Source organism: Ranitomeya variabilis, chromosome 7 (genome assembly GCF_051348905.1).
Source record: "Ranitomeya variabilis isolate aRanVar5 chromosome 7, aRanVar5.hap1, whole genome shotgun sequence".
Classification (NCBI taxonomy): Eukaryota; Metazoa; Chordata; class Amphibia; order Anura; family Dendrobatidae; genus Ranitomeya; species Ranitomeya variabilis.
The window spans coordinates 205,918,510-206,189,645 of NC_135238.1; the positions used below are offsets into that span (position 1 = coordinate 205,918,510).

General features: G+C 45.8%; 5 protein-coding genes across 7 annotated transcripts; 2 read left to right on the forward strand and 3 right to left on the reverse strand.

Annotated features, from left to right (window-relative positions):
- Positions 1-25,869: 25,869 nt before the first annotated feature.
- Positions 25,870-194,925, reverse strand: UBR3 (ubiquitin protein ligase E3 component n-recognin 3). 2 transcript variants are annotated; one of them, XM_077272745.1, is made up of 39 exons: positions 194,406-194,925; positions 174,850-174,989; positions 167,131-167,283; positions 165,087-165,224; positions 162,684-162,733; positions 162,354-162,420; positions 161,251-161,381; positions 154,790-155,018; positions 152,662-152,841; positions 150,608-150,741; positions 141,190-141,276; positions 138,967-139,032; positions 137,296-137,385; positions 136,556-136,684; positions 136,399-136,451; positions 127,762-127,895; positions 126,621-126,708; positions 124,472-124,611; positions 121,290-121,386; positions 118,752-118,893; positions 117,875-117,979; positions 117,538-117,708; positions 112,610-113,073; positions 103,149-103,237; positions 92,489-92,638; positions 91,587-91,720; positions 81,206-81,316; positions 79,689-79,889; positions 77,419-77,555; positions 68,770-68,855; positions 57,482-57,587; positions 54,969-55,069; positions 38,659-38,783; positions 30,632-30,736; positions 30,372-30,497; positions 29,424-29,603; positions 28,991-29,200; positions 27,702-27,841; positions 25,870-27,525 (listed from the first exon to the last, which is right to left on the reverse strand). In XM_077272745.1, the coding sequence occupies exons 1-39, from the start codon at positions 194,828-194,830 to the stop codon at positions 27,408-27,410; spliced, it is 5,532 nt and encodes a 1,843-aa protein (XP_077128860.1). In that variant the 5' UTR covers positions 194,831-194,925; the 3' UTR covers positions 25,870-27,407. The 2 variants fall into 2 exon arrangements, with proteins under 2 accessions (XP_077128860.1, XP_077128859.1); XM_077272744.1 differs by having other exon boundaries at positions 79,677-79,889.
- Positions 194,926-196,598: 1,673 nt separating this feature from the next.
- Positions 196,599-215,435, forward strand: METTL5 (methyltransferase 5, N6-adenosine). Its single transcript, XM_077272748.1, has 7 exons — positions 196,599-196,890; positions 205,979-206,093; positions 206,765-206,949; positions 208,072-208,154; positions 208,263-208,314; positions 208,752-208,801; positions 214,945-215,435. Exons 1-7 carry the CDS (start codon positions 196,791-196,793, stop codon positions 214,984-214,986), a joined length of 627 nt encoding a protein of 208 aa, XP_077128863.1. The 5' UTR covers positions 196,599-196,790; the 3' UTR covers positions 214,987-215,435.
- LOC143784466 (uncharacterized) lies at positions 198,956-203,623 on the forward strand. Its single transcript, XM_077272746.1, has 2 exons — positions 198,956-199,916; positions 199,972-203,623. The coding sequence occupies exon 2, from the start codon at positions 201,131-201,133 to the stop codon at positions 203,477-203,479; it is 2,349 nt and encodes a 782-aa protein (XP_077128861.1). The 5' UTR covers positions 198,956-199,916; positions 199,972-201,130; the 3' UTR covers positions 203,480-203,623.
- On the reverse strand, positions 214,764-225,366 carry SSB (small RNA binding exonuclease protection factor La). Its single transcript, XM_077272747.1, has 12 exons — positions 225,169-225,366; positions 223,742-223,815; positions 223,140-223,243; positions 222,869-223,043; positions 222,461-222,568; positions 221,553-221,653; positions 219,925-219,996; positions 217,549-217,591; positions 217,182-217,322; positions 216,783-216,969; positions 215,419-215,532; positions 214,764-215,197 (listed from the first exon to the last, which is right to left on the reverse strand). Exons 2-12 carry the CDS (start codon positions 223,805-223,807, stop codon positions 215,082-215,084), a joined length of 1,227 nt encoding a protein of 408 aa, XP_077128862.1. The 5' UTR covers positions 223,808-223,815; positions 225,169-225,366; the 3' UTR covers positions 214,764-215,081.
- An 11,416-nt stretch (positions 225,367-236,782) lies between these two features.
- Positions 236,783-261,184, reverse strand: KLHL23 (kelch like family member 23). Of its 2 annotated transcripts, none has more exons than XM_077272750.1 (4): positions 261,047-261,184; positions 258,987-260,201; positions 240,226-240,378; positions 236,783-238,959 (listed from the first exon to the last, which is right to left on the reverse strand). In XM_077272750.1, the coding sequence occupies exons 2-4, from the start codon at positions 260,197-260,199 to the stop codon at positions 238,649-238,651; spliced, it is 1,677 nt and encodes a 558-aa protein (XP_077128865.1). In that variant the 5' UTR covers positions 260,200-260,201; positions 261,047-261,184; the 3' UTR covers positions 236,783-238,648. The 2 variants fall into 2 exon arrangements, with proteins under 2 accessions (XP_077128865.1, XP_077128864.1); XM_077272749.1 differs by having other exon boundaries at positions 236,789-238,959; positions 261,007-261,177.
- Between the last annotated feature and the right edge of the window lie 9,952 nt (positions 261,185-271,136).

Below are 271,136 nucleotides of genomic sequence, written 5' to 3' on the forward strand. Positions count from 1 at the left end.
TTAAACATCTCCATATCTGTGTAAAATGAAAAGTGCATTCTAGTCGCAGTCAAGTATTAGGCAGGTTTATATTCCTTATCTTAAAGTTAATTTCCCATGTGCTTCTTAAGATATATTGTAAGAAAATGGATGTTTTTCATAGTCTTTATTTCCCAATATTTATGTATTTATTTTTAATCTCTGATATAGTAATAGTGCCATTAATTCACCGTGTTAGTTATATAAGGTTTTGTAGTTTTTATTTGCACCATTCTGGGATAGCAGTGGTAACAAAACTAATCTCTGTACATAGAGTGGTGTTTGCACTAAAATGCACTAACACAGCTAAGCTCAGTACTAATATGTGCTAACAGAGCTAAGCTCAGTACTAATATGTGCTAACAGAACTAAGCTCAGTACTAATATGTGCTAACACAGCTAAGCTCAGTACTAATATGTGCTAACAGAACTAAGCTCAGTACTAATATGTGCTAACTGAACTAAGCTCAGTACTAATATGTGCTAACAGAACTAAGCTCAGTACTAATATGTGCTAACAGAACTAAGCTCAGAACTAATATGTGCTAACAGAACTAAGCTCAGTACTAATATGTGCTAACTGAACTAAGCTCAGTACTAATATGTGCTAACAGAACTAAGCTCAGTACTAATATGTGCTAACAGAACTAAGCTCAGTACTAATATGTGCTAACAGAACTAAGCTCAGAACTAATATGTGCTAACAGAACTAAGCTCAGAACTAATATGTGCTAACAGAAATAAGCTCAGAACTAATATGTGCTAACAGACCTAAGCTCAGTACTAATATGTGATAACTGAACTAAGCTCAGTACTAATATGTGCTAACAGAACTAAGCTCAGTACTAATATGTGCTAACACAGCTAAGCTCAGTACTAATATGTGCTAACAGAACTAAGCTCAGTACTAATATGTGCTAACTGAACTAAGCTCAGTACTAATATGTGCTAACAGAACTAAGCTCAGTACTAATATGTGCTAACTGAACTAAGCTCAGAACTAATATGTGCTAACAGAACTAAGCTCAGTACTAATATGTGCTAACAGAACTAAGCTCAGTACTAATATGTGCTAACAGAACTAAGCTCAGTACTAATATGTGCTAACTGAACTAAGCTCAGTACTAATATGTGCTAACAGAACTAAGCTCAGAACTAATATGTGCTAACTGAACTAAGCTCAGAACTAATATGTGCTAACAGAACTAAGCTCAGTACTAATATGTGCTAACAGAACTAAGCTCAGAACTAATATGTGCTAACAGAACTAAGCTCAGTACTAATATGTGCTAACTGAACTAAGCTCAGTACTAATATGTGCTAACAGAACTAAGCTCAGTACTAATATGTGCTAACAGAACTAAGCTCAGTACTAATATGTGCTAACAGAACTAAGCTCAGAACTAATATGTGCTAACAGAACTAAGCTCAGAACTAATATGTGCTAACAGAACTAAGCTCAGAACTAATATGTGCTAACAGACCTAAGCTCAGTACTAATATGTGCTAACTGAACTAAGCTCAGTACTAATATGTGCTAACAGAACTAAGCTCAGTACTAATATGTGCTAACAGAACTAAGCTCAGAACTAATATGTGCTAACAGAACTAAGCTCAGAACTAATATGTGCTAACTGAACTAAGCTCAGTACTAATATGTGCTAACAGAACTAAGCTCAGTACTAATATGTGCTAACAGACCTAAGCTCAGTACTAATATGTGCTAACTGAACTAAGCTCAGTACTAATATGTGCTAACAGACCTAAGCTCAGTACTAATATGTGCTAACTGAACTAAGCTCAGTACTAATATGTGCTAACAGAACTAAGCTCAGTACTAATATGTGCTAACAGAACTAAGCTCAGAACTAATATGTGCTAACAGAACTAAGCTCAGAACTAATATGTGCTAACAGAACTAAGCTCAGAACTAATATGTGCTAACAGAACTAAGCTCAGAACTAATGTGCGCTAACAGAACTAAGCTCAGAACTAATATGTGCTAACAGAACTAAGCTCAGTACTAATATGTGCTAACAGAACTAAGCTCAGTACTAATATGTGCTAACAGAACTAAGCTCAGAACTAATATGTGCTAACAGAACTAAGCTCAGAACTAATATGCGCTAACAGAACTAAGCTCAGAACTAATGTGCGCTAACAGAACTAAGCTCAGAACTAATATGTGCTAACAGAACTAAGCTCAGTACTAATATGTGCTAACAGAACTAAGCACAGTACTAATATGTGCTAACAGAACTAAGCTCAGTACTAATATGTGCTAACAGAACTAAGCTCAGTACTAATATGTGCTAACAGAGCTAAGCTCAGAACTAATATGTGCTAACAGAACTAAGCTCAGAACTAATATGTGCTAACAGAACTAAGCTCAGTACTAATATGTGCTAACAGAACTAAGCTCAGTACTAATATGTGCTAACAGAACTAAGCTCAGTACTAATATGTGCTAACAGAGCTAAGCTCAGTACTAATATGTGATAACAGAACTAAGCTCAGTACTAATATGTGCTAACAGAACTAAGCTCAGAACTAATATGTGCTAACAGAACTAAGCTCAGAACTAATATGTGCTAACAGAACTAAGCTCAGAACTAATGTGCGCTAACAGAACTAAGCTCAGAACTAATATGTGCTAACAGAACTAAGCTCAGTACTAATATGTGCTAACAGAACTAAGCTCAGTACTAATATGTGCTAACAGAACTAAGCTCAGAACTAATATGTGCTAACAGAACTAAGCTCAGAACTAATATGCGCTAACAGAACTAAGCTCAGAACTAATGTGCGCTAACAGAACTAAGCTCAGAACTAATATGTGCTAACAGAACTAAGCTCAGTACTAATATGTGCTAACAGAACTAAGCACAGTACTAATATGTGCTAACAGAACTAAGCTCAGTACTAATATGTGCTAACAGAACTAAGCTCAGTACTAATATGTGCTAACAGAACTAAGCTCAGAACTAATATGTGCTAACAGAACTAAGCTCAGAACTAATATGTGCTAACAGAACTAAGCTCAGTACTAATATGTGCTAACAGAACTAAGCTCAGTACTAATATGTGCTAACAGAACTAAGCTCAGTACTAATATGTGCTAACAGAGCTAAGCTCAGTACTAATATGTGATAACAGAACTAAGCTCAGTACTAATATGTGCTAACAGAACTAAGCTCAGAACTAATATGTGCTAACAGAACTAAGCTCAGAACTAATATGTGCTAACAGAACTAAGCTCAGTACTAATATGTGCTAACAGAACTAAGCTCAGAACTAATATGTGCTAACAGAACTAAGCTCAGTACTAATATGTGCTAACAGAACTAAGCTCAGTACTAATATGTGCTAACAGAACTAAGCTCAGCACTAATATGTGCTAACAGAACTAAGCTCAGAACTAATGTGTGCTAACAGAACTAAGCTCAGTACTAATATGTGCTAACAGAACTAAGCTCAGAACTAATATGTGCTAACAGAACTAAGCTCAGAACTAATATGTGCTAACAGAACTAAGCTCAGTACTAATATGTGCTAACAGAACTAAGCTCAGAACTAATATGTGCTAACAGAACTAAGCTCAGTACTAATATGTGCTAACAGAACTAAGCTCAGTACTAATATGTGCTAACAGAACTAAGCTCAGTACTAATATGTGCTAACAGAACTAAGCTCAGTACTAATATGTGCTAACAGAACTAAGCTCAGAACTAATGTGTGCTAACAGAGCTAAGCTCAGTACTAATATGTGCTAACAGAACTAAGCTCAGTACTAATATGTGCTAACAGAACTAAGCTCAGTACTAATATGTGCTAACAGAACTAAGCTCAGTACTAATATGTGCTAACAGAACTAAGCTCAGTACTAATATGTGCTAACAGAGCTAAGCTCAGTACTAATATGTGATAACAGAACTAAGCTAAAAACTAATATGTGGTAACACAGGTAAGCTCAGAACTACTATGTGCTAACAGAACTAAGCTCAAAATTAATATGTGCTAATACAGCTAAGCTCAGAACTAATATGTGCTAACACAGCTAAGCTCAGTACTAATATGTGCTAACAGAACTAAGCTCAGAACTAATATGTGCTAACAGAACTAAGCTGAGAATTAATATCTGCTAACAGAACTAAGCTCAGAATTAATATGTGCTAACAGAACTAAGCTCAGAATTAATATGTGCTAACACAGCTAAGCTCAGAATTAATATGTGCTAACAGAACTAAGCTCAGAACTAATATGTGCTAACAGAACTAAGCTCAGTACTAATATGTGCTAACAGAACTAAGCTCAGAACTAATGTGTGCTAACAGAGCTAAGCTCAGTACTAATATGTGCTAACAGAACTAAGCTCAGTACTAATATGTGCTAACAGAACTAAGCTCAGTACTAATATGTGCTAACAGAACTAAGCTCAGTACTAATATGTGCTAACAGAACTAAGCTCAGTACTAATATGTGCTAACAGAGCTAAGCTCAGTACTAATATGTGATAACAGAACTAAGCTCAGAACTAATATGTGGTAACACAGCTAAGCTCAGTACTAATATGTGCTTACAGAACTAAGCTCAGAACTAATATGTGCTGAAAGAACTAAGCTCAGAATTAATATGTGCTAACAGAACTAAGCTCAGAATTAATATGTGCTAACAGAACTAAGCTCAGAACTAATATGTGCTAACAGAACTAAGCTCAGTGCTAATATGTGCAAACAGAACTAAGCTCAAAATTACTATGTGCTAACAGAGCTAATCTCAGAACTAATATGTGCTAACAGAACTAAGCTCAGAATTAATATGTGCTAACACAGCTAAGCTCAGAACTACTATGTGCTAACAGAACTAAGCTCAAAATTAATATGTGCTAACACAGCTAAGCTCAGAACTAATATGTGCTAACACAGCTAAGCTCAGTACTAATATGTGCTTACAGAACTAAGCTCAGAACTAATATGTGCTGAAAGAACTAAGCTCAGAATTAATATGTGCTAACAGAACTAAGCTCAGAATTAATATGTGCTAACAGAACTAAGCTCAGAACTAATATGTGCTAACAGAACTAAGCTCAGTGCTAATATGTGCAAACAGAACTAAGCTCAAAATTACTATGTGCTAACAGAGCTAATCACAGTACTAAGCTCAAAATTAATATGTGCTAACACAGCTAAGCTCAGAACTAATATGTGCTAACAGAACTAAGCTCAGTATTAATATGTGCTAGCAGAACTAAGCTCAGAATTAATATGTGCTAACAGAACTAAGCTCAGAACTAATATGTGCTAACAGAACTAAGCTCAGAACTAATATGTGCTAACAGAACTAAGCTCAGAACTAATGTGCGCTAACAGAACTAAGCTCAGAACTAATATGTGCTAACAGAACTAAGCTCAGTACTAATATGTGCTAACAGAACTAAGCTCAGTACTAATATGTGCTAACAGAACTAAGCTCAGAACTAATATGTGCTAACAGAACTAAGCTCAGAACTAATATGCGCTAACAGAACTAAGCTCAGAACTAATGTGCGCTAACAGAACTAAGCTCAGAACTAATATGTGCTAACAGAACTAAGCTCAGTACTAATATGTGCTAACAGAACTAAGCACAGTACTAATATGTGCTAACAGAACTAAGCTCAGTACTAATATGTGCTAACAGAACTAAGCTCAGTACTAATATGTGCTAACAGAACTAAGCTCAGAACTAATATGTGCTAACAGAACTAAGCTCAGAACTAATATGTGCTAACAGAACTAAGCTCAGTACTAATATGTGCTAACAGAACTAAGCTCAGTACTAATATGTGCTAACAGAACTAAGCTCAGTACTAATATGTGCTAACAGAGCTAAGCTCAGTACTAATATGTGATAACAGAACTAAGCTCAGTACTAATATGTGCTAACAGAACTAAGCTCAGAACTAATATGTGCTAACAGAACTAAGCTCAGAACTAATATGTGCTAACAGAACTAAGCTCAGTACTAATATGTGCTAACAGAACTAAGCTCAGAACTAATATGTGCTAACAGAACTAAGCTCAGTACTAATATGTGCTAACAGAACTAAGCTCAGTACTAATATGTGCTAACAGAACTAAGCTCAGTACTAATATGTGCTAACAGAACTAAGCTCAGAACTAATGTGTGCTAACAGAACTAAGCTCAGTACTAATATGTGCTAACAGAACTAAGCTCAGAACTAATATGTGCTAACAGAACTAAGCTCAGAACTAATATGTGCTAACAGAACTAAGCTCAGTACTAATATGTGCTAACAGAACTAAGCTCAGAACTAATATGTGCTAACAGAACTAAGCTCAGTACTAATATGTGCTAACAGAACTAAGCTCAGTACTAATATGTGCTAACAGAACTAAGCTCAGTACTAATATGTGCTAACAGAACTAAGCTCAGTACTAATATGTGCTAACAGAACTAAGCTCAGAACTAATGTGTGCTAACAGAGCTAAGCTCAGTACTAATATGTGCTAACAGAACTAAGCTCAGTACTAATATGTGCTAACAGAACTAAGCTCAGTACTAATATGTGCTAACAGAACTAAGCTCAGTACTAATATGTGCTAACAGAACTAAGCTCAGTACTAATATGTGCTAACAGAGCTAAGCTCAGTACTAATATGTGATAACAGAACTAAGCTAAAAACTAATATGTGGTAACACAGGTAAGCTCAGAACTACTATGTGCTAACAGAACTAAGCTCAAAATTAATATGTGCTAATACAGCTAAGCTCAGAACTAATATGTGCTAACACAGCTAAGCTCAGTACTAATATGTGCTAACAGAACTAAGCTCAGAACTAATATGTGCTAACAGAACTAAGCTGAGAATTAATATCTGCTAACAGAACTAAGCTCAGAATTAATATGTGCTAACAGAACTAAGCTCAGAATTAATATGTGCTAACACAGCTAAGCTCAGAATTAATATGTGCTAACAGAACTAAGCTCAGAACTAATATGTGCTAACAGAACTAAGCTCAGTACTAATATGTGCTAACAGAACTAAGCTCAGAACTAATGTGTGCTAACAGAGCTAAGCTCAGTACTAATATGTGCTAACAGAACTAAGCTCAGTACTAATATGTGCTAACAGAACTAAGCTCAGTACTAATATGTGCTAACAGAACTAAGCTCAGTACTAATATGTGCTAACAGAACTAAGCTCAGTACTAATATGTGCTAACAGAGCTAAGCTCAGTACTAATATGTGATAACAGAACTAAGCTCAGAACTAATATGTGGTAACACAGCTAAGCTCAGTACTAATATGTGCTTACAGAACTAAGCTCAGAACTAATATGTGCTGAAAGAACTAAGCTCAGAATTAATATGTGCTAACAGAACTAAGCTCAGAATTAATATGTGCTAACAGAACTAAGCTCAGAACTAATATGTGCTAACAGAACTAAGCTCAGTGCTAATATGTGCAAACAGAACTAAGCTCAAAATTACTATGTGCTAACAGAGCTAATCTCAGAACTAATATGTGCTAACAGAACTAAGCTCAGAATTAATATGTGCTAACACAGCTAAGCTCAGAACTACTATGTGCTAACAGAACTAAGCTCAAAATTAATATGTGCTAACACAGCTAAGCTCAGAACTAATATGTGCTAACACAGCTAAGCTCAGTACTAATATGTGCTTACAGAACTAAGCTCAGAACTAATATGTGCTGAAAGAACTAAGCTCAGAATTAATATGTGCTAACAGAACTAAGCTCAGAATTAATATGTGCTAACAGAACTAAGCTCAGAACTAATATGTGCTAACAGAACTAAGCTCAGTGCTAATATGTGCAAACAGAACTAAGCTCAAAATTACTATGTGCTAACAGAGCTAATCACAGTACTAAGCTCAAAATTAATATGTGCTAACACAGCTAAGCTCAGAACTAATATGTGCTAACAGAACTAAGCTCAGTATTAATATGTGCTAGCAGAACTAAGCTCAGAATTAATATGTGCTAACAGAACTAAGCTCAGAACTAATATGTGCTAACAGAACTAAGTTCAGAACTAATATGTGATAACAGAAATAAGCTCAGTGCTAATATGTGCAAACAGAACTAAGCTCAAAATTACTATGTGCTAACAGAGCTAATCTCAGAACTAATATGTGCTAACAGAACTAAGCTCAAAATGTATATGTGCTAACACAGCTAAGCTCAGAACTAATATGTGCTAACAGAACTAAGCTCAGTATTAATATGTGCTAACAGAACTAAGCTCAGAATTAATATGTGCTAACAGAACTAAGCTCAGAACTAATATGTGCTAACACAGGTAAGCTCAGAACTAATATGTGCTAACAGAACTAAGTTCAGAACTAATATGTGATAACAGAAATAAGCTCAGTGCTAATATGTGCTAACAGAACTAAGGTCAAAATTACTATGCGCTAACAGAACTAAGCTCAGAACTAATATGTACTAACAGAACTAAGCTCAGTACTAATATGTGCTAACAGAACTAAGATCAATACTAATATGTGCTAACAGAACTAATCTCAGTACTAATATGTACCAACAGAACTAAGCTCAAAATTAATATGTGCTAACACAGCAAAGCTTAGAACTAATATGTGCTAGCAGAACTAAGCTCAGATCTAATATGTGCTAACGGAACTAAGCTCAGAATTAATATGTGCTAACAGAACTAAGCTCAGAACTAATATGTGCTAACAGAACTAAGCTCAGAACTAATATGTGCTAACAGAACTAAGCTCAGAACTAATATGTGCTAACAGAACTAAGCTCAGAACTAATATGTGCTGACACAACACATACTTCAAGGCATGCTTTGATACACGCACAAGTACATTTTTACAAACAAACTTTTATACACACATACCAACTGTTAGACGCATAGTCCATACACATACAGATACCCTAATATAGTTCTGTACATCAGGGTTATGGTTACTACATACAGATGCTTCTCACAAAATTAGAATATCCATTTCCTACTCAACCCAAGAGTGCCCGTCCCAACCATGGATCTCCACGCAGATGATCTGGCCAATTACTTCAACGAAAAAATGTACCACATCCAACAGGAAATTATCTCCCAATCCCTTCATACCAGGCACTGTCCTCCCTCCCCCACTGCATCTAGCTCACTCTCTGACTTTGAACCAGTTACAGAAGAAGTAATCAGGCTCCTTGCATCTTCTCGCCCGACCACTTGCACCAGTGACCCCATTCCGTCACATCTCTTCCAGTCCCTTTCCCCGGCTGTCACCTCTCACCTAAGAAAAATATTCAACCTTTCTCTCACTTCCGGTATTTTTCCCTCCTCATTTAAGCATGCCATCATACATCCATTACTTTAAAAAAATCCCTCGACCAAAACTGTGCCGCTAATTATAGACCTGCCTCTAATCTTCCCTTCATCTCTAAACTCCTGGAACGCCTGGTCCACTCCCGTCTTACCCGCTATCTCTCAGATAACTCTCTTCTCGACCCTCTTCAATCTGATTTTTGCTCTTTACTGAAATTGCTCTCACTAAAGTCTCTAATGACCTACTAACAGCTAAATCTAATGGTCACTACTCCATGCTAATTCTCTTGGATCTCTCTGCAGCATTCGATACTGTGGATCATCAGCTCCTCCTCACTATGCTCCGCTCCATCGGCCTCAAGGACACCGTTCTCTCCTGGTTCTCGTCCTATCTCTCTGACCGCTCCTTCACTGTATCTTTTGCTGGTTCCTCCTCCTCTCACCTTCCCCTTACTGCTGGGGTTCCTCAAGGATCAGTCCTAGGCCCCCTCCTCTTCTCTTTGTATACTGCCCCTATTGAACAAACAATCAGTAGATTTGGTTTCCAGTACCATCTCTATGCTGACGACACCCAATTATACACTTCTTCTCCTGTTATCACGCCGACCTTTTTAGAAAACACCAGTGATTGTCTTGCCGCTGTTTCTAACATCATGTCCTCCCTCTATCTGAAACTGAACCTGTCAAAAACTGAACTCCTCGTGTTCTCTCCCTCTACTAACATACGTTTTCCTGACATTGCCATCTCCGTGTGTGGTTCCACCATTACTCCAAAGCAACATGCCCGCTGCCTTGGGGTCATACTTGATTCCGAGCTTTCCTTCACCCCCACAGCCGATCACTGGCTCGCTCTTCTTATCTGCATCTCAAAAACATTTCTAGAATTCGCCCTTTTCTTACTTTCGACTCTGCAAAACCTCTTACTGTTTCACTCATTCATTCTCGTCTGGACTATTGTAACTCTCTTAATAGGCCTCCCTCTTACCAAACTCTCCCCGCTCCAATCTGTACTGAATGCTGCTGCCAGGATCATATTCCTCACCAACTGTTACACCGATGCCTCTACCTTGTGCCAGTCATTACACTGGTTACCCATCCACTCCAGAATCCAGTACAAAACTATTACTCTCATCCACAAAGCTCTCCATGGCTCAGCACCACCCTACATCTCCTCTCTGGTCTCAGTCTACCACCCTACCCGTGCCCTCCGCTCCGCTAATGACCTCAGGTTAGCATCCTCAATAATCAGAACCTCCCACTCCCGTCTCCAAGACTTTACACGTGCTTCGCCAATTCTTTGGAATGCACTACCCAGGTTGATACGATTAATCCCCAATCCCAACAGTTTTAAGCGTGCCCTAAAATCTCATTTGTTCAGACTGGCCTACCGCCTCAACGCATTAACCTAACTATCCTTGTGTGGCCCATTCAAAAAAAAAAAACAAGCAAAAAAACTTAAACCATAATCAGGTTTTTCGCATCATGTTCTCATACACTTCATGCAGTTAATAGCCCTCTGTGTCTGTACTGTTACATACTTAGGCAGTTAACTGGTTCATGCAGCTTTACATGAACACCCGAGCCTTACACTATGGCTGGTCCAAATAACTAAAGCAATTGTTACCATCCACCTCTCGTCTCCCCTTTTTCCTCATAGTTTGTAATCATGCGAGCAGGGCCCTCACTCCTCTTGGTATCTATTTTGAACTGTGATTTTTGTTATGCTGTAATGTCTACTGTCTGTACAAATCCCCTCTATAATGTAAAGCGCTGCGGAATATGTTTGTGCTATATAAATAAAATTATTATTATTAATATCATCAAAAAGTTAATTTATTTCAGTTCTTCAATACAAAAAGTGAATCTCATATTTATCTAGAGTCATTACAAACAGAGTAACCTATTTCAAGTGTTTATTTCTGTTAATGTTGATGATTATGGCTTACAGCCATTGAAAACCCAATAGTCATTATCTCAGTAAATTAGAATACTTTATAACAAAAGCTTGAAAAATGATTTTAAAATCCGAAATGTTGGCGTACTGAAATGTATGTTCAGTAAATGCACTCAATACTTGGTCGGGCTCCTTTTGCATCAATTACTGCATCAATGCGGTATGGCATGGAGGCGATCAGCCTGTGGCACTGCTGAGGTGTTATGGAAGCCCAGGTTGCTTTGATAGCAGCCTTCAGCTCGTCTGCATTGTTGGGTCTGGTGTCTCTCATCTTCCTCTTGACAATACCCCATAGATTCTCTATGGGGTTAAGGTCAGGTGAGTTTGCTGCCAATCAAGCACAGTGATACTGTTGTTTGTAAACCAGGTATTGGTACTTTTGGCAGTGTGGACAGGTGTCAAGTCCTGCTGGAGAATTAAATTTCCATCTCCAAAAAGCTTGTCGGCAGAGGGAAGCATGAAGTGCTCTAAAATTTCCTGATAGACGGCTGCACTGACTTTGGTCTTGGTAAAACACAGTGGACCTACACCAGGAGATGACATGGCTCTCAAACAACAGTCCAGTTCTTTTCCTCCATGGCCCAGGTAAGACGCTTCTGGCGTTGTCTATTGGTCATGAGTGGCCTGACACACGGAATGTGACACTTGTAGCCCATGTCCTCGATACGTCTGTGTGCGTTGGCTCTTGAAGCAATGACTCCAGCAGCAGTCCCCTGCTTGTGAATCTCCCCCGAATTTTTGAATGGCCTTTTCTTAACAATCCTTTCAAGGCTGCGGTTATCCCAGTTGCTTGTGCACCTTTTTCTTTTTTTTTTTTAAATCAAATGTTTTTTTATTGATTTTTTTTACAGATTTACACAAAGAAAAAAAAGGAAAAACAACAACAACCAGACAAACATTGGAGAAACACAGTTTTCCATCCCCCAACCTTAAGAAGCATAAAACATGAGTTTTTAATACATCTTGGCTCTACAAAACCAGCATAATGAAATAAACAAATATTTGAACATAGTAAAGTAGTCAACCCAGTTACATATAACTTGTGGAAGTACTAATAACATTTTAATTAATTTCCAAAGAAGTTTAATTTGAGGCATCATATAAACATAACTCAAAGCAAGCCGGGGCAAAATCTCCTCAGTTCCCTAGATGTCAAACCAGGGCCATCGATCCATAGACCCCATATCTTGTCAAATTTAGAGATAGCATCTTTTTAGGTATATGCCTTTTTCCAAATTTACTAGCCAGTTAACGTTATCAATAAATTCTGATATCATAAGCTCGTGATCTGCTATCCATTTTCTTGCCATATATAACATACGTGCCGCCGTGATTTTGCCGTACTCATCAATAGACAGATCTTCAACATATCCCAATATACTAATGGGGAAAGCTCTACGTCAATTGAAAAAACCCTGTTAATCATTGCTACAATACTCTTCCAAAAGGACACCAAGTTAGGACAGTTCCACACCATATGAAGCATATCTGCTATGTTAGTTTTGCATCTAGGACAGTGGGGACTTGAACGAAATCCTATTTGTGCACTTTTTTCTACCACACTTTTTCTTTCCACTCAACATTCCATTAATATGCTTGGACACAGCACTCTGTGAACAGCCAGCTTCTTTAGCAATGACCTTTTGTGGCTTCCCCTCCTTGTGGAGTGTGTCAATGACTGCCTTCTGGACATCTGCCAAGTCAGCAGTCTTCCCCATGATTGTGGAGCCTACTGAAACAGACTAAGGGACCATTTTAAATGCTTAGAAAGCCTTTGCAGGTGTTTTTTGTTAATTATTCTAATTTACTGAGATAATGACTTTTGGGTTTTCATTGGCTGTAAGCCATAATCGTCAACATTAAGAGAAATAAACACTGGAAATAGATCACTCTGCTTGTGATGACTCTATATAATATATGAGATTCACTTTTTGTATTGAAGAACTGAAATAAATTAAGTTTTTGATGTTATTCTAATTTTCTGAGAAGCACTTGTATATAATCTTCACCTGCTTCAGATAAAGGTCATCTGCAGCAACTTCATATTGGTGGTCCCTATATGATCCTTCAGCCTCCTCTACAACTCCACTGTGAATGTGTGTTCATATGTTCTGATTTTCCTGAAATTTGTGGCAAAATGCACAACTTTTTTTTTTACAATTAATTTGTGAAAATCAGAACAAGTGGATAGAGAACGACCAGGAGTGCTAATTGTATGAGCACCTATACTGACAGGCCCTTCTCCAGTGACTCAGTTCATCAATACAAACAGTTTGGAGCAACAGGACCTTTGAGCAGCAAGATTAGCTGCCACAATTTACAGTGTTGGAGCACTCTAATATGACACGTGGGGCTCATAGAAGGAGAGAATGGTGCCCCTGTGTACTGATTCTCTGGCTCCACCAACTGCTTATGTGCTGCTGCAGCGAGGCCAGACATTACTGTCTGAGCGTAGCTCAAGCCTGTTGGCTCAAGGCCCCACCAGTTCCCTGATGGGCCAGTTCGAGCCAAGGTTAACCAATTGGGATTGTCAGAGAAGCAAACCTGTGTAGCAGAGTATAATGCCATTTTTTTTATAGTTTAAAGGGAACTGCTCTATAAAACAAAGTGCTCGAAAAACGTCCATCCAAAAGATTTGGGTTACAAGATCTCCAATACAGACTCTTATGATTAAATCTGACTATACCACAAGCTACCTGATCCTGACACTGAACCCCAGAGTCAAGAGACACAACTAAAGTTAAAGTTTGGCCACTCTGCCATTTTGGTAAGATTAATGCTAGCATTTTTCCACTGCTGTCGTTGCATCCATATCTTATTGATTTTTTCTCATCTTAAATATTCATTATGCTGTTCTGTAGTTGCCATCACTGTAGTTTGTGAAGGTAACATATGAAAGTCATAGACGAGGATCACTCCAGCAAGGAGCTGCTCTTGCTTTGGTGAACTTATCCTGCCCATCTATCACATTCATATGAATGTTTGCCATGTATTACTATCACAAACTATACTATGTCCAAGAAAAATCTGCAAGTGCCTATTTTTAGAAGACAACCAAAGTAGCCGTACCTAAGTAGTATACATGTCCCCATCCTGGGCCCCTTCTTGGTATACATGTCCCCCTTTCAGGTAAATATGTCCTCCATCCTGGGCTTCTTTCTGGTATATATGTCTCCCTTCCTGGTATATATGGGCCCACTCCTGGTATAAATGCCCCCATCCTGAGCCCTTTTCTAGTATATATGTCCTCTCTTGTGCCTCTGCATTAAAAGAAAAGAAAAACATTCTTCTCACTTTACCCCTATACCACGACATGTGGCGTCCTCTTCTATAGCCGGCGCAGAGGACGGCAGCTGACATTGGAGTGCCTGCTATGGCAACGCATGACGTCACTTCCATACAATGCCAATGCTTGGCGCACTGGTGTCCACTGCCGGCCTCTGAGTAGCTGGCAGCGTGTACTGCAGCGCAGAGACATATGGTTTCTGTTCTGCAATACACTTCAGCTGGATGTGCGTCCTCAGATGCACATCCAGCTGAAGTAGGTGCTGTAGTTGTCAGGCCCTCCCCCCGTATGGGAATGGTAGCACCCTGTGCGACTGCTACGCCCCTGTATGTTAATGCAAGGTCAGAAAACTGTGAGAAAAAATTGATGACCTATAAGATTTGTATTTTAGCCATCACATGGACTTACGTTTAGTACAATTTTCTTATTGTCATTTTGTTTTCTGCAATGCAGTTTAGTTTGTGAAGAGCTAAGTGGGATGTCTGTTGTAAAACTGTGCAGTAAGTGTCAGACAGTTACTTAGGGGCTAACTACCCTCATCCAATGTATGTAACATAGGCGGTGTGTGTCCCAGGGTTTATTCTGCCAAGATCATCAGTGACACTGCAAAACCTCATTTTGATGTTTTCACCTGGGACTCAGTCGCTGTTTATGTTGCATACATTGGATTTCTAGTGGGTTCCTTGGAGATTTGGACTTTGCCTCCTTATGGAGAGTGCTGCCAACCATTTACCTTTTCTTGACATTCCCATCATTCAGTGCCAGTTACAGAGGGTTTGTGTCAGTTGCTGAAAGACCGAGTCAGTTGCAGAGGGCCTGAGTAGTGAGCAAGAGCCATGTTTCTGAGTAGTAGCTAGCAGATGAATAGTAGAAACATCTTGAAATCAGTGAAGCACAAGGTTACTGAGGGAAGACTGCCTCTGTGACTGTGCTGGCAGCATAAAGGACAAGAGGACGTGACCGCACTTACAGTGAACGTCAACCCAAAATTAGATAGAAGCTCTGAAACGATAGCAAATGCACGTAGTCTGACATATCTGTAATTGCCAATCTTTGAGAGAGCGTGCAAGCACGTGCTACATGAAGCACCAACAATGGTCACAGTCAGGTGAGAGCAGTAAATAAGCATCAAAAGAACAGATAGCTGCACCCGAAATAGCGGAGGAAGAGCGATGACTGGCCAGAGGCGCAAATGAAACAGTAAGGTTGAGGGCTGGGGTGCATGTTCAGGAGGGGACCCTCGGGTTGTCCTGAAGCACCGTGAGGGCGAGGTCCTGGAGCCAAGAGAGCCACTGATGTGGAGAGTAATGAGAGAGTAAGCCTCATAAAGAGAGATGGGAAAATGGTCCTAAAATTGTGACAGAGCCTGAAGTCTGGTTGAATTGTTAAAATGGCAAAATGAGCTTAGGCGTGTCAGGATGTATTTTTAGAAAAGTTTTTCTGTCAGTCAACATTAAAGTATAGGTGCCGCCATACTGTATGACGCTAAATAAAGCCGCATTGAACTGTCCCTTTTTTTGGTCTCTTGCTGGGAACCAGCATCTGCTCGATACACACTACAGAGGGTGCAGAGATATTTGGTCTGCTCTTCTCCCCAGCTCTCCCCTCTATGCTGGAAAAGATATAGTGTGTACGTATATATATAGATAGGTATACCTGCATAGAAAGGTATATTATTATATTATGTACTCAATCATAAATTAACGTTGTACCTGTACACAGAAGAAAGGCAGCCGAACCTGCTGATGCCTCTGGGATTGGTTGACTACCTGACAAATATGAGCATGTGCTGAAACTCTTCCCGACGGCAGATATTAGGGTAAAAGGGGATCACGCCTGTTGGATTTTAGCATGACAGATCCTTTATTCCCAAAAAGATTTACCGATGCCATTGTTGTCTGGCAGATGGGTTGAAGGTCTAAAGACCCCTTTATTTAATAAAATAGTGCAAAAGGCAGAATACCTGCTACCTTTGCTGCCTACAACAAGACACCAACCCCCTCCATCGGTCTCCAGAGGAAGGAGATGCAGCATAGAGCGGTGGGCACGTGGCACCCAAAAATGCCACTATCTATTAGATTACAGGAGACAGAGAGAGTGCACAACAGCCACGATCGGTCTTACCTACACGATGCGTTCACTTGATCTACTTTCAACCAGTTTTCATTAGTTGCAAGCAACGGATAAATAGTTTACCATATGCAACATTATCATACTGATATGTCGGTATCATTTCTTTTCTTGTGAATTTCAAAAAGATTGCAATTGATCGTGCAAAGTTTGCAAGTAAAATGGGGCGATAAGCAAACAAAGATACAAATACACACACACACGTCAGTATTGATAACACACAGGGGTACCCTGATGGTTTCCCTACCCTGTATATTGCTGCTGGGGACTTGACGTGGACTCAGATTCTGTAACGAAAAAACAACCTTTCTTTAAGAAATGTCACAATATGGGAAATGCAAGGTAATGTGATGCCATAATAGTATAATGAATGCGAGGGTACAAGAAAAGATAGTGTTCAACAATAGATTGTAGATAAGACGCTCAGAATAGTGACTTACCTGACATGACGGTGCCGCGCTGCCAGCTCGTGCTTCTTGGCAGAGGAAAGCTAATAAACTGGCGGCAGATAAAGATTGAATTATTAAGCAGAATTTGAGGAGCACCAGAGTTGTGATGAATGAAGGGAATGGAGAAGCAGGTAAGTGGTTAAGTGTTTTTTTGCTCTGCTGCATGTCTTATGGTAAGTCTCGATTTTTCCATTGCTTGTGGTAGAGCTACAAGATTCATTGACAGAAACATCTCATAAATTTACATTTATGAATATGCAGTGTTACAGCACTGATGTCATACTGGTGTCTCCAAGAAATCCTTGGCAATGATTAAGATAGTTATTAACTACAATGTGCAGGCATAGTAGAATATACACTCACCGGCCACTTTATTAGGTACACCATGCTAGTAACGGGTTGGACCCCCTTTTGCCTTCAGAACTGCCTCAATTCTTCGTGGCATAGATTCAACAAGGTGCTGGAAGCATTCCTCAGAGATTTTGGTCCATATTGACATGATGGCATCACACAGTTGCCGCAGATTTGTCGGCTGCACATCCCAAAGATGCTCCATACAAGGCAGGATGGATCCATGCTTTCATGTTGTTTACGCCAAATTCTGACCCTACCATCCGAATGTCGCAGCAGAAATCGAGACTCATCAGACCAAGCAACGTTTTTCCAATCTTCTACTGTCCAATTTCAATGAGCTTGTACAAATTGTAGCCTCAGTTTCCTGTTCTTAGCTGAAAGGAGTGGTACCCGGTGTGGTCTTCTGCTGCTGTAGCCCATCTGCCTCAAAGTTCGACGCACTGTGCGTTCAGAGATGCTCTTAGGCCTACCTTGGTTGTAACGGGTGGCGATTTGAGTCACTGTTGCCTTTCTATCAGCTCGAACCAGTCTGCCCATTCTCCTCTGACCTCTGGCATCAACAAGGCATTTCCGCCCACAGAACTGCCGCTCACTGGATTTTTTTTCTTTTTCGGACCATTCTCTGTAAACCCTAGAGATGGTTGTGCGTGAAAATCCCAGTAGATCAGCAGTTTCTGAAATACTCAGACCAGCCCTTCTGGCACCAACAACCATGCCACGTTCAAAGGCATTCAAATCACCTTTCTTCCCCATACTGATGCTCGGTTTGAACTGCAGGAGATTGTCTTGACCATGTCTACATGCCTAAATGCACTGAGTTGCCGCCATGTGATTGGCTGATTAGAAATTAAGTGTTAACAAGAAGTTGAACAGGTGTACCTAATAAAGTGGCCAGTGAGTGTATATATATTATACATATAATATACTATATATATATATATATATATATATATATATATATATAGTATATTATATCAGTGGTTTTCTTGGAGCTAATGTCTTGTTTTTTGGCCAGGAAGCCTTTAGCATCCCGTACACCTAAAGCCCCCCATACACATTAGACTAAAGCTGGTCCTATACGTTACACTTATGATGGCTGTACCCGTTGATATTGGTGGATTGGCCAATATCAACTGGTTTGGCCATCGGTCGGTCGGGAGAAGTTGATCCGACATGACCAATTTTGGCCTTGTGATTGCATTGTCCTCCATGAAGTGATCCAACAACTGATGTGTTAGTCGGCGACTTTCTCATAGAGAACACAGGAGCACGCAGCTAAACCTGTATGCCTGGATTTGGACAAGTTGGCTGAAATTACTGTCGGACAAACGATCTTTCAACGGCAGCCATTAAATGTGTAGGTCCAGCTCCATGACCCCTGATTCTGTCGATATCGATGGGTTTGGCCAACACTCTGTGTATGAGGACGCTGGCCAACTGATGGTTGGGAGAGACGTCCATCAGGCATCTCCGATTTTAAGACTGTTGATTGCATTGTTCTCCCGTAGATAACAACAGCCATCTATTGTGTATGGACAGCTTTTGTTGTGCAGCAGAAAGCTTTCTGGTCTGCTTCCCCTACACATATGAACTACCAGCACAGCAAGCATTCATGTGTTTTCAATGGGGAAAGAAAACACTTCCAGACACTTCTGACGCGGATTTCTTTTCAGGAAAGATTGGCAATCAAAATTCATCATACATTATCTTTCTCTCACCATGTCTTAGCTCATGTCTGGGGTAAGTTGATGAGGGTGAGCCAAAATCAGAGGGTTTGGAGAATTTTGATCTAATATGACTAGAGTGACTTCAGGGTTACCAAAGTTCATAATAGAAAATGGACTGGCCAACAATAGGATTCCAAGGGGTGTATCGAGGTGGCAACAACTGCTCTTCAAGAAGATATTTCTGTGGACCTGTCCTGTTAACCAGATGGCGAGAGGCTGGGTGAATGCTAATGTATTTCGAAAAGTGGTGTTTCTGGTTGCTGTGGGGGTGTTCCTGGTAAACAGGCAGAGCTTAAGGCTATGTGCACATGTTGCGGATTTTGCTGCGGATCCGCAGCAGTTTCCCATGTGTTTACAGTACAATGTAAACCTATGGGAAACGCAATCCGCAGTGCACATGCTGCGAAAAAAAATGCGCGGAAACGCAGCGGTTTACATTCCGCAGCATGTCAATTCTTTGTGCGGAATCCACAGCGGTTTTACACCTGCTCCATAATAGAAAACCGCAGGTGTAAAACCGCAGTGGAATCCGCACAAAAATTGCGGTAATTCCACAGGTACAACGCAGTGCCTTTTACCTGCGGTTTTCACAAATCCGCAGCGGAAAAATCCGCAGACCTCAAGAATACGTGTGCACATACCCTAAATGTCCCACAGTTTGGTATTTGAATGTTTGGAAGAAAAGGAACATCAATGCTTGTGGACGCTTGGAATAATGTTCTGCGGAAAAGGAAGTTAAAAGTGTGAAATCTTTGGAAAACTTGTGTCATAATATGCCTATCGTATAATAAATACTGTAAAATATAGTAGTGGTAGCGTGATGATGTAAGGGGTCCTTAGTGTCTACAATCTAGACATCTCTTCTGCATTGCATTGTTGAACTTAATCAGAATTTTTAGCCATCTGTCCTGCCTAAGGCTACTTTCACACTAGCGTCGTGCACTGCACGTCGCTATGCGATGTTGCAGTGCACCGACGCTAGCTGTGAATGTGCCGCACAACGGGGGCAGCGGATGCAGTTTTCCAACGCATCCGCTGCCCCATTGTGAGGTGCGGGGAGGCGGCGGCAGAGTTCCGGCTGCGCATGCACGGTCGGAAATGCTGCAGACGCACCAAAAAACGTTACAAGCAATGTTTTTTTGGTGGCGACGGTCCGACGCAACACAACGCAACCGTCGCACGACGGTTGCGACATGTGGCAATGCGTCGCTAATAGAAGTCTATGGAGAAAAAACGCATCCTGCAAGCACTTTTGCAGGACACGTTTTTTCTGCAAAACGACGCATAGCGACGTGCAGTGCACAACGCTAGTGTGAAAGTAGCCTTAGCTGAAGTCTAAGGCCGGGGCCACACTTGCGAGTGCAATGCGAGAAACTCACATTAATACCCGGCACTGCTGTCGGCACTTGAGACCGGATTGTGCGGCTGCATAGAAATACATGGAGCCGCACGCTCCGGTCCCGAGTATTGATGCGAGAGACTCACGCAAGTTTCTTACACTGCACTCACAAGTGTGACCCCGGCCTAAGGATATTGCTTCCATGTGATTTTTTTCCAAAGTGTAAGAATCACTGGAAAATCTATAGAGGTATTTACTGATGGAATTTGCAATCTGCACACATTTCAATTTCTGTATTGTTCATTCTGGACCCGATTAAAAATGTTTTATGAAAAAAGTGTAATCATTTAAATTCTTGTTGTTATTAAAAATGCTGGGGGCATACTGTGAGTTTATACAGGTCATCCAAAGATTGCCGTTGCTGCATCCAGCCATTCGTGATGTAAAAGGAAATGTTTTCATCAGACTCTGCCACTTTCTTCTAACTGCTTGCTCTGATGCTAATGAGCCCACCGTAGGTGCGTCAACAATGGTCAATGGTACTTTGATGGTAGGCAGATAGACAACCCTATACGTAGCAAACTGCGACGAATTTCATGCTCTGTCACCTTCCTATCAATGTGTACATAAATGCGCCCATCCACCCCCAACATTAAATGAGACCTTACATTCCGAATATATAGTCACCATATCTAATGTCCCGCTGCTGCCCTCGGTCAGATCGGCGCCTTGTTTTCTTCATCTACAAAATGGCCACCATATTGGCTTGAGGACTCTGAAAAGTCTGAACCATGAGTCGGATACTTTTCTCTGCCACGTGATGGACACTATGTCACTATGGGTGACACTATCACTGTTGACACTACCAGTGGCGTAACTTGAAACTCATGGGCCCCGATGCCAAAGCTCCAACGGGGCCCCCAAATATTTTATATCTATAATAGCAATAGTGTTTTTCTATAGGTCAAAGGGACTTTTAGGGCCCCCTAGGCTCCAGGGCCCGGGAGCAATTGCAACCCCTGCACCTGTTGTAGTTACACCCCTGGACACTACGGGTGCTGGTTTATCCAAAAACAATGTCCATGCTTCTCTGGCAGCCATTTTGGAGGACAGATGGAGGCAGAGCAGAGGTCATTAGATATGGTGGCTATATATCAGAAATACAGTTTTCCCTACAGGATTTCTTCTGTGTGATCGTACCAGACGGTCTAGGCTGCCGGTTGTCCATATTTCATATGTACTAATGACCCCATAAGCCCTGCTGTTTTTAAGATGCTCTGATGCCCAGTTCTCCGGCCATCATACCTTTATCTTTGTCAAAGTCACTCGGATCCTTGCGCGTGGACATTTTGACAACTTTGAATACTCCAAAAACTGCTTATATAGAGATTATCCATCTTATTCTCTTCACCGGTCAGTGGATTTAATGCTATGGCCACTGTCCAAGATCTGATATGTAAATCCCAAACGATACAAGATGCAGATCATTGGATAATAGTGGATTTTATTAACATATCGTATAATGTGCGTTGGATTTTGTTATCCATTTCTCATGTATTAAAAAGCTCTCACTATTCCACAGTAATGGACCATACAGAAATGTCCAGTCGAGCATCACGGCACACAGTAACAGATGAACACACAAACATTTGTATTATTTTACAAGATTGGGAAATCTCGAAATAGAAACCAGAAAGAAAAATATACTGAGCAAAAGGAGAATCCAATCCGCATGCATTCACTGGTGTATTTTAGGGTGAATTTACACTGCACGATTATCATGACCGAGTATTTCTAGCAATTTCTCTCATTTCCTTATAATTGAGCAAAAGAAACAAATTGCAGATCACTTGAAAAGCAAGCAAAAAGCTAGTTCGTCGGGTGAAATGATTTTTTTAAACCTAATTAAAAGATCAATATTCTCGGCAGCACAATGGCCCATGTAAGCATGTGCTGCTGTTAACAATGACAGATCGGTAGGGGTACAGCAACCCGCTCCCCCCATTGATCAGTTGTTTGCAGCTTCTGCTATGGACAGACGTACATAGGGTGTAGACGAGTCAATGAATGCATGTTTGCAGTAACACTTAAATGTCTTTTTTTTAGGGTCCCCCATTTTTAATAACGAACAAAGGCAAAGCAGACAGCCGGGGAGCAATATTAATAGGCTGGGAAGGTCCATGGATATTGGCCCCTTCCCAGCATAAGACCAGCTCACAGCTGTCTGTTTTTCCCTTGACTGGTTATTAAAAATACGAGTGACCCCCAAGTTGTTTTTTTCATTTATTAGCAAGTACAGTAGAATACAGACACAAGGCACTGCTCCACTCTTCCACTAGGACCTCCGCCTCCTGGTTCAAGAATATATATATTTTTTTTTATTTTAAGTAATTTTTCAATCCACATTTGTTTGCAGGGCAATTGTCATTCTCCTACCCCCATTTCACGCCCCACACTATGACCATTTTACAGCACCAAAGTTTAGGGTCCCCATTGACATATATAGGGTTCGAGTCCAGGGTCAAGTTTGGGTACCCGAACCAAACTTTGGATGCCACTCATCTCTAGTTAGAATTCAACAGAGCATGACTTCAGATCCACTACAGAACATTAGGCCCTCATGTAGTCTGTATCGGGCAGCTTGACCAGAAACTTTAGACCAGTTGTCAACTGGAGGTCATTTTTTAGAGTTCTGGCAGTGGACCTCCTTGATCTACAGCCAGTGCCCTGGGATCTGCTCTATGTTCTCTAGACAGTGCTGGAAGTCTGGGAGATGCAGCAAACCTTCTGCCATCCTGGAGGAGCTGGACTACCCCAGCATCTTAAGTGGGCAGCAGGTACCACCTAATGATAACGGTTCTAACAAGGACACTAACAAAATGCAAAGCTAAAGACAAATCAGTCAAGAAGGATTAGGAGAGGAATTATCAGTTGATTTTCTCATAAACTCACACATCAATAAATTCATAAAAAGTTAAAGCTGTACTCTAATCTTAGAACTATGTGATATATCTACCAGGAGATCAGAGTTCCCCTTTAAACGTCCATTGGAATGCCATTTTCCCTTCAAAAGTAATATATTGACATCTGGACTGGAATAAGACCTAGTGAATTCTATGAAAGTCTGATCGATGCCGGTCTCATTTCTTGTACCAATACACTAGTTTCCTTAATGAGGTTCCCACATCCACCTAGTAAGGTGACCGAGTCAGGTAAAGAAAAAAAAATGGAAAAGGGTGGAGGGCAATGGATCCCTTTTCTGTAAACATGTGCAGATCCCAGATCTATCAGAATAACCTTTTCCTTCCATTGGGATTCTAAAATTCTGTCTTTTCAGTGAAGGAATCCAATCGACTCCTGGACAGATAACAGGACCCAGCAATTTTCATTGATGTCCCTAGTTTGTCCCGTCATTATCTGCAGATGAGCATAGATTTTTATATAAAAACTAATTTCCATCTATACGGTGGGGCTTCGTTTTCCTACAGTTATTTTCAGCACTGGGGGAAGAAGGGACATCCCCAAATCCATGTTATACACCTTGGCCTGCCACTTTATGGTATTGAGACGGCCATTAATCACTAGAGTAGGGTCTCAAGCCCGCTGCTCCTCCTAAGTACACAGCCACAAGGAGGTTAGTGGTCCAGCCTGGGTGGTGTCACTTTATTCAATGGACTAGAAAGACGGAGATCGCCAATCACCGCACTCGTCAGGTTGTCAACTCCATCGATATTGAATGAAGCCACAGGGTGCACATTCAACCAACGACTCTTCCAAACTTTTCCATGCAGAGGAATGTGCAAAGTAATGAACCGCTCAGGACCCCTTGTCCTGGTGATTGGTGTGGGACCCAATGAGCATTATCCATGGCCAGTACAATGCATGCGAGAGAGGCTGTGCTTGGTACTGAAGGATTTTACGTTACTGCCGAGAAGTTCGACTATCAAAGACGCATGTGACAATCCACAGGATCTCAGCAACAGAATGGGCAGATTAGAAAATCGCCACGTCCTGAATTCTGACCGCATTTTACCCCCTACCACACCTATGACGTTACAGGACTGTGACACATTCGGTCTCTGAATCTTTCACGCTCTACAGGCATAAATCCAATAATGGCAGTGTGTGTTCAGGGCAAATTATAACATTGTAGAAGGTTCTTTCAATCTGATTGTGTGCAAAGACCAGAGAAGGTGGCAAACCTTATATTACCAGGTAAAACAAAAAAAAAGCCCCCGAAAGAACTGATATTGCTGAAAAATAATGGCTGTAAAATGTCCTATTACACGAACTGAAAACAAAATGCCGGAGCAAAACACCAAACTAATCCATACGACCCCATTAGCCTGTCATATACAAAAAAAGCCACCTTGGTATACACAGTATACATAGCTTTTTTTCAAGGAATATGCAGGATAGAGCCAGAAAAATGTTTTTGGCGACCAGACATTTTGGTCTCATATAGGGGAGGGAAAAAAAAAAAAAAGCCGTAAAAACAAAATGCACCGAAGATCAAAAAATGAGCCGGGGGGGGGGGGGGGGGGGGGGGGGAGGGGGTGTGTGTTAAAAAGCTCAGCATGAATTACTTTTTTGGAACCCAATCCAGTTTGCGGTTACTGAGAAAAGCTGCGTTTTACTACATGGAAGAAAAAAACCATGCAGAAAATACATCAGCGTTACGACATGCGAACTAGCTTTCTTTTTTTATTTTTTTTATTTACTGTATAGGAAACCAGTCTAAGACACTTTTCGGTTTAACAAAAATGGGAATCAACCAGCACTATGGATATGATAATACTAAGTTTTTGGAAGTTGTTTTTTTTTTTTTTTGTTTTTTAAGAGCAGAAAATGATTTAGGAAAATAACCTTTTTTTGAGTTCATTCCCCAAAAGCATTTCTTAAAAACTTTAGAAAAACTTTTTTTTCTGAAGTGTTATTTGCATCTTTTTTTATTGGATGAGATGTTTGGAGCAGATTCCATCAATATCAGCTTCATAGAAGTGACATACGGTACTTTTTTTTTTCGTGGGATTTGTCTCACTTTCCTTGCCTTCCTGACATTCATTTTCTATCAGTTTCCTCTTTTTTTTTACAGATTCTATTAAGCTCTTTATAGTTTTTAAATGCTAGAGGGTGACCGCTCAGATTTATATACCCTCTTTGTCATTAATGGTCTTCCTAATCGCAGATGCAAGCTATTCTGCCGCCTATACTTGTTACCTATAGGAATATATTTTGAAGTCTGACCGACCGGTATAAGAAAAAAATATTTACAATGGAGAGTCCTCAGTGGTTGATACCTTTTAATGGCTAACTGAAAAGATGGTAACAAATTGCAAATTGATAATAGCGCCATTTTCATTAGTAGTTGGAGGTACTATACATTTGGGATAAGCTAGAGATTGGTGGTCTCAAACCTATGGCATGCCAGCTAAGACTACAACTCCTGAACTGTAGGGTCACACTTTATAACTGTAGAGTCCCAAAAACTAGGAGAGTAATTTTTTTTCAGATTCATTTAATTAGGAGAGTTGCAATTTTTAGATTCAATTAAAAAAAAAAATAATTTATGTGCGAAGCAGATGGGAACCAAGTCACATTTACCAAAAATCGACCCTCCTCCTAATATCTACTTTAATTAGCCAGTGTGAAAAACATTCAAGTTTCAGATTAGATCTGTTTTCTTGTTTTGTACAGTTTTACAAGACCTCGATGACCATCGTCTTGCTCAGATGTCATGTAAGCTTCGTTCACTGTATACAACAATGTACTTACCCTTGCGGGGGAAGAAAAAAAAAAAAAACACCGGCGAGGGTAAAAAGAAAAAATTACAGCAAATCGAATATCACATCTCAATTTCTTACCAAGTCTAAAATTCCTGAGAATGAATTCAGTTTTAGCAATGCTTTGAAATGGAAAAAAAAACAAAAAAAAGCTAAAAAAAACCCCAAAACTTTCCGGGACCCTCTGGACAAATAACGCACTTATTTATATGTCCCTTGAATGCGTGTATTTTTTTTCTATACACGCAGACAGTATTATTTATATAGGATTACATTTCCATTTAAAATAGTCATTAATAACATCTGTTAACTATACAATATTTCACAGGGAACAATGTGTTTTACAATGGATTCCTAATTACATATGAACACGGAGAAGGACACATTAATAGATTAGTTTACAGTGAGTTTATCAAACATTTAAAAGTGCAGTTCTACTTTAGCAAATATACCCAATGCACCCGGCCACACTAAACTAGCGCTTTAGTATGGTGGAGCAGTTCCAAAGTTAAGGCTAAAAAAGCCCCCCAACCCTACCCACCAAAAAAAAAAAAAAATCTTAAATATCACAATTCATCACAGCACATAATATTCACATCACTCGCCCCCTTCCCCTCCTGGCGGTTTGCACTGGAGACGGATGGCCCTAAGCAGCGTTAAACCCCAATATTGGCCTGTAGTACCGACGGCTTGCCGGTAAAGTCTCCAGTGACTATACAACTCCACACATAGAAGCAAGAATTAAAAAAAAATGTACAGAAACTTAGAGAAATATTCTACAGAGAACGAGCGGAAATGCGCCATGAACATTCATTGTGCTTTCAGGACAACGCTGGCCGCGACGTTCGTTTGCAGGTTTCTTTCTTTCCGTGGCTGTTGACGTGCCAGCGGCTCTTCCAGTGCTTGCAGGGATGTGTCTGTATTAGTACAATAGCACCTAATCACTAGAAAGCTTTATGTCGGCAGGGATGGCGCCCGCCCTCTTCTTTCTGAAGGAAGCCTTTGCTTCTTGCTAGCAATTTCATTTGCGATTGCATTGATCTTCACAGGCTATTGTAATGCGGGCCCCATCTCTTATTGATGTGGTCAAACGTGTGCGTCACCCATTGCTGCTCCAGCACATTGTAACGCTCCTTGCAGATGTAAAGAGGCTTTCCACGTCTGCAAAAAAAAAGCAGCAAATGGGCAAAAATTAGACTAATTTCTTTTTTTTTTAAAGCATATTAATGACAATGCATTAGTGGTGGAGGTCCAAAACATAAGGACTGGGCACAATGTACATCACTGACAGTTATCTCCTAATTGCGGATCGTTGATTAGGAGGCACTAATTATTACCTGAGTTCTCGGTCTTCCTCGCCGTGTGCATCGAGATACACAGAACCCCAAAGGCAGAACCGGAGTCCCCGAATTATGATGATCACCGAGGCGTTGATTAGTAGGAAAATCCCCGTACCGGCTCCACAGTTCTGCGAGTGCTGAAGAGAAGAAATAGGCAACAGAGAATGAGAATAACCCCCTCCAAATATGATCAACCCTCTATCCAGTAGTGGACACGGATCTCGCAATCCAATTTTTTTTTTAATGCAAAATGCATGAATTTTTAACTTAATAATTATTGTAATTGGGTTTTTACTAAAAGTATTGCCCCACTTTCCTGCCACAGTCTCTGTGCTGGACGGTCTACTATTCCTGGGTGCAGAGGAGTTTACAGCCAAAAAATACATACATCCATTTAAAAAAAGGGCCCCACATGGTGTCCATACTTTTTAAAGGGGTTCTCCGGTGTCTCATTTAGTGCCCAATACCTGCTTGTCGTGATCCCACTGCAGAGGTATCCTGCAAGCATCCTATGGTAATTAAAATGACAGGTGAATAAAATGATGTGCAAAAGGCTGACAGATGCCATGTCACCAGGACATCTCAGCGCCCAATGCAGTAGTGACGGGCAGTGGATAACGCCTTTAAAAGGACAATGAGCAGAGAATGACTGTTCATACCGAGCACAGAACTCCGTGCACCATGGCGCGGCCAAACAGTTCAGTGATGCTCCCCATCTACTTGTTTGCCATCCTTCTCCGTCCTCCTGCTCCAGTAAAGTCAGAGTCAATCAATGAAGAGGAGATAGATGGGAAAACAAGGGCGGGAGAAGGTGCACTGAATAGCTTGCCAATGCTAACGGTATACTGAGCGTGCACGTGCTTTGTGTGAACAGTCATTTTTCGCAGACAAATACGTGGATAAAATACAAGATGCCTGGAAGTAATTAACATTCGCATAGTGCAAAGTAAAAGTGATTGTTCCATCCTGGGCTGTGGAGTCGGAGTCGTGGATTCGGAGCCCACTTTGGTGGAGTCGGTGTCATGGAAATTGAGGAGTCTGAGGTTTGGCTTACTGACTCCACAGCCCTGGTTCCAACAACATCTGGGGTGCTGTGAACATTGAAGTTGGGACACAGAACAAAATCCTTACAATGGATATTGCACTGCTTTCCCGGTTGCTTGCTCATCGGACCGATGAAATCCTGACTGCAGAACATGAAAGCTAAAAGTCTGAAAAGCAGCTGCAGGGGAAGGAGCGCAGTTCTTACATCAAGAGCCTAAGAAAAAATAATCCAAAAGCCTCACCAGGACACATTCACAGAAATTCTGCTGCTTGCAACACAGACCCTTCAGGCAAACAAATGTGCCACAGACGAGGCAAAGTGCGGGATCCTTGGGGACTTTGGTGCACACGCTGCAGGCCTTCCTATGGTAGTACTGGAAAATGGTGTTGTAGACGTCTGGCAACTGAAGAAGTCGCGGTAAATCCCACTTAGTCTCCTGGATAAGTAAAGCCTGAGAGGAGAGAAGTGCAGAATGTAAAACAGATATAAATATTGGGGGAAAACAGTAATTAAACGCCAAAAGTATCATATCCGTAAGAGCACGTCCCCGTAGACAGAGGGGCGAGTTCAGAAAGTCTAAGAAAAACAAGCATCAATAAGACGGCAGACACTATTCTGTATGACATCAAGTGTGAAATTGAAATTAACAGAAAAAAGAAAAAGGAATCGCATACATTTACTTGGTCGGATTGCTTCTCGGTAAACCGAATCACTTCTGAGCACCACTGAGCCATCAGGTCAAAAGCGGAGACCGGCCAGTCTAGACAAGCCGCGCTGGTGAAGTCGTGCGACGTTTGGAGGACGGATGGTAGAATCCCTAAGCAGCTGCAAAGGACGACAAATTCATCTTCTTCCTGTAAAACCACAAAGAAACCATCATTATGGATATAGAAGAGGAAACCTGGTTCGTCAGTTCAGGCAAATATAGAACAGGATTTACTGCTCCAGGAGAAAGAACAAAAAGGGAAAAACACAAAGAGGTTTCCTACTGCAGAGCAGACAGGTCTGCATGTCTGATGGGCGCTGGTCTCACCTCTGGGACCCCCATCTGTATGGAGAATGTGCCCGGCTATTTCTGAATGGTGACAGCTACATTTATCCACTGCACCCCTACATTTAATATCCACTCGGATGCCAGGTGACCGCTCAAATTTGGGAAAAATTAAAATTACAGGGCATCACTGATGGCATAATACATTATTAAAGGGGCTGTCCAGTCACAACGTATTGATAACGGATCCTCAGGATAGATCACCAATATCTGATTGGTGGGAATCAGACAATCAGGACCCCCACAGATCAGCTTATGAGCTCTAGTGGCTCACGGATGTGAACACATTGAATGTAGCTCCATTTAACGTGTAGCGGCAGCTGCAGGGTACTGCAGAACAGCTCTTATTCAGCTGCAGAACATCTTAAAAGAATTGGAGCCAATTTGCAGTACTTGGAGCTCATCACAGCTGATCGATGGAGGGGTCGGACTCGCACAGATCCTATATTGATGACCTATCTTCAGGATCAGCTATCTATACGTTCCTTGTCCCTGGAATAGGTCATCAATATCTTGTTCCCGAAGAATCCCTTTAAAATTGGGGCAACCCCTAATGCAAAAAATTCTTTACCTGGCAGCTTGGAATATCTGCTCCAAAAAGATGGTGCTGGAGAAGAGTTGTGATCCTCAGGAAGGGCAGACAGAACTGCTGAACGTGATGTTCAATAGACGGTGAAGTCCACGCGATGGGGCTGGTCTGAGAAAGACAAAAACCAAACAACCCTTAATATTAATATGCATCTATTTCTCCCTCTCTCACTATATATATATATATATATATATATATATATATATATAAGATACAAATCACACTACATCAGTCAGTCACACCTTTGCAGTATCCTCAGTCTCTTCTTCGTAGAACTTTCCTGCCGATAACTCGCTAATCGCAAAACCAAGTAAAGCTTCCCATGACTTCCCGGGGGAATATGAACTCTGTAGGTGAGAAATCAAAAATAATTTTCAGAGGACAAAGGAAATAATGTAACCACAAATTATCGAGGTTGCAACTGCGAAGTTTCCAACTATTTCGTTAAAATAACAGCAGCATACACCCATGGTCTGTGTCCCCCAATGAGGCGAAGGAGAAAAATAAATTTGGGTTCTTAATGTTTACTACAAGAAAAAAAAAAGTTCTGGTCAGCATCGCCTCCTGAAAAGGGTAACGCAGCGGAGAGATTAGGTGTCTCCTGGCCTCCACTAATGATCCCTACTGAGTCTATGAAGAGATGCATCGACTGTACAGAGAAGAGAGACTGCGACAAACAATAGTGAAGGTTTTTTTTTCTGGCCTAGAAGATAAAATGACTTTTCCTCCATGAATCTACTCAGGAGTAAAGAAATCTAATTGGAAATGTGGACATAAAGTATGGGTTAAATACTAGTGATGAGCGAACCTTATCCGCCATGCTCGGGTGCTAACCGAGTGTCTTCGGAGTGCTCTAATAATATGTTCGAGTCCCCGCGGCTGCATGTCTCGTGGCTGTTAGACAGCAGGGATTGTCTAATAAACAGGTAATCCCTGCAAGCAGCCATGAGACATGCAGGTGCGGGGACTCGGACATATTTTTTCGAGCACGCCGAAGACACTTGGATAACACCTTATCCGAGCACGCTTGCTCATCACTATTAAATACTCATGAGATTGTGCGTTGCTCTTACTCGTTCATTTCAATGGCTGACCAAATGTCTGATGTTTTTTTCCCAAACAGAGCAGTGGTCAAGGCGTCCAGCAGAAGCAGTTTTATGTACTACCTGGTACCCAGGCCACTTTTGCACTTGAAGACTGGTCTAGATGGAAAAACTCCTTTTGCCTTGTTCGGCAACCCTATAGCTGTGTCCTCCAACCAAAAGCTGGAAACCAAGCCGTCCGCTCAAAATACCATGGTCCACCATCGTTGGTCCGAAAAGGGTTAATCTCAACCTTTTGGGATCTACTCCATTTTAATAACTCATTAATTTATATATAAGTTACAAAACAGCGTAACTCAACCTCTTCACCTACGTTGGTAGGAGCTGGATAGAGTTAAAGTCCATGTACATCTCCATACAACGTTTTTTACTGTTCATTTGCTTCCTAAATGCAAAAGTTAACCAACGTTCTAAATAGTCTTCATTAAAAATGTTCTATCATTTTGCTGCTGTAAGTAGTTTGTCCAGCAATATTTGCAAAACTGATGCAAACCCGTCAGTGCTCCCGATGGCTTTCTCTGTGCTTTCTTCCCTTCTCTCAGTGTTCGTGATAGCAGGATAGAGGGGTTAGGGAGTTTTTACACTAGTCTTGGGTGTGGAGAGGGGAAAACGCATCAGGGAGGGCAGATAAAATGGTTATAAACTAGAAGGAAAAGAACATGAAGTTATTAAGTGCGGGAATTAAGTGCGGGATAGAAGCTGTGCTGATACATGTAAGCCAAAGCACAGACTGCGAGGAGGGGCAAAACAAAAAAAAATATATAAAGGAAAAGTAAATCGATAGTGATGATTTTACAGGGAAAAAGGAGATTTTTGTGTACTCACCGTAAAATCTTTTTCTCCGAGTCATCATTGGGGGACACAGGACGAATGGGTGTTATGCTGCTGCCACCAGGAGGACACCAAGTTAAACACACACAAAAGATTAACTCCTCCCCTGCAGTATACACCCACAGGCTGGACAATCCAGAGCCAGTTCGGTAACAAAGCAGTAGGAGTAAGCCAGTTAACAAACAGAAAACATGTCATAGTCAAAACACAGACTGAAAAGAACAATTGAGCCAACTAGGCTAACAGGGAGGGTGCTGTGTCCCCCAATGATGACTCGGAGAAAAAGATTTTACGGTGAGTACACAAAAATCTCCTTTTCTCCTACGTATCATTGGGGGACACAGGACGAATGGGACGTCCCAAAGCAGTCCCTGGGTGGGCCAACAAGAAGTTATAAATGCTGTGCGTGCCTACGAGCTACAGATGAGACACTGCCGCTTGTAGGATTCGCCTACCGACGGACGCGTCTGCCGAGGCCTGAGAGTGCACATGGTAGTGCTTCGTGAATGTATGCAGGCTGGACCATGTAGCAGCCTTGCAGACCTGCGCTGCCGATGCCTGGTGCCGGATGGCCCAGGACGCGCCGACTGACCGGGTAGAATGAGCCTTGATCCCCGGAGGTGCGGCGTGACCCTTGACACGGTAGGACTCTTGGATGGCGGAACGAATCCACTTGGCAATGGAGGCCTTGGAAGCAGGTAGTCCCTTCCGTGGCCCCTGCGGAAGAACGAACAAGGCGTCTGACCTACGGAGAGACGCAGTTCTGGAGACGTAACGTCTAAGACCCCTCACTAAGTCCAGAGTGTGGAGCGCCCTTTCCGTGCGGTGGGAAGGAGCAGGGCACAGTGAGGGAAGGACAATCTCCTCATTAAGATGGAAGGAGGAAACGACCTTCGGAAGAAAAGTCGGACATGTCCGCAGAACCACCTTGTCCTGGTGGAACACGAGGAAAGGAGGTCGGCACGACAGAGCTGCCAGCTCAGAGACACGTCTAATAGACGTGACAGCCACGAGGAAGGCAATCTTCCAAGACAAGAACAGCAAAGACACTTCATGCAAGGGCTCAAAGGGGGGCTCTTGAAGAGCACGGAGAACTAGGTTCAGGTCCCATGGTTCCAAGGGCATCTTGTAAGGCGGAGCCATATGAGAAACACCCTGGATGAAGGTCTTGACCTGCAATCTGTTTGCAATCTTTCTCTGAAAAAGAACCGAGAGAGCAGAAATTTGGCCCTTAAGAGAGCTGAGAGCAAGACCCAAGTCTACGCCTGATTGGAGGAATTCCAAAATGTGAGGGATAGAAAAACGGAGGGGGAAACGTCCCCGCTTCCTGCACCAGGCGAAGTATACCTTCCAGGCGCGGTGGTAGATGCGCATAGAAGAAGGCTTGCGTGCGCGGAGCATGGTAGATATCACCGTCTGGGGCAACCCCTTCTGCCTCAGTACCCAGGACTCAACGGCCACACCGTTAAACACAGGGCCTCTGAGTTCGGGTGGTAAATGGGCCCTTGAGACAGGAGGTCTGCGCGACTCGGCAGCCTCCAAGGTACGTCTGAGACCAGTTGAACCATCTCGGCATACCATGTCCTGCGCGGCCAGTCCGGAGCGATGAGAAGTACTGGGATCCGTTCTGCCTTGATCTTCCTGATCACCTTTGTCAGAAGAGGAATTGGGGGAAAGATGTATGGGAGTCTGAAACCCTGCCATGAGAGGACGAGAGCGTCGGCTCCGAAGGCTGAGGGGTCGTGAGACCTGGCCATGAAGACGGGAACCTGGCAATTGAGGCGAGATGCCATTAGGTCCACGTCCGGGGTCCCCCATCGAGAGCATATCTGGTGAAAGATTGCGGGATGGAGAGACCACTCTCCGGGATCGAGGCTGTGGCGACTGAGAAAGTCCGCTTCCCAGTTTTCCACGCCTGGGATAAAAACTGCTGAGAGTATGGAATGATGTGTCTCGGCCCAGCGGAGAATTAGCGTCACCTCGACCATGGCCGCCTTGCTGCGAGTGCCCCCTTGGCGGTTGATGTAGGCTACCGCAGTGGCGTTGTCGGACTGGACTCTGACCGCACGGCCGGAGAGGAACGGCTGAAAATGATGGAGAGCCAGTCTGATTGCCCGAATCTCTAGGATATTGATGGGCAGCTGGGACTCCTGCGGAGACCAGCGACCCTGAGTCGAGTGACGCTGGAACACTGCACCCCAGCCGAAGAGACTGGCGTCCGTTGTGACAACCAGCCAGTGCACCGGAAGGAAAGACTTCCCCCGAGTCAGGGAGGACCTCTTGGTCCACCACCTGAGGGACTGTCTGATTGGGCGAGAGAGAAGGAGACGGCGGTCGAGCGAGGCGGGATTCCTGTCCCATACTGCCAGAATGGCATGTTGTAAGGGACGGAGGTGAAAAACCGCAAAGGGCACTGCCTCCATTGCCGCCACCATCCTGCCGAGTACCCTCATGGAGAAGCGTAGGGAGTGAGAGCGAGGTTGAGTAAGCTTCCGGACTTCTCTCTGAAGAGTGGATACCTTTTCCGGAGGCAAAAGTACTAGACCCTGAGAGGAGTCTAAGATCATTCCCAGGTAGGATATGGTTTGGGCCGGGACTGGGGAAGATTTTTTGAAATTGATTTTCCAGCCCAGGCGCAAAAAGGTATTTATAGTGACGTCTACCGCTTCTGAACAGGACCGGAAAGAGGGGCCTTTTATGAGGATGTCGTCCAAGTAGGGCAACACCACTATGCCCCGAGCATGTAGAATGGCCACGGCCGCTGCCATGACCTTGGTGAACACCCGAGGAGCAGTGGCCAGCCCGAAAGGTAGGGCGACAAACTGAAAATGGTGCCCCTGGACCGCGAAGCGGAGGAAGCGCTGATGAGACGGTAGGATGGGAATGTGCAAGTAAGCGTCTTGAACATCTAGAGATGCAAGGAACTCGCCCTCTTCCAGAGAGGCAATTACCGAGCGGAGGGACTCCATACGGAATTGACGTACACGGACGTACTTGTTGAGGAGCTTGAGGTCCAATATTGGACGTACTGAGCCGTCCTTCTTTGGTACAATGAAAAGATTGGAATAGAAACCTTGGTACCTCTCGTTCTGAGGTACCGGGATGATGACCCCGTCTTCCCATAGCGATCTTATGGCCTGAAAATACTGACGGACCCTTGCTCTGGGAGGAGGGGACTGGAAGAAACGAGATGGGGGAAGAGAGACAAACTCTATCTTGTAACCGAAGGACACTAGGTCGCGGACCCATCGGTCGGGAACTACCGAGAGCCACGCGTCCCGAAAGAAGAGTAGGCGGCCGCCAACTCTGCCGGTGTCCTTTGGCGTCTGCCAAGAGTCATTGAGGTGGAGACCTGTTGGGTCTGGGCCCCCTGGACCCCTGTTGTCTGGGTCTGCCTCTCCAAGAGGGAGAAGGTTTGTAAGATGGCTGGGAGGTTCTGTCCTTGCGCTGACCTCTCCCGGCGCCGGGTGGCGCGGAGGGAGAATTGGACCAATTGGAGCCGAAACGGAAATATCGGCCTCGGCCCTGTTGGTTGCGAAAGGGACGAAAGGTCCGTTGCTGGGGAAGGAATTTGCTCTTTCCCCCTGTGGAGTCTGCGATAATTTTATCTAGTTTGTCCCCAAAAAGGCGTTCGCCCTGGTATGGAAGGGACGTGAGAGATTTTTTGGATCCTGAGTCCGCTTTCCAGTCCCTGAGCCAAAGGGATCTGCGGATCGTGACAGCATTGGCCGCTGCCTGTGAGGCACAATTGGCCGCGTCTAAGGATGCGGAAACTACAAAGTCCCCCGCTCTGGCAATCTGAGTGGCCAGGTGTGAAACCTCGGGGGGTAAGTCGGCGTGTAGAGCTGTAGAGGCTAAAGACTCGGCCCAATGGGTCATGGTTTTTGCAACCCATGTGACGGCAAAAGAAGGGAAGAGAGAAGCCGAGGAAGCTTCAAAAGCCGAGCGAGCCATCTGGTCAATTTGTCTATCAGTGGGATGCTTGATGGACGCGCCCTCGGAGGAGGATAGAACCGCCTTGGTGGCTAGCCGCGACACTGGCGGGTCCACGGAGGGTGACTGAGACCACTCCTTAGCAAGGTCCTGAGCAAACGGATACTTCAATTGCATAGCCTTCTGACCTGAGAAGCGTTTATCCGGACGGACCCTGTGGAGATCGACAATGTCCTTAAATTGAGGATGCGTAGGAAAAAATCTATGAGCCTTTGTGGTTCGCCCGAATGACACGGGATGAACCGCCTTGGACGGGGTTTCCTCCTCTAACTGTAGCGTCTGACTTACCGAGTCTATGAGAGAATCTAGGGTCTCTTGGTCGTGACGATACTCTGGGGAACAGGACACGCTGGATGCGTCGTCCAGAAAGGATTCCCTGCTATGAGCTGGGGATGAGTGACGAGAGACTTCGCTCTCTGAGCCGGAGGGCTGATCACGGACCGGAGATATTACCCTGGACTTCTTTCTAGATGAGAGAGGGCTTCTGGAAACGGTACGACCTCTAGGCCGAGAGGGGTTTTTAGGCCGCGTTACATCATCCGTGGAAGCGCCCTGGGTAAGGGACGGGTCACGGAGGGACTGTATCGTCCTTTCCAAGGATGCCACAGATCGAGCGAGGGAGGACGCCCATGCGGGGGTACTAGGCTCACTACATTCCGGGTCAGAGGCCGGAGTATCCTGTGCCGCAGACATTTCGCAGGCGGAGCACAGCGGGGTAGTGTGACCTCGGGGCAGAGATACCTTGCAGGAGGTGCACACAGCAAAAATAACAGAGTGGGTCTTTCCAGTCCGTTTTTGCCTAGACTGTGACATCTTTGCCATAAAGTGAGCGTACTGGCAGGGGAAGAGACAATCCTACTGAGTGCGTCTCACCAAGTTCCGCGGTGCTTGGCAGAGAGATCCTGAAGTCCTGTGCGCTGTGGTGCTGCAGAGCCGCCAGCGCACTTCCTGGTCCAAGATGGCCGCCGAGATGTGAGAAGGGCGCTTCTCGGGAACGAGAAGCGCCCAGAGAGGGAGAGAGAGAGGGAGGGGGGCGTGTCATGGGCGGGCGGTGGATTCCCTGCTATGCGCGTCGGAACGCTGCCATATTCCCTGCTATGTGCCACAGAATGTCCGTGGTGGAATCCGGACCAGGGACGGTAAACAGTGCCACCGCCCTAACAGAGCGCCGAATTGCCCGTGCCCCGCGGCTGCAGCGCCGCATTAGAAAGTGGATCCCTGAACGGGCGGTCCCCTGTCAGCTGGTCGGCCCCCGCACTTACCTTGTGCGATGGGGCCGATGCTCCATCCACCTTCACCTTAGTAGGGAGAGGGTGGAGAGCTTCTGCCGCCGTGCAACATCCGCTATGTTCAGTGGTGATGCAGTGGGCGGCTGCACGGACGCCATGGCATTCTGTCCGGCTGTGCCCTGGCTCCAGGAAACTTAGGTGGATGATTAGTCCCCGTGGTCGCCTGACAGGGAGGGAGGGAGATCGGAACGCTAGGGAACCGTCGCCACACTGGAAAGTGAGCCAGGGCTGGCATCCATCGTCGCGGGAAAGGATACAGGAGGAACGCTCCATGTACTTGCCCGTTGTTGGTGCGGGAGAGATCAGAGCTGAAAATTTGCCTGTCGCTCCCTTCCGTTAAAAACAAAAATTGGTGGGGTCCTGAGGACCCAAGTGCCTCCTGAGACACTAAGTAAGAACTGGCTCTGGATTGTCCAGCCTGTGGGTGTATACTGCAGGGGAGGAGTTAATCTTTTGTGTGTGTTTAACTTAGTGTCCTCCTGGTGGCAGCAGCATAACACCCATTCGTCCTGTGTCCCCCAATGATACGTAGGAGAAAGGCATTACTGAGCCTTAGTTCCAGGTCACAATATCTCCAAGGTGCAGACATATATAAGTATTTTTGCTTAGGTAAAGAAAAATTTGCTAAAATGTTTATTTTCGGGTAGAGGTCAGGACGTAAGCGGCATCGCACACCGATGGAGCTGAAATGTCGTTCTTTTGTGCCAGTGAAGTATTTTGTGCGGCCGTCCGCTTGTCAGGAGATCAGTTATACAATGAATGATTCTGCCACCTCTGCACCTTTAGAAGCTGAAACTTTTCATAGTGGTTGATGGCTGAAAAATTTCACCTTTCCTTCTAATCACTTATTTCCTCACAGAGCATCACATAAAAGGCGCTCACAAAATAGGAGCCATTGATTTTCCTCTTGTAATCATTACTTAAAAAAAAAAAAAAAAAAAAAGAGCACAATGAAAATAAACGGCAATGACAGCCGGGACACCGGCGGATATTAGTCACATCGAAACTTTTCACTGGATTACTCTAAAATATATAGTTCACAAAACTCCGTACTTTTTTATGGGATCCAGACTCTCTCCAACTTGCTCGCTCCTCGGCGCTGAGTCTCCCAGTGACCGCGATGAGGGCTTGAGTATACAGGAGCGAGTAAAGTACTTTCACAATGCAGGTAAAATGTTCTGGAAAGATAAACATCAATTGTGAAAATCGGGCAATGGAAGAAGAACACGGCACAAAATCCTTCTCTGTTCCGAGACCTGGAAAGAGCGGTGTTGAATGAGTGAACATGCTGGGGATAAGGTGTTATCTGAGCATGCCCTAGCAACAAGGCAACCCCCACATGTACTTATGCTGGTTAACAGATGTAAAGCATTCAGCTGCGGCAAGGAAAACTAAATCTCCGAGCACTAAAAAATACTCGGAGGACCCCCCGAGCATGCCCGAGAAATCTCGAGTAATAAGTACATTTGCTCATCACTAGTTGGTATCTGTTATGCACGCGAATATTGCAAAAAAAAAAAAAAAAAAAAAAAGTGACAATGGTTAATAAATAGTTGGAGAAAATTACCTTTTCATCTGTCCAAAATCTCTACATTAAGGTCATCTTTACATATGTGACATGGCAGTATATTTTGGCTGTTTAATTGTGGTCATGAACGCATAATAGCAGCAATCAATTCTGGGGTGAACAAGTATAATTATGAGACAGGGACAGACTTGGGCTGTAACTTCGGCCTTTGGCAAGTGTACTGCAGCTCTGTACCACCAATGAAGTAGAACTAGTGAGGAGCGCGCGTCGGGGTGCTTGGGTACACAGACTAACACTGGTGCTCGAGTCCCCGGTCCTGCATGGTTTGCGGATGCTAAATAGCCAAAAAACATGCAAGGTTTGCCTGTCATACACGGGCAATCTCCGCATGTGTATTGGCTAAGAGCAGCAAAAACATGCTAAGGTGGGGACTCAAAGCATATCGCTCAAGCACCAGCGGTACTTGATGCATACCCGAGCACCCCGATGCGCACTCGAGTGGCGAGCACGCACGCTCATTACTAAATAGCACAACTCCTCCGTATATCACCAGTATATGCAGAAATGGCGTCCTATTCCATACAGAGAATAAGTAATATGATGGCGTCCGGAGCAGCGCACAAGGAGTGTCTACAGCCAAGTACTAGGAAGCCACAGGGAGGAAATCAGCAGTTATGCCGCCAGACCACGCAGGTGCCCCCACCACGGCTGGGAATCGTGCAAAATAAAATCCAGTTTAGGTGGGATGCTCATTGAGAAAGTGTAATTCTTCCCAAGAGCAATGTCAATGGCCGGCTTTCCATCCGCCGGTATTTGGCTGCCTCTACTGAACAGTTTTATTATTGCCTTTAGCCGACCAATCAATCAGAAGACTTATACAACAGCTTTAGCGTAGACTTTATTGAATGCAGCAGTTCTGCCAAGTGGACTCGGCATTTTATTTACTGGAAAAAGACACGAACAAGCAGGAATGGCCGACGCTACGGGCTGCAAATGATGAAATAATTCTTAAGGCAGATTGACAGCAAAACACAGAAAACAAAAAGGAACTAGCGAGTTATATTTACCCGGATATCAGAGGCAGATGTGAATGTTAATGCTGCATTATAGCAACATGCAAGGCTGACAGTGAAGGAAACGTGGCGCCTTGTATCAGACCGGAGGATCGGAGGCGGCTCATCTGTCCGCAGGACGCACCATCAATCACACATAAAGCCAACGGCTTCTATTTTGACAATCAATTTTACTTTACACGTTATCGCTCAGGGAATGTATATCTGCACAAAGCCAGCATTTATAGGATCAAAAGGAAAAAAATAATATAAGCTCAAATATGTCGTCACCAAGAAGGTCCATGGGACACATTTTACAAACTCAATTGCTAAAATTGTATTAAAAAAAAGTCCTTATTTATCGTCTCAAAATCGTTGCCCATTTTGCACAATCCCTTCTTTATTACGAATATCGGGATCACAATCAAAATTTATCTGCTATTCGAGCATGTTCACTCATCACTAGTATTTAGGAAAAAATAAGCAGGTTTTACATTCAGGTAACTAGAAAAGCGAAGTGACAATCTGCTTCCTAATAAACAGGTTTATGCAAAAATTGCAGAAATGAATACGAGGAATATATACTGTGTTTCTCCATAAATAAGACCGTCACTTCTATTATTTTTTGCTCTGAGAGATGGGATAGGGCTTATTTTCAGGGGAAATCAACATTTATTTAAATATAATCATGTCATCACACAATATATATAAGTTTGGACACACCTTCTCATTTAAAGATTTTTCTGTATTTTCATGACTATGAAAATTGTACATTCACACTGAAGGCATCAAAACTATGAATTAACACATGTGGAATTATAAACTTAACAAGAAAGTGTGAAACAACTGAAAATATGTCTTATATTCTAGGTTCTTCAAAGTAGCCACCTTTTGCTTTGATGACTGCTTTGCACACTCTTGGCATTCTCTTGATGAGCTTCAAGAGGTAGTCACCGGAAATGGTTTTCACTCCACAGGTGTGCCCTGTCAGGTTTAATAAGTGGGATTTCTTGCCTTATAAATGGGGTTGGGACCATCAGTTGTGTTCAGCAGAAGTCTGGTGGATACACAGCTGATAGTGCTACTGAATAGACTGTTAGAATTTGTATTATGGCAAGAAAAAAGCAGCTAAGTAAAGAAAAACAAATGGCCATCATTACTTTAAGAAATGAAGGTCAGTCAGTCTGAAAAATTGGGAAAACTTTGAAAGTGTCCCCAAGTGCAGTGGCAAAAACCATCAAGAACTACAAAGAAACTGGCTCACATGAGGACCGCCCCAGGAAAGGAAGACCAAGAGTCACCTCTGCTTCTGAGGATAAGTTTATCCGAGTCACCAGCCTCAGAAATCGCAGGTTAACAGCAGCTCAGATTAGAGACCAGGTCAATGCCACACAGAGTTCTAGCAGCAGACACATCTCTACAACTGTTAAGAGGAGACTTTGTGCAGCAGACCTTCATGGTAAAATAGCTGCTAGGAAACCACTGCTAAGGACAGGCAACACGCAGAAGAGACTTGTTTGGGCTAAAGAACACAAGGAATGGACATTAGACCAGTGGAAATCTGTGCTTTGGTCTGATGAGTCCAAATTTGAGATCTTTGGTTCCAGCCACCGTGTGCGATGCAGAAAAGGTGAACGGATGGACTCTACATGCCTGGTTCCCACCGTGAAGCATGGAGGAGGAGGTGTGATGGTGTGGGGGTGCTTTGCTGGTGACACTGTTGGGGATTTATTCAAAATTAAAGGCATACTGAACCAGCATGGCTACCACAGCATCTTGCAGCGGCATGCTATTCCATCCGGTTTGCATTTAGTTGGACCATCATTTATTTTTCAACAGGACAATGACCCCCAAACACACCTCCAGGCTGTGTAAGGGCTATTTTTAGATTTTTAGAGACCATTCCCGGTGACTACCTCTTGAAGCTCATCAAGAGAATGCCAAGAGTGTGCAAAGCAGTCATCAAAGCAAACGGTGGCTACTTTGAAGAACCTAGAATATAAGACATATTTTTAGTTGTTTCACACTTTTTTGTTAAGTACGGTATTTTTCAGACCATAAGACGCAGTTTTTTCCTCCAAATTTAGGAGGAAAGTGTGGGTGCGTCTTATGGTACGGATGTAACGTGGGGAGGGGGCAGCAGAGAGTCGGATTGCACTGGGAGGCAGGAGGCAGAAAAATGTCCCTGCCCAGCTTCAGGAATCAGTGCTGGGGAAACCACATGGTCCCGATCATTAAAGTGCAGTGAATATTCATTAGCTGCTTCCCCCACCTGTCAGCTGAGCCAGTGAGCAGCAAATGAATACTCCTTCACAGGGACACACATGGTTTCCCCAGCGCTGGATTCCTGCAGCAGCTGGGGAGATCTGTGTGTCTGGTGGAGGAGGCAGCAGCAGCAGGGGCCAGGGGAGAGGAGATCGCTGCATACCTGCCTGCTGGTGCTGTGCTGGATGCTGAGTGCTCCAGCACATGGACCTGTGTGATGTTATGAAGAGGGTGGGCTGGAGCATCACATGGCAGCACAGAGCCCTCCCTCTTCTGATGTCATCACAGGTCCTGCAGACACCACACTACAATCTGCAAGCTTACTCCTGTGCTGTGGAGAGGCAACAAGAGGGAGCACTCTGTGGTGTCATGGGATGGGATGCTCCAGCATTTTACCTCACCACAGCTGGCTGGCTGCCACAATTAAAAGGTTAGTCACTACAACACACAATAAAGCACTCTGCCACTTCTGTGGTGAACTATAACTCCCAGCATACCATAGGGTCTGCAGGACATGCTGGGAGTTATAGTTCTCCCAATGGGATCTCAAAGCAGCACTCCAAGTGTTATTTTTCAGTGCTGGAGTGGTGCTTTAAATATAAGCCCTGTGTCCCCATTCTTACACTCACCCTCCAGCGTCTTCATATAGCACTTTACAGACACCACACTGGTCCCGCAGCACCATCTTCTACCCACAGCTTCCAACATAATAACATACTATTATATATAATAACACCACATATAATAGTATGTTATTTATGTTATTACATATTTTACCACCTTTTTTGCTTCAAATATTTCTTTCCCTATTTTCCACCTCTAAAACCTGGTCCGATATATAGTCCGAAAAATACGGTATATAATTCCACGTGTTAATTCACAGTTTTGATGCCTTCAGTGTGAATGTACAGTTTTCATAGTCAGGAAAATACAGAAAAAAATCTTTAAATGAGAAGGTGTGTCCAAACTTTTGGTCTGTACTGTATACACCCACACACAAACATACACACACGTGATAACGTCATGTCGCCAGTCCTGACTGTAACTAAGGCTTATTTTTTTTTTTTTTTTAACCAATAAATTTTTATTGAAAGATTGCATATCAAACAACATTTCAAAAAACATCAGGAGAGGGAAAGAAAGTAAGGAAGGGGGAGAGAACATGGAAAGGAGGGCAACAAAGACCCCAGTACATAATATAATAGGACCATAATGAAGTCAAAGCAAAACACATAAAATCCACAATCACAGAGTCAGTCATGACGAGAGACAATAGCAGAAGCAAAGTCTTTGCATAAAACTTTAAACTTTAAATTTTAAATTTTAGATGAGGGCAAGTGCAGACTGAGATATGTGTGTGGAGGAGATCCATGGATCCCACCACGAAAGAACCCTAGACTTCCGCGATAGATCCTGCGCCATAATCACCTCATAACAGAAATGTAAATCGATTTTCGCAATCAGCTCAGCCCTGGAGGGGAGGGCCGGGGACTTCCAGTACTTTGCAATACATTGTCTGGCGGCAACAAGGACATTAGAGATTACGGGCCGGAGAGAGGAGGGGAGGTCGATGAGGGAAATACCCAGAACCGCAAGCTGCCCACTCAGCAGAAGGGGGAGACACGTCAGCCCAGTAATCAGTGCCTCCACCTCACGCCAAAAAGCCCGAACCCGCGGACATGACCACCAGACATGGGAAGCCGACCCCACAGCGCCACAACCCTTCCAACAGAGGGGGGAGGAGGATGGAGAGAACCTCGCCAGACGGGACGGAGTAATATACCAGTGTAGTTGTATCTTTTTCACCTGTTCCAAGTGGCCAATGCATGAAGAGAATTTAGCGGGATGTATCATTGCAAATTGCCAGTCCTCCAAGGAAGCCTCAAAACCCAACGAGGACTCCCAGGAAGTCATGAATTGAAATTTGTCAGCAACGCCACAGGATAGGAGGGCTTTGTAAATAATGGAGATGCCATGGGACAATATAGTGGAAGGTCTAAAAAATCTATGGACCAAGTCCTCTGTCAAAGGCGGGGGGGCCCCGAATGAGCGACGAGTCCTGAGGAAACTACGGAGTTGGAAATATTGGAAAAAGTCAGAGGCGGTCAGGGAGAACCTCCCCGAAAGCTCCTCAAATGACAGAAGGCCATCTGAGCCGAATAGGTCCGCCACCCGAAGCACCCCGCGCCTCCTCCAGGAGGAGAGAGAGATGTGTCCGATGGCATACTCCAGAGCCCGTAGAGAGACATAATCATGCATGAACCCCAGTAGAGAGGGAATAAGCAGCGCCCACAGTTTTGTAGCAGTCCTGACAGAGCGGAGACACCTGCCCACAAGGGGAACCCGGAGAAATTGGAGTTCTAAGAGCAATTTTAACGAGTTTTGGGGGGCAAAGTGAGATTCGATAAGAAACCAGGGCAGACGTGAGTCCCCTTCCCACCATATTTTAAGAGGCTCAAGGATCGCCGCTTTATAATAAGATTGAACCGCCGGGACACCCAGACCCCCCATTGAGTACGGTAAACACATAATCCGACGCTTGACCCTATGAGGTTTCTTGTTCCAAACGAACCTATCAATCAGCGATTGGAAAGCAGAGATAAATTTCGAGGGAATAAAAAGGGGAAGGCAACGGAAGAGGTACATAATTTTAGGCAGGAATAACATTTTAGCAGTTTGTATACGAGCCATCCATGATAGAGTCGTATTCGATAACTGATCCATACCTCTTCTGACCTCTGCAAGAGTTTCCTCACAGTTTGCACGGACCATGTTGTCTAACCTAGTTATCTTGATGCCCAAGTATGTGAATCCCAGGGGGGCCCAGATGAACGCATATTTCGATTGGATTTGGACCTGAAGGGAAGTTGGAAGAAACAGAGGGAAAATTGTGGATTTTGTCAAATTAAGCTTATAATACGAAACCGCTGAAAATTCAGTTAGAATGGAGGTGATGGCGTTCAACGAGGTTAAGGGTGAAGTGCAAGTTAATACTACATCGTCAGCATAAAGACCGATTTTATGTTCCGATCCCCCCACCACAATTCCCTTTATATCCGTCGACTGTCTAACTCTCGCAGCCAGGGGCTCCATAACCAGAGCGAAGATAATCGGTGAGAGGGGGCAGCCCTGACGCGTACCATTACGAATAGGGAACGTCCTAGAGCTAAAACCCGCCGAGCGAACCGACGCACAGGGGTTGGAGTACAATGCCATGACAGCTCTAGCAATCTGTCCAGTAAGCCCAAATCTCCCCAAAGTGAGTTCAATATAGTCCCAGTGTACCCTGTCGAACGCTTTTTCAGCGTCGAGTGACAGAAATACACTGGGAATGCCCCCCCCCTCCACCACATCCAAAAGGTCTATCAGGCGCCTGGTGCCATCCCTGGTCTGCCTACCCGGGACGAACCCAACTTGATCTGGGTGAACAAGACTAGGGAGAACTGCAAATAGTCTGTTGGCCCAGATCTTGGCATAGATCTTCACATCACAGTTTAGCAGTGCTATCGGGCGGAAATTCCCCGGAGATGTTGGGGGTTTCCCTTGCTTGGGGAGAGTCGCAATGGAAGCCTCCAAACCCTCAGCCCCAATACTACCTGCCGACATCCAACTATTAAAAAGCCGCAGGAGGAAAGGGGAGAGAACAGAAAAGAACTGTGCGTAATAGAGAAAGGAAAAACCATCTGGCCCAGGAGAGGAACCTTTATTAGCATCTCTAATAATTTGTGAGAGTTCAGACTCAACAATGGGAGAGTTTAGGAATGCGAGCTGCTCCTGGGTAACCGAGGGGAGATTAGCCCCATCCAAGAACGCCAAAATTGACTCCCGCGAAGGCTGGGGAATCCCTAGGTCAGACCCGAGGTCATAGAGCGAGGAGTAATAGGAGGCAAACTCCTCAGCAATCTGAATCGGGTTCCTCACCTGGGAGCCGTCAGGCCTAAGCAAGAATGGGATCTTAGACTGAGCCTCTCTCTTCCTAACACGTCTGGCCAGGAGAGCGCCCGCTCGGTCCCCCATTGTGTAGAACTTCGCTCTAGATTTCCTCAGGTTCCTCTCAGCCCTGTGGAGCAGAAGGTTACGGACATGCAAACGGGCCCTAGAAAGGTCAGAAAGAAGGGCTGGAGTAGGAGATAATTTATGAGCAGACTCCAGACGAGATAAATCCTCCAGAGCCGAGTGAAGGACCGCGTTGTACTTCCTCTTGGCCCTGGCTGCCAGTTTAATGAAATGGCCCCTAATTACCGCCTTGTGCGCAAACCAAAGGGTGTCATCCGCTATGTCAGGAGTATCATTGTAGGCGAAAAATTCACTCAGCGCCGCCTCTATGCATTGGGAGTTGGTTTGGTCAGCAAGGAAATGGGCGTTAAGACGCCAATGCCCGGGGGGTCTAATGGCCAGGGGGTCCTTCAGGGTGAGGGACACCGGAGCATGGTCCGACCAAGTAATGCCTCCAATATCTGCTGAAGTACAGTGAGGGAGAGCCACGTCATTCACCAGCACAAAGTCAATCCTGCTATAGGAACCGTGCCTGGGAGACAAAAACGTGTAGTCTCTCTCGCCGCAATGCAGATATCTCCAAATATCATGAAGGTTGAAAGAATTGATTAAGGGCCCCGCTTCACATCTTGATAGCGAGGAGGCAGAACAGTCCAGATCTTTAGACATTGGGACATTGAAGTCGCCAGCAATCAACTGGTGACCATGTTGGATATCGTGAAGGGTTTGAAAAACCCCCTCCAGGAACCTGAGCTGCCCCACATTAGGGCCGTAGATCGAGGCGATGGTATAGGGTACATTGTTAATGAGACATAACACCACAATAAACCTACCCAGCGGGTCTGCAATGGAACGGACCAATTGAAAGGAGTTGGACCTACTAAAGAAAATGGCTACTCCCGCCTTTTTAGTCGGGGCGTTAGCAAAAAACTGGTGCGGATATAAGCCTGAGTGCATTCTCTGGTTGTCACATTCCAGCAAATGCGTTTCCTGAAGGCACAAAATATCATGGCGGGATTTACCTAATTGGCGCCACACAACAGACCTCTTGCCCGGGGAGTTAAGACCATTAACATTAATTGAAAGTAGCGAGATACTCATAATGAGAACATAAAAACAATTTGGTAATCATCAAATACTGACAATCTGTGAATAAAAGAAGACACGATATGGTCAATGAACTAAAGCATACATGTGAGTAGACCGGGGGGAGGGGGGAAGGAGACGGGAGGACACAAACAAGACATACAACAAGTAACAAATAAACTAGCGGACCGGAGTCCATTCAGGAAAACCCTGAGTCCAAAAAGGTGAGAATCAGAAAAACAGTTCACCTATGGGGCACAAGAAAGCTGTAGAGATCCTCAAAAGAGGGCTCAGCACAGCAGCAAAAACCAAGAAAAAATAAAAGAGAAAAAAAAAAAAAAAAAACCAGAGTACAACCGTGTGGGAAAATAGCCAGGAGCCACAAAAGCCGTGGAGTCAGACCTCCTCCCAATCAGGAGCAATGCGGGCCCTGGGGCCATTCTTACCTCCAGTCTTAGTAAAGGATGCAGAAACCGGAGATTCAGGAGTCGCGAGTCCCCATTTGGAGAGAGCGGAGGCCGCGTGAGCCGGAATTAAGCAGGTAGTGATCGAACCATCTTTACGGATGAGAAGCTTGGTAGGAAATCCCCAGCGGTACTGGATACCTTTCTCTCTGAGGATGGTGGTGTAGGGGCCAAAGGTCCTCCGAAGCGCCAAAGTACCTGGGGAGAGATCCGGAAAAACAGCAATGCGTGCGAACCTATCAGGGAGCGCTGGGTTTTTCCGTAGAGCCTGTAGAAATTCTTCCTTCATTTCATAAAAGTGTATGCGCGCTAACACATCTCTTGGAACGGAGGGGCCCAAGCCGGACGGTTTAGGGATCCTGTGAATACGATCGATTATGACCTTCTTTGGGGCAAGTTGAGGGAGAGCTGCAGCCACAAATTCCTGCAGGAATAACTTCAAATCTCCTGACAAGGTAGATTCATCAATGCCCCTGAGTTTGACGTTGTTTCTCCTGGACCTGTCTTCCAGATCCAGGGCTTTAGAGTGGGTTTTAGTAGCCATGGTTTGCAGGGCCTCATGAGCATCCCAGAGGTCATTGTGTGAAGAGACCAGCTCCGCCATCTTACGCTCCAGACGGTCTGTGCGGTTACCCAGTTCCACCACTTCCCCTTTAAGCTCAGCCAGCATATTGCGCATATCCTCCTGAATGGAAGCTCTGAGGTCTCCAAGAAGGTTTTTGAGGAGAGCAGCAGTCACCGGACCATCGGCCGAATCCGACACTGCAGCGCCTGCACGCGACGCCTCACCGCCAGATTTGAACGCTGCTGCGTTGGATTTCAGCGCCGCACCACCCAATTGAGACGCCTGAGCGTTACGTTGTGCAGAGCGGGAAGACCTGGGGGAGGACGGCGCCATCTTGGCTGCCGGCGGGAGCTGCGGGGCAGCGGCAAAGAAGTCAGGAATTCTCCTTGAGGGGTCACGGGCGCCTGTTTTCGCTTTCCCCATGCACTCACCACTGCAGCGGGGACCAGCGGCGGTATCGTGGAGGCAAAGAATATAGCAGAGGAGGTAGATGAGAGCCGTTTTAGGGTTCCTGGCTGAGGAGCTCCCACTCTGTGCGACCTACTCCATCAGCAGTTAGGCCACGCCCCCACTAAGGCTTATTTTTCAAGCATACTCCAACAATCCTGTAAAATCACGTTAGGGCTTATCTTCGGGGTATGTCAGGGAAACATGGTACTGGTGATACAATCACTTTTTATCGGCAGCCGATCTAGCAGTTCTCGGAATGCTGAGCTCTGTATAACCCCGCCCCCAGGACTGATTGGCCACTCTCACAGCAGGCGGCCAATCAGTGGTTGTGGTGGGGTTATACAGAGATCCTGACTAACTGGCAGCAGGTTTACTAGTCTTCTTAAAAAATAATCTGCTGATAAAAAGTGATTTTACCAAAACCAACTCAGCAGCCTAGTAAGTGATATTGCTGGAATCAGGGTCTCTGTCTTTACATTATGCTGCTCTCAGATTAGGTCGCAAAAATCTGGTGACAGATTCCCTTTAAGTGGGAAGAATGCGGCCTGATGGACTATTAAGTCTAGGGCCTGACAACATATGGGCTCTGCGTTAGACGTTGATGAGGATAAGTCCTTGTTTTGCTGGTTTCTTTGGGTACCTCAGTCTCACAATGTGGGGGAACCATTAATTTATAAAGATGCCTTTTGTCCTCCATTAGCGCTGCACGTCCTAGTAAGGCAAGATCACAGTGACCTGTCTAATAACGGGTCGCTTGAACATTTTCATGATGAAACTTAATGGCAAGCGAGAAGCGGTAAAAACTGTCAGCTTGGATTTCTGCTGATGTCTGATGTTCCTCGATTATAAAGGGCTAATTTGCTCTTCCATGTGAAAAATGTAACAGTACAGGAAAAGAGCAGAAAGGCTGCCCTCATAGAGCCAAGCACAACCCCACCGCAACGGCGCTGAGCGACAACAGACAGCAATTCCATCACCTGTCCCCTCATCACTATGGACATAGCCGTGTGATGGATCATTGTTTGTTTTGTTTTTTTGCAGAGGTTTTGATTGAATGACACCAAAGTACTGGAAAATGGAGGAAAAATTTAAGATGAAATGAAATGGTAAAAAAAAAAAGAAAAAAAAAAAAAGAATTCCGATATTGTAGAAGTTTTTTTTTTTATTGATTATCCTGTGAGTGCGGCTATTTTTATTGATCCCATTTTATGGCACAGACCATGTGTTGATCGCCTTTTATTGCAATCTTGGAGTTCACCATATGGGATGAATACTTATACATTTTAGGAGTTTCAGTGACTTTGCACAGCAATACTACATTTTATTATTTTCATTCTTTGCATTTCTATTTGGGAAAATGGGCGTTTTTAAGATATTTGGGTGTTTTTTTTTCAATGGTTTCTACATTTTTTGTTAGCTCAGTTATGGAACTTGCACTGGAGATCCTATTTTATTGCATTATATTGAGAAATCACTGCTCTCTTATGGACGTATAGCCACAGGCTGGGCTTCATCAGAGATTTCAAGTGGCGGACATAGAGGCCTTTATAAAAGCCCCCGACTGCCAAGGCAATTATCTTCACTCTACGATGGTCTGGTGCTTATTACTTGTGACTGTCAAGAGTGATGGCCGCCACGCTCCATATAGATGCGCGGCCATTGTAGATGCACAGCGGCTGTCGTTAAGGGGTTAAAAGAAACCCCAATAATTTGAGATGTCAAGTAAAAATCACAACAGTCATCTTTCAGCACCCGCATACACATGCATGCTCAGCTAGGAAGAGCATGCATGAGTTCTCTATGGGTAGAGGGGAACCAGCTCAGTGCAAAACACATCGCTATTAGAAATAAAAATAAAAAAAAACTGGGCCATTTATATAAAGAAATTCCAACACCAGAGAGCCAGTCCCTCCAAAAACCAGTGGGTTCGGAAAGTTAATGGGTATGGGGTCTTTATGACCCTTATTCCTGATACATGAATCAAATAAGTATTATGGCAGGAAAGATTGAATAACTTATGAATGTAAGGCTTGGCAAGTACATACAGATATAGCGGACAGCCATGTCACAGATATAGTGGAGCTGAAGACCAGTCCACTTCTGCACCAACACACCTAAGAAAAAAACCACTGGTCAAATACATATTAAAAAGTGCAGCAAAAACGCAATAACCAAAGCAGATTGCTACCACGCATTTTCAGAAACAAAAATGCAGCTTTTTTCAGCGTGGGACCACGGCCTTAGAACGCGCCTATGCTGCTGTAATCACAGGACTAACGGAACGTTCTCTCTAGAAACACAAACATTTACAGCTAGTCTCTCCCTTTACGCGCGCCTATGCTGCTGTAATCACAGGACTAACGGAACGTTCTCTCTAGAAACACAAACATTTACAGCTAGTCTCTCCCTTTACGCGCGCCTATGCTTCTGTAATCACAGGACTAACGGAACGTTCTCTCTAGAAACACAAACATTTACAGCTAGTCTCTCCCTTTTAATGGAGAAGTGGATAAAGTAAAGGGCTGCAGTAATTCAAGTCTCCTCTTACCCTTCTCTGCCATACAGGATTGAATATAGGGTGCTACGGCAATTTGCAAGTATACTTTTTTGGCTTCTTTTATTGATCCCTACAATATATGTTTTTCAGATCTTTGCCTGTAGGAACATTCAGCACTAGACGACTATAAAAGAAAATAAAGTTTTGTTTTCTTAGAATTGGACTCCGTAGCCATGTTACTGTATAACACGAGCTGATCTGTGTAAGTATTCTTTCTTCTCGCTGCGTCCCGCGCTGTAATGCGTCCGTGGCTCGGCCGCGAGCTCCGATAGATGGCATTACACCCATAAACACTCTGACCTCCATCATAAAAGGCTCCACTATAATAAAAGCCTTCATTTGTGCTGCTCTTTCATGGTGATGGGTTCAGATCAATTTTCCCTCGGATTGAACAGCCCGAGTAGCATAATGACATTTACTTTAGCTTAATCAATGTTGGATTGAAGGAGATACCGAGTATATCTAACCGCTAATAAGGCAGTTAGCGCTATTCCCAGAGCAGCATTTCAAGGGCGCGAGGTCACACTGGGGTTGTGCCAAGAAACTACAATGACTTCTAGAGACTGCACCTTCAGTTTTACTTATTGCAACAATTTTTGGTCCTGTAGAGAAATCAGACTTTAAAGCCCCCCATACACATTATGCAGATAACGACGGGTTCGGCTGGCAGTCTAATATATATGGGGGCCCCAGACAACCAATTGTAGGGGGAATTAAAGGTATGTTCCCATCTCCAAGATCCTATCCCAATATGCCGTAGGTGTAACAATAATAATATTAGCAAATACCTCCAATTAGAAATGTAGTATAGTTCTTTTGATTCGCTATGTCACTTACCCGATGTGCAGGGCATTGCAGTAGCTTAGGTATCCATGGTTACAACCACTCATATTGACAGTTAGCGGTCATAACCATGGATACCTAAGCTACTGCAATACCGTGCACATGGGGTAAGCTACCTATGAAATCAGAAGAACTATACTATGTTTCTAATTGAAGATATTTGTTATTATTTTTACACCTACTAATATCGGGATAGGATCTTGGAGATGGGAATACCAATTTCAGACTGCCGATCCTTATGTTCTCCGAGACAAAGAACACAGAGGTGCTCGCTCAGCCAAACTAACACTCCAGTGTTGGGTTTCATTTTCACGACGTTCACGGTGTTGTATAAATGCCATATTAAACTTTATTCTGTGGGAAACTAAGATTATGGTGAAACCAAAATATATATTTTTTTTTTACCAGCATAATAAAACATTTTATAAAATAGCTTTTTTATTTTTTGTGTTGCCATATTCTGAGAGCCAATATTTTTCAGGATATGTGAGGTTTTCTTTTTTTAGTCAACATTTCATTAGTACCATTTTGGGGTACATACAGGGCTTTATCTGAAGGGGGGCTTCACCAGAAATGTTACCTGTTGGAAGTACAGGAATTGGACTGTAGAGGACTGGGGTAAAGTTATTTTCTCAGATGAAGCCCCCATCAGACTATTTTGGAACATGTGGAATAATGAATGTCTGGAGTAGAAAAGGTGATCGCTGCCATCAGTCCTGTGTCCGCCAACAGTAAAGCATCCTGACGCCATTCATGTGTGGCGGCTTTTCATCCATGGAGGGGGCTCACTCACTGCCATGAATAAGGAATGGGGTCTAATCCTCCAAGAGCAACTTCTCCCAATGAACCAGGAGAAATTGTGTCTTATATCACCTGGTTATTCACTATGTATTCTATCATTCATGTCTTTATTTTATTCAGATCACTGATTCACTGTATCGACGTTAAATGAGCGATAACCGTGTTGTAACTTATGTTCGTTTATTCTTTTTTATAAAACGAGTTTAAAAACTTCTGAAGTGATTAGAAACCATAGAAACATCCGACAAAAAGATCTAAAAACACTGAAGCAGCAAACTTTATGAAAACAAAAAAGTGTGTCGAGTCTCAAAACTTGATGACTAACTAATAAAACAAAAAGAAAAATAAATTACAGTCTTGCACCAACTTACGAACTTCCGACTTACGTACAACTTATAGATACAAACCGGATGTTTTAAAATAAATAAATGAAACTAATACGCACCTCGACAGCCGTCCCACTGCTCGCCACCCACCTTCCGGTTCTCTTCTGATACGAGCCCCATCTCCAGGCTCTTCACTATAAGCCAGGATTTGCAGTCGCGCCCAGACTTCAGAGGTTACTGCGTGTTGTAAAGTCGCGACAATAAGACGTGAGCCACGACTGACCTCTGAGGGCTGCACGTGGCCGTCTGCCATGTCCTATAGTAAGGAGGCCAAAGATGTTGCGCTCGTCAGTGGAAAGAAGACGACCAGAGTGGAGCATTGGTATTAAAAAAAAAATAAAAAAATAATCTTATTATTATTATAATTCACCTTTCTGCCATCATTGCTCTTATGTCTGGAGTAACCTGCCGCACTCCTTGCCTCTTCACTATAGGCCAGGACTTCCGGATGCGTCCATGCCCCGCAACTTAGTGCTTGTTATAAAACCGTCAATGTCGCAACTTTATGACGCACAGCCGGCGCGTTACGACAGAAAGAAGAGGACCAAACGGTGTGAAACGAGCAGCTGAGCAGCCCGAGAGGTCAGCAATAATACTTTTTTTTTTTCCTCCTGGACCTGTTTTAACTTGAATAAAAATTTGGGTTACGAAGAAACCTACAGCTCTATCCAGTTGGTAACCCGAGGACTGCCTGTATAATAAATCTAAAACCTACAGAACAGGAAACTTCTCTCCTTGGATATCCTAAGTAGTAGGTTGCATTGTCCAAGCTTTGCATTACTACGTGCGGATTGTCGGCACAGCATTCACAAAGGAAACAAAAGAATGAGTCAAATATATCATCTAAATCCACGAAGTTAATGCCGAAAGTACAAAGCTCTGCGCACGCGGCTTATCCGAGCGGACTTTTCTTAAAGTCTCGGCAATTACCTTTGGAGGTCACCTCCAGTTTCACGTGATTTCACCTGTCTAATCCTTGAATTTCAGAATCATTGGTAGCTTTCACCTTTAAGCAGTTGTAAGCTTGTGAAAAATGAATCCAAACTTCGCCATTGAAACAGAGAGAGGTCAAACAAAAGGACTTGATTTCTCCGCTCGGAGGTTTGGGCAGTTTATTCTCGCTCTTTCCTCTGGAAGACCTTGCGCCTTCACTCTACTGAATGACTGATAAAGGACTATGACAGGGGACGCAGATAAGCCAGTCACAGCCCCAGTGAATTTCCAGCCCAATGTCACTTTATGCTGATAAGCAGCAATCATTATTTCTGTAGACCGATCAGACACAACGGATTCTGCAGAGATTACACTATTTTTTTTTTTCTCCCTTGTCCCCAAACACAATATCGCGGGGACGGTCTCCACAGACGTACCTCTGCGCAGCGGCTGGGGCATTGTCAGGACCTGAATGAGCAAGATGGAGGTGACATCTCGGAAGAGTAAAGGAACCTCGGCTCGCTCGTCATCGCTTGTCCTGGGAAAGCAAAATAAAAAAACACCACAAAAGTATTTACAGAACGAAAGTGCAAAACATTGTTAGGAAGCATAGAAAATACTACAGAACTAATTCCCTCTTATCTATGACGGGCAAATGATATTAAAAGGATGCAATCATCAGAAAAGGAACTATGGGTTAAATCAGGTTTTTGTGTTACATGCACTTATTTATTAAAAGTAAATTTACAACTTTTTTTTTTTCTCATTTATTAAAAAATATTTTGTAACCTCACAATTTTCACATTGACCATTTCGGCCAATGTCTTTTCAGTCATACTTTCAGCAGACATTATCATCAAAGGCAGGATTACAATGACAGATAAATCCCTGGCCACAAGATTGCTACTTTCTCTCCTGTATCTCCAATTCTGAGCTGCATTTTCATTGGGACAGTGGGCAGCACGGTGGCTCAGTGGTTAGCCTTGCAGCGCTGGGGTCCTGGGATTAAATCCCACCAAGGACAAGATCTGCAAGGAGTTTGTATGTTGTCCCCATATTTGCGTGTTTCCTCCCACACTCCAAAGACTAATAGGTGAATTTAGATTGTGAGCCCCAATGGGGACCTTGATGATAATGTCTGCGGAATAGGATGGCGATATACAAGAAATATAAATTGTAGGATCTGCCACCTTTTTGCAGAACCCACCTGTGTATCACAGGACTCTTTGCAAAACTAAAAAAGGGCATTGTACTTAAATTAAAAATGCAAATCAGAAATTGGCAAATAAGCTAAAAGAAACAAAGAGTGTTAATTGAAACCTCACGCCCCCGGTACTCTGGAGAGCACGATTCCTGGCACCGCCAACTGGGGCACAAATTGCTATCACAGTAGTGCGCTCCATGCTCTTAGACAAAAATGGCTCTTTGGGGAGTAACAAATTCATGAGCAAGCGTTTAAAGACTCTCAGATGGCGTCCTCTGCTAGCTGAACAGTTCACACTGATTAAATGTCTTTAAAACAGGCTGGAAAAAAATATACAAAAAAAAGGTCCATACACCGGAACTACAGACACATATAAAAGTGATGGGATACTGCGTGCTACCGGCAGAATAATGCACCGAGACCGGGAAAATGCCAACTCTGAATCACTGATAAACGTATGCAATAAGCACTTAGGACAAGAGCTCCCTTGTGGGGTCACCCGTCATGAAATGTCAGTAGTGGTGGTCCTAGTGATGCAGGTCGCCATAGGTGTAGACCACTGTCCAGCCATTCTGGGACAGTTTTTCTTTTTCCTCTGCGCCCCTCCGTTCCAAAGTTATGTTCCCCGGTAATAATGGTGGAAATTTTCGCTTCGACCAACCGGGTGTGTACAGCTCGGGTGAGTTTGCTTTTTCTCCCGGATGCCGGCCAATCAAAACATGCCCATGCCCATAGAGACATTCTGTGGTACACGCCCAGTTGGATGAAGGGAAAATTTGCACATTACACAACTTTGGAACGGAGGGGCAAAGAAAAACCGTTCCAAAATTGGTGGAAATTAAGGAAGTACTCTATTTAAATTAGAAAAAAAATAAATATCAAATGAAAGGTCCTTTTTAGAATGCTCCGAATTTCTGCTTTCTTTTACAGAACCATTGAATAAAATTGTAGCTGCCAGTAGAAACCACTAGAGGCAGTATATACCTCTAACTGAAAACAAAAGAGAACTCCAGCACTATAATACTAATGACCGGTCCAATGTCAGAGTGACTCCCAACATCCAGTCCGACAGCTTTTTCTTTCTTTTTTTTTTAATGAAATTGTCACAAATCCATATATTATATATTGGCTGTGAATGGAACTCTCTCCCATACAAGTGAATGACAGCTTGCACTACCATTCACGGCCACTACACAATGAACGGCGCTGTGCCACAGTCCTAGTCAGCTGACTAATGGGGTTATGGGAGTCGGACGTTCTTAATTCTAAGGGCAGGTGCAGACTTGCTATTTTCTGTGCAAGTGCGACCAGACAAAACAATGGATCGCACCCACACCAATGTTAGTTTACGGGGCCGTCCACATCTTGGATTCCATTTTTTCCAATGGGAAGGAAGATGTGTAACGCATCAAACTGGTCAAGAAGGTCCCTAGGAAAACAAAGGTGCGCTTCTCGTAACCTAACTATTCATTTTCATGATAAATCTGTGATTTTACTTCCGTACCGGGCGATGTGAAGGATGGCGGCTATGAACAGAAAAGCACTTTCTTCTTTAATCACCCGGATAAATTGGACATATATTAGGCCCATTTCTTATGCCATGCAAATTTTTTTTTTTTTTTTAAATTTATTATTTATTTTTTTTTTTTTTTTACATGCACCAACTATTTAACCATGTTCCATAAAAGGAGAAGTATTTAATTTGTATTAATATTTTTAGAATAGTTACCAGTAAATAGCACTTACTGTGACTCTTTTTTTGGCATCAGTTGCGTTAGCTTCCTCCACGGATTATACTCGGCGTCAATGCTGTAAAGCCTCATGTGCATGGCTAAAACATGGAAGAGCTGATCTGCAAGAGAGAGCGAAATGCTGCGTTACGCACTGCCGGAGCAGCGTGCCAAGACGTTACGCCGGCTATGGACATTTGGCTGAGGACCTTCATCACTTTTAAAAGGAGCTGCCAAAAAACTCATGTCTTTGGGGACTGCCAAAAAGTCTGCAGCAGATGTCTGGCACACCGTATATCATCACTTCAAACACGCACATTGAGCAAGAGGGGGGGAAAATGCACGTTATTGGGAGACTCAGGTCCCAGTCGGCCATCTATATGGCCAGTTTTAGAAAGGAGCTTGGAAGAAATCTCGTAAATCCAACATTAAAAGTGGTTCGCATTCTGAAGACTCTACTTTCGGAGGCTTTTTTTATTAACCTAAATTAATGTATTTGGGGCTAAGAATCATTTTTGCAATTGTGATTCATTAAAAATGTTGCATCGTTTTGCCTTCTGTAGCCCCTCGGTGTTGCACTGTCTCTTGCTGGTTGCAGAATAAGTTAACTGAGAAATAGTCAGTGAGCGGACCTTTTTCTGAAGGCCTCTCGGCTTATTTATGATCAAAGTTGAAAGTGCTAAGAAAAAGCCAAGTGCAAAACAAATGCAAAAATGATTTCTATCTCCAAATGCATTAAATAAAGGAAAAAGGGGGAAAAAAAGTCTCAAAAGGTGGAGAACCCATTAAAACAGTTGGGTCAAGAAGTATTTGATTAGTGTCCGAATTTCCCAATTTTTGCCTCTGCACAATCCAATGAAATCAAAGCCCTCTAGATGTGAAATGTGTCATCGGAAAACAACCTATTAAGTCTGCTTTTTTGTAAAATAAATTTTTAAAGACTTTTAGTAATCTTTTCTTTAAAAAAATGTAAAAAAATGTAACAACTTTTACACTGGAGAATGGGGCCATTTTAGACTCCTACTTCCTGTTTCGAGGAGACTTTTCAGCAGTTTCATGATCATCACTGGCAGGCACAAGTATAAGTCTAGGGTAAGTAGGAAAATTCTAAGATACCGTATCTTGATATTTTGCCCCCTCTTCTCTGCATATTAATCTAGTCTTGTTAGCCAAGTAGGTGTGGTCCTCATCTATAGGAGTCTGCTAGAGTACCCTGCGCAGTTGACTAAAGACTAGATTTATTTACAGGGAAGAAGGGGTGATAGCTCAGGATCGGAGACGTCACAAGAAAAACAAAACCAGTTTCAGGAGAACAGCAGCATTTACACCAGGTATGTCTGTTGCTATAAAAATGCAGCTAATATTGTTGTTGGTTTTTTTTGTTGTTTTTTAAAGAAATGTAGAAATGTAATATTCTCGAGTGGTCGAGTCCCTTATCTTACCTCTACCTGATTGATCCCCACTAACTAAAGGAGAAACACTCAGCAAAAAGACCATTAAACAATCAGCAACCAAAACAAGCAGTAAAGATTGGAAAAGCATCCGAAGAAAGGAAACTCAGTACTCGGTCATGTCCATGAATTACAGACTTCAGGCAGTAATCAAAGTATTTGCCCCCAGGTATTACAAATAATCCTTAGACTTTATAACTATATCGATTAGTCATATTACTTTTGAGCCTGTGAAAATAGAGAAGCTAAATAAAAAAAAAAAATGGAGGTAATTCCTAAACAATTAATGCAATATATTTTTGGAAACTCGTCAAAGTAAAGTGGTGGTCTTGCCTTCTATCAATAGAAGCTTACTACTCTACTCCCCTGCTACCTGGGGGAGGAGAGGAGCAGTACGTTCTTGATTACTGACAGTTTGGACTTGTGGCATGGTTGAGCCTCTGATACAAGCAGAGGCAGGTTTGTCTGTAAAGCTGGGGAGAAGGGGAGCAGTGCGCTCTTGATTACCGACAGTTTTGACTTGTGGCATGGTTGAGTCGCTGTTACAAGCAGAGGCAGGTTTGACTCTGCAGCTGTGGGAGGAGGTTAGAGAAGAGCAGTCCGCTCTTGATTACTGTCAGTTTGAACTTGTGGCATGGTTGAGTCGCTGTTACAAGCAGAGGCAGTTTTGTCTCTGCAGCTGTGGGAGGAGGTGAGAGGAGAGCAGTGCGCTCTTGATTACCGACAGTTTGAACTTGTGGCATGGTTGAGCCACTGTTACAAGCAGAGGCAGTGAAGGAGCTCAGCAGGACAGAACCTAGCCAGATCCGGTGATCGCAACATTAGCCTGCTCTTCACTGTTGGCCTTGCCCTCTAATCCTACAGATCGGCCACCGCTGATTGACGGTAGCAGTGGCTGGTAACCGAAGCAACGAGCAGCAAACAAAATTATACAGTATATCCCTCCATTCTTGAGAACAGAGAGGATTTTTTTTATAAGAGGTATGTATGAATGCTTAATACTGGCTTAAAGAGTTTTGTCCGCATTAGATATGTTCAGACCACTATGTTACATCAGTTTTCATAGTGTAATCCAATGGGGAGGAACTACACATCTACAGCCATATTTCAAGTGAAAACAAAGAAGCTGGGATCCTTTTCTTCCCACACGGGTAAACAGGTGCCTGAAAACGATCAATTTGACATGTATGAATAATCTGACTGATGCGTCATAGACTCATAAATGCAGAATGAAGAGGTTTTAAAGATTTGACATTTATGTAAAAAGTGGCTAAGCATCAGTGGCCGAACTCATTTGATGTTTATACATGTAATTATACCAGAGCGCAGTAACAAAAGCTTTATTATGGCCAATGTGACCTTTAAAGCAAAAAAATGTCTAAAGTTCAATGTGTCTCCTATTCTGTATGCAGACACTCACGCCACGAGCGCTCTATAAATATTCTCAGTCCTCGGAGGCGCACGCGTCCCCTAGATCTGGGATCGGTCACTGACCTGAGGGGGAACACTGCCATCTAGTGGGAACTTCAACTCTGGAAATTGCAACTACATTTCCTTTCCTCCAAACCCGCTGAATGCGGCTAATCAATGATTAAAAATAACTAACGCCACAATAAAAGTAGCGCTGCAACTGGGGTTGAGCAAATTGATGAGCAGGACCCTGAATCAGTGGCCATGTCTGCAGAACGTGGCTGCCAAACCAGAGCCCGATGAACCTCCTCCTACCTTCCGGCATCCCCGAAGCCTTTTCTGATTACTAGACCTGGTGAAACATCCTCGTTGCATGCATGACGTCGTGACTGATCAGCAGAGGCACCACGGATGTTGGCAGGTAGGTGGGCGTTTGCAGGGTTCAGGTCTGGAGGCGGCCACTGACTACCGACATGGACTCTAAACCAGGGTCCTGCAAAGCTTTGTGTTCACTCTAGTCTGTATGTTGCCACTAATATGACTTCTGCTTCATACGTATGGTACAAAAGCTACACTGCCCCGCATGGGGGGCTGCTGTAAAAAGCCCAATGCAGACCTCGCAGCCCCACAGGGAAGGGATGGCGCAGCGGCCATGTGCAATGCTGCCTTGTTCAAAAGTTCCCTGTTCTGTGGGTCTCAGTGATCAGACCCCACCAATCAACAAGTTATCCTCTACCCCCTACTGATAATTAATGATGAGCGAATATGTCCAGATAAGGTGTTATGTGAGCATGCTCGGGTGCTAACAGAGTCTTCGGCGTACTAGAACAATATGTTCGAGTCCCTGCGGCTGCATGTCTCGTGGCTGTTAGACAATCCCTACATGTGTTGCAACTGTCGAACAGCCACGAGAGATGCACCCATGGGGACTCGAACATATTTTTCGAGCACCCTGAAGTCACTATGTTAGCACTCGAGCATGCTCAGATAACACCTTATCGCTCATCACTAGTGATTCAGTAGGAGCGCCATCTAGTGACAACAGGATGTTAATAAATGACAGTTATCGTCCATGACTTGGGTACCTATGACCCAATATCAGATCCTTATCAGATCCGTGAGGATCAAATACTACCCAAGAATGGCCACCACAAAGTGTACAGAGCTGTGGGGTCCCCGTCCATATACTGTTCACATCAGGACCTGCAAACAGCTGATCAGTGAGGGAACGGATCGCTCCACCACTAATCGGATATTGATGACCTATCATATGGATTCGACATCAATCTTAGTCCTGGACAAACCCTTTAACGTTGACTGTTAAGGCAAGTCAGGGATTTGGAGCTTTATATCAGAAAACGGTGCTCTGCTCCTGTGACGATACACGACAGGCAAAAAAACATTTTGACCCAAAATGTTCAAAACCGCTGATGCCTAAAGAATCAATCTATGAAGGTCAAGCAATAGATTCTATTCATACCCTTCCAATCGATGTATCTAAAGTAATAGCGAGGAGGCGATTTGTCAATAAAAAAATTAGATGTATGATACTGTAAGTGCAATCACTCAATAGTTGATATAACACAGAAAACTCATACCTCTAAAGACAAAGAGGAAAAGAAGGAGGAAACATTTTTTTTTAACCCTTTAACTACGAATACAAGAGATCTTTTTTTTACTGGCTCTTAAACTTGAAATCTGTTAAAAAATGGACATATATTCTGTTTTTTTGTGCGCATAGCTATAACAGCATAGATATAACAGCATAGATATAAGGGTGACGTGCGCAATCATAAAATATACGTTACTCTTGATTGTTCTACTACTACAGATACCAATTTACTACGTAAAATTAAAAGCCGCACAGTCACAGGACTAATCAGATCCCCGATACCATAGATTAAACCATTAGAGCACATTAGCTAAACCTGCACTGATCGACATTTGTAATTATACAAGAAAGAGCTGGTAAAGTAAAGTTACCCCACAGATCATCACATCCATCCTGATAAATCCTGAAAGGCAAACCACAGGAAATAGTGCCCAGTATACAGACGTAACTCCACGCTGGTGGTGATGCGAGGACCGGCAGTGCCGAAGCAGCGCAAGAATAACGCCTTGGATCCAATATCCTTTACACCAAGGTATTTTCTTATTGCAGCTGTAATTCCAAGCCTGGACCGTGGTTATTCTGACCCAAACGAAGGCCTTATCCAAACGTCCGTGCAACACGGCCCATATCCAGACTTTGATGAATGGACTGGCCGCGCCTCTGCTGACCTGAACGACGGGTCATATCAAGAAAGGTGTCGTCCACTACTAGGGCAGACTCTGCTGTCCTGAACGACGGGTCATATTACCATGAAAGGGGTCGTCCACTACTAGCACCGGGACCAGCCGCGACTCTGGTGACCTAAACGACGGGTCATATTACCATGAAAGGGGTTGTCCACTACTAGCAGCGGGACTGGCTGTGACTCTGGTGACCTGAACGACGGGTCATATTACCATGAAAGGGGTTGTCCACTACTAGCAGCGGGACTGGCTGTGACTCTGGTGACCTGAACGACGGGTCATATTACCATGAAAGGGGTTGTCCTAGACTAGTAGCACCGGGACTGGCAGCGACTCTGGTGACCTGAACGACGGGTCATATTACCATGAAAGGGGTTGTCCACTACTAGCAGCGGGACTGGCTGTGACTCTGGTGACCTGAACGACGGGTCATATTACCATGAAAGGGGTTGTCCACTACTAGCACCGGGACCGACCGCGACTCTGGTGACCTGAACGACAGGTCATATTACCATGAAAGGGGTTGTCCTAGACTAGTAGCACCGGGACTGGCAGCGACTCTGGTGACCTGAACGACGGGTCATATTACCATGAAAGGGGTCGTCTACTAATAGAACCGGGACTGGCAGAGGCTCTGCTGACCTGAACGATGGGTCATATTACCATGAAAGGAGTTGTCCACTAGCAGCGGGACTGGCCGCGGCTCTGCTGACCTCAACGACGGGTCACATTACCATGAAAGGGGTCGTCTACTAATAGAACCTTGACCGGCCGCGACTCTGCTGACCTGAACGACGGGTCATATTACCATGAAAGGGGTTGTCCACTACTAGCACTGGGACCAGGTCAGGCTATGCTGACCCTAACGACGGGTCATATTACCATGAAAGGGGTTGTTCACTACTAGCGCCGGGACCGGCCCCAGCTCTGCTGACCTCAACAACGGGTCATATTACCATGAAAGGGGTCGTCTACTAATAGGACCAAGACCGGCAGAGGCTCTGCTGACCTGAACGACGGGTCATATTACCATGAAAGGGGTTGTCCACTAACACTAGGACCGGCCGTGGCTCTGCTGACCTGAACGACAGGTCATATTACCATGAAAGGGGTTGTCCACTACTAGGACAACCCCTTCCCTATAAAAAACACACAACCTTATACTCCCCTCCCGTGCCGGCGCCATTCCAGTGCTGTCGGCACTCGCGTTCCAGGGCTCTTGTGCGACGTGGTGTCTGCCACCCAATCAGCGCTTGAGTCACTGGCCCCCATGAAGAGGAAGTCAGGGCTGTAGTAGTGGACAACCCCTTGAAGCTATCAAGATCAAATCAGATCCTCAGCATTACAGACAGTATATGAGACGTATTACACAGCCGTCTGGATATTATATGCCTCTTTTATGCCTCACAATGCTGTATATTTGGCACCCTGAGGTCTGTGGACGGACCAACGACTGGAACCACAATTAGGGATAAACCCACAGGACAGTTGTGTGAACCTTCCCTTACACTGAGGTTCTTCATTGTAACTTACGGTATGTTGTGAAATAATAGAAGATTACTTTGCAAAGTGGGAAATATATGGATGTATTTTACTAGAATGCATTTATTTTGGGTTATAAATCTTGTTTTCAATTGGATTTCAATAATAAAAAAATGTGCACAGTTTGGCCTTTCGAGGCTCTTTGTTTCTCTGCACGTTGCTGGCTGCAAGATGAGTTAACAGAGAATCTGGCAAGGAGTTTGTGACACCTTTATCTTTTTTTCCTGAGCTTAATTCAGCTGATTTAAGACTTGATCAAAAATTAGTTTATCTATGATATGTGGAAATAAATCAGCAGCCGAGTATAGGAGAAAAAACAAACAAACAAACAAAAAAGCCAAGTTAGAAAATCTTTCAAGAAAACAATGTGCTCGCTTACAGAATCTTGAAGGGGTTGTCTATGGACGTGGCCATTTCTACATCTAAACTACATTTTGTACACAATCGTCTTTAAGCCCAAGGTGGCTTTCCTGAACAAGTCTAAAAATATGGAATTTGGGTTATGGTGGGTTAAGGAACTAAAGTTGCGTTACTTTGTTTATGTTTTATACTATGGAATTATTAGGTAATTTCTGTTATTTGAAACATGGAAAATTTGTAGTTGGAGTTTTTCAATAAAAATGATTTGATTAAAAATAAATAAATAAATATGGCATCTCTGTGGTACCCTGTGATCGTACTATTGTTTCTCAGCCTCTCACAATAGACTTAACATTAGTAGATGAGACTAGCTATAGATATATATGCTATTTACTAAGGAGAAGCATTAAAAAAAAAAAAAAAGTTATTTTGTTTTAAAAGTTACAAATTTCCTGCATTATTTTACACAGGTGTTCACGATTTCTAGTTGCAATCTTTCACTTGGAACGTTCATGGTTTAGACCCAACAGATATTAATATGACAACTGTGTTTAGTACTTAGTCGAGCCACTTTGGCCGTTATGACCTGCGGCAAACATGACGCATAGCCAGGCACCAGTTTCCGGCAGTGTCCCTTAGGAATTCTAAGCAATCTTCATGGGCAATGGCCTCCAAGTTCCTAATATTGTCGGGTTTGCTAATGTAACCACCTTCCTCACATTCCACCAAAGATTTTCACTGGGGTTCAAGTCAAGCGACCCACGGCCACATCAGAATCTTACAGGAGCATTGCCCTGATGGAACGTTTAATGATGTCCAAGCTTCAGCTTCCTCAAAGAAGGTATGACGTTTACTCCTAGGATATCCTAATACTTTGAGTCAATCTGGCCTTTCACACGCTCCAAGGTTCCAGCCAGAGAAAGCAAAGTCACCCCCAAGCATCACCGAGCATGCCTCACAGTAGGCACCACCGAGACACCACCATACCTCACTGTAGGCACCACCATGAATCACTGTAGGCATCACTGCGCCACCACCATGCCTCACTGTAGGCATCACCGCCATATGCATCACTGTAGGCATCACTGAGCCATCGCCAATGGTAGACAGGCGTATGCTCCATTCTTCCCTACCGACATACTTCTGATCTACAGAGGCTTGAAAAGTTCCAGTTTTGTTTCATCGCTCCACAGAATAGAATGCCCAAAACTTCTGTGGCTTATTTATTAATTTTGAGCATTTTGGAGCAGACATCTCTTGTGCTTTTGGGTCAGTAGAGGTGACGTTTTGGATTTCGGGCATGGAGACAGACAGCATTTATGTGCAAACTATATCCTCAATGTCTGCAGGTTTTTTTTCCTATCCTTTGAGGGTTTTTGTTTTATACCACCGGCCTCCTCAGGAAGCTGGTGGCAACGTCCTCTTCCATGTTCAAGTGGTGTAGCGAGTGTTTCTTCAACTTTGAAAGAGCAAACTTATGCGTTAACTGTATTGTTTGCTTCCTTACGGACTGACCGCATATTTATTGATTTACGAAGCACCAAATAAAATTTAAAAAAGCTCTGGTACACCTATACAGGTGTAAAAAATAACATGGATGGTTGGAATTTTTCTGAACAGCCACAAAGTTCTTATTACAACATTAGTTTAAAAAGTTAGAAAATCAGGATGAATGTGCAGAAATTGTCCGGGAAGTCATTCCTGAAAGAGGGAGCTGTTAAATTCAGCGGGCAGAACCATTGTTCACCTTGTCACATTGTTTCTGAAGCCGACATAGCAGCTCTATCAATCATTCCTCATTTACATTTCCCAAGTGGAACCGTCCTCATAGCTCAATCTACTAAAACAGTACTTGACCTATTTGTTCCGACCGTTTTCCCCGATGCTTTCTGCTGTAAAGGCTCACCTGGGACACTGCTTTCCATTTAATGCAATATCTAATCGACAAAGTTAACACTTCTTACAAGACTATTATGGAGTGCTGTGCTTAATCACAGTAAAGACACCTCATTACCGCTGCTGTGAAACGTACGGAGGAGGAGGGTCTTGTTCGGAGTCTTTTAATTGACTGAAAATAGACTCAGCGAGCGACACTGAGACGTGGGGGTCACCGGTGCGTTTTATTTCAAGGGCGTCATTGGCAGCAACTGTAGAACAATTTTAACTCTCAGACGAAGGAGACTGATGATCTGGAATCTAGAAAATACACCCGTAATAACTAGAGAGGAGCGTATAAATTCAGGTCAAGCCAGTAGTCCGTGGCTTCCAGACAAGAGCCTGATGAACCGCCTTTTAACTGGCAACATCACCAGTGCCTCTTCTAATTTGCAGTCCCGATGAGATGTCATCGCATGATGTTGCATCGGGTCTACTAATTAGAGATGCCGACAGACGGGAAGCGGTTTGCAAGGCTCTTATCCGGCAGCCACAGGCTACTGTCGTGTCCGCTGAGCCAACATCTTGCAAATAGAATTGTTCATCTCTGAGATTTGGAAGATAACCAAATTCTCCAGAAGAAAGATGGATAGACCAGTGACATGGCAGCAAAAGCATGGCGGTGGCTTGGTGTTGCCTACAGTGAAGCATGGCGGTGGCTTGGTGATGCCCTACAGTGAAGCATGGCGGTGACTTGATGATGCCAACAGTGAAGCATGGTGGTGGCTTGGTGAAGCATGGCGGTGGCTTGGTGATGCCTACAGTAAAGAATGAAGGTGGCTTGGTGATGCCTAGAGTGAAGCATGGTAGGGTCTCGGTTAATGCCTTAGATCGCCATCGGTAGAACACTTGATGGGGAATCCCTAGTCCTTTGGACTAATGACTGACCTATTTCTCTAGTGAGCAAAAAGGATTGAGCATGCTGAAATCCAATACGTTTAATCCTTCTTTTCACTGAAACATGCTGTCGGAGCATAGTGGGTACACCCCTATTCGATATTAGATGGTGTGCTGAAATCAGAAGGGTTAAGGGGAATCTGCTGGTTTTTGTTCTGTAATCTGAGACAGTATGATGTACGGACTGAGACACAGATTCCAGTGATGTGTCACTTACTTTGCTGCAGTTTCAATAAAATCATTGTTATCAGCACATCATCACTAGAGGACTAGCTGCCTTGTGCCATGTAGTCCTACTGCTCTGTGTAACCATGCCCTCACCTGATTGGCAGCTTTCTGCCTATGTACAGTGCACACAGAATGCTGCCAATCAGTGGTGTGGGCAGGATTATACATCACTCAGCATTCAGCGAACTGGTACATGAGCAGATAAAACCGGGATTATATCAAAACTGCAGCAAGCAGCTCAGTATAAGTGAAACGTCGCTGGAATCAGGGTTTCTGCTCCTAAACTATACTTCTCTCAGATTAGATAGCAAAAATCCGGTGACAAATTCCCTTTAAAGGGAACCTGTCACCCCCAAAATCGAAGGTGAGCTAAGCCCACCAGCATCAGGGGCTTATCTACAGCATTCTGTAATGCTGTAGATAAGCCCCCGATGTATCCTGAAAGATGAGAAAAAGAGGTTAGATTATACTCACCCAGGGGCGGTCCCCGCTGCGGTCCGGTCCAATGGGCGTCGCGGTCCGGTCCGGGGCCTGCCATCTTCTTACAATGACGTCCTCTTCTTGTCTTCACGCTGCGGCTCCGGCGCACTTTGTCTGCCCTGTTGAGGGCAGAGCAAAGTACTGCAGTGCGGAGGCACCGGCGCACTGCAGAGACTACTGGGTTTTGGGACTCCTTTGCAGATAGGTCATCGTCATATACAAGAGCACGATGACCAAAGAGAAGACACAAGATTCACCATTCACAATAGGTGATGGTCACAGATCACCTCCTCCCTCTCTGCGTAGAGACCTCTACTAAGGTCATGCACGTAACATACGGTAGTACTATGTACCATAGGAATCTGTAGACAGGGGGTGGCTCACATGGCTGCTGTAAAGCATATATCTATCTTTGAATGCTGAAACAGTGGCTCAGACAAGATGGCCGCACTATAATCAAGTGAATAAAATAATTCTTAAAAAATAATAATTCGATAATTAGAAAAGAAAAACAGATTTGTATCTGGAACTGATTTCAATTACTTAAAAAAAAAATTCCAGAGAATAAATTTTCTTGAAGAAAAATGTAGGAAGTACACACACACAGTATGCAGGCAAACAACCTGAAAAATATGGGAAAAGTTAGAATTTAAAGTTTTACTCTCTCTCCAAAAATAAGTGTTAGAATCGTAAAACTCAAGCATACTTAAGCAGGATCTTTTGCCAGCAGCGCTCGCTCCTCCTGAGCACAGATTGTCTCCACGGTGGACAAGTTCCAGTTCCAGATTTGTTCTGTAATTCGTAAAAAAAAAAAATTAAGATAAATATAAACAATCTGTACAAGAATCATTTTACAAATAAATTAGCAAGCGACTCCACCGATCCCAAAGATTAACAATGGCAGCGGCAGGGAGGTAAATGCAATGATAACAGTACCTGTAAGGTGGACACTTCCACATATGTACAGAAATTAGAGATTTAAAGGGAATCTATCAGCAGGATTTCACCTCCATATTTATGTGTACATGTTGTTCTTGCAAAGACAAGTCCAGTAATACCTTTACATGGCCAGTCCGTTCCTCCGTTACTGAGATATCAGAGTTTAAATTGATATGTAAATGAGGCTAAAGGACTAGGTGTAGATCTGAAGCCTCTGTCACTCTGGATCTATTCCTCGCTCAGAACAGCCTCCTTCTGCTTCACTGACAGCTCCTTTGCCTGATGTCACACAGCACAGAGGGTGTCAGTCAATCAGGCGGTGACGGCGCTGGGCGGGGAATAGAGCTGGAGTGACAGAGGCTTCAGATCTACCATAGCTCTTCAGCCTCATTTGCATATTAAATCAAACGCTGATTTCTCAGTAACAGAGGAACGGACTGGCCATGTAAGGTATTGCTGGACTTGTCTTTGAAAGAGGTACATACACATATAAATATGGGAGGATGAAATCGCGCTGGCAAATTCTGTTTAACACATTTTTGATACAGACCCTTTAAATCAACCACTGGCTGAAAAACAACTGATTGTCAACCACACTGCACTTCTTTTATGTACTCAATTACCTACAGCTTAGCCTCCGGTCTTCTGATCTGATACCATATTGAATTTAAAGGGAGTTTCTACTTTTAGAAAAGTGGTCAACCCTGTTTAAAGGGCCACCAAGGACATTTATGACAAGCCCACAGGACATGCCAAATAGGTCTCACAGGCTGGTTTTCAACCTTTGAGACACCCAACCTCTTGGAGATAAAGGGATTTTCTGATTCTAAAAAAAAAAAAAAAAAAAAAAAAAAAAAAAAGAGGGATTTTTGTGTACTCACCGTAAAATCCTTTTCTCCGAGCCAATCATTGGGGGACACAGACCGTGGGTGTTATGCTGCTTGCCACTAGGAGGACACTAAGTGATACAAAGAAAGTTAGCTCCTCCCCTGCAGTATACACCCTCCTGCTGGCTCTTAGCTAACTAGTTCGGTGCAAAAAGCAGTAGGAGATCAGTAACAACATATTAGCTTACAGCATGTCATATTATATATGAGAGTATAGCATATCGGATTATAAAAACAAGCATAAGCCAATACCAGAGTGGGAGCTGTGTCCCCCAATGATTGGCTTGGAGAAAAGGATTTTACGGTGAGTACACAAAAATCCCTCTTTCTCCTTCGCCTCATTGGGGGACACAGACCGTGGGACGTACCAAAGCAGTCCCTGGGTGGGGACAACATCAGATCAGGCCCTGTGTAACCGCTACTTACAAGTTCGCCACCGCGGCCTGCAGAGTCCGCCTGCCCAGACTCACATCTGTGGAAGTCTGGGAATTATAATGCTTCAAGAATGCATGCGGACTGGACGAATCCGCAAGCTTGCAGGCGTGTCTTGTCGACACCTGGTGCCTAGAACCCACGATAGACAGGGAGATAGGCTGACATCTAACACGGAAGGACTCCTGGATGGTGAAAGGAATACACCAGGCTAAATGGCCGATGAAGACGGCTAAACCCTTCCTTTCGAACGTCAGGAAGCCTTCCTCTTACCGTTAGGAAGCCCAAGATACAGTGTCCAACCTTCGGAAGGACGCCGTCCTCGAGACGTACCTACTCAGCACTCGCTTCGTCCGGAATATGGGGAACTCATTCCATTTTGTGGACTGGTGCCAAAAGAAATGAGGGAAGAACTATGCCCTCATAACAGTGGTAATACAATACCACCTTGGTAACAAGGGACGGGGAAGGCCTGAGGACAACCTTGCCTTGAAGGAAATAAGGGAAAAAAGTCTGAAAGGACCCGATAGCACCGAAGACTCGTCAGGATGAGGATATTGCCGAGAAAAAAGGGGCGACCTTCCCTAATAGAATAGATCCCAATGATCTAACGGTATGCGATAGGGAAGAACTAAATGTGAAAACTTCCTGCGAGGTGGTCCCTACTTGCAGTTTTGTTGCAGAAAGGCAGAAAGTTACCAGCTCCGCAAGCAAACAAACTGACGTGGTCAGTGCGGATTTCCGAGGATCACTGGGGCCCTTTCTGCTTCTGAAAAGCTTTCGGAAGTAGTGAACGGGGAGTTGTGGAAACTGGTACCAAGGAAGAACCAGAGCATGCAGTGTGATGGCTCTTGGATCTCGAGGCCGAACGACCAACTCGAGTACACAGGCGATTAGTCAGGACGCCATCCGAACTACAACTATAGAGCTCCAGTGAAGGCAGGTCTGATGGAAGACTTCCGGGTGAAGTTCCCACTCACTTGAGGCGAAACCCTGACGGCTGAATATTTTCGCAGCCCAGAGTTATACTCCTGGGATATGTACTGCCGAGATCACCGAGTAATAGATCTCGGCCCATGTGAGAATGTGAGGTACCTCGGCCATGGTGCCTGAATGTGGGTACCTGCTAGATGATTGACGTATGGCACAGCCATGGTATTGTCCAATTGAATTCAGATGGGTTGACCCGCCATAAGGCAGTGGACATACTGTAGGACTACCTTTCGGATCTCCAGAGCAATGATCGGGAGAAGAGGACTGGCATTGGAAGTTACTAGTAACCATTGAACCTGGAGAAAGGCCCTGGATGAAGGAGCTCAGAGACTATAGTCTGAAAGTCTGCTTGACTTGCTGAAAACTAACAGAGCGAAGGAAACGGCTTCCATTGTCGTCTCCATTTTTTCCTCAGAACCCTCCCAGCAAATCGAATGAAATGAGGGGATGAGTGAGCAAGTGCGCGAGCTCCCTGTTGAAAGACCATGATCTTGTCTGGAGGGAGATTTACCACCCTTCTGGAGGAGTACCGGATCATCCTCAAAAAGGATATCTGCTGGGCTGGAAATGAGAAGTTGTCTAAGTGTAGCCACCAGTCCAGGTGAGAGGGTATCGCAAGTGATATAGATGACTTAGCGTAGTCCTGCAAGGGCAGGTAAACAGTCGGCCAAACAGGGCAGGACGACCACACCTCTAGGTGCAAGAGGAACATGACAGCCGCCATGACCCTTGCGAACACTCTGGGTGCGGTAGCAAGGCCGAAGGACAAGATCGTGACTTAAATGCTGTTCACGAATGGAAAAGCGAAGGAATTTTTGAAGAGGGTAAGCATCCCGAATGTCGATGGGTGCCAGAAACTGCACCTTTATCTGTTGAAGTAATGGCTGAGCGGAGGAACTCCGTTCGAAGAAGAGTGAAAGGTTGTTAGAAGTTTGAGGTCCGGGATCGGTCCTACTTCTCGTTCCCCTTTTAGGAACCAAGATCCCTTAGATCTAGACTGTCCCGGACAACCCTTTCACTGTTGGTCGGGGCTGTAGGAACGTACGATCCTTCGTTAGTCTCCCGCTCAAAAGATTTGATTGACCAGCTGTACTGTCTTCAGGAAAGGGTTACTGGTGTGAATCAAAGTAGTTAAGGTCTCCACGCAGGAGACCGTTGCTCTAGCAATCCATGCGGCGGCTAGGGAGGGTAGAGGGCTGGACCCGTAGCCACAAAACGGAACAAACCAGATTTGCTATTTGACAGATCGTGGCATTTTTAATTGATGACACATCGGGCAGGGATACTGGTAGGTAAACCACAGGAGATTGTACCCGGTTAATCTGCCAAGTGGCAGAATGCGCGGCTGCTTCCAGCAGGTCATTGCAGAGTTAAAAATTAGGAACCCTCGATCCACCATCCTCTTAACAGGGAAGTGGAGAGGGAACATCCGCCTTCTTGCATCTTCTGTTAAATAGTGGTGATGCAGAGGGGGGTGCTCAGACGCCTGAAAAGGGTGCCTCTGTACATCCACAGAGTTCAGGTCTCCGGGTGGACAGGTTGTCTGGCGTTAGGCCCGGAGGCAGAAGAGGATACCTGGAGGAGACACTCCGTGTGCCCGTCTGTTGATGGTGTGGGGAGATTGGCGCCCTTATTTAAAGGGCCTGTCCCCCTTAAAAATCAGACCAGGCATGGCTTCCCAAGTAGAGGCTTCTGTCCAATGAATCGCATATCCGGACTGGATGGCAAATGCTCTACGAGGGAGTTTAGTCTCCTTATGAGGGACACTGTGTAGTCTAGAGCAGGACCGGAATCCTCGTCAATGTACAGAGATTGGATGATGATATAAATAGGCGAGTCATCCTTTACTGAAACTCTGGCAAGTCCAGGTCCAAGGCAATATCCGATCCGTGTTCAGAGTCTTGTCAGCAAATCCTTGGAGAGAGATCATGAAATGAGAACTTTCGTTTTGTAGATGCCTGTACGTTTCTAGAATACTCGCGGCCCCTGCTAGCCGACGGATCCCATGTTGGAGAGGGACCATGTATATCGGTCCTGCGAGCACTCCGAGCCACAGAGGGATCACGGAGTGATTCAATTTCTTGGTCAGAAAAACCATGGGTTGCGGCAGTGACGAAGTCCACTGAGGGAACTAGTTACACTGGGGATAAACTGGGATCAGCGGCAGAGGGCTCCTCATTTATGACCAGCTTCAGATTGGTCATGTGCCTTTAAGACCAGGGAATACTGGTCGTGTGCCTTTAAGACCAGGGAATACTGGTCAAGTGTCTTTAAGACCAGGAATACAGGTCATGTGCCTTTAAAACCAGGGAATACTGGTCGTGTGCCTTTAAGACCAGGGAATACTGGTCATGTGCCTTTAAGACCAGGGAACACTGGTCATGTGCCTTTAAGACCAGGGAATACTGGTCACGTGCCTTTAAGACCAGGGAATACTGGTCACGTGCCTTTAAGACCAGGAACACTGGTCACGTGCCTTTAAGACCAGGGAATACTGGTCATGCGGGTTTAGGTAAAATCTCGCAGCGAGCGAGAAGCGCCAATTCAGGGGGCGGAGCCACAGGCATGAAGCCTCGAGACTTCCATGAATAGGCCCAAGCCGGGGCCTAAATTTCTGCAGCCGGCGCCAGCGTAGAAGTGAGGGGCGTTGCTCGAGAAAATTGAGCGCTTCCGTGCCAGGCGAAAAGCGCCAGGAAAAAAGGCAGAGCCGCCTTAGGGCGCCACAGTGTGCTTCCAGGGTGCGGCCTACACATCGGCCGAAGCTGGGGGCTAAATTTTGTAGCCGGATGGAGCGTTACCTCAGGGAGGTGGGCCACAGGGAAGCCTGAGACTGCCTGTGAATATCCCGCTGCAGAAGCCCATCGCTGGCAGGATCCACTCACCAACGGTGCGCGTCCCGGCATGGAGCCGCCGCGGATGTCGGGTATTGCAGCGTGGATGGTGCAGGGATAGAGGGATAAACCTCAATCCATCATCCCTTTTGTTAGGGAGGTGGAGAGGAACCGTCCGCCTCCTTGTGCCATCCGCTTTCACAGTGGTGGGACAGTGGGGGCTGCTCGGACGCCATACAAAGGGACCTCTGTACATCCACGGAGTTCAGCCCCCGGGTCGACAGGGCCAGTTGTCCGGCATTAGGCCTGGCTCCAGGAGAGGATACATGGAGGAGACACTCCATGTGGTTGCCTGCTGCTGGTGTGGGGAGATCGGAACCGTGAAGGCACCGTCGCCCCTCAAGTGAGCTGGGCGGGGCTCCAGCGGTTGGCGGGGATTTCAACTGCGGCCTAGTCCGGCTGAAAAAGCCAGGGACTAAATTTATGGAGCCTGCCGGTGGAGCGCGTCGGCGGGCCGCGACATAGCGCCGAATGATTGCCGCTGGCGTACCGGCCAGCGGCACCTCTCCCCAGGGACCAGGACCGCACCTTCCACGCAGGCAGCGTGAGGAAGGAAACTACTCACCACCACCGAGCAGAGATGCAGCCTCTATTGCGAGGGAATAAGCTCAATCGATCCTCCCTTGGCCGGGGGATGGAGAGTCTCTGTCCATCTTCATATGTGCCTGCCGCAGGGGACTTATGGCTGTGCCTGCCGCAGGGGACTTACGGCTATTGTGGGGACTACATGACGCCAATAGGTGAGGGCTTAATTGCGGAGGAGCCCGGGAGATGCACATAAGAAGTGTACTCTATGTGCTCGTCATCTTACAGGGGGGAGATCGGGACCATATAGGAACCGTCGCCCTAGCGTAGATTAGGCGTGCCTCAGTCGTTGCAGGAAAGGTACGGGGAGGTATACTCGCCGTGCTTGCCTGTTGATGGTTCGGGGGAGAGCGGACCCTAGAAAGGAATCCGTCGCCCCCTTCACTCCGTTAATTAAAAAATAAAAATTTACAGAAAATAAAAATAAAAAATGTTGGGGTCTGAAAACAGACCCAAGTGCCTCCTACAGACACTAAGCAAGAACTGGTTAGCTGAGGGCCAGCAGGAGGGTGTATACTGCAGGAGAGGAGAGAACTTTCTTTGTATCACTTAGTGTCCTCCTAGTGGCAGCAGCATACACCCACGGTCTGTGTTCCCCAATGAGGCGAAGGAGAAAATATATATATAATTATTTTATCCCCCATGATCTTTAAACAATAACATTTTGGAGCCGACTTTCGTTGAACGCAGAATGAGAAGCGTAAAAATGTAACGTGCTAAATCTGTCGACTCCCATGACATCATTTAACTATTTAAGCCTCTTAAAAGAGATCTTAGAAACCAAGATTTAATGCCGGCCTTGGGTTTGAAACTCTACGTCAGCAACAATTTTTTGCAGGCGGCTCAGCAAAAAAATTTTTATTTTATTTTTTTTCAACGTCTATCAAATAAGATGGCGTCTGTGTATTAACATCACTAAGTTTCCGCTGCTCATGCCACCTATTTTCCAAGGAATGTTTTAATCCTCTCTACTTCTCTGAAAAAAAAAATCCAATTTAAAATTGATAATGCTCCTGCTCAGAGCTGCATCTGGTTTCTGCTGATAAGGGCATCTGTCTGCTAGGAATTTTCCGCTCCTCAGGCGGTTCGCGCTGCTCACAAAAATACGTCTACCGCTAGAAGAAACCAGGGCTGAGACGATTTTATTTATTTTTTTTTTGCATATTTTGCTGAATAATGTATGTTTTTTTGCTTATTAGTAACATTTTCAAACTCCCAAAGAACTAAGTTCACTTCAGTAAGTCGGTATATGTATATTCATAAGGAAATCCAAACATGTAAAAAAATAAAATAAAAACTATTAACATTACAGCTTTTATATTAAACCAAGGAGGTGTCTCGATTACATGAATGAACAGAATAGGCCGGGATGTGAGCACTGACATTTCTGAAATGTCAGCGACACGTTTACCCGGGAAATGAAAGGGACATTTAAATTCAGCTTATATTTTCCAGCGTGTCACCAAGACATCAGAAAAATAAAAAAAGGAACAAGATGGCATCAATCCATTCAGGAGCGAAACGTTCTGATCCAGTGTGTTCACCGGCTGCTTTATAAGCCAAGGGGGCTTGGTCCAACAACGAGACCCTTACAGTTCATGAGAACAAGGGTCCCAAAGTCTCAGAATGGAGCAGGACTGCATAGACCTTTGGGGTGGCAGTGCGCATGCGTAACCACTGTTCCCGTAGAAAGTGAAAACAGAGGGTGGTCACGCATGCGCACTCCTGCTCCACTCACACAGGGGACTTTCAGATCTGTGGCAGATTGTATCTGATGCAATGAGTAATAAACCAGTAACATTTTAATGTGTACTTGTCCTTTAATACAAAACTTGTAGAGCAGCATAATCTTACGGTTTGTTACAGACCCCATAAAGGAAAAACTGCTTGGATGCACAAACCAGTGTAATATGTCCAGGGACTGTCTCAATTCTCATGCTCTGATTTTATTGGTAGGTTCTTCCTTACCAGCATTCTGCCAGCACTATACGTGCTAGTACTTCCTACCATGCTCTGTGCCTACCAAATGGTTTGCCTGTTCTGAATGTAAAACTCTATTATGTTGGCATGCAGTTTCACAGACAGGAGAGCAGGAGCAGAGAAATACAAAGTATCCACCTCACTTCATTTAATCCTTTTTAAGCCTGCCATGCACATTCGATGGCTGTCGGCCAAACAATGGTTAGGTGGATTGTTCCGCCGAGCGCTCCCGTGTTCTCTTCACCAGTGGTGGTGGCTTATCTTAATACAATACGATCGGAAGTCCAAAATGAGACATGCCAAAACTATATTTCCCCACTCACCTCCGATAATAAATCATCCAGGGCTCAGACATACCTTAGACTGCTCAAAAACGGGTCGAGACTGTCGGATAAAAAACGGGTCGAGACCATCGGCTCAAAAACGGGTCGAGAGTGTCGGCTCAAAAAACCAGTCAAGACCATCAGCTCAAAAACTAGTCGAGACTGTCGGCTCAACCTGTCGATCTCAGTGGATTCAGCTGACATGGGTAATGTGCATGCCCCAAAAATGATTACCAAATACGTAACAAAGAAACAAAGCCCACTATTCTAGAATACACGTGGTTTATTGCTAGGTAACAGTATCGGTCAGCTGAAGGACACTCACCGAGCAACAGAGTACATGAAAAGAAAGTCATTGTCGGGGGAGCCGTGCGTCTTGCTGTAGTCTGTGTACTTCTTTTGTGTCGCGCTCTTGATGTCTTTCATCACCGCCTCCATTTCTTTGCTTAAATTGGTTTCGGACTAGAAGGCAAAAAACATAGTGTGAGGGTGCAAGTCATGAACGTGGCAAACAAACACTACATAAGTGAAGAGCCGTCATTGGTCAGCAGCTCCAATGAATCAACTAAATTAAGGATAATAATAATTTTTATTTATATAGCGCCAACATAGGATAGGGGGTAGGAGGGGGAATTGAAAAAACAGGAAATGTCACCGTGAATGTATATGGTTTAATAGGACCTAAAAGTTCATTGCACCAATTGTGATGCATGCCCATCAATGTCTGTATGAGTCTCTAAGGCTTGGTTCACATTGCGTTCATGGCAATACGCTGACAGCATCCGTTACACAGTGGCACTAACGCTATGTAACGGATGTGTTAGTGCACCCACTGACTGCCATTATGTAGCGGATCGCTAACGCATATCATAATCGGCATGCGTTAGCGATGTGCCGTCATTCTGTGAAGGACCCTCAGACGCAGTCTGCAGCGTTCAGGGGTCATTCACCGCTAGCGCAGATGGAGCATCTAAGCTAGCGCGATCGCATAATGCGAAGGCACTTGCGTTGCGCAGTCCGTTTAACGCATGCATTGAACAGACTGCACTTAATGCAATGTGAACCTAGCCTAAGGGAGAATTCACTTGCAGAACAATGGTGTCAGAATTTTAATTTTTAAGTAGAATTAAGTAGATTCTCTAGATCCCAATTTTTTTGCAATTTGCTCTGCAGAAATTTAGACAAACGGTGGCCAGCTGCCATCATTTTACTGAAATAATAGCCAGAAAAAAGGTTAATAAAAATGCAGTCTGCCATCCTGTCCAAGAGGCCTCTCCTTTTTGCATTAACCCTTTGCAATAATTCTATTCGGCCAGCTTCACTCTGCGTAGAGGCATTCAGCGCAGGGTAGCCCTTTGAGGGTACTGCGAACTGCGCCGTCACAGCATGCATCCCTCAAGGCACCAAGCCTCAGGTGACATGTCGCAACGTTATCACATGACGGCGTGCGCTGCGACAGCACAGCCCAGAGTTATGCCTGAGGACTAGTCAGAGTGAAGCAGGCCAAAGGGGATGCGCTTGAATTTATTTTTATTTTACATCCTATGTATATTATACTGACGACGACTAATAGGTTTCCATTGGAAGATAAGGTGGGAACTACTCGCTCCATAAAACCATGAGATCAACTGATATCTGCCACAATATATATATGCTTATTCATCCTAAAGGACCACCCTACAAAAAAAAAAAAAAAAAGTATAGTGCTAGATCCATTGATTTATTCAGCGAGATGCAGGATTTATTTATTTTTTTTTAATTAAAAGGCTTTCGGAGCCAGGAATACATTTTCACAGTCACTCTATCTGACTGCATATTGCAGAATTATAACGGTGTGCAATATGTACACTGTCAGGATTCCAAGGGATTGGCTGCTGGAGCGGTTGACAAGCGAGTATCACGGGAAGAGAAGTCAGCTGGCATGTGACCACATGAACGATGTAAATCACGCTTGATCAGTTACCGTACATACGGACCTCTCCAGCAGTCAGACCAATAAACAGCGGAATCCTGACAGCGTACATATTGTGACATGAGGATTGGTGAAAAATCAGGAAGAATGACTACAGAAATTCATTCCTGGCCAGCCCTTGAAAAATAAAACACATTTTAGCTTACTCTCACACTAGTTATAAGTACGGTGACTATTTGATATTGCTAAGCTTTGCGTCTAAAAGCAAATGGGATGATTTTTCCAATATTGCTTAATGGTTAATAATGAATGGGTTTCAGCTCTTGGGGATTCTTACGAATAGTTATGTCACTTGTAAACTTAGTAGTTAATGGGTCCACACACTTGACACTGATGTAAATGGTGGTAAGATTGGTAATAATGATTATAGGAACAGTGGGTTTCCAGTCCTCCAATATGGAGGGCTGGGAGGAATAGAAGATCCGTCATGGAACAGGCAGAAATTATGATGCTGAGGATTGCAATCCTCTGGTCACAGGACGCAAGGGAACTTCTAGAAACTCCAATTTCATCAGATGAATGTTTGCCTCTTGGCTAATAGGAATGATGGCGAGTGACGCATGGGGTGATGAGGTGACGGAGTGGAAGTAACAAGGGTATTTCGGCCTTACACTGATGCTTACTGGGAAAGTTCCCAGCTGCTCCTGAAGCTCCTCCACCTCTTTGATGAGCTCTCTCATGCTCTTGTTTCCGTGACTCTGCCAGGGGCTCCTCTCTGCATTATTTCCAGGAAAGCAGGGAAGGACGCTGTTTGCAAATTGCCTGCAGAGAGGACATGTAAATTCGCCTTTGTCAACAGAAAAGCCCGGGAGGACCTGGTCATTCTGGGAAAACAGACAACAGATACGGGTGAGCAGTTTAGGAATGAACGGACAGTCCTGTTCTTATAATCTAGTAATAAGAGACTAGGAGATCATATTCTTATCAGCACATATTGTTAAAAGGAAAAAAATCACCTATTGTTTAAATAAAGTTTTTACATTAAACAATATTAAGAACTTTTGATGATTCTTTATTGCCACCTTTTTTTTATCTGAAATCTTGCAGTATAATATTAGGCTAATACTTTTGCTTTAGAAATCACAGACAGAATTACAATATAAGGCAGCATTTATACATCGTTCACACAGGACCCACCGATGGTCACAGCTCACCTCTTCCGCCTCACTGCACATTTACTTCTGCACAGATCACAGAGCATGCCTAGAAAATTCTTAGACATTGGTGAATAGAACCAGATTATTGCACCCTAAGGTTTCTGTAAATCCTTCCTCTAAAACGCTGCCGGAGGGGAACATGGCAACAGGTCTCTTGTTCAAAACCAGCACCGCACTGTTCTTGTACGTCGAATTTGCTATCTGTCCTTTGCACCCTTCCCCCCAGTATACATTAAGCCACGTTGATCAGAAAACTGGCGCATCCGCAAATCTTTCTGTTCTCTCCAGCGCATGTGCCGAGTCTCTGATTAACTGCGCCACATTTGTAAAGCTGTGTGGATGATGTAGAACGTAAGAGACTTCATTTACAAAAAGCAGTTAGAACATTCTAGAATAAGGCATCACAGATCTATCTTTCCTGTAATGATATAGAGTTAAGGGCCGACACTAGTGGGTTTTTTTCCCTCCATTTCATGTATTAAAATATTTACCCATCGCCGTCTTCTGCCGTTTTCAGCGCAGCTCCAGTCCTCTCCTGCATCACGTGAATCAGTTTGTTATTTTCGGCTCTCACAATGTGTCCCGTTACGTCCCTTCTTAGCGTACACTAAGTCTATGTCATCCTCGTTCTGACACAAACGTTGTGCGAGCCGGCCGGTCACAACTGCGGTCACATTAAGCAGGAGATGACGGGGGCAGCGCTGGAAACAGCAGAAGACGGCAACAGAGAAATATTTTAAGGCATCTACTGACCATACGTTACCAATATCATTTAAAGCACCATCTGTTCGTTAACATTTTGGCTGTAGTAACCAATTCAGTGAACTAGTAAATTATTGTTTCACTGCAGGGGGCATCATTAGACCGAATATACGGGATAGCTAGAGCCTTCTTTTTTCAGAATGGAAAATGCTTAAAAAAAAAACCAAACCCTAAAGAAATCAAGACAGAACTTAGTTGATAAAGAAAGTTGTGCAACTTACTCGCAATGACTCCATGTAGGATTTATGGCAGTCTATATGGAGCGTGTGGCCGCACGTTTGGACATATACTCCTCCTTCCCAACCAATCGATACAGACTGAAGACAGGAACTCTGGATACAGGAAAAAAAAAAAGATAAGAAGGGAGAGAAGAGCTGGAGTTAATTATACCATTAAATTCAAGTAATACAAGAAGAAATCAATTCTAGGTGCTGCCCGTTTTAGAATATAGTGAAAAAAAGGAGATTTTTGTGTACTCACGTTAAAATCTCTTTCTCTTAGCCTCTAATTGGGGGAACCCTTTGGTAATACATCTAAATACATCTTTCGGGATTATCATACATTAGCTAGGATTGGATAGCACATACGTGCGCAGTTTTATTTGGAGGAATCGGGATATCCAGGCAACACAAAGAAAGCCCACGGATTTAAAAATAGAATAGTAATGCATCGTTTCCCCTGTGGGGGAGCTGTAGGGATATTGCACACTTGCTGCAGGATTCTACAACAGAACCGCTAGATCTGCTTGCAATTAAGAGGATGAAAAAATATTAATTTATAAATTTTATAAAAATATAATTTCATTTTTTTTTTTTTTTTTTAATCAGAAGGTTAAGTTTTTTTCTACTATAGAACTTAGCCATAGTCTTGACGGGGCCAAAGAGAGGTCAAGAGACTTCATATTATAAAAGGATGCTAGAATAAAATCAATAAATTCCATCATGTTTGGAGGAGAGACAGACGGACAGATAAGCTCTAGGAATGGAAACCGTTCTGACACTCCCATACAATTTAGAAAGCAGCAAGAACCAAACAAGCAGGAACAGCATGGCAGTAATGTCTGCCGTTTGCACATCCGCCAAGCTGCGGGAGGTTTGACGATTTCTGGGTTTTATTTCCGAATACAGGTTTTGGGGGGTTTTCATCCAATCAGTATTTCAATACCAAGACAAAAAGTAAAGTGGGTGAGATTTAATCATCATTAGTCAATGTGCACAGATGTTACAACATGTACGCCCTCCGCAACAGACGTACCAAACAGCAGAGTCTGGGAAACTTGCAGACTCATAATATTGGGCTGCAGGAATCCGAAAACGGATCACCAGATTGAAGGATCTGTTTCGCTCCAGCAAGCACGGCCTCCAGCCCATTGTTTACCAGACAGCTCCATACGTCTCATAGTGGCTGCACCTGGTATTACAGCTCAGTCCTTTTCATGCAGCCACTCTGAAATGTATGGTGTGCCTGGTAAACAATGATGGGGACAAGGAAGGGTGCAGAGTGTCAGACCCCCACTGATCTCATATTGTGGCTTAATCTAAGCACAGGTGGTCAATATCAAAGTGATGTAAAACCCCTTTAAATAGGAGTAGCTACTTTCTCAGGTGGACTTCTCACAGCCATAAATTACATGGCCATCCATTAATTGGAATGTAACCGGATAATAACAAATTTTCCCCGATAACAGTTTAAAGGGGATCTGTTAGATTACATAGCAAAAACCTGCTGAGAGCGCCATGATGCAGGAAAAGAGACCTTCTAGGCTGTGCTTTGCTGTTTTAATAAAATCAGTGTTTTATCAGAAGGAGATTATCACTACAGGACTAGGTGTCCTGTGCATCCGGGTCCAATCACGCCTCCAGCTCCGATTAGCAGCTTTCTGCCAATGCACATTGTACACAAAAAGCTGTCAATCAGTGGTGTGGGCAGGGTTATACAGAGCTCAGCATTCAGAGCTCTGCGGCAGAGAAAAGGAGATTTTTGTTTACTTACCGTAAAATCTTTTTCTCCGAGCCAATCATTGGGGGACACAGACCGTGGGTGTTATGCTGCTTGCCACTAGGAGGACACTAAGTGATACAAAGAAAGTTAGCTCCTCCCCTGCAGTATACACCCTCCTGCTGGCCCTCAGCTAACCAGTTCGGTGCAAAAAGCAGTAGGAGATCAGTAACAACATATTAGCTTACAGCATGTCATATTATATATGAGAGTATAGCATATCGGATTGTAAAAACAAGCATAAGCCAATACCAGGGTGGGAGCTGTGTCCCCCAATGATTGGCTCGGAGAAAAAGATTTTACGGTAAGTAAACAAAAATCTCCTTTTCTCCTACGCCTCATTGGGGGACACAGACCGTGGGACGTACCAAAGCAGTCCCTGGGTGGGGACAACGTCAGATCAGGCTCTGTGTAACTGCTACTTACAAGTGCGCCACCGCGGCCTGCAGAGTCCGCCTGCCCAGAGTCACATCTGTGGAAGTCTGGGAATTATAATGCTTCAAGAATGCATGCGGACTGGACGAATCCGCAAGCTTGCAGGCGTGTCTTGTTGACGCCTGATAGACGGGGAGATAGGCTGTCTTCTAACACGGAAGGACTCCTGGATGGTGAAAGAATACACCAGGCTAAATGGCCGGTGGAAACGGCCAAACTCTTCCTGTAAAAGTCAGGAAGCCTTCCTCTTACCGTTAGGAAACCCAAGATACAGTGTCCAACCTTCGGAAGGACGCCGTCCTCAAGACATACCTACTCAGAGCACTAGCTGTGTCCAGAATATGGGGACCTCATTCCATCTTGTGGAGTGGTGCCAAAAAAGATGAGGGAAGAACTATGCCCTCATGACAGTAGTAATACAATACCACCTTGGTAACTAGGGACAGGGAAGGCTTGAGGCCAACCTTGCCTTGAAGGAAATAAGAGAAAAGAGTCTGAAAAGACCCGTTAGGACCGAAGACTCGTCAGGATGAGGATACCGCCGAGAAAAAGGGGGCAACCTTCCCTAATAGAATAGATCCCAATGATCTAACGGTATGCAATAGGGAAGAACTACATGTGAAAACATCCTGCGAGGTGGTCCCTACTTGCAGTTTTGTTGCAGAAAGACGAACTGCAAGCGAACTGACGTGGTCAATGCGGATTTCCGAGGATCACTGGGGCCCTTTCTGCTTCCGAAAAGCTGTCGGAAGTGGAAACTGGTACCACGGAACAACCGGAGCATGCAGTGCGAAGGCTCCTGGATCTCAAGGCCGAACAACAAACTCCAGTACACAGGCGATCAGTCAGGACGCCATCCGAACCACAACTGTAGAGCTCCAGTGAAGGCGGGTCTGATGGAATACTTCCGGTGAAGTTCCCACTCACTTGAGGTGAAACCCTGACGGCTAAATATGTTCGCAGCCCAGAGGTCTACTCCTGGGATATGTACTGCCAAGATCACCGAGTGATAGATCTCTGCCCATGTGAGTTACTTTGGCCACGGTGCTTGAACGTGGGTACTCGCTAGATGATTGACGTATGACACAGCCGTGGCGTTGTCCAATTGAATTCGGATGGGTTGACCCGCCATAAGGAGAGGACCTACTATAGGACTACCCTTGAGATCTCCAGAGCAATGATCGGGAGAAGAGAACTGGCATTGGAAGTTACTAGTAACCATGGAACCGGGAGAAAAAACTCCGGATGAAGAAGGAGCTCAGAGACTATCGTCTGAAAGGCTGCTTGACTTGCCGAAAACTAACGGAGCGAAGGAAACTGCTTCCATTGTTGTCTCCGTTTTATTTATTTATTTATTTATTTTATTATTATTATTTATTTTTTTTTTTTTGGAACCCTCCCAGCAAATCGAATGAAATGAGGGAATGAGTGAGCAAGAGCGCGAGCTCCCTGTTGAAAAACCATGACCTTGTCTGGGGGGAGATTTACCACCCTTCTGGAGAATACTGGATCATCCTCAAAAAGGATATCTGCTGGGCTGGAAATGAGGAGTTGTCTAAGTCTAGCCACCAGCCCAGGTGAGAGGGTATCGCAAGTGATATAGACGACTTGGCGTAGTCCTGCAAGGGTGGGTAAACAGTCAGCCAAACAGGGTAGGACGACCACGCCTCTAGGTGCAAGATGACAGGCGCCATGACCCTTGCGAACACCCTGGATGGGGTAGCAAGGCCAAAGAACAAGGTCGTGACTTAAATGCTGTTCACGAATGGAAAAGCAAAGGAATCTTTGAAGAGGTTAGACATCCCGAATGTCGATGGATGCCAGAAACTGCACCTTTTTTGTTGAAGTAATGGCTGAGCGGATGAGACTCCATTCGAAGAAGAAAAAGAACCTTGTGAAAAGATTGTTAGAAGTTTGAGGTCCGGGATCGGTCCTACTTCTCGTTCCCCCTTTTAGGAACCAAGATCCCTTAGATCTAGACTGTCCTGGACAACCCTTTTACTGTTGGTCGGGGCTGCGGGAACGTACGATTCTTCGTTAGACTCCCGCTCAAAAATATGATTGACCAGTTGAACTGTCTTCAGGAAAGGGATACTGGTGTGAATCAAAATAGTTAAGGACTCCAAGCAGGAGACCGTTGCTCTAGCAATCCATGCGGCGGATAGGGAGGTTAAAGGGCTGGACCCGTAGCTGCCAAACGGAACAAACCAGATGTGCTATTTGACAGATCGTGGCATTTTTAATTGAGGACATATCGGGCAGGAATACTGGTAGGTAAACCACAGGAGATTGTACCCGGTTAATCTGCCGAGTGGCAGAATGCGCCGCTGCTTCCAGCAGGTCATTGCAGAGTTAAAAATTAGGAGCCTCGATCCACCATCCTCTTAACAAGGAAGTGGAGAGGGAACATTCGCCTACTTGCATCTTCTGTTAAATAGTGGTGATGCAGAGGGGGGTGCTCAGACGCCCGAAAAAAGGATGCCTCTGTACATCCACAGAGTTCAGGTCTCCGGGTGGACAGGACAGGTTGTCTGGCGTTAGGCCTGGACCTTCGTGTGCCCATCTGTTGATGGTGTGGGGAGACCGGCGCCCTTTAAAGTGCCTGTCGCCCTTAAAAATCAGACCAGGCATAGCGTCCCACGTAGAGGCTTCTGTCCAGTGAATCCTGGATGGCAAAAGCTCTACGAGGGAGTTTAGGCTGAGGAACTAGTTACACTGGGATAAACTGGGATCAGCGGCAGAGGGCTCCTCATTTTATGACCAGTTTCGGTTTGGTCATGGTGCCCTCAAGACCAGGGAATACTGGTCGTGTGCCTTTAAGACCAGGGAATACTGGTCGTGTGCCTTTAAGACCAGGGAATACTGGTCGTGTGCCTTTAAGACCAGGGAATACTGGTCGTGTGCCTTTAAGACCAGGGAATACTGGTCGTGTGCCTTTAAGACCAGGGAATAATGGTCGTGTGCCTTGAAGACCAGGGAATACTGGTCGTGTGCCTTTAAGAGCAGGGAATACTGGTCGTGTGCCTTTAAGACCAGGGATTACTGGTCGTGTGGCTTTAAGACCAGAGAATGCTGGTCGTGTGCCTTTAAGACCAGGGAATACTGGTCGTGTGCCTTTAAGACCAGGGAATGCTGGACGTGTGCGTTTAAGACCCGGGGATACTTACTGGTCCCGTGTCTTTAAAACCCGGGAATACTGGTCACGCGCCTTTAAGACCAGGGAATACTAGTCACGTGCCTTTAAGACCAGGGGATACTGGTCACGTACCCTTAAGACCAGGGAATACTGGTCACATGCCTTTAAGACCAGGGAATACTGGTCACGTGCCTTTAAGACCAGGGAATACTGGTCACGTGCCTTTAGACCAGGGAATACTGGTCACGTGCCTTTAAGACCAGGGAATACTGGTCACGTGCCTTTAAGACCAGAGAATACTGGTCGAGTCATGCGGGTTTAGGTAAAATCTCGCAGCGAGCGAGAAGCGCCAATTCAGGGGGCGCAGCCACAGGCACGACGTGGGCGGAGCCTCGAAACTTCCATGAATAGGCCCCAGCCGGGGCGTAAATTTCTGCAGCCGGCGTCAGTGTAGAAGTTAGGGGTGGTCACCCGTTGCTCGAGAAAATTGAGCGCTTCCGCGTCAGGAGCTAAGCGCCAGGAAAAAATGCTAAGCCGCCTTGAGGCGACACAGTGCGCTTCTGGTGTGCGGACCACACATCGGCCGAAGCCGGGAGCTAAATTATTTAGCCGGCTGGAGCGTTACCTCAGGGAGGTGGCCACAGGGAAGCCTGAGACTGCCTGTCAATATCCCGCTGCAGAAGCCCATTACTGGCAGGATCCACTTACCAACGGTGCGCGTCCCGGCATGGAGCCGCCGCGGATGTCAGGTATTGCAGCGTGGACGGTGCAGGGATAGAGAGATAAACCTCAATCCATCATCCCCTTGTTAGGGAGGTGGAGAGGAACCGTCCGCCTCCTTGCGCCATCCGCTTTCACTGTGGTGGGATAGTGGGGGCTGCCCGGACCATGGAGGGGGGCTTCTGTATATCCACGAAGTTCAGCCCATCGGGACCATGAAGCACCTTCGCCCCTGAAGGGGATTTCAACTGCGGCCTAGTCCGGCTGAAAAAGCCGGGAACTAAATTTATGGAGCCTGCCGGTGGAGCGCGTCGGCGGGCCGCGCGCCGAATGATTGCCGCTGTGTACCGGCCAGTGGCACCCCCAGGACCGCATCTTCCACGCAGTCAGCGTGAGGAAGAATGGCCCCCGAGATCTGCAGGGCGCCTCTCGTCCCAGACGAGAAGCGCCGATATAGGGGGCGGGGTTACGGCCGTGGGAGGGATCTGCCCACTGCGGCCTACTCCAGCTGAGAAGCCGGGGACTAAATTTTCGGCCTGCCTGGCGATACGCGGTGGCCGCAACGGAGCGACGCTAACCGCCGCAGTTTCCCGACTGCCGGCGCCTCTCTCCAGGGGCTCTGCCGCAAGTACCGCCAGCGCCTGCCCCATAGAGGCCACTGCGGCCTACTCCGGCTGAAAAACCGGGAACTAAATTTCCGGCCTGCCCGGCGGTGCTGGTCACGCGCTGCAGCGGCGCGGCCGCAAAGCGATCTGGAGCGCAGGAGGGGAACTCCTGATATACTCACAGTCCTGTAATGCAGGTCCCCCTGTACCTGCGCGCTCCATCCTCAACCTCTTCTCTCAATCCATCATCCCCTTGTTAGGTAGGTGGAGAGGTGGGCTCTGCCGCAAGTATGCAACGCCATGTGATGTGGGCCTTGTATGTCGGGCCACCGGAGAGGAACATTAGAGCAGGCTCTATGTGCTCGCCGTCTTGCAGGGGGAAGGGAAATCGGGACCAAAGATGGAAACCCGTTGCCCCAGTAAAAATTGGCGTGCTCCAACGTCGCAGGAGAGGGACGGGGAGGTATACTCGCCGTGCTCGCCTGTTGCTGGTTCGGGAGAGAGCGGGTCCCATAAAAAAGGATCCGTCGCCCCCTTCACTCCGTTGAATAAAAAATTTAAATTAAAATAAGAAAGTTGGGGTCTGAAAACAGACCCAAGTGCCTCCTACAGACACTAAGCAAGAACTGGTTAGCTGAGGGCCAGCAGGAGGGTGTATACTGCAGGGGAGGAGCTAACTTTCTTTGTATCACTTAGTGTCCTCCTAGTGGCAAGCAGCATAACACCCACGGTCTGTGTCCCCCAATGAGGCGTAGGAGAAAACAGATTGTATCAAAAAGACAGCGCTGGAATCAGGGTCTCGGCCTCTACATCATGCTGCTGTCAGATTACATAGCAAAAACCTGGTGACTGATTTCCTTTAAAGAAAATCGGAACCATGCTGCCATGGTGTCCAGCCATGCTTGCTTCTGGAGCGGTGACGATACCACTGTCTCCAAAATTAAAGTCGGCCTCTGTAAAAAGACTAATTGCTCCAGCGTCTGTCTATAGAAAACGTCGTCGCTACATGTCAGGTCTAGAGGATGGAACAATCTGAACCTAAATCCCCTTCGTCCAGCGCTGGTCACTGTAGTTCTCCAATTATATCGATAAGCCCCACAGCATGCACGACTATAAGGAACACAGAAGTCGGCTTTCACCAGCACAATCAAATATGTAAAGTCCATCGACAATGGAAGCCATCATGGCAAACACATAAAACTTGACCTGAGGACGTTCAGGTTCGAGCTCATTTTAAAGCCCTGAATCGCACTCTAACGATCAATATATGGCCAGACCGGCTCGTAGGAGTTTGTGGCCACATTAATCACACACAGAAGAATACATCTTTAAAAAGTCTCAGTCATCTACTGGAGGGCAGACGGGCGCAGAACGAGCACAACCGGCGTAACCATGCAGAGCGACGACCGACGTATAGGACAGTCACTGTACACCTGTAAGCCCACCCTGTACGCTCACTCAGTAAATAAATAAAATATATATATATATATATATATATATATATATATATATATATATATATATATATATATATATATATATATATATATATATATATTCATACACAAAAAAAAAAAAGAACACAGCAGCACATGTACATGAAGCTAGGCCATGTGAAAACACAGAAAAACATTAAGTTTAGATTAAACTTCTCAAAATTTTTCCAAAAAAATTTTTCTAAATTTTTTGGGGGACTTACAGTAATGGATGAAAAATGAAGGTTCTTCGTGCACAAATTGGCCAATTCATGTATGCCCATCAACCACGACAAGGTGACCTCCCTCTGATGGGTCCCTTCTCTACAGTATAAGCCACTTCTGGGCCAGCAGCCTACAATTTTGGACAAACATGTCACTACCAGGCTAAGCCTACAATTTATGGGCAGGTAGAGCTGATAACGTTATTACTGTAAGTAAAAAAAAAAAACTGTAAGAAAAATTTTTGGGGAAAATGTTGAGAAGTTTAATCTAAATTGAATGTTATTCTGTGCTGTGTTCTTTTTTGTGTACCGTATATTATGCAGTTTTCACAGCTTGCACGTGTTCACATTAGGTGGTGATAGTTTTTTTGTTATACATACATATATATATGTGATTTGCATTCATGTGGTCACATGCCGACTTGATATGCGCAGTCTTGCTCAATGCAAGTGTATTGAACGAGGTCGGACCCAGTGTAGTCAGAATGTTGCCGGAGGTGTGCAAATAGCAAGCGGCCAGCTCTCGATGCAGTCTTGTAGCTTAAGGCTGGACAACCCCTTTAAGGATTTGTTTGGTGCCTTTTGGAAAAGCTCTCAACTATTTAAAAATCACCTTACACATCTATAATAATGTGAATATAAATGGAGAGAAATGATCTCAATATGATAACATTTATACAAACAAGACAGTATTTTACCATCTGGTTTTCAGGAATCCTATTTAACAAGCTCCTTACAATGATATATGGAATAAACAAAGGTTACAGCCCATAAAATGCAAATCACATGTGCCCTTGATCAATCTGTGAATCCATCCTTTGGTCTGTGCACGTAGAGGATCAATATTGGTAGTAAACACATGTAATCTTCCACCAATTGACACTCATTTTCCGGGGGTGTTAACAGCCATTATACAAAGCGTTCTTCCAAAATCTCTTCTTGACCACGTCTAGCGAATGAGCTACTAATTGCTCAGAGTATCACACTCATAAATCTCAGCGCACCTCTACGTATGTTCAGCCGGTGATGGATGGCCGTACAGAGCCTAGAGCGACAGATCTCTTGAAATGAAACAGATGGGGAAAAACTAGCAAACTGCCTCTCACTGAGCGTGTCAGAGGTGTTCGACTAACACGGTGGTAGTGAGGAGTGGGACGAAAATCATGAGACCGATAAGCAAAAAGGAGAAATTTAAAGGGGCCGACTCATCGATGCAAGCCTTCGTCAAGCTGGAGCAGGCCCTGTGGGTTGTTGCGCTTCTGGCAACGAAGCAGTGGTTGAGCATGCACACTGCCACTCCATTCATTCTCTATGGGAGTGCTGGAGATCAGTGGTTTTCTCTATGTAATCTGACAGCAGCGTAATGTAGGTTCGGAGATCCTGATTCCAGCGATGTATTACTAATTTTACTGGGTGCAGCAGTTGCAATACAATCACTGTTTTTTCTTCTGAAGATGTAGCAAAGCTCTGAATGTTGAGCAGTGTAAAGCCCCGCCCACACCATTGATTGGCTGATTTCTATCAATATACAGTGTAAACTAAGCAGTGGTGGGAGCGAGGTTGAACCAAAAGGCACGAGACACCTTGTCCTGCAGTGATAATCTCCTGCTGATAAAACATTGATTGTTTTGAAACCGCAAAACCCAGTCCAGTAAGTGGCACATTGCTGAAATCAGGGCTTCAGCCCCTACATCATGGTGCTCTCAGATTACATAGCAAATCCCGCTGATAGATTCTCTTTAAGGACAGCCTGCCGACTACAGATTGTAATGGGTCTTCACAAGGATTTATAGTGGGACTCTACCACCATAATCCGCGTCTTGGAAACTAAATTAGCTTTCTAATAAGCCACATGACCTTATGGCCAAGTGTCAAAGGAATATGATGTCCGATGTCATAAGGAATCATTTTAGGCTAGCACGTACTACTTTTATAAAGTGTCTGACCACTCTGCTCTTTATAGACTGGAATACAAGCCAATATTTGAGACAAGGTAGCCACACACTCACATCTTTGAAATGGCGCTGTAATATGGTGAGCCTGACGTCGTGCGCTGCGCCACATGTTCCCTCCAGATAGATCTGCTCCTCTTCACTGGTTGGAAGCTTCTTTGGCTCAGACATTTTACGGCGGTGTCCCAAAACTAAAGGGAGGAAAAAAAAAGTATTATAAATACACACATATACAATTATTTAACGTCCTTAAGTTACAACAAAGGCTTCTCTAGTCTATATAAATATTGATGTATATTGCCCAAAATATGTATTTTTATTTATTTTAAATAAATGGAAATGCTTTTTAAAAAGGCATTGTCTGCCGTTCTCCGCTCTCAATGCTGCCCGAGCCCTCAGCTTGTCTTTATGAATTCTGCTCAGTCCAGACAAACATTTCACCTCCGCAGAGGATGTAGCCGTGAAGTGTTGATCACCCGTACGGCCACTGATTGACTGCAGTGGTCACTTGTCTGTCCAAACTGAGGAGGAAGTACGGAGACCAGCGGGTACCTGGAAAGTGTCCTAATGGCAGTGGTGGAAAACTGCCAAGTAATACTTATTAAAAATATTTTCGAGCGGACTGGTGATTTTGTTTTCATTTTTTTTACAGGTGGCCAGACAACCCCTTTAAGTAAATACAATTATTTGTTGATAGGAGATAAACTCTAGTCCCCGGTAAACAAAATACTTCGTTAAGGAGTCCAAACATGGCTTTTCTGATCCGCTACAAGGACTGGATAGATGGAGAATCTTTGCTGTGCAAGTATTAACACTTCTCTCCAAAAAAAGAAGGTTAAAAAACAAGCAAAAACGAGACAGAAAGCAAAAAAGTAACATTCCTTAAAAAGGACACAAAGTACGTAATTCAGGACATTAAGAACTGGCCCTTTAGGATTTGTAGAGAGGACGTCCCTTACCAGATGTTGCCTGCAACAAGACCACCAGCCCGATGGGACGGTCCTCCGTGGACGGCCCACTCTGGCCACATATCACACAGTCGTACGTAGGTTCGGACACTTGCTGTTCCGATGACGCTATCTCCATAGCAACGTCAGACTCCGGAGATTCTGTTAAAAAAGAATACTTAAAGTGAATGAAAAAAAATTACCTGACATCTATTGTATGCAGAAAAAATAAAAATAATACAAAGAAATAATAAAAACCCTATGGAACTAGAATCACTCACACAATTGTAAGTTCACCATAGAGTCAGGAAAAGGAAAGATTCATACAGGAAACAGAGACATCATGTGACCGACACAAAGCCTAACACCCCCTGCAACTATGATGGACTCCGCTGTGTTTTCCCATAAGGGATGTCTTTTAACGACGGCACATAGAGAAAGGATGGAGCCAGCGTCGGACTGGAGCACCTTGGGCCCACCAGAGAAAATCATTCTTGGGGCCCACTATGTAGCTACATAGAAATAGATACAAGACCACCAATTGTGCGGTAAAAAGCGCTAATATCAGGGTATAATATAAGGTAGTTCACGTCTTAATTATGTAGCAAGGGTTGGGGTAGCCCCCTCATAGAATATAATTTAGCCCCCTCATAAAATATAATGCAACCCCCTCAGGTATGACGCAGTCCCCACTATAGAATATAATGTAGCACCCCCATAGGGTATAATGCAGCCCCCCTCATATAGTATAATGCAACCCATCACAGAATATAATGTAGTCCCCTGAGAGAATGCAGTTCCACCACAGAATATAATGCAGCCCCCCATAGAGTATACTGTAGCCCCCTCATATAGTATGATGTAGCCCCCATAATATAATGTAGTCCCGAGAGAATAATGCAGCCCCACCACAGAATATAATGCAGCCCCCCACAGAGTATACTGTAACCCCTCATATAGTATGATGTAGCCCCCCATAATATAATGTAGTACCCTGAGTATAATGCAGTCCCCCCACAGAATATAATGTAGCCCCCCAGGGCCGTATTTAGAGTTTCTGCTGCCCTAGGCACTTTTAGTGCTGCCTCCCCCTTTGGTGAGTATGACACTATCGGCAGTGACTTTGGCAAGAATCGCTGATGTGAAAGTCGCCTTTTGCAGCAGGTCGGGCAGTTTTTCTGCATCTGCCGCGTAACGGATCACTTACGGCAACACTGCGTTCGGCCTCATTCATTCCCTATGGGATTTGCGGCACTTGCCATGATCTGGCAGATGCGGTACCATACCTCCCAACTTTTGAAGAAGGTATAAAGTTTGCGGCACACGTAGTGCACCACGGCAAATTTTAGGCCACGCCTCTGACCACACCCATTTCACAACTAGTCACACCCATATCCACGTCCCAACCACAGCCATTTAGCACTGCTGATCACACTGTTTTATATACAATAATTATAAACAAAAAAAAATATGGCCACACAGTGCTCCATACTGTATAATGGCCACACATGATACTCAATACTGTATAACGGCCACCACACATGATGCCCTATACTGTATAATGGCCACACACAGTTCTCCATACTGTATAATGGCTGCACACAGTTCTCCATACTGTATAATGGCCACACATGATGCTCAATACTGTATAATGGTCACACATGATGCTCCATAGTGTATAATGGCCACACATGATGCTCCATAATGTATAATGGCCACACAGTGCTCCATACTGTATAATGGCCACACACAGTGCTCCATACTGTATAACGGCCACACACAGTTCTCCATACTGTATAATGATCCCACACGATGCTCAATACTGTATAATGGCCACAAATGATGCTCCATACTGTATAAGGCCACACATGATGCTCCATACTGTATAATGTCCATTGGTCACACATGATGCTCCATACTGTATAATGGCCACACATGATGCTCAATACTGTATAATGGCCACACACAGTTCTCCATACTGTATAATGATCCCACATGATGCTCAATACTGCATAATGACCCCCCCTCCTGTATTCATGGCTCATCTCCCTCCCATCCCATATGCATGGCTCATATCCCCCCCCTGTATGCATGGCTCATATTCTCCCCCTGTATGCATGGCTCATATTTCCCCCCCCCTGTATGCATGGCTCATATTTCCCCCCCCCTGTATGCATGGCTCATGTTCCCCCCCCCTGCATGCATGGCTCATGTTCCCCCCCCTGTATGCATGGCTCATGTTCCCCCCCCCTGTATGCATGGCTCATGTTCCCCCCCCCTGTATGCATGGCTCATGTTCCCCCCCCCTGTATGCATGGCTCATATTCCCCCCCTGTATGCATGACTCATATTCCCCCCCTCCTGTATGCATGGCTCATATCCCCCCCCATATGCATGGCTCATATTCCCCCCTCCTGTATGCATGGCTCATATTCCCCCTCCTGTATGCATGGCTCATATTCCCCCCCCGTATGCATGGCTCATATTCCCCCTCCTGTATGCATGGCTCATATCCCCCCCCGTATGCATGGCTCATATCCCCCCCGTATGCATGGCTCATATTCCCCCCCCTGTATGCATGGCTCATATTCCCCCCCTGTATGCATGGCTCATATCCCCTTTCCCCCCCGTATGCATGGCTTATCTCTCCACCCCCCCTGCTCCCGCTCCTGCTCCCATCTTGCATGGCGCGCCGGCTTATGTCCTCCTTCATCCCCCCGTCCCCCATACTCACCTGTCCCACACCAGGCGGCCGTGCTGACATCCCTCTGGCTCTGTCCCGACTCCCGGCGCAGCACCTTCTTCCTGCGTGAGCGGTCATGTGATACCCCTGGAGCAGTGGGGGCCCTAGGCGGCTGCTGGCCAGTATGCCAGCAGGTGTCAGTGCCTTGGCCCACCGGAGAATCCTCCGGTTCTCCGGTGGGCCAGTCCGAGCCTGAGTGGAGCAGTGGTTAAGAGTCCGACCTTCCACTCAATTGGAGCAGAAGGTCCATGCCCCTGTTCTGCCAATTTTAAGGAGTTTGTCTTCGAGATGACCCCATTTATATTTTGCAGCTGCGAACGGAGACCATCAGATCAACTCCAGAGTCTGCTTAAGCTTTCTGAAGGTCTTTTGCAGTCAAGCAAGGTTACCGATTTGCCTCTCTAGCAATCCTACGAGCAGCTCTCACAAATTTTGCTTGGTCTTCCAGACCTTATCTTGACCTCCACTGTTCCTGGTAACTGCCATTTCTTAATTACATTTCAAACCGAGGAAAGAGCAACTTGAAAACGCTTTGCTATCTTCTTGCAGCCTTCTCCTGGATTGTTGGCCTCCACCATTTTCATTTTCTAGTGCTAGGTAGCTGCTTAGAAGAATCCATGGCTGCTGTATTTTTGGCACAAGGTTAGAGAGGAGGCTGCTTTGTTATAAAGCTGGGAAATTTGCATCACCTGGCCTTTCGCAATGATGATAGTGAACAAGCAATAACCCCAACAGGCTAATTAAGGTTAAAAACCTTGGTCAAAATTATCCAAGCACACAAATCTGCAAGGGTGCCCAAGCTTTTCCATCAGTCCATTTTATTTTTGGTAAATTTTAAAATGTATTTTATATAATATATATTTTTTTTCTTTTTCCTACAATACAAAGGAAATGTGTCATCTTTAACGCGAGGCCTTTAAGAGATCATTTAATCTTTAACTTACTTAAATGTTCACAACAGTAATTTTGACAGGGGTGCACAAACATTTCCAAGCCACTGTACATACATACAGCAGGTAGAATAAGTACTGAACATCACTAGTGATGAGCGAGTATACTCGTTGCTCGGGTTTTCCTGAGCACGCTCGGGTGACCTCCAAGTATTTATGACTGCTCGGAGATTTAGTTTTTCTTGCCGCAGCTGGATGATTTGCGATTGCTAGACAGCTTGATTACATGTGGGGATTCCCTAGCAACCAGGCAACCCCCACATGTAATCAAGCTGGCTATCAGCCGTAAATCATCCAGCTGCGGCAAGGAAAACAATCTCCGAGCAGTCACAAATACTCGGAGACCACCCGAGCGTGCTTGGGACTCACTCATTACTAAACACCACCAATGTTCTAAATTATCAATTTCTAAAGGTGTTATTGACATGAAATTCTCACCAGATGCCGGTAACAACCCATCCAATCCACACAGGCAAAGAAATCAAACAATAGATCTCCATAAATGAAGTTATGGGTAATAGTGATAAATGACAGGGAAAAGTATTAAACACGCTTACTGAAATTTCACACTTCGTACAAAAGTCTGTTGGTGATGACAGCTTCAAGACACCTCCTGTGTGGAGAAACTAGTCGCAGGCATTGCTCAGGTGTGATTTTGACCCATTTGTCCACACAACTGCTCATCAAACCCTGAAGCTTCCATGGGGACCTTCTATGAACTCTGAGCTTTAGTTCCTTCCATACATTTTCCATAGGATTTAGGTCCGGTGATTAGTTCGGCCATTCTAGCAGCTTTATTTTCTCTCTCTGAAACTAATTGAGTTTCCTTGGCTGTGTGTTTGGGATCATTATTTTGCTGAAATGTCCACCCTTGTTACATCATATTGGTAGACGTACAAAGATATTCTTGAAGAAAAATCTGCTGCCATTTGTCCATGCATCATTCCTTCAATTATATGAAGTTTTTCAGTGATGTATGCTGAAAAACAGCCCCACACCATGATGTTCTCACTTCCAAACTTCACTGTTGGTATGGTGTCTTTGGGGTGATATGCAGTGCCTTTTGGCCTCCAAACATGGTATGTATTATGGCATCCAAACAGTTCAATTTTAGTCTTATGTGACCAGACTATATCCCAGTATTTCACAGGCTTGTCCAAATGTTGTTGAACAAACTTTAAAAACGAACTTGAACATGCTTTTTGCGCGGCAATTGAGTCTTGCATGGTGAGCGTGCATAAAGGCCATGGAGGTTGAGTTTTCTTTGAAACAATTGTACCTGCTGATTTAAGGTCTTTCTGTAGCTCTCCGCAGGTGGTCCTTGCCTCTTGGACAACTCTTGTGAGATTTTAGACAGGGGAGTAAAAAGAATCGTCAGGAGGAACAACTGGTCATAGCAGGTTTATGGTGAAATTAAGTTCTGTCCATTTCTGGATTATGACCCCAACAGTGCACACTTGAACCTTCAGTAGTTAAAAAATTATTCTGTAACCAATGCCATCAATAAGTTGCGCAACAATAAGGTTGCTCAGGTCTTGAGAGAGCTCACTGGTTTTACTGGTCATCAGATGTTTCTTGTGTGGCTCTTTGGTTAAGAGACACCTTTTACCTTTTTATAGGCCATCAGTTAAACCAGGTGATATTTTTCACTACATGTCAGGATTGCTTTGTAGCAATTACAGATGGTGTCATGACTTTCCATGGCATGTTGAAATCGGACATGCCCCATCTGAGAACTGTAGCTCTGCTCTTAAAAAGAAAAAAAGCTGAGTTTCTGTCTTGGGGAGTGTGTGGGTCTGTGCTGCTCCAGATCCATTCACGGTTTCCATCCATCTGCAAATTGGTGGGGGTGTCTGGTGCAAAACCCCAATTTATCTGACACTGATGATCTTAGGATAGTGGAAAAAGACAGGTGTACAAGACACACACCACCTGCCAATATCTAACAGGAGTGCAGCAAAGATAGGCCATCAATATAATTTGCTCCGACAACCACTTTCAAGTTTGCAAGAAAAACGTTGAAGGCTTGTGTGAACATAACCCAACAATGATATTCTGAAGAATCAGAGAAGGACTTGGTGCCCATTGACACTGCCCGACCCCTGATGAAGAAGCAAAACGTTCAATTTGTTGGGCAAAATGATTTTTAAAAGGTTGCCTGAAAACAAATTTCGTTGTCCTGTGCTGCCGAGAACATGATGCACAAAAGTGCAATGGGTGGTTGTGTAACGACAGCGGTTGGCCGGTCTAAATGAATTTTTACAGCATTATAAACATCGCCATTAGAGATGAGGGAACCTGAGAATGAGCGAGAGGGTGCGGGAGCGAACAAGTGAGTTTTTTCCCCAGATTGGGTCTCCATTGTTTTTTACAGTTCTGCTACACTTTTGGTACCCGGACCTTTGGACTTAAGTTCAGGTCAGGTGGCATATATCACATTTATTTTTTATTTTATTTCCTATATAAAAGGGCAGAGCCACATTTACAAAGTTGCTGGCTCCTTTAGTAGTGACAGATCAGTTAATAATACAACACACAGTTTATTTCCGATCTATACAGAGCTGGCGGCCGACAAAAACAATAGGTGGCGGCTCTGAGCACCGCGCATTATTGACCTCAGCGGTTATAATGTGAAGCGTATGGTTATGCTGTCACAATGAAGGGGGAAAAAAAGTCCAGCGATTGTAACAAGCGAGAGAGAAATAATGTGTTGTCACGCCGGGGTGACTGCTCGATGACGCAGATTTCCGTGCACTACATTATCTGCTGATAACGGCTCTAACCCTCCATATAGAGGATCAGAGTTTCTCCGTGTTTAGAGGAATCTTGGGTTATTTCCAGTCCCATTCAGCAATCTCTCATGTGGCGGGCAATTTTTCACCCACTTCGACTTATAATATAAATATAACTTTCCTGCTTGGCAGAGATTCCTCAGAAAAACCAATGAATACAGAACAGCAAGTGGAAGAAATCACACCGGGGCCGACATAAAGCAACGCTGCGGCCGAGTCGCTTTCTATGTGCACGATCTGCATATCCTGGAACAAAAAAGGTGGATGGAAACATTTTATTTTTAGTAGGATTTTGTTTTTTCCTTTTCTTTTTAATTTATCCTTCCTAAGTAATAAAATACAAAGGATCACTCTATGGAAGCCATGGTCAGGGAAAACAAAATAGAGCGCTGATCCACTTCAAGGGTTATTTCCATTTTCTCAGACTGATATTGTTGGAAAGAGTTTGTAAAATAAATAATGATGAGCCCTTCTGTAATTTATTACTTATTAAAATTTGCAGGCATCCTTAAGATATTAACACTTGTTTACATCTCGTTATCTAGGAGACCGACCACCTCTGCTGTCGAGGCAGTAATTCCTGCTCTGGAGCTGGCCAGGATTACGAGATAAGAGGGCTAGGCATCTCTTAATTAGGGCTTTTTAGGCAAGTTTTTTTGGGGGACCTCAGATGGACAGGACAGATGCGAATTGTAGTCAATGTGCTAATGCACACAGACATTTTTTAGGGTAAAAAACAATCTCTGCATGCACTTAAAGTCAGTTTTGCAGACCAGAGTGGTGTATGTAATAAAAGGAAGTTTCTGCACCCATCAGTAAACAATTGTCCTGTTTTTTTTTTTTTTTTTTTTTTTTTTTATACGGCCATCTGAATTCCGCCTTAAAAGTGTTTTCTCAAGTTACACCTTCAGGAGTGGACCGCTCTCTGTCTCTGGCATGCTGGTGCACTCCTGAAGACTGACAGTGCAAACCAACACCATGGTCACACCAATTCATGTGTACCCGGCAGCCACGATAAGGCGATTCTCGCTGCCAGGACCTAATGCCAATCCTATATAGACTTCAGTCTAAGGGTACCGTCACACAGTGCCACTTTCATCTCTACGACGGCACGATCCGTGACGTCGCAGCGTCGTATGATTATCGCTCCAGCGTCGTAGACTGCGGTCACACTTTGCAATCACAGCGCTGGAGCGATGCCGAAGTCCCCGGGTAACCAGGGTAAACATCGGGTTACTAAGCGCAGGGCCGCGCTTAGTAACCCGATGTTTACCCTGGTTACCAGCGTAAACGTAAAAAAACAAACAGTACATACTTACATTCCGGTGTCTGTCCCCCGGCGTTCTGCTTCTCTGCACTGTGTAAGCACCATATCCGGAAAGCAGAGCGGTGACGTCACCGCTGTGCTCGCTTTCCGGCCGGCAGGCGCTCACAGTGCAGAGAAGCTGAGACGCCGGGGGACAGACACCGGAATGTAAGTATGTACTGTTTGTTTTTTTTACGTTTACGCTGGTAACCAGGGTAAACATCGGGTTACTAAGCGCGGCCCTGCGCTTAGTTACCCGATGTTTACCCTGGTTACAAGGGAACGCATCGCTGGATCGCTGTCACACACAACGATCCAGCGATGTCAGCGGGTGATCAAGCGACGAAAGAAAGTTCCAAACGATCTGCTACGACGTACGATTCTCAGCGTGGTGTCTGATCGCAGTAGCGTGTCAGAGACAGCGATATCGTAACGATATCCCTAGAACGTCACGAATCGTGCCGTCGTAGCGATGAAAATTTCACTGTGTGACGGTACCCTTAGAGAGGATTCACATTAGATTCCCATAGAGATTTACACTTCAGTCTAAGAGAGGATTGGCATTAGGTCCTGGCAACGAGAATCACCTTATCGTGGCTGCCGGGAACACATGAATTGGCCAATTTATGCGCTAAGCAATGTAAATTTTTCATATTTCTAGTCCAGTAATGCAATTTAATTTTCATGTTTTAGCGTTAGAGCGCCGCTTTTTGTTTGAATGTATAAGAGTTGGCGACTCTAGGTAAGCACCTATTCAGACCTATTTATGTTTGGATGTGACGGTCAGTCTTTTGTTATTTATCTCTAACAGCAATCTTGAGCAAACAAGCTGTAAAGAGTCTACTGGCGTCACTCCGAGGTGGAATTCTATGGGGGGATTTCCTGTTTGTTCGGCAATCTCTGCATGTGCTGAGGCTGTCAAACAGCCACGAAACATGCAGCCGTGAGGACTCGGACATATTTTTAAAGCACTCGGTTAGCACCTGAGCATGCTCAGACAACACCTTATCAGAGTACGCTCCATCATCACTAAATGGAACCTTAGGAGGGATCTTTTAATAGTGGAGGAAGTTGTAATAAGTCATACAACGCGATTCACCTCTGGCAGAACTCCAAGACCACAGATGGCGCTGCTCTCTCTGCCCCTCTCCCAGCATGCAGGTTAGCAAACAGACTGAAAATGGAAGCTTTTTAAAAGGGTCTCGTATAGATGAGCACATCACCAGTTCCTTTGATTTCCCTGAGATATAGGCCGTCACCAGAGGTCTCGTTCTCCACTCCATATGTTGAATACACAAGCACAGCAGGCGTGCACATGTTAGGGAAGGCGAGTGTGTCTGGTAGAGTACGGGCAGATTTGAAGACCAATATAGGAGTGGTCCTAACAAGGTGTGAATGTAGCCTTATCCCCGTTACCACTTCATTAACAAATCGTCAACCAATCAGCTGCAGGTCATAAGTAGATGAGTTTATCATACAGTATAACTGTCTATGAGCTCAACACAAATTTAATGCCATTTTCCCTTTTTATTCTTCCTGTGAAGACCAACATTAAGTTGATTTTTTTTTCTTGTCGCGGCATGATACAGTCACGCGTATAAAGTTTTACAAAGTGGGTTAAATACTGATACTCAACATCATGATGTATCAGCGGGTTTTTCCCATCTTAAAAAACCTTTGTCCATAACGGAGTTACTCATTGAGCCTTTGCCGCTGCTCCCGATGTCTGTTATTGTCTGCAGCTCTGAAGTCACTGATTGTCTGCAGCGCTGTTGATGTGACATCAGTGCTGCAGTTTGTATCAGATAACAGGAGCAGTGGCAGAGATTCAGCGCTGGACTCAGGAAGGGTGAGTAAAGGAAAGATAGATTGTTTCTTTAAAAAGAAATTGCAGCCGAGATGGGACAGGTGTATTCTGGAAATAAAACCCACTATTTAACCAAATCTAGCAAATATTCATTGTACGACAGATCACTGAACATTCTAAAATCTAAAACTAAAATATTCCAAATCCGCGAAACAACCAAAGCCATAAAACACAATCTGCAATAAATTGGTGTAATATTAAAAGAGAAGGGGCGCCCCGCTGCGCAGATAATCGTTTTTTCCCTCTTAGTTGATGATCTCCATTCTCCATGGTGCCTCCGTGTAGTTGAGGTCGCACGGCTTGTTTGACGGGGGTTGCGCCGTGCTAAGTAAAACTGTTCCCCGATACGCCCCAAGGCTCCATTTTCCTTTGCAAAACATTTTATGTCAAGAAAATTCCCCTAGCATCCGAGGAGCTATTAGCAGACTAATATATCTTGCCGGTGCCCAGCAAGACGATTCTCAAAAGACCGGCAAAATCTAATTTATTTTCCTAAACGGTTTCAATAAATGACAAGTGTTCAGAATTTTGTGTAAAAAAACAAACAAACAAACAAAAAAACGGAGCTCGTTCCCGGCAGTAAGTTTGCTGAATAACAGAGCGTGGTCCTGCAGAGAAACAGCTTTGGGTTTAGGATGGATCCAAAACGATGCTTCCGAATTTACAAGGACGGGCGCGAAGTTTGCAATTTAAGCCGTTTTCTTTGGTATTACATTTATGGAACAACGATCCTGCGATTCACTTCCGCCCATACTAGTAACGTGGCCTGGGTATAATGCACATCTCTATGCTGTCTGCACAGTGTGACACGCTGCCATAATCTGATGAATTGACTCGGCTGGAAGGTACAAAAGCTGTTGCAGCAATTAAATCGGAAAAATTAATCTCGCAATTTACTAGTATTAACTGCAAAACATATCTGGCTTAAGGTGAAAAGTAATGATGAACACAAGCGAGACTGTGCTGCGGAGGGAAAGACGTCACATGCCAAGACCAACCGGTCATAAATCTTACCAACATCCATTGCAGTTTCCATAAAGCTTTTCTGTCTCGAAGCAAATTCGGCCAGTAACTTCTGCTGCCTCTCTCGAGCCTTCTGACGTCTGCGGTACAAAAGCAAAATTTAGGCGTAGAAATCTATGCAAATGACGTGTTTTTAATCATTTGCTGCCCTAAAAGCAACTTTCTAACTCATTACTACAATTTTACTACCATTTTTCGGCTGCATTTCCTAGGTCTTTGTCTAGCTTAGGGCTCTGCGCAAAAAAAATAAAAAAATGTTACAAATCCAAAGTCCCTACTCCGTTCTGACTCGCTCTGCTCTCCTCCTTCCTTCTTTTATTGTTAGGAACAGCAGCAGGGGGGCGTTGCACAAAAGATCTGCAGCTTAGAGGGGAGAAAGCATTTAATGCTTTATGGAGAGCAGAGAAATAAAAAGGCTATAGAAGAGAGAAAAGCAGATAGAGAGTAAGGGCATAGTATTCGGAGCTGTGAGGATACAGGAAATAAGGTGAAGACCGCAGCACATTAGATTCACACAGAACATCCAGCATGTATCACTAGGAGAAACACTCCAACAAAAGAAATATCTACATACTGGATCAATCGTAAGCATTTCCATATCAGGGGTGACCAAGACACTGGAGGTGGGGATACATGTGTGGTGTACTCAATCTACCCTAAGATATATGCACATAACTACTTTTTCTTTTGTCTCTGTGAGTTTGCTTCATCTGCATTTGGAGTGCACTGGCACTAGTCCACATTGTGAGCTTGCATTATCTGCATTTGGAGTGCACTGGCACTATTCTGTATATACTGCGTGTTGGCACATACAATTTTTATGCTCATGCACTTTCTTTGGAAATCTCACACTTTGAATTCTTATTAATCGGGTATTTGTGGTTTTTCTACTGTTGGTATCATGATCCTTACCTACTACTATACTGATAATTGGGCTTCACCATCCATTTTTTATTGATCGTGTTTTGGTATTCTGTTGTTGGGATCATGGTATCTATTAATATGTGAGCAGGAGTTTAGGGTATTTATGTCTATTGAGACTATACCTTGCATATATTTTTCCTATTCAAGTTTTTATTCCTGTCTTTTGCACATGTGCTAATAAAATTGTATACGTATCTCAGAAACCTCACCATTTTGAACAAATCCATTTTTCTAAATCAATTTATTTATACATGAGGAATAAAAGAGGAGGAGCAGCTCAAATTTCTATAAAAAAAATGATGTTTCTGATCTGTTAATTTAAGGGAAACACAGAGATTTAGTAATTTTTACACCAAAAGATACAGGCTGCATTTACAGGTCTGTTTTCATGGTCCAGCGTGGCTTTATAATTTTGACATTCATTTTAAATCTGAAAATAAATAGCTTTGGGGCAACATAGTCACTTAAAAAAGCTGAATGACAAATAATTACACCCAGGTACTCTTCCCACTATACTGACTAGTGCATAAACATATAAGAAATCCCTCTACTCCAAACTACATGAATGTTAAAAGGAGTTTTCCGATTTCAGAAAAATGTGTTTCCTCTAGCTGCAGTTTGCCAAAAAAAAAAACACAAAAAAACCTAATCCTTTACTCATCCTCCCCAGGTCCAGTATGTCATCTCCACCGCTGCCCAGGATGTCTGTTATTGCCTGCAGTGCTGACATCACGTCGGCCACACTGCAGCCAATCAGTGAGTTCAGTGGCTCTGGTAGAGTTCAGGGCTATGGAGTCGGAGTCCATTTTGGTGGAGTCTGAGTCGTGGAAATTGAGGAGTCGGAGTCGGATGTTTGGCTTACCGACTCCACAGCCCTGGTAGAGTTGGTGTCAAAAACTGAGCTCGCCGACTGGCTACAGCACTGTCCATGTGACGTCAGCGCTGTGGACAACTATAGACAGCAATAATGATGGTAGACTGAGTGCTGGACTTGGGGAGGATGAGTAAAGCACACATTGTTTTTTTTTCTTATATTAAATAATCTGCAGCTGGGGAAGAGGGGTTTTCCAAACCTAGAAAACACCTTTAAAATAATCAAAATCGTGCTATAAAGCCAATGCTAACGGATCCACTAATATAATCCATCGGAAGCTCCTGATAGATTTGCAATCGTAAAAGTAAAGATCAATGCAGCATAAAGTACGTTTATTCCACAATATAAGAGTGCGGTATATTAATTACATGCACAGTGTATGATCGGCTGTAAATTACACCGTAATCAGAAGGGATATTGCAAATATAAAACGTTTTATGTAGAGTGAGATTACTTGCAAACAGCAACAACATTAATAATAGAAATGTACCAAAATGCCGCCATATAAATTAACAGCATAATAAACTGACGCATTAAAGAAGGAGTCTGCTCTGCGGACCGATCTATTACAGAGAACATCTGTATTCACCATTTACAATTCTGGATCACAGACTGTGCTGCGCAGCTCCTCCTTGACATTTATGAATAAATTGACAAATGGGTGTTACCAGTAGGGGTGTGTGTTCCTATGCATTTTAACATTGTCCAATCAGTGCAGACAATATCATTTTTCCTTCCCATAAATCTCTAGGAGGAATAAAAGAGGAACCATTAAGTTCTAAGGGAATTATTCGTTTCTGGGGAATAGAAGCGTATACTAAAATTATCAGGATAGAAAGGAACCATTCACACACAGATCGGAAATTAAGGCAGGTTTTTCCCATATGCCGTATTAGGGTGTATGGCGGCAGAGGGGAGCGGGCGCTCATCTATTAGCCAGATTAGGTAGTCTCTCAAGCTGCAAACTTTGGACGTAGGCCATTCATATAATATATGGACATCCATATATCTGACTAGACACCGGGTAATACTGCAATGCACAGAAAACAAAACAAAAACAGTTATGGGGAAAAATCTTACCCTGGCAAAAACAGCTAGCGGTCAGGGGTCTTGGAGTATGGAACCCTTTTTATTGGTCAGGGGTCTCGGAGTATGACACCATTTTTATTTGTCAGGGGTCTCGGAGGCTGGAACCCTTTTTACTGGTCAGGGGTCTCGGAGGCTAGAACCTTTTTACTGGTCAGGGGTCTCGGAGGCTAGAACCTTTTTACTGGTCAGGGGAATTGGAGCATGGAACCCTTTTTATTGGTCAGGGGAATCGGAGCATGGAACCCTTTTTATTGGTCAGGGGTCTCGGAGTATGGAACCCTTTTTATTGGTCAGGGGTCTCGGAGTATGGAACCCTTTTTATTGGTCAGGGGTCTCGGACTATGGAACCATTTTTATTGGTCAGGGGTCTCTGAGGCTGGAACCCTTTTTACTGGTCAGGGGTCTCGGAGGCTGGAACCCTTTTTACTGGTCAGGGGTCTCGGAGGCTAGAACCCTTTTTACTGGTCAGGGGTCTCGGAGGCTGGAACCCTTTTTATTGGTCAGGGGTCTCGGAGCATGGAACCATTTTTATTGGTCACGGGTCTCTGAGGCTGGAACCCTTATTACTGGTGAGGGGTATCGGAGGCTGGAACCCTTTTTATTGGTCAGGGGAATCGGAGCATGGAACCCTTTTTACTGGTCAGGGGTCTCGGAGGCTAGAACCCTTTTTACTGGTCAGGGGTCTCGGAGGCTGGAACCCTTTTTATTGGTCAGGGGTCTCGGAGGCTGGAACCCTTTTTATTGGTCAGGGGTCTCGGAGCATGGAACCATTTTTATTGGTCACGGGTCTCTGAGGCTGGAACCCTTATTACTGGTGAGGGGTATCGGAGGCTGGAACCCTTTTTATTGGTCAGGGGTCTCGGAGCATGGAACCCTTTTTATTGGTCAGGGGTCTCGGAGCATGGAACCCTTTTTATTTGTCAGGGGTCTCAGAGGCTGGAACCCTTTTTATTGGTCAGGGGTCTCGGAGTATGGAACCACTTTTATTGGTCAGGGGTCTCTGAGGCTGGAACCCTTAAGCAATCAGCTGATCACCATTGCTAGTTCCTATATCAAACAATGTTGTCTGCGATGAGACCACCCCTTTAATAGAGCCCTGGCTCCAAAACATCGTAAGGTAGTATGACAGATTTCTGGAGGTCAAGTTTTCTTGTCTGATAACTATGCATAAATATATCAGTTCCCTCCAATCACCTGTTGGAGGTGGCCATATGTAAGCAATGTACAGTGCAGTGGCCGCTGCCGGGTACTGGAGTTCAACTCATTCTCTTAAACAGGGTTTTTCACCAGGCTTTTGCTACCTAATGTGAAAGCAGCATTCCAGCGGTGTGTCCCTTATTGGGCTGCTTGCTGTAGATTTGATAAAATCCCCGATGAGCTCTGATTAAGCCCGCCCCCACCACTGATTGACAGCTTTCTGCCTATGCACACTGTATGTCCAGTGGTGGCCACTACAGGTACAAGACTGAGCTGTTCTAGCTTCTGTCAATGTCCACAATCAGCTACCATCGGAGTTAACAACAGTCGACCAGCGCGGGTGCCGTTTGTTGGGACTCCCATTGATCTGATGATCTGTCCCGAAGGATAAGTCAGGACATCCCTTTGACATGATGACCTTTCCTGAACAAGTCAGGACCTCCCTTTGACATGATGACCTCTCCTGAAGGATAAGTCAGGACATCCCTTTGACACAATGACCTCTCCTGCTCTCCTGAAGGATAAGTCAGGACATCCCTTTGACATGATGACCTCTCCTGAAGGATAAGTCAGGACATCCCTTTGACAGGATGACCTCTCCTGCTCTCCTGAAGGATAAGTCAGGACATCCCTTTGACAGGATGACCTCTCCTGCTCTCCTGAAGGATAAGTCAGGACATCCCTTTGACATGATGACCTCTCCTGAAGGATAAGTCAGGACATCCGTTTGACAGGATGACCTTTCCTGAATAAGGCAGGACATCCCTTTGATATAATGACCTCTCCTGTAGGATAAGTCAGGACATCACTTTGACACGATCTCTACTGAAGGATACGTCAGGACATCCCTTTGACAGGATGACCTCTCCTGAAGGATAAGTCAGGACATCCCTTTGACAGGATGACCTCTCCTGAAGGATACGTCAGGACATCCCTTTGACAGGATGACCTCTCCTGAAGGATACGTCAGGACATCCCTTTGACATGATGACCATTCCTGAAGGAGAAGTCAGGACATCCCTTTGGCATGATGACCTCTCCTTAAGGATAAGTCATGACATCCCTTTGACAGGATGACCTCTCCTTAAGGATAAGTCAAGACATCCCTTTGACAGGATGACCTCTCCTGAAGGATAAGTCAGGACATCCCTTTGACAGGATGACCTCTCCTGAAGGATAAGTCAGGACATCCCTTTGACAGGATGACCTCTCCTGAAGGATAAGTCAGGACATCCCTTTGACAATCAGAGTGCTGTTTCTACAAAAAGAAGCCATTTACAAAAACTTTTCAGCAATTACACAATCGGCACACCAGAATCCATGGGTCTTAGAGTACGGTCATACATCCATGTGTCGTGGTCTGTAACAAACACTTCGGCTGAGGGACAACTGCTCCAAAATAAACATCCTCATAGGTTGCTGGATTGGAACCCGCGGCCGTTCCGTGCATCGTGCCTATACTTGGTTCACGACAAACCAATGTTTGATTCCAACCTTAAGGCAGATTCTCGTGAGATCATCTTACGATAAATGAGGCCATCATAGTAATTTTAGTGGAAGGATCTTGGAGAACAGGGTGGAAGAAAGTCCCCAACACCGGCGTTCCCTTTGGAAATCCTATACTCTACGTAAGTATGTAATATGTGTTGTGCTCTGCTGCCGGCATGTCCTTGTGTGGCATCGGCACTTTATATTCATGCATTTCGCCATCCAAGTTCCGCTTCAAGTTAACCGGGTCTGACTGTAAATAGAGATCCCTAATAAGAGGACATAAACCAACTGTGACAGATTCAGTGCAGCTCAGTAATTTTCCGTGATGGCTCACGGGGATGAGACGCTGAGGCTGAAGAAAAAAAAAAAAAAAAAAAAAAAATTGGGAAGCTTCGCAGCCTTTCCTGGAGTGCTGGATCTTTGTTTCTATGGCGACAGCGCGTCATTTGTGTAATGCCACCTTTTGTCTTGGTCTGCAGGTTGGAGTCATCATGGGGCCCTTATTGGCTGTTCCATCTTCATTACTAGAGAACGAGACTTGAAATCGAGGGGGGGAAACAAATGAAGGTGGCGCTGTGGGAGCCGCGCGACGGCGGCAAATTAGATTTATCTTCATTCAGGGCTGTCAACAACTACGGCGATTTGTGAATGTGTCATGGACCTGGCAAACAACAGGTCTGCGATGTGGCGGTGGGAGCTGGACCGAGAGCAGAAGGGGAAAGCCGTACCGGAAAATATGGCGCAAATGTGCTAAATAAACCTTCTGCTGCCGCCATCCAAAAACTGGATCTGTTCCATATGAAAGGTTAGCTGCAACCTCCACCAACCACTATTCTATTTACGCATACTGCGAGACAGAGAGTTTTATACCTTCTGTTTACTTCCTAAATGCTAAATTAAGCATCTTTTCAAAAGGTTTTCATAAAGACTTTCCTCCCATTTTGTTGCTGTAAAGTCTGTGCAGCGCCTGTAAATGACAGGCTGTGCTGCTGCTTCTGACAGCTGGTGACAGTGGCTCCAGGCATTTCCTCCTCTCACCGGAGTAACCGGAGTAAGGCATCAGTGAGGAGGGGTAGAGGGTATACACAACCGTGCAAACAGTGTTAGCGAGTGGGGACTGCACCCTGAGGGGTTTTTTTTTCTCTTCACTTTAAAAAAACAAAGTAAAAACACAGGCAAGATTGATTTATCTAGGAGGAGAAAACCTATACACCGAATCTACACATTGCCCATAAGCAGGTTCCCTAGCCGTCTCCTAATACGACACAAAGATTAACCAAGGAAACGGTTTTACAACAAACTTTGCATAAGTCAATTGTACAAGCAAAATATAAAAAAATGAGGCGAAGGAGAAATTGATATACCGGTATCTTATTAGAGAAATAAGTTTTTTCACTTATGAAACACTTCCTTTTCTCCCTCTGCTTTCTTTCTCCACTTATGAGTCCACTTCTTTTCCTCCCCCTGAACTCATCATCTACTTTTAAAAACTTCTAAAATGGATTTTACTCAAACACAAGACAGACTGGTAAGTGTCAGACTACAGCTGACTAATGACAGGGGAGAAGGCGGGATGAAAGGCCCAGACACATTCTGCTGTTTTCAAGTGATTTTTCTCACCACGATGCTGGAGTCACAGCTACATTGCTTAGTACAGGTGTATGATGGTCCCCATGCAAGAGCAGGAATCACTCGTGTCTGTGTACTGTCTATGGAAGGCATCAGAGCAGCTAGCCTACAACCACTAGCTAAGAATCCGAGCCCGAAGTAGGGCTGCAGGGTACAAGTCATGGTAAGAAACGTTATTCACGTACACAGTACGCACACACTTGACAGCATATACTGAAAAGTCATCTGACTGTGCTTAAAGGGAACCTGTCACCCCCCAGGCGTTTGTAACTAAAAGAGCCACCTTGTGCAGCACTAATGCTGCATTCTGACAAGGTGGCTCTTTTAGTTCTTGTTCCTGGCACTGCTGAAAGAATCGTTTAACAAATTTATGACTCATACCACGAAATCGTCCGGGGGGCAGGTCTTTCCCCCCTAATCCAGACGCCTCACAGCTATCACTCATGGCCTCTGCGCACCGGGTGCCGCCTCCTCTTCCTTCATTATCGTCCCCGGCGCCTGCGCTGTAAGTTCGAAGGGCAGCGCAACTGCGCATGCCCGAAAAAAAGCTTACAGCGCAGGCTCCGGGGACGCTACTGAAGGAAGAGGAGGCGGCACCCGGTGCGCAGAGGCCATGAGTGATGGCTGTGAGGCGTCTGGATTAGGAGGGAAAAAGCTGCCCCCCGGACGATTTCGAGGTATGAGGGATAAATTTGATAAACGATTCTTTCAGCAGTGCCAGGAACAAGAACTAAAAGAGCCACCTTGTCAGGGTAAGTCTCCACGTTCAGGATTGCATCAGGATTTGGTCAGGATTTTCCATCAGTTTTTGTAAGCCAAAACCAGGAGTGGGTGATGAATACAGAAGTGGAGCATATGTTTCTATTATACTTTTCCTCTGATTGTTCCACTCCTGGTTTTGGCTTACAAAAACTGATGGAAAATCCTGACCAAATCCTGATGCAATCCTGAACGTGGAGACTTACCCTCAGAATGCAGCATTAGTGCTGCACAAGGTGGCTCTTTTAGTTTATAACGGCTGGAGGGTGTGACAGGTTCCCTTTAAGATGAACTAATTGTGCAAATACATGGAGCCTGAGCAGGAGTAGACATTTGTGCAGCAGAAAAATAATCTGTAAATCCTCAGCATGGTCTTTTCTGTGGCAAATTTCACCTACTGCACACAGTAAACATAAGGGCAAAATCCACATATTGCACTCAGATTTGAATTTTAAGCTGAACTTTACGGCTATGTTCACACTTTGCGTTTTTGCAGCAGGTTTTTTTTATACTCCTTTTTAGCTGTGTTTCACAGTACCAGCAAAGTCAAAGATTTAATAAATCTCATGCACACAATGTTTATTTTTCCTAGCTGCTTTGTCATAAGAGCTTGTTGTTTTCAAAATGCAGCAGGTCACTTCTTTCAGCGTTTTTCACCCATTAGCAATGATGTCTAGTGCAAAAACTAAGGAAAAAACACAGGTATTGGGTTTTGCCGTTTTTGGTACCAAAACCTGATGAAGTAGAATCAGATTTTTTTTTTATGCAGTAAACTTCATCAGCGTGCAAAAGAGACAAATGTACTATGGCAAAACCGCAGAAATAAAAACACACTGAAAATGCAGCAAAACCTAAGCAAAACCTGCTTTTTGTAAGCAGCTTAAATTCTGCATTAAAAAAATGCATCAAAAACGCAACGTGTGAACATAGCATTAGGGTAACATTGGAATTCCCAGAGGGTGATCAGCTATAATCTCCAGAGAAGACATGCAGCAAGGGTATACAATTCCTTAAAGGAGCTGTCACCTTTCCAAGAACTATTTTCCTATAAGTTTCCTAAGCAGTTTAAAGAAAAAAAAATTTGCTCTTTACTTACCCTGCCCAGATCCAGCACTAAGTGTCATCTGGTCCGTGAGTCTTTAATTGTGTGCAGTGCTGACGTCACATTGACAGCGCTGCAGACAATCGAGCTCAGCCAATATAGATGGCACTGCAGTCAGTCATTGAGCTAGGCAGCTTGTGCCATCTACTCCAGCAGTTGTCTGCAGCGCTGCCAACGTGACGTCAATGCTGCAGACAATAACAGACACCAGGAGAGGCTGAGACTCAACGTTGGACCTGAGCAGGGCAAGTAAAGCACAACTTCTCTTTTTAATAACTTGCATATAAAGTTTTTCTCAGAACTTTTTATAGGGGAAAAAAATCCTTTAAAGCACAACTACAGAGAACAGGCTGTCTCACATGACGGCTAGTGAAATTAAAGATTTACCTTTCCTCTTTGTCCAGTGTTTTCTTCTCCGCAGGACTAGACTTTTTGGGTGGAACGGGTGGAGCGGCTTTCCTACAAATTTCATCAACACTAAGTTTGTTTAAGCAGCTCCTCTTCGCAGCCTTCAATAAAATCCTTTCCACAGCAGTTACGCCGTCCCCATGAGCATACTTCGATAAATCTGCTTGGGCGAGACAATCCGGATCACCCAACCAGGGTGGACAATAGGAGTCCGACTTCCCAGACAGTTTCTGGTGAAGCTTAATCAGTAAGGATAGCATGCTTTCTTTCACCTCTAAAATCACCGTGGTTAACTGAGGCGTTGAGCCCGGCGCCGTCCACTTCAAAGCCGAGGTTTTAGGACGCACAACCTGATTGGCTTCGCTATTGCTCCGGTTTATTATTTCCTGAAACTTCTTTCGCCGTTCAGCGACCAAACTGAAAACTTGAGCAGTGCCAGAGTTCTGGGGGGGGGGGGGGGGGAGAAAGAAAATATATGAAATCAATGAATACAGCACTGAAAAAGCTACCAACTGAACATTTAACACCTTGGCGGCGACCCCTTAGGCCATCTCTATACAGTGCAGGCTCAGGAGTTGAGCCTGCTCCATAAAGCTAGGATGCCAACTGTCTAACTTGACAGTGATACAAATCAAGAGAGTATCTCTTAAACGCTGCAGTCAAGAATGAGAGGCGCATTAAAAAAGGCTTTAAAGATGGCGTCCGTCACTTCTGATGATGAATGAAGTAATCTGCCATGTTAAAACTGTGGCCAGGGCATCATAGGAGATCAATTTTACAATACACTGCAATGCTAAAATATGGAAGGATATTGTATAAGCGATCAAGCAAACAGCAGGTTCAGGTCCCCTAAGGGGACGAAACAAAAGTAAAATAGAACACTAAAAAATACTTAAATTTAAAAATAAAAAAAACTACTTGTAAATAAGTTTCAAATCCTACCCCTTTTCCCCCCATATGTAAATAGTTAAAAAAATAATGTATAAAAACATATTTGGTATTGCCGTATAATCGCCAAAATTAATAAACTATAAAAATATTCAACCAATAAGCCGAAAATCTAAATGAAAAAAAAGATGAAAATGCTAGAAGTGCTCATTTTCGATCGCAGCAGCTCCCTCTAAAAAAAAAAAAAAAAATTGCAATAAAAATCAAAAAGAATTATTAAAATGTCGTATGTTTCCATAATGCTGCCAATAAAACCCAAGCTCTTGCAACAGGCTGACACCAACATATTTGTACCGACCTGAAGAATCATGCCGTCAGATCTAACAAAGACAATCCTCACATGTGTTGCGGCTGTCGAACAGCCACGATACATGCAGCCGTGGGGACTCGAACATATTATTCGAGCACGCCGAAGGCACTCTTAGCGCCTGAGCATGCTCAGATAACACTTAATCCCAGCACGGTCGCTCATCACTAGTAGTCACCTCCGCTGCCGTTCCAGCGATGTGCGCTTGGTCTCTCTGTGCCTGTGTGACAAGGTAACATCACGTGGACGCCTGTAGCCACTGTCCTTGAAAACTACAACCCATCGCGCAAAAAAAAAAAAAAGCCTCATATGGCCATGTTGATGGGATAATTATGGCTCTTGAAAGAATAGGGGGGAAAAGCAAAAACGCAAAAATTAATAATTGCCCTGTGTTTATGGGATTAATGGAGTACTACCCTCTTATTGTGAAATTAGGGCATTTTACCAAGATGCGGCTTCATTTTACAACTTGTTGGGAGTCAGACCTCGGGGACCCTCGCTGTTCTGGAGAAGACCACCGACACTGATTTAGCTCTGTGGCTCCTTCACTTGGGCAAAGCTGTGCTGCACAATTACGGGTGACCATGCAAATCCGCAGGGGGAAAAAAAAAAGATAAAAAACTGCAACCCCTTCATATTTAGGATTGGTTGTGTTCCAGAGGTCAGATGCCCAACGATATCTCTCACTGATGGCATATCCTAACCCGCACCTATGGTATTACTTTATAGGAACGGAACACTCATTGAAAGGGAATCTGTAATTAGGATCATCCCTCCTAAGTAGTCTACTATATGGGCATGTAGGCCATAGGAAGCTGAATAAAATGATACCTTGATATCGTCAATATGATGTCTTATTCCAGAGTTCTCCACATTTTTCTTGGGAAGATCTATGTCCGGCCGATAGATCTTAACAGCTCATTTACATATTAAGAAAAAAACCTGGATTTCTCTGGGGTATGACATCGGACCACAGACATCAAGGTATCATTTTATTCAGCTTCCTATGACCTACATGTCCACGGCTTACCTACTGACAGATTCCCTTTAATAAATTTTGCCAGAGACTTTCAAAATTGTTGAATTTTTGCCCAGTTTTACGCATTTACAAAAGTGGAACATGTAAAAGCAACATTCTAGATATCCACAGATGCTGGCTATTATTATGCAGGGACATTCAGGTGAAATTCTCTTCATGGTCAAATCCATTATCGTTTATTTTACAAGTCTTTAGTTTGTGATAATTTTAGTCTTCTTGCGCTTCAAAACCCAAGTTCTTGCCACTTTGCTACAAGGGTATGAGAAAGGGCACAAATAACGGCTCAGAATATATTGTAAAAAAAAAAAAAAAAAAAAAAGATTAGCAATTAGGCTTAACTGAAGCAGAATGAAATAAACACGGCACACAATGATTAGACTTTATTTGCATAGAAAGCCATGCACAGAGCCGGACAGCGGGGTGATTTATAACCCACACACATGCAGGCCCGTCCAACGCCATTCATCAAAATTAATTTGCTTTAAAAAAAAAAAAAAAAAAAAAGAATAAATAAAAAGAAAAGAAAAATAGTTCAAACAATGCGCAGTCAGAGTTAAACAAGGTAGACAGAAAAAATTTGAAAAACTTTTTTCCTACAATTAAATGTAAAGAAACCAAGGTTAATCTGACCCGACAGTGTGCAGAGGCGATTACTGAACGGGAAGCGATATGATAGGATTCGCTTATAGGGTGCGAAACCAAAATATGAGAAGTCCTTTCAGAAACTCATAAGCCGGGGCAATATAACTCGAATTGTTGGTGACCACCAGTATCAAACGCATCTGATCACTGCTCTAATAAATGTGATCAGATAGCAAACAATGCCATGTACCTACAGACCAGGTGCACCCGCCACGTACCTATAGACAGGGCGCACCCGCCACGTACCTATAGACAGGGCGCACCCGCCACGTACCTACAAACAAGGTGTACCCACCATGCACATATAGACAAGGTGTACCCACCACGTACCTACAGACAAGGTGTACCCGACCTGCACCTATAGACAAGCTGTACCCGCCACGCACCTATAGAGAAGCTGTACCCGCCATTCACCTATAGACAAGGTGTACCAGCCACGCACCTATAGACAAGCTGTATCTGCTGGGAATTTAAGATGACTGCTCTTGTACATTGGTTCACATTAGAAGAAAAAATGGATTATTATCAAGCATGCAAGTCCAAGTGTGAAACACTGGAAGCATTTCACACCATCCATAGCAAACCACACATCTACCTCTCTCTGCAAGGAAGGCCGTCTGGAACTCTGCTAATGGATAATGACAAACATTACTGTCTACGTAGATATAAGTAATAACTGCAATGTGTCCTGCAAAGCCCCAATTCAGGTTATTATTGAAAAAAACAAAACTATTATAAAGTAGATTAAAAAAATCGTAGCCACCACTAGGGCAGCTACATATAGTTTTATACAGCGGTCCCTGCATTATTTGGGTTCAGTATAAATTCTTGTGTACTGAGCTCCCTCTAGTGGTGGCGGCAGGAAGTCAGAAATTTATCGTGGAACTATAGGGGTGTGTGTAGGGACAGAGAAATTATTCAAATGCATATTGATCTAGCATATGGGGCCAATAAAAAGGCAGGGCCAGGGACGCCAGCGCTGATCAACTTTTTTAGCTAAATGTTTGACGCCGATAAAATAAAAAAGCTTTTGTCCTAGTACTGGACAATCCCTTTAAGATGCCCTAGATTTATCACAGAGATTCCTGCCATTTAATAAAGCGGTCTAATGTTACGAAAGTCTAGTTTACGTGCACACCAACCACTAGAGGGAATACTTTGTGCCATAAAAATGTGTGCTGCAATACGGGCACATTTTTTGGCATTGCGAGTAAAGTCACGTCCTCTTTCTAATTAGCCACACCCATTTTCAGTGAGGTCCGCCCCTTTGACAAATTGAAAAAAAAAAGGTCTATATTATGTAAAAGATGGTGCAGAAAATGAAAAAAAAAAAAAAAGTTTTTGGGTGCAAATTATACCAGAATTCTGGCGCATTTAGCTTCTTACTGCATTAGAAGCCTGATACATACAATAGGATTATAATCTGTGGGGTATGCTTCATTACAATATTTTTTAAAGTGTAACTAAACCTTATTGATCACCGTTTCTAAAGTTCTGAATCTTTGTAGTGTACTTATTTTGCTTCTCCCCATGCCTAACATGATGCTGAAAGTGCTGGCTTGTCTGCTTATCTCTTGTGGTGTTGTCAGCTGATTTGAACTGCAGATCTAGCTAAGCTTCTTTCTATCCTCCCTCATGTTCAGACACCAGCTCCTGTCTGAGGATGGGGGAATGGAACAGAGAAGCTCAAACAGGAGCACAAATTTTACTAGACCTGCAGGTAAAAACAGCTGCCAACACAGCAAGAGATAGGCAGATAAGACAGCACTTTCAGCATGGTGTAAAAATGGGAGGAAGCAAAACAAAGTAATGGAGCATGTAACAAATATTAATACCTTTACAAATGCTGATCAATAAATAAACAAAGTTAGTTAATTTAAAAAATTGGGGAGCACTACATCTTATAAGGAGACCTATTTATCTGGCAGTGGAATGGACATTGCTTAGGACTGCGGTGACCTAAAACCTTACATGTGTGGATGAATGGCTGTCCGTGCTGGTGCTGGCGGGCGGCTCTCTTCGTACCTCCGGAGCAGTGTCAGGTACTCGTACGCGCACATAGTTTATGACATGCCGCATATTACACAGCAGGCTGCTACCGGGAAACCAGCTGTCATGGCAGCGATCTGGTCCAGCGATGTCCTGAAAAGAGGATAGACATGTTAAAGTGGTCATTCGACAGGTTTAAAAAACAAAAACAAAAAACAGTCTATATAGTTCAACAGGGGGGTAACCGCTGCAGCCAATCATGTGATTAACAGCAGCAGTAAATAGATGGGAGAGGATTGTAGCAATTCTGGGGGTATACCTCGTCGCAAGGCTCGTCCTCTGGATAATTTTCCAATCCCAGCTCTATGAGATACAGGACCATGCAGAGGACGTGTTCAGACATATTCTGATGATCCATCAATATCTACAAGTAAGGAACAACAGGTGAGATCCTGGGGGGGGCACAGGTGAGATTCTGGAGGGCACAGGTGAGATTCTGGGAGGCACAGGTGAGATTCCGGGAGGGGGCACAGGTGAGATTCCGGGGGGCACAGGTGAGATTCCGGGGGGGGGGGGGTACAGGTGAGATTCCGGAGGGCACAGGTGATTCTGGGGGGGGGGGGGGGGGGGGGAAGCACAGGCAGGTTTCCGGGGGGCACAAGTGAGATTCTGGGGGGGCACAGGTGAGATTCCGGGGGGGCACAGGTGAGATTCCGGGGGGGCACAGGTGAGATTCCGAGGGGCACAGGTGAGATTCCGAGGGGCACAGGTGAGATTCCGGGGGGGCACAGGTGAGATTCCGGGAGGGGCACAGGTGAGATTCCGGGGGGGGCACAGGTGAGAATCCGGGGGTTGCACAGGTGAGACTCCGGGCGGCACAGGTGAGATTCAAGGTGAGATTCCGAGGGGGGGGGGGCACATGTGAGATTCCAGGGGGCACTGGTGAGATTTCCGGGGGGCACAGGTGAGATTCCGGGGGGGGATGGGGGGGTACAGGTGAGATTCCTGGGGGCACGGGTGAGATTCTGGGGGGGGGGGGGGGTCGAGGCACAGGTGAGATTCCGGGGGTGGGGGCACAGGTGAGATCCCGGGGGGGGGGGGGGTGTTGCAGCACAGGTGAGATGTGACTGCATGCTGGTGGAGCCTTGTCCTCCGGCATTGGCTTCTTCGCCGCTGGGTACGGGTCACACACGCACCTTGTAGAGGAGAGTGAAGAGCACGATGTGTAACGTTTTGCAGTGCAGGAGCCTCATCAGCCCTTTATAACTGCGATGCAGAGGGGTCCTCTTCTTGTAAGGCGGCCATGGGTTTCCAGGACATCGGCCAATCTGCTTTAAACTAAAAAAAAAAACAGGGAAAACAATCCCGTGAACAATTCTGTGCACAGCAGTCAGCACATAAAACCTTACACAGAGAAAAAAGAAAAATAAAACCTTAAAATCACTAGTTTTTGAGATATAGTCACACATGCATTTTTTTTTCCTCCCACATCAAAAATGCACACTGTTGGCAAGAAGAATGTGTTTTTAGTTGTGGGGTTTTTTAATAAATTCACTTGAATGGGTGAAAAAAAAAAATGCCGCAAAAACACTGTGTTAACAAGTACTTTCACAATTAAAAGGAAAAAAAAAAAAACACACAACAACAATTGCAACTTTGGCAACTTTTTAAAGCAGAGTTACTGATGAGATGTAACTCAAGCTCTCAATATGCTTTATATGAATATTGCATAGCATGGCGTCGCTATCATAACCCGGGCACATGAAGGACATGGAGCGGTCACTGAACGGCTTCTTCTATCCGTGAATCTGACAGCCCTGATGTGGCTGCAAGTGCAGAAGAATATCCTCTAGGAAGGAGCGCCCCCAGAAAATCATCAGCACCCTAGAAAGCTAGTAAGTTGTGGCTATGGGAAAACCTCTTTAAGGTGCCCATACGCCTCCAATGTTGGGGTCTACATCCAGTCCTCCCATATCCTCACACACATGCACGCTTGGTTCAGCGGAGTGTGCATGTGTTCTCAATAAGGAGAGAGGAAGATGCTGTCTGACTCCTCTGGGAGAAAACAAAAAGAATCGGACCTTAAAATTCAGCATGTCCGATCCTTCAAACCCTCAGCATCAGGTCCGTAGGGGTGTGGGTGGGGAGGAGGGGAGTCTAGGGGTCTTCAACTGCATTTATTGGCTTGTTCAGAGTACGCTCTGTAACTTGCCATCCACTCTTTTTGGATGATTCCTTTTTTTTCACCATTCTGCCAGTACTATAAGTGCTGGAACTTCTTTTCTAACCCAGCATGCATTTCCCTTTGTTTTTGTCCAATGCTTTTCCTTCCCTTAATGGTAAGGCCTCCTGTATGTTATGCCTGCATGCAGTATACTAGACGAGAGAGAAAGACCTGCCATCACTGCTCAGCGTCTGTACATGAACAGATTACACTTGACAACAGGCAGTATACCACAAAGTTCATTTTTCATTTCACAAATTAATAGTCCACATGAAAATAAACAACTTTGCAATAGATCACATCACAGAAATCTGCTTCTTTCTCCACCAAAACTGATTTTTCATTTTCAAAATGTTCAGATTCCAGATAAAATCTGTATTCCGTGAAGACAGATTTTAACACCACTGAGATAGGAAAAGGCAGTTGCTACTGGTGAAATTCTAAGTATAGTAGGGGGCGAGGAAAAGGGGATAGCCAGAGGCAGAACTCCTCACTACTCCTCCCCCCATAGAATCTTATAAGCACCAACCGTCATCTCCTATCTCAGTGATGCAAAAATCTGTCATCACTGAATACAAATTTCACCCAGGAACTGAGGATTTTGAAAATAAAAGAAAAAAAATTCAGTAATTTTGGGAAAAAAAGAGCAGATTTCTTTAATAAGGTATATTAAAATATTGCATATTTTCATGTATATTATTTATTTATCAAATGAAAAAAATAAATAAAGATAATAACGCTTTAAACAAAAGGGGAGGCACCAAGTGTCCGGCACTTTAGAATGATTTCAATGCAGCATGAAAATATATATATTTTTTTTATACATAAATCATAATCATAATATCATCATAATATTCATCAAATGAGAACAAGTTGAGTGAAAGTAGAGGGGTAATTTAATTCTGCAGAAGATTTGTAGCTCTGTGTCGGGAAAGCTTATGACCTCCGATCACTATAAATACATATTAATAGTAGAATTTTGGATCTTTTTAAGATTTTGGAAAAAAAAAAAAAAAGTTATTTTTGTTTCTACAGATCTGATGGACTGTCCCTTTAAAAATCTAAATAGAATAGTAAGCATCTCAAAGTCAGCAGCGTATAAGAAAACTCCTTTCCTTGCAGGAAAAAAAAAAAAAGACAAGGTTACTTTAAGTCTCTTTTTAGCAGGACTTCAGGGAAATGCAGCATCCAATTAGCAAATAAATTGCTCTGGAATAAAGGTTAAGCAATATTTGCTCACGCTGGAAGCAATGCATCATTCATTCTGACGGCTCATTCCAAAAACACCAGCAGACGAATGGAAATGAAAAAAGCCCGAATGTCAGCTAAATTGCAGGAGAGCATTGTATTCCTGCAATGATGCCCTTTTCTGATATTTAGTATAAAAATAAATAAATCATTTGCTTATAAAAGGTGCAATCGTTATTCTTCTCGTCTGTTGTAAACCGTTCTGCAATGGTGGATTTATTCAGCTGTGTAAAGGTAAGACTGACGATGGCTCACCACTTACAATGCGGTGTATCGGTCCATGGCGGACTGCACGTCTCTGCGGTACACGGTGCGGAGGATAACCATCACGGGGTCAAATTCTTGGTCCCAGACCTCACCTTTGCCGGGAGAGAAAGAAACAATGTCTTGGCTTGGGGTCATTTAGTATACATGTTCAAAAACTCTGCATAATCTGTGACCTCTTAATTACAGCAAATATATGGACAGAGACCCTGATTCCAGTGAGGTGTCACTGACTGGGCTGCTTGCGGTCATTTTGATAAAATACCTGATTAGTGGGAAATTATTATACCATGTAGTCTCCCTGCACCGTATAACTACGGTGAAGATTGACAAGCCAGGCATGGCATGTCAGAGTGAGGAGACTTATCGGCCATGCAAATTAAATGGGAAATTGAACATGTAAATTGTCTCTTCAGAGAGGAAGAGGACTAGAACTCTTAGTGACACCTATTGGAAGCGGCAATCCTAAAAGTCAATATCGATTCTTTAACGAGACTTGTCACATTACTTAGGATAATAGCCAAACCAGAATCTGAACTTGCAGACACTGTGTTTGGGGGTGTTGACCCTCGTCAAGGCAAAGTATGAGATCTGATTTGGCTAAATTAGAGGGTCTGGATTGCAGTCTAAGGGGCAATATCGAGTTCTAGTCTTCTTTCTCTCTGAAAAGAATTTGCATATTTAAAATTTCCCAGAGGAAAATGCATGGACTAGAAGTCTCCTTATTCTGACATGCCAGGCTCGGCTTGTCACTTCCCACAATCAGAAACTTTACCCCTAGTCCAGAGCCTTTCAACTAGCCAAATCAGATCTCACACTTTGCACTGCTTAGTACCTTCATCTTTACAAAACAGCATAAAACAACGCACGGATCCGGCCCTAGAACAGGAGACGTTACAACCTTCCGAGGTGCGGAATCACAGAGATCGGGGCCACCCAAAAGGTCAAGTCAATGCAGAATGAAAAAAACAAAAACACAACAAAAAACACTGTATTTTGTGCTACAATGCCCTGGAGGAGCCGCTGCTTGGAGAACTGACCTTGTATCCCGGAGGCAAATGTTCCTAAGTTATGTGCTCGAGAAAACGCTCTTAACCCCTGAGCAGCTGTTTAGGTTTAAAGGTCATCTGCCTATTCACAGCAACGGGGACTGTAAGCTAGTTAATAGATGTAATTATAGCCAGTGGCAAAATTAGATACATGCAAGAGTATAGTATACATGAATAAAATTAAAAAAAAAAAAAAAAAAAAAAAAATGATATATATTAATTATATTATAAATAATAAAAATAAAAATCACGTTGATTTTGCTCAGACAGTGAGTTAAGAGCGTTGTAGAATACGGAATGTTCTATAATTCCGTGATGTTTACAGTCCACCTATTTTCTTTCTCATGAGACACAACCTTATCACACAGGATTTCAGCTGGAACATGGCAGTGTTGGGTGTTGGACTCTCACCAAGCTCTTTAAAGGGAACCTGTCACCCCCAAAATCGAAGGTGAGCTAAGCCCACCAGCATCAGGGGCTTATATACAGCATTCTGGAATGCTGTAGATAAGCCCCCGATGTTACCTGAAAGATGAGGAAAAAGAGGTTAGATTATACTCACCCAGGGACGGTCCCGCTGCGGTTCGGTCTGATGGGCGTCGCAGTCCAGGGCCTCTCTGACCTTTCCCGGCGCCTGTGCACTGCAGTACTTTGCTCTGCCCTCAACAGGACAGACAAAGTATGCCTGCGCCAGAACCGCAGCATGAAGACCAGAAGAGGACGTCATGGAATGAAGATGGGAGGCCCCGGACCGGACCGCGACACCCATCGGACCGGGAGCAGCCCTTGGTGAGTATAATCTAACCTCTTTTTCTCATCTTTCAGGATACATCGGGGGCTTATCTACAGCATTCCAGATACCCAAGAATGGCCACTAAACAGTGTATGGAGCTGTGCTTTTAGTTTACGTCTGGCCCGGAATCACTAGGTGGGGGGCACTGGGAGTTGGGGGGCACTGGGTGTCGGGACCCCTACTGATCTGATACCATATCTTAAAGATTGGTCCATCATTATAAAAATACCGGACAACCCCTATAATTGCTGAAAAAGTACCTGGAGCTTATAGATGTACATAAGTGCATCCCTTTATTCAGAGAAGGTATATACTCGGCGGATAGCAGGACTGCAGCTGTAATTCTGGATTCAGAGATGATCTCATTTACTAAATATCAGCTTAGGACCCCCCTCTATGAGCTAGAATGGATAGCTACTCGGCATGTATCTGACTGCCACATCATGGGCGAGTGATCGTGGCAGCCGATCCCATATGGAAGTGATGGTCTGGGATGAGACAACCCCTTTAAACCAGGGTCATCGACTGCAGACGAGCTATAAGGCAAAGGAGCATTTCTTTTAAAGCCTTCTCCATGTAATGCATGTCTCAGGATACACACGTAACATCTCCTTTGTTTGGCCATCTTGGCTACAAATTCTAGCGTGATCAACAAACGTGACGAGAATTGAACCCTTGCGATGTAGGCAATGACGGAGGCAATGACAATCTCAAGAAGAGACATAAAAAATATCAGCTCATCAGTTCTGCTCCACCAGACTGGTATTTACGCGGATCCCGGGCAGCGCGCAATGAGTCGTTTCATGAATCATCGGCCTAAACCCTGAATCTTCGGGCTATTTTACCGTAATAACTGGGGGTGTAGAGACCAAGGGAGCAGAGTACTGGCTCCCCCAAGTGGTGAATGTGTAGAAGACAAGGAAGCTGAATATAATAGGATTTCACATAAATCTCGGCTCCATACTGACTACAGTGACTGTAAGGCCAAGGTCACATCTCTGCAAATCACTGTCCAAGTACGACACAGCCGCAGGTCTCCTGACCCGAACTGGTGTTTTTGACATATTATAGAGAAGTTCAGCCCTATATAAAAAGTAACACGCAATGTGCACAAAAAAAACACAAACACATTTCTCCTTTTTGGCCACGATCACACGTTCAGTATTTGGTCAATACTTTACATCAGTATTTGTAAGCCAAAACCAGGAGTGGAACAATCAGAGGAAAAGTATAACAGAAACATATGCACCACTTCTGTATTTTTCAGGGACCTGACTAAGGTACCTTTACCCCAGAAGAAGAGTCCTAAACTGCGACATAATCCCAGGCAACACTCACCCTTTGGCGTGTACATCCCCTGCTGCATGGATCCTCCGGGCTCAAATACAGGAGCTTTAAAGTCAGCGACTGCCGACAGCACAGACTCAAAGCTGCAGCTTCCCGGCATTATGCCGCTCTTGGGATTAGGGCTTTCTGGAATGTGAGCTAGAAGCTCAGGAAAAGAAATGTACATTCTCACAATCAAAGGGAACCTGTCAGCATTGCAATGCCACGCAATCTGTGGGGAAAGTGATCGGGCCGGAGGAGCTCAGCAGATTCATATATCAATTTGTGGGGAAACATTCAATGTAACTTGTATTTTATTTTTTATAATCCCTCCTCTTTTTAAACAAGAGTCCAGTGGGTGGTCCTACTTTTTATAGGAGTCCAGTGGGTGGTCCTACTTTTTATAGGAGCCAGTGGGCGGTCCTAATCAGTGACTGTCAGCAATCCCTGTATAAATGTACACAGAAATAGCTGTCAATCACTGGTCTCTTTATGACCATTTATACTAAATCTTATCCAACAAACCCATATATTACTCTGTTCAGCACCTACACTATAATATGCAGCTGGCAAGTGCAATATAACAAGTTCCCTTTAAAATAAATAAATAAAATAGCTATAACCTACATAAAATTCTCCAATCGCTGGTAGACGCAGCCAGGTACCTCCTGTCAGTGTTGCACTGTGACGTGGCATTCAAATTAAAGGGGTTTTTCAGTACTTTAATATTGATGACCTAACAATATATTAGATAGGTGGGGTTGTAACACCTGGTACCGCCGCAGATCAGCTGTTCCAGGTGCTGCCCCGATGAGATTAGGTGCGGAGCTCCACAGCGCCATCAACTGTACAGTGGCCGCGGGCGGGTATTGCAAAATTGCCTCTGTGTGACTCTGCAGTACCTGCATCAACCACTATATAGGGGGCTGTTCTACAACTGAACAGATCAGGCGGCGTCAGGAGCAGCTGATGGTTGTGAGGGCCGGCAATTGCATCCCCACTATCTAATATTGCTGAAGTCTTAAAGGGAACCTGTCAGCAGGATTGTGCTCAGTAACCCACAAACAGTGTCAGGTCGGTGTACGTTATACGGATTACAATGATACCTGGTGATGAAATCCGTCTTGTGGTTGTTGTGTAATCTTTATTTTCAGTTTACATAATGAATAAAATACATATGGAAAAAAAAAAAAAATCACATTCAGCAAGCAGGTGCCACCAGTGCCATTTTGCTAGAGGAAAAAAAAAATATGTATCCACCATGATGGCGCCGGCCGCGCCTGAGCTGTAGCATCTAGAGATCGCCGATAGCTGCTACTGTGTAGATGTGGCCGGCGCCATTTTAAGACATTTTTTTCTTTTCAGAATAAATGTATATCACTAAATAAAATAATTAAATGCATTTTATAGATGCAATCATGCTGCAGCGTTGGCGCCTGATGAATGTGTATTTTTTTTTTTTTCTCAATAAATATTATATTTAGTATATAAAATACGGGGGCAAGTCAGTGAGGGATCAGTGACCTGTCAGAAGCCATACTGGTGAATACCTAATCAGAGCACCACAAGAAGACCCCCACAGGCCGCCCTGGAGCATGAGCAGATCATTAACTCAAAACTGAAAATAAAGATTAAACAACCACAAGACGGATTTCATCACCAGGTATCCAAGTAATCAGTATAGCGGCGCCGACCTGACACTGTCTGTAGGTTACTGAGCACAATCCTGCTGACAGGTTCTCTTTAAGGATTGGCCTTCAATATAAAAGTACTAGACAACGCCCTTAACACAGAGATTGCATACCGCCCCAATAGAGGATTCCTAATTAGTAACTCCCCAAGTCATAACTCCCAAAAATGTACTACAATAAGCTTAAGAGGAGATTTTGTTAAGAAACTGACCCAAATTCAATTCAGAAGATATCAATAGTAATATTTAATTCTAAAAACCTTAATGTCACTTATCTTAATAAATTATGTTTTTTTTTTTTGTTTTGTTTTGTGTTTTTAAAGCTGACTGCAATAAAAATACAACCTTTTATCAAAAATGGGACGCATCAGATTAACCAAAAGATATTGTGAGCTACAGCAAGTAACTTATCTCCTGAAAGCGAAGAGAAACGATATACTCAGACAAATCCAGTACCAAGTGTGAAAGGATATAAGATCGAGCAGCGAGCTGTGAGTGCGGTCATTCATACATAACTGTGCGATCATCTCTGCTCGGAGGATCTCGTCGTCAGTCATTCCTAAAAGCAGAAACACAAAGGTTAAGGTTAAGTTAGGACCGAATAACAGATAATATTTAACCTTGAGCCGGTCTAACTTTTAAGTGTGAAATAAAGGCATCCTAATATTATACAAAAAAAAAAGTACAGCCCTACTTTATGCAGCTCTTACTTCTGCCCCCAAAAGAGCCTTAAAGGGTTTCCCCACAATTGACATTTACCCCTTATCCAAAGGATAGGTGATAGATAATTGATCACACTGGGACTCCCACTGATCCCCAGCGCAGCCAGGTATAGTTATATCTGAAACACTGAAGCATCTGAAAGAAAATATATGTAGAGCTCAGCTGCAAGAAAGTGGCAGGTCTCACACAAACAACAGACCTGTCAATGCCATGCAGGTAGGGGCGCTGGGCAGAGCCGGACAAGTCTGGTCTCTGGCTCTGATCCCCGGCTGGATCTTTAAAGTATACTTTCTCTGAAATACCGTAGCGTCACAGAGAAAATATATGTAGAACGCCGCTGCAAGAAATTGGCAGGCATCTCCCTGTGTGCACACAAACGACAGACCTGTCAATCACCTACAGCAGCGCTGGGAAGAGCCGGCCAGGGGCACAGCCAGACTATTCTCGTCTCTGGCTATGGTCCCCGGCTGGATCTTCGAAGTATACTTTCTCTGAAACGCTGGAGCACTTCAAACGAAAATATACCAGGCTGCAATCATGGAGCCAGGCTCTTATTTATGCGGTCCACGGTTTGGGCAGTCAATCAGCTGACGATTCCTTTTAAAGACCGCATGACGCAGAGTGTGGCGCTCCAATTTTCCTGCCAAAGCACAAGACAAAATGGAACGGCAAACAGAATGGAAGACCACCGATGTAATCAAACTTCTCACTGCAGGATGAATGGAGTGAACGTGGCCGAGCTGACCATGAACAGGTATGGCGCCATTTCTGGAAGAAAGCAGCCATGTTTTTCTAATCCTGGACAATCCCTTTAAGAAACTAATATGTTAAAAGGTAGTAGTAAGTGGTTAGAAGGTCTAAAAGTCTAAATGATTCCAGGACAACTTACCCAAATGTAAGCGGAGACTTAACAGGATAACCAGAAATGTCAGCGCTCCTTCAAGCATCGACCTTTCATGATCGGACTCAAGGACTAAGTTCTGGTGTTGGGAGGCCATTGTTAAAAGGTCCACAACCTTGAACCTTAGAGAAAAAGAGAGACGTTTGAAACGGACGGCAATAAATTCAATTGAAACCAGAATTGTACAAATTTAGAAGTTAGGTTAGAAATTGGGCTAAAAATAATTATATATTCACATACAGTAATGGGCAAAAGTTCTCAGCAACTGTGGGAAAAATGCTGCAACGTAAGAATGCTCTCAAAAGTAGAAGTGTTAATGGTTTATATTTTATCAATTAACAAAATGCAAATGGAATGAAGTAAAGAGAAATCAAAATGAAAATAAAATCCATATTTGGTGACCGGTCTTTGCCTTCAAAATAGCATCACTTCTTCTAGCTAAACTCGCACAAAGTCAGGGATTTTGTAGGATTATGGTCAGATGTATATCATACCAAACGTGATAATGATCAGCATTCTCTTCTGTAGATTTAAACACAGTTGTTGACTGACATAAACAACTGTGTAAAAGGATTAAAACTGGGTGCCTTATTTTATTGTATATGAGTTGGTGACTCTAGGTTCAGCACCTGCTCACATTTAGTCTATGTTTAGATGTGACGGTCATTTTTTTGTTATATTTGTATTCATTAGCCTTCCGACTGAGCACTCCGCATTTTAACTTCAGCTGTTTTTAATCAAGACAGGACCCTACCCCTCCACAGAGATGTAGATTTTTAGTCCATGAGAGGACTCTCAGTTTCCTATACAGATAAAGACTTTATTTTAAGTGAGGATGGCAATGATAGGTCCTGGTAAACAAGAAATACCTTATCGTGGCTACCAGGTACACATGAATTGGCCAATTTATGCGCTATACTTTCTCAATTTTTCATATTTCTAGAGCAGTAATGCAATTCAATTTTCATACTCCATGTTTGCAAGTTTTGGCTTTACAGAGTGCTGCCTTATTTAATTTTGTTGTACAAAAACTGGGTGAGGAATGGAAAAAAAGGAGATTTTTGTTTACTTACCGTAAAATCTTTTTCTCCGAGCCACTCATTGGGGGACACAGGACCATGGGTGTTATGCTGCTGCCACTAGGAGGACACTAAGTAGACAGAAAGATTAACTCCTCCTCTGCAGTATACACCCCTTCACTGGATACAATTTCAACCAGTTCGGTAGTAAAGCAGTAGGAGCATGAACAAAGACAACTATGTCAAAACCAAAGAAGTAACAACAAGCCAAAAACAGGCTAACAGGGTGGGTGCTGTGTCCCCCAATGAGTGGCTCGGAGAAAAAGATTTTACGGTAAGTAAACAAAAATCTCCTTTTCTCCTACGCCTCATTGGGGGACACAGGACCATGGGACGTACAAAAGCAGTCCCTGGGTGGGAAGCAATATGCTAATACCCCATGTACCACTGGCCTACGGCTTAAGGAACTGCCGCTTGCAGAATGCGCCTGCCAAGGGCGGCGTCTGCAGAAGAGATAGAATGAATGTGGTAATGCTTGGTAAAAGTGTGCAAACTGGACCACGTCGCAGCCTTGCAGACCTGCTGCGCTGACGCCTGGTGCCGAATGGCCCACGAGGCGCCCACCGACCGAGTAGAATGGGCCTTGATCCCAGCTGGGATAGGAACACCTTTGACACGATAGGATTCTTGAATGGCTGACCAAATCCATTTTGCCAGAGTAGCTTTTGAAGCAGGAGAACCCTTCCTGGGCCCCTCTGGAAGTACAAACAGGACGTCTGACGTGCGGAAGGGAGCCGTCCTTGAGACGTACCGACGAAGAGCCCTCACCACATCAAGAGTGTGTAGAGCCTTTTCGATGCGATGGACAGGTGCCGGACAGAACGAAGGCAGAACAATCTCCTCATTGAGGTGGAAGGAGGAGACGACCTTGGGCAAAAAGGTGGGAGAGGTCCTCAATACCGCCTTGTCCGGATGAAAAATTAGAAAGGGAGGGCGGCAGGAGAGCGCAGCCAACTCTGAGACCCTTCTGATGGACGTGACGGCTACTAGGAAGACTACCTTCCAAGAAAGGAAGGTCAAGGAAACGTCCTGTAGCGGTTCGAAGGGAGTCTCCTGAAGAGCTCCGAGAACTAAGTTGAGATCCCACGGATCCAAGGGTGCCTTGTAGGGAGGCGCCACACGGGAAACTCCCTGGAAGAAGGTCTTCACCGGCAACCTATTGGCAATCTTCCGCTGGAAGAGGACTGACAATGCCGAAACCTGACCCTTTAGGGAGCTAAGGGCAAGTCCCGACTCTAGTCCGGACTGAAGAAACTCCAGTATGGAAGGAATAGAGAATACTAGAGGAGATCGTCCCTGTGTATCGCACCATGAGAAAAAAATTCGCCAGGTACGGTGGTAACTACGCATGGAAACCGGTTTCCTAGCTCTGATCATGGTGGAGGACACCCTGGGAGAGAACCCCGCTTGGCCTAGAATCCAGGACTCAACGGCCAGGCCGTTAAAGACAGGGCCCTTGAGTTCTGATGGTAAATCGGGCCCTGTGAAAGAAGATCCGCGCGATCTGGAAGACGCCAGGGGACGTCGGCCACCAGCTGAACCAGTTCGGCGTACCATGCCCGACGCGGCCAGTCTGGCGCGACGAGAATCACTGGTACCCCCTCTGCCCTGATCTTTTTGATGACCCTCGGTAGCAGGGGAAGAGGAGGAAAAATGTACGGGAGGCGGAATTGGCGCCAAGGCAGGACCAGGGCGTCTACTCCGAGGGCCCGTGGGTCGAGGGACCGAGCAAGGAACTGAGGAACCTTGTTGTTCATCCTGGAAGCCATGAGATCCACATCCGGGGTCCCCCAGCGATGGCAAATCTGCTGGAAGACCTCCGGGTGGAGGGACCACTCTCCGGAGGCGATGCCCTGGCGGCTGAGGAAGTCCGCCGCCCAATTTTCCACACCTGGAATGTGGATCGCCGAGATGGGCGAATGGTTCGACTCCGCCCAATGGAGGATGTGAGACACCTCGAGCATGGCCATCCTGCTGCGAGTTCCGCCCTGACGGTTGATGTATGCCACGGCCGTGGCGTTGTCGGACTGGATTCTGACTGGATGACCTGCCAGAAGTCGGTGAAAGTGGAACAATGCTAGCCTGATAGCTCGAATCTCGAGGATATTGATGGCCAGGCGAGACTCTTGAATGGACCACCGCCCCTGGGCTGTGTGATGGTTGAAGACCGCTCCCCAGCCTATGAGACTGGCATCGGTGGTCACCACCAGCCACCGTACTGGGAGAAAGGACCTTCCCTGGGTTAGGGAGGACTTCAGCGTCCACCACCTGGGGGTCCTCCTGACCCGAAGGGACAGGATGAATCGACGGTCGAGGGAGGACGGGTTGCCGTCCCAAGCCGACAGTAGCGCATGCTGCAGGGGACGGAGGTGAAACTGCGCAAATGGGACAGCTTCCATGGCCGCTACCATCTGCCCGAGAACTCGCATGCTGGCACGAATGGAGTGGGATACTGGCCGAAAAAGGCGCTGGGCTCCCTGCTGCAAGGCCAAAGCCTTGTCTTGAGGGAGTATGACCAGACCGCGGGAAGTGTCCAGTATCATCCCCAGGAAGGAGATTTTTTGAGCCGGAATTGGAAAAGATTTTTCGAAGTTTATCTTCCATCCCAAACGAGAAAGAGTATCCACCGTGAGAACGACGGACTCTTCGCACGCTGGGTAGGAAGGACCCTTTATCAGTAGGTCGTCCAAGTACGGAATCACCACCACTCCCCTGGAATGAAGAATGGCCATGGCAGCCGCCATGACCTTCGTGAAAACTCTGGGAGCGGTGGCGAGACCGAAGGGCAAGGCCACAAATTGGAAGTGTTCCCCGCAAAAGGCGAAGCGAAGGAACTGCTGATGCGGAGGGAAGATCGGTATGTGCAGGTAGGCATCCTTGATGTCTATGGATGCCAGGAATTCTCCCTTTTCCATAGACGCGACCACAGAACGGAGGGATTCCATCCTGAAGTGTCGGATTTTTATGAATCTGTTTAGTAGCTTCAGGTCTAGGATCGGACGTATTGATCCGTCCTTCTTTGGGACCACAAACAGATTCGAATAGAAACCCTTGAATCTTTGTTCTAGGGGGACCGGAATGATGACTCCGTCCCTTTGAAGTGCCCGTATTGCCTGGAGAAACGCTGTGGCCTTTGACCTTTGAGGGCAAGACCGGAAGAAGCGGGTAGGGGGGGGGGGTGAAAATTCTATTTTGTATCCGGTGGACACCAGTTCTCTGACCCACTCGTCGGAAACGACTGAGAGCCAGGCTTGACGGAACAAGAGTAGACGTCCGCCTACTTTGTTGGAGTCCACCGGATGATGCAAGGAGTCATTGGGCGGAGGATCCATGGGATGCGGATCCCTTAGACCCGGGAGGTTTAGGCCTAGGTCTCCAGTTACGATTAGGTCTGTAAGAGACCTGGGTGCCTCGGCCACCGCGCGAACCTCGTCCTGATGCGGGGGTAGAGGATGTAGAAGACCAGTTGGTATTGGGCCGAAAAGGCCGAAATGGCGGTTGCTGCTGGTACCGAAAGGACCGGGTAGGCCTTTGCTGGGGGAGAAATTTACTTTTCCCTCCGGTAGCATCCGAGATCATTTGGTCCAATTTTTCCCCAAATAATCGACCAGCCTGGTAAGGCAGGGCTGTTAGAGAACGTTTAGAGGCCGAATCTGCTCGCCAATCCCTGAGCCACAGGGCTCTCCTGATGGAGATTGCATTGGCGGCTGCTTGTGCAGCGCAATTGGCTGCGTCCATAGAGGCGTTGACTATGAAGTCTCCGGCCTGCGCTATCTGGTTAACCAGGATGCTGGCTTCTGGAGGTAAATCACTGGCTTGGATGTTAGAGGAAAGAGTCTCGGTCCAAGAGACCATAGCCTTAGCCACCCAAGAGGCGGCGAAGGACGGGAAGAGTGACGCTCCTGTGGCCTCGAAGGCGGAACGAGCCAGATAATCAATCTGGCGATCGGAGGGGTTCTTAACGGAGGAACCATCCGAAAGAGACAGGATGGTCTTGGACGCGAGGTGTGACACAGCAGGGTCCACCGAGGGAGACTGCAGCCAGTCTTTGACTAATTCCCGAGAAAAAGGATATTTAGCCTCGATGGACTTTTGTCCCATGAAACGTTTATCTGGGCGATCCCTATGGTTTTGTACAATCTCCTTAAAGTGAGGGTGAGTGACAAAAACCTTTTTAACACGTTTAGTTCTTTTGAAAGACACCACATGTTCGGGTTCTGATGCGGAGTCCTCAGTCACCTTCAGGGTCTGGTTTACCGCCTCAATGAGAGAGTCGAGAGACTCTTGGGAAGAGGGGGGGTCCTGAACATAGGAAATGTCGGACTAATATTCAGAGTCATTCGAGTTTGGAGAAGGGGACCTGGAAGCAGAGCTTGCAGGTACTGAGGGGCCCGCTAGCTCATGGTCAGGGGATGAAACGTGAACACGTTTTCTCGAGCCCCGGGTAGAAAGTGACCGGGTACGCCCCCTGCTGGTAGAAGAATCCATACCGTCGTCTGAATCCTCCACGGCCTGACCTGGAGGGGGGCCCCGGAGGGAGTCAATTGCCCTGGCTAGGGAAGCCACAGATCGTGACAGAGAGGTTGCCCACTCAGGGGGGCTAGGCTCTACCGGGTCGACGGCTGTGGCATCGGCGACGGTACCGGCGTCGGCAAGGGGCGGCTGCACAGAGGGCGCGACGCAATCTGCACACAAAGGGCTAGTGTGGGCTCGGGGCAGGGCCGTATTGCAAGTGGCACATACAGTGAAAAACAATGTGTGCTTCTTGTTACCCTTTTTTGTCTCCTTGGATTGAGACATAGTGCCTTAGGGACAGAGCGGGCAGTATACGCAGGGAAGGGGTTAAGCCTTCTTGAAGCAGCTTACCCACGGTCCTGTGCCTGTGTCCCTGGGGAGGAATGCAGCCGTGGCGGTTTTCTGGAGTCCTGTGGACGCGTGGGCTCCTTGCAGGGAAAGAAAGAATATGGCCCCCGAGATCTGCAGAGCGCTTCTCATTCCAAACGAGAAGCGCCGATCTAGGGGGCGGAGTTACGGCCGTGGGCGGATCTAATCACTGCGGCCTAGTCCGGCTGGAAAGCCGGGGACTAAATTTTATGGGCCTGCCCGGCGATGCGCGGTGTCGGCCGCGATGGAGCGTCGCTAACCGCCGCTGACCCCTGGCTGGCGGCGACTCTCCCCAGGGACCCGGACCGTACCTCATGCCGCAAGAACATCCTCCTGAAGAGCTCCGGAGCGTGGAGGAGAGGGAGGGGGAGGGGGGAGTATGTACTCACAGCCTCCAGATGCGCAGGTCCCCTTGACACAGTGAGTGTACGCTCTCAATCCATGCACCTTGGTGAATGGAGAGGATTCTTCTTCCAGATGGAAGTGTGCAAACGCCATATAATGTGGGCCTTGTCTGTCGGGTCCCGGAGAGGAACATGAGAGCCAGGCTCTATGTGCTCGCCGTTTTGCAGGGGGGGAAGGGAGATCGGAACCAAGTAGGGAACCGTCGCCCCAAAATCGGCGTGCTCCAAACGTCGCAGGAGAGGGACGGGGAGGTATACTCGCCGTGCTCGCCTGTTGCTGATTCGGGGGAGAGCGGACCCTATAAAAGAGAAGTCCGTCGCCCCCTTCACTCCGTTAGATAAAAAATAAAAATTTACAGAAAATTAAAAATTAAAATAAAAAATTAAAATAAGAAAATCGGGGTCTGAGGGTCAGACCCAAGTGCCTCCTACAGACACTAAGCAAGAACTGGTTGAAATTGTATCCAGTGAAGGGGTGTATACTGCAGAGGAGGAGTTAATCTTTCTGTCTACTTAGTGTTCTCCTAGTGGCAGCAGCATAACACCCATGGTCCTGTGTCCCCCAATGAGGCGTAGGAGAAAAATCAGCTACAAAAGGTGAGGTTGTGGAAGACCGTTTCATGTCATCAGTCATACTACACTATGGCAAGACTAAGGACAGCAACAGGAAACAAGGTAGTTATACTCTATCAGCAAACTGTCTCCCAGGCAAAAGATTTCAAAGCAGGCCAAGTTTTCATGATGCATTGCTCAAGCTCTTTGATGAAGCACCAAGAAATGGGCAACATTGAGGACAGTACACACAGTGTTTGGCCAAGGAATCTTAGTACAGCTTGAAAGACACATCCTGCTTACTTCACATCGACATCGGAAGATGTCCAGCAGTGCCATCAGTTCAGACCTGGCAGCAACCAGTGATACCCAGCTACACCCACGTTATGTATTGCCAAGTCTGGCCAGAAGTGGCAAATAAACAGCACAACTTTGACATGAAAACAAGGCCAAGTGACTCAATTATCCACAAAAGCACAAACCAGGGTGCAGAAAAATGGCAGCAGGAGCTTTTGACTGATTAATCAAAATGTGAAATCTATGGCTGTAAAAGATTGCAGGTTGTCGTCAGAGGGCTGAAGATGGGTTCAGTAATGAGAGTGTCTGCAGGAAACAGTGAAGCATGGTGGAGGCTCCTTTTAAGTTTACAGCTGTATTCTAATAAAATGAGCTGGGGAATTGGTCAGGACTAATGGTGTCCCCAATGCTGAGAAATACAGCCCACGGGGTGGACATACAAGTCACCCAATAGGAGGAGCTAATTTTTTTGTGCATAGTTGTTAGCCTCCCAGTGGCAGCAGCCACAGCCATGGCTTCCTGTGTCCCTCAATGAAACGATAGAGAAAGGCATCAGCTAGTGACCTTCAAAGTAGATTGTTAGAGAGAAATGATTATGTGCTCAGTGATGGGCTAACAGGGGCCCATATACAGTATTTGCACAGGGGTCCTCTACAATCTGGACCTGTCCTAAAAAAAATGGGTGTACCTGGAAGAATTGATGTGGCTTTAAAGGCAAAGGGCAGTCACGTCGAATATTGAATATATACATGCACACATGTTCACAAACTGCTCTTAGATAAGGTTTTCACAAGGAAGATTTTTCCTTGAAATCTGACGGGAACGCTCCTTTAAAAGGAGTTCTCCAAGTAGAGAAAAACATGGCTGGTTGCTCCCTGTGTTTTTTACTTTCTGCAATGTCAAAATTCATAAGAGCCTTTTTTTCCCAAATGAAAAATGTTGCAGTGTTTTTGGTATGTCGAGTGAAGCTTTGGGCATGGCGTGTTTTTGTATTTATTTTTTTTTGCTTCTATTAAAATTTAGTGCCCAAATTTGGAGCATGATTTCAAATGACATTTCTCCCAAACCCCACCCCTCAAGTACACAAAGAAAAACACTACACTAGGAATCTTATGCAAAGGGTATTTTGAAAAAGCATAAAAAAGGAGGAACACAATGAATTATGAACGGAAGTCCAGCTGTCCAATGTAAATCAATTGGAGGTGCTTTCGGAATACATTTCATGTGGATAACACTTTAACACTAAAATTCATATGAAAAAAAAAAGCCGAGTGTGAACATACCCTAGTGGCGCCATGCTGCAATGCTAGACATGACTTTTAGAAAAGCGTGGCATTGTTTCTTGAGAAAAAACATCCATGTTTTTCATTTTCAGAAGTGGCATGTCATGATCCATTTCACAATCTTACCTTTCAAAAACTGATGAAATAAAGTAGTCTGGGTCTAGTTTGGATGCACAAACCTGAATCAGAAAAAAAAGAAAAAGAAGTAAGAGGATTGGGAAATTTTGCAGTAGTAATGGAAGTATCAGAACAGCAGGACGGGAAAGTGTGACTGAGAACTCACCTGTAACAGGTAGATGTCTGGGTCAATCATGGAATTACAGAAATGTGACTGTACGTAGGTCATCGCTTGTCCTTTGATTTGAAGGCCGTTCCGTACCCACATATTGCTGTGAACTTCAGACAGGCTGGCCTAGAACAAAACCAGGACAAGATCGGATGACTGGAAATGGTGACGATGTCTACAGCACGTAGGTGAAGGGATGGAACAAACACAGCAACATTTTTAGGATTTATTAGCGCTTGTACTACATCTTATAGGCAAACTTCCACTTGTGAACAATTTGCAACTTCTTACAAAAATGGAAAAAAAAAAACCAAAACATCAATAACTGAGGAACCACAGGTAGTATGAATCTGAGCCTGCGTTGAGTTGCTTCAGAGAAAGTATACCTGGAAGATCTGGCCAGGGATCAAAGGAATAGACCAGACTAGTCCCAGCGCCACTTCAGATGATTGACAGGTCTCTCGCTATGAAAGAGACCTGTCAATCACCTAGAGCAGCGCTGCGAGAAGTCTGCCAGTGACTGTGGTGGACTAGTCTCGTCTCCAGCTATGGTCTACCCACCAAATCTTCAAGCCAAATTTTCTCTATAACACCGTAGAATTAAACACCCATCATTCTACGATGATACCAGGTTACCACAAAACCTGTGTGATCTGCCAGCAAATGTCTATGATCACCGTGATGATTATGAGACACATGAGAAGCAGCATGACACCCGCACGTCACAGGCTCCATACCTGGATTAACAGTGGGTGAACCATCAGTTTCATCAGCATTTCCTGGTCGGGCAAAATAGAATCCAAATCTATCTCCTGACACTTCACAGCCTGCCGGAGAAAAGAGAAAAATTAGTAATTTTATCTACATGTGACTAATAGGAGATAACAGAAGACGTCATGTGCATCATTAGTAAGATGATACTAGGGGCCATGGCTCACATCCTCCACATACCCAACACTGAGAACACATCTGTAGCTGAACTCCACCGAGAGCCGCAGATTTAATATCTCTTCACTACTTCGATGTCCATTCAGAAAAAGGAAAATGGACACAGAAAATGGATAGCAGACAGCGGAGGAGCCGAGTCCATCAATGCAACAGAAACCCAGACGGCTGCCACAAATATAACATAGGAATAAGGAAGCAGGATCCTGACTGATGCTACAGGAACTCCTCCGCATTATGGTTACACTAGGATTTGAGAAATCTCCCCTTATCTCTGGGACAATACTGAAGGAGACACCAAGATGTCCATCGGGAGAGTCGCCACCATTAAAGCTGCCGGAGGGCATATGACACACACTACATGGACCAAAGTATGGAGAGACGTGTCTTAACGAATCTGGGCTCTTCATTCAGGCCCTCAGCGTCTAAACTGCGGCCCTACAGAGTTTAATCTCCAGCCCCCCAGTGTCTAACCTCCAGCCCCCCAGCGTCTAACCTCCGGCCCCCCAGCGTCTAACCTCCGGCCCCCCAGCGTCTAACCTCCGGCCCCCCAGCGTCTAACCTCCGGCCCCCCGCCAGAGCATCTACATTTACTAACATGTGACGGAATGGCTGGTGGTTTGGAGCTCACTGATACTAGTAGCGCGGTCCTGTACAAAGAGCCACTGATGTAACAAGTGCGTTCATGACATTTCTTCCCCCATCACCTGTGCGCGACATTATGGAGAAGTGAAAGGAACCGCAGCAACTCAGCCAAGAATGGGGACCCCGTAATGCTACAAAGCGGGGTCACCTAGGGCTGAGGAGCAGAGGGCAGAAAAGTCACCAACGCTCTGCTTCCTCCAATACCTGACCTCCACTGGTATTACTATCAGCGTAAAAACTACACCCCTGCCTGGAGCTTTATGGCCAAGCAGCTGTATGCAGCCGTACATCACCAAGCACAATGCCTAGCGTCGGATGGGGTGGTGTGAAGTCGCCACCACTGGACTCTGGAAAAACGTGTTTTGTGCAGTAACAGATCGCACTTCTCTATCTGCATGTGATGGAAGAACCTGGGTTTGGCAAATGCCAGGAGAATGTTACCCAACTGACTGCATTGTGCATTGTATCAGTAATAAAAGGGTTGCACACTGAACACAAGATAAGTATAATAATGGTTGCAGCTTTGCACGAGGCCCAGCTTGTAGTAGGAGTTTGCTGTGTCGGAAGCCACTGCCCAGAACTGCTCGACTGCGGAGCCGCTCCGTCGTCTGATCGTGGCAGTTGCAGGTTACTACACATCCACCTCCTACTGATTTGAATCATGTAACATAAAATAATGATATTGCTGACCATCAAATGTTCTTATAAAGCACTGGGCAAAGGAAAAAAAAAAAAGATATGGAGTAGAGTTGTGGCAAACAACTTGCGGCCAGCAGAAGTAGTGCTCCAAGAATACACACTGCAAACAACGTACGTACCTTGCTTAAAAACATGGCGTAGTAGCGATGCAGAGGCAAATGGAAGGTAACTTGATTCGGAGCAGGCTGGGAAAAGAGTAACAATTTTATAAGTTTATAAATGCAGAAACTTACAACCGTGCATAACATATGAACATAGCAGTGAGCTCTACAATCTCAGAACATGTAATTCGGAACAGTCACAAAAGATTTTAGAAAAAAACCCAAAACATTTATACCTACATCTGTGCCTTAGACAAGGGAAATGGTACTTTATTTGTGGGATAACCCCTTGAGCAACAAATATCTGAATTGGGTTAGTTCAAAATCGCACACAGTGCAGAAGGGGTCCCTGCGTCTGGAAAAAGCCCATGTCCTTCAGTATATGCATATGGCGGTGATTGAGCATACTTCGCGACACTCCAGTCAACACCTACAGGGTCGATGGAAACACAGAAGCCTGTTGTCAGCGGTCTCCATCCCTTCTATAGACATATGTTGGATTGGCACAACCATCGCCTCCATTCAAACATCTCCTCCTATCCTGTGGACAAGCGACAAGTGTCTTTTGTGGAACAACCTGTCAATTTGTGTCTATATATTCATATTCATAAGACTTGGACCATAACATTCTGCAATCCAGATGCCAGTCACAAAATTGACAAACAACTCTATTATGTGCAGGTGGTTATAACATATGTAACTGTTCAACCCTCTTACTGTGATGTATGATTTTGGACTGGTGAGAGGGGTGATAAAGTTCCTGCAGCCCATCCTGTACTGACTGGGGGCTGCACATTCCCCTGCCTCCTGCGTGTGATAGGTTTCTCCAGGCTGGAGTAGCTTCTCATATATCTACAATGGAGAATCTGAGGACAGCGCTCACAGATATTACAGACAGTGTGAGACACTGTATATTTATCACTGCTCTTATACGAAGCAGAAATTATATCTTTCCTCCTGATGCCACTTACAACTTAGTTTCCTACCACCATTCCCCAAGGCTATGCCCACACATTGTGTTTTTTTCAGCTTTTTTTTTCAGCTTTTTTAATGCAAATTAAAAACTGCTTTTTATAGCATCAAATGCTACGAGATTTCAGAAATCTCATGCACCTGCTTGGTTTTTTTTTTCTTAACAGAATTGAAAAGCTGCATTTATTAAATCTGCAGAATGCCAGTTGTGTCGTTTTTGCATGTAGGAGTAGACAAACCACACATGTGAACAACAACAACAAAAAAGCAAAAAAAAAACCCCAATTTTTGTAAGCAATGCCTCTACTGCCAAGGGAGCAAGTTTGCCTGCAGACAACAAAAAAAAACACTGCAAGAACTCCTTTCAGCACAAGACGTTTTGTTTTAGAGAGTCAAAAGATGCACAAGATTTATCAATCAGAACAAGCCTCTTAGAAAATTGTGGCACGTTTTTAGACAGTCTAAAAATTTCACATGATTAGTAAATCTACCCAATAGGAACAGGAAGACAAACCTTCAATGCTAATCCTTGACAAAGTGCTGCACCTACAATTTTGGCATGATATCAGTTAAAGGCAAAAATTCAGGGCTTTAATATCTCAATACTTTAGTTGCAGTAATCACTTATATATGTATTAGTCCTATGCATCCACATCCATCTTTATCCCAGAAAGCAGCTTTTTTTTAAGAATGTAAATGCAAACATATTTGAGCCAATACACCAATGTGCCAAATTTTGCAACTTGTTGATGCCAAAAAAGTATTGCAAAGGTCATTCCCCCACGACATTGTTTCCTACAGACAATGTATCATTCTCTAATAATTGTATTATTTCTTCAATTGTCAATACAGCCGTTGTAAGCAAAATTAACAAACAGGTTTTAACAAAGTGAGCAATAAGTAGGATGAGCAATGTACAAATACAAAAAGCTAAGGCCTCATTCAGACGATCATTCTTCATGCATACATTATATCCGTTTTTCTCCGATAGAACACGTACCATTATAGTCTATGGGGCTGGTCACAATGTTTAATTTTGTTTTGTGGATCATGCATCTGCCAAAAAAAAAAAATCATGGCGACATGTCTGCTTTTCACCTGAGTCAGAGAACAAAAAATACCCAGACAAGTCCATGCACACAAGAAAAAACACTTATGTCTGAATGAGGCCTTAGAAAACGCAAAATTTAGAAAATGGAAATCTAAGAGTTCATGAAATCTCACACAGGATGGCGGTAAACACAAAATTATCCTACACGCCAAACCTACCTCATCCACAAAGTTTATGGCATCAAACCAATCCTGAAGTGCTTCAAGGCAATACCGGACAACATTCCTCGTGTACTCCTGAGTCTCCTACAAGGAAAAAAGGGTCAAGCTCGCTATGCAATAAAAGACATGCAAGTAACATACACACAATATAATATACATACATGTATTACAGTATATAGCTAAAATTATGGTCTTCTATAAGGTCCAGCCTCTAGCGATCTTCACAGAAGTACCAATATGGCTGTCATGTGGGCCGTCAGCAGGCTCCCAGCCCATCGGCACCCTACGATCACGTCAAAAGGGGAAGACGATGGGCGCCTAGAGTGGCAGAACACGCCTTACATGCCACTGTCAGGGATTGACAACGGCACTTAAAGGGTTAAAAGCAGAGATCATAGTTGCCAACTTGATTTTTTTTTTCTGGACGGCTCATCACAATCACAGACAGACAATATTTTTTTACAGACACATCGGAAAACCATAATAAATCGTCATGATTATTGGTGATACAAGTCTTCATCAGGTGTCAAATTGGGGTTGCAAAGGCCCACCAGTAACATTGACTTGGGGGGGTGCCGCTCTGATTAGCTTCATGCAAATATTATATTACCGTCTTTCACAAATTTGCTACGGCTTCTATATAAAAGCAAACCAAGTAGTTTGTTGAATGAATGAGGAGATCCTGCTTTTGTTTGTACACAGTGAATTAATGTATTGGCCAACTACTGCTCATGTTGGGAGGGAAGTGGCTTGCTCTTGCTTAGGCTTCTTTCACACTTCTGTCTTCCAAATCTGCACAGGATCCGTCAAGACGTTGAAATGACGGATCCTGTGCAGATTGTGGAAAACGTGTGCACTGGGCGTATTCTCACCTACCGGCGTCCCATGCAGCGATGCTCCCGGCAGCTAGTGTTCCTAGTAATACATTGAGAAATCTCGCGAGAAGTCGCGGTCTCGCGAAACCGCGACTTCTCGCGAGATTTCACAATGTATTACTAGGAATGCTAGCTGGGGCGGCGTAGCTGCCGGGAGCATCGGTGACGGTGCTCGGGAACGCCGGTAGGTGAGAATACTGCGATTTTTTATTTTTTTTTAACATTATATCTTGTTACTATTGATGCTGCATAGGCAGCATCAATAGCAAAAAGAGAAAGGGAGCAAGCGAGAGAGAATTTCCCTTCCATGCATGCTCAGTTGGAAAAGACGGGATCCATCTCTGGATTTCTGCTTTTCACAGGCAGCGACACATCCTGCGCCCATAGGCTTCCATTGTAGCCAGTGACGGGCCGCACAGGATGCGTCGCTGAGCGATTTTCCGACGTGCAGAAAAAACATTCCTCTGAACGTTTTCTCTGCCTGACGGACCGTTTTTTTTACGCAGGATCCAGTGAAAAGACAGATGAAACGGATGGCCATCAGTCACTAATCCAAGTCTATGGGAAAATGCAGGATCCTGCACATTTTTTTTGCAGGATCCTGCACTCTTAAAAATCGACGGATTGTGACGAGAGCTGAAAGAGGGAAGTGTGAAAGAGGCCTTAGGGGCCCACTGGAAAATTTTCCTATTTTCCTGCGGGCCAATCCAAGCCGGTCTGCAACCAATAATTTTGATAAGGCTAATTTCACACTTGCGTTTTTTAAATCCGTCGTTTTGGGCAAAAAACGGATCCTGCAAATGTGCTCGCAAAATACGTTTTTTGCCCATAGACTTGTATTAGCAACGGATCACGAAGGATGGCCACACATCGCATCTGTCGTGCAACGGATCCGTCGTGTTTTGGCGGACCGTCGGCACGAAAAAACGTTCAAGTGAACGTTTTTTTATGTCCGTCACTTCCGTCATTTTCTACCGCACATGCGCGGCCGAAACTCCGCCCCCTCCTCCCCGGACTTCAGAATGGGCAGCGAATGTGCTGAAAAACTGCATCCGCTGCCCACGTCGTGCACAAATTTCACAACGTGCGTCGGTACATCGGCCCAACGCATAGCGACAGACCCGTACCGACGCAAGTGTGAAAGTAGCCTAAGACGACATCAGCTGCATTCACTGTAACATGATGATGATTACAGTCCTAATAAAATCTTAAGCTTCTCAAGTTCCCAAAAAATTATGGATGCAACTAAGTTTTTTTTACGGACGGGGGGGGGGGAAAAAAAAAAGCATGCCCTATTTTTTAAGACTTTCCTGGAATAACTGGACTGTTGGCAACCTTGGCTCCGATCGTTGCTTTTACAGACAGAGGACAGCTGTGTAATACCACTGGAACCGCCTGGTATAGAGAGCTGGCTCAGCTCCTGAGCCTACTCCAAGCACCTGAGTCCAACATGCACCATACATGTACAGCAGATGTCAGGAAAGGAGTAAAGAATAATAATGAGGCTCTTGTGCATTTCCGTGTGTCTGTTTTAGAGGATAAAAATAGGGATTTTTGTGTGTACTCACCGTAAAATCCTTTTCTCCGAGCCACTCATTGGGGGACACAGGACCATGGGTGTTATGCTGCTGTCACTAGGAGGCTGACACTAAGTTGAGACAAAAAAGGTTAGCTCCTCCCCTGCAGTATACACCCTCATGCTGGCTTCCAGAGACCCAGTTCAGTGCAAAAGCAGTAGGAGATTAATAACAATATAATACATAACATTAGAGTATAACATGTCAGAAAAGGTCAAGGATCAAAAAGAAGGTAACAAGCCGTAAGGCTAACAGGGTGGGTGCTGTGTCCCCCAATGAGTGGCTCGTAGAAAAGGATTTTACGGTGAGTACACACAAAAATCCCTATTTCTCCTTCGCCACATTGGGGGACACAGGACCATGGGACGTCCCAAAGCAGTCCCTGGGTGGGTAACAATACAACCAAATAACTCTGTGTACCATCTGACTTATAAATGCACAACGGCCGCCTGCAGAATACGTCTGCCAAGGGCCGCATCCGCAGAAGAATGAGTGTGAACATTGTAGTGCTTTGTGAAGGTATGCAGGCTAGACCATGTTGCGGCCTTGCAAACCTGCTCCGCCAACGCCTGGTGCCGAATGGCCCAGGAAGCACCGACTGACCGAGTAGAGTGAGCTCTAACCCCCGCTGGGATAGGCCTGCCCCTGACCCGATAAGCTTCTTGGATAGCCGATCGGATCCATCTGGCTATCGTAGTCTTAGATGCGGCTGAACCCTTCCTGTGACCCTCATGGAGGATAAAGAGGGAATCCGATTTACGGAAAGAGGCAGTCCTAGAGACGTACCTCCTGAGAGCCCGTACTACGTCCAAAGTGTGAAGAGCCTTCTCGACCCTATGTTTTTGCTGTGGACAGAAGGAGGGAAGAATAATATCTTCATTGAGGTGAAAAGATGATACCACCTTGGGGAGAAACGCGGGAGAAGGGCGTAAGACTACTTTATCCTGGTGGAAGGAAAGGAAGGGTGCCCGACAGGAAAGAGCGGCCAACTCCAAGACGCGCCTGATAGACGTAATTGCCACAAGGAAGGCCACCTTCCAAGAGAGAATAGATAGTGGGACATCTTGCAAAGGTTCAAACGGAGGTTCCTGAAGGACGCTCAGGACCAAGTTGAGATCCCAGGTCTCTAGTGGCATTCTGTAAGGGGGAACCATGTGGGAAACCCCCTGAATGAAGGTCCTGACTTGCGAGTTAGTAGCGATCTTACGCTGGAACAATACCGACAGCGCTGAAATCTGGCCCTTGAGGGAACTGAGGGCTAGGCCGGAATCCAAGCCGGACTGGAGAAATTCCAGAATGAAGGGAATAGAGAAAACGAGAGGAGGACGACGACCGCGGAGTCAGCACAAAGAGAAGAAGGTTTTCCAGGTGCGATGGTAGATGCGAGCGGAAGACGTCTTGCGAGCTCTGATCATGGTGGAAATGACCTGCTGGGAGAAACCTGCTTGAGTTAGGATCAAGGTTTCAACAGCCACGCCGTTAAACGTAGGGCCCCTGAGTTCTGATGGTAGATCGGTCCTTGACGCAGTAGATCTGGGCGGTCTGGTAACCGCCAGGGAACGTCGGATACGAGATGCACCAGTTCCGCATACCATGCGCGACGCGGCCAATCCGGGGCGACAAGGATCACCGGGATCCCCTCTATCTTGATTTTTCGGATCACCTTCGGTAACAGAGGAAGAGGGGGGAACACGTACGGGAATCGGAACCGGTGCCATGGGAATATCAGAGCATCCACTCCGACGGCCAGGGGATCCCGAGAACGCGCTAAGAAGTTGGGGACTTTGGCGTTGAGCCTGGATGCCATCAGATCCACGTCTAGAGTCCCCCAGCGAAGGCAGATTTGGCGAAAAACCTCTGGATGGAGCTCCCATTCTCCCGAGGCGAGACCCTGACGGCTGAGGAAGTCCGCCGCCCAGTTCTCGACACCCGGAATATGTACCACGGAAATGGTGGAGTGGTTGTCCTCGGCCCAACGGAGGATGTGTGAGACCTCCTGCATCGCTGCCCTGCTGCGGGTACCCCCTTGATGGTTTATGTACGCCACAGCTGTGACGTTGTCCGACTGAATTCGGACTGGGCGACCCGCTAGCAGAGGGTGAAAACGTATCAGGGCAAACCTGATGGCACGGATCTCCAGAATGTTTATGGGAAGTTTCGACTCCCGCATCGACCAACGCCCTTGGGCGGTGTGGTGGAGAAACACCGCTCCCCAGCCGAGAAGACTGGCGTCTGTGGTCACCACTAGCCAATGGATCGGAAGAAAGGACCTCCCCTGGTGGAGAGTTGACTCCTAAGTCCACCACATGAGCGCCTGCCTGGTCCGTGGGGACAGAGGGCATGGGCGGTCTAGGGTAAAGGGACTCCTGTCCCAGTTGTCCAGAAGAGCCTGTTGTAAAGGACGGAGATGCAGTTGGGCGAAGGGAATCGCTTCCATTGAGGCTACCATCGTCCCCAGGTTCTTCATGGCAAACCGAATGGACTGCGGGCGAGGGCGGGAAAGCGTCCTGGCTCCCTGTTGAAGCGCTTGGGCCGAGGAAGAAAGATCAGTCCCTTGGACGTGTCTGCGATCATCCCCAGGAAAGAGATCTTGCGAGCTGGAACTGGGGAGGATTTGTCCAGGTTGATTAACCAGCCAAGACGTGAAAGGGAATCCAACGTAATGCGGACGCTTGCTTCGCAGGCATGAAAAGATGGACCTTTGACCAGAAGGTCGTCTAAGTATGGCAACACGACCACTCCTCGGGAGTGCAGAATAGCCATGACCGCCGCCATGACCTTCGTGAACACCCTGGGTGCTGTGGCAAGACCGAAGGGCAAGGCCGTGAATTGAAAATGGTCTTCTCGGATGGCGAAGCGCAGGAATCTTTGATGTGGCGGGAAGATTGGGATGTGAAGGTAAGCATCTCTGATGTCTATCGATGCTAGGAACTCGTCTCGCTCCAAAGAGGAAATGACCGACCGAAGAGACTCCATCCGAAAATGTCGTACTTTTACGTGCTTGTTTAGGAGTTTCAAGTCCAAGATGGGACGCACAGACCCGTCCTTTTTTGGTACGACGAAGAGGTTCGAATAGAAACCTTTGAATCTCTCGTGCTCCGGAACCGGGACGATGACCCCGTTCTGGCGGAGGGAATCGATGGCGTAATGGAAAGCGCGTGACTGAGCTCTTGAACTTGGGAGACGAGAGGGAAAAAAGCGAGCTGGAGGTGAGACGGAAAATTCTATTTTGTAACCAGACGACACCAAGTCTCTGACCCATTCGTCGGGGATGACGGAAAGCCAGGCATGACGAAAAAGAAGCAGGCGTCCGCCTACCTTGGTGGTGTCGACTGGAATACTCCCCGAGTCATTGTGAAGGGAATCTGGCAGGTCTAGAACCTCTGGTTCTGGGTTGTCTAGGTCTTCCTCTCCATGACGGATTCGGTTTGTAAGAAGGCCGAGAGTCCCTGTCTGTGCATCTAGACGATGCAGCGGAATTGGACCAGAAAGGGCCGCCTCGAAAGGGGCGAAAACGAAAATACTGTTGGCGCTGAAAAGCAGCTCTTGGTCTGTGTTGAGGGAGAAACTTGCTTTTTCCTCCTGTAGAATCGGAAATAAGTTGGTCTAATTTTTCTCCAAATAGGCGTCCGCCCTGAAAGGGGAGAGAAATCAGAGACTTTTAAGAGGATGAATCCGCCCGCCACTCTCCAAGCCAAATAGCTCTCCTGATGGTGACAGCGTTTGAAGCCACTGTTGCCGCACAGTCTGCTGCGTCCAGAGACGCGTACATCACATAATCTGCTGCCATAGCAATTTGTTTGGTAAGGTCCGCAGCTTCAGCTGGGAGAGCGTGGTCCTGAAAGGAATGTGCCAGAGTATCTGCCCAGGAAACGATAGCTTTGGCGACCCAGGCCGCAGCGAAGGAAGGAGATAGGGAGGAACCTGAGGCTTCATACACTGATCGCGCCAAGGTATCTAGCTGGCGCTCTGTGGGACTTTTAATCGATGCCCCGTCAGATACTGATAACAGCGTTTGGGTAGCCAAACGCGACACCGGAGGATCCACCAGCGGTGGCTCTGTCCAATCCTTTACCAGCTCTGAGGAAAAAGGATATTTAGATTCCAGAGCCTTTTTGCCCGTAAAGCGTTTATCCGGTCGCTCCCTGTGTCTCTTAACTATCTCTAGAAAATCCGGATGGGAGGCGAACACCTTATGGGATCGCTTGTTTCTAGTGAAGGAAATAGCATGATCCGGAGCTGAATTAGGGTCATCATCAACCTTTAGTGTATGACTGACAGCCTCAATGAGGGAGTCAACAGTTGAACGGCACTCCGGAGAATCCGGGTCCATGGAGGCTTCAGACTCGTACTCAGAGTCGTGATCGCTTCTAGCCCTTGGAGAGGGTGAGCGAGAAGTGGAGCTATTGGAGGCTGAATGGCGCGGTGAATGATCGGGAGAGTTAGTGCGGATCCGTTTTGCGGATGTCCGAACCTCCTGTGGGTGAGAGCGGCCCCTGCTGGCCGACGATTCCCCCGTCATAGAGGGGTCTCTTAACCCAGGTAAACGAACGCCCCGCTCCCCAGAGGGGTCATGAAGGGATTCAATCGCCTTAGCTAGCGAGGCCACGGACTGGGAAAGCGACATGGCCCACTCAGGGGGACTAGGAGCACTGGGGTCGGTAGCGGCGGAGGGCTCCTGGGCACATTGGGCATCACAGGATGGGCAGAACGGGGAGCTCTGAGGCTTGGGAAGAGGAGCCTGGCAGGTGGTACAAGCAGAGAAAAAGGTGGTATGAACCTTAGTGACCTTTTTACCCCTTGACTGGGACATGTTGTACCCCAATGAATGCACAGAGCTGCTATGAGGAAGCTGAGGGAAGCTGAGGGGTATCGCTGCAGGGAAGCCGATAAAGCTGTCTCCTTACCCTGTCCTGTGTCCCGCAATCGAGTGGAGAAGGAAGATCCTCCGTGGGAGTGAGTGGGAAGGCCGGCCGGCGCTGCGTGCTGCAGGAAGATGGTTGCCGAGACCCTGAAGTGAAGTCTCGCAGGGAGCGAGAAGAGCCAGAAGCGTGGGCGGCGCCGCAAAAGTGATGCGTGGAGTGGGCGGAGCCTACCGGAGTGCGGCCTAGCAAAGGGCCGAAGCCGGGGACTAAATTTTCAGCCTCGGCCGGCACGCACCCGCGGGAAAGAGAATCGCGGCGCTCCGCAATGATTGTGCCGCTAAGGAGCCCCCAAGAAAAGGTGACCGCTATAAAAAATACCGACCCCTAAGGCCATACCCAGAGGCAGGGGCGCACGCCGTCTGCACTTACCCCATAAGTGCCAGGGATACAAGGGACGGTGCAGGGTTGGGGGAGCCTCCATCCACCATCCCCATGAAAGGGGGGTGGAGAGGAACCGTAGGCCTCCTTCCATTATCCGCTCTTTTTCAGTGGTGATGCAGTGGGGGCTGCACGGACGCCACGGTAGAGTAGTGCCACTGTACAGCCAAGGGTGAAACCTGGTGGGCAGGGCAGATGTCCGGCAATAAAAGGCCTGGCTGCAGAAGAGGATACTGGAGGTAACACTCCAGTGCTCGTCTGTTACTCGGGGGGAGATCGGTGCCCCTGAAAGGGTCCCGTCGCCCAAAAAGGTCAGCTCAGGCAGTGGCTTCCCACGTCGCAGGAGAGGATACGGAGAGGTGAAACTCCCGTGCTCGCCTGTTGTTGGTTCGGGGGAGATCGGAACATGAAAGAATCCGTCGCCCCCTTCGTCCGGGATAGAAATTTAAATCCAGTGTGCCTCCTACGGACACCAAGCTTGAACTGGGTCTCTGGAAGCCAGCATGAGGGTGTATACTGCAGGGGAGGAGCTGAGAGCCAGCATGAGGGTGTACACTGCAGGGGAGGAGCTGAGAGCCAGCATGAGGGTGTACACTGCAGGGGAGGAGCTGAGAGCCAGCATGAGGGTGTATACTGCAGGGGAGGAGCTGAGAGCCAGCATGAGGGTGTACACTGCAGGGGAGGAGCTGAGAGCCAGCAGGAGGGTGTATACTGCAGGGGAGGAGCTAACCTTTTTTGTCTCAACTTAGTGTCAGCCTCCTAGTGACAGCAGCATAACACCCATGGTCCTGTGTCCCCCAATGTGGCGAAGAAGAAAGACTAAATTCACCAGCATCCTTAACATATCAAGTGAGAAATTGTGCAGAGCGATACGTGGCATCCCAATATACGGTAGGTCTTTTTCATGTATACTAGAAGTGTCATTTTTCCGCTGACTGCCATGTAAAACGCTTCATCCCTTCTAATATGGCTTCCCTCACAAACTCTACAGTTTACTTTATTACCTCTGACTTTGCAGAGGAAGTCAAATTGCACTTGCTCTGCGACATATCTTACGGCAGCAAATAAAAGGTCAGTGACAAAGATCTGCTGTCCATAGACTCACACTGCAGAGCTTTAGTGTATCCTACGTGACGCAGTATCAGTTTGTCTCCCCTGCCTCCTGAGTGTGATAGGTTTCTCCTGGCTAGAACGGTTTCTCAGACTTACATTGTAGAATTTGCAAACAGCACTCACAGATGTTACAGACTGCGTGAGTCGGTGGGATGTTTTTATCACTGCTCTTATATAAACCAGAAATTATATCTTCAAGTAAATGGGGACAAAAAGGAACAAAAGAGAACAACTAGGTAGAGAAGGGAAATGTCAGAGGGGCCAGGAAGGATTTGATTAATGACAATCTGTAGTTCACAGGAAGTCAGAGACTGACATCCTGTTTACACAGGAGAGCATGTACTGGACTGGTGGTCAGACTGAGGCAGTGGTCCATAATGAAAGGGTTCACAACGTAAGACTTATATATAACTAAGCTGGAAGGATAACAAATTACGCAGCTAGAATATTGCCAAATACTCTGGAGTAGTAGGAGTGATGCTTTAAAAAACAGCTGAACACACAGGCTGTATATAATGGGGTATAGACAGCACGGATTGATACTCACCCGCACTTTGCAGTGTGACAGGAGACCCCACATTGGCTGGGCACAGGCTTCAAGTTCAGCAGCAAATGCAGCATAATAAGTCTGGGACTCGAACTCTACATGTTCATTGAGTTCCCGCTTATTTAAATTCATACCTGGAAAAAAAAGACAAAAGCAGTCAGCCGAAACCTCAAAACTATAATCAGCAAATTGTTTACAAAAACCTAAAAAGATAAATTGGAATATAAGTTGGTGTGCATCATGTAGGCCAGAGGTGTCAAACGGCATTCCTCGAGGGCCGCCAACAGGTCATGTTTTCAGGATTTCCTTAGCATTCCACAAGGTGCTGGAATCATTCTGTGCAGGTGATTAAATTATCACCTGTGCAATACAAGGAAATCCGGAAAACATGACCTGTTGGCGGCCCTCGAGGAATGCAGTTTGACACCTCTGATGTAGGCGATTGTTCACACTGGCCTCTAAACAGACGAAACCCAAGATAAAAACATACGCAAATACCCCGCAGTAAATAAATAAATAACAATAGTGAATGAAAATAATATACGGTGGCGTACACATGCACTGATCACCAGAATTATGGAGCAAATTGCTTTGAAAATTAAAACATTTTTGCACAACTTGGCAAAAATCTGCAACTTCTGATGTTTTCACAACATTAACATTTTCTGTAAGAGCTGGGGTGGGACGGGGATGTGACACCACAACTCGTATAATTCTGCTGAAAATCTTACTGTCAGATGCTCCTGATTTATTAAGAGGAGCATCTCCGTGCGCGCCCCCAACTTTCAGCATCACTGATTATCAGCTATTTTGAGGCCGTAGTGCTCTAGAGCAGTGTTTCTCAACTCCAGTCCTCAAGACCCCACCAACAGGTCACGTTTTCAGGATTTCCTTAGTATTGCACAGGTGATAATTTCATCACCTGCTCAAGCATTAATTCCATCGCCTATGCAATACTAAGGAAATCCTGAAAACGACCTGTTGTGGGGTCTTGAGGGCTGGAGTTGAGAAACACTGCTTTAGAGAGACATCTGATTTTTGTGCACAACTCTGTAGTTTAGGATTGGACTGATCTATGTTGTTCGGCAGATCGACTACCAAAAGTCCAGAACTGTGCTTTGTAACCAATCTTTGATCAGCGAGAGTAGGACTACCTCTGATCTGATCCTGAGAAAAGGACGTCAATTTTGGTAATCCTCAAAAACCTCTCTAAAGTGGACCCGTCACCAGATTACACATTATAAGCTGCTTATATTAAATGGATCCCGACCTGATGAAGCCGGTGTACTCACTTTGAAAAGCCATCTCAGAATGGTTGAATAATCCTTTTTTAAAAGTTTCCTTGCATTTTATGATTCCAGCTAGAGTCAACGTAACCCTCCATCCTGGGACGGATATGACTATACATTTCACAGGTACCTGATGACCTCCAATTACCTATAACTGCCTCCTCCGCTTAGATCTGCGATCTTTTCCTCCTGCTTGAAAGAGGACTATCCATAGTGACATGGGGAGTGCAGCGGTAAGTCTACACAATGTCTCCCCTGCCTTTCTTGCGCTTTGGAATAAGAAAGGCAGGAAAGACATGGTTCAGAATCACCGTCGCACTCCCTATGCTACTTTGGAAGTAAGAGGAAAAGAGCGCAGATCTGAGCAAAGGAGGCAGTGGAAAGAAGATGGAGGACACCAGGTTGGAGGACACCTAAAAGGATGGAGAGTTGAGAGGATAGTAAAATGAGAATTATAGGAGTCCAACTCTCTTAGTCTTTGGCAGGATTTATCAACAAAAAAAAAACAAACAAAAACACAACCTCCATTCTGACATCCATTTTCAAAGTAAGTACACTGGCCTCATCAGGTCTACTAGATCTATTTAATAATATATGCAGTTTATAATGTGAAATCTGATGACAGATCTACTTTAAAGTTTAATCCCAATAATAAATATCTGGTTTAATAGGGGAAGAGTGACCAGAGATGATAAAAAAGCAACAAACTGATTGCAAGCAGTAGGAAACAAATGCGCAGCGTAGACTCCTGTGAAGTTTACCTACCTTGAAAAAACGATACAAAATTCATCCACGTAACTAATAGCCCATGATCCTCTAAGAATTTCTTAGCTACACTTTGGTGGGAGAGAATATTGATAAAATCACTAACTAGCGGCCAGTACGTGTTATTCTTCAGTAACGCCTCTCCGCAGTTTACAACCACGTGTAAACTGTTCTCTTCATCTGAAAAGTGGAATAAATGGGTACAAAAAAACAAACAAACAAAAAAAAACAATGAAACCAGAAAGAACTTTAGACTAAATAAAACACTGCAAATAAACGGAGAAATCACCAGAAATGTTATTTCTTTCTACATTTGGTCTCATAAAAAAAGTCCAGTTTGTGCCATTACTTTATTCTCGCTGCTCCCCTGATTAATCAGCTTTTCCTTTCTAAATCCGCCATACAGTTGCAGAGTAAGGGGCCTTACTATTTAGCACTAATTTTATGGTCTTCACAAGGGGACGTAACTTGCCTGATCCTCTGCATATTTACTTTGCGAGCAACGCTCTGTTGGCAAAGGCCTTAAAAATATGCACTAGATAAAAAGGCCCGTACCTCTGGAGCCATATGGCACATTTTATATTCAGGGTCCAAAACTAAAACCTCTGTGCATTGAAATCTATGGGAGTTACTGCTAGAGTAAAATATCCCTGTAATGTATCGCAAGAGCTTCTAATACATATTACAATGGCAGAATCTCCAAGACTGATTAACTTAAAGGCAAGCTCACCTTTTTATAATCAGTTACTTGGAGTGCAAATCTGACAAAAGACGGCTCTGAGTGCTTGACTTAAAGGGAACCTGTCACCCCCCCCCCAGGCGTTTGTAACTAAAAGAGCCACCTTGTGCAGCACTAATGCTGCATTCTGACAAGGTGGCTCTTTTAGTTATGCTCCCTGCACACGCTGAAATAAACGCTTATAAAATGTGCCCCCTCATACCGTGAAATCGTCCCGGGGCGGGTCTTTCCTTCCTAATCAGACGCAGCACAGCAGTCACTCCGGGCCTGTGCACGCCGGGCGCCACCTCCTCTTGCTTCATTAGCGCTCCCAGCGCCTGCGCTATAAGTATTTTTTTCCGGGCATGCGCAGTTGCGCTGCCCTTCGAACTTACAGCGCAGGCGCCAGGTACGCTAATGAAACAAGAGGAGGCGGCCGGCTTACGTATTGAGGCCCCAATATAAACTAATACCTTACATACATTGATATGTGGTTTTTTTGCACTGTATCTTGCAGGGCGCAGTCGTACCAAGATGGCTCTGTAAACTGTAGGCCTCTATTCACACAGCATGCATTTTGCGGCACTGGGCGGCCCGCATATATGTGCGTTAGTAGTAGGCTGTATACCAGATGCTCTGCATTGCTTGTGTGAACAATGCCACATACAGACTATTATCGCTTATCTTTTTGTGCACTAATGCCAAAAAACCAATACTGGATTGAAAGTGGTTGTTTCATCGGTATTTTTTGCACCTGTGTTGTTGCCATCATTAATCGGGTCCGATGCGCTCTGCTGGTGCATTTGTTTGGAGGCTTCAGCAGGTAACCATCTCTGCGATTTTTTGTCATATTAGCAAAGGATAGATCGCCTCTATGCAGCAGAATTACTGCATTGCTATGAGCGCCGACCACAGGGTGGCGCTCACAGCAAGCCGGCATCAACAACCATAGAGGTCTTCAATAGACCTCTGATTGTCAGGCTGACGCATCTCTGACCCCCGATCACGTGACGGGGGTTGGAGATGCGCTCATTTCCGGCCCGATGGCCGGAAGCGGTAGTTAAGTGCAGCTGTCAGCGTTTGACAGCGGCATTTATTTAATAGCGGTGGGTGAATCGCAATTCTGCCTGCCGCTATTGCAGGCACATGTCAGCTGTTCAAAACATGTCCCGGCTTTGATGCGGGCTCATAGCCGGAGGCCACATCAAAGCGGGGGTTCTGACCTTGGAAGTGCTATCCCGTCCGAGGTCAGAAAGGGGTTAAAAACACAGCAACAAACCCTCAAAAACAGCTTAAACAAGAAATAACCAAGGAGCATGCATAACGGTGTTCTTGTCAAATAATTTTCTGCAAAAGTGTGTAAAAAAAGCAACACATGAATATGTAAAAATCACTCAAATCAGACAATACCTTGTAATTCACTTTTGATAAGGCAACTTTCCATCATGTAGAGCAGCACGGTGACCATAATGTCCAGGAGCTGACATTCTTCGGTCACCTGTCGGGCCAGCTCCTCGTTGCTGAAGAGCTGGACGCTGATGTGCACTATGCGATTTGACATGGTGTCCGACTCATGGCTTTTCTTTAAGGTTTTCATTATGAAAGCATAATGCTGAACAAAAGTTTTTGTAAATGCAATCTGGAAAAAAATTAAAAACATAAATTAAAAAAAAAAAAAACACTTCGTAAGAAGGTAAACCACATCCAATACACTATACAGTTGTGACCTTTGACAAGGTAGCTTCTGTGACGTCGCTCTTAAGGCCACGTTCACACGTTCAGTATTTTACATCAGTATTTGTAGCCAAAACCAGGAGTGGGTGATAAATCCAGAAGTGGTGACGGGTTTCTATTATACTTTTCCTATGATTGTTCCACTCCTGATTTTGGCTTAAAAATACAGATGTAAAATACTGACCAAATTGTCAGGCCTTAACATAAAGGAGGAGATACTGCACTACGGTGTTTATGTAGAACATCTTCAAAAGTAGAATAGAGGACATTACACGATAGATCTGAGCAGTGTAGCTGTGACACCAGCTCTGGGGTGAGATAAACACTTACTAAAAAGCATAATCACACAGTCTGTATGTGTATTCTTGTCTACCTCTCCCATATCTATAGATTTCTAAGAGCATGTAATCTGGCGGCTCACCAAGCTAAAAAGGCTAGCAAAACAAAAACTAATAATATACTGTATATATTGTACATAATATACATTTATGTCAATATGTCATTTATGAAACAAGCAGAAAGAAAAAAAAAATATGGGAAAAAGCCAGCTCACCACTGTGGAATGAAGTCCAGTGTGAATGAACAAAATCCTGACAAAACAGAAGGATTCAAAAAGAAAATGGAGTCGTTTCGCTCAAAATACGTCACCTGTTCACGGACTGGACTTTTAATTCAATATAATAAAGATGGATTCATCTCCAACATTTTTCTCAGAAGATGGAACTTCTACACACTTCTTGAAATCATGCGATTTATATAATATGGTGCTCATGAAAAAAAAAAAAAAAAAAAACCACATACACACTATACAAGTTTGGTATTGCCTTAGGACTCATGCAGACGTTCGTACAAATCGGTCCACGCACAGACCACAATGTACGGACGTGACCACTGAGGGAAGTGGCAGTATCAGAGGCTATTCCCACCAATGTGTTGCTAGGCACGGACCTGGGGAGGATGGTGTCCCACTATGTTCCTCCCTTGCAAGTAAATGCTACAGAGAAAGTGGAAGCAAGTGACCCACCTGAGATCCCGTGCGAGGAGGGAAAATGTCCCAATGCACAGGACTGTAAATATGTGGCAGCTGTGACCCAGAGTCGGGCTGCGGCTCAGACTCAGGCCCAGAGATTAGAGGGTGAGTCTCAGAGAGAACTGCCAGAACAGGAGGCCCATACTGTGGCCCCGAAGCCTAACCACATGGCCGACCCAACAAGGTCCCTGATAACAGACTCTGAAGACTCAGCTTCAGACCAGGGCCTGGCAGTCGCACTAGACCAGGGCCTGCAGGCTGACAGTCAGAGCTTCCAGGAGGCCTTGCGGACAGATGTCAGTATGGAAGAGCTCAGATGTCTTGCAGACTAACCCCCTGCTGCTTCTGGCAAAGAGAGAGTATACTGGGACCAAGGCAGACTGTATAAAGAGACCCTTGCCACGGATACTACAGAATCTTGGGACTATGAAAGGCGGCTGATCGTCTCTCATCCATTTAGGGAACAATTACTGAGAATTGCCCATGAAATTCCTTTGGCCGGACACCTTGGAATACAAAAGAGTAAAGCTCGCCTGACACAACTTCTATTGGCCCAAGATGGGGACAGATATTGCTAATTACTGTCAATCCCGCGTATTTTGTCAGAGAGTTGGAAAGTCCGGGAATATACAGAAAGCTCCATTGATACCACTGCCTGTGATCGATGAGCCTTTCCAGCGAGTGGCTGTGGATATCATAGGGCCACTTGCAATCCCTCGCAGCTCTGGCAAAAAGTACATCCTCACAGTGGTGGACTATGCTACACGATACCCGGAAGCTGTGGCACTGTCCTCCATCCGAGCTGACAAAGTGGCGGATGCATTACTGACTGTGTTCTCTCGTGTGGGTTTCCCCAGGGAAATGTTAATCGATCAGGGAACCCAGTCCATGTCCGATCTGATGGAAAGACTCTGTGAAAAAGTACAAGTACAGCATTTTGTGGCCAGCGCCTATCATCCCCAAACCAACGGACTCTGCGAGCGTTTTAACGGAACATTAAAGCAAATGCTGGTGGAGCCTGAAGGGAGAGACTGGGAGCGGTACCTCCCCCATCTGTTGTTTGCCTACAGAGAGGTACCCCAGGCATCTACAGGATTCTCCCCCTTTGAACTGGTTTATGGGAGGAGGGTCAGGGGGACACTTGATTTGATTAAGGACTGTTAGGAGGACAACCCCAGAACTACTGGAGTCTCAGTGGTTGAATATGTACTACGGCTCAGAGAGAGAATGCAAAAACTAAGCAACCTGGCCCATGAGAACGTGACCCAGGCCCAAATCAACTGGAAGGTCTGGTACGACCGTAAAGCCAGACTGAGGGCACACGAGGAGGGGCAGAAGGTTTGGGTGTTGGTCCCTATGTTACAGAATAAATTGCAGGCCGCATGGCAGGGACCATACACTGTACATATGCGGCTGAATGATGTTAATTATGTGGTGACACTAGATGAGCATGCAAAGCATCAGAAAGTATTTCATGTGAATATTCTGAAGGCTCATCATGACAAGGAGACCTGTGTCTTACCTGTCTGTAGCCTGCCTGAAGAGGGGGAGGCTGATCTGTTACTAGATGTGGGGGCTGAGACTCAGTAAATGGAGTCCCTGGAGTCAGCAGAATTAAACCCGGAGCTATCCACAGTCAGAGGTCTGAGCTGATGGGGGCGCTCAGCGAGTTCACCGAAGTTTTCACAGGGGAGCCTGGTAGGACACACTTAGCAGTTCACCATGTGGGCACTGGTACTAATCCTACAGTTCGGCAGTCTGCATACCGTGTGTCAGCAGAGGGGAAGACACACATGAGGGAACAGGTAGAGGAGATGCTGAACCTCAAGGTGATACAAAAATCCCAGAGTGCCTGGGCCTCGCCGGTGGTTCTTGTCCCAAAAAAGGACCGTACTACCGGATTCTGCGTAGACTACAGGAAATTAAATCTACTGACTACATGTGAGGTCTACCCCATGCCAAGGATAGATGAGCTGTTAGAGCAGCTAGCTAGAGCATCGTCCCTTACCATCATGGACCTAAGTAGGGGATACTGGCAGATACCCCTGACCAGAAAAGCTCAGGAGAGGTCTGCCTTTATAACGCCATTCGGGCTGTTTGAGTTTCTGGTGATGCCATTTGGTATGAAGAATGCCCCTGCGACCTTCCAGAGGTTGGTCAATCAATTATTGGACGGATGTGATGGTTTTGCCGTCGCTTATCTTGATGATATAGCTATTTTTAGTGATTCTTTGGAGGAACACCTCATACATCTTTCTCAGGTGTTGCAAAGGCTTAAAACTGCAGGTCTTACTGTTAAGCCAGGGAAATGTCAGGTAACCATGCGGGAGGTACAATACCTAGGACATCGGGTGGGGGGAAGACTGCTGAAACCTGAGCCCAGGAAGGTAGAAGCCATTACAGCCTGGGCCACCCCACGAACCTAGAAGCAGGTATTGTCCTTCCTGGGTACGGCTGGCTACTATAGGATGTTTGTACCAAACTACAGTGCTCTGGCCAAACCGTTAACTGATCTGACCAGGAAGAAACTTCCCAAAATTGTCTCCTGGAGTCCTCAGTGTGAGGAATCATTTTGTGCCCTAAAGTCGGCATTGCTTAGTTCACCCGTCCTGCAGGCGCCAGATTTCACTCGCCGGTTTGTAGTGCAGACAGATGCCAGCACCTATGGGCTGGGTGCGGTTCTCAGCCAGGTGAACCAACAAGGAGAGGAGCACCCAATTCTGTACCTAAGCAGGAAACTCCTGCCCAGAGAAGTGGCTTATGCCACCATTGAAATGGAATGTTTGGCAATTGTGTGGGCTCTGCAGAATCTGCAACCATACCTCTATGGGCGCAACTTCACCGTGATCACAGATCATAACCCATTGAGTTGGCTCAACAGAGTAGTTGGGGGGCAACGGGAAATAGCTTAGATGGAGTTTGATACTTCAGCAATATGATTTCACAATTCAGCATAAGAAGGGAGTCAATCATGGCAATACTGATGGCCTATCTCGCCAAGGTGGGGCGTAACCAGATACGTGCTCGGGAGCTGACCTGTAAGTCAACCCCCATGCACGTTCATAAGGAGGGGAGGTGTGGTGAAATGTATGTATGTATGTATGTGTGTGTGTGTATGTATATGTGTGTGTGTGTGTGTGTGTGTGTGTGTGTGTGTGTGTGTGTGTGTGTGTGTGTGTGTGTGTAGTGGACTATGTGTAGATTTATTTTGTTACTGGCAAATGTGACATCTGTCTTGAAAGCTGTAAATCGCACCCAGGTGTTAGTATGTACTTCCCTGGGACAAGTAGACTGTCTCCAAATCTCACCAGGAGGTCTAGCTAGGGCCAAGAAGAAAGGTAACATTTGGCACCTCCTAGGTCTTGGAGGGGAGATGTTAATTGCGGCCTGAGGGTATCTATCCGTGAGAACCTTTACACAGGGCGTCTCAAGAGAAAAATAACATATTCATTGGGGGGGCGCGGCCGTGGCCCAATCAAAAAGCCAGCAATGATATTAACCTGGGGGGCGGTCTAGAAACCTGACCTCCAGACCAAGCTATAAATTACGGCTGTATACAGAGAATTGTGTTCACATAATGGGGGCAGCCTGAGAAGCTGGTGTGATCCAATCTACATCCGTCCTACCCTCGGGGAGCAGAAAGCAACTACCGGTTAGGCCTCTTTCACATGTCCAGATAATTCCGGTACCGGAGAAATCGGTACCGGAGTTATCCGTGTACGTGTGTCCGTGTGCTCACGTGGCACATCAGTGTGGCACACGTGCGGCATCCGTGTGCTGCCGTGTGCCGCCTGAGGACCACACGGACCGTGCAGGACAGACAGCGCTACACTAAGCGCTGTCCCCGCTGTGTGGTGCTGAAGGCGGCATTCATCTCTTCTCCCTCGCAGGAGAGAAGAGATGAAACATCAAGTTTTTGTTATTTTTTGTGAAAAATAAAGTTTGCATCTCAGCGCTGGCAGCCTGTCCTGTGTGAGCGGTCACGTGGGACCGCTCATTACAGTGAGGAATATGCGCATATTCCTCACTGTAATGAGCGGTCCCACGTGACCGCTCACACAGGACAAGGGGCCAGCGCTGAGAGGAGACAGGAGACATCGCGGGAGCTGGGTGAGTATTTCTTCTGCAAGGGGCCGGGAGGCGCACTGGGGGTGGGAGGCGGGGGTCACATGCAAACTTTATTTTTCACAAAAAATAACAAAAACTTGATCTTTCATCTCTTCTCTCCTGCGGGGGAGACGAGATGAATGCCGCCTTCAGCACCACAGCGGGGGGAAACAGCGCTTACTGTAGCGCTGTCTCTCCTGCGGGTGGTACGTGCACACGGAGGAGAGTGCACACTGTTCTCCGTGTGCAGGACGTATTGCTGTACGTGCTGCCGGAAAAAAACGGACATGTCTACGTGTTTTGCACACGGACATACGGTCCGTGTGAAAACACGCACATGTGCAGAAACACATAGATTCTAATGTGTCTACGTGTGTCAGTGTCTCCGGTACGTGAGAAAACTGTCACTACACGTACCGGAGACACTGACGTGTGAAAGAGGCCTTAGATAATTTCTGTAAGTTTCTCCTCTTTATTTTTATACTGTTTTGAATAAGTTGTATGTCTTTTTATTATCTTATTTTTATACCTTTTTCTTATTGTAAGCACTTACCTTTTGTTATTAAAGTATAAAACGTTAACAAGTTGAACCTTGAATGTTCTAAAAGAATCCATAGGCTAATGTGTGTGAGCCTTATGAGTGATAGACATTATTAGTATTGATATTTCTGGGACTCATCGCCCGTGTATTCGGTGAGTGGTGGCAGCGTGTATGGCGGGTGTGCGGCCTGGGTCAGTGTGTGATTTATGCTCCCATCATAGCATAGGACAGAGGTTGAATGCTGGACAGAGAGGGGAGATAGATTAACCCTTGCAGGCACAACCCCAAGTCACGTGTGAGAGTGGGCACGTGACGAATTAGTGACACCACGGAGAAGGGATCCGTGACAACTACTATACCCAATGATCACTAAAAATGAAGCCACTACGTTACTATGATCTCAGGCGGCACCACGAATGTTGACTCACATATACCCAAAAACGTATTAGTGCGATTTACCTTATACTCTTGGTCTGGTAACATATTAAGCAAGAAGGTGACCATCTTCTGAGGAAATTCATACTTTACTGTCCAAAAGAGCAATTCCTCTAAAAAACATTTATGCTTCAAAACATCCATGATGGACTGATCTGTAGGAGGATAGAATTAAAAAAAGAGAATGAACGAACAGACTTCATCATTCACCAAACCGATAGCAACTGGCGTCAATGATTCTTATGGAGGAAGACGACTAACTGGAGACAATCTGATCAAAACAATTCACTTGGGTGTCACAAAAATCAATATTTATTTATGGGATCAGTACCCTTTGAGGTTATTCCAAATGACTCTACAAATATGCTTTTCTACAGGAAAAAAACAAAAACAAAAACGTTTTTTTGCAGTTTTAAGAACGCTTTTGCAAACCCCACTGCAAGATTGCAAAATGTCAAATTTCCATGTGTTCATTTATATTAGACCTGCACAATGTCCCAAATTCCTGCACCTCCATCACTGCCTCTCTGGTTTTTGCAGCGTTTTTGTCAGGGTACATTGTCTCTTGCTGATAAAGTTTAGTGCATAAAAAATATAATCTGATTCAACTTCATCAGGTTTAGGCACCAGAAACGCAGAAAAAATGGATACCTGTATTATTGCACCACCCATTGCTTTAATGGGTGAAAAACGCTGCAAAAAGGCAGCTCTTTGACAAGACAGGAAAAAAAAAACAAGGGGTATGCATGAGATTTCTGAAATCTCAGACTTTGCTGGAACTGTGAAACAGCTGAAAAAATAGAATTAAAAAATGCAGCAAAAAAAAAAAAAAAAACACTGCAAAAAAGCAGCGTGTTAACATAGCTCAAGATTTCAAACATTGCATATAAAAAACCACGCTATTTTACCCCCGTCCATTCAATGTTGCATCCAACGAGCACCAGGGTGAAACGACGTATAGCATGTACATGAGAAGCTGGCAAGGCCGAGTGAGGAGCGCTGACGTCTTGTAGGTTGCGGTTTGGGGTGTTCCAAGATGTGTAACGTAAGACGATTGACATTTCAGATGTTTGTTGTCAGTGACAGTCCTAGGACAAGTCAGTGGGGTCATGGAGACGTGTTCGTACCTTTGGCGCTGGTGCTGAGTTTGACTCTTTTCCGTTTCCCCACTGACGGTCGGTCGTCCTGATCCTCCTGGAAAATTCAATACAACTTTAGTCCAAACAGAATCTGCAAATTCTACAAAGACGGTGGTACGTTAGTAAAGACTGATCAGTGGCAGATATACTCCCCTTACATAAAGAATCCGATGTATGGGGAGTATGAGGAGATCACGTGTCGGCAGAATGACAACTCTGACAGGTCCCAACCACCGACCAGACGTCTCCTCGCTATGTCATGAGCAGAGGGAGGAGGAAAGCTACAAAATTAAAATAAGAAGCTTTTAATTCACCAACCTCATCAGAAGAATCGGACGGTGCGGACGCTGCATTCGCTCCAGCAGTTTCTATTTGAAAAAAAAAGGGAGAAAAGAAAAAAAAAAGTACATAATTCTGGATGTTTACATTTATTCATTCATTTTTTTTTATTCTGACACGTGAGAACTTGTACCCAACAAATGGCACAATAAAGGCACACTGCGTTATATATTGGCCCCTGACCTGTAGCACATGCTGCACAACTCCTTGAAGGTTTTCTGAAACCAAACCCTTGGCAATGCTCAGGCTGGACGTCTTCCACGATGTCCAAATCCTGCACAATGGACTGCAACTTCTAACAAGTGCAGCAGCTTATATGGAGGACACTTGGACTTAGCAGTGATAGCGAGCCTTTAACCCCTTAGTGCAAAACGACATCCATGTACATACGACAGGGAAGAGCGTGAGGACGGCAGTGTCAGCAACAGAGCTCCCTCGACAGGCGGCATCAGGCACTGCTCGGCTACGACTGCTGCAGTTAACCATTTAAATGCCCACGTCGATCTCTGACTGCGGAGTTTAAATGGCGCGGTCACCAGTGCCAGCTCTCATTAGTCCCGCATGATGCGCTCGCAGGGAACCAATGGGCAACCATGGCAGCTGCGGGCTAATTAAAGGCACCTGTCACTGTCATATTGGTTCTCCTGTTTACCCCTGTGAAGTTCAGCTAAAGGCTGAGTTTCAAGGGGATGACAATTTTCACTATATACTGCAACAATGTACTATATAGCATAAACGATTATATATATATATATTTTATTATTATTATCATATTCTGCAGCGCTTTACAGTTTTGCACACATTATCATCGCTGTCCCCGATGGGGCTCACAATCTAAATTTCCTATCAGTATATGTCTTTGGGATGTGGGAGGAAACCGGAGAACCCGGAGGAAACCCACGCAAACACGGGGAGAAGATGCAAACTCCTTGCAGATGTTGTCCTTGGTGGGATTTGAACCCAGGACTCTAGCGCTGCAAGGCGTGTCTCTTCAGTCTCCCATGCTGCAGACAGTTCTTCCCTCCTCCATGCTCTGCATGCTTCCAGCTGGTCCTCTAGCCATGTCCTTATAGCACACACACGTGCGCTCCCACCCTTTTAAAGGGTCAGCGTGTGCACTTGCCATTTCCTCCCCAGACAATGGCTGTGGGACATTATGTATATATTGCCTCCTCCCCACTGGGGAGGTGCCTGAGCAACCTTCCTGTTTACAGTCTATGTTGGGTAAGGTCGCATACAAGTGCAAATCCTGCCTGCTGCACTCTGATGCAAATCCTGCATATTTATTTATTTTATTTTTTCCAATCTCCCCCAACACTTTTTCCCCATTATTAAAATAAAGAAATTATAAAAATAAAACATACGTGGTATCACCGCGTCCATAAAAATCCAGGCTATCAAAATGGTACACTTAAATAACCCCTACGATAAATGTTGTACAGAAGAATATATATATTAAAAAAAAAAAAAAAAAAAAACACAAAAACATAAGTACGCCAGTCATCACAGCTTCATAATAAGATTGAAAGCTCAGGTGGTCTCCTAATATTTATTAGTGCTCGGAGATTTAGTTTTCCCTGCCGCAGCTGAATTATTTACAGCTGTTAAACAGCTTGATTACATGTGAAGGCAACCCCCACATGTACTTTTGCTGGCTAGGAGCTGTAAATCATGCAGCTTCGTCAACAAAAACAATCCATCCCCGAACAGTTACAAATACTCCGAGACCACCCGAGCAAGCTCGGGAACACTCAAGCAACGAGTACACTCGCTCATCACTAATCAAAACTTGTATGTAAAATAAATTACTGTCAATTATACTATTGGCTCAAAAGTTGAAGAAAAAAAACAAACAAAAAAAACAAACAAGCCCTAACAGTTCCATAGACAGAACATTAAAAAGGCTACAGGTCTTGGAAATTTGTATTTCTTATTTACAAAAGCTCAGAATTTTTTTTCTTAAAGCCACCAAAATAGTATAACAATAAACTCTACATGTTTGGTATTGCCATGATTGCACTGCCCCAGAAAATCAGGTTGTCAGGTCATTTTTCCTGCACAGTTAAGGATGTAAGAATGAAATCCATAAAACGTTGACAAGGGAGGAAAAAAAATTAAAATCACCAAACAAAAATTGTCAGCATCCTTATTGGGCTCAAACAACAAATAAATTATATACACAGTATACAAGACTCAAATCTATAGCTGCTTCATTTACGCATTTTTCAAAATGTACAATATCACGAATATCGTTAAATACGTAACATTAAAAACTTATATAAAGAAAGTCAATGTACAGACGGCAGAGACCGTAGGAGCCACACCGATACCAACTCCACATACAAAGTGCTGCACTAACAGCCGAAGACTCTTCTTACAAACCTTGTGCTGGCGATGCACTGGTAGCGCCCTGCTCTTGGCTCACAGTTGATGGCTTTTCTTCAGGAAATGCCAGGCCAGACCCCTTTAGGGCAATAAGGTACTTTTCATGACTCTTCGTACCTGTACTCTCTGCGGAACCTATAGTAAAAACAGACACTTTACGTAAAGGGAGGGGGCGGCGATCATAAGAAGATGGGAGGTGATGGACCTGGACCTGCGACACCCATCGGACCGGACTAAACCATCGGGACCAAGCTGCAGGCCACCCCACCCTTGGCGCGGCCATTAGGCCAAGTTGCAGGCCACCCCACCCTTGGCGCGGCCATCGGGCCAGGCTGCAGGCCCCCCCACCCCCGACGTGGCCATGGGGCCAAGCTGCAGGCCGCACCCACCCCTGGCGTGCCCATCAGGCCAAATTGCAGGCCTCCCCACCCTTGGCGCAACCATCAGGCCAAGCTGCAGGCCCCCTCACCCTTAACGCAGCCATCGGGCCAAGATGCAGGCTACCTCACCCCCGGAGCAGCCATCGGGCCAAGCTGTAGGCCCCCCCACCCCCAGCGTGGACAACGGGCCAAGCTGTAGGGCCCCCGATGCGGCCATCGGGCGTAGCTGCAGGTCCCGCACCCCCGGTGCAGCCATCGGGCCAAGCTGAAGGCCCCCCACCCTCCCCACCAAGTGGGCACTATACCCTGAGGATGCTGTAATCACTTGACTGTTCATTTTACTCAACCCAGCACGTGAGAAAAGCATGCCGTCAGTCACATGTGATTACAGCACACCCTTGTGTACAGAGCGCTGAACTTTTTATTTTTTTATTTTAATGACATGTTTCCTTTAAAACAAGGAATTCAAGCCTCTCACACAGGGGAGGATTCTCCTCCTGTATGGAAAAATTAGAGTCACCTGCATCTTAGGGAACTGTCACTGATGCAATCTGGTCACAAAACCTTCAGCTCTACTCCGTGGACAGAGCTCTGCGTCCCCGATAGCAGGCACAAAGTGTCTCCGCCAGCCTCCCACACAGCACACGGGGCTTTTGCCAGATTTTTGGCACTTTGATTTGAGTTACAACAGCAATCTGTCTCCTCCACACATGTAACCCACAGAGACGTGATTCATAACGATGGGAAAGCGATCCGAAAGAATATCCAAGAGCTGAGTAAGATCAGAGGACTGTTCTTATAGGAGGGAGGGGATCCGTAATGTTAGGATATGAGCCTTATATCATCATCCCACTGCAGGTGACACTATGGAGGAGGCGCACAAGGAACCTGGTCCCTAACTAGCATTTAGGATTTTTTTTTTTTTTTTTTAAAGCAACCAACTAGTGTGCCCCTTTTTTGCAAAATGTCAGTCTTTACAAAATGTCTTTATATCTCAAAAAATCCTGCTACAACAGAGTTAGTTATGACCCCAATGGCTAGAGGACGCTTGTGGCTCTGCTAAACCTTTCTGCCTCTGAAAATTTTCATTTTTGCGTTTATTTTTCCTCTCCTTGAAGATAGAAATGACACAATCCAGTTGACCATATAACTGTGCAGAAAAAAAGAGGATTTATTTTTTTTATGTTTACTCATTTTTCCACTGTACCTTGGGCATCCATAGTAAGCCCAGTTACAGGGGAAATCAGATCCCCTATGATGATAGAATTCACTGGTAGAGTTCATCTGGGTTTGCTAGGACCCAACAGCTCTGCTAAGCCGGAGATTATGTAAGCGCAAAAGGTATCACAAAGCGTTGCCAGTCCCAATGAGTGCGATGTAGCCAGCAAAAAAGATGCCGTAATAATAAGCTTGCATCTTCTCCCTCCATGGTCCGCGGGTGTGTCTGACAGTCAGAAACGGACCGATAACCCCCCAAAAATGCATCACCCAAACATTGCAGAGTTTCAGAGTAAAACATACACTGCTGCAATCGTGCAGCTAGGCTCAGATTCATGAGGCACAAAGTTCGGGCAGCTTGGATCTAATGACTGGGCTCCCTTTAAAGCATATAACCCCCTTTGGGAACAGGTTTTGTTTCAAGGTTCAATGCTAAAACTTACCACAGCAAAGGTCTTTGTAATATTGCTGGTTAGTGAGAACTTGGGTGAGGACAGTCCGCATTGCACCCCCCATTTTGGTTAAATCCTCCAGGAAAGTTATCTGTGGTTCCAACGCCTGAAGCGTTTTCTGGATATCTTTGTCCGTTGCGGATTCTAGAAAACAAAAAATGAACAACAATGATTGTCTAGTCCAGAAATGCACTGCAAATAAAAAGTAATGATCATGTACTAAATCAAGGGTTGTTGTAGAAGGAAGTCCACTTGGGTGTATCGCCGGTATCAAAGGCTTCTTCAGGAGAGCCAATGTGAATACGATTTTACACATTTTTCTCTGAGCACAGTTGAAACCTAATGATATTTAGAACATTTCAGAACAAAATTGCATTTTTTCAATTACATTTAAAAAAATAAAAACTGACTGCAATTGCTGCAAAACTACAGCAAGTAAAATATAGGTTTTAGCGTTCTGCACATGGTTCCAGTCTCTGCATAACTGTCAATTCTACAACATAACATAGGAAACCGTTTACATATAGGAGAGATTTTCTGATAGACTGGGTTTTAATAGTGTATTTTTGGGTAAACCACCAGCATCATATAAATGCCTCTACTATCTGAACCCAGCAAAGACAAGAGGCAGGGGTTAAAGGGGTTCTCCAAGCCAATGATATTGATGGCCTATGCTCTTTGAATAAGAGCTTGGAGAACGTAATGGCTTCTGTGGATTGGAAAGCTGGGATTTTTCAGCATTGGGACAACACAGAAATTTAACTATCAACCAAATTATGGATATATCATAGTTAGGTTTGGTGTAAAAACATACTCAGAATCATGGATGTCATTTATTGCACTAGCAGGTTCCTAAAGGAAAATATGACAAAATAGAATTATGACCGGCACCCATCTTTCCTTGCATATAATTAATAATGATGAGCAAACGTGCTCAGATAAGGGGTTATCAGAGTATGCTCGGGCGCTAAATGAGTGTCTTCGGCGTGTTCGATTAATATGTTCAAGTGCCTGCGGCTGCATGTCTCGAGGCTGGTAGGTAGTGATGAGCGACTCTACTCGTTGCTCTGGTTTTCAGAGCACGCTCGGGTGGTCTCCGAGTATTTGTTAGTGTACAGAGATTTAGTTTTCATCGCCGCAGCTGAATGATTTACAACTACTACTTAGCCTGAGTACATGTGGGGGTTGTCTGGTCCTAGGGAATCCCCACATATAATCAAGCTGTGTAGTAGCCGCAAATCATGCTGCTGAGGCAATGAAAACTTAATCTCCGAGCAGTTACAAATACTCGGGAGACCACCCGAGCGTGCTCGGGAAAACCCGAGCAATGAGTACACTCGCTCATCACTACTGGTAGGCAATCCCTACATGTGTTGAGACTGTCGATATGTTCCGAGTGCCTGCGGCTGAATGTCTTACGGCTGTAGGCAATCCTTACATGTGTTGAGACTGTCGATATGTTCGAGTGCCTGCGGCTGAATGTCTTACGGCTGTAGGCAATCCTTACATGTGTTGAGACTGTCGATATGTTCGAGTGCCTGCGGCTGAATGTCTTACGGCTGTAGGCAATCCTTACATGTGTTGAGACTGTCGATATGTTCGAGTGCCTGCGGCGGCATGTCTCACGGCTGGTAGGTAGTGATGAGCGACTCTACTCGTTGCTCTGGTTTTCCGAGCACGCTCAGGTGGTCTCCGAGTATTTGTTAGTGTACAGAGACTTAGCTTTCATCGCCGCAGCTGAATGATTTACAACCAACATATTCCACAGCACTGTACAGAGATGGTCATCACTTCTAACAATCCTCATTCTCTTTGGGGCTCCCAATCCATTTGGCACGTAGGCGAAAATTTGGGTGAGACCCCGATGTTGCAAGTCAACAGTGTTAACCAACAAGCAGCTGATAGATCTAGAGGTCAGTACCGTAATCTTGGTGACAAAGGTGAATACACAAGGAGTGAAAAATCACCATTCCCATAACAAAAAATCCCACATACATTGCCCACTCCAGCTACAGGTGGATGGACTCTATGCCCCCGAACAAAGAAATTCACCTTACGGTAAATGTAGGAGTAATCTCAGGACTCGGCAATTAGTCGCCAACATTTATGATAAATGTAGCTTAGCAACAGAGAATGTGTGTCAGGTATCATACGGAGAAAATCGATTTCAATGGTTTGGGAACAGCAAAGAAATGTTCGTAAGATGTGACAGCTGAGCAGCATGGCTTATACACCTAGGTGTAAAAGAGTGGAAGCGAAACCTTAATGCTTGGCTGCAAAAATGACAATAGCATAAGGCGGCCATTAGAAACCCTTACTCCAGACATTACAATGGGAAAGCAGCAGCAAAACCTGGAAGTCACAGCAGGGGGTCTTCTTCATCTCATCCATGCATTATACATTATTGCCTTCAGTGGGTGCAATGCGATGCCGGAGATTGAGACAAGATGTCCTCCCATAACCCGTGCAGCTGCTTATGTAGCTTCTACAGAGCAGAATACACACTTCACAGCCTCTTCTATTTCTCAAACATTCACTAATGCAGAACATTAAGGCTCTTTTCCCACGATGAGCTATTGACGCTACGTACTTATTATTCATACTCCCTGAGAAAGCCACCTGGCGAAACGTACGCGGGAGTTCCTGGGTACTTGTAATTGGTTACTGAACTTCTTTTGCATTATTTTACTTTTCTATGATGTCTGTATATGATTATTTCTACCTGTATCCACTGGTTATTACTATGTAATGCTACATATGGTTATATGGACTTTAGCACTATTTTTACTTTGGCCACATGGCCATATTGTGCAATGCCATCCATTGAGTATACCCACTCTATACGTTTTCCTCTCTAGGACTTTATCCCCTAATATTCTATTTCTATTATATGAACTTTACTTTCATATATTTCATAAAATTATACATTTTTACTGAATATTTTTGTGTCTATTCACTTTTTTCTATGTATTTTATTTTTTTTTTTTTAGAACAAATGGTACTTTTTGCTGCATCAAAAACGTGTTGTCTTACAGTTCCAGCACATAAGCAAAACCGAATAAGGGTATGTGCACAAGTTAAGTATGTGCAGCAGAAATTTCTGCATTTCTTGGCAGGAATAAAAAAAAAAAGCTACGTAAAATACTTTTGCTGTGTTTTTATTACAACCGTTTTTGTAGCAGATTTTTTCCCACTGATTAGTCTGGGTGAAATCTACAGCAAAACGGTTGAAAGAATTGACATTCTGCAGATTTAAGTCTGCAAGGAAAATATTGCAACATGTGCATGAGACTTCAGATTCTCATACACTTTCCCAGTACTAGGAAATCCTTCAGGTTTTGTGACAAATCTGGGCATAAACAAATCTGCAACGTATGCACAGGGCCTAAGAAAATGTTAACGGGCATAAGTTGCGGTTTTGTCGTATTTTTTCTGCGCAAATTTGTCACAAAAACTTTGCATTTCCTAGTACCAGCAAAGTGAATGAGATTACTGAAGTTACCGTATATACTAGAGTATAAGCCGACCCCCCTAATTTTGCCACAAAAAACTGGGAAAACTTAATGACTCGAGTATAAGCCTAGGGTGAAAAATGCAGCAGCTACCGGTAAATTTCAAAAGCAAAAATAGATACCAATAAAAGTAAAATTAATTGAGACATCAGTAGTTTAAGTGTTTTTGACTATCCATATTGAATCAGGAGCCCCATATAATGCTCCATAAAGTTTGATGGGCCCCATTAGATGCTCCATATTAAAATATGCCCCATATAATCCTGCATAAAGGGTAATAAGGGCCCCATAAGATGCTCCGTACAGTCACTTGCCCCATATAGTGCTGCACAAGTGTTATGGCCCCATAAGATGCTCCGCACAGCCACTGCCCCTTATAGTGCTGCACAAGTGTTATGGCCCCATAAGATGCTCCGCACAGCCACTGCCCCTTATAGTGCTGCACAAGTGTTATGGCCCCATAAGATGCTCCGCACAGCCACTGCCCCTTATAGTGCTGCACAAGTGTTATGGCCCCATAAGATGCTCCGCACAGCCACTGCCCCTTATAGTGCTGCACAAGTGTTATGGCCCCATAAGATGCTCCGCACAGCCACTGCCCCTTATAGTGCTGCACAAGTGTTATGGCCCCATAAGATGCTCCGCACAGCCACTTGCCCCATTTGCTTTTGCTGCCATAAAAAAAAAAAAAAAATCACACACTCACCTCTCCGTCGCTCAGGACCCCAGCACTTTTACCTGCTCCTCGTGCGGCTCTGTCTTCGGCACTGACGTTCAGCAGAGGGTGCGCACTGAGTAAGTCACCGCGCCCTCTGACCTGAGCGTCATTGCCAGAGGACGCTGATGACGGGGACACACCGGAACGAGGAGCGTTAATATCGCGCAGCACTGCGCTCCCCCTCCCCGTATACTTACCTGCTCCTGGCGCTGTGTCCCTGGACGTCCCTGCATCTTCTTCCTGTATTGAGCGGTCACCGTTACCGCTCATACATTAATGAATATGCGGCTCCACCTCTATGGGAGGTGGAGCCGCATATTCATTTCTGTAATGAGCGGGACCATGTGACCGCTCAGTACAGGAAGAAGCTGCAGCGCTGGAAGAAGCAGGGACGTCCAGGGACCGCGCCGGGAGCAGGTAAGTATAATTACACAGCCCCCGCCCCCCCTCACATGCCGACCCCCGGGTATGACTCGAGTATAAGCCGAGAGGGGGACTTTCAGCCCAAAAAAATGGGCTGAAAATCTCGGCTTATACTCGAGTATATATGGTAATTATGTTTATCTTGCAGACTTACAACAGTTTGTCAATTCTTTTAGCATTTTTGCTGCAGATTTTACCCATACTACCATAATGAATGGTGAAAACGCATCAAAAGCGCATGTATTTTATGCTGTATTTTTCTGCAGCAAATGCTGAACATGTGCACATACACTAGTTGTTTGCAGCTTTACATTTGACTTTTGCCTGCCATCACTCTTTCAATGCTTCGCCTATATAATCCGACAGTAAGACGTGTACCTATAATGGCGTTACACAAGACAAATATGAAGAAAAGAATCACACAAACTCTCTAAGCAAAACCACAAAAATCTGGTCTTCTTACTGATCCATTGTAAAAGAAGCATTCTTCGTGGAAATTGTTAATTTTGAGAAACTAAATGTATGAAAGAGCATTGGGAGACTGCAAACACAAGGGGACTAACGCTGGGAATGGGAGTACAGAACCGGCAATCTGCAGGCACTCCCACATACAACATGTTAGCAGAAAGAGCGTACACAATGTAGCTGGACCAAAACTCCCTTCAGTATACAGTGCCTACAAGTAGTATTCAACCCCCTGCAGATTTAGCAGGTTTACACATTTGGAATTAACTTGGCATTGTGACATTTGGACTGTAGATCAGCCTGGAAGTGTGAAATGCACTGCAGCAAAAAAGAATGTTATTTCTTTGTTTATTTTTTTTTTTAAATTGGGAAAAGTTTTTTCAGAGGGTCATTTATTATTCAACCCCTCAACCCCCCAGAATTCTGTTTGGTTCCCCTAAAGTATTAAGAAGTAGTTCAGGCACAAAGAACAATGAGCTTCACATGTTTGGATTAATTATCTCTTTTTCCAGCCTTTTCTGACTATTTAAGACCCTCCCCAAACGTGAACAGCACTCAAACATGGTCAACATGGGAAAGACAAAGGAGCATTCCAAGGCCATCAGAGACAAGATCGTGGAGGGTCACAAGGCTGGCAAGGGGTACAAAACCCTTTCCAAGGAGTTGGGCCTACCTGTCTCCACTGTTGGGAGCATCATCCGGAAGTGGAAGGCTTATGGAACTACTGTTAGCCTTCTACGGCCTGGACAGCCTTTGAAAGTTTCCTCCCGTGCCGAGGCCAGGCTTGTCCGAAGAGTCAAGGCTAACCCAAGGACAACAAGAAAGGAGCTCCGGGAAGATCTCATGGCAGTGGGGACATTGGTTTCAGTCAATACCAGAAGTAACGTACTCCACCGCAATGGTCTCCGTTCCAGACGAGCCCGTAAGGTACCTTTACTTTCAAAGCGTCATGTCAAGGCTCGTCTACAGTTTGCTCATGATCACTTGGAGGACCCTGAGACTGACTGGTTCAAGGTTCTCTGGTCTGATGAGACCAAGATCGAGATCTTTGGTGCCAACCACACACGTGACGTTTGGAGACTGGATGGCACTGCATACGACCCCAAGAATACCATACCTACAGTCAAGCATGGTGGTGGCAGCATCATGCTGTGGGGCTGTTTCTCAGCCAAGGGGCCTGGCCATCTGGTCCGCATCCATGGGAAGATGGATAGCACGGCCTACCTGGAGATTTTGGCCAAGAACCTCCGCTCCTCCATCAAGGATCTTAAGATGGGTCGTCATTTCATCTTCCAACAAGACAACGACCCAAAGCAGCCAAGAAAACCAAGGCCTGGTTCAAGAGGCAAAAAATCAAGGTGTTGCAGTGGCCTAGTCAGTCTCCTGACCTTAACCCAATTGAAAACTTGTGGAAGGAGCTCAACATTAAAGTCCACATGAGACACCCAAAGAACCTAGATAACTTGGAGAAGATCTGCATGGAGGAGTGGGCCAAGATAACTCCAGAGACCTGTGCCGGCCTGATCAGGTCTTATAAAAGACGATTATTAGCTGTAATTGCAAACAAAGGTTATTCCACAAAATATTAAACCTAGGGGTTGAAGAATAATTGACCCACACTTTTATGTTTAAAATTTATAAAAATTTAACTGAGCAACAAAACTTTTTGGTTTGTAAGATTTATGCATCTGTTAATAAATCCTGCTCTTGTTTGAAGTTTGAAGGCTCTAACTTATTTGCATCTTATTAAACCTGCTAAATCTGCAGGGGGTTGAATACTACTTTTAGGCACTGTAAACCTGAGTGCTGTACAATAGTGTAATCTGCAAATGAAGAGTTAAAAATGAAGAGCTATACCAAAAAATCTCCCTGTAATTTAATAGGATGGCGCAGTGCCTCTCATTTCTGAATCAAGACCCTGCTGCATGGCAAATAGGTCAGTTGCCAAACAGCTAACAAATAGAAAAGCACAAGTGCAGATCTAGCAGATATGTGCATGTCCTATGCTAATTGTTAACACCCGTGCAATGATATAAAATGTTACTGTGTACTATGCAACTACACCTAAAAGGTTAAATCTCCAAAAGGAGGTCACAGCTGCTTCCAAAGGGTTTTATCTGCAAAAGAGGACATAGCTGCTTCTAAAGAGTTAATTTTCTAGAAGATAAAATTGTTGCTTGTAAAGGCTTAATCTACTATGGGAGACACAGTGGATTCTTAGGCCATGCACGCACAGAGTTTTAAGGGGTTCCAGATTTGAGATCTAGCTTGTGAAACAGTTTTCATAAGCTATAAATGGACCAATCCCAAAAAAGTGGAAAACATTTGGGCAGCATATAACTTTTTTTTTGCTAAAACTCCAAGAATAGCGCTGCAGAAAAGCAGCAACACTGCATGCAATGGCCTTCTAATTTGTCAACACAACCGTTCTGACTTCTCTTATTCACTTCTCATGAGGAGCACAATAAAGGGAGATGTTTTTTTGCATCACGACCCACATTACTATGTAGCAGCACTGGCGTCATAGTATTATTGCATTAGATTTTGCCATGCGTGATCTCGTAGCCGCAGACTATCTTGTATTGCACATACCAGGCTCGCTGTACCCATCTCTCAAGTACTGAATAAGGTAGAAGATGAAGCGAGGTATAACCAGCTCCGACATCATCAGCAAATCGTGGGGCACCGAGGGAACACACGAGCTCGACTTTACCCTGTGTCTTTTGCAAAACCTGTAATAGAAGAGAAAGTATTTTTGAAAACATCAGCAGCAGGGCGGCTCAGTGGATAGCATTGCAGTGCTGGGGCCCTGGGTTCAAATCCCACCAAAGACAACATCTGCAAGGAGTTTGTATATTTTCCCCGTGTTTGCGTGGGTTTACTCTGGGGGTTGTCCAGTTTCCTCCCACACTACAAAGACATACTGATAGGGAATCTATATTGTGAGCCCCAATGGGGACAGTGATGAAAAGAGCTGTAAAACATTACATTACATAGTTATTACATAGTTATTAAGGTTGAAGGAAGACTTTAAGTCCATCTAGTTTAACCCATAGCCTAACCTAACATGCCCTAACATGTTGATCCAGAGGAAGGCAAAAAACCCCATGTGGTAAGAGTAAGCTCCACCTTGGGGAAAAAAATTCCTTCCCGACCCCACATACGGCAATCAGACTAGTTCCCTGGATCAACGCCCTATCGAGGAATCTAGTGTATATACCCTGTAACATTATACTTTTCCAGAAAGGTATCCAGTCCCCTCTTAAATTTAAGTAATGAATCACTCATTACAACATCATACGGCAGATAGTTCCATAGTCTCACTGCTCTTACAGTAAAGAATCCGCGTCTGTTATTATGCTTAAACCTTCTTTCCTCCAGACGTAGAGGATGCCCCCTTGTCCCTGTCACAGGTCTATGATTAAAAAGATCATCAGAAAGGTCTTTGTACTGTCCCCTCATATATTTATACATTAACATAAGATCACCCCTTAGCCTTCGTTTTTCCAAACTAAATAGCCCCAAGTGTAATAACCTATCTTGGTATTGCAGACCCCCCAGTCCTCTAATAACCTTGGTCGCTCTTCTCTGCACCCGCTCCAGTTCAGCTATGTCTTTCTTATACACCGGAGACCAGAACTGTGCACAGTATTCTAAGTGTGGTCGCACTAGTGACTTGTATAGAGGTAAAATTATGTTCTCCTCATGAGCATCTATGCCTCTTTTAATGCATCCCATTATTTTATTTGCCTTTGTAGCAGCTGCCTGACACTGGCCACTGAATATGAGTTTGTCATCCACCCATACACCCAGGTCTTTTTCATTGACGGTTTTGCCCAGAGTTTTAGAATTAAGCACATAGTTATACATCTTATTTCTTCTACCCAAGTGCATGACCTTACATTTATCCCCATTAAAGCTCATTTGCCATTTATCAGCCCAAGCTTCTAGTTTACATAAATCATCCTGTAATATAAAATTGTCCTCCCCTGTATTGATTACCCTGCAGAGTTTAGTGTCATCTGCAAATATTGAAATTCTACTCTGAATGCCCCCTACAAGGTCATTAATAAATATGTTAAAAAGAAGAGGGCCCAATACTGACCCCTGTGGTACCCCACTGCTAACCGCGACCCAGTCCGAGTTTGCTGCATTAATAACCACCCTTTGTTTCCTATCCCTGAGCCAGCTCTCAACCCACTTACACATATTTTCCCCTATCCCCATTGTTCTCATTTTATGTATCAACCTTTTGTGTGGCACCATATCAAAAGCTTTTGAAAAGTCCATATACACTACATCTACTGGGTTCCCTTGGTCCAGTCCGGAACTTACCTCTTCATAGAAATTGATCAGATTAGTCTGACATGAACGGTCCCTAGTAAACCCGTGCTGATACTGGGTCATGAGGTTATTCCTCTTCAGATACTCCAGTATAGCATCCCTTAGAATGCCCTCCAGGATTTTACCCACAGTAGAGGTTAAGCTTACTGGCCTATAATTACCGAGTTCAGTTTTTGTCCCCTTTTTGAATATTGGCACCACATTTGCTATACGCCAGTCCTGTGGTACAGACCCTGTTATTATGGAGTCTTTAAAGATTAAAAATAATGGTCTATCAATGACTGTACTTAGTTCCTGCAGTACTCGGGGGTGTATCCCATCCGGGCCCGGAGATTTGTCAATTTTAGTGATTTTTAGACGCCGCTGTACTTCCTGCTGGGTTAAGCAGGTGACATTTAATGGGGAATTTTTATCACTAGTCATTTTGTCTGCCATGGGATTTTCTTTTGTAAATACTGATGAAAAAAAGTCATTTAGCATATTGGCTTTTTCCTCATCCTCATCCACCATTTCACCCAGACTATTTTTAAGGGGGCCAACACTATCATTTTTTAGTTTCTTACTATTTATGTAGTTAAAGAATATTTTGGGATTATTTTTACTCTCTCTGGCAATGAGTCTCTCTGTCTCAATCTTTGCTGCCTTAATTTGCTTTTTACAGAATTTAATTTTTTTGTATTTATTTAATGCCTCCTCACTACCTACTTCCTTTAATTCTCTAAATGCTTTCTTTTTGTCACTTATTGCACCCCTTACAGCTCTATTTAGCCATATTGGTTTCCTCCTATTTCTAGTATGTTTATTCCCATACGGTATATACTGTGCACAGGTCCTATCCAGGATGCTAATAAACGTCTCCCATTTTCTTTGTGTATTTTTATGTCTCAGGATATCGTCCCAATTAATTGCACCAAGATCCTCTCTCATCTGTTGGAAATTTGCCCTCCTGAAGTTTAGTGTCCTTGTCACCCCTCTACTACACATCTTATTAAAGGATACATGAAAACTTATTATTTTGTGATCACTATTCCCCAAGTGACCCCCAACTCTTATATTTGATATGTGGTCTGGCCTGTTGGTTAATATTAGGTCTAGCAGTGCCCCCCTTCTTGTTGGGTCCTGAACCAGTTGTGAAAGGTAATGGTCTCTCATAGTTGGCAAAAACCGATTACCTTTGCTGGAACTGCAGGTTTCTGTTCCCCAATCTATTTCAGGGTAGTTGAAGTCCCCCATAATAATGACTTCTCCTTGAGTCGCAGCTTCATCTATTTGCTTTACGAGGATATTCTCCATTGCTTCCATTATTTTTGGAAATTTATAACAAACCCCTATCAGTAATTTATTATTTTTTCCCCCTCCCCTTATCTCCACCCACAGGGACTCTACATTTTCATTAGATTCACCTATATTATCACGCCGGATGGGTTTTAAGGATGATTTTACATATAGACACACCCCTCCCCCTCGCTTATCTGTACGGTCATTTCTGAACAGGCTATAGCCCTGCAAGTTAACAGCCCCGTCATGGCTCTCATCCAGCCATGTTTCAGATATCCCCACCATGTCATAATTATGCTCCAACAACATTAGTTCTAATTCGTCCATTTTGTTGGCGAGGCTTCTGGCATTAGTATACATGCACTTGATGTTCCTCTCTGTACCTCTATTCTTTCCTAAATTATTAACTATTCTAACCCCACCCCCCATGCCACCGCCACCCCCAACTTCCTTATTTGTGCCCAGGTCTCTATCTGCACTATCTTCCCCTCCTATAAAATGAATACCCTCCCCCCCAATCCCTAGTTTAAACACTCCTCCAACCTTCTAGCCATTTTCCCCCCCAGCACAGCTGCACCTTCCCCATTGAGGTGCAGCCCGTCCCTAGCGTAGAGCCTGTAGCCAACTGAGAAGTCGGCCCAGTTCTGCAGGAACCCAAACCCCTCCTTCCTACACCAGTTCTTGAGCCACTTATTAACCTCCCTAATCTCCCGTTGCCTCTCTGGCGTGGCACGTGGTACAGGCAGTATTTCGGAAAATACCACGTTGGAGGTCCTTGCTTTCAGCTTGCAGCCTAATTCCCTGAAATCATCTTTAAGGACCTTCCACCTACACCTCTAACTTTGTCATTTGTGCCAATGTGCACCATGACCGCTGGGTCCTCACCAGCCCCTCCCAGTAATCTGTCCACCCGATCAGCGATGTGTCGGACTCGAGCGCCAGGTAGGCAGCACACCGTTCGACGATCCCTGATGTTAAATAAAAGAGCAAACACCTTGTGGTTGGAGAAGACTGTCTTATAACCCACAATGTTATGTGTACTGAGGAAATCGTCCAGCCCTTGTATAAAACCTGTATAGTGTCTGCCATTACTACCTCTGTGGTCGGCATTCCACAGTCTGACTGCTCTAACTGTAAAGAACCCTTACGCTCCCAATAAAAGTAAGAAGTGTCCTTTTGGCTGTTTTTCCTCCCCCCCCCCCCCCCAAACTAGAAGCCAAGAGGCAGTTGACGGCTCTGAATTACTGATATGTTAGAACCACCATCGGCGGTATAGCTCATAAAATCCTCCTAACATATACATCTGATGGAAGACGATGAGGGCAAATATCCTCCAAATCCATAAGAGCCGCACAACTGTTTTTCAGGGCTGTAACCACAATACAGGCTGCCATGAACAGCACATCTGGGAAACGATAGTGTGACTGCAGTAAATCCGAGTTATTAGGTGTTGATCAGGATAACTTCCCTGTGTGTTCGGCATATAAATCATTAACCATGCAGTAAGATACTGCCTGGAATCTGGTGGTACAGAAGATCTGGTCCCTCTTGTAGCATTTCAGGAGCTGGCAGCCGGACAATTGTAATTACCACGCGTTTCAGCCACTTATACCGCAGCGTCTCCATAGAGAACTCGCTGTAATCGGAGGCTTTGTGCCGGAGCAGTAAACCTGCTATTAAGTGGAGATTGAAAGGTAATTTTTACATGGCTTTTTCCTCCATCACTATGACAACACCGGGGTTTTTTCTTTCTTTTATCAGAAGTGGAATATGGAAACGAGTTGGTTTAGGTCGGGTGCAGTAGACGAGCAGCTGAATGTGCCGCCATCTGCCGGCACTTAGACGCCCCTCGTGTCTGACTGCTGGAATGAATCGCGCTGACTGTTTAGGTGCTGGACTGGAAGCAACGAAGGAAATTGTTATATCGCACAAAGGTATAATGTTACATTTTTGGGGACGTTCTAAGGTTTTGGTTCTCCTCAAGCTGCAGTCACACATCCATGTAAAGTGTCAACGTGGCGTCTAATTTGTACTCGGACCGCACACGTACCCATAGAGTGTTATGGATCGATACACACATCCATGAAGATCTGGGATCTGAGCGCGAGATCCATGAGATTCCGAGTAAGACCTACTCCGATCCCAGATCAGACTCGGCCATACAACGGGGATCCGTAAATCAAGGATGCAAATCAGAAAGCTTCAGCTTCTCGCGGCTCAATTGCTTATTGATCAACTTGGAAAGTATGAATACATGCAAAAAAAACCTTTCCGGGGTGTTTTTGTTGGCTTGAGAAAAAAAAAAACATCTGGATGTAACTAGGGCGACACCTGAGGGGGAAAAAATAAAAACACTGTCCGTTTCTGACGGATGGTAAAAATCACACAGTTCTGTGAACGCAGCCTTCTGGGGATGGTACAAAGAGGCACTAACTCCTGGGGAAAAGCTCGCCAGATTGTTACATTACTAAGATAGGAAGATGATCGTTGGTGCTTGTTAGATTCTACGTAGATGGAAGGGCGAGGGAGGCGCTAGAGGCAGAACTACTACCTTCACACCTACCCCTACATAGAATTTTATGAGCACCAACTGTCATCACAAGAATCAACGCTTTCGAGACGTGGTGCTGGAGAAGGAAGTTATCAATACCATGGAAGGCAAGAGCAACAAACACATCAATCTTGGAACAAATCAAGCCAGACATGTCACTCAATGCAAGGATCACCAAACTATGACTTTTCTATTTTGGACACATTCTACAAAGAGAGAAATCAATGGAGAAAGACATCATGGTCGGACAAATAGAAGCAACAAGGTGAAGAGAAAGGTCAACAATCTGATGACTTGATACGGAACTTTCAAGATAATGCGGAGAAGACCCTGATGGACCGATCTAGGACTGAACAAAGCTGATCTTCCTACAGATCGTTCATCCATCAAGCCGCCATGGCTAGAGCTGAAGGTAGTTCAAATAAAAACCATAATCGCCTAGCTCAGCAATGTAACAGTGTCTTCACTGAATACAGATTTTACCAATGATCTGAGAACTTTGAGAATGAATGATCAGTCCTGGAGGAAAGAGAAGCAGATTTCACTGAGAAGATCAGTTACAAAGTTTTATTTATTTTCATGCGGACTAATAATTAATGAAATAAAAATGAAGATGGTATCTCTTTAACCCTCCCTCCCAAACTATCAGAAATACGTAAAGAGAATGGTCACTTCATCTAGGTGCACAGATTAAGTAATGTGCAAAAAAAAAGTCCCTATAACCAGATATATCACCAGACTTCACAACAGAAGCAGCAGACATTGTTAAATAGATTTTAGACCTGATGGGGCCAGTGTACTTACTTTAAGATCCAGGTCAAAATTTTGGTGTAACCCTCATTTTAATCGGAGCATTTTTACATAGCTCTAGCTACATTAGCAAGAGAGTAAAACTAATATGATGACATTATTATACAGCAATTATGACATTTAATACTGTAGTAAGTACATCAGCCTCAGACAAAACAATTATTTCAGAATGTATTGTGAATCTTGCAACAGGTCCTCTCAGGATTAGGAGCAGGGCTGTGGAGTCGGTAAGCCAAACCTCGGACTCCTCAATTTCTCCAACTCCACAGCCCTTGTCACTGCTGAGCATGTACATAAAGTGCAGCACAGATTCATCTCCACTACGACTCCACAGCACTGGTCACAACTGAGCATGTGCATAAAGTGCAGCACAGATTCATCTCCACTACAATTACACAGCACTAGTCACAACTGAGCATGTGCATAAAGTGCAGCACAGATTCATCTCCACTACGATTCCACAGCACTAGTCACAACTGAGCATGTGCATAAAGTGCAGCACAGATTCATCTCAACTAAAAGCCCAGATCCTGAGATCAGGAAGAGAACAGACATTTATAGAACTTTTTTTCCCCAAAAAAATCATACTATATACGGTAACCGGGGGGGACCAAGCGAGGAGGGGATACCAGCCCTGATCTTTAATGGGTAAGCAGCAAATATATACTAATATGTGATTGTGGACATAGGGTGACTTTGAAATATCTGTATTGGATATAATGATGATACATGGTCACATACTATACTTTAGATTGAGACTGATGCTGATACCCGAAGGGCATATTTGACTATTCCCCCTCTAACTTGGTCAGTGCCACGTTTCTCCTTTTTGTGTCTCCTGCTATATGGCTGTGTTGACAACACACCCATTTTTTGTACTTTATGTATTTATACATGTATGTGATTGTGATGAATTAATAAACATTTGAATATTTTTATATAATTATGAATAAGTGGACGTTTTTTCTCCGTCTTTTTGTGGTATTAGCGTTGTGGAGTAGTCCTGGAGGGGTACCTGTGGGGTGCTTAGAGAGAGCTGGTAGTATCCGCTCATCTGCACAGAGTATATTGGTGCTTCATGATTATAGTATTATATACGGAAACCATTAGGAAGTTCTCTAAACTACTGATAATTTTTACAGCCTTAATATATAAATGTCCAAACAATTCTATGAAAACCACAGTAGCCTCCCATATGCAAAAAACACTAACAGAAAGTCTGAAAAGCATAACTGCTAATGTGACTCCATATTAAGAAGGGAAAGTAATTAGAACAAAAACATGTTTGCAATAAAAAAATGAGTAATGATACTTAGTGTATGCAATAAAATGCAAATTAATTATGTCAATCATACAATGTGATATTCTGTTTTTTATTTTTAGATTCTGTCTCTCACAGATGACGTGTACCTACGATACAAATGGCAGACCTCTCCATTCTTTGTATGTGGGAAAACTTATAAAATTGGCAGTGTATCAAATACTTATTTTCCCCACTGTACATGCATATAACGCCACTTATTAGGTCACTTCCACAACAATATAATATTGCTTTCGGCCTTGTGTCGCAGTACAGAACACAAGCGGCTGCGTAGTTTGGCTCGCTCCTTTCCCTACGCTTTCTGCTTGCGGGTGACAGGTGATGGGACTTTGCTGTAATGTATAGGCAATGATGAAACATGAGAAACGTTTCCCCCTTGGCCCGGGTTAGAAGTCGTGTGTGAGCGCTATTTATGGTGCTGGCTACAAGAGCCTGTAAACAGCAATGAGCAAGCGGCCCAGAGAGAAGGGCGCGGAGGGGCCGCTCACTGCAAGACCACCACACTACACAAGGGCTATTTTATGATACACTGAAAAAAAAAAAAGAAAAAAAAAAAAAGGAGGTCTCAATACCCCGTATGTGTAGCCGATCACTAGCAATGTAGGTTGATACACAAGATAGGGAACACCCCCCCCCCCCCCCAATTTTGTTGCATCGGGGACTCTACTAAAATAAATTGGATAATAATATTATATTATTATTAATAATAATAGCTCACCAATAATGAAGGCAATTTTTTTTAAAGTGTAAAGAAAAATCATACAAGACCCCCTCCCCTTTAAAAAGCAACAACTTTGTTTTTTCATATTCATCGGTGGAAGTCAAGGTCCAGAGACCCCCACCTCCAGACGGTGCACAGACAACCGGTAAAGACATTAAAAAAAACAAAAAAACAAAAAAAACATGCAAACAGCCTTGATAAATTGCCCTTTAAAGATGACCTGTCACCAGCTCAAAAGTCGTGATTTTTTTTTCTTATTTTATTCCTGCTGCTAAACTGAATGTCATTGTTTTTCAAAACCTTTTTAAGTTGGTTCCAGGGATATGGTTTACTTGGCGATAGTTTTTATGGCCTCTAGGAATGGGTCGGACTGCTGTATAACTAGGACAGGGATGGCAATGCTTGGACTGACTGGTGGCTCTCCCAGCCCGAGTGTGACAGCTGCATAGGAATACATGCAGTCACGCTCAGGTCAGGAGAGCTGACGGCCGGTCCGAGCTTGGCGTTGCGATCCTTGTCGGAGATATATGGCCGTCTGACCCTTCACTTACAGTCGGCGCTCACAGGATCCTCTGGGGCGTGTATTTCTGCATAACTACCCTGTAAGCCACGCCCCATTGTAAACCATACGCTGGATTAAAAAAAAAAAAAAAAAACTCAGGGGAGCAGTGGGAATAAAAAAGGCAAAAACTGGACAATTTACTTGGCAACAAGTCCTTTTTTAGTAGTTACAATATGCCCTCCATACTAACCGTATGTAGCCTGATCCTACAGTTTTCACCCCCAATCTGCCCTTAGATTAGGTAAGCTGGTAATAATTAGGGTACAGACGGCAGCGAGTGATACTGTGGGGGTCAGAAGACACAGCCATGGAGACATAGCACTACATAGCAGATGAATAAACAAAAAAAATTTGACTTTCTTGGCTGTAAAGTTTTCCAAATTTTTTCAATTAAAAAAATAAATAAAAAAAAAAATGGCTGAGAATGTGGTTGAGCTATACTGATAAAGGTTTGATCCTGGGCTCGAGGAACCAATAGACTCATCATAAACCAGGCCAGATGACATGAAAACACCACTATTGCCACAGAGGGTTACACAGTGGGGTAATCGAGGAGTGTAACATCGATCATCTGATGGAAGCAGCTGCGGCACACCGGTCAGCGCTGTCTGGTGTCACAGGCTTACTCCTACACTCGGAAATGGGACTACATTCATGAGTTTATTGTACGGGCACATCCATTCCCATAACGTGACCAAGGCATTACAGTGTCCAGGTCTATCGAGCATCACGTCACACCGAGGAGTCTGTGCCGACGGCCCGCCATACTGACCCATAGACTATTTGTAGGTCTGACCTATTATTAGGGTGGTCTCCTCCGGCCAGCGCTGTAAGGAGGTGAGGCTGGGCAGGCACGCAGGCTTCTGTTTTATGTACGACACAGACAAGTCTGACTCACATGAACGTTGGCACAGACTTCTAGGCGTCTCCCATTATGGTGACCTATAATAACATCCCAATATAGCAGCGCAGAGCGGCCAGCAGACGGCATGCAAAAGGTGTGCGACCGGATGAATAAGCTGCTGGAGAATAAGGGGCAGTGTTCTCTGACAACATAAATGGGGGCTAAAGAACAACAGGACAAATTCTCAACTGATAAACCCCTGAGGCACTCAGATCAGGGGACGATCAATAAGGGGATTATTGGTTCTTTCCTATTTAAAGCCAACTTTTTATAAACTAATAAAACCCATTATAGCTATAATGAAGAGGGAGTCCCATCATGTAAAGGCATATTATGATATACCATCACTTTTTGGTCAATGAGATGGGGGAGGCAAAGGGGTTTAACCTTCAGGACTCCCACCGATCCCGAGAATGAAAGGGCTGTGTTGCAAGATTAGGGCCAAAATCCCTTAAAGGGGTATTCCCACCCACAGGATATAACATTGAAGTTGAACAGATCTGGATCCCACAGGAGGAACCTGATTCTTTCTTGAAAATGGGCTGCCAATGCTCACTGCTGTCAGAGGTGCTGCGAATTCTCCTACAAATGAATGGCAATTCTGATCCTTCTCCCCAACGTACAAAAATTGAATTCCCTTTTAACAGTTTTCCGCAGGGCTGCAGCACACAGAGCACCTGCTCTGCAGGGAACGGCCGCACATCTACATACACGTTGATCCCCACTCACTCATGATCAGTGCGGGGTCCTGGAGGTCAGAAAACCATTGAATATAGTAATGGCACACTTTAGCAACAGCCTGAACCTGTATGGTGTCCAGTATATAATAGAATGTGCAAGGTGTCGATTCGCAGGATCACACGGTGCCGTGTACAGGTGACGATGATCTGCTACACACCTTTATCATACGGACGTAGGGAGGGACGCGTCTGATCACAAAAAAAAAAAAGGAGTCCTGGTTGGGAGAGTGCACCCGCATGCTGCAGAGCAGGCTGTCACTCAAAGGCCGGGGAGTGGTTACAACATGTCACTGAATAGTAAGCGCTGACTGTTACACCCTCCTGCACCGCCCCCCGAAAGCTGCAAGATGGAAAAGTAAGATCAAAAGGGGTTGTGCGGTCCAAGTCAATAAGTCTGTCATGCGAGCACAAAGCGATTTTTCTTGCATCCGTATGTAATGCGTTTTTAACATCATCTTTTATATAATGTAATTCTCCGTTATTTCAAGCTAGTTTACTAATAAAACTGTTTTTTATACAGAGATAGACACGGTGTATAGATAATCAGTGCCTTGCGTGTGTATTTTTCTGTACTTGTTTTTAGCTAATAAATAAAAGAAACAAATGTCATGGGGTCCCCCTTATTTTTAATAACCAGCTAAGGGAAAGCAGACAGCTGCGAGGGGTGACATTAGTAAGGGAAAAGCAGTTCACAGCTTGTAGATGACAGAGTTTACCATTAACACCGCCGGCTGTGACCTGTGGTAACCTTAATGACGTCACTGCAGCTGGGCTGAGTAGTGCCGAGTGGTCACATTACTGATGTCACTGCTCATCACAGATGTAGCAGAGTCGGGGGATGGGCATAGGACCTCCTCAGTATGGATTTACGGTGAACCCTTATTGATCTCTTTTTTAGTAATGAATGAGTAATTGTCGGAGGGTGCTTTTTACAATAAGTGTGAGAGTGTGTGTGTGTGTGTGTGTGTGTGTGTGTGTGTGTGTGTGTGTGTGTGTGTATATACACGCACGCGCGTGTTTACTACGGGGTTAGTAATGGAGCTGTCTGACAGACGCCTCTCCATTACTAACCACATTCCTGGGGTGGCTGGTGTTATTAGTAGGTCCATGGCCCCTTGCCAGCCTATTACTATCAGCTCACAGCTGTCTGCTTAGCCTTTACTGGTTATTAAAAATAGGAGGAACCCCATGTCATTTTTTTTTTTTTTTTTTTTTCGGGGGTTCCCCGTTTAATAACCAGTAAAAACTACGCAGACAGCTGTAAGCTGACATTAATAAGATGGGAAGACGCATGGATAGTGGCCCCTTCTCATACTATTAACACCAACCCCCAGCTGTCTGATTTACCTCAGTTGGTTAAAATAAGGGGAACCCCACACCGTTTTTTTTTTTTTGTTTTGTTTTTTTTCATTAAATGTAATTATTAGCTACAGGTACAAAAAACCACCATACATCCGCACTGCACTAATTATATATCTCACTGATATATTTCTATTCTGACAGTTCAGGCTGTGAATTTACTCTATTTAGCTGATGTAATGTCGGGTTTCCTATTTAATGGCTGCGTAAAAAAAATCGGACGGCATACGCATTACTGTGTTTCGTGAATTTTTTTTTTTCGCACCCACTGACTTACATTGCTGAGTCTCATCCAATATACGCTGCCACTTGCAGCATGAGCACTGAGTCATTCGATAACAGTCAGAGTGCAATGCGATTTTTTTATGGGAATGCACTAGTCCAAAATACAGGCCCTTATTATTATTATTATTAGATGCTGCTCCAGTTACACAGCAAAACATGGATAAAACGCTGATTACCTGCAGATCACTTCTGTCGCTGACAGATTCCTCTTAAAAGGTTATTCTCATTGTATAAAACATAGAAATATTGCAAAGTGTGCATTCACCGCTTACTAAAACTGCTCTCCATGACCAAAACAGAGCAAACCGTTTATTCCACAGTTTGTTGCTCTTTGCCGAAGTTACCAGCCACCGCTGCAGTCTATCAGTTATCTGCCAAGCAAGGAGCGCGGTGTTACAAGCTCTTGGCTATAGAGCTTGCTTGTAAGCGCTGCTCCTTAGCTGGTCGGCTTGCTGTACTCTGCCAGCGTCCGTGATTCTGCGCTCCCTAATGCTGCAGAAATAGCAGCATCGGAAAGTGCACGGTACGGGCCAACGGTGCAACAATCAGGACCGGGCAAGCACTAAGCCGGGAGGCAGAGGGGTGGCGCGCGCCCCTGAGCTGCAAACATGAGATAACTGCGATGATCCAGCAATTTTTTTTTTCTTCCGCCCAGCATTTTGAAAGCTAATTTTTTTCCTTTTGATACAACCTATTGAGTTTTTTTTGGCGCATTTTGCAGGACGCGCTGTAAAGTTTTTTCTGCGCTATTTTAAGAAAACGTACAGAAAAATATTAACAAAAAGCAATTCTATCAACATTTTTAGGGTTTTTGCTTTTCGACATTTGCTAGGTTGCAATTATGTACATTGCCACTTTTATATAAGTACATAGATGCCGCAGTCGGCAGCGTCCAAGGGGCCAAACAGCCGAGATCACAGGATCAACAATCGCTCCTTATTATCAAGTCATCATCAGTAACGCTCACCCTAGCCCGCAGGCTACGTTCCCACGATGAGCATTTGGTGCATTTTTTTTTTTTTCAGTTGCATATTTCCATGTGCAAGAAAGAGCATTTTGTAGTTTCACAGAAAAAAAGCTAACATTTCGAAAAATCTCACGCCCACAGTGCTGCGTTTGTTTGTTTTTTTTTTAATACTATGGAAACTGCCCTGTGGTGCAATTAATTTTTTTATTTTTTTTGTAAATCTGCAACATGTCAATTTCCCTTGCAGTAAACAAGGGATTTATTAATTGCAGATGTTCCCCATAGACTTGAAAGAGATACAAACAAAAAAAAAAAAAAAAAAATCAACATTTGCATTTTCTGAGTTTCCGCAGCAGTAACGTATGTTAGGCTACTTTCACACTAGCGTCGGGAACAACCCGTCACTGTGCGTCGGGCCGAGGTTCCCGACGCTAGCGTGGTCTCCGCCGCACAACGGGGGCAGCGGATGCATTTTTCCCACGCATCCGCTGCCCCATTGTGAGGTGCGGGCGGAGTTCCGGCCGCGCATGCGCGGTCGGAAAAAGCGGACCGTCGGGAGCAAAAAACGTTACATGTAACGTTTTTTTTTCCCCGACGGTCCGCTACCACACGCCCAAGCGTCGCAAAACGGACGCGACGTTTTGCAATGCGTCCCTAATGCGTCGCTAATGTTAGTCTATGACGAAAAAACGTATCCAGCAAGAACTTTTGCTGGATGCGTATTTTCGGCAAAACGACGCATTTGCGACGTATTGCAGTTAACGCTAGTGTGAAACTAGCCTAATCCGCACATGACTATCGGGAAATTTTTGATCCCAGTGAGTTAAAAAAGAAGAACTCCAAAAAAATTCTTTCATTTAAAATATGACATGCCAAGAAAAAGAGCGACGAAAAAAAATAAAAATAAAAAAAATAAATAGCAAATTCTCATTCTGGGAACTTAACCTGAGAATGAGTGTCCATGTTGCAGATATGATGAAGATACATTCAGATTACTCTTTAATTACTTTCTTTAAATCGTCAACATTCTTGACTTTATTTTCGCCAATAAGTAGAACATGGAGAAACAAAGCTGAAGTCGAATCCCAGTGTTGTGGATTCTAAGACGCCAAAACTCTCAGTTACTTTGCAGGTGATGTGCGGCACCACGTCCGCTTTGTTTCCCTTTACCCTTAGGTGGCAATCACTCAAAATATCCGGACAGGGAACCAGTCTTGCTCCATATTAAAACCTCCTATATTTAGATTTCCTCGCACCCCCGAAGCCGTATGACCGAGATGTAATTTGGGTTGCAAAATTAAATCATCCCATGTTTGTAAAATCCTCCCTCATAACTGGGCTGTATCACATATCAAAAAAATCACAGCGCACACAAAGTAAGTGAAGCAACCTAACAATGCAAACACTGCAACCGCAATGCTGCCAAAAGCGCCATTACACTACTAAAACTACAAAAACAGAAGCTCCATAAAGGTCATTAAACAAGCACCACCACCATATGGAAACAGTGAACAGCGCAGCTCTTTAAGGTGTAAGGCTGTGTGCACATGATGCAGATTTCCTGCAGAACTGCAGCGGATTTTTCTGCGCAGAAACGCTGCAGATCCGCACTGTGATTTACAGTACAATGTAAATCAATAGTAAAAAAAAAAAAAAAAAAAAAGCTGTGCACATGGTGCGGAAAAATCAGTGCGGAATTGCTGCAGATTTAAAAGAAGTGCATGTCACTTCTTTTGTGCAGTTCGGCATTGTTTCTGCACCCCTCCATGTTAAAAATCCGCAGTGGCAAAAACCGCAGAAAATCCGCACCAATTCCGCATAAAAACAGCACAAAATCCGCGGCTGCGGATTCTGGCAGGAGATGCGGATTTTGTGCAGAAAATTCTGCACCTCTTTTCCTACGTGTGCACATAGCCTAACAGCCGCGGCCGAGAACTGCAGCTCAGCTATTTAATTCTGCAGTACCTCAGAGCGGCCACTACAGGGTGCACGGAGCTGTGCTGCTCGGCTCTGTTCACATGCAGCAGTCCCTGGAGCTGATGGACGGGTGCGCCGGGTATTGCACCTCCACCGATCTGATAATGATTTATTCTAAGGATAGTTCAATCATTTTTTAAAAATATTATTGTCCATGGAAAAAAGATCGTGACGGATGATCATCCATTTTCTTATCGTGCATGTCCAGAAAACTACAGGAGTCCAGAGACGATTGTAGCAATAACCGATCCATTCAAAAATGCAAATAGATACCAAACAAACCAATCTTTACATTTTTTAAATGGGTCGTCCCCTTTTCAATCACTATATTTTCCCCCCTAGCTAAATAATACTCTCTGGTGCCAGCGCCGTTGCAGCAACGTCAGCACTTGTTCTCCCGGGGATCGCATCACACTTATGTCATGCAATCACTGTGAGCGATCATTGACATAAGGAGAAAGTGAAAGCTGTGGCTGCTCCCGCCCAATGTCAGTTACGCCCGAGAGAGGGGACAGTGAAGCGGCCTCAGGGATTGCGGTACATAATGTCACCCGATCCCCGGGAGAGGTGGTGCTAACAATGCTGGAACGCTGCCAGCACCGGAAACGGGAATAAGCACTATCATTTTATTGGAGAAAAAAACAGAGATTGAGAAGGGGATGTCCGAATAGTGGACAATCCCTTTAATTTTTTTTCTACTGGATCCCTTTCAAATTGAACAGATTCCAAGGTGACGTGAACAATATGACTGGTAACATAACGTTTAGCCATTTATGATCCTTTTTCCACAGACTTCAATGTAAGGGAAAAGGAAAAAAAAACAACACATTAGTGTCCATTCAAACTGCTGTGATTTTTGGAACAGAAAAAAAAACGCTTGTAGACATTTATTTGCTCTGTCCAAAACAAATAAAAAAAAAAACAGATGAAATGAAGGCAAATGGAAGACCCCTTTTTTGAGACTTTAGGACTAGTGATGAGTGAACGTGCTGGGATAAGGTGTTATCTGAGCATGCTCGTGGGCTAACCGAGTGTCTGCGGAGTGCTCAAAAAATATGTTCAAGTCCCCACCGAAGACACTATTAGCACCCGAGCATGCTCAGATAACACTTTCTCCAACCACACTCTTTTAGGAGCATCAAGTTTTCTATGATGAGTATTTGGGGCGTTATTGATGCTGCAGATTTTCCTTGGTGCCTCCACTTGTAGTTCTCCGGCCTCTCCCTCGGTCACAGACAGGAGGCTGGTGGTGGGAGAAGGACGGAGGAGAGGCCGGAGAGCTGTAAGTGCAGGCCACACCCCCTGCACTTGTGGCTCATTTCCATAAAAATATGCAGACTGATTTCCATAAAATGAAGGCACAGACTTGCACTCCAGAGGTGCGACGTCATCTGCAGTACAGGCTCTTACACAGGTGACCTTAGCTGAGGATCTAAATACCTGCTGACAGGATCCCTTTAATACTGGATCCATTACAAGTGGATCAGAACCGCACATGTGCACAGAGCCGGACGGAACGTTCTAGTTACACTTATGCTCCCAAACTGATCATAAAAACCCCAAAATCCATCCTGCCGTGTGAGCGCCGCCCTACAGGCTGACTGCAGCCCACCAATAAGATACACAAAGTCGTCTGCGGGTCGGCACCAGAATAATGTAGGATCGATCGAGATCAGCAACAGGAGGACCCCAAAATATAAGGAAGCCAAATATTTCAAGGTGATCCTAGGCGTGGTCAGGGGGCTCACAGCTGATGGCACCGCCGCATTATTGGATGGCTCTGCTGTGGGAGGGGTGGGCAGCAGCACCATGGAGGCAGCTCTGACGGGGGGCACTGGCACCATGGAGGCAGCTCTGACGGTGGCACTGGTACCACGGAGCACTGGCACCTCGGGATGGCTCTCAGGGGGCAGTGGTACCATGGGATGGCTCTGCTGGGGGCACTGGCACCTCGGGATGGTTCTGACAGGGGGCAGTGGTACCTCGGGATGACTCTGCTGGGGGAAGTGGTACCACAGGGCACTGGCAACACAGGAACGCTCTGACGGGGGCACTGGCACCACGGGGATGGCTCTGACGGGGGCGGTAGTACCTCAGGATGGCTCTGCTGGGGGCGGTGGTACCTTGGGATGGCTCTGCTGGGGGCGTGAGTACCTCAGGTGGCTCTGCTGGGCTCAGTAGTACCACGGGATGGCTGACGGGGGGCACTGGCAGCACAGGGATGGCTCTGATGGGGGGACGGTAGTACCTCGCATGGCTCTGCTGGGGGCAGTAGTACCTCGGGATGGCTCTGCTGGGGGTGGTAGTACCTCGGGATGGCTCTGCTGGGGGTGGTAGTACCTCGGGATGGCTCTGCTGGGGGCGGTAGTACCTCGGGATGGCTCTGCTGGGGGCGTGAGTACCTCACGTGGCTCTGCTGGGCTCAGTAGTACCACGGGATGGCTGACGGGGGGCACTGGCACCACAGGGATGGCTCTGATGGGGGGACGGTAGTACCTCGCATGGCTCTGCTGGGGGCAGTAGTACCTCGGGATGGCTCTGCTGGGGGTGGTAGGACCTCGGGATGGCTCTGCTGGGGGCAGTAGTACCTCGGGATGGCTCTGCTGGGGGTGGTAGTACCTCGGGATGGCTCTGCTGGGGGTGGTAGTACCTCGGGATGGCTCTGCTGGGGGCGGTAGTACCTCGGGATGGCTCTGCTGGGAGCAGTAGTACCACCTGATGGCTCTGCTGGGGGCAGTAGTACCTCGGGATGGCTCTGACGGGGCGGTGGTACCTCGGGATGGCTCTGCTGGGGCGGTAGTACCTCGGGATGGCTCTGCTGGGGCGGTAGTACCTCGGGATGGCTCTGCTGGGGCGGTAGTACCTCGGGATGGCTCTGACAGGGGGCGGTGGTACCTCGGGATGGCTCTGACGGGGGCGGTAGTACCTCGGGATGGCTCTGACGGGGGCGGTAGTCCCTCGGGTGGCTCTGACGGGGGCGGTAGTACCTTGGGATGGCTCTGACGGGGGGGCGGTGGTACCTCGGGATGGCTCTGACGGGGGGGCGGTGGTACCTCGGGATGGCTCTGACGGGGGCGGTAGTACCTCGGGATGGCTCTGCTGGGGCGGTAGTACCTCGGGATGGCTCTGACGGGGGGCGGTGGTACCTCGGGATGGCTCTGACGGGGGAGGTAGTACCTCGGGATGGCTCTGACGGGGGCGGTAGTACCTCGGGATGGCTCTGACGGGGGCGGTAGTACCTCGGGATGGCTCTGACGGGGGCGGTAGTACCTCGGGTGGCTCTGCTGGGGCGGTAGTACCTCGGGATGGCTCTGACGGGGGGCGGTGGTACCTTGGGATGGCTCTGCTGGGGGCGTGAGTACCTCAGGTGGCTCTGCTGGGCTCAGTAGTACCACGGGATGGCTGACGGGGGGCACTGGCAGCACAGGGATGGCTCTGATGGGGGGACGGTAGTACCTCGCATGGCTCTGCTGGGGGCAGTAGTACCTCGGGATGGCTCTGCTGGGGGTGGTAGTACCTCGGGATGGCTCTGCTGGGGGTGGTAGTACCTCGGGATGGCTCTGCTGGGGGCGGTAGTACCTCGGGATGGCTCTGCTGGGGGCGTGAGTACCTCACGTGGCTCTGCTGGGCTCAGTAGTACCACGGGATGGCTGACGGGGGGCACTGGCACCACAGGGATGGCTCTGATGGGGGGACGGTAGTACCTCGCATGGCTCTGCTGGGGGCAGTAGTACCTCGGGATGGCTCTGCTGGGGGTGGTAGTACCTCGGGATGGCTCTGACGGGGGAGGTAGTACCTCGGGATGGCTCTGACGGGGGAGGTAGTACCTCGGGATGGCTCTGACGGGGGCGGTAGTACCTCGGGATGGCTCTGACGGGGGCGGTAGTACCTCGGGATGGCTCTGATGGGGGGCAGTAGTCCCTCGGGTGGCTCTGACGGGGGCAGTAGTCCCTCGGGTGGCTCTGACGGGGGCGGTAGTACCTCGGGATGGCTCTGCTGGGGGCAGTAGTCCCTCGGGATGGCTCTGCTGTGGGCGGTAGTCCCTCGGGTGGCTCTGCTGTGGGCGGTAGTCCCTCGGGTGGCTCTGCTGGGGGCAGTAGTACCTCGGGATGGCTCTGACGGGGGCGGTAGTACCTTGGGATGGCTCTGACGGGGGGCAGTAGTCCCTCGGGTGGCTCTGACGGGGGCAGTAGTCCCTCGGGATGGCTCTGCTGTGGGCGGTAGTCCCTCGGGTGGCTCTGCTGGGGGCAGTAGTCCCTCGGGTGGCTCTGCTGGGGGCAGTAGTACCACCTGATAGCTCTGCTGGGCGCAGTAGTCCCGGTGACTCACCCGCTCTCCCGCATGACGTTGCTGTCCCCGCAGTCGCACGCCCCCCCGGCCTGGCTGCGGAACATGTTGAAGTCATGGCCGGCGTGCTCGCCCTGGTTGAAGCACTCTGCGCACAGGGACATGCAGGGGGAGATGCCGCACGTCCGGCACCGGTACGCCACGAAGTTGGCCGTCCACACCAGGCCGCACAGAGTCGCGTTGTCATACGAGCGCACGGCCACACAGAAGTCCTCGAACTTGTCCCCTCCGGCCAGCAGCGACCGGCACCAGCCCAGCGCCTCCCCCGCCGGCCGCTCCGCGCTCAGCACCCAGTCCAGCAGCTCGTCCAGCTGCTCCCGGCTCCGGTCCGTCCGCCGGCTCAGGTCGCCCTTCAGCTGAGCCGCTGTCGCCTCCTTATCCCGGGTGACAGGCGGCGGCGCCGCCATGATGACTGCTCGGGAGGTTACTGCTGCTGGGATTTTACTTTTGTTGTGTCTTCCATAGACGGAGCGTCTTCTCGCGAGATCCCCGGCGCCCCCTGCAGCCAGCTTCTCGGTACTACAGCTGGCGGGCGCGTCTTATCGTCAGGTTCACACTGCGTGCTTATCCCAGCGGTTTTCTCCGCTCACAAAACGCTCCAAAAACTCTTCCCATTCATTTCTAAGGCTACGTTCACATTTGCGTTGTGCGCCGCAGCGTCGGCAACGCAACGTACAACGCAAATGTAAACGCATGCACAACGCAGCGTTTTGTGACGCATGCGTCCTTTTTTTGCTTGATTTTGGACGCACAAAAAATGCAACTTGCCGCGTCCTCTGATCAGAGCGTCATTTCCTCGGATGTAGAGAAGATGGGGGGAAAAAAATCTCCATTGTGTCAGTGCGCGGAAATCAGACTGCACTCAGATGTCATCCGAGCGCAGTCCATGGTTCGTCCCAGACTCACTGACTGGCGCGGCCGAGTGCGATCCAATAGACGCTCAGACTCGGGCATGCTGCGATATTTTCAGTCCTATGGAAAGATTAGACCCATAGAATATCCCTGGTCCGAGAGTGATCCAATATTTTGTAGAATCGCACGGACCGAGAATACGGCCCTAAGCATAGGTCACCAATATCTGATCGATGGTGCCGGGTGTCGCACCCCCACTGGTCTTGTATTGATGACCCATCCTAAGGCCACGGTCACACGGTCAGGATTTTACATCAGTATTTGTAAGTTTACAACCAGGAGAGGAACAATCAGAGGAAAAGTATAATAGAAACATATGCACCACTTCTGGATTGTGGAGCTGCGAGGCGGCCGTCGTCCACCTTTTCTCCCGCACATACCCCCTGCTCACTGCGGGAATGTCCGGAATAAAGGACCTTTATATAAGGACCTGGCGAGTGACGCTTCTGCATTTCTCCATGTATATTTTCCATACTCATTACTTTGCTGGCCGATGGGCCGGAGACCCCGAATCTATCCGCCCTCCTCTATTCTCCAGCACAGAACAATCACATCTACCAAACGTGTGCACATGTCGGGGGTTTATTGAAGTGGTGAGAAAACTGATCTATGAAAAAAAATTGTGTTGCAATAATAATAATAATAATAATAATAATGTTATTTCTATAGCGCCAACATATACCGCAGCAGCTTCCATTTTCTAGGACCCGTAACTTTTTTCTTAGTGGATGGAGATGTGTGAGGACTTGGTTTTTTTATTGGTTTTATTGCATTTTTTTATGTAAGAGGTGCAGAGACTGAATAAAGACAACTTCGTCATTTCGATTTTTTTTTCCCCATTTCGGTCTTTGCATGGGTTAAATAATTGTATATTTTGATCAGACTTTTCCGTCTTTCTTAATAAAGATGAGGATGTCAACATGACAAATCCACTGCTATCAGAGAAGATAAAGCGCCGCCGGAGCGCTGCAGATCCTGGCAGCATAAATCATCAATCGCATCAACAATAACAGATTATTAGTCTTTTATTGACATTGATCATTTCATTCTAGTCTCTGATCATTGAGATCTTTCCTTCTCGCTGCTGGATCCACTGCTGCTTTGTCAACACCCAGCAACTGGGTCAAATGTGCCTTTGTTAACCCCTTGTTTCCCCTAGTTCATGTGATTTTCTATTACTTGTGTTCGTACACCACGGTGAACAGCAGGTGGCAGCAGAGCACAGGTTTCACTGTATTTTTTTCCTTCACCGGAACTATTTGTTCGGTCGCAGATACTCGGGGGACGCTCTGCGGGGACGGACGGAGCCTGGTCATGTGATGTAGCTGGTGGGTGAGCAGTGAGTGCAGACTGTGTCATGTGCTGTTACTGGTGAATGGCTGTATCCTGTAGGGAAGGACACGCAAGGAAATACACGGGGGTTTTCTATGCTCTCTGTTATTACACCTCCAAGAAATGAAGCTGAAGCAGCTGGAGAGCTGCCTGCAACAGGTGGACGGCTTTGAAAGTCCCAAGCTGCTGCTTGAGCAGTATCCTACTAGACCACATATTGCAGGTGAGTGAAGCTTCTTGCATAGTAGCAGAGCACGTGCCCCCGCGCCCGTCCGTCCCTCCAGCCCCGCGCCCGTCCGTCCCTCCAGCCCCGCGCCCGTCCGTCCCTCCAGCCCCGCGCCCGTCCGTCCCTCCAGCCCCGCGCCCGTCCGTCCCTCCAGCCCCGCGCCCGTCCGTCCCTCCAGCCCCGCGCCCGTCCGTCCCTCCAGCCCCGCGCCCGTCCGTCCCTCCAGCCCCGCGCCCGTCCGTCCCTCCAGCCCCGCGCCCGTCCGTCCCTCCAGCCCCGCGCCCGTCCGTCCCTCCAGCCCCGCGCCCGTCCGTCCCTCCAGCCCCGCGCCCGTCCGTCCCTCCAGCCCCGCGCCCGTCCGTCCCTCCAGCCCCGCGCCCGTCCGTCCCTCCAGCCCCGCGCCCGTCCGTCCCTCCAGCCCCGCGCCCGTCCGTCCCTCCAGCCCCGCGCCCGTCCGTCCCTCCAGCCCCGCGCCCGTCCGTCCCTCCAGCCCCGCGCCCGTCCGTCCCTCCAGCCCCGCGCCCGTCCGTCCCTCCAGCCCCGCGCCCGTCCGTCCCTCCAGCCCCGCGCCCGTCCGTCCCTCCAGCCCCGCGCCCGTCCGTCCCTCCAGCCCCGCGCCCGTCCGTCCCTCCAGCCCCGCGCCCGTCCGTCCCTCCAGCCCCGCGCCCGTCCGTCCCTCCAGCCCCGCGCCCGTCCGTCCCTCCAGCCCCGCGCCCGTCCGTCCCTCCAGCCCCGCGCCCGTCCGTCCCTCCAGCCCAGCGCCCGTCCGTCCCTCCAGCCCCGCGCCCGTCCGTCCCTCCAGCCCCGCGCCCGTCCGTCCCTCCAGCCCCGCGCCCGTCCGTCCCTCCAGCCCCGCGCCCGTCCGTCCCTCCAGCCCCGCGCCCGTCCGTCCCTCCAGCCCCGCGCCCGTCCGTCCCTCCAGCCCCGCGCCCGTCCGTCCCTCCAGCCCCGCGCCCGTCCGTCCCTCCAGCCCCGCGCCCGTCCGTCCCTCCAGCCCCGCGCCCGTCCGTCCCTCCTGCCCCGCGCCCGTCCGTCCCTCCTGCCCCGCGCCCGTCCGTCCCTCCTGCCCCGCGCCCGTCCGTCCCTCCTGCCCCGCGCCCGTCCGTCCCTCCTGCCCCGCGCCCGTCCGTCCCTCCTGCCCCGCGCCCGTCCGTCCCTCCTGCCCCGCGCCCGTCCGTCCCTCCTGCCCCGCGCCCGTCCGTCCCTCCTGCCCCGCGCCCGTCCGTCCCTCCTGCCCCGCGCCCGTCCGTCCCTCCTGCCCCGCGCCCGTCCGTCCCTCCTGCCCCGCGCCCGTCCGTCCCTCCTGCCCCGCGCCCGTCCGTCCCTCCTGCCCCGCGCCCGTCCGTCCCTCCTGCCCCGCGCCCGTCCGTCCCTCCTGCCCCGCGCCCGTCCGTCCCTCCTGCCCCGCGCCCGTCCGTCCCTCCTGCCCCGCGCCCGTCCGTCCCTCCTGCCCCGCGCCCGTCCGTCCCTCCTGCCCCGCGCCCGTCCGTCCCTCCTGCCCCGCGCCCGTCCGTCCCTCCTGCCCCGCGCCCGTCCGTCCCTCCTGCCCCGCGCCCGTCCGTCCCTCCCCCGTTCCTCCTGCCCCGCGCCCGTCCGTCCCTCCCCCGTTCCTCCTGCCCCGCGCCCGTCCGTCCCTCCCCCGTTCCTCCTGCCCCGCGCCCGTCCGTCCCTCCCCCGTTCCTCCTGCCCCGCGCCCGTCCGTCCCTCCCCCGTTCCTCCTGCCCCGCGCCCGTCCCTCCCCGCGCCCATCCATTCCTCCTGCCCCGCACCCGTCTCTCCAGCTCCGCGTCTGTCCCTCCCCGCGCCCATCCATTCCTCCTGCCCCGCGCCCATCTAACTGTGAGGAAATTACATTTCCTGTCATTTCTGCATCGACAGCTAAGAGATACCTTTCCATTTAGAAAAAGACAAAGCCGGCCAGGCAGCATTGTAAACTATTAACCTAATAACTTTTGGGAACTTTACTGGTTGTCTTTTTTTCAGCTCTGGAGTGGTGCGTCTAAGCTAAAGTCCTTTTCTCCTTCGCCTCATTGGGGGACACAGGACCATGGGTTATGCTGCTGTCACTAGGAGGCTGACACTAAGCTGAGACAAAAAAAGGTTAGCTCCTCCCCTGCAGTATACACCCTCGTACTGGCTTCCAGACACCCAGTTCAAGCTTAGTGTCCGTAGGAGGCACACTGATTTTTAATCTCACTGATTTTTTCCTTTTTAATCATTCCGGACGAAGGGGGCGACGGATTCTTTCAAGGTCCGATCTCCCCCGAACCAACAACAGGCGAGCACGGGAGTTTCACCTCACCGTATCCTCTCCTGCGACGTGGGAGCCACTGCCTGAGCTGACCTTTTTTTTTTTTTTTTTTGGGCGACGGTTTTTTTCCCTGAAAGGGCGCCGATCTCCCCATTTTATACAGAGGAGCACTGGTGTTTTACCTCCAGTATCCTCCTCTGCAGCCAGGCCTTTTTATTGCCGGACATCTGCCCTGTCCACCAGGTTCTACCCTCGGCTGTACAGTGGCCCTATCCCCGTGGCGTCCGTGCAGACCACACTGCATCACCATGTTCTGTGTGACTCAGGTGGTGGACGGTTCCTCTCCACCCCCCTGTCTGGGGCCGGTGGATGGAGGCTTCCCAACCCCTGCACCGTCCCAGCCATCCTAAGACTCCTCTCACCTCCTCGGGGTAAGTGTCTCGTGGGGGATGGGGGGGGTCGCCGGCGGTCCGGAGGGCTCCTCCTAAGCAGGGCACATGATGGGCTGTAGCGCAGTAGCGTTGGACTGATGCGTCGGCACTTTGCGGCCGCGCGCCGGGCCGAGGCCGCAAATTTAGCCCCCGGCTTCGGCCTAGCCGCTGGTCGCTCCCGATAGGCTCCGCCCACTCCTGCGCGTCATCGGCGGCGCCGCCCCCGGTCCCTGGCGCTTCTCGCAGCCGACGAGATCTCTTCTCTGATCTCGGCGGCCATCTTGGTCCTCACTGCACGCCGCAGCTCCAGCTCTGCCGCATCTCAGTGTCACAGCGCCCACGTGCAGCCAGCTACCTTGCGTTCAGCTCATAGCCGACGTGCAGCTCCTATCTCAGGCTTCATCCCAGGACAGCGGGGCACAGGACCGGGGTAAGGAGACTTTGTCAGCTTCTCCTCTGCAGCGTCGCCCTCTGCTTCCCAGATTATAGTCCCTGTGGTCTCTTTTTTGCTTTAGTATCATGTCGCAGTCAAGGTCTAAAAAGTCCTCTAAGGTGCATACAACCTTTTTCTCGGCGTGTACTACCTGCCAGGCCCCACTTCCTAGGCCTCAAAGTTCTCCCCTCTGCTCTGCCTGCGATGCTCCATGTGCCCAGGAGCCCTCCACCGCCACCGACTCTGGCGTACCTAGTCTCCCCCCGTGGGTCGTTTCTCTCTCGCAGTCCGTGGATTTTTTAGCCAACGCCATCAAATCCATTCAAAATCCTCCCGGGGAACGGGGTAATCCATTACAGGCGTTAAGAGATCCCTCCATAGCAGGGGAATCGTCGTCCAGCAGGGGCCGTTCTCCACTTAAAGAGGCACGGTCATCCAGAAAACGGATCCGCACTACCTCTCCTGAGCGCTCTCCTCACCGCTCAGACTCTGACAGCTCCACCTCTCGTTCTCCCTCTTTGGGGGCTCACAGCGTTCACGACTCTGAGCATGAGTCCGAGGTATCATTAGACCCGGAGGCTCCGGAGTTCAGAGCTACGGTTGACTCCCTCATTGTAGCAGTCAATCACACACTTAAGGTGGATGATGACGCTAATTCCGCCCCGGAACACGTGGTCTCTTTTACCAGATCCAAACGTTCCCACAAATCTTTTGCCTCTCATCCAGCCTTTCTGGATATAGTCAGGCGTCACAGGGAGCGCCCAGATAAGCGTTTCACGGGTAAGAAGGACCTGGTATCAAAGTATCCCTTCTCAGCGGATCTCGTGAAAGACTGGACGGATCCCCCTTTAGTAGATCCGCCGGTCTCACGCCTAGCTTCTAAAACGCTTCTCTCAGTTCCGGAGGGCGCTTCAATTAAGAGTCCCACTGAACGTCAGCTAGACTCTCTAGCTCGTTCAGTGTATGAAGCCTCTGGCTCTTCCCTTTCCCCCTCCTTCGCCGCAGCTTGGGTGACCAAGGCTATGGTTTCCTGGGCGGATGCTCTAGCGAAATCCATTAAGGAACAGGATCTCCCGTCTGAGATGGCAGACCTAGCCAAGCAGTTAGCCATGGCTAGCGATTATGTTATGTTCGCCTCCCTCGACGCGGCGAATTGCGCAGCTTCGGTGTCTTCCAACGCCATTGCTATCAGAAGGGCTCTTTGGCTCAGGGAGTGGCGCGCAGATTCCTCCTCTAAGAAATCTCTGGTTTCCCTCCCTTTTTCAAGCGGGCGTCTTTTCGGCGAAAAGCTTGACCAGCTTATTTCCGACGCCACAGGGGGAAAGAGCAAGTTCCTTCCCCAACAGAGGCCCAAGGCGGCTTTCCAGCGTCAGCCTTTCTTTCGCTTTCGGCCTTTTCGTGCCAGCCCAGCCTGGTCCAACTCCCCCGGTCTTCCCAGATCAGACCGTTCCGCTCGCACAGACAGAGACGCTCGTCCCTCCTTCAGGCCGAATCCTTCCTGGCGCGGGAAACCAAGGCAGCCCAGAACCCGAGGTTCCAGGCCTCCCAGATTCCCGTCTCAATGACTCGGGAACGGTGCCAGTCGATACCATCCGAGTAGGCGGACGCCTACTCCTTTTTCAGCAAGCCTGGCTCTCCGTCGTGCACGACGAATGGGTCAGGGATCTGGTATCGTCTGGCTACAAGATAGAGTTCTCCTCTCCTCCTCCAACTCGGTTTTTCCCCTCTCGTCTTCCCAGTTCAGCAGCTCAGTCTCGCGCCCTTCTCTGCGCCATTCACATCCTCCGCCAGAGCGGGGTCATTGTTCCGGTCCCGGCACACGAGAGGTTCAAAGGTTTCTACTCAAACCTCTTCGTCGTGCCAAAGAAGGACGGACAAGTGCGGCCCATTTTGGATCTGAAGCTCCTGAACAAGTGCGTAAGAGTCCGGCACTTCAGGATGGAATCGCTCAGATCGGTCATCTCTTCGATGGAAAGAGGGGAATTTCTCGCTTCAATAGACATCAAGGATGCCTATCTTCACATTCCGATTTTCCCGTCTCATCAGAGGTTCCTCCGCTTTGCCATTCTGGAGGATCACTTCCAGTTTACGGCCTTACCCTTCGGTCTCGCTACGGCGCCCAGGGTATTTACCAAGGTCATGGCGGCTGTCATGGCCATCCTTCATTCCCGAGGAGTCGTCGTGTTACCTTACTTAGACGATCTCCTCATAAAGGGCCCGTCTTTTCAAGCCTGCGATTCAAGCGTCCAGATTACCTTGGATACGCTTTCGCGCCTGGGTTGGTTGATCAACTGGGACAAGTCCTCCCCCGTTCCTGCCCGTCGGATCTCCTTTCTGGGAATGATCCTGGACTCTTCGAGGGGGCTGGTCTTGCTTCCTCGGTCCAAGGCCCAAGCACTTCAGCAAGGAGCCCAAACTCTCTGTCATCCTCGCCCGCGAACCATCCGGTTCGTCATGAAGATCCTGGGAATGATGGTTGCAGCAATCGAAGCAGTTCCTTTCGCTCAACTCCATCTCCGTCCCTTGCAACAGGCTTTGCTGGACAACTGGGACAGGAGTATCTCATCTCTCGACCGCCCTTGTCCCCTGTCCCCGCGGGTCAGACAATCTCTCGTATGGTGGACCCTGGGCACATCTCTTCTCCGGGGGAAGTCCTTCCTTCCGATCCGCTGGTTAGTGGTAACTACCGACGCCAGTCTTCTTGGCTGGGGGGCGGTGTTCCTCCACCACTCTGCCCAGGGCCTCTGGACAGTTCGGGAATCCAAACTCCCCATCAACATCCTGGAGATTCGCGCTATCAGACTTGCTCTGAGTCGCTTTCACGCCCTGCTCGCGGGTCACCCAGTACGCGTCCAATCGGACAACGTCACGGCGGTGGCTTACATCAACCACCAGGGGGGTACCCGCAGCAGGGCGGCGATGCAGGAAGTCTCCCTCATCCTTCGTTGGGCCGAAACCAACCATTCCATCATCTCTGCGGTGCACATTCCGGGAGTCGAGAACTGGGCGGCGGACTTCCTGAGCCGCCAGGGCCTTGCCTCGGGGGAGTGGGAACTCCACCCAGAGGTCTTTCACCAGATCTGTCTGCGCTGGGGGACCCCGGACGTGGATCTGATGGCGTCCAGATTGAACGCCAAAGTCCACAACTTCATTGCTCGATCTCGGGATCCCCAGGCCATAGGAGTGGACGCGCTGATTTCTCCGTGGCATCAATTTCAGCTCCCATACGTGTTCCCTCCCCTTCCTTTACTGCCGAAGGTGATCCGAAAGATCAAGACGGAGGGAGTTCCAGTCATCCTGGTCGCCCCAGACTGGCCTCGTCACGCTTGGTACGCGGAGCTCGTTCAGCTCGTAGCCGACGTTCCCTTGCGGTTGCCAGACCGCCCAGACCTGCTTCGCCAAGGACCGATTTACCATCAGAGCTCAGGGGCCCTACGTTTAACGGCGTGGCTGTTGAAACCTGGGTTCTAACTCGTGCCGGTTTCTCTCAGCAGGTCATTCCCACCATGTTAAGTGCTCGCAAGGCGTCTTCCGCCTCCATCTACCACCGCGTCTGGAAATCCTTCTTCTCATGGTGTAGGCTCCGGGGTCATCCCCCGCTCGTTTTCTCTATCCCTTGCATCTTGAATTTCCTTCAGGCTGGTCTGGACTCCGGTTTGTCCCTGAGTTCCCTCAAAGGCCAGATCTCAGCGTTATCCGTGCTTTTCCAGCGTAGGATCGCCACCAACCTTCAGGTCAAGACTTTCATCCAGGGAGTCTCCCACGTGGTTCCTCCCTACAGGATGCCGCTAGAGACCTGGGATCTCAACTTGGTCCTGGGGGTCCTTCAGGAACCTCCGTTCGAGCCCCTTCAAGACGTTCCGCTCTCTGTCCTCTCTTGGAAGGTTGCCTTCCTGGTAGCGGTGACGTCCATCAGAAGGGTTTCAGAGCTCGCCGCTTTATCCTGCCGGGCTCCTTTCCTTGCCTTTCATCAGGACAAGGTAGTCCTACGTCCTTCTCCGGCGTTTCTTCCAAAGGTGGTCTCTTCTTTCCACCTCAATGAAGACATCATTCTTCCTTCCTTTTGCCCGCAGCCCAAACATAGGGTCGAGAAGGCTCTCCATACTCTGGACGTGGTAAGGGCCCTCAGGAGGTACATCTCCAGAACGGCTCACTTCAGAAAATCGGACGCCCTTTTCGTGCTCCCGGAGGGTCACAGAAAGGGTTTGGCTGCGTCTAAATCCACGATAGCCAGATGGATCCGATCTGCTATCCAGGAATCCTATCGGGTCAGAGGCAGTCCTATCCCGGCGGGGATTAGAGCTCATTCCACTCGGTCGATGGGTGCTTCCTGGGCCATCCGGCACCAGGCTTCAGCGGAGCAGGTTTGCAAGGCCGCAACGTGGTCTAGCCTGCATACCTTCACAAAGCATTACAATGTCCACATTCAATCCTCTGCGGACGCGGCCCTTGGCAGGCGTATCCTGCAAGCGGCCGTCGCGCACCTGTAGTCAGATGGTACACGGAGTTATATGGTTGTATTGTTTCCCTCCCAGGGACTGCTTTGGGACGTCCCATGGTCCTGTGTCCCCCAATGAGGCGAAGGAGAAATAGGGATTTTTGTGTGTACTCACCGTAAAATCCTTTTCTCCGAGCCACTCATTGGGGGACACAGCACCCACCCTGGTAGCCTTTCGGCTCGTGTTCTTGTTTTTTGATCTTGACGGTTTGTTTGACATGTTATATTCTAATGTTACTTCTTATATTGTTACTTTCCTACTGCTTTTGCACTGAACTGGGTGTCTGGAAGCCAGTACGAGGGTGTATACTGCAGGGGAGGAGCTAACCTTTTTTTGTCTCAGCTTAGTGTCAGCCTCCTAGTGACAGCAGCATAACCCATGGTCCTGTGTCCCCCAATGAGTGGCTCGGAGAAAAGGATTTTACGGTGAGTACACACAAAAATCCCTATGTCTTATATACCCCATCCGGCGCCTTCCTTTTTTCAGCTCCTCTTGTTTCCCGCAGAGCCATCTTGTGACCGCAGAAGCTGTGTCATAAACATTAGTGATGAGCGTGTATACTCGTTGCTCCGGTGGTCTCCGAGTATTTATGACTGCTCGGAGATTTAGTTTTCATCGCCTCAGCTCAATGATTTACGGCTTCTGGACAGGCTGAATACATGTGGGGATTCCCTAACAAACAGGCAACCCCCACATGTACTCAGGCAGGCTAGAAGCCGTAAATCATTGAGCTGAGGCGATGAAAACTATATCTCCGAGCAATAACAAATACTCTGGAGATCACCCGAGCATGCTCCGGGAGACCTGAGCGAGTATACTCGCTCATCACTAGTAAACACTCAGTGCAAGCCAGTACTAGGCTCTCAGATTTGTATTGCTTTGTGGTCTCCGGCTTGCTGCAGCAAACACTGGAGCCATGCGACAGGTCACAAACTGCTGGAGACTGACTGGAACAATGGTGATAGACGGTGAAGATGGTGGCAGGTAAGTATCAGACTAGGTGCAGTGACCTTTGATTTCTAGCACCACTCCAGTGCTGCAATAAAGAAAAATACTGGAGTGGTTCTGTAACATATTAAGGATGCAGCGAGTTTTCTTTTTGTTTTTTTTTACGCTTTTTTTTTTCCCTTTTCTTTCGTGTGCCATAACTATCAAGAGCCATTTGTCTTTCGACATAGGCACAGGACGGCTTATTTTTTTGTTTTTTTACAGGATGAGTTTTAGTTTTAAATGATGCCATTCATTGTATCATATAATGTACTGAAAGATGAGGGGATGTGGATTTCAAGTGCAGCTAAAGAATGAAATGAACACAATTCCAGGGCTGTAGATGCCTCTGCTTACATCGCCTTCACTCAATTTCCTCTACCAACATTTACATTGTTTCCTGGAGTGTCAGGGATGTATCTTTGCTATTAGTTGTGTGTATTTGTAAACAAGTGCAGCTGATAGATTGTATATTTCTTTCCAGCCTGCATGCTTTATACCATCCACAACACATTCGGTGACATTGAAGATAAAATAATTGCAGATCTCGGCTGTGGGTGTGGAGTGCTCAGCATCGGGGCAGCGGTGTTAGGTGCTGGGTAAGTACTAAGTTAGCTTAAAGGGCCACTGTCACCCCCTCCAGCCGTTATAAACTACAAGAGCCACCTTGTGCAGCAGTAATGCTGCATTCTAACAAGGTGGCTCTTTTAGTTTTAGGTTCAAGTATACCCCAAATAAAACGTTTTTATACTTAGCCACAATTCCTGTCTCTAGCCACGTAGGCGCTCCTCACTCCCCAGCTTGGCCAGCTCCTCTGCCGTCACTCACATCTTCCTGCGCTTTCGGCGCCGCCCCCTCAGCGCTGTTATCGTTTCAAATCCGGCGCCTGCACTGTGTACTGGTGTCCTGCGCAGACGCAGTAAGCTCTGGCCGTCTGATGTAATGGCTGATACCAGAGAACAAAAGACATCCACAGAACACCAGGATGGATCTGCTGCACAGCAAATAGCTGTAGGACCTGCAATGATGTCATTGCCATGTGATTAGGGCAATCACATGGCAGTGACATCATCGCAGGTGGGGTAAAAGTAATCTGCAGTCACGACTGACTTGGGTTGATTTTGCCTCCTTTTGAAGACATTGGCAGGGCTACACTAACAGTGTTGTAGAAATTACTCGGCCTATAACAATCTCCCACGGATGATTGTTATAGGCCGAGTAATTTCTACTTTTTAATCTGCTTTTTATTCTTCCTTCTTCTGTCTGGCAGGTTGTGCATAGGATTTGACATAGACGAAGATGCACTGGACATATTTAGGACGAATGCTGAAGAATTTGGGCTTCCAAATGTTGATCTGGTTCAGTGTGACGTCTGCTCGCTGCCATCTACCAGCTTAGAGAAGTCTGTGGATACGGTCATAATGAATCCTCCTTTTGGTACAAAGCATAATAAAGGTAGGATTTCTGGTCTGTGATACTTCTCGGCCTGTTCTTCAGACTTGTTTATTACTATACCTGTTGAGGAAGAAAGATGACACAGACAGGAAACCTCTCGGTACATCCACATAGGATTGATATGCAGCTACAGATTTGTATGTGGAAAATCCACTGCTTATTACAGTACCAGCATTGCGGATGATTGTCGGGATATAGCACAATTTCAACTCTGTCTTTGCACGTTATGATTTTACAATATATCTGGATTCACATAGGCCTTCAGCATTGGTGTAAAATAAAGTGTAGCAGATTTAGCCAAGTTGTTTATGCTGCAGTCCTAGGTGAAACCACAACTATTGCACAGTGGCCCAGATGTAGTGGACACTGTGTTACAGGGGTATTCTCAATGAAGTTGCTTTAATTAGCATGAAATTAGGCAAGTTTGCAATTGTATTTTTCCTGCAATTACAGCATTTCTATCCTCTCCTAAATGATCTCCTTAGCTACTCTGTAAAAATACAGCCGATCTGAGTTGTGTCATTACAAACACTTCCAGATCTTATCTCACGGCAGTCAGTGTGTGGGGAAGATAAGAGCTGACAGCTCCCTGAAATGACATCTGGAAGTATTTAAAAATGATACAAGTTTCCCAATTCTTCAATAACACATCATGTTTCAGCAGGGAGAATAGCTACAATAGCAGTCTGCTAGCGGCTCTCTCTTAGGGTATTTTATTTTGTTAAAGCACAATTAATTCCTTGATGTTGTCCATGTGGAAAAAGGTTAAATACATATAATGTACATGAAATTTAAACAAGCCGATAGACTGGTAAGTGGGGAGACGACCCTGTACTTGTGGGCTTACAATAAATGGGGTAATGGGGTGGAGACAGTAGGCCAGCGGGTTGCAGCAGCTTCGGCGATAGCGGGGTTATTGCCGGCTGTAGACTTTCCTGAAAAGACAAGTTTTGAGGTTGCATCTGAACGTTCCAAATGTGCGAGGAAATCGGACGTGTTACATCTGAAAATATTCCTAAAATGTTGAATATTTTTACTCTAGTGTAAAACATATGGTGCAACCTCCGCTTGGGACTGTGGCCCAATGAAACCTGACTGGTTATCTGAAATTGCTTCTATTAGGCATGGACATGACGTTCCTGAAGAATGCTCTGCAGATAGCAAGAACATCCGTATATTCACTGCATAAAACATCTACAAGAGAAGTACGTGTGTATAAGCAAACACTTATCCTGTTGTGATACATGTAATCACAAAAGGCTGCCAAGAGCTGGTCTGTCTTGTCTAGAAACATCATCTTATTCTTTTTCCAGCATGTTCAAAAGAAAGCTGCGGATTGGAAGGCGAAGATGGAAGTAATAGCGGGTAAGGAAATTTCCAAATAATATAGTGAGATATTGGTCATCTTTCTCATTACAAATACATTTTTGTTGTAAAATATTTGATCCGTTTGTAAGCAGACAGTAAAAAAAAATAAAAATTCACCAAATCAAAAGTTGTCAGTTTTCTTCTCACTGCTTCCGTGTATTTATTTTTTTTTAATCGGACATATGGCTTTTTTTATTTAGTGCTATATTTTTTAATGGGGCAGTAAAGCAGTGCAGCCTATAAACTATTTAGAACCATGTGAGCCGCGCACATTTAGTAAAAAACTTAAAATTATCACTAAATAAAAAGGCCCATATCTGAAACCATAAGGTAGATGTAAAATAAATAAAGTTACACTTGGAGAAAAAAAGAATAGCCACTTTTACCCCGGTGACAGGTCCCCTTTTTAAATATGAGTCTCTCTTGTTTTACAGAGCTCCGGTATGATTTGCCAGCCTCGTACAAGTTTCACAAGAAGAAATCCGTAAGTTGTCTGCCGGCGGCAAAATGATCTTGCTTGAAGGATGCCGGTACATTGTGTAAATGGTGCACCGCAATAGAAAAAAGAAAAACAAGGCTCAGATTCATCAAGCCTGGCGGTTTTTATGCCGTTCTTAGTGAGGGGACAGGCTGGAGTGCGAGACAGGGAATGGAGTAAGATTTGTGGTATAACAAACGCTAGCGCTAGTCATGAATTTGACAATCTGGTCCCACCCCGGCGACTTTGTTGTAGCTGGGCAAAAATGGCATTAACACCCAGAGGTGCGATTTTTTTTTATTTTATTTTTTTTTTTTTTACACATCAGAATTCTGACATAGAAGCTTTGATGAATCTGCCACCCACGCGTTTTTGCAGAGAGTAAATGTGACACACAGGCCCCAATTGTTTCACCAGTACTTTCTGCATTTTTTTTTTTCCACGTTCAATAATTACCTAAGCACCTTTTATAATTTCTGCAGTCTTGTGGGGCCATCCTACACCCCCCCAAACACATTGCTTCATTAAAGGGAAGAGATGACACAATTCCAGTAGTTTGCTTTAAGTAGCCATTTGGATGAAATGGCAGAAAAAGTTGATAAATTAGACGAGGTAACCAGATAGTGGTTGGGGAAAGATCAGCTAGTAGATACAATAGAGGGAGAATTTATCAAGGCATGTATACCATTATATCTCAGTTTAAGGGTGCTCAATTTTCTGCACCCCCTAACCTTCCAGTGCTTCCATAGAGCCCAGAATACTTCTAAATAGATTCATTTTCCTCCCACCCTCCTCCTTGTAATTAATGAAGCAGATGGGTGCAATGGCGTACCTTCCATGGCGGCAAACCACACGGCCACTATGGGGCCTGTGAGTTGGTTTTTGCGCCGGTGCCAGCACTGCCTCACTCGCAGTTTCAACTGTATAAACATCCTGGATGTCGGCACAGTTGAAAAACAAATAATGGGAGTTGACGCCTTCAGCTGACAATCCCTCTCCCATAATTCCCTCTGCATCTGAGCTCTGCGACGTCTCATTGCAGAGGACTGAACACTGCAGAGACTGAAGCAGTGGGGAATGAGGAGAGTTATTTACTGTGTTTTGTTTTTAAATATGGGGCACATAATAATATATGGAGGGCTATGGATGATTTCCTCAGTACACACATTATGGGTTATAGTTAATTTAATGACAAAATATATCATTGGTGGAGAAAGGTTGAACTTGATGGACCTAGGTCCTTTTTTTAACCTCTGTAACTATGTTGGGGCCATTATACTGGATGCAAGCATTATACAGTGTGAAGATTTTTGTGGAATCCATCATACTGTTAGAGGGCTGTATAGGGGCCAGTATGCTGGTTGGAGGGGGCACCATTATACAGTGAGGATGGTTGGGTCATCATACCATGTGTGGAGGCTACTGTGGAAGAATACTTTTTCTATCGCTTCATTGCGGGACACAGGTAACCATGGGTGTATGCTGCTGCTGCCTCTAGGAGGCTGACACTATGCAGAAAAACATTATCTTCTCCCCAGCAGTGTACACCCCACCTACTGGCACCAAGTTAATCAGTTTAGCTTCATAGCAGTAGGAGGCGGAGATGGGTCTTTCAGTAGACTCCCTGTATCATCATCTGTCTATTCGGCAGGACCCTAACACGAGATATGTTCAGGTGATCCAAAGGATGGTACTACCCATTGGCATACCAGGGCCAGACGGTGTCAGGAGCTACAGACGTCTGACAATTCGGTGAGATTTGGACGTCTGAATATGCATTGGAGAGGGTTGGAGAACTACCTTCCTTTCCTCTGTTCCCCTGTGCAGGAAGTATTCTACATTGTATTAAGCCTTGCAGAGTGACATCAGTACTATAGCTAGGCGCCCACAGGTGTGTATGTATGTGTTGTCTATACCTGCACCTTTTTTAAATATCCGCGCCGCTCCCTCCTTCTCGCCGGCCTTTCTCCTTAGCCAGCTTATCGGACCAAATCTCTCAAGCGGGAAAATGTAATTGCCGCCTCATCTGCATCTCAAGCATCAAGTAAAATAGTGGCCATACGCAGAACCATCTGGGTCAAGGTGTGGCAGGTGGACTTGTCTTCCAAGAAGTCTCTGAGCGGTTTGCCCTTCCAGGGATTGCGACTGTTGGAACCAGGCTGGACCAGATTATAATGGAGGCCACAGTAGGAAAAGTTCTCTTCTCCCTAAGGCCAAGCCTTGGCACCTTCTCCTTAAGCGAAAGTGTCAGTCCTTTCTTCCTTTTTGGCGCTTCTCATCTGTGGAAGAGTCTTCCCGCCAGGAGGGGCCACAGGCAAGACAGGAAAGGAAAAGGACTTCTTTCAAACCAACATCCTCTTGGTGTCCTCACAATGCACAAGGCAAGTCCTCCAGGAGCAGACCTAGCAGGTTCTCCTCTGCATGATGCTTCTCTGCCGCCCAGGGAGTCTCTCAGGGTCGGCGGTCATCCTCCTGTTCTTCAGGGACACTTGGCTCCCTTCTGTCAAGGAGGCCTGGGTCAGAGAGGTGGTATCTTCAGGATACAAGATAGAATTCCTTTAATGGTCCAAAGATAATTTTTTCGAGTTCTGCCACCATGGGACCCCTCTCTCCTGTGTTTTTTTTTGGCAGTCATATCCTTTCTCTTCTCCAAACAGGCGTCATCGTTCTGGTCCCACCTCAGGAACGTTTTACAGGTTTCTATTCAAACCTCTTTGTAGTGCCAAAGAAGGACGGGTCTGTTGGACCCTTCCTGCATCTCAAGTTACTGAAGAAAAGGGTCAGTCTTTATCATTTCAGGATGGAATCTTAGAAGGTTCTGTGGATATCCCAGACGCCTATCTTGATGTCCTGATTTTTCCGAGTCCTCAGATTTCTGCGCCTTGTGGTGCAGCAGAACCACTTTCAGTTCGTCGCTGGTGATGTCCATCCTACGGACCTTGGGTCTAATGGTCATATCTTACCTCAACGATATCTTCAAGGCTATGCCCTTCTCTATAGCCCAGGAAAGCCTGTCTCAGTTGGATTGTCAACAGGTCAGAATGTTGTCTAGTTCCGACCCATTGTCTAATTTTTTTGGACATGCTTTTCAACACCTTTCAGGCAAGTGTCTTTCTCAAGAAAAAAAGAGCTTTAGGCCCCTCAGTCTCTTCGCTTGGCCATTGCGGTTCTGGGCAGTATTGTGACAGCTGTGGAGGAAATACCCTTCACTCAATTCTGCACCAGGCTGCTTCAGCAGACCATCGTTTCCCAGTGGAACAGGTCTGTTCTTTCCCTGGATGGTCCAGTCTGGATGTCGTTACGAATCAAGGCATCCGTAAACTGGTGGCTGTCCTCCCCCCTCTCAGTCAGGGTTGGTATTTCCACTCTCTTCACTGGCACATTGTTACAATGGATGCCAGTCTCCTCGGGGAGCAGTCTTTCGCGGTGCAGGGCCAATGGTCATTTGAAGAGACTTTGCTGCCCATCAGGATTCTTGAGATCCGAGCCATTCTTCTGTCCCTTCTCGACTGGTAGAATCTTCTCAGGGGACTACCAGCTTGAGTAGGCGGTGGCATAGGTCAATCACCAGGCAGCTCTTTATCCATGATCGAAGTCTCCAAGATTCTTCTCTGGTTAGAGAACAGGGTTCCAGCAGTGCACATTCATGGCATAGGTAATTGGGCGACTGACTTCGAGTCGTGAGGGTCTCGCGGCTGGAGAATGGTCTCTGCATCAGGATGTTTTACATCAGATTTGTCTGTGGTGGAGCATACCGGATGTGGACCTCATGGTGTCCTGAATGAACATAAAAGTTCCCACGGTCGGCATCACCCTGTTCACAGTTCGCTCTTCCTTATCTGTTCCTGCCTCTCCCAAAGCGGTTGAAGAAAATAAAAGCAGGTGATGTGCTGATGATCCTAAAAGTACCAGATTGGCCCAGGAAGGCCTGGTAAGCAGAGGTAGTTAATTTACCCACAGATGCCCCTTGAATGCTCTCGGACAGACCCGATCTGCTTTCTCAGGGTCCCACCTCCCACCAGAATTCTCACTTGAATTGACAGCATGGCTGTTGAAACCATGGTTCTAAGAGAGTCTGGGTTCTCAGGGTGAGGGATTTAGAGGAGGATCTGGGCTCGGAAGCAGGCATAGTCGAGTCTTATTGGACTCCGTTGCTGTGAGACTAATCCCACGGTGTCTATAGTTTTTCCTCTCTTCCATCAGGCAGGACTTCACACAGGTTTAGCTCTCAGCTCGCTGAAGGGCCAAGTTTCTGCTTTATAGACTCTTTTCCAAAAGAATTTAGCTTCACTCTTGGGTCAGAACTTTTCTTCAGTGAGCGAGTCATGCAGTTTCTCCATATCTATGACAAGTAGATCCCTGGGACCTAAACCTGGTTCTGAAGGCTCTCAGGAGTTCCCCTTTTGAACCGCTTAGAAGTCTATCTTTTCTATCCTGGAAGGTGGTTTTTCCAATGGCCATCACTTCCAGCAGGTGGGTTTCAATGCAGGCAGCTTTCACGTCACTCACCCCTCCTTATTCTATAGCCGGAACCTTTTCTCCCAAGGTAGTCTGTCCTCCCCACTTTTTGTCCATCTCCGGCTCACCCTCTGGAGCGCCCCCTTCCAGAGGACAGATTCTTTTATCCCTGAAGATACTCGTAGACCTTCCAGCATCCAAGGCTACAATTGCACGCTGGAGCCGGGGAACAATCTAGGAAGCGTAAAGAATTAAAGGTACCTTCACACTAAACGATTTACCAACGATCACGACCAGCGATACGACCTGGCCGTGATCGTTGGTAAGTCGTTGTGTGGTCGCTGGAGAGCTGTCACACAGACAGCTCTCCAGCGACCAACGATGCCGAGGTCCCTGGGTAACCAGGGTAAACATCGGGTTACTAAGCGCAGGGCCGCGCTTAGTAACCCGATGTTTACCCTGGTTACCATTGTAAATGTAAAAAAAAAAAAAAAAAAACTACATACTTACATTCCGGTGTCCGTCAGGTCCCTCGCCGTCTGCTTCCCGCACTGACTGTCAGTGCCGGCCGTAAAGCACAGCACAGCGGTGACGTCACCGCTGTGCTCTGCTTTTACTTTACGGCCGGCACTCAGTCAGTGCGGGAAGCGGACGGCGGGGGACGTGTGACAGACACCGGAATGTGAGTATGTACTGTTGTTTTTTACTTTTACAATGGTAACCAGGGTAAATATCGGGTTACTAAGCGCGGCCCTGCGCTTAGTAACCCGATATTTACCCTGGTTACCATTGGAAAACATCGCTGGCATCGTTGTTTTTGCTGTCAAACAACGATACATGCCGATCTGACGACCAAATAAAGTTCTGAACTTTCAGCAACGACCAGCGATATCACAGCAGGATCCAGATTGCTGCTGCGTGTCAAACACAACGAGATTGCTATCCAGGACGCTGCAACGTCACGGATCGCTATCGTTGCAAAGTCGCTTAGTGTGAAGGTACCTTAAGACCAGAGCACCCTCTCCCTGAGTGTAAGGCCCACCCTACCAGAGCGGTGGGTTCCTCCTGGGCAGTTCGCCATCAGGCATCTGCCCTACAGCTTTCCAAAGCGGCGACCTAGCGAACATGTGAATGGAAGATTAAGTTCTACAAGGTTCATATCTACACCTCAGCAGGAGAATCTTACAATGGGCAGTGGCTAGTTCTAAAACTCGAATGGAGTTTGTGCCGTTTCTTCCCCCCCTGCATACATCCCATGGTTTCTGGTGTCCCCTTATTAAGCAAAGTTGTGAGATATGCCCTCCTCTGACCCCGCTGAATATTAAGTTGAGAACTTCCATGGGGTCCCACGATTTCTATGTACACCCCTGCATGGGTAGAGTCATAGTATTTACGGTATGTATAAAGCAGCCATATGCTGGCTCCTGAATTTTAGACATATACTAAATCTGATATGAAGCAAAGATGTTTACAGACATGTGCGAATAGGTTCAAGAAAAACTACAACCCACTTAGTAATTCGTTTTTATTGATAGATCGATGTTTATAGTATAACTGTCCTCAATACACAAAACCTGGAAGAAATTCTTGATTAGGAGTTTAAAAAAACAAACAAACAAACAGAACATAAATATAAAACCTGTTTTCAAGTGCCGTTCATTGTAACAAAAGAAAAAAACATTTTCTTGCAGGTTGACATCGAAGTGGACTTCATCAGATTCTCGTTTCACTGACACGTTATCTGAAGACTTAAAATGGACAGTTTGTATTTTTAGTTTTCTAAAAAAAAAAAAAAAATTCCAAATAGAAGAATCTAAAACTCTGCAGCTTATTGGTCTTCAGTTTTCTGCTGCTTCGGTTCGGGTTCATCTGTGGTCTTGTCTTCCAGCTGTCTTTTCTTTGTACTTTCTGGCGATTCGGTTCCATTTTTAGCATCGGCGGACTCTGAAATGTGTCAAGTGAAGTTAGAATTAAGAAAAGAACATCGAAAAAGACATTCACAAGGACACTGAACACTGCTTGGGTTTGTAATTTCAGCAGTGCACAATAGCGGCTGTTTGTAAAACGCCAATGAACACCTGGTCCATGGAAAAGAACAGCCAGGAAGCCACGGACATGAACTAATCATGTATATAATGTCTACATGTTATATAAAATTAAAGTACCTTCCATATCTTCTTCATCACTGCTGTCAAATTTCTTCTTTTTCCCCTGGAACTGTATCTTCTTTCTGGATGAATCATTGTTTCTTCCACCCCTTCCCTTACCTTTCTTCCCACCTGTAAGTATATAAACAGTCACAGATCTGCTACATGCAGAAACATTAGGAGACCACTGGCACAGTTTTCAGCAAGAAAGTCCTCATACCCTGGATGTTTATACAAAGCATAAGGTTGTTAATCTCACAAATATTTTCTACCCAGCAACTCCATATGGGCCATGCAGCAGTCAGATTTGATTACGGTCTTGTGCACCCCAGCATTATGAACCCATATCCCTGTACAACAAAGCCACGGGCGCTAGACATGCAGTTATATGGTGCCCTGTACAGAACAGACCAGCATGTAACTCGGACAAGGTCTCGTAATTCCCATTGAAGTCTAGGGGTGCTTTCACATTGCGTTCTTTGTCCCCGTTGGAGCACATGTCTGAAATCACTTGCAAAATAGGATCCAGACGCATGCGCCGACAGGGCCCTAGATTGCAATGTCAGAATGAATGCGCGCTCTGACATGCACCATTTTCGGGAGTATACATCTACAGGAGGTAGCTAGTCAGACCCAGTTTACTGCATCTGGGTGAGAGCGATATGCTTATATGGTTAATTGAAATTCAAAAATTTATCCAGGATTTGTTTTTTTCTCACTATGGGCTTAAATACTAAAACAGGCAGTTAGTTGCCAACTATGTGCCTGTTGTACCTGCCACTGACAGCTCCTGCTGGCAGCTGTTCAACATCAGAGCTTCCTCTTCTTGGCAGCCCTGTCAATGCCATGCTGATTGACAGCTGGCTCCCCGCAGCTGCACCGGAGCATGCTCAGATAACGCCTTACCAGAGCACGTGCGCTCATCACAACTAAGCATCTGTCACGCTCCTGTCAGGAGAGCCAAAGGCCAGTCCAAGCATTGCGTTGTGATCCTCTCTCCTTAAAGTGTAACTTCAGTTTCAGGAGAACTTTTAGCAGCAGCCCGTTTGCCTCTAGCTCCCCTGCTCCATAGAATCTTATAAGCACTAACGGTTATCTCTTTCAGTAATGAGGAATTCTGTATTCACCGAAAACAGATTTTACAAGTAAACCATGAAAGAGGCAGATTTGATAAATGTTCCAAAACTGCCTATTTTCACGTGTACTATTGATTTATTGAATGAAGCAATCCTATATGTGAAACGGTTATCATCTGACCTGCCACACCTCTGCTCTCCCCTTTGTACACCAGCTATTCCAGGGGCAGAGCAGGAGCCAATGAGAAAAAGCAGCAGCAAAAAAAAAAAATTATATATAAGCATCCCCTGTAAACATGGACTTACCTTTTCCTTTCCATTTATTATAAGATTCTTGTTGATTTTCCATGATTTTCTTTAATGCCGCCTTCTCCACATCACCTTCGAGATGTTCCCAGGTCACATCCTTCTTTTTCAGCTGTAAATTGCCATCATTCGCAGCTTTGGCCTTCTCCAATGCCTCTTTTGCATTGCTTTTAAATAATATGATTCCCTTTTGGGGGGTGGAGGGGGAATATATATTGAAAAAACATACATACACATGTACTGTATAAATGTGTATATTATCTTATTTCTATACCAATCTACATATATACACACACCCCTCTCTCACTCCAATGTACAAGACCTTAGCCATTAGGTGCTGCAGCAGATATGCAGTAAATTGAACAATCTCATCTACTTAATATGGACGTGATCATTTACCTCCTTTGCTCCTCTGCTAAAATCAATCCATTTTATTTCCCCGTGCGTCTGGAATAAAGCGTGAATATCTTCTCTGGAAGTCATGTTGTCCAGTTCACCTGAGAATTTTAGGAGGCAGCCGATCTGTTCGTCTAAGGATTTCTGTAAAATATGAAGAATGTTAAATGTGCATTAAAGGGTAAGGGAATGTTCACATTGAGTTATTCACATGATTTTTGCCACAGACTCTGCAACAAAATACACATAAGAAAAACCACTTTAGATTGGATTGCAAAAAGCTTCCTGTTCATATGGATGAGACTGAAACAGCATTTAGGACATTTGCTTTTGTATTTAAAAATAAATAAAAATCAAAGGATGTGCATACCATTTCAGCTTCCTCTGCTTGCTTCTGAGCATCGGCTTTCTCTCTGGAAAAAACATAAGTTATTTGCATCCTTTTTCCAACAAATAAATGGTTTAAGATCTATTTATATACAATTCTACACTTTGTTTCCTCATTCCTTGGTAAATTGTCTCTTGTAGTTTACAATATGAAGCAGTATTCTACAGCATGTACATATGTATTGTGAATTGCATTACTGCTCTAGATAAGGGAAAGAAAAAAAAAAATATGGAGATGCTTATCACATATTTTGGCCAATTCATGTGTACCCAGCAGCCAACGAGAAGGCGATCTCCGGTGGCTGGGAACCCATCTAATGTGAATCCTCTCCTAGGCTGAAGCCTACAATTATGGGTAGGTACCATCCTGCTGCAATTAAAACCGCCACAAGCTGATGGGGAGAGAGCTCGGTCAGAGCATGGGCATGCATGAATTGTGTGCCAAGTATCTTATTTGCCCCTTTCTTTAAGCAGAAGATTGATGCGATCAGAGAAAGCTTTGGCCGGCAGCCCCCAATGCCCCTCAACCCTGTGGCTCCAAAACCAGCTTCACCATGACAGAAGATGTGATCTTGACAGGAGCGTGGAGAGCTCATCTCACCACTTGCACGCTTGACCACTCCCGACCCACCTCATCCCTAACCTCGCCAGTCTTCATCCCAACCCTAACACACCTTCAACCTCTCACTCACAACCGGTGTCTTCCCCTCATCCTTCAAGCATGCCTCAATCACACCCATCCTCAAAAAGCCCTCCCTCGGACCCATCCTCTGTCTAGCTATCGCCGATATCTTTTCTCCCTTATGCCTCAACATTACAGGAACAGCATGTCCATCTTGAACTGTCCTCCCATCTCTTTTCTTGCTCCCTCTTTGACCGGTTACAATCTGGCTTCTGTCCCCATCACTCAACTGAAACTGCCCTAACTGAAGTCACCAATGACCTACTAACCGCCAAGAGCAAGCAACACTGTCCTTCTCCTGGACCTGTCTTCTGCCTTCGACACTCTGGACCACTCCCTTCTGCTACAGATCCTCTCATCTCTTGGCATCACAGACTTGGGCCTATCCTGAATCTTGTCATATCTGACAGACCGGACATTCAGTGTCTTCCTCCCCCACACCACCTCCTCATCTTGCCCCCTGTCTGTCAGTGTTCCCCAAGGCTTAGTTCTAGGACCCCTACTCTTCTCCATCTACACCTTCAGCCTGGGACAACTCAATCCCACGGTTTACAATATCATCTCTACACTGATGGCACGCAGATCTACCTTTCTGGACATGACCTCCTTACTCACCAAAATCTCACATTGTCTGTCTGCTATTTCATCCTTTTCTGCTAGTTTTCTAAAACTGAACATGGACAAAACAGAATTCATCTTTCCCCCCCATCTCACTCTACCCCTCCACCTGACCTATCCATCAATGGCTGCTCACTTTCCCCGGTCCTGCACAATCGATGTCTCAGGGTGATCCTTGACTCTACCCTCTCTTTCAAGCCACATATCCAAGCCCTTGCCTCCTCTTGCCGATTCCAACTCAAAAACATTTCCCAGATCCGTGCATTCCTTGACCATGAAACCACAAAAACACTAGTGCACGCCCTTATCTCCCACTTAGATTACTACAACCTCCTCCTCTCCGGCCTCCCCTCTAGCACCCGTCCAATCCATCCTACACTCTGCTGCCCAACTAATCTACCCCTCTCCCCTATACCAAGCCCTTCACTGGCTTCCTATTGCCCAGAGGCTCCAGTTCAAAACCCTATGACGTACAAAGCAATCCACAACCTGTCTCCTCCATACATCTGTAACATGGTCTCCCGGTACTTACCCACACGCAACATTTGATCCTCTCAAGATCTCCCCTCCCCTAATCTCTTCTTCCCACAACCGCATACAAGACTTCTTCCGTGCTTCCCCCATACTTGGCTCTCTCTACCCTAACACATCAGACTCATGTACTGTGGAAACCTTCAAAAAGAACCTGAAGACTCGCCTCTTCCGACAACCCTACAGCGATCCTCAACCTACTGAACCGCCGCATTACCAGCTCTACCCTCTCCTAGTGTATCCTCACCCATCCTCTGTAGACTGAGCCCTCATGGGCAGGGTCTGCTCATGTTTATTTTATTTGTCTATATTTGCCCCCCTTTCACATGTAAAGTGACATGGAATAAATGGCGCTATAAAAATGTATTAGAGCAGTAATGCAATTCAGATTTCATATATTTCATGTTTACAATGTAAGCTTGCCGTTTAGGATTTACTCATTTCCCAGTAATACAAGCATCATTTCCAATCTCAACATTTTCAGGACACCAAGGCAAAAATAAAAGAAGAATCCTGACATTTACTCACTGTTTGGATTTTGCTTTGGCTTCAGAATGCTTGTGCTTTCTCTCTTCATTCTTCTTGGCTATATATTCATCCCTGTGGAAAGAGAACATTTCATTGTTATATGAAAGAAAATAAAAAAAAATAATAAGAATTGCTGACCAAGTTCTGCATTTTTCACTCCCTGGTAAAACTATTAATTCCCCTAAAGTGCTGATGGACTATTAATCTATTTCCCAAGCAGAAGCAAAGAATTTTAGTCTGAGATTGAACCTAAATGCCTGTTTAAGGTGAGGTCTTCAAAATAGTCCAGTATTCAGAGGCAAGAATCTATTATTGGGGAGACCTGCTGAATGACTACATGTGCATGTGGTTAATAACCAGACATGCATGAAACCTCTTTAAAAATGGTGACCCAAGACTCTAAAGCAAACTAGTCATCAGGTTTGACAGATCAGATTAGATTAGAACACCACCTTTCAGGCATGCTATACAGCATTCTATAATGGTGTATCTCTGCCCCCAACCCGACTTGCAAGTTAAGAAAAAGTTTTTTTGTTTTTTTTTTATTATACTCACCTGCAGGGCAGTCCAGTTGGTGTCACTGATCTTGGTCTGGTGCCTTCTTAAGTTTGCTGTCCTCCTTGTTGCTTCATGTAGATGACATCTCCTACGTCATCCAGTCTCCCTGGCATCACGCTCCTTCGCCGGCGCACTTCTCTGCCCTGACTAGAGCAGAGCAAAGTGTGCAGGCGCCGGGAAAGGTCAGCGAGCCCCGATACCAGAGCACTGCAGTACTTTATGCTGCCCTCCCTCAGGTCAGAAGTACGACTGCGCAGGAGCGTGATGCCGGGGGGGGGGGGATCCGGGGAGACTCGATGTAGGACGCGCCATCTACACGAAGCAAGTAGGAGGATGGCATCGCAAGAAGGGGGTGCCAGACAAAGACCAGCGACACCCATCGGACTGGACCGCCCCGCAGGCGGGTATAATAAAAGCTCTTTTTCTTCGCTTACAGGTCGGGTTGGGGCAGATATATAGCATTATAGAATGATTGCATCAGCCATGAAAAGCTGTGACCGTATGTCATACCGGCCTAAGCTGCTGACGGCTTCCCTTTAAGTGAAAGTCAATTTTCAGCAAGATCTTTTTAACTATGGCGATGATGGTGTCCAGGCTCTCCCACTGGGACAGAAGCCTGGGGACTACAGTATCAGAACACCATTTAAAAGACAATCTACCCCTAATGAAGTATTTTGCTGTAGTCTGCAGAGCCCCAATGGTGTGCACTGTACACAATTAAGAGTTCGGCTCACTTGGCAGTTTCCAATGGTTCATGTGTTGAATACTTATTGTCACGTGCCGACTGAGTCGCAGCCAATTTCTATTGAATGAAGCAGCAGAGACTCCGGGTCTAGTGCAAATTGCAGAGTTGTGATGTGATGACCACCAGGTTCAGCAAACTGTAGCACTTGCTGAGGAGTTCACCAGGGATGAACAACCCCTTGAAATATACCCAACATTTTGCAAGGTTGAAGTCCTGAATCAGTTTATGCGTACTCCTTAGGGTTTTCCACAGACACCTCATCCTGAATGTGTGCGCCATCAATAGTTTAAATCTTTCCTCTACAGGAAGTTTAACAAACACTTACTTTGACAGTATGATCATGTCAGAATCTTTGAACTTGAGATCTCTGTTTTCCAAGAACTTTTTTGAAGCTTCTTCAGTCTCAAATACAATAAATATGGAACCCTGTGGATAAAGAAAAGACTAGAGCCTCGATTCGTCTGTCATTTCTTCCATTCTCAGGAGTCATTTGCAATAAATAATATTATAGCGGCTTTAGGATTTGCGCTTTATCCTCTATACGTTTTGCATCAATTTTTAAAGTTGTCCATTTTTTTAACTATTTTTATTGGTTGATTTTTATTTCACAAATTATTAATTTAACTTTTGTTTTAAAGAGAAAAATAAACAAGTAAACAGATTAAGATTTTAATGACAAGTTTAACCCAAATACATGTTAAATTAGCAGAATCTAATGCATAGGATATTCAGAAATTTTAAATTATAAAACACATTGAAAAGAAGGGAAAACATACAAGATGGAGGGAATGTAAATATTGGAAGGAAGTATGGTAATGAGGAGCTGAATGAATGGGTCAAAAGAGATGACTCAAACATTCAGGGGTATCCAGAATGAATACCAAGGTGACGAGAATAAATTAACCCTTAACACAATTTTCATTTAAACCAGATGTAATATTCATAATTTCGAACGTCTTTGAGTCTTGTGCTTAAATAAGAGTAGAGCCGGAAGAGAGGTCTGCTTCAATGGGAGGCTATCAATGCGACTTTTACCAAATGTAAAAATCCCCCCTCCGGTCCATGCCTAAATTAAGGTTACTGGAGCAGTTTCAATCTTGGTGTATTTTTAGGCAAATGTGCGAAAAAAAAGTTATGGCAACAAAAACACTAAGGAGCATTTAAAAAAAAAAAAATTAAAAAAAAAAAGTGAAACCTTGTCTGCACCAGAATAAAACACTCTGTGGCTCTTACCTTAAATGTCTTCTGGAGCGTCCGTCTCATTTGAATGTTCTCAATGAGAGCTTTGCCTTCAAGCCATTCCTTTATCTCATCCAGGGTTGTATCAGGCTGAAAGCCTTTCTGCAGAGAAGAAAGTTTATTAGCTATCCAGCGTACAAAAAAATACACACACACACACACACACTTCGTCCTCCACCAGCTACAACAGCCATGTGGACCAGTGCACCCAGGCCACATTCCCATCTGTACCAAACTAAAAAGTACAGAACCTGGCAGGAGACTGCATGACCCCTTAATTATTGCATATAACTAGTGGCTTGATAAGTCAGCCATGTACATTGGATTGATTCACATTCTTATTCAGCCCCACTGACCATAGGCCTGTGAAGAGCCAATGACGTACACTACCACGCTACGTACAATGTAGACAGATCTGGTCTTTATGGCGTTCTTGTACTCCTCTGTGAATTCAGGTAAAGGCTTCTCAGACGACCGTCTAATCTTTGATTTCTCCTCATCGATCTCCAGTAGACCGCTCTTCGATTTTTTAAGTGCTTCTAGAATCTTGCCGAAATCTTTAGTCAATTTGTTCAACCTGTAAAATCAAAATATAAAATGAGAAAGAGGAAGCTATCAAAGTATATCGCAAACTGGATCATACATTACAACGCAGTCCGCTGTATGCTCGTACCTGTTAAACTTAATCATGGTCTGTAGGGGCACCCAGCCGTCATCGAGGGTGATCTGTTCCTTTAAGAACTTATCTCTTGGTAGATTATGGTCCCCAAAATAATACTTTAAAGACACAAGGACATGAATTAGAAGAACGCCATCCATTATAGGAACCAGTCAGACATCGTTCAATGGCAATGCTGTCCAATGGTGACTACCAGTAACTTTGGTAAGGCAACTATTGTTCCCTTAGCACCATAATAAGGCCTCAGGTGCCCACTAGAGTTGGCAAAAAGACCCAGTAATCTGACCAGTGAATGTAAGCCCCGAGAACCACCTTCTACCTCCTGGCACCCATGGCTATTCTCTTCCCTAGCACTGCGGCAGTATCATTGTTACGGGGTGACATGTGGGTAAGGAGACTATGGCTCCTGCTGCGCTACAGGATCCAAAGTGGCACCAACCTAAAGATCTGGGGAGTGCGTCGGCCTTCAGTATTGGCATCTTCACCGTTACTTATTATTTTGGAGCTCTAAGAAATTCATGAAAAAAATGCATGCTTTGTGCCCTAACTTCATGCTGCGCCACTGACCCCCTCCCAGAATTTGTATAAATGCTTACCTCAATTTGCTCACAGATCTTTGCATCCAAGTCTTGCACTTGCTCATTATTTCCATTTTCAGCCATTTCACAGCCTAAAGGAAAAAAAAAAAAAAAGGTACACATTCATGGGGTTCACTGTGCCATATACTCCACGTAATACAGATCTCAGTAGACCGGAGTCCTCAGCGATGCCAGGCAAACAAATGCAGGAGCGCCTTAGGGTCAATTAGAAGTGTGGGAAAGTAGGGAACAAACCATCAGTCCTGAATAACGAGGTTACTGCCATAGGGAAGAGCTGCAGTGTCTCATCCACAGACTCATAGTGATGTCAGGACAGTTGTTCTCAACGTTCCATCGTGCAGAATGAATGCCAGGAAAACTGCCAGCAGCCTCTTACCACAGGCAGCACGAAAACATGGCCGAGTCCCTCATTACAGAGAGCACGGGTTTGGAAAACAAGCCGGGAATTGCAAAAAAAAAAAAAAAAAAAAAGGCAATTCTTAAATCAGAGGAAAAAGTGGAGAATTAAGAAAAAAATAAATAAATTGTGGTGTTGTCGTCACAACAGCCCTTCTGAAGCCTGTCAATGCCAATATAACCACATTATTCGGGCAACTAAATAATCGCACATGTAAGTCTCATAGGATGAAAGAGATAATAATAATAATATTATTAGGATACACAGATCAGTGTGGAAAGTTTCACTTTTTTTTAGCCCTTAAAACTCCATATCCCTCCCCCACAAACTTTTTGCAGAACAGAATTTATTTTTAATATTTAGCATTGCTTCGTACATAACTGTCCAAACATGTAATATTCGATTTATATAAAAATAGTCATGATCAAAAAAGGGCCCGATACAAAACTTGACCAGGAAATTAAAAATATATATTTTTTACATGTATAGGTCGAGCGGAATTAAAACTCAAATCAAAAGGAGGTGCCCACATCGCCCTGTTAATGACCATACGTCTAATCTAATCCATTCTGCTACAACAGACTACAACTCCCAGCATGCCCCTTCATTCACAACCTGACAAGGCACGCTGGGAATTGTAGTTTGCAGGTAACAGTAGGTAACAGTAGGTTGCAGGTAACAGAGAAGCACCGCCTCGGTGAGCGACTCATCAGGCCTGGCAGGAACCACGTGTGAGTGAGGAGAGGGGAGGACGCGGTCTTGTGTACGCTACGTCTCCCGGATAGAACGATCAGGAACGGAGACCGCGGCAGATTAACCCCCTCACTCACCGCCAGGCTTGGCACAGTCAGCGCGATAACGCGCCGCCCGTGTGAGGGAGCAACACACACAGTAGTGCGCAACGCAGGCCTAATGCGTGGCTCCTACACGTGCTGGCCGGGCCTGGACGCTGCGGTCCCGCCGGGCTCCTGCCCAGTAGTCAGCCCCGTACGGTTGGAGCCTCCGGCCAGCAGCCGTCTGCCCTCACCTGAGCTCGCCGCGGTCCTCCGGTGTCCCAGTCACACGCCGCTCTCTGTTGCTCGCTGCCTCCTGATGACGCGCTGCTTTAAAGGCGGCTCAGTACCGCCCCCTCCCGGCATGCAGCAGCCTGTGCGCCCCCTCCCGGCATGCAGCAGCCTGTGCGCCCCCTCCCGGCATGCAGCAGCCTGTGCGCCCTCCTGTGTGCACCGGGAGTTTCCTGCCGTGCTGAGCGCTGAGGCCTGGCGCCTGTGTGTGTGCAGCAGCCGGTGCCGGAGAACGTGGAGGTCGCAGCTTCCCCCGGGCCCGGCTCCCTGCACTGCGTGCATCCGCCAGACTCGCACGGTCAGAAGGCGGCTCTGTAAGGCCCTGTGCACATGGACTTTAGTGCAGCAGTTTTTAGAGCAGAAACTCTCCAAAAACCATGCGTCTTTGGAGAATGTGTGCTCTAAAACCTCAATGTGAGCATGCACACAGTTTTTTTTAGCAGCTCGTTTCCAAAAATTCTAAAGAGCTTGTAAAATGCCTAAAAAAAAATCTTGGTGTGAACACAGCCTAAGGCCCATGTGCAGGCAAAGTGATTTCCAGGGTCAAACGCTGCCTTAGGAAACGCTCCTTCTTTGGGGAGTTTTTTTGAGTCAAGATTTTCCCTTTGCTGTTCAGGAGTTTTTTCAGCGTTTTCTTTCCCGCAGAGGTTTTCTAAAAACGCCTGGTGAGGGAAAAAAAAAGTGCAAGTCACATCTTTACAATCGATCCTGATAGAATGTGCTCCAAGTTAGTCGGCGTCCAATCAGAAGGCTGCAAATAACAATTCCGGGAAGAAAAAAAAAAAATCCCAAATCATTAACGCTTCAAATCCCGAGATGAAAAACTTCACAGAATCAGGGATTCATAGTCCCATAAACCAGGAGTGGACCCCATACGTGGCGCAGTAGATCTCCCCCCGATGTGGCGGCTTCTCGTCATTTACCGGATGTGAATAATGAACCGTAAATATTTCCCAGATCAAGATGCTCTCGACATGTGCAACATCAGGCAGGAGGAAAGGCAGCTCCGCAGAAAAATATATATATCTCCTCATATAATAATGGGAGGATCCAGCAATCTGTGAGTGGGATCAAATCTTCTGGAAGATAATAAGAGGACTTGGCAAAACCCACGCGTTTCACACACAGGGTCTTACCATGGTTCATCATCCTCTGGGCTAAGTCGTCTTCACTTGTGTTCCTGAAATATGGATGAAGATTTTATCCCACTTACAGAGTGCTGGATTGTTGTGAATTTGCTTTTTGCTCCCTCTAGTGGTTACTAGTTTTTTGACTCTGGTTTTTCTGTCATTCCTTTTATCCGCACCTGGGTCGTTAGTTAGGGGTGTTGCTATATAAGCTCCCTGGACCTTCAGTTCAATGCCTGGCAACGTAGTTATCAGAGCTAGTCTGCTGTGCTCTTGTCTACTGATCCTGGTTCCAGTTATATCAGCTAAGTCTGCCTTTTGCTTTTTGCTATTTGTTTTGGTTTTGTATTTTTGTCCAGCTTGTTCCAAATCTATATCCTGTCCTTTGCTGGAAGCTCTAAGGGGCTGGTGTTCTCCCCCCGGACCGTTAGACGGTTCGGGGGTTCTTGAATTTCCAGTGTGGATTTTGATAGGGTTTTTGTTGACCATATAAGTTACCTTTCTTTATTCTGCTATCAGTAAGCGGGCCTCTCTGTGCTAAACCTGATTCATTTCTGTGTTTGTCATTTCCTCTTACCTCACCGTCATTATTTGTGGGGGGCTTCTATCCAGCTTTGGGGTCCCCTTCTCTGGAGGCAAGAAAGGTCTTTGTTTTCCTCTACTAGGGGTAGCTAGATTCTCCGGCTGGCGCGTGTCATCTAGAATCAACGTAGGAATGATCCCCGGCTACTTCTAGTGTTGGCGTTAGGAGTAGATATATGGTCAACCCAGTTACCACTGCCCTATGAGCTGGATTTTTGTATTCTGCAGACTTCCACGTTCCTCTGAGACCCTCGCCATTGGGGTCATAACAGTTTGCCAGGCCAGTATTAAATGTTTAATGCATTGCAGAAGAGGGATTATAAGAAAGAAGATTCTGAGTTTTTTTTTTTTTTTTTTTTTTTTTCTTCTTACCCTTTACCTCAGAGTGGCTATGCTTGCTGCAGACATGAATGTCCAGACCTTGATTACAAGTGTGGACCAGCTGGCTACTCGTGTGCAGGGCATACAAGACTATGTTATCAGAAATCCTAGGTCAGAACCTAAAATACCGATTCCTGAACTGTTTTCCGGAGACAGGTTTAAGTTTAGGAATTTCGTGAATAATTGTAAATTGTTTTTGTCCCTGAGACCCTGTTCATCTGGAGATTCTGCTCAGCAAGTAAAAATTGTTATTTCGTTCTTACGGGGCGACCCTCAGGATTGGGCTTTTTCGCTGGCGCCAGGAGATCCGGCATTGGCTGATCTTGATGCGTTTTTTCTGGCGCTCGGTTTACTTTATGAGGAACCCAATCTTGAGATTCAGGCAGAAAAGGCCTTGCTGGCTATGTCTCAGGGGCAGGACGAGGCTGAAGTGTATTGCCAAAAATTTCGGAAATGGTCCGTGCTGACACATTGGAACGAGTGTGCACTGGCCGCTAATTTTAGAAATGGCCTTTCTGAAGCCATTAAGAATGTTATGGTGGGTTTTCCCATTCCCACAGGTCTGAATGATACTATGGCACTGGCTATTCAAATTGACCGGCGGTTGCGGGAGCGCAAAACCGCAAAATCCCTCATGGTGTTGTCTGAACAGACACCTAATTCGGTGCAATGTGATAGAAAAACCGCAAATTCCCTCATGGTGTTGTCTGAACAGACACCTGATTTAATGCAATGTGATAGAATCCTGACTAGAAATGAGCGGAAAATTCATAGACGCCGGAATGGCTTGTGTTACTACTGTGGTGATTCTACACATGTTATCTCAGCATGCTCTAAACGTATAGCTAAGGTTGTTAGTCCTGTCACCGTTGGTAATTTGCAACCTAAATTTATTCTGTCTGTAACTTTGATTTGCTCACTGTCATCTTATCCTGTCATGGCGTTTGTAGATTCAGGTGCTGCCCTGAGTCTCATGGATCTCTCATTTGCTAAGCGCTGTGGTTTTACTCTTGAACCATTAGAAAATCCTATTCCTCTTAGGGGTATTGATGCTACACCATTGGCAGCGAATAAACCGCAGTATTGGACACAGGTTACCATGTGCATGACTCCTGAACACCGCGAGGTGATACGTTTCCTGGTTTTACATAAAATGCATGATTTGGTTGTTTTAGGGCTGCCATGGTTACAGACCCATAATCCAGTCCTGGACTGGAAGGCTATGTCAGTCTCAAGTTGGGGCTGTCGTGGTATTCATGGGGATTCCCTGCCTGTGTCTATTGCTTCTTCTACGCCTTCGGAAGTTCCGGAGTATTTGTCTGATTATCAGGATGTCTTCAGTGAGTCTGAGTCCAGTGCATTGCCTCCTCATAGGGACTGTGACTGTGCTATAGATTTGATCCCAGGCAGTAAGTTTCCTAAGGGAAGACTGTTTAATCTGTCGGTACCTGAACATACCGCTATGCGTTCATATATCAAGGAGTCTCTGGAGAAAGGACATATTCGTCCGTCTTCTTCCCCTCTTGGTGCGGGATTCTTTTTTGTGGCAAAAAAGGACGGATCTTTGAGACCTTGTATTGATTATCGGCTTTTAAATAAGATCACTGTCAAATTTCAGTATCCTTTACCGCTGTTGTCTGACTTGTTTGCCCGGATTAAGGGTGCCAAGTGGTTCACCAAGATAGACCTTCGTGGTGCGTACAACCTTGTGCGCATTAAGCAAGGTGATGAATGGAAAACCGCATTCAATACGCCCGAAGGTCATTTTGAGTACTTGGTGATGCCTTTTGGGCTCTCCAATGCGCCTTCAGTTTTTCAGTCCTTTATGCATGACATTTTCCGGAAGTATCTGGATAAATTTTTGATTGTTTATCTGGATGATATTTTGGTTTTTTCTGATAATTGGGATACGCATGTGGAGCAGGTCAGGTTGGTCTTTAAAATTTTGCGTGAAAATTCTTTGTTTGTCAAGGGCTCAAAGTGTCTCTTTGGTGTACAGAAGGTTCCCTTTTTGGGGTTCATTTTTTCCCCTTCTGCTGTGGAGATGGACCCAGTCAAGGTCCGAGCTATTCTTGATTGGACTCAGCCCTCGTCAGTTAAGAGTCTTCAGAAGTTCTTGGGCTTCGCTAACTTCTACCGTCGTTTTATTGCTAATTTTTCTAGCATTGTGAAACCTTTGACGGATATGACCAAGAAGGGCTCCGATGTAGCTAACTGGGCTCCTGCTGCCGTGGAGGCTTTCCAGGAGTTGAAACGCCGGTTTACTTCGGCGCCTGTTTTGTGCCAGCCTGACGTCTCACTTCCCTTTCAGGTTGAGGTGGATGCTTCGGAGATTGGGGCAGGGGCCGTTTTGTCGCAGAGAGGCCCTGGTTGCTCTGTTATGAAACCTTGTGCCTTTTTCTCTAGGAAGTTTTCGCCTGCCGAGCGAAATTATGATGTGGGCAATCGGGAGTTGTTGGCCATGAAATGGGCATTTGAGGAGTGGCGTCATTGGCTCGAGGGTGCTAAGCATCGTGTGGTGGTCTTGACTGATCACAAAAATCTGATGTATCTCGAGTCTGCTAAACGCCTTAATCCGAGACAGGCCCGCTGGTCATTGTTTTTCTCCCGCTTTGATTTTGTTGTCTCGTATTTACCAGGTTCAAAGAATGTGAAGGCCGATGCTCTTTCTAGGAGCTTTGTGCCTGATGCTCCTGGAGTCGCTGATCCTGTTGGTATTCTTAAAGATGGAGTTATCTTGTCAGCTATTTCTCCGGATCTGCGACGTGTGTTGCAGAGATTTCAGGCTGATAGGCCTGAGTCTTGTCCACCTGACAGACTGTTTGTCCCGGATAAGTGGACCAGCAGAGTCATTTCCGAGGTTCATTCCTCGGTGTTGGCAGGTCACCCGGGAATTTTTGGCACCAGAGATCTGGTGGCCAGGTCCTTTTGGTGGCCTTCCTTGTCAAGGGATGTGCGGTCATTTGTGCAGTCCTGTGGGACTTGTGCTCGAGCTAAGCCTTGCTGTTCTCGTGCCAGCGGTTTGCTCTTGCCCTTGCCTGTCCCGAAGAGACCTTGGACACATATCTCCATGGATTTCATTTCTGATCTTCCGCTATCTCAGGGCATGTCCGTTATCTGGGTGATATGTGATCGCTTCTCCAAGATGGTCCATTTGGTTCCTTTGCCTAAGCTGCCTTCCTCTTCCGATCTGGTTCCTGTGTTTTTCCAGAACGTGGTTCGTTTGCACGGCATCCCTGAGAATATTGTGTCAGACAGAGGATCCCAGTTCGTTTCCAGGTTCTGGCGATCCTTTTGTAGTAGGATGGGCATTGATTTGTCGTTTTCGTCTGCTTTCCATCCTCAGACTAATGGACAGACGGAGCGAACCAATCAGACTTTGGAGGCTTATTTGAGGTGTTTTGTCTCTGCTGATCAGGACGATTGGGTGACATTCTTGCCGTTGGCTGAGTTTGCCCTTAATAATCGGGCTAGTTCCGCCACCTTGGTTTCGCCTTTTTTCTGCAACTCTGGTTTCCATCCTCGCTTTTCTTCGGGTCATGTGGAGCCTTCTGACTGTCCTGGGGTGGATTCTGTGGTGGATAGGTTGCAGCAGATCTGGAATCATGTGGTGGACAACTTGAAGTTGTCACAGGAGAAGGCTCAGCGCTTTGCCAACCGCCGCCGCGGTGTGGGTCCCCGACTACGCGTTGGGGATTTGGTTTGGCTTTCTTCCCGCTTTGTTCCTATGAAGGTCTCCTCTCCCAAATTTAAACCTCGTTTTATTGGGCCTTACAAGATATTGGAAATCCTTAATCCTGTATCTTTTCGTCTGGATCTTCCTGTGTCGTTTGCTATTCACAATGTATTTCATAGGTCCTTGTTGCGGCGGTACATTGTGCCTGTAGTTCCTTCTGCTGAGCCTCCTGCTCCGGTGTTGGTTGAGGGCGAGTTGGAGTACGTGGTGGAGAAGATCTTGGATTCTCGCCTCTCCAGGCGGAGGCTTCAGTACCTGGTCAAGTGGAAGGGCTATGGTCAGGAGGATAATTCCTGGGTGGTCGCCTCTGATGTTCATGCGGCCGATTTAGTTCGTGCCTTTCATGCCGCTCATCCTGATCGCCCTGGTGGTCGTGGTGAGGGTTCGGTGACCCCTCACTAAGGGGGGGGTACTGTTGTGAATTTGCTTTTTGCTCCCTCTAGTGGTTACTAGTTTTTTGACTCTGGTTTTTCTGTCATTCCTTTTATCCGCACCTGGGTCGTTAGTTAGGGGTGTTGCTATATAAGCTCCCTGGACCTTCAGTTCAATGCCTGGCAACGTAGTTATCAGAGCTAGTCTGCTGTGCTCTTGTCTACTGATCCTGGTTCCAGTTATATCAGCTAAGTCTGCCTTTTGCTTTTTGCTATTTGTTTTGGTTTTGTATTTTTGTCCAGCTTGTTCCTAATCTATATCCTGACCTTTGCTGGAAGCTCTAGGGGACTGGTGTTCTCCCCCCGGACCGTTAGACGGTTCGGGGGTTCTTGAATTTCCAGTGTGGATTTTGATAGGGTTTTTGTTGACCATATAAGTTACCTTTCTTTATTCTGCTATCAGTAAGCGGGCCTCTCTGTGCTAAACCTGATTCATTTCTGTGTTTGTCATTTCCTCTTACCTCACCGTCATTATTTGTGGGGGGCTTCTATCCAGCTTTGGGGTCCCCTTCTCTGGAGGCAAGAAAGGTCTTTGTTTTCCTCTACTAGGGGTAGCTAGATTCTCCGGCTGGCGCATGTCATCTAGAATCAACGTAGGAATGATCCCCGGCTACTTCTAGTGTTGGCGTTAGGAGTAGATATATGGTCAACCCAGTTACCACTGCCCTATGAGCTGGATTTTTGTATTCTGCAGACTTCCACGTTCCTCTGAGACCCTCGCCATTGGGGTCATAACACTGGATATCCTTTCATTAAGAACGAAAAGTAGTGGAATTCTGGAAATCACAGTATGGATAGACATGTCACTGATCTGCAAGTGGTGAGAAAATGGGATCAAAATATTCGAAGCCTCTCGATCTATTCAGTATGGAGTAGGGTGCACATGCAGAGATCCTCGCGCTTACACTTTTGGCTGCTATTAGAGTTTTAACCCCTTAAGCCCCGAGGGTTGTTTGCACGTTAATGACCGGGCCAATTTTTACAATTCTGACCACTGTCCCTTTATGAGGTTATAACTCTGGAACGCTTCAACGGATCTTGGCGATTCTGACATTGTTTTCTCGTGACATATTGTACTTCATGATAGTGGTAAAATTTCTTCGATATAACTTGCGTTTATTTGTGAAAAAAACGAATATTTGGCGAAAATTTTGAAAATTTCGCAATTTTCCAACTTTGAATTTTTATGCCCTTAAATCACAGACATATGTCACGCAAAATACTTAATAAGTAACATTTCCCACATGTCTACTTTACATCAGCACAATTTTGGAACCAAAATATTTTTTTGTGACGGAGTTATAAGGGTTAAAAGTTGACCAGCAATTTCTCATTTTTACAACACCATTTTTTTTTAGGGACCACATCTCATTTGAAGTCATTTTGAGGGGTCTATATGATAGAAAATAACCAAGTGTGACACCATTCTAAAAACTGCACCCCTCAAGGTACTCAAAACCACTTTCAAGAAGTTTATTAACCCTTCAGGTGTTTCACAGGAAGTTTTGGAATGTTTAAATAAAAATAAACATTTAACTTTTTTTCACAAAATTTATTTCAGCTCCAATTTGTTTTATTTTACCAAGGGTAACAGGAGAAAATAGACCCCCAAATTTGTTGTACAATTTGTCCTGAGTACGCTGATAGCCCATATGTGGGTGTAAACCATTGTTTGGGCGCAGGGCAGAGCTCGGAAGGGAAGGAGCGCCATTTGACTTTTCAATGCAAAATTGACTGGAATTGAGATGGGATGCCATGTTGCGTTTGGAGAGCCCCTGATGTGCCTAAACATTGAAACCCCCACAAGTGACACCATTTTGGAAAGTAGACCCCTTAAGGAACTTATCTAGATGTGTTTTGAGAGCTTTGAACCCCCAAGTATTTCACTACAGTTTATAACGCAGAGCCGTGAAAATAAAAATTCTTTTTTTTTTCACAAAAATGATTTTTTAGCCCCCAGTTTTGTATTTTCACAAGGGTATCAGGATAAATTGGACCCCAAACGTTGTCCAATTTGTCCTGAGTACGCTGATACCCCATATGTGGGGGGGAACTACTGTTTGGGCGCATGACAGAGCTCGGAAGGGAAGGAGCGCCATTTGGAATGCAGACTTAAATGGATTGGTCTGCAGGCGTCACGTTGCATTTGCAGAGCCCCTGATGTACCCAAACAGTACAAACCCCCCACAAGTGACCCCATATCGGAAACTAGACCCCCCCAAGGAACTTATCTAGATGTGTTGTGAGAACTTTGAACCCCCAAGTGTTTCACTACAGTTTACAACGCAGAGCCGTGAAAATAAAAAATCTTTTTTTTTTCACAAAAATGATTTTTTAGCCCCCAGTTTTGTATTTTCACAAGGGTATCAGGATAAATTGGACCCCAAACGTCCAATTTGTCCTGAGTACGCTGATACCCCATATGTGGGGGGGAACTACTGTTTGGGCGCATGACAGAGCTTGGAAGGGAAGGAGTGCCATTTGGAATGCAGACTTAAATGGATTGGTCTGCAGGCGTCACGTTGCATTTGCAGAGCCCCTGATGTACCCAAACAGTACAAACCCCCCACAAGTGACCCCATATCGGAAACTAGACCTCCCAAGGAACTTATCTAGATGTGTTGTGAGAACTTTGAACCCCCAAGTGTTTCACTACAGTTTACAACGCAGAGCCGTGAAAATAAAAAATCTTTTTTTTCCCACAAAACTTATTTTTTGGCCCCCAGTTTTGTATTTTCCCAAGGGTAGCAGGAGAAATTGGACCCCAAAAGATGATGTCCAATTTGTCCTGAGTACGCTGATACCCCATATGTTGGGGTAAACCCCTGTTTGGGCACACGGGAGAGCTCTGAAGGGAAGGAGCACTGTTTTCCTTTTTCAACGCAGAATTGGCTGGAATTCAGATCGGATGCCATGTCCCGTTTGGAGAGCCCCTGATGTGCCTAAACAGTGGAAACCCCCCAATTATAACTGAAACCCTAATCCAAACACACCTCTTACCCTAATCCCAACAGTAACCCTAACCACTCCTCTAACCCAGACACACCCAACCCTATTCCCAACCGTAAATGTAATCCAAACCCTAACCCTATCTTTAGCCCCAACCCTAACTGTAGCCCCAACCCTAGCCCCAGCCCTAACCCTAGCAATAACCCTAGCCCTATCACTAACACTAACCCTAGCCCCAACCCTAACCCTAGCCCTAATTCTAGTCCTAACTCTAGCCCTAACCCTAATGGGAAAATGGAAATACATTTTTTAATTTTTTTATTTTTCCCTAACTAAGGGGGTGATGAAGGGGGGTTTGATTTTCTTTTATAGCGGGTTTTTTAGCGGATTTTTATGATTGGCAGCCGTCACACACTGAAAGACGCTTTTCATTGCAAAAAATATTTTTTGTATTACCACATTTTGAGAGCTGTAATTTTTCCATACTTGAGTCCACAGAGTCATGTGAGATCTTGTTTTTTGCGGGACGAGTTGACGTTTTTATTGGTAACATTTTCGGACACGTGACATTTTTTGATCGCTTTTTATTCCGATTTTTGTGAGGCAGAGTGATCAAAAACCAGCTATTCATGAATTTCTTTTGGGGGAGGCGTTTATACCGTTCCGTGTTTGGTAAAATTGATAAAGCAGTTTTATTCGTCGGGTCAGTACGATTACAGCGATATCTCATTTATATCATTTTTTTTATGTTTTGGCGCTTTTATACGATAAAAACTATTTTATAGAAAAAATAATTATTTTGGTATCGCTTTATTCTCAGGACTATAACTTTTTATTTTTTTGCTGATGATGCTGTATTGCGGCTCATTTTTTGCGGGACAAGATGACGTTTTCAGCGGTACCATGGTTATTTATATCAGTCTTTATGATCGCGTGTTATTCCACTTTTTGTTCGGCGGTATGATAATAAAGCGTTGTTTTTTGCCTCTTTTTTTTTTTTCTTACGGTGTTTACTGAAGGGGTTAACTAGTGGGGCATTTTTATAGGTTGGGTCGTTACGGACGCGGCGATACTAAATATGTGTACTTTTATTGTTTTTTTTAATTTTATTTAGCTAAAGAAATGTATTTATGGGAATAATATATATATTTTTTTTTCTTTATTTAGGATATTTTTTTTATTTTTTTTTTACACACGTGGGGATTTTTTTTTTAACTTTTTTACTTTGTCCCAGGGGGGGACATTACAGATCATTGATCTGACAGTGTGCACAGCACTCTGCCAGATCTGCGATCTGCTGTGCAGGGCTGCAGGCTTACCAGCGCCTGCTCTGAGCAGGCACTCGGTAAGCCACCTCCCTCCCTGCAGGACCAGGATGCCGCAGCCATCTTGGATCCGGGACCTGCGGCGAGGAGGGAGGTAGGAGACCCTCGGAGCAACGCAAGTGTGAACATAGCCTAACCGAGTCTTCAGCACTCTTGATATGTTCGAGTCCCCCGTAGTTTGGATGCCTCCATCTATGGTCTCCAATACTGGTCCCCAAACCGTATCTCTCCAGATGTTTCACAAAACTACAAGCCCCCAAGTTGTACGGTTACAACTCATAGCGCGCCGCTGTACCCGTGCTCTCCAGCTCTTGGTTCCCCACAAGTGACTGTAAAACTACAACTTGGCGCCGCAGCCCTCATCTATAGTCCCCAGCAATGATCTCCTGCCACTGCATCGGATTTGCAAAACCATCTCTCCCCAGGGTGGCCACAATTCCTAGCATAACTAATCGGTGGCTATCAAGGCAAGCTACAAGTTGTAGTTCTAGAAAGCCACAGGTTAAAGAGCAGTAATCTAGGGCAGGGGTCCCCAACCTTTCTTAACTTGGGAGCCACATTCTGTTTCACAGATGGACACATCTTATGCAAAGAGATGATGGAAGTCCTCTGTGTGCTGTGCCCCATTGAAGGTTATAATTCCCGGCCTTTCCCTTTATAAAGTAAAATTACAAAGCAAGCCCCTTCATAAAGTCACAATGGCCCCAGTGCCCCCTTAACAAAGATCAGTGTATTGAGTACCCCTCAAAAAGTAATAATACCGCATTGGAGCCCCAAAAAGTAATAATGCCTAAGTGCCCTCTTAGAGGCAATTATTAATGCCCCGAGTGCCCCCAAAAAATGAAAGTGCGCACCAGTTTAAAAGTAAAAATGATCGTCTCCCTCCCCAAAAAAATCTATACTTTCTTAAATTCTAGAAAGATAGACCTATCATCAGAGTCTTCTTTCAGTGTCCAAGCGCAGTTGTAGCAGAGCAGTGACCCGTGGCCTAAAAGTCGATTATTGATGGAGCAGGTACCAATTATTTGATTAGGTTCCCCACATTACCACTTTATGCATTTGATCTTTTATTAGATCGTCATTTATAATGACAAAGAGCAACATTAAAAAATGAATACATATATACATGTCATTTCAATATGTACAGCTACTCATACAAAGAAAAAAAATTATAGCAAAAACATTTGTGCTTTAAAAAGGTTTTGTCACTTGCTAAAAACAAACAAACTGTATACCTTGTAAAAATGCATGATTTCCCCTGATTCTGCAGCTCTTTTCCATTTTGACCTGGCTCGCTCCAATGCAGAGATTTTTACATTTGTTGCCTTTGGAGTGCAGTATGTGAAATCTCTGCTTGTAGTGCAACTGGAAGTTTCTTCAGAGTCTCCTCTGGGGCGTGCGCTTTCACATCTGACTCCCACACACAGCCAATCGCACTGATGTGTTATGATTGGTTGCATCTAGGAGGAAAAGATTAAAGCGCACACCCCCAGAGAAGACTGAAGAAACATCCAGTTGAACTACAAGTAGAGATTTCACATACTGCGCTCCAAAAGAAACAAATGTGAATATTTCTGCAATGGAACGTTGCATTGCAAAATAGAAAAGAGCAGCAGAATCGGGGGAGCTCAGGGATTTTTTTCCAAGGTATTTCATGCAGATTTTTTGAGTAAGTAACAAGTTCTCTTTCAGTTACAGTAATATTTTATTCCATATAACTTGCTAACATGCCATTGATTTAATATTAAACATTAAAAAAATCACATTTTTAATTGAAAGTTGTGCTCCAAAAACAGAGAGAGAAAAAAAAAAGGAATTCTAAATAAATTCCTAAGTACCAAATTATCAGCTTCCCGACATAGGACGTACTTTTACGTTGGGGGTGGCCTTATGGAGCACTCCATATGGGGCAGGTGACAATACTGTAAAGTACAACAGTATATAGTACAAGTGATCAAATGATCGCAAGTTCAAGTCCTCTAAGGATGTGGCTAAAAAAAAATTTTAAAAAGTAATTTTAAAAAATCACATAGGTTTTGATCACCCCTTTTTCACAATCTTAAAAAAAATATAAGAAAAGTACATTTGGCATCGCAGCATAAAAAAAATCCAATCTAAATGCTGTAAAGAAAAAAATGAATGAAGCATCAAGTTTTTCTTAAATCTGCCATACGGTTCCAGAGACGTGGGCCTTTTTATTTAGTGCTAATTTTTATGATCTTTGAGCAATCTAAAGGCAAAAAATATTGCTGTATATAGTAAACATCACGGTCTCCTTTGAAGCCCATGCAACAGGCTAGGTTTCAACGGAGCTTTGTGATAGCAGGCATGGTGGTCTATAACAGACCCTCAGCAGACACAGCAAGAATGGCTGTGACACGCAGCCATTTGACTTGTGTGGTGCGGGCTCAGCTTGTGAGCCCGCACCATACACCCGCTCCCAACTTGCACTGTACATGTACGATGGATATCAGGAACGAATTGGGGCTAAGAATTAGGCAGTGTATATAATTAGGCCACCCCACTTTTCTGTTGCGTCACCCCCCCATTGTCTGAGAAGGTGAAGAAAGTGTCTAAAATACATAAATATTGTGGATGTCATTAAAGAAAGGCGTTTTATTTTTTGGAGGGTTTTTACCATGCAAATAGAATTCAATTTGCCAAATGTTTCATCCTTTATTGATCATCTAAATAATGGAAACCTCTACGTGCACGGCTGACTTGTGAGCGACCAAAACTGTTCAGGCAGTTAATGTGGGCGAGTTTGGCAAAATGCAAAAATTTGATGCAAGGCGCCAGGATGACATAATGCCACTTGGTATATTTGACTAATAATCTATAAAAAGTTGAACCCCATGTACCTGAGCCGACGTCCTAAATAATACAGTAATGTAACAGGACACTGCATGTTCCTATACGTTATAGACACAGACGCACCCGTGGGACCGCATGGGGCTGGGAAGGTTTCCCAGTAGCTCCCACTTATCGGCCTCGGGGTTGTACTTCTCGATGCTCTGCAGGTAGGTGCCTTTAGACCAGGAGTAGCCGCCGGTGATGTATAGAAATCCATTCATGACGACTGCGCCACACTCCATCCTCCGCTCCATGGTTGGCGCCAGCTCCACCCACTGATCGCTGTCAAGATCGTAGCAGTCAGTGGTCGTAGTCTGTCCTCCGACCAGGTAAAGCTTATTGTGCAGTGTGATGGAGCACAGCCCATACTCTGGGGAAGACACAAAGACATTTCCATAGGTAAAATATTATCATGCTATACATCAAATTTAACCATTCACTGGACGGCAAATTTCTATTACTGACTTTTTCCAACATAGCTTTGATTTTCCAGCGTTCACTGGTAAAAAAAAAAATAAAAATGACCTGACTACATGATTCTCTGAGTCAGTATGATTATGGCAATACCAAACTTGCATGTTTATTTTGCCAATTTAAAAAAATCTGAAAAAAATAAAATAAAATTGGTTTGTGCCGGAATTTTCAGAGACACATAATTTTTCTTTTTCTGGATAGCACTCATATCTGCAATAGTGAAAGGGACCAAGAATTGATTGTTGAGACGTGTCCAATTTTGATAAGAGCGTCTTATAAAAATCAGCAATGCGAACAACTCCGTCAAATACCCAGATTACAATTCTTAAGTATTTAACTTTTTCTCTTTTTTAAGCAAAAAACAAAAGGTTAGAAAAACATTTAAATGTTTTTTATTTTTGTCAAATATGAAATATTTCAAGGTGATCACTATTTAATACATACTAGTGATGAGCGAACTTATATGTACCCCTTTTTCTTCATTTTTGTGGTCTACTATTGGTACGTAGAGGTTGATCCCTTTTTATACGGGTGGTGCCCTCCAAAAAAATCGTATTTTCGTATTTTTCTATCCTACCTGCGGCTGTAGAGCTAAATAATATTTTTTGAAAACCTGAGATATCGTAGAATAGGTGATAAAACTGTGATTGCTAGAAAGTCAGCCACTTAACCCCTACACATTGCAAAAACGGGGGTCAAAAAGTCCCCGGTGTGAATGCACAAAACCGATCCAGTCTCATACTTGACTTTGGCTTCTGTCATAGGCATTGAAAATCCACGTCAGACTGGCTGTATTTGTGACAGGTTCCCTGCCTTATATGAAAATGACATTGTCTCAATTCGATAATTACACAGCCACTTTCACATATCTTTTCAAAGTAAGTACACTGGCCTCATCAGGTGTGACAGATCTGAATAAAGTATGCAGTTTGTATCCTGAAATTTAGTGACTGATCCGCTTTAAAATGGATTTTCTGGCAGAGATAGGATTGGATGCACTTTGTTAATCTTTTTTTTTTTCATACCAACCTCACCAACTACTGGTCATGCAAGGATTCATTTACATCGGTGAGTTTTTTTCTGGTTTGCATGTCTTTGTGCAGGTAAATACGGCAGTATTATTTATTATGACATATCCCCAGGAGTAAAATGTTCTCTTTACCTGGATGTGGACAGACTGATAAGATGCTCCATTCATTAATATCAGATTGGAAGCTCTGAATTTTATCGTAAGTACAACTTCCTCTGTATCCATAATGCCCTCCGCTGACGTAGATCACCTCGCGCAGCACACAGGCGGTAGCGTTCCCAACACCTATCATAGGGATCACATATCATAATAAATAAATCTGCACGGAAGAGTATGTGTTTTTCAGTGAAAAATCTGGATTAAAAAAAGACAAAATGTAAAAATCTGCAACTGTTTATAAACAAATTATGCAAGAGAAAAATTGTACCTCTTTACCAATACCTTATCACACAGGTTTCATACATTTTGTTTTGTATTAGTGGCTCGTTACAGTCAAATATTAACAATGAAGTGATTGCGCTTCCATCTGTCAGCCTCATTGCATATAACAGGCTGTTAAATAGTTACTGTTTTTTCATTAAACTTTGCAAAAATCAACCTTTTCCCACATATCATGCTTCAAACATAAAGATACCAAATGTACATTTTTGGTGAAGAATCAACAAGTGGAACACAATTGTGAAGTTGAACGAAATTTATCGGGAGACACACCAAACATGTGGAAGAAGGTGCTATGATCAGATGAATCCAAAATTGAACTTTTTGGTAACAATGCCAAACGATATGTTTGGTGTAAAGGCAACACAGCTCATCACCCTGAACACACCATCCCCACTGTCAAACGTGGTGGCAGCATCATGGTTTGGGCCTGCTTTTCTTCAGCAGGGACAGGGAAGATGGTTAAAATGGATGGGAAGATGGATGGAGCCAAATACAGGACCATTCTTGAAGAAAACCTGTTGGAGTCTGCAAGACATTGATCCCAAACATAAAACAAAATCTACAATGGAATGGTTCACAAATAAACGTATCCAGGTGTTAGAATGGCCAAGTCAGAGTCCAGACCTCAATCCAATCGAGAATCTGTGGAAAGAGCTGAAAACTGCTGTTCACAAACGATCTCCATCAAACCTCACTGAGCTCGAGCTGTTTGCCAAGGAGGAATGGGCAAGAATTTCAGTCTCTTGATGTACAAAACTGATAGACATACCCCAAGCGACTTGTAGCTGTAATCGCAGCAAAAGGTGGTGCAACAAAGTATTAAGTTAAAGGGGTCGAATAATATTGCACGCCCCATTTTTCAGTTTTTGAATTTCCACAAAAATTTAAAATAACCAATAAATTTCGTTCAACTTCACAATTGTGTTCCACTTGTTGTTGATTCTTCAACAAAAAGTTACATTTGGTATCTTTATGTCTGAAGCATGATATGTGGGAAAAGGTTGAAAAGTTCCAGTTGGCCGAATACTTTTGCAAGGCGCTGTATCTTATCAGAGAAGTTTGCTTCTTTCTCCACTTATGTGCCACTTTTTCTCCTCCCTCCTAAACTCATTATTTACATTGAAAAATTGCTACTCTGTTTTTTTGGCAAAGAAAATAATAGGAGGATCTCCCCAGTTCACTAGGGGATTAAATTGTAACTGTGTATTAAAGTCTGGGAGAGAAGACAGTGAAAGCACAGGCAAAAAGAGACTGATAGATCTACTCAAGCTTCTTGAATGTGATTTAGCATGTTTCATTGCAGGATTCACAGCTACACTGCTCAGTACTGCTGAATAATGTCCTCCATGCTGCTGTTGCTTTTGAACATGTGCTCCATAGAAACAGGAGAACAGGAATCCCTTATGTGTGTGTGTGTGTGCCTGTTCCCTAGGGGATTAGGTTATAACTGCCTATTAAAGGGAATCTGTCACTTTCATTCCCCTCCCCCCCGGGACATATTTTACCTATTAATATGGGCATACAGGTAATAGAAACGTTACACTAATCCTACCTGTATGTCTCATATTAATGGTTTTGTTGCTGGGAAATGTTATATTCTGTCTTTATGTTAATGATTTCTTCCAGGGTCCAGGGCGTGCGGTGTCTGTAAGAAATCCCTGCCTCCTGTCCTTATTGTAATACAACCCCCTCCCATGCACATCAGTTACATCCCCAGAATCCTGTGCCTGCACCCCGTGCCCCCTCAGAAATACATACCTCATCCTCCCTTCTGTGGGGCTGCATTCAGGGATCTTCTGTACAGGCGCGGGCGAGTCATTGTGACCTCTGGTGTGCGCGCCGATAATATGCTCTCCCCACTTCTTCCCTGCACAGTCATTGCTAGCAACCACATGTACATGTCAATGACCATGCAGGGACGAACTGAGGAGAACATCTTATCGGAGCGCACACCGGGGGTCACTGGAGCAGAATTTGCCGGCTTCTGAGCAGAAGATCCCTGAATGCAGCACCCACAGAAGGGAGGATGAGGTATGTATTTCTGAGGGAGTGCAGGGCGCAGGCTTCTGGGGCCATAACGGACGCTGATGGGAGGGGGGTAGTATTACAATGAGGACAGGAGGCAGTGATTTCTTACAGACACCGCACACTCCAGAGCCTGGAAGAAATCATTAACATAAAGAAAGAATATAACATTTCTTAGCAACAAGAGGATTAATATGAGGCATACAGGTAGGACTAGTGTAACATTTCTATCACCTGTATGCCCATGTTAATAGGTCATATACCTAATGGAGGGGGACAGATTCCCTTTAACGTCTGTGCAGATGGGAGTGGTAGCACAGTCAAAGAATAGGCAAAAAGAAAGAGACCGATAGATCAATTCAAGCTTCTTGAACGTGATGTAGCTCGCTTCATTGCAGGATTCACAGCTACACTGCTCAGTTCTGATGAATAATTTCCTCCATGGTGCTGCTGCTTTTGAACATGTGCTACATAGAAACAGGAGAGCAGGAATCCATTTTGTATGTGTGTGCTGTGTATGATGCCATAGTCTGAAAAAAAAATCACCTATGGTGACACTTATAACTTTAAAGGGGATGTCCACTACTCTGACAACCCTTTCTCAATTACTATATTTCTCAATGTAAATTAAAAACAGCCTGTACTCATCTCCAATGCCAGCGCCTTTACAGCAGTGTCAGCGTTGGGTTGTCCGTGGTTTGCGTGACGTTATGTCACGTGAGCCCTGCAGCCAATCAGAGGCCGCTAATGGTCCGCTTCACTCTCACTTCCTTTGGATGAAACTGACATCCAGAAGAAGTGAGAACTGCTGCTGCTTTTTGACTTGTTCAGGATGTCAGTTATTTGTCATAACAATGTCACGGGAGACCCATCACCGACATCTCTGGACCGGCGCCAGCACAGGCTGTTTTTATTTTACATGAGGGAATACAGTAATTGAGAAAGGGTTGTCTGTGTGGTGAACAACCCCTTGAGTGATTGCATTCATTTTTTTTTTTTTTTTAATATTTCAACAGTATTGTCCAAATGTGGTGTGAACCTAACCTTATTAACCATTAACACGACCAGTATGACAGTCACAGTGGTGTGTTAGCATAACCAAAGCTGGAAAAAATGGCGATTAAGAGTGCCGTAATAAAAGTATACTGCGGCTAACATGAGTCACTAAAAGACTTTATCTACATGGCATCTGTGTTACGTAAATCCAGTGTAGAAGTGACACAGTAAACTGAATGTCTTTTTTTTAACTTAAAAAATGAATGCATACCTCCCAACCGTCCCGATTTCAGCGTGACAGTCCCGCTTTGGCACCGGGGTCCCGCTGTCCCGCTTCGGGCATTTAAAATCCCGAATTTGCGGCCGCCGGTGAAGCCCCGCCCACTTCCGGGACGTAGAGAGAGCCCGATTAGTACCCGCTGTTCGTTCCGTTCCCTGGGACTGCGTTGTAGCCACGCCCCCTTGAGTTGCCTCACCGCCCGCCTCCGGCTTCCTCCTCAACTATAGACGTGGGCGGACTCTGAGGACAGAGCGGCAGCACCCGGACTGGTTTCTGGCACGGGGGCAGAGTTGTGAGACACTCCGTGTCTGTGTGACCGCGGGAGCAGCGAGCGGATCTCCAGACTGTAAGTGAATGTATGTGTCTCTCCCCCTCTCCATGCAGCGCTGCCCTGCTGCGGTTACAGCAGAGACTCTGACAGCATAGGAGGACTGACAAACTAAACTTTGTCTCCCCATGGTGCGCGCACCCCGCTCCCACTCTCCCCCTGGTACCCATCCATCGGATTCTCCACCAACCTGGTGCAGCACCCCTTACATTCTATGGGGGCTGCCACCTGCCTGCGTTACATTCTATGGGGGCTGCCACCTGCCTGCGTTACATTCTATGGGGGCTGCCACCTGCCTGCGTTACATTCTATGGGGGCTGCCACCTGCCTGCGTTACATTCTATGGGGGCTGTGCAGCATTATATTCTATGGGGCTGTGCTGTATTACATTCTATGGGGACTGAGCTGTAATGCTGGATACAGCAGTCAGCGGCGCAGCTGGATGACACCATTCAGCGCCGTGGGAGTGGAAGCTGCCGGCTGCTGCGAGGGAGCGCGGTGAAAGGTGTTTGTGTGTACTGATGGAGAAGGCAATGATGGGGGTGGGGTAACCATGTGTGGCCATTATACTGCACCCAGCATTGTGTGGGGCCATTATACTGTACCCAGCATTGTGTGGCCATTATACTATACCCAGCATCGTGTGGGGCCATTATACTGTACAAAGCATCATGTGGCGCCATTATACTGTATGGACCATCACGTGGGGCAAGTATACTGTACGCAGCATCATGTGGGGCCATTATACAGTATGGAGCATAATGTGGCCAATGGCCATTGTACAGTATGGAGCGTCGTGTGTGGCCATATTTTTTTGTTCATAATTATTGTTAACGAAACATTGTGATCAGAAGTGCTAAATGGGTGTGGTTGGGGCGTGGCTAGTTGTGAAATGGGTGTGGCCTAAAATTTGCCGCGGCGCGCTATGACTTTGTCCCTCTTTCCCTTCCCCTAAAGTTGGGAGGTATGTGAATGTCACACGGATTATAAAAAAAAATGCCTGAAAATAAAGAAAAGAAGTATGCAAAAAGGGATCACCTAAGATAATTAATATTTATTGTGCAGGAAAAAAGAAACATTAAAAACGCTCAAAAAGCCGAATGTCTATTATCACATAAACCCATGATAACTAGTGTTGAGCATTCCGATACCGCAAGTATCGGGTATCGGCCGATACTTGCGGTATCGGAATTCCGATACCGGGATTCCGATACTTGCCGCGTATCGGATACCGGAATCGGAAGTTCCAAGATTCAAAATTCAGAAACTCAGCCAATGAGAATGATTCCAAGTGTGGGCACATCCTGTTTAGCATGGAGGGCATGAAACTACTGGCAAGGCTGTGATTGGCTGCTGAAATGATGTCATGATGCAGTTTAAAAGTCGCTGGCGCCATTTTCCGATCACTCTGCTGTGAATTCAGTTAGTGACAGGACGCTGTTTGCTGACTGAGGGACAGTTTAGAGATAGCGATTTGCTTCTTTGTGCTTTCCAAAGGCTAATTTAGCAACCGCTGTGTTCACCTACTATTCACCTTGCTTTTGCCTTGTAGCGCTGTTTTCACAGCGATCTGCAGGGTCTGTGTGTGTGTGTATGTGAGTGCAGCCCACTCTCTAGTCTGAGTGCAGCCACATAGGCCATCCATAGCTGGTTGCATTCAGTTCAGGGAGGGTGGTTCATTGCCTCATACTGTTCTTTTTTTTTTTTTTTTTTTTTCAAGTAGTGTAGTCTGCTGCTAATTTATTTAAAAAAATCCTATTAGTGTCTTTCCACCCGTCTCCAGCTAACTTGTGGAAAAACACTACATAGGATAACGTAGAGGAGGGTTTTTGGGCCTTGCAGCGCCGTTTACGGCTGTCTGCACGGTCTCCGTGTGACTGCAGCTCGCCCTGTAGTCTGTGAGCAGCCGTAGCCTGGTTGTCTGCAGCTCAGGGTTGTTCACTGCGTCATACCGCCAAATCAATTTTAATTTTTTTTCAAGTAGTGTAGTCTGCTGCTAATTAATTTAAAAAAATCCTATTAGTGTCTTTCCACCCGTCTCCAGCTAATTTGTGGAAAAACACTACATAGGATAACGTAGAGGAGGGTTTTTGGGCCTTGCAGCGCCGTTTACGGCTGTCTGCACGGTCTCAGTGTGACTGCAGCTCTCTCTGTTGTCAGTTCAGCCCCCAAAAAAGAAATAAATAATAAAGTTCACCAAACACACCAGTTACACCACTTTACATTTGTGTAGGCCACATTAGCTCATATTAAAGTCTAGTCCACACTTTAGAAAATTAGTGTTTCTTATACCTGTTAGGAGGAGTTGCTCAGGAATAAGCACACAAAGCCGTTAGTACTTTTCTGCTTATCTTTATCAGTCAACCAAGATGAAGAAGGCAGTGAGTAAGGCACGTGGGCGTGGGCGTGGGCGCGGAGCAGGGAGGGGACGTGGGGATTCTGTGCCTGCTACGGGCACCGGTGACTCATCAGCACCCACTTTCACCAGGCAACAGTCGTTCATGCGCAGCTTTGTGTCAGAGCGCCGTACACCGCTGCTGCGTGAAGAACAAATTGAAGCCGTTGTCGGATGGATGGCAGCTAATGCATCAACTTCCATTAGTGCCACATCCTCTCAGACACAGAGCACTGGAGAGCAGCCATCTGTCTCTTCACCACCTGCCAAATTGCCCAGGCAGACAGAGAGCCCAGGACAGGAGCCGTCTCTACTTCTGTTCTCTGAATCTCTTGGATTGGAAACAGGGGGCCAGCCAAGCAGCATTGGAGAAATGGAAGAAGAGGCAGGGTGCAGTGATGCCCAACAGCTTTTTCTGTCTTCCTCTGAAGAGGCGGGTGGGCCAGTGGCTCCGGTCACCACCTCGCAGGCCGCATCAGCTGATGATGACACTCAGGTGCCACTTACTGGTGCGTGCTCTGCTGCTGAGACTACCCAGGAGGAGCAGTTGGGGGCAGAGGGTAGTGTAGATGATGAGGTCCTCGACCCATCTTGGCGTGAGGGACAGGAAGGTGGTGGGAGCAGCTCTGAGGAAGAGATTCCCCGTACGGCCCAAAGAGGGAGAGGGAGGGGGAAGACTGCGGATCCTGCAGCCTCCGCTTTGGCACCCGTTAGGAGCATGTCTCTTCCAAAAGCCAAAAAGGGCGCTCCCAAGACTTGCAGTGCCTGGTCCTTTTTTGACACAGTTGCAGATGACATTTGCTATGTCAGATGCAACGTGTGTCATCAAAAAGTCAAAAGAGGTCGAAATGTCAGCAGCCTCAATACCTCCAACATGTGGAAACATGTGCGCACCAGGCACCCGGCGTTGTTAGAAAAACACACTGAAGAGGTAGGCCAACCAACAGCGGCAGCTACCACCTCTTCAGCTCGTGTTGCCTCTTCCTCTAGCTCACACGCAGCTGGTTCGGCTTCCTCCCAGGATCGCCGTGGAAGAACCTCTGGCCCTGTTGTCCAGAGACCCGCTGTAATTCCACCCGCAGCACCACTTTCCCAGTCATCCACACACTCCCAGCCCAGTCTACAGCCATCGGTAGTACAGGCATGGGAGAAAAGGCGGCCTTTCTCGTCAAACCACCCACGAGCACAGGCTCTGACTGCAGGCATTGCCAAACTTCTGTCACTGGAAATGCTGTCATTCAGGCTGGTGGAGACTGACAGCTTCCGTGACTTGATGTCATTGGCAGTCCCACAGTACAATGTGCCCAGCCGCTTTTACTTCAGCAGGCAAGCCGTCCCTGCCCTGCACAAGCATGTGGAGGGACACATAAAACACGCGCTACTGAACGCCGTCAGTAGCAAGGTCCACCTCACCACCGATGCGTGGACCAGTCAACATGGACAGGGGCGATACCTTTCCCTCACTGCCCATTGGATTAATGTCATTGAGCCGGGTACAGACCGTGCGAGTGGCGCAGGACGTGTCCTGCCCACTCCAAGGATTGCAGGAATCCATTCTGTACGCATTGACTCCTCCTCTTACACCAGTTCCTCAGAATCATCGCTGCAGGAGCCGTCACAGTCCACCTCCACATGGACCCGTGATGAACGTGTACCTGTTACGACCGACATGAGCACAGCCGTGGCCAAACGTCAACAGGCCGTGTTGAAATTAATTTTTGGGGGGAATCGTAGCCACACAGCGCAGGAGCTCTGGAATGCCATCAAGCAGGAGAGCGATGTGTGGTTTGTGCCAGCGAATCTACAGCCAGGCATGGTAGTGTGTGATAATGGCCGAAATCTGGTGGCAGCTCTGGGCCTCGGCAACCTCACTCACATCCCATGTCTGGCACATGTGCTCAATTTGGTCGTGCAGAGCTTTTTGAGGGACTATCCGGATCTTGATGCACTGCTGCACAAGGTCCGCCTAGAGTGTGCTCACTTGCGGCGTTCCAGCACGGCAAAAGCGCGCATTGCGGCTCTGCAGCGCCGACACCGCCTGCCGGAACATCGCATCATATGTGACCTACCTACCAGGTGGAATTCCACGTTACATATGTTGGAGCGGTTGTGTGAGCAGCAGCAAGCTGTAATGGAGTACCAGCTGCTTCAGGCGCAAAGAAGTCGCACTCAGCGCCGTACAGACTTCACAACCACAGAGTGGGCCACTATGAATGACGTCTGCCAGGTTTTGCGTCCCTTTGATTATTCCACGCGGATGGCGAGTGCAGATGATGCACTAGTCAGCATGACTGTCCCCCTTATCTGCCTGCTTGAAAAATCACTGCAAGCGCTAAGGGATGATGTTGTGGAAGAGGTGGAGGATGAGGATTCACCATTTCCATCATCTTCTGGACAGTCAGCGCCACGTGGTTCCTCACAAACGCTTAGGCAGGGGACAGTTTGTGAGGAGGATGAGGAGGAGTCAATGGAGGAGGAAGACGTCCGTCCAGAGGAGGGAGTTACCGAATTGTCCAGTACTCAGTGTGTACAGCGAGGGTGGGGTGATGACGAGCGGGCAGAGATCACGCCTCCAGCAGGGGACAGCGTTTCTTGGGCAGTTGGCAGTCTGCAGCACATGGTGGATTACATGCTGCAGTGCCTGAGAAACGACCGCCGCATCGCCCACATTCTCAACATGTCTGATTATTGGGTGTTCACCCTCCTCGATCCTCGCTACCGGGACAACGTAGAAAGCCTCATCACACCGTTGAACCGTGAGCGAAAAATGCGGGAGTACCAAGACACACTGGTCAATTCCATCATCTTCTCCATTCCAACTGAGAGAAGTGCTGCTAGTGCATTCCAAAGCAGCTCAGTGCGTCCAGGCAGTGGTGGAGGCTCTGCACAAAGAGGGAGCAGAAGCAGTGCCTCTGCCCAAGGCAAGACCAGTATGGCCCAACTGTGGCACAGTTTTCTGTGCCCCCCACAAAAGTCTACACCATCACAGACGGCTCCAGTCAGCAGGAGACAACGGTTCCGTCAGATGGTGACAGACTACATGTCTTGCCCTCTTGCTGTACTCCCAGACGGCTCTTCCCCTTTCAAGTTTTGGGTCTCAAAGCTGGATACATGGCCAGAGCTAAGCCAGTATGCATTGGAGGTGCTGTCTTGCCCTGCGGCCAGTGTATTATCGGAACGTGTCTTTAGTGCTGCAGGTGGTGTACTAACTGACCGTCGCATGCGACTATCCTCCGATAACGTTGACCGGCTTACTTTCCTGAAAATGAACAAGGCCTGGATCTCGCAGGAATTTGCCACTCCTCCTCCTGATTAAATAATTAGGTCACTGTATACGTTATCCAGGTCTCCTGTTGTGTTCATCTTTCTACCACCTGAACTTAAATTCCTGTGCTCTAACACCGCCAGTTGAGGCTCAGAAGTGCCGTCTGCACAGTCAAAACATACGACCCAGTGTTATTGGGTTTCAGTAACGTCAGCTGATCCCCAGCTGTGTAGCCGGCAATGTGTCATGCGACCGCCACGCTGACACAACAACTGAAATGTAAGGGAATCTGTCCCCCCCCCCCAAGGCGTTTGTTACTGAAAGAGCCACCTTGTGCAGCAGTAATGCTGCACAAGGAAAAGGTAGCTATTTTTGTTTAGCTCCTTGCACACGCAGAACTTAACACTTATAAAATGTGTCCCCTGCAACCGTAAAACCGTCCCGGAGGTGGGACTTTCCTTCGTAATGTGACGCAGCACAGCCGTCATTCCTACCCCCCCGGCGCCGCGCACCGGCTCCTCAGCGTTGTTTTATTCCGTCCCGGAGCCTGCGCTGTTATGTTATCCCGTGGCCAGGCACACTTAGCGCTGCCCGTCTTCTGGCATCATTTGGTGTCAGGATGGCTGCGCCTGTGCGGCCGCGCTGGCAGAGAGCCCGCCTCGCAGTGTCTTCTGATTTAATCCCACTGGGGGCCTGGGATCCATGGACATGCGCAGTGCATATCTGAACCTCCACCTCTCACTCATTTCCCTATGGCTTCTTCAGACTGTTCGGTGTCAGCTGGTCCCTAATAGCATGCCACGGCCGTGACACCGCACAGTCTTAAGAAGCCGTAGGGAGGGGAGTGAGAGGCGAGGATATGCACTGCGCATGGCCATGGATCCCAGGCCCCCAGTGGGATTAAATCAGAAGACACTGCGAGGCGGGCTCTCTGCCAGCGCGGCCGCACAGGCGCAGCCAGCCTGACACCAAATGATGTCAGAAGATGGGCAGCGCTAAGTGTGCCTGGCCACGGGATAACATAACAGCGCAGGCTCCGGGACGGAATAAAACAACGCTGAGGAGCCGGTGCGCGGCGCCGGGGGGGTAGGAATGACGGCTGTGCTGCGTCACATTACGAAGGAAAGTCCCACCTCCGGGACGGTTTTACGGTTGCAGGGGACACATTTTATAAGTGTTTAGTTCTGCGTGTGCAAGGAGCATGATGAAAAGAGCCACCTTTTCCTTTTGCATCTTTTGTGCTGCACAAGCTGGCTCTTTCAGCTACAAACGCCTTGGGGGGGGGTTAAAGGTTCCCTTTCGACTTTCTCAGGCTTCGGCCTACATTGTGTTCCTCTGCTTTTCCACCTGTCCCTGGGCTCCAACACCGCCAGTTGCCGTCCAGAAGTGCTGTACGCACAGTCAACAGTCCCTCCTCTGTTATTGGGGTTCAGTAACGTCAGCTGTTCCCCTGCTGTGTGTGTGGCAATCCCTCCTACCTCCTCCAACCTCCTCCTCCTCCTCCACCTGTCCCTGGGCTCCAACACCGCCAGTTGCCGTCCAGAAGTGCTGTACGCACAGTCAACAGTCCCTCCTCTGTTATTGGGGTTCAGTAACGTCAGCTGTTCCCCTGCTGTGTGTGTGGCAATCCCTCCTACCTCCTCCAACCTCCTCCAACCTCCTCCTCCTCCTCCACCTGTCCCTGGGCTCCAACACCGCCAGTTGCCGTCCAGAAGTGCTGTACGCACAGTCAACAGTCCCTCCTCTGTTATTGGGGTTCAGTAACGTCAGCTGTTCCCCTGCTGTGTGTGTGGCAATCCCTCCTACCTCCTCCAACCTCCTCCAACCTCCTCCTCCTCCTCCACCTGTCCCTGGGCTCCAACACCGCCAGTTGCCGTCCAGAAGTGCTGTACGCACAGTCAACAGTCCCTCCTCTGTTATTGGGGTTCAGTAACGTCAGCTGTTCCCCTGCTGTGTGTGTGGCAATCCCTCCTACCTCCTCCAACCTCCTCCAACCTCCTCCTCCTCCTCCACCTGTCCCTGGGCTCCAACACCGCCAGTTGCCGTCCAGAAGTGCTGTACGCACAGTCAACAGTCCCTCCTCTGTTATTGGGGTTCAGTAACGTCAGCTGTTCCCCTGCTGTGTGTGTGGCAATCCCTCCTACCTCCTCCAACCTCCTCCAACCTCCTCCTCCTCCTCCACCTGTCCCTGGGCTCCAACACCGCCAGTTGCCGTCCAGAAGTGCTGTACGCACAGTCAACAGTCCCTCCTCTGTTATTGGGGTTCAGTAACGTCAGCTGTTCCCCTGCTGTGTGTGTGGCAATCCCTCCTACCTCCTCCAACCTCCTCCAACCTCCTCCTCCTCCTCCACCTGTCCCTGGGCTCCAACACCGCCAGTTGCCGTCCAGAAGTGCTGTACGCACAGTCAACAGTCCCTCCTCTGTTATTGGGGTTCAGTAACGTCAGCTGTTCCCCTGCTGTGTGTGTGGCAATCCCTCCTACCTCCTCCAACCTCCTCCAACCTCCTCCTCCTCCTCCACCTGTCCCTGGGCTCCAACACCGCCAGTTGCCGTCCAGAAGTGCTGTACGCACAGTCAACAGTCCCTCCTCTGTTATTGGGGTTCAGTAACGTCAGCTGTTCCCCTGCTGTGTGTGTGGCAATCCCTCCTACCTCCTCCAACCTCCTCCTCCTCCTCCACCTGTCCCTGGGCTCCAACACCGCCAGTTGCCGTCCAGAAGTGCTGTACGCACAGAGCCAAACACCTCGCCAATGTGTTAGTGGGGTTCAGCACCGCCAGCTGTTCCCCTGCTGTGTATACGGCAACGTGTACTGCGACCGCCACGCAGTCACAACAAGTTTACTTTAAGGGAACCTGTCCCCCCCCCCCCCCCCAGGCGTTTGTTACTGAAGGAGCCACCTTGTGCAGCAGTAATGATGCAAAGGGAAAAAGTGCCTCTTTTCGTGGTGCTCCTTGCACATGCGGAACCTAACAGTTATGAAATGTGTCCCCTCACAGCGTAAAACCGTCCGGTAGGTGGAACTTTCCTTTGTCGTGTGACGCAGCACAGCCATCATTTTTACCCCCTTGGCGCCGTGCGCCGCCTCCTCAGCGTTGTTTGAATCTGTCCCGGAGCCTGCGCTGTTAGGTTAGCCCTTGGCCATGCACACATGTTGCGGTGCCCGTCTTCTGACATCATTTGGTGTCAGGCTGGCTGCGCCTGTGCGGGTGCGCTGGCCGAGATCCCGCCTCGCAGTGTCGTCTAATGTAATCCCACCGCGGGCCTGTGATCCGTGCCCGTGCGCAGTGCATATCCTCGCCTCTCACTCCCCTCCCTACGGCTTCTTCAGACTGTGCGATGTCAGCTGGTCCCTAATAGCATGCCACGGCCGTGACACCGCACAGTCTGAAAAAGCCGTAGGGAGGGGAGTGAGAGGCGAGGATATGCACTGCGCACGGGCACGGATCACAGGCCCGCGGTGGGATTACATTAGACGACACTGCGAGGCGGGATCTCGGCCAGCGCACCCGCACAGGCGCAGCCAGCCTGACACCAAATGATGTCAGAAGACGGGCACCGCAACATGTGTGCATGGCCAAGGGCTAACCTAACAGCGCAGGCTCCGGGACAGATTCAAACAACGCTGAGGAGGCGGCGCACGGCGCCAAGGGGGTAAAAATGATGGCTGTGCTGCGTCACACGACAAAGGAAAGTTCCACCTACCGGACGGTTTTACGCTGTGAGGGGACACATTTCATAACTGTTAGGTTCCGCATGTGCAAGGAGCATAATTAAAAGAGCTAAGTTTACCTTTTCCAGCATTAGTGCTGTACACAATGGCTCTTTCAGCTACAAACGCCTGGGGGGGGGGGGGTTAAAGGTTTCCTTTCAACTTGCTCGAGTGCAGGCTTCGGCCTACACTCCGCTCCCCCTGCTCCTCCTACTGACCCTGGGCTCTAACACCGCCAGTTGGGGCCCGGTACTGCTAGCTGCACAGAGAAAAACACCAGCCAATGTGTCAGTGGGGTTCAGCACCGCCAGCTGTTCCCCTGCTGTGCAGCCGGCATCGTGTCCTGCAACTGCCACGCAGGCACAACAGACCCAAAAGCTGCCGCCAGTGCAGGCTTCGGCCTACACTCTGCTCCATCTCCTCCTCCTGCTGACCCCGGGCTCCAACACCGCCAGTTGGGGCCCGGTACTGCTAGCTGCACAGAGAAAAACACCAGCCAATGTGTCAGTGGGGTCCAGCACCGCCAGCTGTTCCCCTGCTGTGCAGCCGGCATCGTGTCCTGCAAAAGCCACGCAGACACAAGAACTGAAATTGAAGGGAACCTGTCCCCCCTCCCCCAGGCGTTTTTACGTTATCCAGCCACCTTGTACAGCGGTAATGCTGCATGTGTGCAAGGTGGCTCAGAAACGTATTCTCCTCGCACATGTGGAACTGAAAACACGTCTGCAATGTGTCCTCTGTGTGACCATTTAACCGTCCCGGTGGTGTGACTTTCCTTTGTAATGACACGCTGCAACCCCCTTGGTAGCGCTGCCCGTCTTCTGGCATCATTGTTTGGCTGGCTGCGCCTCTGCGGCCGCCCTGACCCACACAACGCCCCTCGGTGTCTTATTTATTGGGACTGCGAGGGTGTGATTGATGGGCAGGATCAGTGCATCAGTTCGCCTGTCCCTCCTCTCCTTCCGCCTTCTTCGGACTGTGCGGCTTCATGGCCGTGGCATGCGATAAGGGATCAGATGACGCCGCACAGTCTGAAGCGGGTGTAAGGACCCGAGTGTGAGAGGCCAACATATGTGCTGCGCCAGGCCCTGAATCCCAGCCCCGCAGTGTTTTTACAATGTTAAGACACTGCGGGGCTGGGATTCATGGTCATCGCGAACCGCACCGGCCGACATTAAATGATGTCAGAAGATGGGCAGCGCTAACAGCGCTAGGCCAGGGGATAACACGACAGCGCAGACTCCTGTACAGCAAATAACAACGCTCAGGAGGCTGCACCCAGCACCAAGGTGGGATTCTTGACATCTGTGCTGCGTCTCATTACAAAGGGAACTCGCGCCTCCAACACAGTTTGACTGTATAAAGGGCTAAATGTTATACGTGTTTCATTCAGCGTGTGCAAGGAGCGAAATTAAAAGAGCAACCTTTGACTTGTGCAGCACTACTGCTGCATAAGCTGTGGCTCTTCTACTTTCTAACCCCTGAGGGGGGGTTAAAGGTTACCTTTGAAATTGGTTCAAGTAGGCTTCGGCCTACACTCTGCTCCCCCTGCAGAGCCCGGGCTCCAACACCGCTAGTTGCTGTCCGGAAGTGCTGGCTGCACAGAGCCAAACACCTCGCCAATGTGTCAGTGGGGTCCAGCACCGCCAGCTGTTCCCCTGCTGTGTAGCCGGCAACGTGTCCTGCGACCGCCACGCAGACACAACAGACCCAAAGCTGCCGCCAGTGCAGGCTTCGGCCTACACTCCCCTCCCCCTGCTCCTGCTCCTCCTCCTCCTGCTGACCCTGGGCTCTAACAAACCGCCAGTTGGGGCCCAGATGTGCTAGCTGCACAGAGAAAAACACCAGCCAATGTGTCAGTGGGGTCCAGCACCGCCAGCTGTTCCCCTGCTGTGCAGCCGGCAACGTGTCCTGCAAAAGCCACGCAGACACAAGAACTGAAATTGAAGGGAACCTGTCCCCCCTCCCCCAGGCGTTTTTACGTTATCCAGCCACCTTGTACAGCGGTAATGCTGCATGTGTGCAAGGTGGCTCAGAAACGTATTCTCCTCGCACATGTGGAACTGAAAACACGTCTGCAATGTGTCCTCTATGTGACCATTTAACCGTCCCGGTGGTGTGACTTTCCTTTGTAATGACACGCTGCAACCCCCTTGGTAGCGCTGCCCGTCTTCTGGCATCATTGTTTGGCTGGCTGCGCCTCTGCGGCCGCCCTGACCCACACAACGCCCCTCGGTGTCTTATTTATTGGGACTGCGAGGGTGTGATTGATGGGCAGGATCAGTGCATCAGTTCGCCTGTCCCTCCTCTCCTTCCGCCTTCTTCGGACTGTGCGGCTTCATGGCCGTGGCATGCGATAAGGGATCAGATGACGCCGCACAGTCTGAAGCGGGTGTAAGGACCCGAGTGTGAGAGGCCAACATATGTGCTGCGCCAGGCCCTGAATCCCAGCCCCGCAGTGTTTTTACAATGTTAAGACACTGCGGGGCTGGGATTCATGGTCATCGCGAACCGCACCGGCCGACATTAAATGATGTCAGAAGATGGGCAGCGCTAACAGCGCTAGGCCAGGGGATAACACGACAGCGCAGACTCCTGTACAGCAAATAACAACGCTCAGGAGGCTGCACCCAGCACCAAGGTGGGATTCTTGACATCTGTGCTGCGTCTCATTACAAAGGGAACTCGCGCCTCCAACACAGTTTGACTGTATAAAGGGCTAAATGTTATACGTGTTTCATTCAGCGTGTGCAAGGAGCGAAATTAAAAGAGCAACCTTTGTCTTGTGCAGCACTACTGCTGCATAAGCTGTGGCTCTTCTACTTTGTAACCCCTGAGGGGGGGTTAAAGGTTACCTTTAAAATTGGTTCAATTAGGCTTCGGCCTACACTCTGCTCCACCTGCAGAGCCCGGGCTCCAACACCGCTAGTTGCTGTCCGGAAGTGCTGGCTGCACAGAGCCAAACACCTCGCCAATGTGTCAGTGGGGTCCAGCACCGCCAGCTGTTCCCCTGCTGTGTAGCCGGCAACGTGTCCTGCGACCGCCACGCAGACACAACAGACCCAAAGCTGCCGCCAGTGCAGGCTTCGGCCTACACTCCCCTCCCCCTGCTCCTGCTCCTCCTCCTCCTGCTGACCCTGGGCTCTAACAAACCGCCAGTTGGGGCCCAGATGTGCTAGCTGCACAGAGAAAAACACCAGCCAATGTGTCAGTGGGGTCCAGCACCGCCAGCTGTTCCCCTGCTGTGCAGCCGGCAACGTGTCCTGCAAAAGCCACGCAGACACTTGCTCTTGGACCTTCTGCTCCCCATCCTGGTTCCAGTACCGTCAGCTGGTTCCGGGCAGAGCCTTTGGCTTAGGTGCCTCCCTTTAGTATCCGAGTTCCACCAACGTCAGGTGGTCCTTGGTAGTGCTTTCAGGCACGGGTACCTCCTGCTTAGTAACCGGGTTCCAGTAACGTCAGCTGGTCCTCGGTAGTTCCATTGGCTCTTGGACCTTCGGCTACCCATCCGGGTTCCAGCACCGTCAGCTGGTTCTCGGCAGTGTCTTTTGCTCTTGTACCTTCTGCTCCCCATCCTGGTTCCAGTACCGTCAGCTGGTTCCGGGCAGAGCCTTTGGCTTAGGTGCCTCCCTCTGGGTATCTGAGTTCCACCAACGTCAGGTGGTCCTTGGTAGTGCTTTCAGCACAGGTACCTCCTGCTTAGTAACCGGGTTCCAGTAACGTCAGCTGGTCCTCGGTCGTTCCATTGGCTCTTGGACCTTCGGGTAGCCATCCGAGTTCCAGTTCCATCAGCTGGTTCTCGGCATTTTCTCAGCCTTCTTGTACCTTCTGCTACATTTCCAAGTTCAAGAGACTAAACACGATGACCCGGAAGACCACCCCTAAGATGACGACGACACCAGAGACGACAACCACCGTGATGACGACGACCCTGGAGACGATGACCCTGAAGACCACCCCGATGACGACGACCCCGGAGACCACCCCGATGACGACGACCCCGGAGACGACGACCCTGGAGACGACGACGACCTGGAAGACCGAGAAGCAGAAGAACAAGAGGCTGCAGAACAAAGAGCAGAAGGACATTAAGCATAACACAAAATATCAGAGCAAAAAATATTATGTAAATTATAAGCAGAAGAAGACTAAGCAGTGTATGGGGGTGAGTCCGTTCCTCCTCGTGGTGCCCCTGGATAAAGCCTGATGCTGCAGGCCAAACTGAACGCGGACAAATGTAACTGTTTTGTGACAGGCAGAACGGAAGGTGTAATCTTCAAACTTTTATAGATAACAACTACGGGAATGCCTGTCACAAATAAGAATATGATGAAGAAGTAGAATATGATGAAGATAATAGTAAACTAAAAACAATATGAACAATGTAACCCAAAAAATAATAGGTAGAAGATGAAGAAGAAGATGAATAAGGTGAAGAAGTTGATGTCAAAGAAGCTGATGATGAGGATAATTAAGAAGAAAGCGTGGGAGAAGTAAAAAAAAAGGTGAAGGGCGTGGAAGCAGTGAAACATCAATATCTGACATTAAAAAAAAAAATAACATAGTCAAATTCTTTCTAACGCCGAACGTCATAAAAAAAAACGCAAAATCCTGCTATTCTATTACATTGGGCTAAACCTCTGTGCCTTTAATATCTCCGCCACGTCCCCCAATACATCCTACATTATTCTTAGTTGTTTTCCTTCATGTAGAATGAACCTACAAGTGTATAAAGGGTTTATTTTAATTCCGATATTTTCGTCCCATTGACTTGCATTGGGATCGGGTATCGGTATCGGATTAGATCCGATACTTTGACGGTATCGGCCGATACTTTCCGATACCGATACTTTCCGATATCGGAAGGTATCGCTCAACACTAATGATAACGTTTAATTTTAATTCTACCCTATTATACAATCACATACTGTAGGAGACCAATAGCAAAAAGTTGGTGAAGGTAATTAAATAAGAAAGTGCTTAGTGCGAATCATTAATTATTTTACATGATCCTTTTTTGCATCCGTCTGTTTATTTTATTTTTATTTGGTTGATCCCTTTACATAGGCTGGTGCCCTCTCTTACCCAGGATTAAAAAAAAAATGGGTACACACATAATCATGCTTGGACTGGCCCACAGGAGAACAGGAGAATCCTCTGGTGGGCCACCATGAGCAGTACTTGGCACAATATATTTCGATCACTATGTACAGACAGAGGCGGCATCTTATCCATTAATCAATCTACCCAGGTCATTGGTATATAGATTTATGATTGAGGATAATGTCACATTTATATGTAGTTGAAAAGTGGGGCCCTGGAGTTGTTTACTGGTGGGCCCTTGGCACTCCAGTCCGACACTGCACATAACATACAGATGAAATATCAAGATGGATGATTTTTCGCTTTTTTTGTTCTGAATGCTCTACAATACTGTGTGCACATGAACTTACCTTTAATCATGTTTGCAATGGAAAACCAAGCCTTTTTTAATGGATCATAAAATTCCGCTTCTTGGGCAGGAGCACCTTTTCTGTAACCACCTAAAGCATAAACGCAACCACCCAGGGTGACGGAGCAGTGGTAGTACCTTGCGTGGAGCATAGGACATCCCTCCGTCCATTCATCGCTCTCGGTATTATAAATCCACACGGTGTTCAGTGCCTCAATGTTATCTGTCCTGTATCCACCAGTGATATATATGTGGGGTCCGAGACTGGTAGCACTGTAGCTCTCTCTGGTGTGATCAGGCATGTCTGCCCCCTGGATCCAGTGGTTGCTTTCAGGATCCCAGATGTGCACTTCGGATAAGGGATGCCAGTAGTAGCCACCAACTACAAACATATTAGCTGTTGATCTTTTGGGCATGTCTTGTGATTTGGTCCTTAAAGCATAATAGAGCAAAGACTGGATCTTATTTTCGTTGAGTAAGTGCTTCTTGTGCAGCTCCAAAGAGGTCCTGAGATAATTTTCATCTACATCAACTTTAATACAGTTCAGTAGTTCATAAATACGTTGAAGCCGAGTCCTGGAATCGTGAGCAATCCATCTGATCAGAGGTTGGAGAAGAGCCTCAATTGTCCACACGTTGAGGTTCTTCTGGGAGAAGACGTAGAGCAGCTTCTCAAAACCAATGTCCACAAACTCATCTTGAGTCCAAACTTCTTGAAACCTGGAAACAATGATTCTTCTAGATTCCTTTTCCAAAGCCGGACACACATGAAATTCAGCAAAAGAATGCATTCCTAAACAGTTGTCCACATCCAGATGTCGCACCAGGAACTGTTCACAAGCCTCTTTGACCGAGACGAAGTGGAGCTGGTCTGCAGCTTGCAGAAGGCATTGGACATTCTTGGTTGTGATCTTGATCTGTGCGGTGTATGTATAGTTCAGTAACGCTTCCAAGATGGAGTGATCAATACCAGACAACTTGATCTGATTGTTGGACTTTTCCTTCATATCAGCTGTAAACATCACCTTAAAGTAGTGGCTACACGCGGCCAAAGCAGCCTTATGGCACTGGAAGATCTTACCGGAGGAGCTCATCAAGGTGACATCGGTGAATAGGCCTTCTTTATAAAATGTCCTAAACGAGTCAAGGAAATCAACATGGTGGGTCGGGTCGTTGTATAAAAGGCAGTAATCTTCAAGATCCCTTTGTGACATGGCTGTAAAATAATAGGACAAGGAAGAAAAGTCACTATAAAGGGAATGGCAATACACAAACTTTTATCTGTGACACTTAACACCAGGATATATCGGTGAACGCCAGTGAAGGAGGAACCATTGTGTGGAAGTGTATATGTTACAAGGTTACACAGTAGCAATGCCTCGGAGTACAAAGACACGTGTGATACAGTATATTCCGGATACATTACCGCCCTTGTTTATGAAGCCTACAGAATAATCGGATTCAGCCTCGAGGAGTTTCTTCCTAATGGGTTAAGCTTCAATCAGCAGAAGACATCACTCAACAGCATCTTGTATTTACCCAACTATTTCCCAAAATAATACTCCCCACCCCCCATCCTGCAGATTACCGCATGTCATAGGGATAACCACCACAATCAAATGCTATTGTGTGGGCAGCCGCAGCCTCCTGTGCCGCCATCTGCGGTTGTGTTATTGTAAATAAAGCCCACGGATGGAAGATACGACGGCAAACCTATTACCATCGATGCCTCCTCTCATCCACTACTGGGATTAGCTGGGAGCTGTCAGCCTTAGGATAAATTCACCTCCCTCCATCATTATCTATGGCACAGAGCAACACAAGCATGCAAAGCCAAAATCCACTCAATAACTTCCTATCTACAGGGTCTATGGGCCAAGAGGTAATAAGATCCCCCAAACAATGCCGTCATCCCATTCACTCCTGTGCATTTCATTCCAACCCTTTGTCTTTGCATTGTCAATGGATTCAGCAGTGATCAGCCATGCAGGACACATCTGTGAGGAGGATGCACCACATACCTGCCTCTCCATTACCACTTGTCATTGGAGCTTTGTTTACCTGCAGAGCTCTAGCGTGGGCTGCGAAGTGTTAATGGCTTGTCAGCTGCCTGGCTTTTGCAGTGTTTCCCAGGCTGATGCCATTGGATACAGCGCCTCCTTGTTGACCATCTTTGGCATCAGCTGCACACAGGGATTTGGAATTGTAGAGAGTTGCTTTGCAGAGGGGAGGGAAATGGCACATCCTATTTTGGTGTATCCCAGCTGCTCCCCATCCCCTGCAAGAATACACAGTATCCCTCTTCCCATCCCCTGCCAAAGGTCACTGGGGCTGTCTGACACAGCCGATGATACACTGTCACAAACCTGCACCACTGTGTAATACTACTTCATAGTATTTGTAATGTTACCGCTATCTATATTGTTATATTACTAATGACGTACATATAAATTACTGATTGTGTTCTGTATTGTTGATGTTAATTATATTAGAACAATGATTACATAAAATATCTAAATAAAATTCAGCAGTGCATAAAATAATACAAAAATATATGCACATAAAATCACATATAGTCTCTGGGGATGCGGCTGGAATGGCTCAGAGAGAACAGTTTAAGGAGAAATGTTCCTGAGTACAACAAACAGCGTCTGCAGAATTTTTTTTTTAGAGAGGAGCAAATAAATTTAAGTAGAATTTAATTTTATGAACGTCCCCTTTCACCAAAATATGGATTTTATGTAATTCGCTTCTACGTCGATTTAGAAAAATGGCAATTGTTGGCGGCCATTTTTATGATCCAGAAATGGCCATCAAAATGCTAAAGAAATACTTATACACCTCTTACCTCTCTTGCACCTCTCGTACTCGCTGCATCTTCAGATCGCCACTGCTCGTGCTGAAGTCCCCGGACCTCCCACGCTGGGCTGTACTTCTAGCTTTGATGAGGATTCTGTGCAAGGGCATGTAAGGTGACGTTATGGTGTACGCCGTGACATTACCTCTGCATGCACAGTACCCTCCTTGGCCATATCAAAGCTGGAGGTCCAAACCCAGTGCGAGAGGCTCACGGATATCAGCGCGAGCAGCGTTGACTGACCAGGTGATGATGAGGAGCTGGGGGAAGCTGGAAAGTTGAGCGGTAATGTAAATATTTTTTTTTTACATATTACATTTATTATTTTCTAAGGTCTGAAGAGATCCCAGAGCATCACAATAGATATTAAATTCACAGTGTTAATTTCAGCTGGTGAGGTTGAATCTCCAAGCCCAAGGTCTGGGTGGGCATACGAGCTATGGGCATCAGTGCAGCAGGTGTCATAGCTCGGTTTTGGGATCCAATCCGGTGAACTTTTGCTGCGTGGTCGGTTTTCCTGTCTGCTGGGCTACAGTCCTTTTAGTCTCTGTCCAAATGCTGGTTTCTTTTGTCTTGGTTTTCCTTTCTTGATTGGCTTATTTCCAGGTATTTTCCCTTTGGATTCTATCCTGTCACATTTTGGGATGGGCTTTATATGTTCACCTTTCACTTAACTCACTTGCTGGCTATATTTCCATATAGACTGGTGTTTGGAGTTCCAGCTCTTCAACTAGGGGGTTTACCTGGTCCGGTAAGCCCCAGTTGTTTTTCCTGCAGCAAATGTGTTAGTTTTACTCCCCAGCACCTTTCCTTTGTTCTCCACTGTGTATCTTTTGTAAACGTGTTTGTTTCTCACCCTGGGTTATCCTGTCTCCCTGCACGCTTTCCTCTACCTTTGTTAGATTTGTGTTGCAGCCTCCACTTTAGTTGCTCAGCAGCTATGAGAAACCCCTTGATGGTCTTTTAGGAAGTCAGATCTGAGATGTATTTACTTGAAGTTGTGTGGTTAGGGCCTTTTCTAGTCTGTACAGGGACCAGTTGGGTGTTGTGAACTCTGTTTTCGGGCTCCCTCTTGTGGTCACTGGTGGTATGGTGTGACTTTTGCTTTGGGCTCCCCCTGGTGGCTTTGTTTGTTATCCTGCTGGTCTCTGGCTATCAGCTGGTTCGTTATCCTCTGGGAGGTTCCTATATAGCTCTGTTTTGCTTCCTCTTGTTGCCGGCTGTCGGTGTAATCAGTACTACTCATATTCCTTCTGACTACCTTGCTCCCAGTCCATCCAGGACAAAGCTAAGTTTTGTTTGCTCATTTTTTTGATCAGCAGTGTTTATCATGTTTTCTTGTCCAGCTTGCTAAAATGTGATTTCCTCGCTTGCTGGATGCTCTAGTGGACTGAGTTGCTCCCCACACACCATTAGTTGGTGCGTGGGTTCTTGTAATCTCAGGATGGATATTTTGTAAGGGTTTTTTATTGATCGCATAGACCCCTGCTCTATTTTCTGCTTTCTAGTACTAGTGGGCCTCTTTTGCTGAATCTGATTTCATCCCTGCGTATGTGCCTTCTTCTTACTTCACCGTTAATATTTGTTGGGGGCTTCTATATCTTTGGGGATTATTTCTCTGGAGGCAAGCAAGGTCTATCTTTCTCTTTAGGGGTAGCTAGTTCCTCAGGCTGGCTCGAGACGTCTGGGAATTTTTTAGGCACGTTCACCGGCTACCTCTAGTTGTTTTGGATAGGTTCAGATTTGCGATCAGTCCAGTTACCATCTCCCTAGAGCTTGTCCTTAGTTTATTCACTTGCTGGTCTATTCGTGATCCTCAGCCACTAAGGATCATAACAGTACAGCCGGCCACTGAAATCAGAAGGGATGAAATCAGATTCAGCAAAAGAGGCCCACTAGTACTAGAAAGCAGAAAATAGAGCAGGGGTCTATGCGATCAATAAAAAACCCTTACAAAATATCCATCCTGAGATTACAAGAACCCACGCACCAACTAATGGTGTGTGGGGAGAAACTCAGTTCACTAGAGCATCCAGCAAGCGAGGAAATCACATTTTAGCAAGCTGGACAAGAAAACATGATAAACACTGCTGATCAAAAAAATGAGCAAACAAAACTTAGCTTTGTCCTGGATGGACTGGGAGCAAGGTAGTCAGAAGGAATATGAGTAGCACTGATTACATCGACAGCCGGCAACAAGAGGAAGCAAAACAGAGCTATATAGGAACCTCCCAGAGGATAACGAACCAGCTGATAGCCAGAGACCAGCAGGATAACAAACAAAGCCACCAGGGGGAGCCCAAAGCAAAAGTCACACCATACCACCAGTGACCACAAGAGGGAGCCCGAAAACAGAGTTCACAACAGTACCTCTACCATGGTTGCAGACTCATAATCCAGTCCTGGATTGGAAAGCTATGTCGGTGTCAAGTTGGGGTTGTCAGGGAATTCATGGTGACGCTCCTGTGGTGTCTATTGCTTCGTCCACTCCTTCTGAAGTCCCTACGTTTTTGTTAGACTACCAGGATGTATTTGAGGAGCCCAAACTCAATTCTCTACCTCCTCATAGGGACTGTGATTGTGCTATAAATTTGATTCCTGGTAGTAAGTTTCCTAAGGGACGACTTTTCAATTTATCTGTGCCGGAGCATGCTGCCATGCGGAGTTATATAAAGGAGTCTTTAGAGAAGGGACATATTCGCCCGTCCTCATCCCCTCTTGGTGCAGGATTCTTTTTTGTGGCTAAAAAGGATGGTTCCCTGAGACTCTGTATTGATTATCGCCTTTTGAAAAAAAGCACGGTCAAATTTCAGTATCCTTTGCCATTGTTAACTGATTTGTTTGCTCGCATTAGGGGGTCTAGTTGGTTCACCAAGATAGATCTTCGTGGTGCGTATAACCTTGTGCGTATAAAACAGGGTGATGAATGGAAAACTGCATTTAATACGCCTGAAGGCCATTTTGAGTACTTGGTGATGCCTTTTGGACTTTCTAATGCTCCTTCAGTCTTTCAGTCCTTTATGCATGACATCTTCCGTGAATATCTGGATAAGTTTATGATTGTGTATCTGGATGATATTCTGGTTTTTTCGGATGATTGGGAGTCTCATGTTAAGCAGGTCAGGATGGTCTTTCAGGTCCTGCGTGACAATGCTTTATTTGTGAAGGGCTCAAAATGTCTTTTTGGAGTCCAGAAGATTTCTTTTTTGGGTTTCATTTTTTCTCCTTCTACTATTGAGATGGACCCAGTCAAGGTTCAGGCTGTTCATGACTGGACGCAGCCTACATCTGTTAAGAGTCTTCAGAAGTTCTTGGGTTTTGCTAATTTTTACCGTCGCTTCATAGCTAATTTTTCTGGCGTTGTTAAGCCTTTGACGGATTTGACCAAGAAGGGTTCTGATGTGACTAATTGGTCTTCTGCGGCTGTGGAGGCCTTTCGGGAGCTGAAGCGTCGGTTTTCTTCGGCTCCGGTCTTATGTCAGCCAGATGTCTCACTTCCCTTCCAGGTGGAGGTTGATGCTTCCGAGATTGGAGCGGGGGCTGTTTTGTCACAGAGAAGCCCCGATGGCTCTGTGATGAAGCCATGTGCTTTCTTTTCAAGAAAGTTTTCGCCTGCCGAGCGGAATTATGATGTCGGTAATTGGGAGCTGTTGGCTATGAAGTGGGCATTTGAGGAGTGGCGACATTGGCTCGAGGGAGCTAAACATCGTGTGGTGGTCTTGACTGACCACAAGAATTTGATTTATCTCGAGTCGGCCAAGCGGCTGAATCCCAGACAGGCTCGTTGGTCATTGTTTTTCTCTCGTTTTGATTTCATGGTCTCGTACCTGCCGGGTTCGAAGAATGTGAAGGCTGATGCTCTTTCTAGGAGTTTTGTGCCTGACTCTCCTGGAGATTCAGAGCCGGCTGGTATCCTTAGAGAAGGGGTGATTTTGTCTGCCATCTCCCCAGATTTGCGACGTGTGCTGCAAGAGTTTCAGGTGGATAGACCTGACCGCTGTCCACCGGAGAGACTGTTTGTCCCGGATAGATGGACCAACAGAGTCATCTCCGAGGTTCATTCTTCGGTGTTGGCGGGCCATCCTGGAATATTTGGTACCAGAGACTTGGTGGCCAGGTCTTTTTGGTGGCCTTCCTTGTCGCGGGATGTGCGTTCCTTTGTGCAGTCTTGTGGAATTTGTGCTCGGGCGAAGCCTTGCTGTTCTCGTGCCAGTGGTTTGCTGTTACCTTTGCCTGTCCCGAAGAGGCCTTGGACGCACATTTCCATGGATTTTATTTCAGATCTCCCTGTCTCTCAGAGAATGTCATCTGGGTGGTGTGCGATCGTTTTTTTTAAGATGGTCCATTGGTGCCCTTGCCTAAGTTGCCTTCCTCCTCCGAGTTGGTTCCACTGTTTTTTCAAAATGTGGTTCGTTTGCACGGGATTCCTGAGAACATTGTTTCTGACAGAGGATCCCAGTTTGTGTCTAGATTTTGGCGGACCTTTTGTGCTAAGTTGGGCATTGAATTGTCTTTTTCGTCGGCCTTCCATCCTCAGATGAATGGCCAAACCGAGCGAACTAATCAGACCTTGGAGACTTATTTAAGATGTTTTGTTTCTGCTGACCAGGACGACTGGGTTACTTTTTTACCGTTGGCCGAGTTTGCCCTTAATAATCGGGCTAGTTCTGCTACTTTGGTTTCTTCTTTTTTTTGTAATTCGGGGTTTCATCCTCGTTTTTCCTCGGGTCAGGTGGAGCCTTCTGACTGTCCTGGAGTGGATGTTGTGGTGGATAGGTTGCATCAGATTTGGAATCATGTGGTGGACAATTTGAAGTTGTCACAAAAGAAGGCTCAGCTCTTTGCCAACCGCCGTCGCTGTGTGGGTCCCCGACTTCGCGTTGGGGACTTGGTGTGGTTGTCTTCTCGCTTCGTTCCTATGAAGGTCTCCTCTCCTAAGTTCAAGCCTCGGTTTATCGGTCCTTATAAGATTCTGGAAGTCCTTGGCCCTGTGTCATTCCGTCTGGACCTCCCGGCATCATTTGCTATTCATAATGTGTTCCATCGCTCGTTGTTGCGGAGGTATGTGGTACCTGTGGTTCCTCCGGTTGAGCCTCCTGCCCCGGTGCTGGTTGAGGGAGAATTGGAATACGTGGTGAAGATCTTGGATTCTCTGTTTCTAGACGGAGGCTCCAGTATTTGGTCAAGTGGAAGGGCTATGGTCAGGAGGATAATTCTTGGGTTGTCGCCTCTGATGTTCATGCGGCCGATTTGGTCCGTGCCTTCCATGTGGCTCATCCTGATCGCCCTGGGGGTTTTCATGAGGGTTCAGTGACCCCTCCTTAAGGGGGGGGTACTGTTGTGAACTCTGTTTTCGGGCTCCCTCTTGTGGTCACTGGTGGTATGGTGTGACTTTTGCTTTGGGCTCCCCCTGGTGGCTTTGTTTGTTATCCTGCTGGTCTCTGGCTATCAGCTGGTTCGTTATCCTCTGGGAGGTTCCTATATAGCTCTGTTTTGCTTCCTCTTGTTGCCGGCTGTCGATGTAATCAGTGCTACTCATATTCCTTCTGACTACCTTGCTCCCAGTCCATCCAGGACAAAGCTAAGTTTTGTTTGCTCATTTTTTTGATCAGCAGTGTTTATCATGTTTTCTTGTCCAGCTTGCTAAAATGTGATTTCCTCGCTTGCTGGATGCTCTAGTGGACGGAGTTTCTCCCCACACACCATTAGTTGGTGCGTGGGTTCTTGTAATCTCAGGATGGATATTTTGTAAGGGTTTTTTATTGATCGCATAGACCCCTGCTCTATTTTCTGCTTTCTAGTACTAGTGGGCCTCTTTTGCTGAATCTGATTTCATCCCTGCGTATGTGCCTTCTTCTTACTTCACCGTTAATATTTGTTGGGGGCTTCTATATCTTTGGGGATTATTTCTCTGGAGGCAAGCGAGGTCTATCTTTCTCTTTAGGGGTAGCTAGTTCCTCAGGCTGGCTCGAGACGTCTAGGAATTTCTTAGGCACGTTCACCGGCTACCTCTAGTTGTTTTGGATAGGTTCAGATTTGCGATCAGTCCAGTTACCATCTCCCTAGAGCTTGTCCTTAGTTTATTCACTTGCTGGTCTATTCGTGATCCTCAGCCACTAAGGATCATAACAGTTGGGTACAGGTGCGGCTTCTTTTTGGTAGTTCTTTCCCTCTTCTGTTACCCGTGTGTGTGTGTGAGCATGATCATAACAGCAGGTGAGACACGCGGGAGACAGATGGCAGAGGTACTGGAAATGCAGGTGGAAAGGAGACTGAGAGACTGGACGCTGCCAGCAGCAAGAGAGACGTTTTGGAGACCATAGCCTGGTTGCAGAGATACTGAAGGCAGCAGGCCGACAGAACTTAGGAACACTAAAGTTTTAATACTGACATATAAGTGTGTGTCTTGATGAGCCTTATATATGCTCACATAGGAGCACGCCGGGCCATCTGCAAAGCCCGATGTTGAGCACAACAGTTTAGCGTATTGCGGTGAGGGTAGCAAAACCTGGATATGGGACAGGTGCGTAACACACAGAGAATAACTTCTTTGTGAATCAAATTTCCCAGGAAAATCTGTGAACAGGCAAATTTGAATTTTGCCCGATTCGCTTGTCTATAGGGTACACCCTTGAAAAACTGTCCCCTTTTTCAAGGATGGTATACCTGCTGCACTCTAGGATAACCTGAATTTTCTTGGTGCACTCAATATTTCCTGCTTCCCATAGTAACAGGAAAAAAGCTGAATTATTCCACATTATTTTGCAAATTTTAATTTCTGGCTCAAAATGCTAAAACCTATAGGAAATACTAAAAAGCTCATAGTGCTGTTTTTTTGTGTGGCATTTATCAAAACAGTATGCCTTGGGTATGGCGTTTTACACATAGAATTCCCTATACAACTTAAAAAAAATACAGAAAAGAAGTGTATGATATAAATTAAAAAAATGTAATTAAAACCATAAAAAAAAAAAAGCTTGAAATTCATGTTTCTTTGTGACCATTGTTTTTTTCTAAGTAATTTAAAGAGGATCTGTCACCAGATTTCACATTATATAATCTGCATACATTATTAAATAAATATCTTGGACCGGATGAGGCAGGTTTATTTACTTTGAAACTCCATGTCAGAATGGCTGTATAATCTCAATACACTTGGGAGCTGGCGATGGCTGTTGGTAGTGGTGGGGGTTAAGAGGTGAATAGCATCTGGCTTTGTTATTTTACTTGACGGAAAACATTTGGGGACAACTTTTCTAAAAACGGGAAAACCACTTTTATGCAAGATAGATGATAAGCTGGTCATGGAAAGTATGTAACAGAAAATAAAGACAGTCCAAAATTAAAATCTAGTAGGAAATATGGAATTCTTCTATGTTCCAATTTTGACAACACAGATTTTTTTTTTTAAGTTCTATGCCAAGAAACAAGTGCTGAACGCTCAACATTATTTATTCTAAAAGTACATTTAGTGCACTAATATTAAGAGACCATGTGTTAAAGAGCACATAAAGACCGAACAGTTTCAACAAATACATTTATTAAATCACGTTTTTTTAATCCATATCACATATCAAAGTCGATTTTAAAATTAAATTCAAGTCCTATTTAATGAGGTACAGGTATTAGATGTGCAGTTATTCTGTGATTATAAAATGGAGAAAAGATCTTTTAAAGGTCACACGTCAACCCTCCTAAGCCGTCTATATGTTCATGTAAACTAAAGAAAGATGACTAAAATGACACCGTGATATCTGCGATCCGATGTTTTATACCTGAGAAATAAACGTTTTTCTTAATATGTAAATGAGCTGTTAAGATCTATGGGCCGGACATAGATCTCCCCAAGAATCCGCCTCCAGAGATTATTGTAAATGAAAGGCACGTTACTAGTGACATGTACTGGCTTAGCCCCCTATATGACTATACTAGCACTCTGGAGTTTTGGGGGTGACAGACTTTAATTATGTATTGCAGAAATCTCTAAAGATTAACACACACAAATAAGAAGAAAAGTTAATTATTTTCCCTTTTTATATCCCATAGATGTGGTTTACTTGGCCACTTAGTATACACAGCAGGGAATAATGGCCAACCCATAAATGTAGCTACTGATATAGCAAAATCCTGGATTCTTTAAAACTTAACCTTTACTAGGTATAACAGAAATTATGACCAACAAAAAAATGATCATGTGTAGAAACAAAAAGTGCCCTTTAATTAATAAGTAATAAGTCCTATGGGCATTTTCAGACAGGTGTCCCATTTTGTGTGCGGAGAACAGCACTTGAGACATTTTAGGAACCATACACCCCACTGTCCATTGGTTAAAGGGCACTTTTTGTTTCTACACGTGATCCTTTTTTTTTGTATTTTGCTGTTGGTCGTAATTTTTATTAAACCTAGTAAAGGTTAAGTTTTAAAGAATCCATTTTTGCTATATCAGAGGTGGCCATGCGTGAGGATGACACCTCTGCGAGGCCGTACAGTATCAGATTCCCATTCACTGCGTGGAAACAGAACATCTTTTATTTAGTTTTTCACCAGGAAACCAGATCACACTGTCTCATCCGAATAAAGTCAGGGAGCGGGATATCGGGCTACAAATCACCTTCCTTACAGAGGCAAGCATACTCAGGTTTATTTTACTCATTTATACAGCGCCATTAATTCCACAGCGCTGATTCCCTATCATTATGTCTTTGGAATGTGGGAGGAAACCGGAGTACCAGGAGGAAACCCACGCAAACACGGGGAGAACATACAAACTCCTTGCAGATGTTGTCCTTGGTGGGATTTGAACCCAGGACTCCAGGGCTGCAGTGCTAACCACTGGGCCACTGTACTAACCACTGAGCCACTGTGCTAATCACTTTTTGTATTGGAGGACTGAAATAAATTAACTTTTTGATGATATTCTAATTTTGTGAGAAGCCCCTGTATATATTAGCCCATCCGACCAACATCCCCTGGTGCCGCCGACCTTCTCTTAATAAGAGTGGTTAGTAATGTATGGTATAAAAAAAATCATCTTATACGTCACGGTAAACTTTTTTTTTTTTATTATCTCAGTAAGGATCTGATTTAATTTTTAATTTTTATTTTTTTTACTAGACCTAGGTTACTTGAATTCAAGTTACATTCAAATCGGTGCAGCAGCGTCCTGGACATGCAAATCATAATGAATATGAATAAGACAAGTCTAAAGATCAGAGTCATAATTACATCAATGAATCCTCACCATATGTAAAGAAACGCAATCACACAGTGAACTTTCACCGCAGGGCAGAAATA

Bases quoted from the DNA above. Each gene is read 5' to 3' on its own strand.
- LOC143784466 (XM_077272746.1), top strand. From the start codon at position 201,131: ATGTTATGTTCGCCTCCCTCGACGCGGCGAATTGCGCAGCTTCGGTGT.
- SSB (XM_077272747.1), bottom strand. From the start codon at position 223,807: ATGGCTGAAAATGGAAATAATGAGCAAGTGCAAGACTTGGATGCAAAG. The intron at 221,654-222,460 runs GTAAGAGCCACA...CTTTATCCACAG, and splicing joins CGCTCCAGAAGACATTTAAG to GGTTCCATATTTATTGTATT. The intron at 217,323-217,548 runs GTATGCACATCC...CATATTTTACAG, and splicing joins AAGCAGAGGAAGCTGAAATG to AAATCCTTAGACGAACAGAT.
- METTL5 (XM_077272748.1), top strand. From the start codon at position 196,791: ATGAAGCTGAAGCAGCTGGAGAGCTGCCTGCAACAGGTGGACGGCTTT. The intron at 206,094-206,764 runs GTAAGTACTAAG...TCTGTCTGGCAG, and splicing joins GCAGCGGTGTTAGGTGCTGG to GTTGTGCATAGGATTTGACA. The intron at 208,155-208,262 runs GTACGTGTGTAT...TTCTTTTTCCAG, and splicing joins ATAAAACATCTACAAGAGAA to CATGTTCAAAAGAAAGCTGC.
- UBR3 (XM_077272744.1), bottom strand. From the start codon at position 194,830: ATGGCGGCGCCGCCGCCTGTCACCCGGGATAAGGAGGCGACAGCGGCT. The intron at 162,734-165,086 runs GTTTGTAAGAAG...TTTTTCAAATAG, and splicing joins CAGTGCATCGCCAGCACAAG to AAACTGCTGGAGCGAATGCA. The intron at 79,890-81,205 runs GTAAGTTGCACA...CTGTTTTCCCAG, and splicing joins CCTACATGGAGTCATTGCGA to AATGACCAGGTCCTCCCGGG.
- KLHL23 (XM_077272749.1), bottom strand. From the start codon at position 261,031: ATGACAAGTGGTAATGGAGAGGCAG. The intron at 240,379-258,986 runs GTAAGTTCATGT...TCCCTATGATAG, and splicing joins CATTGCAAACATGATTAAAG to GTGTTGGGAACGCTACCGCC. The intron at 238,960-240,225 runs GTAAAGAGAACA...TGTCTTCCCCAG, and splicing joins ATCAGTCTGTCCACATCCAG to AGTATGGGCTGTGCTCCATC.